The sequence below is a fragment of the Nelumbo nucifera genome, chromosome 1 (genome assembly GCF_055504915.1).
Source record: "Nelumbo nucifera cultivar China Antique chromosome 1, China Antique-T2T, whole genome shotgun sequence".
In the NCBI taxonomy this organism is placed as follows: Eukaryota; Viridiplantae; Streptophyta; class Magnoliopsida; order Proteales; family Nelumbonaceae; genus Nelumbo; species Nelumbo nucifera.
Genome location: NC_142649.1, coordinates 122,138,741 through 122,427,098, shown reverse-complemented (window position 1 = coordinate 122,427,098; position 288,358 = coordinate 122,138,741). Strand labels below are relative to the sequence as shown.

The 288,358-nt window shown below is 37.8% G+C and overlaps 10 protein-coding genes, 1 long non-coding RNA gene and 1 pseudogene across 30 annotated transcripts; 7 read left to right on the top strand and 5 right to left on the bottom strand.

Moving 5' to 3' along the window:
• The first annotated feature begins 3,507 nt into the window (after positions 1-3,507).
• On the top strand, positions 3,508-6,057 carry LOC104611637 (scarecrow-like protein 32). Of its 2 annotated transcripts, XM_010278778.3 has the most exons (2): positions 3,508-4,567; positions 4,742-6,057. In XM_010278778.3, the coding sequence occupies exons 1-2, from the start codon at positions 4,184-4,186 to the stop codon at positions 5,570-5,572; spliced, it is 1,215 nt and encodes a 404-aa protein (XP_010277080.1). In that variant the 5' UTR covers positions 3,508-4,183; the 3' UTR covers positions 5,573-6,057. The 2 variants fall into 2 exon arrangements, with proteins under 2 accessions (XP_010277080.1, XP_010277081.1); XM_010278779.3 differs by having other exon boundaries at positions 3,510-6,057.
• Positions 6,058-9,712: 3,655 nt separating this feature from the next.
• LOC104611638 (small ribosomal subunit protein uS14z/uS14y/uS14x) lies at positions 9,713-11,979 on the bottom strand. The gene is made up of 3 exons (XM_010278780.3): positions 11,814-11,979; positions 10,130-10,229; positions 9,713-9,869 (listed from the first exon to the last, which is right to left on the bottom strand). The coding sequence occupies exons 1-3, from the start codon at positions 11,873-11,875 to the stop codon at positions 9,861-9,863; spliced, it is 171 nt and encodes a 56-aa protein (XP_010277082.1). The 5' UTR covers positions 11,876-11,979; the 3' UTR covers positions 9,713-9,860.
• An 88-nt stretch (positions 11,980-12,067) lies between these two features.
• On the top strand, positions 12,068-16,249 carry LOC104611639 (histone deacetylase-like protein). The gene is made up of 4 exons (XM_010278781.3): positions 12,068-12,371; positions 12,466-12,611; positions 15,694-15,819; positions 15,913-16,249. Exons 1-4 carry the CDS (start codon positions 12,219-12,221, stop codon positions 16,094-16,096), a joined length of 609 nt encoding a protein of 202 aa, XP_010277083.2. The 5' UTR covers positions 12,068-12,218; the 3' UTR covers positions 16,097-16,249.
• Positions 16,250-27,125: 10,876 nt separating this feature from the next.
• LOC104611640 (uncharacterized) lies at positions 27,126-29,390 on the top strand. The gene is made up of 3 exons (XM_010278782.3): positions 27,126-27,341; positions 27,435-27,498; positions 27,671-29,390. The coding sequence occupies exon 3, from the start codon at positions 27,856-27,858 to the stop codon at positions 28,942-28,944; it is 1,089 nt and encodes a 362-aa protein (XP_010277084.1). The 5' UTR covers positions 27,126-27,341; positions 27,435-27,498; positions 27,671-27,855; the 3' UTR covers positions 28,945-29,390.
• A 3,399-nt stretch (positions 29,391-32,789) lies between these two features.
• On the bottom strand, positions 32,790-34,018 carry LOC148803764 (uncharacterized). Its single transcript, XR_016080080.1, has 2 exons — positions 33,261-34,018; positions 32,790-33,174 (listed from the first exon to the last, which is right to left on the bottom strand). It is a non-coding gene; the product is annotated as an uncharacterized LOC148803764 (long non-coding RNA).
• A 23,823-nt stretch (positions 34,019-57,841) lies between these two features.
• Positions 57,842-59,773, bottom strand: LOC104611642 (peroxidase 51-like). Its single transcript, XM_010278785.2, has 4 exons — positions 59,410-59,773; positions 59,048-59,248; positions 58,744-58,909; positions 57,842-58,406 (listed from the first exon to the last, which is right to left on the bottom strand). Exons 1-4 carry the CDS (start codon positions 59,626-59,628, stop codon positions 58,000-58,002), a joined length of 993 nt encoding a protein of 330 aa, XP_010277087.1. The 5' UTR covers positions 59,629-59,773; the 3' UTR covers positions 57,842-57,999.
• A 41,500-nt stretch (positions 59,774-101,273) lies between these two features.
• Positions 101,274-104,213, top strand: LOC104611643 (uncharacterized). The gene is made up of 3 exons (XM_010278786.3): positions 101,274-101,642; positions 103,048-103,311; positions 103,405-104,213. Exons 2-3 carry the CDS (start codon positions 103,231-103,233, stop codon positions 103,987-103,989), a joined length of 666 nt encoding a protein of 221 aa, XP_010277088.1. The 5' UTR covers positions 101,274-101,642; positions 103,048-103,230; the 3' UTR covers positions 103,990-104,213.
• Positions 104,214-110,438: 6,225 nt separating this feature from the next.
• Positions 110,439-114,113, bottom strand: LOC104611644 (BTB/POZ domain-containing protein SR1IP1-like). Of its 4 annotated transcripts, none has more exons than XM_088894126.1 (6): positions 113,678-114,113; positions 113,193-113,568; positions 112,976-113,117; positions 112,140-112,754; positions 111,523-112,059; positions 110,439-111,360 (listed from the first exon to the last, which is right to left on the bottom strand). In XM_088894126.1, the coding sequence occupies exons 3-6, from the start codon at positions 113,066-113,068 to the stop codon at positions 110,821-110,823; spliced, it is 1,785 nt and encodes a 594-aa protein (XP_088750252.1). In that variant the 5' UTR covers positions 113,069-113,117; positions 113,193-113,568; positions 113,678-114,113; the 3' UTR covers positions 110,439-110,820. The 4 variants fall into 4 exon arrangements, with proteins under 4 accessions (XP_088750252.1, XP_019055692.1, XP_019055693.1 ...); XM_019200147.2 differs by having other exon boundaries at positions 112,976-113,045; positions 113,672-113,979; XM_019200148.2 differs by having other exon boundaries at positions 113,672-113,946.
• Positions 114,114-120,638: 6,525 nt separating this feature from the next.
• LOC104611645 (Peroxisomal membrane 22 kDa (Mpv17/PMP22) family protein) lies at positions 120,639-142,885 on the bottom strand. The gene is made up of 4 exons (XM_010278790.3): positions 142,366-142,885; positions 139,657-139,885; positions 121,893-122,017; positions 120,639-121,151 (listed from the first exon to the last, which is right to left on the bottom strand). Exons 1-4 carry the CDS (start codon positions 142,726-142,728, stop codon positions 121,068-121,070), a joined length of 801 nt encoding a protein of 266 aa, XP_010277092.1. The 5' UTR covers positions 142,729-142,885; the 3' UTR covers positions 120,639-121,067.
• Positions 142,886-145,242: 2,357 nt separating this feature from the next.
• LOC148803763 (uncharacterized) lies at positions 145,243-179,996 on the top strand (annotated as a pseudogene).
• A 2,048-nt stretch (positions 179,997-182,044) lies between these two features.
• On the top strand, positions 182,045-219,167 carry LOC104611646 (transcription initiation factor TFIID subunit 4b). Of its 16 annotated transcripts, none has more exons than XR_016080076.1 (14): positions 182,119-182,483; positions 182,637-182,751; positions 186,999-187,522; positions 187,634-187,729; positions 187,804-188,802; positions 190,655-190,785; positions 190,911-190,998; positions 191,129-191,264; positions 191,633-191,688; positions 191,768-191,824; positions 191,913-192,056; positions 216,269-216,398; positions 217,528-217,792; positions 218,587-219,167. XR_016080076.1 is itself a non-coding variant. In XM_088894125.1 (14 exons), exons 1-14 carry the CDS (start codon positions 182,445-182,447, stop codon positions 218,760-218,762), a joined length of 2,847 nt encoding a protein of 948 aa, XP_088750251.1. In that variant the 5' UTR covers positions 182,120-182,444; the 3' UTR covers positions 218,763-219,167. The 16 variants fall into 16 exon arrangements, 12 of the variants coding, with proteins under 12 accessions (XP_088750243.1, XP_088750246.1, XP_088750244.1 ...); XR_016080077.1 differs by lacking the exon at positions 218,587-219,167 and adding an exon at positions 196,223-196,328 and having other exon boundaries at positions 216,333-216,398; positions 217,528-217,585; XM_088894125.1 differs by having other exon boundaries at positions 182,120-182,483; positions 182,646-182,751; positions 187,840-188,802; positions 216,333-216,398.
• A 24,464-nt stretch (positions 219,168-243,631) lies between these two features.
• On the top strand, positions 243,632-287,555 carry LOC104611648 (casein kinase II subunit alpha-2). The gene is made up of 10 exons (XM_010278798.2): positions 243,632-244,132; positions 245,982-246,111; positions 260,342-260,536; positions 264,148-264,305; positions 274,467-274,557; positions 274,683-274,748; positions 285,948-286,030; positions 286,191-286,254; positions 286,370-286,438; positions 287,196-287,555. The coding sequence occupies exons 1-10, from the start codon at positions 244,047-244,049 to the stop codon at positions 287,253-287,255; spliced, it is 1,002 nt and encodes a 333-aa protein (XP_010277100.1). The 5' UTR covers positions 243,632-244,046; the 3' UTR covers positions 287,256-287,555.
• The last annotated feature ends 803 nt before the right edge of the window (positions 287,556-288,358 follow it).

Genomic DNA, 288,358 nt, shown 5'->3' with positions numbered 1-288,358 from the left:
CAGATGGAGTCCTATCAGATCTGATTGGATCTTTGGTTCAGATCAGATTTGAATATACCCTAATTCGAATCCGATTCAATCTATTTGTGGACCGGTATAATACACACAATTTGTCCATAATTCAAAACAATTATGAACTATATACCTACCAGTTTTTCATCCGCATTAAAGAACATCCTCTTATCTTATTAATGATGATTCTCTTTAACCCTTGGAATGGTATCATATCAATGATTTCAGTTTGCAAGTTTGCATGTTGGTTTATGAAATTTTGATTATTTTATGAAGAATAAAATGAAAATCAAAGTCGTAGCACGGTAGCTGATACAGGGTACAGATTGAAATCAGGAAAAAGAGAGACACGTATGAGAACTTGGAATTATGTGCAGGGAGGAGCGAATGAAAACGACTACGCAATTTGCAACGATTTGTACCATGTGAAATGCACGTGTTAGGTAATCTCTCTCTCTTATTCTCCTTGTTTGATCGGAAGAACAAAGACAGTCTCGTCAAAGGGTACAATATTGGCAGAAAGAGAAAAACAATGTCCTTTGTCTCCGCTCTGTCATGCGTGTCTGTTCTAAGAATTATGGGCTAAATTGCGAGACGAGACACTGAGACACATGGAATTTACCGAAGGCTAAGGCATTGCCATACCAGCTTTTATACTTCTGCCCTTTTTGGAAATTATGGTTTAATCTTTAAACCATTGGGCCTGCAATATTCAACTTAGGGGGTGTTTGCTACCATGCGTGATTTTGTTTTTTCAAAAGCAAAAGCAACTGCCATGTTAGGAAAAAAAAATAATTGCTTCAAGTGAAGGAAACAACAATGAACATCCGATTCCATTTGATTTAAATATGTATGCTCACATATACTTAAATTATATATTTTATCTGCTAACAAAGTTAGTCTGAATGTTGCATTTTTACTTAATTGTCATATGTTGAAGTTATGCATTCAATTTATTTTGCTCATGAAACATAATATTAAAGTCCATTTTATTAATAATATAAAATATTTTGATAAATTTTAATTTTATTTATTGATACTATTCAATATTCGATTACAACCCAAATTCAATTTGAATCTTATGTATAAGATTCGATTAGAATTCAAATTTAAATGTGAATTAACAAAATTTGGATACCTATATCCGTTTTTAGTTGATCCGTTTGCAGCCCTAAGCATAAGACTAACATTAAAACAAATCAAGTTTGATTTTTAAATCTATTTATATATATAATATATGTTTTTTAATGAGCAAAATAGAATGCCACAATGGAATACTAGCAATTTTCCAAAACCTTATATCATAAAAAGATAATATATTTGTTTCAAGAAACTGACGTTTATTACTAGTATGTACTTGAGTCTCTTAATTTGTTGAGCTTTTTGTTAGGGCATTGAGAAATGAGAATAAATAAAATAAGTCATGCATATTTTATTTTATTTTTATGTTGGGAAATACGATAATTAAGAGGATGTGCTTATTTCTTGCCTCTTGTTATCACATTGACTTATAAGAAGAGGACGAAAATTATGGCAGATAATCTTATCATTATAAGCACAAAAAGGGTGAGAGGTAACATATAGAAGAACTCAATTTACATGGCGCATATGCTTGAGTCGGGTCTGGGTTGGGACCAGCTAGAATCGGAATCAAGCCAGACCTATTAGGGTCTATAATTTTTAGGCATAGAATCGAATCGATTGATTCTCGGGGCAATTGGGTTTGACCTAATGGGCCTGATTATAATACATAAATAAATGTATATATATATATATATATATATTAAATATTAAATATTATATGTATATAATTCGGGTTGGGTCTGAATTGGTTTGTAACAAGGTGGAATTGATTTTAAACTGATAATAATCGAGACACTATATTAAGACTCGGAACTAATTGATCAGTTTTAATCCCTAGAACCAATACCGCCCAATTGTTTCAGATCTGTCGAATAAGATTCGACTCATTAACAGCCCTAATGATAGATGATCTTATCATAAAACCACTAAGATGAGTCTAAATCCTGTGAAAGCAAAAATTGTGCAAATACCCCCAAAAGCTTAGCATCAAGATGCACAGTAAAAATATTTGAGAAAATTCCTGATCAGTACCTTATATTTTGGCTTGAGTGTCAATTTGGTCCCCAAACTTTAAAATGCGACAATCCAATACTTGAACTTTCAAAATGTGACAATCCAGTACTTGTCGTTAACCAGTCCGTTAATCAGCTGTTAAGTGACACTTGGAAAGTAAAAAATGCCTTTTGAATGCCATGTAATTCTCTTTATCAATCATCCAAACGTTGACAAAAAACTGAATAGTCCCAAATCCTAACTTCTTCTATTCAAAAAAAGGTTGATGACTGTTTAGAAGAATCTAGAATTTGACATTGTTTATTTTATTGTCAATGTTTTGATGGTTGATAAAGAGAATTAGATGGCATTTTTAGGGTATTTTTGACTTTTCAAATATCACTTAACGGCTGATTAACGAACTGGCTAATGACAGATATTGAATTGTCACGTTTTAAAAATTTGAATACTGGGTTATCACATTTTAAAAGTTCAGATACTTAATTGTCATATTTTAAAGTTCGGGGACTAAATTGTTACTCAAACGAGAATACAAGGTACATCAGGAATTTTCCTAAAATATTTTTTAATTTTATATTTATGTTACATTCATGGTAAGATATTATTGATGGGCAACTGGATGCCGTGTTGTCTGGGAGTTATACATGATATTTGCTTTCAGGAAATTCTGTCTCAATGAAAATGGTATTATGCTCGAATTATGGTCAAATAATTCAAGATTGGCCGGATCATAAACCACTGAAGGGTCATAAAATTTGCCGACTTATTGGAAATTCACAAGTATTTAACACCACAACAATAATATACACAAGGATTCATAGGTTACCTGTCAGTAGGAGAATCCTTTCATCTGGTCTTATTTACATGCTTCTTTTGGAGAAGTTGGCAATGGATCCCGCTAATGGATAGTCGGCAGATGGAGAGGAATATAGATGGATGGGGCCCGTACAGTGGAGCACAGATATATTACTGACCATTGAAATACTCTTACGTGCCACATTCCAATTACTTGTGGATGCCCAACACCAGTAGCGGATAAGATGTTGATGGGAGATGGTGAGTTGGTGATATTCATCAGAACGTTCAATACCCTGAGAGAGAGAGAGAGAGAAAAGGAGTTTTAATACCCTTCATGTCCTTAATGAGAGCGAAGTGTCCATCTACTTTTCTTTAGGGAAGAGAGAGAGAGTTACAAAGTTACAAATTTAGAAAGAGGGTTGTACTAATTAGAGAGAAAGAAAGATTGCGACATCGTCCAGCCAAACTCTTTAACTATAGATCAATAATCTTCATCCATCAATCCATCATTCAATCATACCAATATGAAAGCTAGATTTATATTTAACTAAATAGCTTTAAAGTTGTAAAACTCCATGAACTTAAGTTCATTCAGGAGAGAAACATCAGAAATGATTTGTTCATGATATCATGGCCCGTGACTGAGCCAAAAATGACCTTCCTTTCACTCCCAATCCAATATCCCTACTAGTTGGTACATGACAAAAACTAAACCCTCACAACAGGACAACTCCCTGGCCGGCCACCTCACATGACACCAGAAGACAACAGGAGTCCGTCTCCGATCCTCAGTCCTCTCTATCTCTCCTTCCTTTCTCTCCCCTTGGGACTTGGGAGGAAAAAAGAAAATAAAACCCTTTGCAGCCATGAAAAAGGTTCTTCAAAAACTGCTTCTATAGCCTCATTGTATCCCTTCCGTCCTACTACTGAAAAAGCTGATACTGTTAAGAGGGGATGTCTTTAGCCGAATTTGACTTCAACCAAGTTATTGGGATGAGGGTTTTTCTTCCCCTATCCCCTATGTTCAGTCCTTTTTCATGGGATGAACTATGAATCCCCAAAAAGCTGAGCTGTCTATTTTGCTTGATTCAATTGCAGAATTTTCCTAAAATATACTACTAACGGATCGTTTCCCAATGGAACCGCCACCAGTCTGGTCTCTTTCTTACTCTGCTCTACTTTGAAATTAATCTCATTTTCATTTTCATTTTTCACCCTCTTCGTCCTCTCTTTGTTCTCAACACCCTTCTACCCGGCCCCCTTCCTCTCTCTCCCAATGTTGCAATTCACTGAAACACCAATACTACCACCTCATCCCTTGCACCAATATGAACTTACTCCCTTCTCAAATAATCTCATAATGAGCAACAACGTTAACCCTTTTCATAGGACCCGGCCGTGGCCTGGTTTTCTCACATCCAAGACGCTTGGGAGCTTTGGTGATGCTAACTGCATGGAGCAGCTGCTAGTACACTGCGCCAACGCAATTGATAGCAACGACGCCACTTTAGCCCAACAGATCCTTTGGGTTTTAAACAATATCGCTCCTCCGGACGGCGACTCCAGCCAGCGTCTCACTTGTGGCTTCCTCCGAGCTCTTATCGCCCGTGCAGCAAAGACTGGAAGCTGTACTATGCTCACAGCAATGGCAACCGCCCAAGTAAATCTTCCTCTTAACGTCCACAAGTTCTCCGTTATCGAGCTTGCCAGCTTCGTTGACCTAACCCCCTGGCATCGATTTGGCTTCACCGCAGCTAATGCTGCCATATTAGAAGCCATCGAAGGGTTTTCCGTGGTCCACATCATTGATCTAAGCTCCACTCATTGCATGCAGATCCCGACACTAATTGATTCAATCGCCAATCGTTCAGAGGGTCCACCCTTGATCAAGCTCACAGTAGCCGGCGCCACCACCGATGTCCCACCCCTGCTCGACCTTTCGTATGAGGAGTTGGGGTCGAAGCTGGTCAACTTTGCAAGGTCTCGGAATGTAGGGATGGAGTTCAGAGTGATTCCTTCGAGTTCCTCTGATGGGTTTGCATCATTGGTTGAACAGCTTCGAGCAGTGCAACAGCTAATATTAGCTAATGGAGGCGGCGAAGGAGAGGCTCTCGTGATAAACTGCCACATGATGCTTCATTACATACCAGAAGAAACCCTCGGTGTAACTCCTTACTGCTTCGAATCCTCTTCTACTTCTTCTCTTCGGACGATGTTTCTTACAGCTATTCGCAGTTTAGAGCCGACCATTGTTGTTCTGGTAGATGAAGATGCAGACTTCACATCCAACAACTTAGTCTGTAGGTTGAGATCGGCTTTTGATTATCTGTGGATACCTTACGATACTATGGATACATTCTTTCCCAAAGGGAGCAAGCAGAAGCAATGGTACGAAGCCGATTTATGCTGGAAGATAGAAAATTTGATTGCACAAGAGGGTGTGCAGAGGGTCGAGCGGCTCGAACCCAAAAGTAGGTGGATTCAGAGAATGCAAAGTGCGAATTTCCGAGGAATCCAGTTTAGCGAAGAGACTGTTCTGGAGGTGAAGAGCATGCTTGATGAGCACGCCGCTGGTTGGGGATTGAAGAAGGAAGAAGATGAAGGTCTTGTGCTTACATGGAAAGGACACAATGTTGTGTTTTCCACTGCTTGGGTACCTGCTTGAAACTTTTTCTCCTCCTTAATTTCTTTTCATTCTTAATTTGCTGATTAACATATCTCTAATCTTCTCCTTGGGACCTCTCATTCTTCTGCTAATGTTTTCTCCACAAGTAGATTTTTGTTTTAATTAGGGGGCTTCAATTAGTTCCTCTAATTTAAACTATTTTCTCCTAATCATTTTTTAGCGTGATTAGGATCATTGGAGCAAGAACCTTGTACATCTCTCTCAATCTCCCTCTCATGTTTGAATGGTACCTTTTCCCCCTTTCCACTGTAGCTTTAGGCAGTACTTGTCTCTAGTGCATTTATGTGCGTGTCAATGTTCTTTTCTGGTTGTTTTTGGTGTGTGAGCGTGTGTGTCACTGTTCTCAGCTTTTATTATATTCTTCGCCAAGTTGAATTTGAGTTCAAATAACTCATTATTGCTTTTCCATAGTGTATTAATTAAGGATTCTGATAACAAACAGCTTAAAGACCACAATACCATACAACACCATTCTTGAATCCAGTTGTATATATGCGTCATAGCTCAATGCATTAATGTTGATTTCTGTTTTCTTTATATCAGCACATCATGCATTTTTTTTTTTGAATTTCAACTGGTTACAAATAGCTTTACAATCGACTAAAGAGGGTTTTCAAAGAGCTTTTCGGCTTACAATGATCATTTAGGTTGTATTTGGAACCATTGCTGTTTCTTCATGAAACTTTTGAGATTGATCAATAGAAATTGGTGTTAAAATATGAGTTGTTATGTTACATACACATTTTGGGTTGATAAATATAAATTGCTGTAATTACTTGAAACATTAATGATGTTTGAACTCTAAGCACTAACAGTCCCCACATGCATTTTTTCAGTTGAGGTGACTCCCTTGTATAACCTGACCACTCATCTTTTTCATCAATTTCTGTTGACCTATCCCAAAACATTTCATGAAGAAAATGCAATGAAATGTTAGTTGTCACAAAAGATCTTTGTGAAATTTTACCAGAGAAATCCGGATGGTCAGGAGATTCCTGGAATGTGGAAAAAGGAAATAACAGTGTGGATTTACACTTGTAGATGATCCCATTAAAGTCTTGATCACAAGAAGCTGGCTTTTAGTATTGATTTCTTGATTGTGGGTGGAGACTGAGATAGGAAAATGTTGGGAAGTATGTATGATCTTGGATGTAAATAGTGTCAATATAATAGATCAAAGCAACATTAAGTAGGCTGAAATGCATGCCAGATCCGGTCAATTTAAGAGAGACACTATCACTTAAATAGAATGCAAAATGTTGCCACACTAGAGTAACGAAGGTTACTATTGTTAGAGAATAAAGCTAGCTATTCAATGATCTCACCCAACAGCTTAAGTTTTTAGGTTGAATGGTTCCTTGAGATGGTATAAGAGCCTGTGTTTACCAAGTGATCTAGTGTTTGATTCTTATTGCCCCCATAATATTTAATTAAATTTAAACACAAGGTATGGGTGGGCCTATGCTTATACAAACTTCGAACCTGATGGACTTTCACATGAGGGGGTGTGTTAGAGAATAAAAACCTATTCAGGGACCTCATCTAGTAGTTTAAGATTTTGGGTTGAATGGTTCTTTCAAAAGTATTGTTGTTTGTATGATCTTTTTAACATTATTTGTTGTTTGTGACTATGATTTGCACTCTTACTTGATACAAAATTTCTACTATTTTTTGTCTCATTTGTACTCATTGGTAGCAAAGATTAAAATATCGATGTGATATACCTGATAGAGTGCATATCTTATTGGTATTGGTATCAATGTAGATACACTTGGATAAATTGATACACAAATATTTTGAAAACTTTAAAGAGTCTCAAGCCTATTCTAGGACCATCTCATTATTATAAAATTACAAAAATAAAAAAATAAAAAAAAAAGAGTATCAATTATATCGACACACATTGATACCCAATGATGTTTTAAACCTTGATTTACATTACAAATTTTGAATCTCATAAATTGATGTAAATTCTACAGCACCTTCTTCATCCAATCTATCTCATATATAGTGGAGACCACATTATACTTGATTCCTATCTCCGAAACAAATAACTCAACTGATCGTGGCTTGGTTGATAAGTTCTTTAGCTAGTTGTAGCAGAAACTTGGGATTAAATCCAATTGCCATTAAAGTTGGGGGGTAATGGGTATGGAGGACGAGCTGCTAGGCTCCCACAAATAAATAAGACAAAGTCAATCAGAATTTAGTAATTCACACTTGGCCTTTTTGCATTCTCGTGCATTTACACTTTGGCTCAGTTTGGAAAGAGTACAAATACATACAAAGCAATACAAAATGTAAGATTTTGCACTGTACATATTTGTATTTCTACTTCTTCCAAACTAAGCCTTAATGATAATGAAATTTGATCTCCAAACAACCTAAGCATTAGAAGCTATTTGGCACTTTGCGGAAGTGGACAAAAATGTAGTGGTGATAAAATCATATTATTTTTCTATCTCCAATTAATATACTTTAAGAAACAAGAATGAGGGTCCTCTTCTTATTTGGAAACGACAAGCTGTTTATTTCCCTCGAGAGTTGGATTTTATTTGTTGGAGTGACGTTTGGGGACGTGCTACCCCAGGCTTGTGTAGCTCCTTCTGGTTCTATCAAGAAAAAGAAACGACAAGTTGTTCTGCCTGCTACTGCTTGAAACTCTATTTGAAACAGTTTCTTCTAGTATCATCTTCTCGTCGTCTCACACTCTCCCTTCGTTTAACCTATTTACTTTAGGTTGTTAGAAATTTAGAATTAGAGCTTAGAAATTCAAGAGCTATCATAAATAAATAAAAAGAAATTTGATACCAATGTTCTTCGAAGTGTGAAATTGTGAACTGTAGAACCACAGACACATTACCATTGAGTGATTGCAATAAACGTGGACAGAATTCTCGGAGATCCAGACTCGCCATTGAGTAGTGTAATACCGCACCCAGCAACTCTTGTGACCCAACGAAACAGTTTTCCACAAAGAGGGATGCCTTTGTAATTTCTTCTTAAAGGGCTCTGAAAGCATATTTGGACGAATATTGATGGTCATGTATATTAGTTCAGAATCTTTAGATTATGTGAACACAATGGATGTTCATATATTTTATTATTGACATGAAACATTATGCCCACTGAACAGACACTGGGTTCAGCTAATCCTTGCTCCAACGGGCATAATGGACTAACCGATAACCAACTGGCATGATCAACAAGCATTTAAATCCTGAAGCATGGGAATCAGGAGGGAGGGACAAAGGGTAGGATTTAGAAAAACATTCATGATTCATCCTATGAACAAGACATCAGTGGGAACGGGCAAAGATGGGCATTTTTTTTTTAAGATTTTAACAAGGACTGGACATTCAAATCCAAACCAAAATTTAGTTTCTTGTCCATGTTTCGTGATGGACAATTTGTTCAATGTGAACTGTTTTTCTAACACTGGTTTCGGTTTGTATTTTTAGTTTTTATAATTGAAATTTATAATTTAAACCGAATTAACGAATTTGGAAGAAATACAAATATAAATACGAGTGCAAAACCTTGCAATTTTGTATGCTATTTGTATTAGTATTTAGTACACTTTCAAAACCAAGCATCAAGGATAATGTATTTCCATCAATCAACCAGAGTGATAAAAATGGTAACCAATAAAGTGGGATTTTAATCAAAATTCACCCGGGGGAGGGGGAGGGATTGGTCAAATCCTTCAGATTCCATGCTCAAAAAATCAAACAACTCATGCACCACAAAACCTTTTTTTTGTTGTTGAAGTTCCGAAAAAGCAGCGTGTTTTTAGACTGAATTAAAGGGTGCGTTACTGTTTTTGCTCTGATGAGGCGACTTAAAGAACAAATGAATACAAAAAAATTGATCACCCAGTAAGATTCCAATTCCCGGATCACTAACAGACGAGCGATCAGTTACTGTTTCTAGTCCTAGAGAATGAGTTTCAGATCTCCTTTGTTTTCATAAAAAGTGGTCACATTCAGATTTAGTACATGTTCTTGCTTTTTAAAACGACCAAAGGGGCAGAACTGTGGTGTTCAATAGCCCCATGATCACGTTTGATTGGAGCATATTCAAGTTCAAATAAAACAAACAAAAGAAAAAAGCTATTGATGATGCCAAAATAAGAATGATTTATCAAAGACCAAATCCCAGTCAACTTAACAAAACTACTAGTTCATAAGAGTATCCATATTCGCTGGCAAACTTCCAAAGTAAATGCTCATGGATAAGGCTCCTCTCCCCCCAAGTCCATAATTCCTCAGCGGTACTGAAACAAACACACACAAATCATTAGAAATGGATCCTCACATCTTAGAAAGGAAAGCAAGATATAACCGCTCCACAAAAACCCATATGCACAATTACTAGAATATAGGAAGTGGTAGAGAAACACTAAACGGTGTAAAAGGCTCTGAGTGCATTGAGAAGATAGGATTTTCTTAAATTGAGAATCAAGTAGTTCAGGTTAAGGTTGAATCAAGTGATTTAAGACACATTTACAAATACATATCACAACAAGCTATTTACCTTAATGAAACCAATTTCTTTGGCATTGCTGCGGAAGCACTGTCTGCAACACATCAGGCCATATTTCCGGATTAGCCCATGAGGGTTCCCGCATACTCGGCTGACCAAAATAATAAATAAAAATTAAATGACATACCAAATCACTAATTTTTCTCCTGGTTCAGTAATTTATAAATATATCTACAAATATCATCTCAACAGCCCAAAAAAACCAAAATAGTGAATCATCATCATCACAAGTAAAATTTGACCATTAAATAATTGTCATCTTTCTGTGTAATTCTTGTTTAGTTTAAATTAATTGTCTCAGATAATAAATTAAAACGTCTTGCTAGTGCCAACAATACAGGCCGGCCTTAAAAGCTTTGGCCTACTAGAAAGATTACTACAAGATTACCACATTGACCAGGCTCCAATGATAATGACATGAAACAAGCAAACCAATGACAGGAAAACTGCACAGCTCAGAATGACCAATTGTGACTATGAAAATCTAAATGTCATCAGAGCGCTTCAGTAAGTAACCAAAGAACTTCAAATAAGAAACGGGAATAAATAGGCCACAGCCGCCACAGAAAAGGATGTTTCAAGTCAAAAACAATACCAAGAAATACATGTATTTTTGCACTACAACACAGGGAAACATAATCGGATTCAGCTAATTAAATCGAGCAATTCAGAAACAAAGCAAGCTCGTTTTGTTGGAAAGGACAAGAGTTAGGATATGGGAAGGAAAAGAAAACAACAAAAGTTTCCCATATATGCCATTTAAATCATCCAAGAGCTGCGAGTAATGCAGTTGGTGTCGAAACAAAGAAATATTTTCCAACCCATCAAATTCTGTGATGTGCCAAGACTAGTAGGCAATCTCGAGACCCTGAAATCACTAAATAAACCTCCAACTAACAATAAGACGCCTAAAACTGCGACATCATCTGCAGGGAAAAAATCAACAGAAAGACCAGGAAGAGAAAATTACCTTGCCTTTCTAGTGGTTTTTTCACAGCAAATCCCCACAAAAAAACAAGAGTGTAAATCCAATATTCATGGATAAACCACAGCTCTTCTAGAGGAGTTTATAATTTTGTAAGGTTGAACTTTCAACGTTTTTCCCCGGACCTTGAAGCTCCGAAGAGATCAATGGGGCTCTTTCACCTTCGTTACAATACCAGATTGTCCTCCTTTGTACCATCTTTTCATTTCCTTCCTAGCTATGTTTTAGTTCTCCTCCCGAATAAATTCTTCAATATACCAGTTCACACAAAAAAAAAGAAATTCTACATCTTCCATTGGCTATACGCAGCATAAACTTTCTGATCTTATCTAATCAGACCCATTATTTGAATATTCTTTTCAGAGTTCCGCAAACCAGTCCATCAGTCACTGGCTACAAGTCAATCTCCAAACTATATTTTCTTAACAAGGGTAAACAAAAACAAAGATTGCATCCAACTGGATCGACCATCCTACGCTTATCATTTGCCAAATCAAAAAAAAAAAAAAAACAGACTACCCATATAAACAAGTTTGAAATTCATGCAATACGGGGCAGAGTTGGTCTCACATGCAAGAAAGAAAACATCACATTAAATGGGCCATTACAGGATCAGAAAAACATCACAGGTCGTGTAAAAACAGGGAGAAATAGCTTCAGATTAGAAGACATCGAGAAGAAATCTCTCACCATGCCCGGGAGCCGGGACCGTAGTTTTTCGGATGAGAATTCCAAACATTAGAATGGCCCATTGCTCCAAGCTCAGATCCTAGATGCCTGCTGCTGCTGCTGCTGCCGCCGTTGAAGAAAGAAAACCCTTGAGCAATAGATTTCAGCAAGTCGAAAATTGGAGGCGTCTAAGGGCTTTATAGTTCTTCTTAAAACCCTAGTTGTGTAACCGGTGGATTGGTGTGACTGACATGGGGGCATGGCGGTGGAACAATACTGGGTGAGGTTAGTAGATTCCAATCTGACGTTCGTCCTCTCATGTGAGGAAAGGCTTTTCCGATCTACAATCCCAACACGCCAAATCTCCAACGCACAAAATAATCCCAATCTAACGGCACAGAGCCTAGCACTGAACGACTTTTTTGAATGACTAAAATGTCCTTTTCAACTAAAAATTGGTCATCTCATCTGCTGATAGCACGGCACGCTTCATCTTCTCAGACTCTCAGATCAACAAACTTCAAAGTTCAAACCAAAACGTCAATGGAGAACGGAGCTTCATCATCTTCCGCTGCATTAGTAACTTATATTCTCTCTTTTTTTTTCTTTTTATAATTTATAATTTCCAAGATTTTACACTTCCGTTTTTCCTGATCGAGGAACCAAATTTCAGGACGAACAACAAAGAGAAGAAGAAGAAGAGTTATTCTATTATGGCGCCGAATCGGGTTGGGTTGAAGCGCGAACTTCTTGCGACCATCTGCATACTCTATCTTCTGATCTTTCGCACATCCCGGCTCCCGGTACTCCTTGCACCAGGTCATATTTCCATCTCCGAACCCTTACAATAAAGCCACCTAGAATTCCAGATTTCTAAGCAATATCCCAATAATTTATGCTTTGGATTTTTTTCTTTTAAATTTTTCCAAGGTGTCATGGGCAGGGCAGAAACGGTAGCGTTTGTCGTTTGGTAGAGTTCTTGGAGAGGATACTGAATTAGTGATCGTAATTTCTGAGCGTGATCTCTTATTCTGACTGGGTTGGGAATTAGCTTCTTATAGACTCAAAATTTGGCGGTTCTCATGGCTGCATACCATATAGGAGCACTTTAGCTTTGGGGCAACTGTGGCTATACAAAGAACGTGCAATGGTTGCGTGGACATGTGATCTTATGAACCCATCCGGCAGTTCTATTGACCTGCTTTCGTCTACTTCAGGGGAACCCTGGCTTATTTCCCTTTCAAAGTTGTTCCTGGCTATCCTGTCGCAAGCTTAGTTAACCCATCATAGTGTTTAATACCTGTTCTATCTAATACCTTTCTCCAGCATGAAGGATGGTCCATCCAGACAATTAGTAGAGATCTTTGTCAAAAGAATTTTGGACTAGCGCTATGTTGTTCGCTGAAGAAAACCTTCCATTTTGAGTTGCTGATTTAAGAGATGTTGGCATTTAGTACAATCCTAATGTTGGCAAATACTTTGATAAATTTAGAACCAATGTTAAATCGTTATCTTTATCAAGGAATCACCTTCCCTAGATTTCTTATAAACATCATCATCCTTACCTTTCTTTTAGGGCTCATCTCGTTTGGGAAGGTTTGAGCTTTGGTGGAGTTGCTTCAGCTAAGCTGCTTTGAAGAACCCACTAAAACAAGCTTCAACAGAGAACCGTGTAAGTTACTGAAAAATAGTCAGTTTGATCTATCCAGATATTGCACCAAATATTGCTCTCTGGCCTTCTGGGTTGCCTCACCTTGCAAAGCCAACGCAGCAATATAAAAGCCCTCCTAAACGGGTACTTAGTAGTCCTACCCATTATCCCATTCTACACCTACTTTTGCTACTTTGTTTGAATTAACCACCATCCTTAGATTTCTCCCAGGCATCTTTCTTTAATTCTTGATTCTAATTTAGGATATTAATTATCAAAGGATCCTAATCTAGGAAAGTTCTTCCTAACAATTTGCGGGTTTAGTGAAGCAATGTCATGATTAGTCAAGTACAAAAATTGTCCATAAATTTTGTACTACCAATAAGTAGCGCTAGAATAACATGCCTCATCAATAGGGCAATGCTAGACAATCAGCTTGATATCTTAATTTTCTGTCTCTCTGATTTCCATATACACCTTCTTTCGTGCACCTTATACATCCTTCTGCTTGGCAAACATAAGGTTGGCATTCCTACCTCTTCTGCACATTTTTTTTTCTAAGAAAAGCTAAACTATCTATATCTATATATTAAAATGGAATGTGCCAAGCTGGCACTTTCCTGCTTTGTGGTTTATTCTCAAAGTCACTTATCTTTTTTCTGGTTTCTCCTCAAAGGCACCTTATCTTTTTTCTGCTTTTTTTGAATTTTCTAATTTTAAAATTGAACAAAATTACTCAAGTGACCAATTACCTTTAAGATTTTTAACTCTCCTCATTAATACACCATTCTCTCTCTCTCTCTCTCTCTCTCTCTCTCTCTCTCTCTCTCCTCCCATTAACTCCTTTAATAATCTATCCTCATTAATTATGCCGTTAACTCTCTCCTCCCACGCCTTTTAAAACACTGGTACAAAAAGACTGTACAATGGGAATTAAATGGTTATGTAGATCCTATCTATGTATTATCTCTATACATATTTTCAAAACCAACATAGAGTTATGAGCTGATGCAACTTCTTTGTGTACAGAACACCAAGATATTAATGATCCAGTTGTCCTAGCTAACCAGTCTTGATTACTACATGCCACATTCCTGAATAGCCAAGCATTTCTCTCCCTCCAAATGTTCCAGATACCTCTTCTGCACCTTTTATATTTCCTTAATTTGTTGGTTTAATATTTAGCTTCTTCTTTTTTGCCTGATTAATCGTAGACAACTAGGTAACACTATTTTTCTCTATATTTTCCCGGGGGTGAGCTGACATTGTTGGATCAAGTGTTAATTACTGAGAATTTACAGAAGATGGAATGGGATTCAAAGAATCCCAAGATGGTGTTGAGACCGTGGAGATGTTCAACCACCTTGTCTACCTTCATATTTAAGGATTCTATATACAAAGTACAGAGTTCCTTAATATTAGTATTGTTTGTTTCTACTGAAGATCATCCATTTATTATCTAGGTTATGATCAATGTTTGTACTTTGTACAACTAAATTTAGTGGACCTTATTTTTGGTTTATTATCAGAATAATATTCTGTCCTGCTCCTAGAGAACAACCCAGTTTTGCCCAGTAAAGAAATTGAAACAGGCAATGTTTAGCATTATGCATTTTTCTCCTAGAGCATTACGCATTTTTCTACACGAAGAGTGTAGCATTACACTAGCAGTCATGAGTAGTTTTTTCTTTCATATTTATTTATTTATTTAGTTTTTGAGCTTAACAATGGATATGGCATTAAACTGAACGGAATGGACAAAAATGGGATTCATGTAGCCAACCCCAGTTCTTATTTTTCTTCTTGCCCAGCCAGACTTCTGGATAGGTGTCAGATTCTGATTACAATGTCTTGTCCATGCAACACTGTTCACAATAGAACTTTCTAGGCATCAATATTTACATCATTGCAAAAATGATACAAAGTTAACCAGTTGGTTAGCTTCTCTAAGATTCTAAGTCTCTAACCAACTTTGCAGCAGTCATGAGTAAATCTAAGTAGGCATTTACATGAGGTCTTATGTTGTATAGTGTTTTCTTTTATCAGTAACTGATAATGTTTAATGATGGCATAGTACAAATTAATGAGCCTATAGCGGGTTAATGCAAAGTTAAAACTACAAAAAGGAATCTAAATGCTTAAAGATAGTTAGGACCAGAAAGCAACAATTTTCACTACCTTGGCTCATTGAAACCCTGTATTGTCAACGAAATATCATTCCTTATCTTGTACACTCATTTTAATTTTAAGGTGCCACCACCCTGCGGAGAACTGGTTATGTTTGTGCTGTAAGGATGTCCTATGCAGCCGTTTCATAAACAAGCACATGCTTGACCATTATCAGGAACAAAACCACTGTCTGGCACTGAGCTTCAGGTATATGTTTACTGATCCCTTTTTTTTCGGTAATTTTACTTCTCACCTGGAATCAACGTGTACATTTGTTTTTTCTTTTTCTTTTTGGAGCAGTGATTTGTCAGTTTGGTGTTACGCATGCAATGCATATTTAGATGCTCAAGTTATATTGCAATTGCGATCGGTATATGAGACCACCTACTTACTGAAATTTGGTGAACCCCCACCATTTCGGATGATAGAATGTTCACAGGTTTCTGATAATCAGGCAGCAGATTCATCAGTACTTAAAGTATGATAACCTTTATTCCTCAAAAGAATAAAAAGAACCTGAATCATTTTGTGCTCATTTTTGTTTTTCTTGGTGTTTGTAACTGAATGTAGTGCTTAAAATTACATATACAGTTGTACTATAGAATTTTTAAGGAAAGGAAAAGAAACTTTGAGACAACTATTATGTATTGGTTCCTCGGGCAGTTACTCCCATTTTTTTTCTCATGTGTCTCTCTCACACAAATCCAGAAGGAATGGGGATTATGGTTGTCCTCTCGCCCTCCTGCCAGTTATTTATTTAATTCACACTCATTATGTGAAGTAGATCAGACAGTTTTACTGATTGTTATCTCAGTGGTTTATGACTGTTTTCATGTTTGGCAAATTTCTCTCATGTCTTGAAAACAAGAAAATAATCTTAGAATAGTTCACAAGCAGGAGAGGGAGGGAAACATGGCGTTCCATATATGTTCGAAGTTTGTGCCAACACCTTTCAGATTGATTATCTGCTTGGATGTTTTGGTTTTTGGTTCCCAGCTTCATGGCATCCGTCCGTCCATCACTGCAAGGCAAGCTTGAGGGACTGCCGATGACCCTCCTGAGACAAAGGACAAGTGACTCTGAAGAAAAAAAAAAAAAGGAAAATCTATGGTTTGCTCTCCCTCAGAAATTTTTACCCCTATGATTTAGTAAATGGGCAATGGACAAAATCCTCCCTTTCAGTTAGTGTGGCATTGTAATCCGTTCACATGTGGTGTCACATGACTTACATAATTTTTCTTAATTTCAAAACTATCCCTTTAAGGTCTATTTTACCCTTCATTGCTTTTTAAGTTTTCCAAATAAAATCCAACTTACCGATGAAAGAATCTTAGATGAGCTAGGATAAATTAATACGGAAAATGAGGGGTTCCATCCAATTGTGGAAAGGGATGCCCGACCATCCTGTTGCAGGGAAGAAGCCGTGAACATATTTGTATTTGAACTCCTCCAAAACATAGCCAATTTATGTTTAGAAGGCACAAATTGGAGAATTTACACCTCAAGACATTAAATCCTACAATTAAGTTTGTAAATTCATAGGGAAAATTAAGAAGTCACAGAATATTCACCTTGTATGTCAAGAGGCAAAAAAAGTAATCCCCTAAGAAACAAACATCCAGACATGCCCAATAAACTATTGGAATTAATATTCAACTCTTTGAACAAGGTTTTACTTGAGCACCAAAGCAGCTTTCAAGGTCTTACAGTGGGCCTATTTAAACTTCGAATAATGGTATTGGGCCTATTGGCTTACAAAGTTCTAAACGTAAGATCTATATGGTGCTAAAACCCACAACTTAACTAAAACTTGCTTTCATATCCTAATTCCATCTTCATTTACAATTAGGCAACTTATGCTGTACATTGAAATCCAATAAATTTTAAATTAGATTGCTTCATTAATTGATCTATATTGAATAATTGAAGTACTTTTCAATTGAGCTATTCTTTAGGCTCAGTTTGGAAGGAGTACAAATGCAAATATGTAGAGTGCAAAACCTTATATTTTGCATTATTTTGTATGTATTTGCACAGTACATATTTGCATCTGTACTCTTTCCAAGCTCAGTCTTAGCATCTAAAATTATGGGATTCCTCTGATGAGTGAAGAAATCATCTTGAATAGTTGAAAATCGAATTTACAATAGGAAATGCTAAAATCCTATATACAACATATCGAAAATGCTTGTCTAGTAACACTAGGAAATGTCTCTATCATTTTCTACTATCATTTCTTCAAAGAAAAGCTCAGGGTATCCAAATTTATGGAGAAAATTAGCATAGGGTAATATGTTAAAGTCATCTTGTCTCACTATTAAAAATGCCCAAATTTGATATCGTACTATTGAACATTTAAACTATTCTAAAAATGGGGAAAATTAGCGACCTATTAAGCTAAATAAAATCCTAAAATATCTTATTCTCAAGTTTTAGATCAAAACCATCTTACCGAAACCACAAAACACAATCCAAAGACGTTGTTTGTACTTTGGCTACATTGAAGATTTTTCCGAATTTCTGAAGCATGAGGATTTTCTTTTTCCCAACTGAAGGTGAAAATCTAATTTGAGAAGAGACGTGACAAGGAGAAGATAATGGTGGGTTCAGATATGGTCTCTGAGATACCTTGCGGTTCTTGAAAATTTTCATCAATTGAGTTTTATTTTGAAAATTTGAGAAATAATGGAGGGCAAATTCAACATTTTCACCTTTTTCATAAATATTTAACAGTGATGTCTATTGTAAAAAAACTTAAGGGTACTTTAAGTAATTCTTCAAACAATAGGGTAAGTTATTATCTATTTGCTAAACCATAGGAGTACTTTAAGTATTTAACCCAAATTTTATTTGTTTTTTAATGCTATAGTACCCCACCTATTACTGTTTCCAATTATACAAACCCTTGAAAATTTCTCAAGGTGGAGGAATGAATAAAAAAATCCTTAAAAAATGCCAAAGGTCAGGTCCGCATCCAGTCTACTTGTTTCAAGGCCTAATACGGCTGGGATCATTATTAGGTAACAACCCAACATTGATACAGTAAATCATAGTATCATACTTCTCACACTTCCAACCCTGAGGACTTTATTGGTAGTCTTAATGATGTTGTATATGGGTGATTGTGTTGTATAATGTCTTTCTAGTGCACCATGAACTAGGAATGCAAATGGATGGTATCAAGTTTGGAGAGGGGTATATCTGAATTTGATTTGATGATCCGACGAAACTCACAAAACTCAATTAGAATGTCAATCTGTTAAGGATGTTGGATATCTAAGTTTGATTTGACCCAATTTGATTAGCATAAGTCTATATATAAAATTTAACAAATTATTAATGGATAATAATTCTATATAAAGAAAAACAAAAATCTGGTGGGAGATATCCAAATTTGAATCGAATGATCCAATCCATTTGCACTCCACTATGAACCCATTAAACCAACCATGCATTTATGGGGGATTTGGACCACATACTCCTTCGGAGAGGTTCATAAGAAGATTCATCTGGTTGAACAAGGAACATGGTACATGTGTTACAACTTGACCTGTAGGCTTTCCCACGAATCGGTCCCTATATATTGTTTCTGTGTCTAGATTATCCTCTTAGCATCAATGGATAATCCTTTCCTTGACTTGTCAAGCCAATGTGTCCCAAACCCTTGAATACCGTTCATTGCGTCTCAAAAATATTGAGTAATCGGCTATGTTGGCATAGCCCGACTGAGCTACGCTATTGTGGTGGCCCCCATCTTTTCCTTTCAGCCACATCATCTACACGTCACATGGATGAGAACAACCACGAATAAAGAGGAATAAGGAAGACGACCCCACCGGGGAATAGGACTCTATCCCGAATACCTCAGCGTCTAATCTCATCTGGCAACTCCGAAAGCCCAATCTGACCAGGACACGAATCATTGGCTATAAAAAGGTACTTCGTGCTCAAGGTAAGGGATCCGACTTCTAAGACCTACATAGCTACTAGCTCGGACTGGCATCCTTATAGCTCAGCCCGACCATCCTACCACTACCTACTGACTTGAACGTCGGAGTTCTTACCCGGGGATAACTCCTCGGGTCTCTGACTTCTGTTTTCTTGATCACAGATCTTGAAGCGCGGCCTCGTCCTTGTAGATCAACCCGCCCTGCCAACAAGGACTATCTGATCGTCTTCCTCGGTTTGTGCACTACCTCGGATTGAGTAACATCATATATATATCCTCATTTATGTATTAGACATCAAGATTCAAGATGTACTTGCCCTGCATGAAAATACAGTTTGACATGAGTCTGCACAAAGTCTTAGAAAAAAAAAAAAGACATTGAGTCTACAAAAAGTAAATGAGTTAAGGCCCTCCTCTTTCACACATCTCAGTTTATGCTTGGCAACAATAAAGCACATAGATGTCGAAAAGATATGGGTGGAGTGCATCTTAACCATTCCATTTACATCACCACTTTGCCACATCAAAATTGAGAAGACAATATCAATGAGATTCTACATTTCTACTTGTCATTCTCAATAAGTATTTTATCATATTCCAAACCTTAGCTATTTATTTTATAGTCAGAATATTGAGCATACAAGACTCAAGAGCAAGGATAAATGCATTAAAAACATACATATGATATTCCTACTATGTAGATCAAAGAAACCAAGTTGGATGCCTCCAAAAGCATCAAGCTTGCCAATACCCTAAATTATAAAAAATTTTGCTTTGTAGAAGTCAAAGGAATGTTAGGAGGGCTGCTATGCGGATGGAAGGATGACATGCATGGTAACATCTCTTCCACTGATGACAACTTAATTCGCATAGAAATTAATGAGCTTTACTGATATATAGGCACCCCTAGAGAGACAAAAGAAGCCAATTCTAAGATAGAATCAAATCATGGTTGGATCTTTGTACCAAAAACTAGGTTATATTGGGTGATTATAATGATCTGTCCTCCTCACAAGAATATAAAGGTTCTTTTGTCAAAACGTGCAAAATACCAAAATCCCTTGTCAACTTCATAGACTTCTTTGGACTCGAAGACTTGGGATTCATAGGTCCACCATTCACATGGAACAATGGGAAAAACAGTCTTGAAAGAGTTTGGGAGAGACTAGATAAGGCATTTGCAACCCAGTCATGATTGGACCTATTTCTAGATGCTAAGATTAAGCATCTACCAGTCATACATTCAAATCATTGTCCCATCATCTTAGACATGCTATTCACCCAACAATCCATAAGAAGCCAGTTCCATTTCCAATCATATTGGGCAGAAAACAAGGAATGCAAGGAGCTTATTAAAAAAACTTGGAGCAGCAACCGGAGGGGTTCCCCAGGCTACGTCTTCCTCTCTAAGCTGAAATCATGTAAAAGTGAATTGTAGGAATGGATAACATTGAAATTTGGGAAAATCGAGGAATAATTGCACAAAATAAAAGACCAAATCAGTTACTTGCATTCACAAAAGATTGACAACAAGAACATATCATAACTCAATTCACTACAAATACAATATGACGAATGGTTGCAAAGATAAGAGCAACTATGGAGATTGAAGTCCCGTGAACTTTGGATTTTAGAAGGAGACCACAATACAAAATTCTTGCATCAAATGGTGAAACACAAAAGAAGAAGAAATGGAATTTATTGGATTAAAGGCAGTGGAGAAAATTGGATAGTGGACAATTGGGAGATACATAATTCATTTCAATCTTTTGGGGAATCCTATGGAAATGCAAAAGAGCATTCTGACTTAACATTTTTAGACAATTTCTCCCTCCCCTCATTAATAGTTGAACATCGAGAATGCCTTTTGTAGGAGGGGTAAGGCTTGGTTGGGGAGCGACCTCTTTGAAAGACAGATAAAGGTCTCGTGAGTAGGGGAGAATGAAGATCTTTAGGTTAAGGGCACAAAATGGGAGAATTCCAGCATACTCAGGAGTACTAGGTGACAAATACTTGGGATCTGATGGCCCTTCAATACGAGGAGGACCTCTATTTATGGGGAGGTCCCGAGATCCTAAAAGGTAAGAGATGAGGATGTTTGCTCTGTATTAGGAAAGGGAATATTTGATTCATTGTTAATTATTAGGTGCGCTACTGGGGTTTCGCCATGTGTCTCTTGAGGATCTTCTCAAGGATTGGCTTTCCTTATCCTTAAAATCCCTCATTATTCATGTGTGCTATTGCCTTTTGTGCACTATAACTAATCCTGCGTGGCATCGGTATGTCACCATTCAGCAGATGGTACTTTGCTGACTCCACATGGCGGCTCGCCATGTCCTTTGCTATCGTGGGTTCCACGTGCCCCTAGGTGTACACAGGCCTTGCCATGGGCTCGGTCTGGGTCCCCCCTGACCCGTCGCCACAAGCGTGTTCATGGGCTATGGGTTCATTGCATGCCTTAGCGGGCGTGGCTTCGTCGCACATTCTTGAGGGCTTGGGAGTCTCGAATGGGTTCGACTGTGGTTTCTTTGGGTTCACACGCTGACTTTACTCGGTGAATCGGGACTTTATCGCAATTACTACGATACGTATTCCGGGTTCATCGTAGGGATGCTGGTGTGCTACAGGTTCATCGCAACATAGGGGTTGGTTGTGAGTTGCTCGCGTGTGCTTTGTAGTGTTAATCTTGATGTTTGATGTTCTCTAAGGGTCTGAGTGAGCGTTACATACCTACACCTTTCACATCGACCATCAAGGAATGAGATCTCTTTGATAGCGAAACAAATGAATCCGCACAAAGCCCCTGGGCCAGATGGGTTCTCAGCTTTCTTCTATCAACAATATTGGAACATAATAGGGGAAGACGTCTACCAGATGATTCAAAGCTTCTATAATGTTGGGCATTTACCAAAAGAATTGAACAACACAAACCTTGTCTTCATCCCCAAAAACAAAGCTCTGGAATGCACAACCCATTACCGCCCTATCAGTCTTTGCAATGTTGCATATAAGATGATCTCAAAATGGATGGTCAACAGACTCCAACTTATTTTGCATGATCTGATCTCAACAAATCAGGTAGAATTTCTCAAAACTCGACAAATTACAGACAACATTACCCTAGCAAGAGAAATTGTGCATAAAATGAGGAAGCACAGAAAAGGCAAAGGTTGGATAGCTCTCAAGCTGGACATGCCAAGTCTTTTGACTGTATGGGATGGGATTACACCATACTAGTAATGGGAAATATGAATTTTCCAGAGCATTGGATCAACTTAGTCTACGAGTGCATATCCACTCCCACCTTCTCAATCAAAATGGGAAGAGAAGTTTCAAGACACTTCCATCTGAAGAGAGGACTAAGGCAAGGAGATCCCTTATCACCATATTTATTTATCATAGGGATGGAAGTCCTCACACAATTAATCAACAAGGAAATTTCTCTAGAGAATTTGGAAAGCATTAAACTCAATCGGGACTCCCAACAAATCACACACCTTTTTGCGGATGACTGCATCATTTTTTGTAAAGCTGAATACAACAAAGTTAAAAGCTTAAAATCCTTGCTACAAAAGTTTAAAGAAGCCTCTGGTCAAAAGATCAACTATAGCAAGTCAAGCATCCTATTCAGCAAAAAAATTCACAGACAACACAGGAAATTCATCTCAAAACACCTAGGGGTCCATACGAGCTTTGAAGCCGATAGCTATTTGGGTGCAAAGCTATGGCTAGGGAAAAACATCACACAACAACACAGATACCTCACTGAGAGGATTAAATCAAAAACAGAATCTTGGAGAGCAAAATTGCTTTCTCAAGCTGACTGCACCACTCTCATCCAAGCAGTCACTCAATCTATACCAACATATACCATGTCCACTACCATGTTACCAAAAGTTCTTATTGATAAATTGGATAAAGAAGAAAGAAACTTCTGGTGATCATGCAATGAAGAGAAGCAACAAAAGCAGCTAATCTCTTGGTCAAAGCTTTGCCAACCAAAATCAGAGGGGCGATTAGGCTATAAACAAAGTCTACATATGAACAAGGCAATGCTTGGGAAGCAAGTATGAGAATTCTCACCAACCCCAACACACTCCTAGCTAAAAAAATCAAAGCAAGATATATCACAAACCGCAACCCATTTCAAATTGAACCAAAGTTCCATGGTTCTCTCTGGTGGAAACATGTAGTTAAAATCATGAAAGAACTCAAAGCAGAAGTGATCTGGCTGATCAAGGATGGATCAAGTATTGATGCATTGCATGATCCATGGATTCCAACACTACCTAGAGGGATTCCCCAACTGTCAAATAATGGTTTGCAAGTTTGAACTCACTTAAGAGTTTCTGATTTGCTACTTTCAAATGGATCATGGAATCTACAAGCTCTCCAACAACACTTTACAGCAGATTCGATCAACCATATAATTGAAATAAGGATAAACTCACAACTAGAAGCAGATACCCTTGTTTGGAAAAGGAACAACTTAGGTAGATACACTGTCAAATCAGCATACATATCCTTCTCGCAAGCCCCCCCTCGTCTTCAAATCAAGTATTTGATTGGAAGCTATTATGGAAACCAAAAATCCCATACAGATTCCAAGTTTTCATGTGGAAGGCAATACATGGGAGTATCAAAACAAAAGAAAAATGCAAGGCCTAGCTCCAAGAGCTAGACATGCTATGTGCTATATGTTCACAAGAAATTGAATCATTTCACCATTTGTTTTTTCACTGCCCTCTGGCTAGAGCAATCTAGTGCCATGCTCAAATAGGAGTAAACCCAGAACACACCAAAGACAAACCATTTCATCAGTACCTTACAGAATGGTTCTACTTATTACCAGGCCATCTCTCCAAAATGGAGAAAATCTACATGCTCTCCAAATTCCAAGTGATACTATACAAGTTATGGAAAGCAAGGAATCAATGGATCTTTCAAAAGAAAAAAATTCACCCCTTGAAAATCATTGAATCAGCTTGCAACACCTTCAAAGAATTTTCAAAAACTGCAAAAGAAGAGAATGAACACCTCGTCACAAAGGTCGAATCCGATCACTCCTTCATTTACCTTGTTCACAGACGGCTCATTTGATGAAAAAACAAGTCAGGCAGGAATTGGATATGTACTCAAGAATTCAGAATAAAAAACAATCCTGGAAGGGCAAGGAATAGCATGCAAAGAAAATGGGAGCAATGATGCAGAAATTAGAGCTCTAATTCAAGGTTTGGAATCAACAATCCGTTACAATTGCAATCATTTATTGGTATACTTAGATATTGAAGGACTGGTCAAAAAACTCAAGAACCATTCCCTTGATCGCTCATGGGTGGGTCAACTTCACTGGGGTACCATTCAAGCCAAGACTCAACACTTTCAAACAATAGAATTTGTATATATCCCTCGTACAAAAAACAAACAAGAAACTTTACCCAAAAAAAAAACAGTAAGGATAAATTCATTAAAAATATAACCCATGTACTTGGTGGTGTATATGCGACGCAAATATTTCAAGGTATGTAAATCGGGTAACCCGATTTGAAAAACTATTATTTTGGCTTAGACCTTTAGATAAGGGTGTCAATTAGACTGGATTTGGTCCAATCCTATTTGGTCTAATATGAGTCCATTTTTTATGAACCAGGTTCAGTTCAATCCAATGAATATTTTGGATCATTTTGGAATGGTCCAATTCAATTTATGGACAGTTCAATCCATTCAAATATGTTTTAATTTAGATTGGTTCCAATCCATACCTGGTCCATTGGCACATGTATTCTCTTATCTTCATTCAGTGGACCAAATATTAGTTCAATCTGGCCCGATCCAATATAAATCCATTACGGATGGACCAGGTCCAATCCAATCGAAAAATGCTTTGGACTATTATGTCTGAATTAGTCCATTTTAATGTCGTATTAGTTCGTCCAATCTATCCAAATTGATTTTGATTTGGGCGGGATCCAACTCAAAACCGATCCATTGACACTCTTAACTTCAGACGTGGCACATTCTCATTTTTACAAAACCCTCAACCCAGGCCCAACTTGCACCCACGTGAGTTGTAAGGGACAAACCAGAGCATTGAAGCTGTCTATTGACCACCAACAGACACTTTACCCAAAATAAAAAACAGAGAAGTACGGATAGGCCCAATGTAGATTTCTAATTTCCACTACGGAGCTATAAACATTCAAAATGTCAAAAACCCACACTCTATGCACTCATAGCTGCCCGTGAATTGGCATCAATTCCGAGTTGGCACTTACCCCAAATGTACTTTGAACTTACAAATTCTGACCTTGGGCTGAACCGTCATTCTCCCAATAAAAAGAAGACCGACAACAGACAACAGTCTTGAAGGATTGGAGGAACATCTCATTATAATGGGACAACCCCCTAATAACATGAGTACGATATCCTAAAAGCAAAAATCATAATCGTGTAAAGATCCTGAGAGCATGGCATTCAACATTCAGCCTTACATTGGAAAGGGTTCGACTATGATATGGAAAATATATGATATCTGAAAAACAACTGACCAATAAACTGGAATCGTAAGTATGGTAAGGAATCAAGTGTTATTTATCAAAATTCATAGGTGGATTTTGATTGGTCAAAACTCTTTCCATATCATATCTTTTCCGTATCATAAATTTTCCCCATTGGAAATTATCTTCATGTTCAATTCATGGAGAGATATTCTCTATATGGTTGGATGGATGGGTGTATACAATTTTTGTTTTCAGAGATTTCGACTCTAATTACATTATAAAAAAAATGACGTTAGATGGCATGCAAAAGAACACAAATACCCTTCAAGTTTTGAAGATGTGAGTGAAACATAATTTTGAAATGGTCAAAATAACGATATTTAAATCCCTTTTGATTATGATTTGGCACCATTGTTCTCTTAATGCCTTGACCTTTATGTCGGAGAAGCTACATAGAAAAACGTCAACTGAGAAGAGGACTTAGATTGTTGTTGTTGTTGTAATCCTTTATTCAGTTATTCAATTAAATCGCATATGTTATCATATGGTACAAATAATTGATGAATAGCTAACAATGGGTATTAGATTTGCAATTTTTAATTTTTGTTTCAGAGTTCAAGTACTCTATAGTGTTATTTTAAAGCTTGGGTACTAAAATGAGGTTAGCCCCAATGGATAGGTTTTAGTTGGAATCCAATGGAACTGACTTTGAATTAACCCTATCTAATGTGTTATTGGATATTACAAAACATAAGTTATAATAATAACTTTTAAACTATATATAATGTATTATGATAATTCATAAATTAAATTATTCAATTTAATCAATAAAAATAATATTAACTCCGTATCATATTATTATTGTTATTAAAAATCGTTTTTTCAAAACAGACTCAACAAGATTAACTTCTACAAAATAAACCCTAGAACCAACCAAATAGGTTAGACGTTTCATCAGCCAAATCGAACCGACTGGACCCATGCTAACCCCTCTATCTGAAACTACATTCACTATCATGCGTGAAGCGGCGCGTCCTTTGCTCGTTATAATAATCTAACTTGAGTTTTAACTCCAACTGACAATGGGAAACGCACGTGCCGTTTGACCCAAACTAAGAAAGTCCGGAAGCTCGTCTCGCCGTCGTCTCTCTCTCTCTCCCCCCTCTCACCTGTTAGCGCACAACGACGTTAACATACGCTAAGACAAACAACGATCGAAAGCCGAAATACCGGAAATAAGAAGGTGAAGACAATCCAATCACGCACTCCGTCTGAACCAGGTCCGTCCTGCTTTCCCTCTTACTTAATCTTCTCTCTTCGTTAAAAGTCGTATTTAGCTTTGTGGGGTTAATGCTTTCTTCATATCTCAATAGGGTTTCCTTGCAATCCAAATTAATCTTCAAGACCCAGGGAAATTGCTCCTTCTCCATTGTTATTGTAAGTTCTTAACAGTTGGTTTGTGAATTGGAAATAGGGAAGGGAAATTTTATGTAGTGCTTCTACTTCTTTTTCATAGTTTAAGAAATTTAGGATTTTATGAGTTCAACGAACTTGATACACTGCGTTTTGAGATCAATTCTTATATGGGTTTTGTTCCTTTTCTTTCCAGAATTCGTTACCACAGCTAAATTCGTGAAGTATTGTTTACTTCCTCAATGCAATTTCCATACACGTTTGCGATAGACATGGATTCCAGCGACTAGGGTTTCGCGTTCGGAATTAAGAGCGTAGCCTTTTTTTTTTTTAATTTGGATTGTTTCTAGGTTTTCTGCTTGTGCTCGAGGTCCGATATTGATGATTGTGCGGAACTCGGAGATGGAAATGTCGACATGTCGACATTCCCCCCGAATTGACACTCTAGAGTTGAAAGCTCAGATCGTCAAGAAGTTGGGGCATCAGAAGGCAGAGAAATATTTTAGTTACCTCAGCAGGTTATTAAGTTTCAAGCTTAGCAAAGCCGAGTTTGATAAGCTCTGCATTAATACCATTGGGAGGAAGAATGTCTCTCTCCACAACCGGCTTATTAGAACAATTCTCAGAAATGCTTGTGTTGCCAAGTCTCCCCCATTGAGAAGAAGGGTAGAAAGTTCCCTTAATGTTAAAAATGGGTTCGGCTATCAAAGAAATAATCTTCAGATGCTCTCTGGAGAAGTCTTTACTACATCCCCACGCAAGGAGAAGTCTTCAGGCCTTCAAGATCGCAAGTCTGGGGATGGTCCAAGTCCACTTAGGCCTCATGGGAAGATACTGGGTACGGTATGTGATGAACGAGCTCCTGCCCAAGAGCAGCAAAGTGCTACGGAACTGTTTTCTCTTGGTAGCAGACCCCCTGCGGAAGTTGTCTCTGTAGAAGATGGGGAAGAGGTTGAACAAGTGGCTGCCAGCCCAAGCGTTCAAAGTAGAAGCCCTGTCAGAGCTCCTCTTGGTATCCCCATTAATATGAGTGGATCACGTAAAGCTCTTCGTAATGGACTCCTATCTGCTTTTCACCTTGAGACCTGTCATAACAGCTATGAGCTACCTGACACTAGGTCTTTGAGGAAACGGCTGGAGCAGAAGCTGGAGATGGAGGGCCTCGGAATTTCGGTGGACTGTGTTAATCTGTTAAACAATGGACTGGATGTGTATTTAAAGAGGTTGATTAAGCCCTGTATAGAACTTGCTGGGTTAAGATGTGGGCATCAACACCTAAGGGAAGTTAACAGGATTGCCAAACCTGGTTTGAACAAAATGCGGCCAGAGAGATCCATGCAAAGATCCACTAACTCTGTTTCTGCATCTTTATTGGACTTTCGGGTTGCAATGGAGTTAAATCCTCAGATGCTTGGAGAAGATTGGCCTATGGAACTTGAGAAGATTTGCTTCCGTGCATCCGAGGAATGAAGAAGAGAATACTAATTGGTACATACATCAGTATTTAACAGAATAGCAAATTCAAGTTCATCAAGCAAATTATGCAGACTAGATTAAGATACATTTTAATGTGTATCTTGACCTTCATCTGTCATGCAATTTTTAGAATCCACAGCAGGAAATAAGTTGTGTGCTACAAATAATTGAAGAATTGGGTCAGAATGAGTATGTCGCATACAAGTATAATCACCAGTGTTTCCTGGGTTTGTGGGGCATGGTATACAGTATAATGTAAACATCCAGATACTACAAAGAACCTCAGAATTTAGAAAGTTCAATGGCCTTCTTCAACTGATCTATTATTATTATTTTTTTTTTATTAATCTCAACTGATATCTATTATTCTATATTGTATTAACTTGTTCTTGTAAATAAAGCTTTATTTTCCTAAAGAATCTGCATTTATTAGTAGAGAATTGGTTTGCAAATTGAAGCAGCGATATTGAATAAACTATTTTTTGTTACACATTCTTTCACTTATTCTTCTACTGCAATTGGCAAACTTTCCTTGTTTCTGCCCTATTAGCTATATGGGCTATGAATCAAATCGAACACCATGTTTAAATGAATATAAGTCATACAAGACTTATCACCAAAATTCCTTTCTGTACTATCGGTGATAAGGGAAGATACAATTTAAACAACTCTTTTGCTTGACGTTTTTGTTCTTTTTGGTGTATTCCAACCAATTACTGTAGGACTTAGAATTCCTTTCAAGTATTTTACTCATACAGGACTTGAGCACCAAAATTCCTTTGTGTAGTACGAGTGACAAGGAAAGATACAGTCTATACTATTCTTTTGCTTGAGTTTTTCACTCTTTTTATTGTACTCTAACCAATTTCTGGTTGGAATCAGAATTCCTTTGAACTATCTTACTCATATCAAGGATCTAAACCATTTTCTTTTCTCATGGTACTATTGGTTGGATACATTCTCTATTGAACTTATTTGTCATATTGCTCTTCCAATTCTGAAACGTGTTCACAGTTTACTATAAGCTACAATGACACTTCTATGCCAATCGTTTTTTGTTACATACATCTATTGAAATCTTGTCTAATTCTACAGTTGTGCTTGCTTACATTTCTTTTTTTTAATTATATACTCACACTAGCAGAGTAGTAGATCTAAGATGGATTAAATGAACTACATGGGAATCAGAACCCGATATATGTCTAGTAATCTAACTTGGAATGGCAAAAAAATGTATTGTTTACACATCTCTAGAGAAAAGTATATACTACTAAAACAGTAAGCAGTCTTTAGTCCTAGCATTACCTACATAAAAAGTTCTAGAAGTTTATTTGTTATGTAGTTAAAATTCTATAGGAAAAATGGCAAGCATCATGCACACTCTCTATTAATTTATGTAAAATAAGCAAGGATTAAAAGGAAAAAAAGGTTATCTAAAAGTGCCCCTCAATAATCTGTTGAGTGTTTGGAATCTGACCAATGTTTCGTTGTCGGTGAAACACAAGACTTTCCAAGTATTGCCAGATCCTTGTAAATTCAATCTATTTAACTTCATCCAATTGATCAAAAAAAATATACATATTAGCTTTCATCCAATTGTTCCATTCTTCCAGATGGTCATGAGAAAACTTGTGATATGGACAGAAAGTGTTCTAATGGGATCTTCATCATTATCATTGGTGGATATATTAGAGGCCTCCTGGCCCCCATGTCTTTACTTATCAACAGTTGTTTGCACAACTACAGGTCAATCAGCATGAGAGAATCTCTTCTCGGTGATCATCAACATGGATGATACAAGAATTGCGACCAATGTCTTTGACATAGAGCTGGCCTTACATTCTCATACAGTGAATGATCCTTCTCTGCAACAATTGCAGTAACAGACAAGGTGAACAAGTACCATATTGTTTTAGTTGTTAAATTTCAGATTCAAGAATACACAAAAAAAAAAAAAAATGATTGACAAATGAAAAAGTTCCATGTCCTTGACATAGAGCAGGAGAAATGACCTGTGTCTGGCTGTGTGAACTGTAGTACCTTAGGTCCTGGTGAGGACAGCAGGAGGTGTTGTCCCTAGTACACTCTTCATTGTTTCTGTTCTGTTTGTCAGTGCACTCACCCATTTGGGGATCAGTTTAACAATAGGGTTCATGTTGCAGGGGGATCTGCAGAGGATGCAGATCTTAAATCACAGCTCAGGAGGTTGTTTAATAGGGATCCAGATGGTTGCCAGATCATCAACATCACCGTCTTCATCATCTAAGCCTTATCCCAACCATATGGGGTCAGCTAGAATCCTGTTTCTCCATTCCACCAGATGATTGCCAGATCATCCTCCCATATTATGAAGATTTACCACGATAAAGGTGCCTCGGTAAAGATTGCAATTGTCTGGATGTAAGAGGGATGAAAATAAAATTTTACAGCATTCTGCACTTACCAAAAAGTCTAATTTTTTGCCCTTCTACATCCAAACATACTCGGCCCTTTTGAAAATTATTTTCTTTTCTTAGTTGCTTAAACTTTGTACAAGAATCAGCAGCACAGCTCAGCCTCCCCGACCACCGCCTAATTAACAATTCCAATACTACTGAAAATGTTGGGGATCATCCCTCTGCTGTCTCTGCTACTCTGGTGTCTGTCCTAGGTAATGGCAGAACTAATAGTATAGATAGGCAAATTGTACTTAGAGACGTTGGGTTTACTTGTGCTAAACCTAGCAATTGCACCATCAAAAATGCCACGAGTATTAATTGATTACCAAATACTTTGATGCTGTTTAACCATAGAGAAAATGGGGGTGTTGGTGGTAGTGACGATAATCATAATAGCGAGGAATTGTATGGGTGATCTCCATGACAACGGCAATGTGTGCTAATATAGCCCAGTACTGTGATAACCAGTAAGAAAAAAGGATAAAGCCACAGGCCACAGCCGGTGCTTGGATTAAGGGCATTGCATCCCTAACCCTTTCCGATTTCAGCAGCTATTTCTGGTACACCTTGGTCTAACCAACTCTTTGATCAGGTAGGCCACGCTCGGTTATCTGAAACGAAATAACCCACTTTCTCATGGAGCCGGACCTAGGGAAAACAATATTACTGCAAATTCTGATGGTATGTTCAACCATCAAGTAAGTTCAAAATATCGATACACCTGATACGTCGGTAGGGGTATATCAGGCGTTTCAATACTTGTTTTTATTTTTTATTTTTTATTTTTAAATTGGTTCAGGGGAGCCGGTCTAGGACCCCTCCATCCCCTGAACCGGTCAGACCCCAATACACCCACTGTAGGGGTGTATCGGAAGGGTCCCGGAACAATACATATCGGCCGATAAGAATACTTTGAACCTTGCCATCAAAGTTGTGAACCCATGTCTCTCAATCCTGTATTGCAGTGCCACCGAAGTTGATATACTATATGTATTTATTTTGTTTGAGAATCACCATACAGGAGGCAAGTCTTTAGATCAAGTTTATTTATTTTATTTTATTCGGGACACTAAATTAGGTTTCTTTTGTGATTAATTAACCCACTTTATCAGTTTATCTAGAAGAACTAAGACCATACCAATATAACATTTTGAAGCTTTTTATGGTATTTATTTTCCTTTTACGATTAGGAAATTCAAATCAAATTTAATTTGTTAATAAATGATATGATCTGATTTTCTAATTTGAATTAGAAAACAACTTAAAAGCTAGTGCGAAGCCCAGCACATCTACATGTCTTTGAAGTAAAATTTATTTACCACCTTTTCTGGCCTATTGAATATTAATGCACCATCTCATAGCTATGTTCTGTAATCTGTTGCATTGAATGCTTAGGTGGCATTCTGTAAATCTCAAGTTTCCTCTAATAGCAAATTTGCTTTTTTAATTACAATTTTTGGTGGAGTCAGCTGTTACAATTGACAGTATGACCAAAGAGTTACCGAGAAAGTTCAAGTCCAGAGAGAGAGATGGGTTGTGGGATTTGGTGGGTTAGAAAAACAGAGAATTGAGTTGGGGGGGGGGGGGGGGGGGGGGGGGGGGGGGGGGGTATTGCCGAACCCACTGTCCCTAAATCCTAAGGTCTCGCAATGCCACCATCATAATCACTCTGCCACTGAAAGTGCCATTAGCCTCGTTGCCGTTTTCGATATTTTCGATCACCTACCTGAAGGAGGAGCCATATCTACATTCATTGTTGATCTTTCTGCACAAAATCTTCTATTCTCTGATTCACATCCAATAACCAACTTCGATTTAGAGCGTTTCTTCGCCGCTGCTGTTCAATCATCGAGTAAATAGACTTCCACTGACCTTTTAACACAACCACTGTCGATTTCGATTCACAAAGGAAGTGGTGGTGACTTGTGACGTTCCGATTCAGAGGATAATAGAGATGGTGTTGTCTTCTGTGGAAGATTTCAACGGCCATTAATTGATGCTACAAAAATTTATGTTGCAACTAGTTCAACAGGGAAGGGAGGACGAGACACGGGATACTCCGAGGGAGGACAAAGAAGAAGAGGCGATGCGGGAGTTTCAGGTTTTTAAGGGACATGGCCGAAAAAGTGAAAAACAATTTTTGTCTATTACCTCCTGCTGCTACTGCGTTTGGAGGTAGGCCGACTGCCGACTAACTACTATGAATCTTTCGGCGTTCGGAGGTGCAACGAACGACCGTAGTAGTATTCGGAGGCCGATTCAACACTATCAAACGACCTCTTAGTGCATGCAAAATGTCATCAAACGACTGCTGCAGATTTATATTTACAAACGACTGACATACATATATATATATGTAATAATAATACATAGTATTCGACTGCATATTTATATTTGACCGATGAACTGATACCACCGGCTGGTTCCGGTATCATGACTTTCCGACATCATGAAAGTCATCTGTTGTACTATTTACCACAAATGGATGGATACGGTCTGATTGATTGATAACAAACATATCTTTTTGTTTAGGGGTTTTTACTATACTAGATAGACTGGACTATATTGACGGGAAACTATTAGTAACATGTAATGTAAAAATCCACACAACACAGATGACACAGAGTCAGAAGCCGCGGCACATGCTAGGAGCATGGCGGGCCCAGGCGACGATCTTCCAAAGGGGTCTCTTTCTTCGCTTCTTGGATGGGGAGCGACTAATCTCCGACGACTCGTTCCTATTCAGCATTTCCCACATCACTCTCACGTCCTCGTACTCGCACCTTCTCACATCGTGCCGCAGCTTCAATAGCCCTGCTTAATAAAAATAAAATAAAATACAAAATCGTGTTAAAGCTACGGGATTTAAGCTGTGTTTGGTCCGGAAGAAAAGAAAACAAGAGTGAAACAGAAAGATGAGGAAAACATCTTTTTTCTTAACCAATTTCACAAAATCTCTTAAAAACTTTTCCTCAACTTCTGTTTTTCTCTTAGATTTTCAATCAAACCAAACTGAAATGTAAATTTTTGACTGAAATATAAAATCATAAATCATAGTACACAGAAATCCATCCAATAATATATATACTTTTTCCTTTTATATACTTCAGGGGGGTTTATTTGGAGGAAAAATCCTGCTGTGACCGTCAGCAGATACCCAATTAGTTTGGAGAGGTTTCCAACTCCAACTCCTTTGCTTACTCTCATTTACAACCGATGAAACAACAGGGAATTAAAACCTGACTGCGTAAAGCAACAAGGTAGGAAAATTTTGGACTACTCTGACATTTACATGGGGTAAATCATGCCCCTTTAAGTAATTTTCTACACAACAGTATAACATAGATCAAGAAGACCTAATTAACTGCATGGAGTGGGGGGGCGGGTACGCACATCACACATGAGACGGAAGCAGCAGGACGTCACACGAAATTTTGATGTATGGATTGATTGCCGTGGAATCCCGAAGAAAATCAGTGATTCTGCTGAGAAATTGACAGTGAGGAGTGAACCCTTATCGGCCATGCAACATTTCATGACTCAGGGTTCATACCAACCAGTTCCGGCCGGAAATCTCCGGTCAGATATATTTTTCTTTCGAGTGGGTTAGGCCCTTAGGGGGAACCTAACAATCAATCAATCAAATGAAACGTACCGCTTTTACGAATGCCGAGACGCGTAGCAACGCCGATCCAGACCTTGCGCAGGGGAAATGTGACCTTGTCCCACCACTCCATATACTCCTACTACAATCGGAATTAGGAAGGGAAAACCGACTTCTGCTTCAGCTCCGTCGAGAGGAGAGAGGTCGGAGGAGGATTTCAGATGTCGTTCTCGTTCCTGACCAAAATAAGAAATTCGAATTCTTCAAACAAAAAGAAATTCATAAAAAAATAACAGCTCAGCTCAACAGATTGATTAAGAGGAAACGAACAGGCCCCATGTGTGAAAAGGAACCATTCAACCCTAACAAAATAAACCCATATAGGTTGCAGAAACTAACTCTTTATGCCTCTTCCCTCTCTCCCTCCCTCCTTCGCTCCAGAACAACAACTTCTCAAAGCTTCTCTCTCCCGTCTTCCAGTTGAATTAATTCTCCGATAAGACCCACTCTGACTCGATCGCATATCAATTATCTGCCACGCGTCCTTTTACCGTTGCAAACTTGTCCGAATCCTAAGCTGATGTCGCGTCAATTGTCACGGGATTATGGGAAATGGACATGTTAAGTCATTTCCACCGTACACGTGTGGGAGAGTGGATATCACTATGCTATAGGCGCGTGGAGATATTATGAAGAAGATTTATGATCGTTGTCATCCAGCCATGCCACGTCATCGATCTCTATGTGATTACTATGAATAATAGACGTGTTCTGCTATTAGTGGCCGAACGTAGACATCACCGTCCACATGGATTGATACATAAACTCACGTGGTCATGCCACCCATGTCTTTTTTTTTTCTTTTCTTTCCTTTTGTTTTTTTTTCGTTTTAATTTGGTGGAGGAATGTCATTCAAATTTTTGAATCTTCTCCGTATTTTTATTATTATGCAAATGCAGATTTTAGTTTAATTTTGCATTGAAATATACCTTTTTTAATATTGATCATTTTGAATGTAAATGTTTAGATTTTTTTTTATGTAAATAAATTATATAAACATGCTAAAGATTGTAATCGAAATATCTTCATCTCTCATGAAGCATCTTCATCTCTCTCCAACACCACCCAATTAGGGCCATTGTTCTTTCTTGCAACCAAAACAGAGAACCCAAGAGAGTTGTAATTTCGTCTCCTTTTGCACTCTTCACTGCCGAATAAAATGGGGGCATTGTGTATGTGTTTAGCTGAACCGATTTGCATTTTCGTGTGAACCGGTTTCTTTTGCATTCTCTACAAATATGCAGTTACATCGTTTTCAATAGGTTGTCCAAATTCGGTTAATAAATAAAAAATTGAACCGAATTAAACCGAATAAGTTAATTCAGCTATTAGTTCGGTAAGATTTTTATTTTTTTTTAAATCAGTTTTCGGTTTCGGTTTCGGTTTGATTTGATTGAAAATTTCAATCGAATCGAACCAAAAACCGAATTAATGATGTTATTTAATTAAGTATATTAAATATTAATGTTTTATTTAATATTTTATGCTAATTAATTATTATATTTTCCAATGAACGATTAATAATAGTTAATTAAAACTAGACTCATTATTAATTGTTTATTAGTCATTAATTGTTTATTAATCATTAATTACTTTTAAAAATGGCCAATTCACCAATTCTCCATTAGCATAGGGTTTTGGGCCTATTTTAGCTTTTAATTAAAAATATCTAATTAATTAAAACCATTGGGCTCTGGGGTCATTCTAATTTTTAATTAATAATAGTTAATAATTAAAACCATTGGATTTTGGGGCCATTTTAACTTTTCATTAATAACACTTTTTAAATGCTTGTCATTTATGTAGAACCAGGGTCTAACTTAACCGAATTCAGTAAGGGTCGGTTTGGATCTAAGATATAATTCAATTTGATTCGGTTAGAGGAAATGGTAAAACCGAATAGTCGGTTAGGCCCTTGGTTTGAACCAAACTAAACTGAATCAACCGATTGTAAACCCCTAGTCTTCAAACACTGTGATTTTTCCTTCCTTTTAGTTTGGCGAAGAACTTGAAAATTATAAATTATTTAAATTATTTTTTGTTTAGGCTGTGATTGTTTTAAAAGAAAAAGATAGAAAAACCCAAACAAAACCAAATACAACCTTAAAGATTGGAAAGCCTATACAAAACCAGAACTTGTATAGATTTCCTTACCTTTCTTTCAAAACAAATAGACTTAAAAGCCGTTAAAAAAGTAAAAAAAGAATACAAATTAGGGCAAATTTCTTAAACTACCCATAAGGTTTAGGAAATTGACTAACACTACCCCTACTATTTTAGTATTGTCTTAAAGTACCCCTACTATTCTTGACAATTACCATAGTCGTTAAATCGTAACAAAGGTGTACGGAAAATCCATTTTGCCCTTACATTACGGATGGACGCCAAATAGTAAAACTATTTTTCCCATATACTTAAAAGAAGATGTGTAGAGGAAAACCCCAAGCAGAGAACATTATCGTCACTAGTTGGAGTAGAGAAGTTCGTCGTCGCTTGCAACGGACACCGCTTCAACTTCCGTTCGGTGGTTCGACTGTGAGAAATCCTAAAATTAGTTTCTGTGATGTTATTTTAACCCTAAAACGAGTCTTTGTGAGGTTATTTAAACCCTAAAATGAGTTTCAATGGCACTAAACCCTAAAACCAACTTAATTAAATATGAGCTTTGTCTCTTTTTCTTTATCTTACATGGATTTTCTTTTTTTATATTTTTCTTGCAGTGGGATCAACAAAAGTCAAAAATTGTATATATTTCTTCTCGTAATCCTCAAACAATAAGGTATGTATAGAGATTCTTGTACACCCTTTTTCTGACATGCCTGGTTCTGTCATTTAGTGTTAGGGGGACCATTTCATAGGCATGGGGACCGACCAGTTCATCAGTGTTTCATAGGGTTATTACATGTGGCAACCCATGTGTTTGCTACAATGGACACGTGGGTTCCACATGTGTGTAGCTTAAAGAAACACATGGGTTCATAGTGTTACACAGTACCAGGTGTTCGGTTTAATGCCTTAACCACCAAGGTTGCAATGTTGGCATACTTGGCCTCTTGGGAATAAAACTAGTTGTTTGGATCAATGCCTGAACCACCAATGTAGCCTTTGGACTACTAATGTTTAAGTGATAATTTAGCTTTCAAACGACTATTTTTATGATATGTGAATGGGTTTTGATATGTTTAAGTGATAACTTAGCTTTCAAATGGATGAATTTTCTAATACTTCTCTTTAATGGGTTTTGATGTGTTTAAGTGTTAAATTAACTTTCAAATGGCTGAATTTTTTGATATGTGAATACTTCTTTTTAATGAGTTTTGATATATAAATACTTCTATATATACATGGATGAATTTTCTGTTTCCCTAATGTAGGAAATGGATAGAGGCAAGTACTTTTTCATTGTCAACTATGGTTGTTAGTGGAAGACCATCAATGGGAAAGTTGTTATATGTGAATGGTGAGGTGGGATATGTAGAAAACATTGATAGTGACCGGATATGCTTCCTAGACATTATTGATAACTTTTGAAAATTGGGTGGGGTACCTAATGGAAGTGTGGTGACTATTAATTATAAGATACCATGGTGTGAGTTAGAAGAACAACTTAGGTTATTGGGTTGTGAAAATGACATGTTGGAGATGTTTGTGCTCATGGTGAGCTGCATGAGATATTGTTCTATGTTACACATCTTGAAGCAAAAAGTCTAAGTGTGGATGACAGGGGTAGTATGCAAAATGTAAGTGCTGGTATCAATGGAAAGGGAAAGGGAAAATTTGAAGGTGATGATGACTGTTGTGTTGTTTAGTCTCCTTCAGATGATGGTGCACATGGTGATGTTGATGACTTGAAAGTTAAGGTGATGTAGATGTTGAGGGAGATAATGAGGGGTTTGAAAGCAAGTTTGATGAGTTGGATACTGAGGGGGATTTACCTGATGATGATGGTGGGAGTGTATAGGGTGAAGGTGTATAATGTGGTACATCTATGGATGGAGAAGGAAACAAAGGTGGGAATGGGGATACAACTAACCTACCAGACTATGAACCAGCAACTGACTATGATAGTCCATGTGATGATGAATTTGGTTTCAAAAGGGGCAAGGACAACAGACAAGGCCTGCATGAATTTGACTTCTTTAAGCCAAAATTCTTAGTCGGCATGGTATTTGCAAATGTCAATGAGTTTAGGGAGGCTTTGCGGCAATACTATGTGGTGTAGGGCATTGAAATCCAGAGAAAGAAGAATGAGAAATGCAAGTTTACCGGTGTTTGTGCCAACAGTTCATGTAGCTAGAGGATACATGCTTCCTTGAGTCATGATGGGGGTAGTTTCATAGTGAAAACAATAAATGACACACATACCTATTTGAGGGTGACCACAAACAGGGAGGTAACAAATACTTGGTTGTCCACCAAGATAGAGGATCTTTTAAGGGTTAACCCTAGCATGTCAGTCAATGTACTTAGATATGAGATCAGATTGCGATATGGAATAAAATCTTCATAAAGGTTCATAGAGCCCGGTGCAAGGCTATTGACAAGATTAGGGGATCTTTGGCCAAATCATATGCAAAGCTGCCCAATATTGCATAACATTATTCAACAGAAACCCTAGGTCAATTGTTAAGTTGCATGCTCTAATGGCTACAGCAGATGGCAGTTTTGGAACATTCAATAGAGTGTTCATATTCCTTGGAGGATCAAAACTTGGCTTCCTAGAGGGTTATAGAAAACTTTTTGGATTGGATCGCTGCCACACGAAGACTGGTGCTACCGGAGGGGTGATACCATCAACAATGGGACTTGATGAGAATAATGGTATATTCCTAATTACTTATTTTATAGTAGAGGCTGAGAACAAGGAAAGCTAGATGTGGCTTTTGAGGAACTAAAAGATTCCTTGAGTATTAATGACCCACATAGATGGACATTTATTTTTGACAGGCAGAAGGTGTGTATGGATGCTATAATTTGATTATATTTGTTATATTATTGGATTGTGTGTATATTGATTTTTGACAAACCAATTAATTGTTGGTAGGGTATGGTCGATGGTGTTTTAGTATGCATGTCCGGGACAAACCATCGATTCTGTCTATGACACCTGTATAGCAACTTCAAGAAAACATACAAGGGAAAGACATTAAAAGGTGTTTATGGGCTGCCGAGAAGTCCTTCACACAAGCTGACTTTAATTACTATATAGAAGTAGTGAAGAGAAGCTCCATAAATGCCTATGATTAGCTATGTAGAGCCCCCCTTGACACATGGTCTAGACATGGGTTTGATCCCATTGTTAAGTCAGCACTAACAACTGGAGTGAGTCATTTAACTCATGGATAAGGGAGGTTAGAACAATGCCAATTGTTGACATGTTAGAAGATATAAGGAAGAGATGGATGTAGAAGATATACGGGAGATTTGACACAACCAGATCATAGCGGGTGAGTTATTGCTGAAGGTGCAATCTTCATTGGTAGATGAAGGAGAGAAGCTAGGTAATGATGGCATGTTCTCCCATTCCATATTTCCTGTGTTTTGTTGTATAACTCACTATACATGATACTAATTGTATATTGTACTTGTAGATCAGTGTGAGTTTCTTGGTCTGAGTAATATGAGTATTAGACCTTAGGGAATGATTTAGTATAGAATGCCACAAAGATGGATGCCAAGACATGCACGTGTAGGGTTTGAGACATCAGTGGCATCCCATATGCTCATGCTCTTGTAGTGTTGACCTACACTAGGGGTAGAGTGGAGGAACTATATGACAAAGCCTTTCACAAGGACACATATGTGAAAGCATACAACCACTTTATACATGCCCTACCTGGTGAGAAATATTGGTCACCTGTTGATCATATTCCAGTTAGACCTCCAATATTAAAGAAGACCAGGTAGACATCCAATCAATAGGAGAGAGGAAAATGAATCAGGGCCATCATATTGTGTCCCATTAGAGCGTAAGGCTGTTAGATGTTCCATTTGCAATGGTCTGTGGCACAATAGGAGGAATTATCGTGCTCCACCACCCAATGCCACTAATGTAGAGGTAATATTAAGTCACCCCCACTAATATTAATTCAAGTGTTTGAAAGTCCCTTAAGCATTTCCTTAGTGATGAGCTTTAATGTTTAAAGTTGAAATTGAAAGTGTAGAGGCGTAATCCTGACCAGCCTGGAAGTACCCAATTTGTTAAAAGGAAATTGATGAATGACAGGAGGGGTGGTGCAGCTATTCATACTATTCAGAGCACACATGTGGTGACATCATCTTCTATAGCAACCCCTATCCCACCAGCATATGTAGCAAGTTCTTCATCAAGTGGGAGAGATAGAGGAAAGTGGGCAAAGCGAGGTTGTACCATACTCACATTGGCCCATCAGTCAAATAGGTAACCATACCCATATGCACATTGCTCTCTGTTATATGTTGTGCCATGAATAGAAAAAAAAAGACAATTTTCTAATGTGTGTAAGTTGAAGAACAAAGTAGCCAGGAGATCAAATATTCCCAATGCGTGTAGGTTGAAGAACAAAGTAGCCAGGAGATCAAATATTCCCATCTTTGATACAGACACGGGAGCATGGGAATGATCTATTATTTTTATATTATACTTGACACTGGTGCATTTGGGTACACATCTAATCATATTGCCCTAACTATTATTGTGCATGAACACATCCCACTCTTATTGCAAGAACCATGTGGATATCAACACACAATATTTTGTGTATGATGGTATTTTTTGGAATTTGTGGCTAACATCTGAGACAATACTCCTAGTGTAGGAACATGAACCATGTCAAGTTGAATATACTGACAATATAACACTTGTTTTTTGTAGATGCTGATGCACAAACCATTTACTTGAGTAGTATTGTATGATGTTGAATGAATGACTATGGTTAACATCATTTTTGACATTTGCTTGAGTAATATTGTATGAGTTTTTTCTTTTTTGCTTGTTTAACAAAATGGGTTAGTAGTTGCTGAATAAGGGGTGTTCAAGTCTAGAAAATTAGGAAATCCTATACCTTAGTTGTTGAATAAGCAATTAATAAATGCCATGTTTAATTTGGTACCTTATCATGTCATACATTTGAATTGTAGAAATAAGACTAAAGGAAGGTTTTCCTTTTTTTTTTGACCAAAAGCATTAATGGTTTTTCAAGCATTAAAAACAGAAGTACTAGTTTTGACCAAGTACTGATTAGGTGGTTCATCCAACATGATAGGAGTTCTTCCCATCTTGGGTCCCTGTTCTTCTTCCCAAAATGGATCCCACTTCATTTGGTACAATCTCATAGTGGGCTAACTGGCCCATTCCCTTCTTACCCACAACCCTTCTCTTTTCACCAACATTTCCCAAGAGATTTCAGATTTCAACTATTCAAAGTCCATATCAACATTTGGTTTTTCTAAACAACAAAACTACCTTAGTAATTAAGTATTTGAGTTTGTTGAAAGGGTTCATTTAAGAGATGAAGTGGATATGCAATTGATATGAAGTTGTATCTTGTAATCTTTGTGTTGTATGTTATCCCTAATTTCTCTCAGCCTTACAAGGCTACAACTTGCAAGGTAATGAGATTGTATGGCTCAAGGACTTATCTATTCATCTCTAGGCTAGTAGGTTTTGTCAGGAAACACTTGGGCATCCAATTCTGTCTACCTAGAATGAATGGGCCAGTCTACCTTTTGGTTATCCTTGTTAGAGTAGCAGTGACTCCCTTTCATTGATCATTAGTAGTGACATTTTTTCATTTAGTGATTCTCTTTGTCTAGTAGAGTATGTTCTCAGTGACTCCACCTGTGCTCTCAAGGGTCTAATCATGGATTAATAATATAATATAAATAAGAAAGAAAAAGAAAAAACCAAACCAAGTAATTAGACAGAAACAAAATTATCAATTGCAAAAGTGAACCACATACCCAATTGCATCACTAAATGATAATTATTAGGGTTTGATATAGGCTTAAGTCTTATAGCCTTGTAGCATTATGATGATGTTGAGGCAGGATCCAGTAGATTGAAATAGTGCCATTTAATGATCGACAATTTCTCCTAACATGGTTACATGTGATGAGAGGCATTGTCGATGAACAACGAAACAAGCGGTACCACTATTAATGTCTTTGATACCATGAAGGTTGCCATTCCCAAATTCAAACCTCATGTGACCAAACTTGTAATAAGTGACAAGTATGGAACCAGAAAATGGATAAATGCTTCTAGGAACTTAGTAAAACCTGAAAGGATGGAAAAACTTGCTTAGTTACTACAAATAGGTTAACTTTTTGCTTGCCTTCTAATATGTAGAACTACAGTTCCAATCTATATTTAAATCAAACCTATTGAAATGAAGACACCCTAAGAAAGAGAACAGAGTAGAACTACAGTTCTAATATATTGTTCCAACATTACATACTAATGCATCAGATTATATATCTTTGATTCACATATTTTTAATACAACCCAACAATTTATCACAAAATTCAGACATTCTATCAAAGTTGTCCTTCTCTAATTGGATGACTGCTTCAACCTCATCTACTGGGTCTTTACATGACATTTCCATACTTCCTAAAGGCCTTGCCCCATCTCTTTCGATGGTTACGTTCCCCGTGCTCTGTTGGACATTTGCTCTCCCTAGTATCCATGTAAAGAACCTACACCCACCAATTTCCTACAAAGAATAATCTGAATTCAGCAATTGAAGATTTAACCAAATTGTAAAAACAATTACATTTTACTTGGGGTTTCGTGCAATCCCAAAATCGTTTCCCTTGTGTACCGGGTCATTTAGTTGCGAAGATCATGCAAACCCCACCTACTTCCACATGGACAGCACTAGGGGTGGATTTAAGTCGAAAAGCTAGCTATTTGAGCTTGGCTCGCCAAAGCAGTACGAGGCTCGAGCTCGAGCTAGAACCTTGAGCTCAAGCTCCGATCGGCTCAAACTCGACTTGAGAAAAATGTTTTATAAAAATAAAAAATATTTTTTATTTGATATTTAAAAATTAAGAATTATAATAATTAGTTATTATTATATATTTAAATATTATATATAATATTTTTATTATATATAATATTATCTATAATTTATTATTATTATTATTATTATTATTACTATTGTATGTATGTATGTATGTATGTATGTATGTATGTATGTATGTATGTATGTATGTATGTATGTATGTATGTATGTATGTATGTATGTATGTATGTATGTATGTATGTATGTATGTATGTATGCATGCATGTAGCTATTTGAGCTTGACTCATGAGGCTTGAAGCTCGGTTTACAAAGTATTGTTTATAAAGTATTTGAAAATATAATATAAATTGAATCTATCAAATCCATTAATCTACATTTTATATAGAAAATATTTTTTAACTTCAAATTTTATAAAAATAAAATATTAATAATAGAATAATTATTTTAGTAATTAAAATTTATGAATTTTCATATGATATGAATTTTAAAAATTTTAATAGATTTGATATTTTTAAATTAATATTATATATTTTTATAAATTATTAATTGATATTTTAATTTAAATTTTATAACAACATATTTATTGTTTACAAAAATATAAATATTATTTATCAAACATTTAAGAATTAATTTTTTAGTTGAATTTTTTGTTAATGTTAAAAAGTAAAAATAGAAAATAGAAAAAAATATAATAGTTGCATATGCTTTATGCCTTACACTTTAATAGATAATAAAATAATATTGGCCTTTTGCATATATTAATTTGTAAAATATCTATATAACATTTTCCTTGGACTCTTGATTGATGCATTATTTATAATATTGTATAATATATATGTCCTGCTATATTAATTATAACATATTTCTTTCTATGTGTATATATACATATACATATATATATATATATATAATTTAAATATACAATTCCTATGTATTTATATATTATTTATAGTTGTTTTGACATTAAACTTAATGCTATTAATATATTTATGGAATTTGTGTGCAATTTCTTAGCGTATCCATGCGTTTCCCAAGCGTATCTATATCTGTATCCAAGTTGTTTGATACGATACCCAATACCGATACTTTAATCATTGGTACAAGGGGCCCAAGAAAAGAGGCAAAAATCAGTTATCATGGGGCTCTTGGCCCCCACCCTCAGTGGTCTCAGAGCTATCCTTGGCTTCTTCAATCTCTATGGCAGAACTACCTTTGGCCTCCTCGGTAGTGGCACCCGGATTGTCCTTTTCCACAGTTCCCTCGTCGACGCTGTCATCACTTTTCTCCTCGGGTGTCTGGGTCTATGTCAACTTTGAATACCATTTCCCTAGTGACTCCAACGGTGGTGATGGATTCGAGGTCGATCTTGGGAAATGCACGCATAGCTAACTAGCGACAAAGCTTAAAGCCCTTCTAGAAGGCTGCTGTAGCAAGGTCCTGCCTAAGTTAATTAAACTCCAGTGAATCCTTGTAAGTCTTGATAACAAGGACCTCAACGTCCTTGATCCCCTGAGTAAGAGTGGCCTTGCATTGAGCAAAAGCATCCCTTGCCTCCTCGGCCTCCTTCGTTAAACCTTCAATGCGCTTCTTCTTCACCACCACCTCGGCCTCTAATTTTTTTATGCCATTGACGGCCTTCAGCAGCTTAGTTCGGCACTCTGCAGCTACCGACATGGTAGCTTGTACCTTCGACTCGATAGCTTGTATCCTTACAACCTACTGCTCGGACTGCTTTAGAAGTGAATGGATCATGGAGTTTGTCTGCAAGAGAAGAAAAAATTACCAAGTACAAAAAAATGCAAGTAAAAGCATGGTATTGAGATCGGAGGCATACCGCCATGAGGTGACCCAAAGATTTGACGCACAGCTCAAGAGCCTGCAACTCGGCGTACTTGGAGACTTCCTTGGAAAAGACCGCCTCCTTGCTCTTGTTGAGGGCAACCCAGATATCCATGATGCTTCAGATCTCCTTGTGGACCGCACCTAAAGAGCCGGCCCCGGTATGACTGGACTGAAGCTTAGAAGTTTATGCCACCTCGGGTTGGTGAGGTGGTGACTTCCTGTCTTGGTCCTCCTCGACTAAATTGATAGCAGGGACCCCCTCGTCCCTAGCAGGTGCAGTGGGCTCGACTGCCGGTTTTTGGGAAGAGTCACCTCGGGATGCCTTCCTCTTCTTTCTCTTCTTCATGTCGGTGAATAGTTCGAACATTGGAATGTCAGCCATGATACCTGTGGAAGACGAGTAGAAGATTAGTCGAAGAAAAACAAAGTAAACTAAGCAAGAAAGAATAAAGTACATGTGCCCGAAGTGATGACCTAACCGAGGGACTCAGCCCGGCCTTAACGAGGTTCTCCTCAGCAAAATAGTCCTTTAGCCTCGGGCTAAGCTCTGCCATGGATCACATCTTCTTCTTCATCTTCCTATCCAATCGATCTCGGGGTTATAGATGCCCTTCCCCCAGCAAGTCAGGAAAGGCCACCCCCCTACATCAACAACAAGGGTGAAGTACCTAGTCTTCCAGGCCAGGACTTTTGAAGGATACTCATGAAGAAGTTTGTACCCAGGCCAATAAGCTATAGAGTAACTTTGTTTATGTATACCCATAGAACCAATCGGATTCTCTTTGGTGGAGCAAAGCGAGCTGAAAGTATCAAGGTCCAAGGGGAGATCGAAGTCATGAAAGGGGTAGATGGCATACCAACCAAGGTGTGAATCGAGTTCGGGTGGAGTTGGTTTATTGTGATATTGAAATATTTGAGAACTTCAACAAAAAAGGGGTAAAGAGGAAAGCGGAGCCCCGCAATCAAGTGCTTAGAAAAGACAATGATCTCCTCGTCTTCATGTTCCCAAGGGAAACTCTCCAAAGGCAAGTAATAACGGTAGTGGTCGGGAAATTTATACCGAGCAGCTAGAGCACGAAGCTGCTTGGGTGTCATAGTGGAAGGACCAAAGAGATCTAGACCTCGGGATGGACGTGCGTGACGTGATGATGACGCTTTTCCAACTAGACTCTAGGTCTTGAGCCGAGGTGCTCTCCTCGGCCCAACCAAACTCCTCACTCTCCTCAAATAAAGTATCACTACTAGACATGCTAGAAAGAAGACAAGAAGAAACTAGAGCGAAGATAGGAGGCTTACCTAAAAAGAAGACCAACCTCGAAGGCTGAAGACAGATGATTGACCTAGAAAACACTGAAGCTAACACGCGACCTCTAGAACGTGAAAACTCGAAATGGAACCCCAAGGTCCCTATTTATAGCCGTTGTAGTTTATCACGGATGGCTCAAATCAACTTGATCCAGTGGCCCCCATGAGGGCAGTTGCACGACTCTTGAGGTCGAATATGGTTGAGCGCGTGTTTTGACATCCACGGAATTTATAATCCGATTGACATCCACGCATTCCTAATATGCAATCTAGCTCTGTGATTGAGCCAATTGGGTCATTAAGTTCTGACCCCTAGACTAGACCTCGACCAAGATGAAGATCAGGCCAAATCCACCCAGGCTTGTCATGAACTCCCTTGGCAGCTCAAGACCCCTGGCACGGGGAGTGGGGGGGCAATTGATGAGGGGTAATTTGGCCCGACCTATCAACACTCGTACACATGGAAGTGACCTACTGGCTGGATAATGACTTGGCATTCCCTACCACATCCGCGAGCTAGGTTAGCTTGTGTACCTCGGGCACCTCGGCCAAGATTGAGATTCGAGTAGCTCGTGATGGCCCGACCTGCCGAGGTGACACATAACCAACTTCTAGAAGCTAGCCAACTGTCTCCGAGCTCTTCGGGATCACACTGCACATTTGCAAGCCTTATCCTTATCCCGCCCGGATCGGACGGACTTAATGAGCCTTATCAGCTAACATGAAGTCCACCTCCTGGTATGGAACGAATTCCTAGTAGCACGAACCAGGGATCTCAAAGGTGTTTTGTAGGACCTACAGCAACACACCTATATAAGGGCACTAACCCCAACATCACAAGGTACATACGATTAATTGCTTACTAGTTTACTTAATTCAAGCTTTCAGCTCTAATACCAAAAGTACTGACTTAAGCATCGAAGCACCCACACTGGATAAACCACCCCGGGTTCTCTAAGTATTACTTCCTTGCAGTTTGACCAGCCAGTAGAATAGACTGACGTCTAAACTTCCCTCTAGTTAGAAATTTCCAGATCGCACACTATCATTTACCTTTGGTGGGAAACATTCTTGAGGCATGTTGTATGTTTTTAAACTTACCAATATCTTTATTTGATTCATTTTTTTAAATCAGATGTTTTCAGGATTGGCCTAGCAGCCACCCGACGATGAACATCATTGTTAGATCTTCTTAAATGTTTGCATGAGCATTGCTAGTTGCTATTCATTTAATTTACCCAAAAACAATCATCACTTCATTTTAAAATTAATTTTTCTTTTTCATGCATTAAAGTCACTGAAAGCGTTACATGTTTAGAGAATGTTTAGCATTGTTTTAAAAGTAAAATTAGAGCAAAAAAATTGTAATCCAATTTTTTTGAACAAGCATCGTTACTACAATCCTCCATTAATAGGTCCATCTTGTTTTTTTCTGGTTGTATTAATCCGACTTACAGCCTTTAACTTTTATATCTAGTTGTAGAAGTGTTTGTCTTTACTTGTTTGTTTTTTTCTTTTTTTGTTAGTTTTTCATTAGATTCTTGACTCTTCTTAATGTACTTCAGCTCATTACTTAGTTTTTTTTTTTCTCTTAGTTCAGCTCATCGCTTAGCTAGTCCGTTACTTCTCTAGCTTTATTTTTTTTAATGCTATCTTGTCTTTTGTCTTAATGTTTCATTTAATTTTGTGTTCCTTTTATTATGTTTATTGAATGTATGTTCATTTCAACAAATAATTCAGGCCCAAAATTGTTAAATTTTCCTTGAAATATTGGTGAAGTAGAGATCAGTTTAATCAAACGTGTGTGGGGTGTCTAACACCTTAATACTGTACCTTGATCTCCAAACCCTAAGAATCCCATCCTCATTGGGCAACGAGTCACCAATAAAAAACAAACTTTTTTCTTGAAAATACCCAGGTTTTCCTAAATTCCCATTTTACAAAAATTTAGGTGGCGACTCCAAACTCCAACTCCATATTTTAAACCGTCCTCCCTCTGGGTTGGGTAGCCATACTCCTTTCCAGACCTCCTCCTTCCTCTTTCCTACCCCTTTACAAACCTATTTCCACAGTACACAAATCTCATTCCTCCTTCCTCCTTCCTTGTATTCACAACCATCAATAACCCCGATTTCAAACCATGATTGTTGTCAGTATACAACCAACCCAAAATGTTTGTTCACACGGATCCTTGATGTGTATGCTTACAAGTTCTGCACCAGACTAGTGTTCTTGTCAATGAATACCAAAAGGCATTACCATCATAACAATTTTTGGTCATTGAAGGGTACTTTGGGCATTTCCAACCATTGAAGGGTATTTTGGGTATAATGTAACATTAAATCTAACACATGAAGCTACGTGTAAACGATTTGTGACAGAGAGTTAACAGGAAGGAGTCATGTGACAATTGTCATGAACAATAGGGGTACTTTAAGACAATACTGAAACAGTAGGGGTAGAGTTAAGGGTGAGCATTCGGTTTATTCGGTTAAAAGCTGAACCGAATAAATCAAAGTTTAAAAAACTGAAATAAAAAAATGAAAATCAAATCGAAACCAAATTACAAGAAAATGAAATAATTGAAACCAAAATTTTCGGTTTATTTTTCAATTAAAAACTGAATTTAATTAATATATAATATATTATATATTATAACCTTTAATATATATATATATATTATGAAATTGAATTTCATTATAATACATTATATATAATATATTAATATATAAATATATAGCATATTATATATTGTATATTATATATTACATATTATATAATGAGTTTTGGTTAACTTGGTTTTTTGGATAATCGAATTTCTAACTCTAAAAACCAGAAACCGAACAAACTGAACTGAATTATTCAAAAACTGAGAAAACCAAAATCAAAATTTTCAATTCGATATTTCAGTTTTAACCAAATAATGCTCACCCTTAATTAAAGTTAGTCAAATTCCTAAACATTAGAGGTAGCTAAGAAATTTGCCCTACAAATTATTGGATTTGTTCCCCCTTTGTCGTGTAATATTTTTTTATTCTACCCCAGCCTCACCATTTAGTAGGAAAAAGTGTTAGACAATGTATGCCCTTAACTCCAATCAGATTGATGTACATTATGACATTTATTGTAAATGAATAAAGTACATATTTGATTCATGTTATAGTGGTGTGTTTCTGTGTAATACCCTTAAACTGGATACTTATGAGACTCGTGTTAGTTTAGAATGTTCATAGTCGTTGGGTAAGTCTTGGGAGATTTATCCTGTCAAGGCTGATACTGATGTGCCGCCAAGTGTTGGGGTAGCCTATCTCAGCTGCCAGGGTGAGACCCGAGGTACTTGCAGTGTAGGTTTACTTGAAACTCTGAACCGGACTAGATTTCCATTATTGCCCTGGACCTTAGAGATTGATGGGCAAAATTAGAAAGTTACACCTGATCCCTAGACTCGATTATCATACTGCACTAGGTGTCAGATTGGGCTATCTTTGATATGCCAATCAGTGAGATCCTTAGAGGGGGTCAAAACCTAGGTATGTTGGGACAGTCCGAGAATTCATCTGAGTGGGTGATCATAGTGACAGGATCAGCCCCTTTGTCGGACAAATGTAATGATCGGGGATGCACTCTCTCTGATGGAAACCAAGACTGTCGACAGCCGATTTCAATCGTTGAAATTTGTTTTGCAAAATATATTTATATACGGATATTATATATATATATATATATATATATATATATATATATATATATATTATGGTTTCAAAATGTTTGCAAAAGGTTTTAATTCCCGAGATCCATGTGAGTAGAGAGTGCAACACTGTTCCTTGCAGCCGAGGGAGAGGTCCTCTCTTGTCGGGCAGTGTTTGATCATTATGGGCTGAGAGGTTAAGTGTAAGACCATTGAGGGTAATACCTGATGGGCTAATCTTGCATCTATCCACAGTCTTTGCGTTTTTTTAAGGTGGCTTGACCCAAGGACCACCACTTAGTGCAAGTGTTGGGCCCGTTAAGAGCCCATGGTGATGGGCTCAGGGGTTCACTGCCCACAACAGTGAATTCGGCTAGGCCTTGTAACAGAGGCTAGGCTGAACCCATGGGCTGATGTGTAGATCAATGTTTAGGTCCCACGCCATACAAAGAAGCCCAACTGGGCAGCAGTTTGGAAGGCCACTGAGCACATAAGACTTATTGGGCCTAAAGCCCATTTCGAACTAGTTTAGTTAGACTAATTAAAGAGGGGCAGATCTAGGATTTGGATCAACAGATAGGATAGGGTCTTACCCTATCCACTCAAAGAGTCTAGATCCAAATAGAGATTTGGATCTGGAAAGCTCCTAATGAGATTAAGAGAGAGCTGATCTAATTTGCAGATAAGATAAGGATTTATCCTTATCACTTAAAGAGAGTCTAGATTCAAATAAGGATTTGAATCAGGAAACTCCTAATAGGATTAGGATCTCTTTAAGTGTATAAAAGGAGGAGGGGGCGAACCATTCAGTTCATCCAATATCTCATCTCCCCAGACATCAGATCTTAGATCACACAGAGAGAAGACGACAATAGTGTGATTGTGCCATCTTCTCCCTACGTTCTCCTCCAATTGCCGCCTACTACCAGTTCGATCTCCAGTTTTGTAGGAGCGATCAAGAATAGTTCTTGATATCAGTCTTTGGAGAAAGGCTGATCTGAAGTCATGCTCACAGCCTCCATCGAATTCTTGCTGAAGGATTCGGTTCTTGGGAAGAACACTGTTGATTCTGCTCCACCCTACACTGTGTCATCTTCAGTGGGAGCAGTCTTTGGAGACTTCTTTGGGTGTGAACACCTTCATTGGAGGACACTGTTTCTTCGTATCAGGTATATCCCTCTCCTACCTTTTGGTTTCAGATCTGGTTTAGTTCTTGGTTCAAGATTGATCCTTGAAAATGCAGATTTTCTAAAACAGGGAATGTGATTCTCAAATTGGAGAGAGAGAAATTTTTGAAATTTCGCCCTACCTTCCTGTAGAGTTCGGGCCATCCATATGATGGATCTCTCATCCCTTCAAAAAGAATTCACGGTTGGGTAAATTCATAAATCGGTGTCCACAACTAGAATTCCTCTTTTAGTTACTACAGACACCTTACCAAAAAAAGAAAGTGATTTGAACTTTGAAGAGTGGTAGTAAACAAACGTGGAATTGTCATCACGAATGACTTAATGAGCCCAGAGCAAAGCAACAACTCAAGGCAACATTTTTTTGGGTGTTAAGTAGATACAATGTTGATTTATTGTTTAGAAGTGTCTTATTTGTTGAACATTTTGGTAATTTGGTATCAGCAGACGACTACTCAAACAGGTGTGTGCTTTTTTGGCAACAATGCGTCACTCACCACGCTGTGGGATCTCGGCAAGGATGATTATGGCCCAGCTGGCAACTTCCCGGGCCTAGGTACCATTATTCTTCATTTAACTCGAGTCAGGCCCATCTCTATATTAAAACAAAGCGGTCAAGAAATTTTCTTATTCTTTTGAATTTTTTGTTTTTTTATTCTACGTCATTTTTGAAACAATCAATGACATGCACTTTCCCAATAACCTAAATAATTTCATCTCCTAAAATTTATCCAAAACTATCTCCACCACTTTCTCTAGAATTATCTCTAATTCCTATTTATCTTCACAATTATGTCTAACTTAGTAGAGAGCTTCTCTCCTAAATTATCTCTATTTTAGTAGAGTTTCTTTCCTAAATTATTTTTAATTCCTATTTATCCTCTCCACTACTTTTTATCTATACCTATCTAAAGAAAGTTTGGATTAAAAAATTTAAGAATTATTTAAATATTCTAACAAAATTACATAATAACATTAAAATATTTATTAAAAACACAAAAATTAATTTTATATTTTTACAAAATATATCATGAAATTATGTAATAACAATTTAAAATATTTTTTCCGGATTATCAATTTAAATGCTTTTCAAATATTTAATAATATGTAATAGCTTTAAATAAATAACATTCAAATAACAAAAAAATTAAATATTTTATAGATTATTTAAATATTTAAATAACTAAATATTTATCATAACTATATTTTAAATAGTTAAAATAACGAAATTATCTAATAAATAATTTTATATTTTTACAAAATATATCTCGAAATTACATACTACCAATTTAAATTATGTTTTTCCGTATCATTGATTTAAATGATTTTCAAACATTTAATAATATATAATAGCTTTAAATAAATAAAATTCAAATAAAAAAATTTTAAATATTTAAATAACTAGATATTTATCATAACTAGATTTTAAATAGTTAAAATAAAGAAATTATGTAATAAATTTAACAAATTTCTTTAAAGCAGAAAAATAATTATAACATAATATTGAAATTAATAATAATTTAATGTATTACAAAATTAATAATGAAACTATGTAATAATAGTATAAATTATTATTTTATGGATAATTAAATTCCATAAATAACTAATATTTTAAAATTTAAATATTTTACATATTATTTAAGTATTTAAATATCTGGGTATTTTAAATAACAAAATATTTAACATAACTAGATTTTAAATAGTTAAAATAAAGAAATTATGTAATAAATTTAAAAAATTTCTGAAAAGTAGAAAAATAATTATAACATAACATTGAAATTAATAATAATTTAATATTTTTACATAATATTGAAAATAACTAATTTCACTTATATCAAGTAATAATTCGAGAAAATAACTTTCAAAAAAATTAATAATAATTTTAAACTCTTATTCTATATTATTATATAATTATATATACTAAAATTATCATTTATTGTACTTCAATAATTATTTATTGTTTTTGTGATAAATGTATTTTCAATGATTATGTATAAATTTATTTTGTTTTGTTATTTAACAAAAAACTTTCAATAATTATTAGAGATTAAACTACTATTTGTAAAATATTTAAATTTAATTTATTGTACTTATTGTATTTTTGTTATAACTTATTGATTAATAGTTATTAGAGATTAGACTATTATTTGAGATTATACTATTTATTGACAAAGTTAATATATTTTTAGTACTTATTGTATTTTTTTAATTATTATATTTTTTCATTATCAATATACTTTTAATAATTGTGTATTTTTGCTATAAATTTTCAATAATTATTGGAGAATAAACTATTGTTATTTATCAGAGATGAGACTATTAATTTAGTTGAATTCATGAGTGTTCATGAGTGTTCGGTCATAGGCTATTTGGCCAACCAAATTGACTTGGTCAGGTTGGAGAGTTGGTTAGCTAAAACCGACTAACTTTTTGTGAAAACCGACCCACTCAAATTGTATAGGTTTGAGTTGATTTTTTTATTTGGTTAGTTGGTTCAAAAGATTTAAACTTACAAATTTAATTTAATTTTAAAAATTATATTGAAATTATTAAAAAATAAATTTAAAAATTAGATTTATGATATAAAACATTTTAGACTAAGAAATATGGGAAATTTCCCACTTTTCCATATTAAAAATTATATTTAAAATATAAAATATTAATATATATGCATGGTTAGGTGATTCAATTTTGGTTGGTTTACAAATGGCCAAAGTGAAATTGATTCAACTTGGTCAAATTGGGAAATTTTTTAACAAAAGCTGACCTAAAATAGTAGAAAACCGACCAACTTGGGTCGAGTTGATCGGGTTGGTCGGTTTCATCATTTCGATGAATAAACCTAACTGAAATTAATTATTATTATTTTTGTATTATAAAAAAATTATTAAAAGTAATATATACAATATGAATAATTATTAATTATTTAAAGAATTGAAAATATAAAACAATTGTATACTCTCATGTGATTCTATTAGGGTCATTTACTAGAACACATCTTATAGTTTTACATATTACTTAAACCCACCTTATAGTATTCATTTTATTAAAATATCCCATATATTTTTCAACTTATTTACTTAATCAACCTTTCATTAAGGAGTGTTTGTTTTTCCATTAGGCCCATGGTTTTTTATTTCAAAAATACCCTTAACACTTCTTTTGTACAAAAAACAAAATTAACCAAACATAGACAATAGAGTGGTTGCCCGTGTCTTATAAAGGGCAAAAATGGTATTTCTATTTTTATTTTATTTTGATTAAATTTATTTAAATGAACATTAGGGTCAACACTATCATTTTCCATTGTCATAAGATTGATTAAATCCATGAAACTACAAGGGGTATTTTAGTAAATGGCCATTTCTATTATTTAGCTTTCTCTTAATAAATCCCGTGCCGCTAGTATTATATTAATATATAGATAATAAATTTGTATATACTTTTTACAATTTAAAGTATAAAATTAAATTAAATTTTTAATTTGAAAAAATCATAATTTTATTAATTAATATAGGCAATGCCGAATGCTCTGCTCGGGCTTGGGCCTATACATTTATTATCAAGCCTGGGTTGAAGGCCAGGCAACTAAAATTGGGGACGGGATCAGCTGCCAATGGAGTGCGCCCCACAGCCCATCCCATCCGTGCATTGGAAGTATTTCCCATGACAAACACGGGAGATGTTCCTAGTGCACAGAGGAGATGGGCTGTGGGGTGCCTTTAGGGCACGCTCTGTGGGGAGCCGATCCCAACCACCCCAAAATGCTCTTATTACTTTGCTAAAAGAAACCCAGGTCAGACGGGATGCAGCCCATGATCGTCCCTAGCATATATCTGAAGTAAAACTTAATCCTTAAAAATAAGGTTCCGTTTGTTTTTCGGTAAGTTATGCACCTGGATAAGTGTTTCCCAGTAAAGACTTAATAGGATAAATACTTTTACCCATGTGTTTTTTTTTTTTTAATTTCCCATGTAAATAAGACAATAACTATTTTAGCCATAAAAATCCATTATTAAAAGTTGTATTTTTTGTCCCATTCAAGTGGTGGCAACCAGGTGAGAAAGTTATTTACAAAATGGGTATCACTTATTTAGAAAAATAAACTTTAATTTCATTGATCCCCATATAAATTTAATAAAAAAATATGGGTTTCTTGGTCAATAAGAATCAAAATGCCATTGACAAACTTTCCCCTTCTCAAAATCTGAAAAACGAATGCCCCCTAAAAGATAAATCATTCGTCAAATTGGAGCATATATAAAAGTTAGATTAGACTCTTAAGTCGTAACTTCGATGGGACTCTTTTTCTCGTTCAGGACTGTGGATCACCCGTTGATGCGGGATCATCTTATTGGGTGATACGAGGAAAGAATCATAAGGCCTCTCAACCAAAGTGAATTCATAGTTGAGTTGAGCTTGATGGTTTAATACTCCACTCAGCTCAGCTCAATTACACTCCTAATTACAATAATGTAGTCATGAATTTCTGGTCTAGTCATGGGGTTGTAACTGTGATCCATTCAATGAACCCTCCTGATTCTTGAGGGTTGAGACATGGAGCCGGTAGCAAGTTATGTAGCCTCGGACCACCATACCCATCCTGTGTTCACTGACCCAAGACGCTTGTTACAATATATATATATATATATATATATATATATATATATATATATATATATATATATATATTATGTAATACCACTCGACCAGGTACTAGTTGGGCCTCAATATGTCTGGCCTAGCCCAGACTTTGATGGTGCCTACAGGTTGCAGAGTACAGGCAGGCCTGGGCTGGGTAGTGACATGAAATCTATGCAAGCCCAGTTTTATCTGTGGCCTAGACTACGGTGCCCATTGTTGTCGTAACCTTAAAACTTCTTGCTGGGAGCTCTCAAGTTGCTCCTTGGCGTTGCTTGTTAGCATTCCACAACACATACATATTTTGGGAGCTCTCAATCAAGTTGCTCTTCCCAAACTAAGCCTTAATTTCAGCTTCGACTTAAAAGAATAACGTTATATGTTCCTGCTGGTAAAACATAAGAAATTGGCCAGACAAATCCGCTTATTTAATCCTGGGTCCTGGCTAGGGGAATTCAAAGGTGGTCTTCATGATGAAATAATGCACGCTGGTCGGTGCATGGATGGACGACTAGCACGTAATTAATGTACACAGAAACAGAATTCTGTGAATGTGGGTGGTTCTATGCATGTTTTTCCTCTATTACATTACTACTTGCCTTCACCTATGATCTTGTTGACTTAATTCATGGAGGAGACGAGTGAATGACTGAGAGAGTTCTCATCTGATTCTGATCATCTTTGATCTTTCTTTCTATGGCAACATTTTCAACGATGGATGCCAACTCTTGTATGGAGCGGGTCGCATGCAGCTGAGGCCTGAGGGGAGGGGTAACTCATTTATTTCCATTAGCTCTTATGAGTTATGACTTATGAGATCTCTGCCAGCTGGTCTCTCTCGTCTTGAAACAACGCCAACACCCTCCTCATCCTTTTTTTTTTGTGGTGAGCTTTGATCAACAACCCCATCCAATCAATTTGACTCCATTTCGTCCACATATCTAGAGAGAATAGTAACTAGGAGGAGGAATTCATGCCAATAGGACTTCAGTTTAGATTATCATGCCAGTTGATCCGGTTCGGTACAGGAATCACACCCAATTTATTAATTTATTGGTCAGACAACAAATAAAAACAATATCCAAAATACGAAAGTGGGGGAGGGGGGGTCCAATTAATTGTCCAAAATCCAAAATAGAACTAATTTTCGTTTTATTCTTTCTCTGTTCCTCGAAGATCAGTAGTTCCTACAAAGAAGCAAAGAGCAAACACTTTCTTTATTGGGTCCATCGGATCACAGCAGGCGTTTGATATTTTTTATTCTGCCTAGATCTGTCTAATTGAATGCTGCACAATCACTTCTGATGTTCCCTTGTGATCCGGTCTTGACACCAACCCGACCCAATTTGGTGATGGCCTTGATAAAGGCCTTTTGAAAAGCGGCCGAGTTGCTGGCCCAGGCATTCACGGTGGGCCTGGATCTAGCATCTGTGAAGAGGACCTGGTCCGAGGTAAAGAGTCCTATCCCCTGTTGGAGATTCTTGTAGTAGACGTTGTCGAATGTCCTGGGTGTGTTAGGATCCATGTTAATGGCTACGGATGGATCCACATTCTTAGGGCACATTCCTTGAAGCTGTGATGCATAGGCCTTGTTCAATGTAGGGTCCACCGGGTTCTGGGCGCTGAAGTTGTATATACGATTAGCGAATCTGCTACAATGAGAGAAGCCCACAGTGTGCGCCGCTGCAACATATATATACATATATACATAACTTATCCTTAATCGTTTACACTAATTTTTAATTTATAAATAAAGCCCAACTATTAATCAAACTAGCTAGTAGTTAAGTAATTAATTTTAATGGTGTTTTTCTTTCTTGTTAAAATAAATAAATAATTGATGGACCACTCTTGGATTTGTAATAACAACTAACAATTGGCTCCCGATAGCTAGGTTGATGATCCTTTTGAGTTTTGAGTGATTTAATTTGAAGTTGTTGGTTTTCACTTTTCATCAATCTATAACTATCATTTTATGTTTATCTTTCTAATGTATATCCTCCATAGAAATGTTACGTACCTGAGAGAGCTATCATGTCTATCTGAGTGAGGCCATTAGCAGCAAACAGGGAAGTGAGCTGCTTGAGATTGAATGTCGGTTGAGGCAGCTTCCCGTCGACACTTGCAGCGGTTGAGCTCAATCCGTCCAATCTTCCTAATTCGACTGCGTAAGACGGTCCCCCAGACTGTGTATTCCAATTAATTCAACCAACAAATTCAATTTTAAACAATACCTACATATGGTCTCCTGTCTAACAGCTGCTGAAATCTGAAGAAAAGTTTTAGAGCAAGACATGAACGATCAAACGTACGTACGTACGTACCAGAGCAATGACATCACGGGTGGCCATGGAAAGGATGTCCGCACAGGAGACCTTATTCTTGCAACTAGGGACGGCGTCCACAGCTGCCTTGGCCTTGATGACGGTGTCAAACCCGTCTCCGGCCAGCGACAGATTGTCCGGGTGGTCTTTCTCTGCCTGGTTGTTTTGCGTAGACGCAATAATAACAGAAGCATCACAGCCCTGTAAATCAATATACCAAATTGAGGTTATTAGGAGATAATCATCAGAGATTGTAATTAAATATCGTATATCTCACTGACATGGCATAGATTTTTGCCTTAAAATTAAAAACAACAACAAATGTAATGTTTAGCGTTTGTTTGATGGTATTTATTGGGGACCTGAACAAAGCAATCATGGAAGAAGAGACGAAGAGTTGCAGGGACGGTGACGAAGGTCTGTTGGAACTTTTGGGTGACCACATTTCTAACGATGGTTTCGACGTTGGGGCAGGTATTTGCATAGTAGTCTCGTCTAAGTTGAGCTGATCCCAGTTGAGGAAACAGACAGACGTGAAGCACGAGTATCCACACCACGGTCCGAACGTTGAAGACACCCATGATCTAATTCAGAATTCAGACAAACAAGCAGCAGATGGAACAAATGGTGGCTCTGAAGTCTGCAGCTAGAGAAGATGCTTGGAAGAAAGAATATATATATATAAAGGGAAGCTGAGTTTTGGTCATTTGCCAGTTGTCGAGAGTTGAAATCCTTTTAATATTCATAGATAGGAGTAGGTTTAATATAAAGCATGGAATAGGATTTAACTCGCGGACTTTGAAAGTGTCATCAGTGACAAGAAACAATGACAATTTTAGCATTAACTGCACCCCCATTGCCATGCTTTTGTTTCAGTTGATTACAGAAGCGTGTTCGGATTATTTTTCCGTTGACCACGCTCCTGCTTTACAATAACTCTACGTCAGGTAGGTAACCTGTAACCCTCACCAAGAGAGAGAGAGAGAGAAAACTTATAAAGAATATTACTCAAATTATTGACTATGATGTGGACTAAATACATATATATTAAAACTCTTCGTAGAGAGAAAATTAATAAATACAAGATGTAAACATGCATCCAAATTCATCTGCACCGTTCCATTGAAGATCCACCCCCTTGATTGGGCAAACAATCAACGTCATGGCTCAATTTCAACTGAAGGGGTAGTGAGAAGAATGAGTCAGCACTCGGTGGTGACTTGGACGTGATCGAAGAAGTCTTACCGGCGGCAACACAGATAAATGTGTTTTTATTGTTACGTTGTAATCACTAATCAGTGTGAAGAAGACTCGCAGTTCTCCCCCATTCGCTGACAGACAACAATAGAAGAATGGCCGTCGCCTCTCACCTTAATGAACACTCAATCATTTAAAAGAATAGATGGGGATGATAATCACGTAAAATCACCATTTTTTTTTTCTTTTCTGGACCAATGATTTCACCACAGTTCAAGTTCATCTCAAGGGAAAAAAAATGGAAAAAATACTTTTATAAACGTGCGAGCTTGGTGTTTTCAATTGCATATGAGATTATATAAAATGGAGATTTGGTTGGGCTAGTTCAACAATTAATAGTCTTAAAATCACAGTGATGATGATAAGAGTTTTCTTACAGGGAAACCAATATCGCCAAAGAATGAAAGCGGAAGATTCTTCCGTTCAACCTGTCTGCTCATAATAATCTTACATAAAAGAAAGAAATGTTTTTTCAAGTAAAAATAAAAATAGAAACATTTGCATATAAACACGCAAAGTGTATTAATGGAATAAAGGGCAGCAGTGTGCCTTTGAATTTTCGTTGGTGGTGGGATCCTCTTAGGGTTTTGATTTGCTCAAAAATTCAACCAGAGAGAAACAAATTCTTAGTTGCGTGAGCGCCCATCTCTCTTACAAACTCTTCTCTTCTTAACCTTTCTAAACATCATTTCAAAGGAGAAGGTGAGATATCAACATACAGCGATCGAGCTTTGAGTCTACTACTAGATCTATAACAAGTTAAGAACCAATTAGGTACAAAAGAAGCTGGCGTTAAAAGGTTGGATCATGGATGTTAGGAAGAAGGAATAGAGTTCAGAGGGGAGTCCACAGAAGACAGAACAACAACCTACCTACCTCTGTCCTCTATCCACTACAGTGCGTGTACAGTGCACATGCAAGCACACCGAATCAGCGATTTAACATCTAAGACTAATATGGATAAACTTTCCGAATTGATGGGCGACATACTACATTGATTTTAGCCTACAAGTCACACAAATTGTGTGTGTATACTAAGAAAATGTGATCCATGATGTAAACTACTTAGATAACTTGATTACTTATTAAATAGTAAGGAGAGGGGAAGAGGGTCCAAGTCCATCCAACATGGTGGTTTAGTAAAACAAATCTGCGTGGGATCCCGTAGCACACCTACCTGTTTTCTACTTTGCTTTGATTGGATAGATGGCTCCTTTGAATTTCTTGAGAGTAGACATACTGGAAGACGCCAACGACAACGACGACGAACGTCATATTTAAGATTTTTATTCACTTTGATAAGCTGTTGCAGTTGATCAGTTTCAGCTGACAGAGATGTGTTCCACCTGATAATTCAACATGCCACATAAACTGGATCTTAATACAATTTTTGCTGCTTAAACTTAATTTAGTAGGTATTTGGCATCCATGCCGTTGCTTCAGTACAGCACTGGTTGTTACATCGGTGCCCTGTCACTGTAGCGTTGGCAGCAACGGGCTGGAATCAAACGTTGAATTCGACGTTCCCTTAAACCATGCCTTCCCAATTTCCAAGGTGTGGTGTAAGGCAACATTTTCTTTTGAAAAAACGGAACCAAACATGAACCGTTTTCTAGGGCACTGCTTTTCCTGACATGGTGCCGATGTGGCATATTAGGAGCAATGATGCCATATCATCGATGGTTACCACATCATCAGATAGATATCAAGACTCCAACAGATATAGTTAATCTCTCTTATATTTTATCTAGGATTCTCTTCTCCTATAGATAAACTAGATGGATAATTCTTAACTTGTTGTAATCCATACTAGTTTGTGTTGTACTTGGAGTCTACTAACTCAGCTATATATTGATCATAGGGGTGGCAATTTTCCCCGTCCCTGACAGGTACCCGTGCTCCCCGACCCCATCGGGTCGGGGATGGGAGGTACCTTGGCGGGGTCAGGGTTCGGGATGGGGACGGGGAATGCAATCCCCGCCCCGACTCATCCCCGATTAATATTACATATTATATAAGTATAATAATTACTAATTTATTTATAAAACAGTAAAAACTATAAGTCTAAAACATAATTCGAAGAAATCAAGAAAACTTGAAAAGTTGGAAAACCCTTAACCCTCGACTAAACCAATTACCAGTCTTCATTCTTTTGTCTTTGACAGAGAAGACTCAAGAGAGGCGACTAAACCACAAAACCAATAAACCCTAGCTTCATCTTCGTTGCCGATTCATCAACCGCCGACTGCCAACTACCATCGCTGACTGTTGCCACTGCCCACTCGCCCGTCGGACATCGAACAGAGGAGAGGCCAGAGATTTGAGGAATAGACTTCGTCTTTGTCGCCAATTCACAGACCGCCGACCGTCGTCGCGGTCATCATCGCCGTCACTGTCACCCTTTGGACTCTCTCTCATCAGTCATCATCGACATAAACTCTCCCAAGTCCCAACGGTCCTCTCTCTCCTTCTTAGTTTCTGGGATTCGGGGATGGAAGGGGGATTCCTTTCCTCGTCGGGGATCGGGGATGGGGATGGGGGGGTGATTTGGGGGTCGGGGTCGGGGATGGGGAATGTACTCTCCGCCTCAAACCCGCCCTGTTGCCATTCCTAATTGATCATGGTTCTAGTGAGAATCATCAGCCGAACCATTCTTGAAGTTCTTCTCTCTTCATATTGTTTATTTCATACTTGGCATCAGATCCGATATCAACATGTCATCGATCAACATTTCAGCCAAAGGAGGTAGCAACAATCTTAGATCATTGGGTTCAGCTATAACTCCAGGAGTTGCAACAACAATGCTAACATCATGCATAACTTACCTATCAGGTTGAACATTGACAACTGTCTCTTATGGCATGCGCAACTTCTACCCATTCTCAGGACCCACAAATTAATAGGAATGGTTGAAGGAAAAACGCCCACTCCTCTTGAAGAGGTTGATGACCCAGAGGATCCGTCAAGGAAGATTCTCAACCTAGCATTCAATCAACTACAGAGACAACTTTAGAGTCTCAAGAAAGATACACTTTCTATTTCAAAATTTGTTAAAAAAGCGAAGGGTATTGCTAATAATCTCTCTGTTGTTGCTGAACATGTTTCAAAACAACATCTTGTTTTATATATTTTATCCAGGTTTGGACTTGAGTATGAATCGATTATTATTGCCATTACTAATTGATTTGATCTTGATAAATTAGGAATTTCTGATGTTATTGGTCAATTACATGATCATGAATCTTTGCTCTGTGATAAAAATCAATCTACCAAAACCGATGATCATGTCTCTGCTAATCTTGCTTTGTCCGGCAACAAGAACAACTCTCAGTAGCCATGCAATAATTTCTAGCGTCGCCGAGGTAGAGGCAGTCGTGGTGGTTACACTAATGGTCCTGGCCATGGTAGAGGATGTAACACCATTATCTGTTTGTTGTGCAACATCCCAAGCCATGGCGTATGGAAGTGTCATCGCCGATTTGATATTTCTTTTCTTGGAGGTGATCGCCCCACTGCTCCAATTCCTACCACTTCTTAACAAGCTGTGTTTCACACCGACAACTCTTCACAGTTCAATCCAGTGTTGTATTCTAACTCAGGACCAATGCATCACATCACCTCCGAGCTCGATAACCTTCAATTTCGATCAGACTATGGTGGGTCTAATCAGGTGAAATTCGGTAATGGAGCAGGTTTTCAAATTGAAAACATTGGTTCTTCTGTTATTTCTCATGGTGACAATCAATTTTATTTTCAAGATATTTATCATGTTCCATCTATTACAAAAAAATTGTTATCTGTCAGCAAATTTAGAAGAGATAACAATGTTATTTTTGAATTTCATCCCTCATTTTTTCTCTTAAAGGACCATATGGGAAGAGTTCTACTTCGAGGACCTAGTAAAGGTGGACTCTATCAGTTTCCTACTATAGCAAAAATTGATATGTCTTCACAATCTAGTATCCGTCAGCAAATTTACAAGAGATAACAATGTTATTTTTGAATTTCATCACTCATTTTTTCTCTTAAAGAACCATATGGGAAGAGTTCTACTTCGAGGACCCAGTAAAGGTGGGCTCTATCAGTTTCCTACTTCAGCAGAAATTGATCTGTCTTCTCAGTCTAGTAATGTCATTGCGTTTATTGGAGAGAAAGCTTTAGTTTGAGTTTGGCATCATCGACCTGGACATACTTCTATCAAAATTGTTCGTGTCATTCACAATTTGGTCTTCCCTACAGTGGTTCATGTAGTTCACAAGTGTGTGGTTCCTGTCAGCTAGGCAAAAGCCAACGTTCTCCACTTTCAACATCTTCTACTTCTTGTAGTCGTCCATTAGAATTAGTCTATTTTGATGTATGGGGGCCTTCCCTAGTAACTTCTAATAGTGGATTTAGATGTTATGTTTTATTCGTAGATGCTTTTTCTAAATTTTCTTGAATTTTCCCATGCATCAGAAATTTTATATATTTGATATTTTTCTCAAGTTTAAGAGGCATGTTGAAAATTTATTTAATGTAAAAATTAAGCTCTTTCAATCTAAATGTGGAGGAGAATACAGATGGCTCGCACAATACCTCGACTCGCAAGGTATTGGACATCGGCTTGCCTGCCTACACACTCATGAACAGAATGATACAATTGAATGCAAACACCAGCAAGTGATAGAGTCCACCCTCACTTTACTGACATCCTCATCTCTTCCTCAGAATTTTTAGTCCGATGCACTGAGATTGCAGTTTTCCTGATCAATCGAATCCCAACACCTTCTCTCACCAGAAAGTCTCCATATGAAGTTATGTTCAACCAACCACCTGATTACTCTCTTCTTCGTACTTTTGGTTGTGCCTACTATTCATTTTTGCGGCCACATAATCGTTACAAGATGGAATTCAAATCCTCACTTTGCATCTTCTTGGGGTATAGTTCTTCTCACAAAGGGTATCGTTGCTATGATGTAAAACCTGGTCGGATATATATATATATATATGTCATCATGTTATCATCAACGAGTAGTCATTCCTAGGGATTCCATCGCCAGCAACATCTTCTTCCACTAGCACCGGGGCTGCTTCACTCCTAGTTTGTACAACTCCCTTATTGAATCATGCTTCTTCACTAGCCACCGATCAATGATCTTCCTCACAATTGATGTTGCCATCCTCACCAGCATCAGATACTTCTTCTGTAGTGCCTGTTGACAACCCTGATAGTGTTGACTCTTCGCCTCAGACTCGTCTCCGTACTTGACTAGTTCAAGAAATTTTAGATACCACTCGCCCAGTTCCTACTCCTCAAGTTCGCACCCGTTCTATGGTAACTCTGGTCCATGAGCTCTAGTGCTCCTCCGGTTGCTTCTATCGCCACTTGATTTCTCCTACCCCTTTGCTTTAACTTTAAGGTGGCGGCTACTAAAACTGAACCTACTTCTTACTCCCAAACTTCCAAACATAAACATTGGCGTGATGCCTCCTTGGCTACAGAGTTCCATGCTATCGTAGAAAATGGAACGTGGGAGCTTGTACCATGTCACTCCTCCATGAATGTGGTCGGATCTAAGTGGGTATATAAAATAAAAAGAAAATGAGATGGATCTTTGGATTGGTACAAAGCCCGCTTAGTGGCTCAGGTTTTCACACAAATACTAGGCATTGATTTTTCAAACACTTTCAACCCAGTTATTAAACTAGCCACCATTCGGACTATCTTGTCTCTTGTAGTCTCTCAGTAGTGGGATGTCCACCAATTGGATTTCGGCAATGCCTTCCTTAATGGACTTGTCACAAAAAACATTTACATGCGGTAGCCAAGGGGCTTTGAAGATGCCGATCACCCATCTCATATCTGCAAATTAACCAAAGCCCTTTATGGGCTTCGTCAGGCCCCACGAGCATGGTTTTCTCGTCTCAGTACCAAATTTACTGAGTTGGGATTTCGAGCTTCACATTGTGATCCATCATTATTCATTTATTCCCGAAGGGATTATCATGTCTACTTATTATTATATGTGGATAACGTATTACTCACTAGAACTTCACCATCTCTCACTCAGTCTCTTATTTATGGCCTGACCTGTGCCTTCAAGCTAAAGGACCTTGGACCTTTACATTACTTTTTGGGGATTGAAGCTCACAAAAATACTATTGGTCTTTATCTTAGCCAGCGACAATATATTATTGATCTTCTTCACCGTGTTGGCCTTGAAGGAGTCATGGCTCTTTCAACTCCAATGCCTACTTCTGCCAAGATATCTAAACTCCATGGCTCACCTCTCTCTGATCCCTCTTAGTATCGGAGTATTGTTGGTGGCTCCAGTATCTCACTCTCACTCAGCCTAACATCAGCTTTGCAATAAACAAGGCCTGCCAATTTTTGCATAATCCCACTGATGAACATTGGACGACTATCAAACACATTCTTCAGTATCTCAAACATACTCTGGACCATGCATTGTTTTTCTCCTCAAAGTTGTCCATACATCTTATTGCATTCTCTGATGCAGACTAGTTTGGCTGTCCAGATTATCGACGGTCCGCTAGAGGTTATTGCATTTTTCTTGGACCTCATCTTGTTAGCTAGAGTGCTAAGAAATAGCAAACTATTGCACGCTCTAGTACTGAGGCTGAATTTCATTCTATCGCCAACACTACCACTAAGTTGCTTTGGTTTCAGTCTCTCTTGAAAGATCTCGCAGTTTGCCTATCTTCAACACCAACTCTTCATTACGATAATGTAGGTGCCTGCTACCTTGCTTCACATCCAATTTTTCACGCCCGCACCCGCCATATTGAGGTTGATTTCCATTTTCTACGGGATCTCCTTCTTAAGCGTGCTCTTCACATCTAGTATATCCCCTCCATTAATCAGCTCGCTGACATTTTCATGAAGCCCTTGCCGACACCACAGTTCACATCGTTAGTTGACAAGCAACATGTGCTTCCCATGCCCATTTGCTTGAGGGGAAGCATTAGGAGTAATGATGCCATGTCATCGATGTTACCACATCATCAAATAAAGTTCAAGACTCCAACAAATCTAATTAATCTCTCTTATAGTTTGTCTAGGATTCTCTTCTTCTCTAGATAAACTAGATGGATAATTCCTATCTTGTTGTACTTGGAGTCTACTAACTCAGCTATATATTGATCATGGTTCTGGTGAGAATCATTAGTTGAACCATTCTTGAAGTTCTTCTCTTCATATTGTTGATTTCAAACTTGGCACTGTTTTTTGGGGCAATGGCATCGATGCCAAACATGGCCTTAGTCGTTGTAAAGGGAAACCAACAAATGAATACCGGGGTGAATTTTATAGAACATCATATTGGGGGAATAAAACCCTTAAAGTTGTGGAGCGTAAGTTAACTAGAAAGAAGGAACTCGACAGGGTGCCCCCAAATTGCAGCACCTAATCAACCTGGAGTTGAGCTTATCGCCATGTCTTTAAATTGTTGCAATTCAATTTTTAAACGGTTATTCATTCCATTTTATGTTGGGATTTATAGCGTTCCATTAGCTACCTCCCTGGTAATCATAGAATTTATGTTGAAAGGTTTCTTGAAGTCATCATGTTTGATGTAACTACCGTTGTGCAAACATCCTAACTTAAGATAAAAAGAAACGTCAATCATAGTGATTTTTTGTTTCACATGATCCATATTTATATGGGTTGCATCAATTAAGGCCATGTTTGGTTTACTGTTTTAGGTCTATTTTTTTTTTAAATTCTTATTCGTTCCAGGCAAAAAAAAGGCAAGAATGAATAATATATTAATATTAGAGCATTTGGTTACAAAATTCTTGCCATAGGCCTCATTTTTTTTAGAATGAAGAATCAGTTCATAGCATAAAATTTGAGGTAATCTGCAGCATGAAAAATAACCATGCCTCATCTAGGTCATTTTCTGACTTTAAAAACTATATGCCAGTGGTCATAAACCGCTGGCTTAACTCTACAAAACCACTAACGTAAATGTTTATTGGCAGACTGCCATGGAAACTTATGTCAATAGGCATTGAACACCAACCACCCACTGGTAAACATATGCCGACAATTTAAGAGACCTAGGCCAACGATTTATGACTATTAACATATTTTTTTTTTAAGAATGAAAATGAGCAACATAAGGCACTTGCAAGTTTGAAAAGATTTTTTTTTTAAGATACAGTGTTTGGTTCAGAGAAAGGTTTTGAAAACTGACCTGGAAGTAGAACCGATCAGGGGACTATTTTCCAAGTCGAGCGGTTCGACTCGTTGTCATAAATTAATTAAAAATAAAAAACATTTATAAATAATAAAAAAATCGTAAAAACTAAAGAAAATATAGAAAAAATACAGAAAAAACATCATATGGAAAAGTAAAACTATCTAAATAAAAAATAATAAAATACAGAAAACATAGAAAAAATGCAAAAAAATTCCAAAAAGTATAGAAAAAATAAAGGAAGTACGATGTATTTAGTCATATGTCTTATAAAATACAGAAAAAACACAGAAATTTTCAAAAAAGTACAGAAAAAAAACAAAAGTTAGGATGTGTTTAGTCATACTCGTACATGTTCCGAAAATACAACAAAATCCAAAAAATACAGAAAAACATAGAAAATTGTAAAAAACAGAAAAAAAAACACAGAAAATTGCAAACAAATATATAAAAAAAACAGAAGTAGTATGTTTTAGTCATATGCTTGCAGAAAATACAAAAAATACAAAAAAAAAGAAAATTGTAAAAATACAGAAAAATAAACACAAAAAATTGCAAAAAAAAAGAAAATACACAAAATAAACAAAAATGTTGAGTTCATATAAATATAGTGTTCACTAAACTTACAATATTTTCCTAAACTTCAAACAATTTGCTTATCTAGTTCATATAAACATAGAGTTCACTAAGGTTACAATGTTCTTCTTAAATTTCAAACAATTTGCTTATCTAGTTCATATGAATATAGAGTTCACTAAACTTCAAACGATGTTTTCCTAAACATTCATGCTATTATAATTTGTCATACTGAAGAAAAGGAGGGAAAAATTCAAGTACCTTTGAGTATCTTGAAGATCAAATTTCTCTGCTTTAACCAAGCCACTTTTATTCATAGCAATTGCAATTAGTTGTACATCAAAAATTGCAACTCAATGAATTTGCTTTAAAAATGCCCTTACCTTTACAAATGGAAATGAATCCCTTTATATAGTTAACTCTCTAAGTGTTTGCCCTCTAGGCTTCCTATTCAAAAACACTAAGAAGACAAGAGAAGAAAATTTGCCATAAAATCATGCATTCCTAATTCATTAATCACATTACTTATGTACTCAAAAATAAAAAAGATCACAAACCAAGTTCAGCAAGTATTAAACACAAATCAAAATTTTAAGCACAACATATAAATTGTACTAATCCAATCATCCAAATTCTCAAGATATGCTAGCTTCATTTCTCAATGGTACCAACTACTAACTAAAGCCAAGTAGTATTTCATCATCATCTTCATCTTAGGGAGGTTGTGTTTCATCTACATCTCCAAGTTGGGTGTTGGATGTACTTTCCTTCAAGATTCCCCATACCTCAAAGAAGAAATCATAGTCACAATCTAAAGAATGAAAACAAAAAATTAGAACTCAAGAAATAACCAAAAGACTCAGGTATGGAAATGTATATGAGATAATATCAATAACAGATACCATCAGTCCTAGCTCTTTTTTGTTGATGGTGCTTTCATAACTGGAATTGTTGTCTCATTAGTTTTAAACATATCATACTTCTCATAACCATCAAGTAATAGAGGATTTTCATCATCATGCATTATCCACTCTTCCACAACATCAACGTGTTCATGCCTAATTGGATCAAGACTTTCAATTTTTCTACTATAAAGTAACAAATGATAAAATTAGATGCAATGAAAGCATAAAAGATAAACAATTATGAAACATAAAATACTTACCCATCCATTATATGCAAGTTGCAATGAACATATACTAGGTCATTGACCCTTTAATGCTTCAACCTATTCCTTCCCTTCTTCTGTATACGTTCAAAAACACTCCAATTATGTTTACATCCAAATGAGCTACATGTTTGGCTAAGGATCTGTACAGAAATTCTTTTCAAATTTGGAGTGACACCACAAAATCTCGACCACCATTCACCTAAACGCAATGAAATGGAGTTGATTTAATTTATAAAATAAAATTGAAATAACAACCATGTTATAGGAAAAAACATATTTATTACCTCGAGGCATTGTCTTAAATGTCTTCACTGAGAAAGGTCTTTCAAAATCACCACCACAAGTTTCAAAAATAATAAGCTCTTTGTTTAGCTTTATCTCCACATAATCTGATTTGATTGTAAGCTTTTCAATGACATAAAATACTCCCGGCATAACGATAGGGGATGTGACTTTTGATTTTACATCATATTGGAAGGTCGGGTTGAAATAATACCTCGCAATATGAAGCCTTTGACCCATTTGTCTATTCCATCTTCTATCAATAATCTACATGATTGGGCTATATTCAACTTTCTTATCATTGAAATAGTTTTTGAATGATTCATCTTCTTTTAACATACCATGATACATATACCCCATTCCAAGCCTAAACTCAGAATTTGCAAGTCTCAATGCACTAATAAGAGGGGATGTGAAACCCACAATCATTTTGCATTGTTTCCAAAATTCAAAGTCTAGCACTATTTTTATCACTTCATTCCCCTTTGCATCTTTTGCATACCTAGAGTCATTAAAACTCCAATTAGTCACCAAATTTTGAAAATCATGCATGTGTTTCAAAATGTTATCCAATGCAATGATATTAGTTGCAAAGCAAGTGGCTCCAGGGCGTACTATCTCAATCCAACCAGGTCTCTTCCTTAGTATTGATAGTACAAAAAAATATGAATGAGCTTTCTACCTTGGACCAATAGTAGCAAGTGCATCGAGCATAGGTTGAAAATATCTTGAATGCAAAGCATTCAAAGGAATACATGCATCTTACAACCACTTCATAACAGTACGATCCACATAATTAATTGCTCTCTTAGATGCCAATACACTCTTAATACCAGGTTGTGCACTTGGAGTGGTCCGTGGAGCAATATGGCTAGTTATTAGCCCTAAAGGTGCTTTCCCCTTTCCCGATATAGTTGGTTTCTTCCCTTGATAAGTATCATGTGTACTAGGTGGATCTATTTCCCTAATCTCAACATCATCATCATCATTATTTTCCACATTGTGTTCTAGTGTCATCAACAAAATGAATAGATTGTTTTTCACTTTTTTTTTCTTTCATTGATTTCACTCAACAACGGCTTCATTTTGTATTTCACATCATATGGTACTTTGCGACAAACTGCAATATCACCTTTCCTTTGGGAAAGATGTTGTTTCATCCTATTAACCCCTCCCCCTTTAAGTCTCTTGACAATAAAAATATGTCATTGACATTACTCCATTGAGAGGGTCAACTTTAAGAGAAACATGTTCCCATGCAGGATCAATTTTTGCTCTAGCATTTGATGAAATAGACTCTTGTGATGGAATTGAATTGAATAAGATTGACTAGTATTCAGAGTTTGGGGTTCAACCATCTTAATTCAACCAAAGAAACCCAACTCAAAAACAAACCAGAATAACACATTTATTGACTAAAAGAACCAAATAAAATATAAAATCCCTTCATACAAGCACATTCATTTACACAAAATATATGCAATGAAATCTTGCTTCAATGAATCCATGCATGAATCAAGAAGGATTTGAATAAAAAGCATAACAAGAATCAAGAAGCAATAACTAATAAAAATGTGCAAGGAATTGAAAAAAATAATAATACAAAAATCAAATATAGCAAATAAGCTAGGAATTGAAAAAAATTAATAATACAAAAATGATTTGATTTAAATAAGCAATAAATAGAAAATTTGAGTGGTGTGATGGAGTTGGGCTCACAGAGAGGGGAAAATCACCACTGATGGATTGTAGTTTAGTCATCGATGATTGCTGTTGCAACTCTGGTTGAGGAGCAGAAATCAAAAAACTGTCACCACTGCAAACTACTATAAATCAATGATGAAATTGATTAAACTACATTCTAGGAATTGATTGGAGTTAATTTAAGCATTTTATACCTTCACAGTTTTATCGTCCCCGGTAATGGTGGTGTGATGGTGTTGGGCTCATAAAGAAGGGAGATCACCGCTAGTGGATTGTAGTTTGGTCACCGATGATTGCTACTACAATTCTAACTAAAGAGCAAAAAACCAAAAAATGCCACTACAAACTGCTACAAACCAATGATGAAACTAATTAAACCGTTGGTCATTGCAAATTTTGGTCTATAATTAATGGTCGCCATTGATTAAACTGCTAGTTGCCACTGCAAATCCTTGCACTCGATGGCTTAGGCTCAGATTGAGAAATACATCAACTTGTCATCGTAGGTTGCTATAGATGAAGTCTCAACCACCGTCGGTTAACATGAGTTGTCGTACTTCACCGTAGGTCATGGCCGCCACAAGTCGCCGAAGGTTACTGAACAGCTGAGAGCTGGAAAGGGAAGAACGAAAATGACTTTCGTTTGAACCCTAGCCCTTATGAATTCGATAGGGAGTTAGGACACGGTTGGATGTTTTTGTTTTTGTTTTTTTAAATATAGGAAAAATAAAAAAGAACCTATAAACTATTTTCAAGGTTGAATGGTTTAGTAGTTTGACCCCCTAGGTCAGTGGTTCTCTAACCTTATCAATGGGTTTTTGAAGATTTCTAGCTTATAGTATAACCAAAACCGAAAACTTAACCAATTCCCAATTTTTCTGATCTAGTATTGAAAGCATTGGTTCATAGCAATCTCTTCTCATTCTACCCATTTTCACTCATTCTTGTCCATTTTAGAATTTCATCTTCAATAAGAATGAGAGAATGAAAAGTTGGACCAAAGATCACCTAAAACTCTAACATCATTTTGAAGTATTTTCTTCACCTTCTATAAGATGGGGGGTTAGGCTAGGTTAGGGAGCAGTCTCTTTGAAAGGCGAAGAGAATCCTTAAGAGTGAAGGAAGGTAAAGGGCTTAGAAAATGAGAGAGTTGTGGGTACTCGAGAGTATCGGTAACAAATGCTTAGGATCCGATGAGTTCTGATGTGAGGAGGACCTCTATTTATGGAGGAGGTCCCTAGATCCTAAAAACTAGGAGATGAAGATATTCTCTCCATATAGCGGAAGGGAATATTTGATTCATTGTTAATTATTGGATGTGCATACTGGGGTATCGCCACGTGTGTCATGAGAATATTCTCAAGGATTGGCTTTCCTTATCCTTGAGATCCCTCATTACTCACATGTGCTACTACCTTTTTATGCATCATAACTAATCCTATGTGGCAACAATGATGCCACCGTTTGGTAGTCGGTACTTCGTCAGTTCCATGTGGTGGTTCGCAAAGTCCTTTGTTGTCGTGGGTTCGCATGTGTCCAGGCACACGCAGGCCTTGCCATGGGCTCGGCCTACTGTCCTTTCTAACCCGTCATCTAGAGCGGGCTCGCGGGTTGTGAGTTCATCGCACGTCATAGAAAATGTGGCTTTATCACACACTTAGGTGTGCTTGGGTCTCTTGGACGGGTCTTTCTGAAGTTTATTTAGGCTCGAGCAATGGCTAGAGTCGGTGGATCACGCATTTATCACGGTTTTGCTTAATGTGTTGTGGGTTCATCGCAAAGGTGGCGATGTACTACAAGTTCATCGTAGTGTGGGGGTTGATTACAAGCTGCTCGTAAGTGCTTCTATGGTGTTACTCTTGGTGTCTGAGTGTTCTTTGAGGGTTTAGGTGAGTTGTACATACCTACATTAGCCCCCTACTTTTCATCTTCGGGTTTTGCGGTAGTTTCACCTGCATGTGTTGGGTCTGGTGTTTCTGCCTACTTTGTGGTTTTGTGTCGATCGCATGCACCCTGCGTTCGTGTTTGGTGATTTATTATAATCTGAGGCATAGCCGCCCCCCCCGTCTTTTGGTGATTTTTTTTTCTGGCAACAGTCAGTGTTGCTCATTGATTGTGTGCTCTAGCCCCCCTTAACTGTGGATAGGAAGAAAATCACCAAAAGACAAAGCAAACTATAGTAATGAATGCAGCCTTTTGATAGTGGGCATGAGAGGTGGTTGATGACAAAGCTATGGCCATAGTCATCATTTCGTTGATTCTGGTATAAGAGGTGCCACGTGTGTCAATTGGGTTTCTTGTGTTTAAGTGACAGTGCTAGGTGCATCATTACATCTAGGTAAGTGTTTCGCGGTGTTCCATTTTCTTGGGGGCATATTTATGAGCTATGTTATATTGCCTTTCGCGATGATTCATCTGGGTGTTCGTCCAAGTGATAGGTTTGTAGTGACGGGGGCAGTAGTGAGATTTGCGAAGGCGATTATTCACTTTGGCTAGCTGCCACCGTTCGAACTTCCCTTCATCATCATTGGTCTGGCACTAGATACTCTTGCAACAATGATGTCTGAGATTATGAACCTCCCTCTCGACCAAATGTCGTGGTCTGTCCTTGCTCAGTGGTTGAGGACTTGTGAGATTTTTTTTCTACAATCGGCTTCCACATTGCAAATATTGAAGAACATGTCATTCTACTGGCGCATGTATTTTGGAGGGACGGCCTTAGGAAGTCACCGTTAGTTTACAGACGGTCTCTGAGGGGCGTGCGCCATCGTGTGGAAGCAGCAAAAGCAAGGTTGGCCGAAGCTGCTAGGAGGCTTGCAGACCTTGTGGCGCATTGTGCTAGCCAATGCCAACTAGTGGTAGAGTATGAAGCAAAGGTGGGTGAGTTGACAGCTCATGAAGCTCGGAGACCTCTGCTTGAGAATATAGATGCAATGAGGCAGTCATCGTTAGAGTCACGAAGAAGCTCGAGGATTTAAGGGAAGAATGTACGCGGCAGGAGTAGATCCTCGAAGACTACCAGGCGAAGTTAGAGAACTTGAAGAAGTTTGAAGAAACTAGCGGGGTATTGGACACCATATCCGCCATATGGAAAGAGTGGGCCAAGTGATTATCAATTTTGTTGTGGTGTAATGGACTATTCCGGGGTTGTCCCGTTATTGTATAATTTTTGTTAAATAGTGCAAAAGTTTATCATGTTTAGTATAAATTTTGTCATATATCGTAAAGTATTCGATTGTGTTTAACTTTGTCAATCTTATTATGTGTTTCTGATCTTACACGATAGCATTTATCGCAGTGTGTTAAGGAAATTGAATGGGGTTACTAGTGTTCTTATACGGGTTATTAAGTGTGTTGTTTGTTATTACTTAGTCTTCTGGCTGGACTTTGTGAGTGATAATCCATGGTTTGAATATGTAGAAAACTTGATCGTGGTAAACTGCTCTTGTGTTTGTACTTGTCGTAAAATAAAGGTGCAACAGTAGGCGTAAATTAACAAATTCCCTAGTTGGTTTTATCGTAACTGAAGGTGAGCATAATGTCGCTTTATCGCGGGTTATTTAGAGAAGACAAGTGGTGTGGGCTGTCACCTTATCGCAAACTATTGATGAGTTGTGCGGTGGATGCTAAGCCTGTCACGCTCATTAGTGCAAGTGGCATATTATTGTCAATGTTGCGTGGGTGAAATTTGGTCTCCCAGATTTTGTTGTGGGAGTGGGTATCTATTGTTTGTGAATTTCGGTGGGGGGTCATGCGTTCTGTCAATAGAGTCCCCGATGATTTCGTGGACGTGTGTTGTCGTTGTGCAAGAGTCATGCCAATCTTCCTTGTATCGTTCTAGTTTTATCGTGAGCTGGGCTCGATCTTGATATAAGTAGGTAGCATAGGTTGGACTTTCATCGCAACTATGTTTGGAGGAACAAAGTACTGTTTGCTAGCAAAGTTTTATTGTCAATGTGAGATAGATGGGGTTTATTTTCTATTAATTCATCACGATTTGCTAGAGTGTTTGTATGAATTGAGTAGAGATCACTTTTGTCATCGATGAAGCCCCCCAATGGTTACATGGAGGTGTGGGTGTGCCTGGGATTTTCAAGGCTTTGGCGGTGCATGGGGTTGCCAGGTCTTTGTTTGTCCTTGGGTTTGCCAAGGCTTTCTCTATGCTTGGGTTTGCCAGGGCTTTCTCTGTGCCTAGGGTTGTCAGGGCTTTGTTTGTTCCTGGGGTTGCCAAGGCTTTGTATGTACCTAGGGTGCCGGGGTTTATTATGTGCCCGGGGTGTCCAAGGCTTTGTCTGTGTCTGGGGTGTCGGGGCTTACTAAATTGCCTGGGGTGTCCAAGGCTTTGTCTGTGCCTGGGGTTCCGGGGATTTTTGAGGTGCCTGGGGTGTCCAGTGCTTTGTATGTGTGCCCAAAGTGCCAGGGATTAGTAGATTGCCTGGGGTGTACGGGGCTTTGTATGTGTGCCTTGGGGGGGGGGGGGGTGCTATGGCTTACTGAGGTGTCTAGGGTGTCCAAGGCTTTGTATGTGTGCCTATGGTGTCGGGGCTTACTAAGGTGCCCTGGGTGTCCAGGGCTTTGTCTGTGCCTGGGGTATCAGGGCTTACTAAGGTGCCCAGGGTGTCTAGGGCTTTGTATGTGTGCTCGGGGTGGTAGGACTTAGTAGAGTGCCTGGGGTGACCGGGGCTTTGTATGTGTGCCTGGGGTGTCCGGGGCTTTGTATGTGTACCTGGGGTACCGGGACTTACTGAGGTGCCGGGGGTGTCCAGGGGTTTTTATGTGCGCCCTGGGTGCTAGGGCTTATTGAGGTGCCCGAGGTGTCCAAGGCTTTAAATTTATGCCTAGGGTGCCAGGGCTTACTGAAGTGTCCAGGGTGTCCAGGGCTTTTTATGTGTGCCTGGGGTGTCGGGGCTTACTAAGGTGAACGGGGTGTCTAGGGCTTTGTATGTGTGCCTGGGGTGCGGGGGCTTACTATTACTGAGGTGCCCGGGGTGTCCAAAGCTTTGTAAGTATAAAGGAACAGCTTGTATTCTATAAGTAAGATATGTATGTAAGCAAATAATAGATTGATCATTCATTTTTGTCACAAATCATGGTTAAGAACAAGACATGTATATGAGCAAATAAAAGAATAATTCATTTTGTCATAGATGCATATATTCTTAATTGAAGGGTAGGGCGACTTTATCATAATGATAATGCTAGACTTCATCGCAAGCAAAAAACAAAAAAAGATCATGTAAAACATAGTAGATTTATTCATATAACATGTGCATTGGCTTGTGTGGTTACAAAAGTACGTAGCTAATCAAAATAAGGTTTCAACCAGTAACTATTTATGGTTTCATCATCTTCACCTATATCTACAGTTTTTAGTACATAGTAGCCCGAGCGGTGGCCTTCTTTTATCAAGTAGGGACCTTCCCATGTTGGTGCGAACTTTCTTATGGATTTGCCTTGTCTAAAATTGAGAGTTGTCTTTAATACATTATCCCCTTCTTTGAAGCTTCTAGGCCTTAAGTGTCTATTGAAGTTGTTATCTAGGGCCTGTTTGTATTGGCTTTGCTTTTGCGAGGCTGCATCTCTAATTTCATCTACCACCTCAAATTTATCTACAAGTAAGGCATCTAAGTCTTCTGGCTTGACCTTCTTACCCATTGCGAAGGCTATCCTAGCGGATATAGCTTTTATCTCTGCTAGGAGTACTGCTTCTTGACCATAGACTAAGGAGTAGGGTGTTGCCTATGTGCGATAAGCCCAAAGTGTTTTCGATAGTTTATCTGCTCAATCACTTTGATTATCGATCACTGTTTTGCTCAACATTCTTAATAGTGTCTTGTTTGTAGCCTTTGCCTAACCGTTTCCCTTGGGGTAATATGTTGTAGACATTCCTAATCTCGCCCCATATTGCCCTAGGAGGTCATAGACTTCTTGGTTTTTGATGGACAGGCCGTTATCGATTTGTATCCACATTGGTACCCTGAATCTGCGGACTATGTTTTGTCTTAGGAAGTTTGTTATATTGGTTGCACAGCCGTCGTAGGGGAATGGCTTCTACCCACTTGGTGAAGTAGTGTGGCTACGATGATGAAACACTACCCCCTAGAGGGTGGGTGTATTTTTCCTATGAGGTCTACCCCTCAAGTGTGAAAGTGCTAAGGTACGATGACTAGATGCAGGTTGTTGGTAGGCTTATGGATTCTTTTGCCATGGATTTGGCACTTGTGACATCAGCGCACATGCTGTTGCTTGTCTTCCATCATAGTCGGCTAATAAAAACCAAGGTGTAGGATGTGGCTATGTAAGGCTAGCTGGCCTTGATGGGTTGCAGGTTCAAAGCTATGGGCTACTTCTAATATGTCATCAATCTCCTCACCAGCTAAGCATCGAAGAGGTTTTCCTACATGTGATTTCCTATACAACATTCCATCTTAGAGGTATAACCTCTTGACCTTAAATAATAGCTTCATTCGCAATTGGAAATCGATGGGGACTGTGTGTTCCTGCAAGTACTCTATGTACATCTTCCTCAGTCCTCATCGCAATCTACTAAACATTCTCTGCTATCTGTCTGTAGGATGCATTTATCGCATTTTCTTTGAACCTTAGTAGAGTCCCACTTCATCGTAGGCTAGTAATACCCTAACCGTTGTAGTTTATGGAATAGGGTACTTGTGGCATCCCCGCAATTGGCCTTGTGAATTTCGTCAGCAGTGCTTCCGCCTTTGGTTTGCCTAAGCACCTTGTCCTTACATCGTCTAGTTCTCTGTGATATAACACCCCATTTACCAGTTGGAACTTTGCAATTAGCCTAATGTTTTGCGTACCTATGGCCTGACTTTTGAAGTCTACATCCAGGTTACGAACTAGCTTTTGGATCAGGGTCTTATATGGTAGGACGGTTAGCTCCTTTACCGTCATGCTTCCGTCAAGCTGTCTGATCACCAGCTTGGCGTCACCAATTACCTTTATCTTTTATGCGCCAGCTTCTATGGCTTTTATCAGGCCGAGGACCAATGCTTCGTACTCTACTATATTGTGGGAACGGGGAAATTGAAGCTTAAATGAGTAAGTAGAGGTTTGCCCATCAGGGGAAGTTAAGGTTACTCCAGCACCAGCCGAGGTGTTCGTGCTGCTCCCATCGAAGGTTAGGATCCACTCTCTACTTACGGCTAGGGCGATCATGGGTTTGTCTCCAGGAACCTCTCCTGATATGGGAAAGTCAGAGCTCGACAGGAAGGTGGCCAATAGGTTTGCTGCTGCCTGACACTTAATAGCTTTAGGTTGTGTGTACTTTATCGCATACTCATTGAGTTGCATCATCCACTTGATGAGTCTGCCAAAGAGAGGAGGTCTATCCATGAAGAACTTGATTGGGTCATTTCGTGCAATAAGCCTTACCTTTTGCCCTAGGATGTAGTGCATAAATTTTTGTGTAGCAAAAACCAGGGCCAGGCACTGTTGCTCCATATGGAATAGTTCCTTTCCGCTAGTTTAAGGGTTGTACTAGCGTAGTAGATGGGGAGTTCCACTTTGCCCTCATCCTCTTGTGCTAGCATGCATCCTATAACTTTTGTTCCTGTTGCAATGTATATTCTGAATTCTCGCTCGTCTTAGGGCATTGACATCATCGGTCCTTAGACAGTGTTGCCTTTAGTTGCTCAAAAGTAATTTGATGCTCCTGATTCCATCTGAATTCATTAGATTTCTTGACGAATTTCATCAACGACAAAGCTACGTGTACAAGGCCGAGGATAAACCTTCTTAAATATGAAACTTTTCCTAGGAATGTTTTTAACCAGGACTCATTCGCTGGTGGCAGAAGATCTAAGATGGCTTTAACCTTGCTTTCGTCAGGATGTATCCCCACCTGATCTACCTGGTATCCTAGGAACTTTTCGGATTGTACCCCAAATGCGCACTTTAGTGGGTTCAATCTTAACTTGAATTCTTTGCATCTTGCGAACACCTTTCTCAAAACTTCTAAATGTTGTTCTCTTCTTCTTGCCTTAACAACTATGTCATCCATGCAACACTCTATTTCCTTGTGAATCATGTCATGGAAAACACTAGTCATCGCTCTCTGGTATGTGGCTCCAGCAATCTTTAATCCGAAGGGCATCATCTTGTAATAGAAGTTCCCTATGGCCATGGGTGTCCTGAAGGCTGTGTGGGGTGCATATGCGGGATTCATGAAAATTTGGTTGTACCCACTGTAGGCATTTAGGAAGGAGAAAAGCTCATGTCCCGCAGTTGAGTCTATCAACACTTCCATGTTGGGAAGGGGGAACTCATCTTTTGGACAGGCCCTGTTCAAGTCTCTAAAATCGACACAGCATCTGTGATAAGGTGAAGTTAGTATTTGGGTGTTTGACTATTGTTAAGGGACTAGGTGGGAAAGGTACTAACCTCGGTTGCCCATTCTTCTTCTTTATTGGAACTACATTAGCGAGCCACTAAGGGTGAGCTATAGGTTTGATGAAGCCTTCTTTCAAAAGCTGTTATACTTCCTCCTTGATCTTTAGAGTTATTTCCGGCTTAAAGATCCTTTGCGGCTACTTCACTAGCCGGAATTTTGGATCGATGCATAGAGAATGGCAGACAAGCTCTAAATTGAGTCCTGGCATCTGGTCGTAAGACCAGGCGAATACATCATGAAATTCTGTGAGAGAGACACGGATTAGACTGGTTTTGGGCTCTAAAAATTTCTGCGATAAGGATGTTTTCTTACCTTTTAGAAGTGCGATGAGTTTTCCTTTATCTTCGGCTGCTAGCTTGGCAGATATGTATAAAGGTCTTTTATCTATTCCGTTGGTTGCTAGATTAATCTCCTCTAATGGTTCCTCGACCGTGTCAATGGAATCCGTCATGCACCTCGGAGGCGCTCTGACTTCATCGCAGTATTCCAATGCATTTTTGTTTCAATTCTTGAAGTTGTCCAAGTTGTTATTTGTTTCGAATTTTGGGAAATTCGTTCTATATAGGACTGAGGTTTAAATATTGTACCTTTGTGCCATGTCCAATGGTTGGATTATTGCCTGATGGTAACACCGTAGTGACATCGGTTTGCGATGTGGTGAAACGGTACTGGTTGAGACATTATTTAGAGTCTCTTGCTAGAGAAATGCAATTTTTTTTGAAAGAAAAAGATATATTTGATTTGGGAAATATAAATTAAGGTTAAATTTCTTTTGGAAAATAAACTTCATTTTCTTTTTTTTAATATGTATTGCGATAAGGCTACGTTAAACAAATTGCAAAATCATACCTCAGGGATCGTTTTCTTAGCTACAGGTGGTTTGCCATCCTCATTGTCTTTGACGATGGTGTAGTATTCCTTCCTATCATCTCCTGTCATCCGGATGCATCTGCTTCTCTTCTGACATTTCGTCATTCCTGCAGGTTCGCTCTCAGGTGGGTGCGGCTGTTAACTCCGTGAAGTGGATGGTGTCTTAGAGGTGCATCTCGGACTTGTCAAATGGGGCCCTGGTGGCTGGGATCCTTATCGATCTCCCTCGATATCTGGCTTTGATGCATTAGTGGTACGTCAAAGAAACAAGGGCGAGGTCGTGGATCAGTGGATGCCCCAAGAGGGCGTGATAGTAGGTCCTTCCCGAGATTACTTGGAACTCTTGCATTATTGTAAATGGCCCGACCGCATCCTGCAATTCAGTAGACCATTCGGTGACAAACAGGTTCCCGTTGAAGTTTGTTACCTCTAAAGGCAATCATTTGATATCCACTTTTCGAACATTCATTAATTCTAGTGTATGGAATTAACAGAGCTTCCCAGGTCGACCATCGATCTTCTCATGTCAAAACCCCCTATCTTTTCCATGATGTATAGGAGTTTGTTGTGATGAGGGTCGGCGGCCAACATTTCCTTAGTTGTGAACTCAACGCTGCTACGGTCATGGCTGTATAGTTGCAGGGGGTACCGGAATACTTCGGCCAGTGCCCTGATGGCCAACTTTTGTTTTGTTGTGTTGGCCCCCTGTTTGGTGAAGAACTGCCATAGCTCTTCGCTTTGTTCTAGCTTTTCTATCTGAGCTTCAGCCTAGTATAGTTCAGATGCCCCTACCATGTTTATGCTGCCTCCCTGGGTATGGACCAGGAGGGGGTCGACTTCCACACGAGTCGGATCTTTCTTTGCAAACTTCTCTAACTCTACTTTCTGTGCAAATATCCCCCTCAAGGTGAAATAGTCCATTAGGTCGTGGTAAGGCATCTGATGGTAGTTGCACCACCTTCCTCCGCGCTTGTCTTTCTCTGGGTCTACTCTTGGCGTTGGCGGCGGAAAGCTAATGACCCTATCCTCCACCAGCTTATTCATAATCATGATCACCTCCTTCCTTGTGCAGGGGAAAGGAGGGGGTGGCAGTGAGATTCTCTTCCCCTGGGCAATGTCTCGCTGATACGGCCCTTGTCTGGCTCCTCCATTACTCTTGGGCCTCCTGTCAACCGCATACGCCTCATTTCTGTTGTAAGGGGAAGTGTCTTTAACGGTTCATTTCATTCTCTCTGCGCATCTCCAGAGTTGGCTGAAGGTTTTGACTTTGATATTTTTTATGTCGATTCTATAGGTAGGGTGCATACCTTGGACACACTACTCAGCGAAACTTCTTTCGGTGGCATGCTCATCGAAAACAAAATGTAAGTTTTTGGAACCTCATGACATATACCAAGAGGTCCTCTCCCGATCCTTTCTCTATGTTCTGCAGACCGGCCATTGTCAACTTCCTTTTTAAGATGAATCATTTGGATAAGAACTTCATGGCTAGCTCACCCCATGAATCAATGCTCCCAGGGGTGAGATTTACGAACCATGTATACATTGGGCCGGTCAACAACTTCGAAAACTCTTGCACCTTCAAGTCCCCATCGAGAGTGAAGGAGCCGAGGGTGTCCTCAAACTTGCTGATGTGCTCCTATGGGCAACCTCTTTCTTCGTCGTATTGCAGCCACTCATGAGGAGGGGTGTACCCGACAGGGTAAGATTTGTATAGAATACGGTCAGAATAAGGTTTCTCTGTAGGACTGCCAAATCCTAGGCCCAACTGCGACTTTCAGCCACCAGCCCCTGAACGTACTCCCTCAATTCGTCTCTGCTAAGAGGGGTCTTCAATACCAGGTCAGCACTGGGGAAAGCAGGAAACTGGTGAGCAGGTATGGAGCCTGCTTGGGTTGAGGTCGAATTGGCCCTATGGGGCTGTTTTGGGACGGCAGGCATGGTGTTGGAGGCATGGCGACTAGGGTTAGGGTTGGAATTCGAGACACCAGGGATAGTAGCGGCGGGGTCTATTCAGCTTGGGCTGAACGGTTGAGTAGGATCTGGAGGGCGCTCCTTATTTCTTCCATGTTCTACTCAAGTTTCCTAAATTGTTCTTCAAAGAACACCTCGAACTCGTAGACCTTGTTTGACAAGATCTCGATATCAGCCTGGATGGGTGTTTCCATCTCCTGCTGGTTTTCGACTCCAGGGTTGGTGTTTTCCTAGATGTTGCTATGCTCCTCAGGGATGGTGGTAAGGTTGATCCTTCTTGAGACCATTCTTCGTAATCAAAGACGAACCAGAGATTCTACTGTAGGATGGGGGGTAAGGCTAGGTTGGGGAGCGGTCTCTTTGAAAGACGAAGAGAAGCCTCGAAAGTGAAGGAAGTGAAGGTCTTTAGGTAAAGGGTTTAGAAAATGAGAGAGTTGTGGGTACTCGAAAGTATCAGTAACAAATGCTTAGGATCCGATGAGTTCTAATGTGAGGAGGACCTCTATTTATGGAGGAGGTCCTTAGATCCTAAAAGGTAGGAGATGAAGATATTCACTCCGTATCGAGGAAGGGAATATTTGATTCAATGTCAATTATTGGATGCGCTACTGGGGTATCGCCACGTGTCTTATGAGGATCTTCTCAAGGATTGGCTTTCCTTATCCTTGAGATCATTCATTACTCACATGCGCTACTACCTTTTTGCGCGTCATAACTACTCCTATGTGGCAACAGTGATGCCACTGTTTGGTGGTCGGTACTTCGTCAATTCCACGTGGTGGTTTGCAAAGTCCTTTGCTATCGTGGGTTTGCATATGTCCAGGCACACACGGGCCTCACCGTGGGCTCGGCCTACTATCCTTTCTAACCCATCATCTAGAGCAGGCTCGCGGGTTGTGAGTTCATCGCACGTCATAGCAAGTGTGGCTTCATCGCACACTCAGGTGTGCTTGGGTTTCTTGGACGGGTCTTTCTGATGTTTATTTAGGTTTAGGCATTGGCTGGACTTGGTGGACCGTGCATTTATCACAATTTTGCTTAATGTGTTGCAGATTCATTACAAAGGTGGCAGTGTACCGCAAGTTCATCGCAGCGTGGGAATTGATTGCAAGCTGCTTATAAGTGCTTCTGTGGTGTTACTCTTGGTGTCTGAGTGTTCTTTGAGGGTCTAGGCCCAATAACTTGTTACGTATGCCATGGAAACAATATCCTATAAGCAAACAACCCTATTAATGCTACAAGGGTATATCATCACTTTTGAGGTGATGAGGCCGAGCGTTCCATTTGCAAACAGTCAAAAGACGTCAAAGGCCATAAGATGTTGCCCTAGGGGCAAGGAGTTCGACGATCAAATTAGCCGAGGGCTCAAGAAGGCCGAGGTCCTAGGAAAGCACAACCAGTTAAGTGCAAAGGAGTGCGTAAAAGAAGTATATGAGGACATGAGTTACTTTTTATAGTTGAAGTTGCCCTAGGGTAAGCATGGTGGACGCTTGGTAATGGCTCTACACATTAGGCGCTATTAAGTAGGAGGCAATGAAGGCACAGACTAGCATTACCCTGCCATCAATTTATGTAGGAAAGGGCGATGTTGGCCCCCGAGGTCTTGTGAGATGATGAGAATACCCGCTGAGGTGTGCCACATGTCACCTACTGTTGGCGTGGTCAATGTTGGCTATATCACTTGCCCCCACTTCCAAGGCCGAGGCTGAGGTCGAGGTCGATGTTTACTAAGCACATTAACCTTGGCTTTGAGCGAAGGAAGTAGAGAGAGATGAATGTCTGTCAGTTTTTTTGATGCCACACATTGTTTTCATCTGCTAGTAAAAGGTTGTGGTTCGATGCGCATGGAAGTTGTAGTTCAGAAGTGTTTGACAAGGTGGGTGGTGACGAACTAGGGTCGTTACGCATGATGTCGTTTTGGTTCTTGAGGCCAACACCACGTGGTGGCGTCGATGTGGGGAGTTGAGTTAAGGTGATAGCAGCTATTGGATGCAAAAGATCTTAGCCGTCAAGTTTCCCATAAAAGGAGAGGTCGTGGGGTTGGAGATCTGTCATTTGCATTTGGGTTGTTGCTTGGGAACCTCTAAACCACCTTGGTTAAATTTTCACATTCATCTTCTTGAAGTCTTCGTTCTTTCGTTGCATTAGGTAAGACTTCGTCCCCATCATGTCTTTTGATTCCGGTAGGGAAGTTACAATTTCCCACAGTGGTTTACACCTAGTGAGACTTTTTCAACTTCTCGTAGGTCCGACTTGGATTTTGAGAACTCACATTGACCTTGAAAGGTGGAAGTCTTGCAGAGGAAGGTCGTTGTTTGTAGGGCTAAGCGTGGCCAAATTGCCAACTCATTGCTGGAGGAGAGCACTAGGTCAACGAGGTTGAGGGCTCAGCACAATGATGGTCCCATTGACATTATAGACTCGGAGGGTGATGAAAGAAAAGAGGGATCGAATGAGGCTAAGAGCCACCAAGCTGATGAGGCCAACACTGAGGGGGGAGGTGAGGCAATGCCGAGGTAGTAGTGTTAAATATGGATTATACCCTTCGCCTTATATACATAGAGGGACATTTTCAAAAGTACCATATTCACAATGGCTATAGCGTTAGGGTCCCTCGCGTTGGTTGTTGGATTTTAATCTCATAAGAGATTAAATCCAATGGGTTTCATTGGTCAATTACATGAGAAATTGTACCTGTACACTTGATTGAAAAATTAGATTTTCTCTTATAAAACTCAGTTTTGAACTTGTCCTACATTAGAAAATTATAAGTTTTGTTTTTCAGTATTTCAATAGGAGCTGATTTACACTCCTTAGAAATAGTAGAGGAGAGTATGGGGGTTTGATACTGCGCAACGCGCGTGCACGCGTGTGTGCGGCGCAATGAGGCGCTTTAGAGGCACACTTTGCTCGCACCCGCGTGGCTCGATCTGCTACAATCTCACATAAGGTTTCTCTGGAGATTCTTCAACTTTGCTAGTTGCAGATTCTCGCCCAAGGCTCTGTTGTATCCTGGGAACGGATTTTCCTGTAATCCAACAGCAAACTCAGTGAAACTGGGTGGGGGCAAATAATGTTCTAAAGACAGTGTCTTCAGACGTGCCTCAGATCTTCTCCTCCAAAATTACAGTGACCCCATTTTCCAACATTGGCGATAGGTTCTATTTGGCCAAGAAGGGCAAGGTGTGTGTTTATGAACACTATCTATCCTTTGCATCCCTTCATCCTAGACCTCCTGAACTAGTACCAAATCACTCTGAGCCAATTTCTCCCAACACCATTAGGACAATTGTCGGCGCCCTCGTACTAATTCATCACCTTGGAAGTGACGAACATACCCTTATTGTTGTCTTCGGTAGCATCACCTGTACTGTTCTAACTAAAGTACCAATAGTCTGATATTCATATTCGTATTGGAATCATAGTCCCATGTATCAGAGAAAGGTCACCTTTGGTGAGATCATAATTGTTGCAACTCCCAATTAAACATCGAAATATTGACGCCAACCTTTTACTTTTAATTTCTATAGGTTGGGTAAGGCTTGGGCGTAAGTGGTCTCTTTGAAAGACAGAGAAATGTTGGTGAGTAGGGAAATAAGCTTTTGGGGCCAAGGATACTGGGGCCAGGAATCAAAGTGAGAGAAAGTGCTTAAGTACTACCGAATGCTACGTGTTGAATGATGAATTTCAACACGAGGATGATCTCTATTTATGGGGGAGATCCCAGGATCCTAAAAGGTAGGAGATAAAGGTGATTGTCTCTTATCGAGAAAGGGAATATTGGATTTGCTATCAATCATTAAGTGTGCCACTAGGGTTTCGCCACGTGTCTCATGAGAATTTTTCTGAGGATCGGCTTTCCTTCTCTTTAGAATCCCTCATTACTCATGTGTGCTACTACCTTTTATGCACTTCATTTTAATTGATGTGGTGTTTAATGACATCACCGCCCGACGAGCTGTTTCTTGTTGATTGCATGTGGCATTTCGTCACGTCCTCTTGATGGGTTGTGGGTCTGTTGTGCATTTAGGCACGCGAGGGCCTCGTCATAGGCTCAGCCCGAGTCATGAATGGGCTCGTAGGCGTGCGGCAAACCACGGGTTTATCGTGGTTCTACAATGTGCTCTGTGAGTACATCACAGATCCTGTGCTACGTTGCGGGTTTATTGCGGTTTTGGTCACGAGCCGGCTCGTAGGCCGTGGGTTCACCGCACGCTTTAGGGGATCGTCAGCTTATCGCATGTTCGAATAGGCGTGGGGTCCTATTCTAGGTTCAGCCGCGGTTTCTATTGGTTTAAGCGCCATGTGAGCTCAATGAACCGCGGGTTTATCGTGATTTTGCGGTGCACATTGTAAGTTCATTGCAGAACCTACGATGTGTTGTAGGTTCATCACACTGGGAAAGTTGATTGTGGGTTGTTCACATGCAACCTTGTGGTGTTGATTTTGGTGTTCGACGTCCACTGAGGGCCTGAGCGAACACTGCATACCTACAATTTCCATTGCTTGTATGTCCATATTTAATTGAAAGTTCACAAGGAAGGATGAAAAGGGCCTAGTTCAAATCTAAAAAAGCCATTACTTAATGATGGTTTCGGTTATTTGGAGTGTTGAGAGGGGTGGATTGGATATGATTTGAAGGGATGTTTGGTATAGATGGCATTTATGCAATAAACATTTTGTATGATTTTGTCTAAAAAAATATAGACAAAATTTGCTTTAAACATTTTTGACATTTCAATACTACTAAACTTCACTAGGCGCCACATGTGCCAAATAATAAAAACGACCCCTATGTAAATTGAGAGAAATATTAATCAATTAAATGAGTCAGCCAAACAATTACCACTAAATGCCTATAAGGCAATGAATTGGCATCATTGCTCCGATAAATGCCATGACACCAAACATCATCTAAGTTTTGCACTTTCTGGATGCGGTCCTACATGGCTAAAATCTATAGGTGGTTGATAACCAAACTACCCAACCTATGCCAGGTAGTCAGCCTGTACTATGGGGTCAATAAGAAAGACCCCCTGTACTTTTATTTGCAACAACCCCCCCCCCCCTGAACTTTCGTCATTAGAGAAAGACCCCCTATATTAACATTCTTTCAGTCAACTTCGAAGAAGAATCTCATCTGGAAATTTAAATTTTTAAAGTTTTCTAAATATCCAAATTACCATTTTCTTTAATTCATGAAATCACCCAACTTTTTATTACATTCTGTACTATTCATTATCTTTTCCATTAAAGACAACGGTTTTGAGACATAAGTGAAAACGCACATGAGGTCTCTACAAATTCACTCGTGATCTCCCAAAGAAACATGGAAGAGGATGGTAGTTTTCTTTGCGTTTTGCTCACCTTTGTATGGACTATGGACAAACGACATAATTTGCCCTACAGTTCTTTATCACATACCATGTTATCTTTATTTTCCCCACTATTATTATCCTTCTTATTGTTTTTATTTTTAGAGCAAGGCAGAATAGGCTTCATGCCAAATGAGTCATCTAAACCATGCATCTTCATATTCTGTACTTGTCACACAAACTAATGGTAAAAAACACAAACAACATTAGAACCTACTGAAATTACTATACCAACTGTGTGAGATCGGTTCGGAACTGATTATTACCTAGAAGAACTGGTTAACTCAATATTGTTTTTCATAAATATGTAAGTTTAGTGCTTTATTCATCTTTCGAATACTCCCCACACAAAATAGAAGTTCAAAATCCTCTTTTAAGTTAAATGATGGGGAAAATTCACGATTAGTATCTTGTACTTTGAGCCTAGTGTCACTTTAGTCCCCGAATTTTAAAATACAATAATTCAGTATTCAAATTTTCAAAACATGACAATCCGGTACCTGTTATTAACTAGCTATTAAGCAATCGCTAGGTGGCACTTGAAAAAAACACAAATGCCCTTCGAGTATCATCTAATTTTCTTTATCAACCATCCAAATGTTGACAAAAAATTAATAGTCTCAAATCCTTGCCTCTTTTATTCAAGAAAGTTGGAGTCACCATAATGCCCACTCAAACGTGACCCCAACTTTCTTGAATGGAAAAGGCAAAGATTTAGGACTATTAATTTTGTGTCAACGTTTAGATGATTGATAAAGAAAATTAAATAACACTTGAAGGGCATTTATGCCTTTTTCAACTGTCACTTAACAATTGGTTAACAGCTAGTTAACGGAAGATACTTGATTATCACCTTTTAAAAATTTGGGTATTGAAATGTCGCATTTTAAAGTTCGAGAACCAAAATAGCACTAGGCCCAAAAGATAGGGTACAAATGGAAAATTTTTCCTAAATGATATTTGACAAAACCAACTGATCGAATAAGCAAATTTAACAAGCTTTCTTTAAAGACCTGTGCGATAGAATTGATTGAGAAAGATAGACTCAGTTTGGAAGCAGTACAAATGCAAATATGTGCAACATAAATACACAAAATAATACAAAATATAAGGTTTTACACTCTATATATTTGCATTTGTAGTCCTTCCAAACTCAGCCTAAGGAACAAGAGAAATGAAGATCGAACCTCGCCAAACGCTGATCTTCAGAGCTTCTTTTAGACCTTGAACATAATTGCCAAGGTATTTCTGCAACAAGAACGTAACCTGAACCTCCAATATCCTTCTTCAGTTGGACCGAACCTTTCCGTGATCGAAGAACACGATGGAGAGAGAAAAAGAGGAAATGTCTCACCTCTCAATTTTTCACTTGTAGAGAACGCAGAAGTTTCCTACGTAAGCAAGAGAGAGAAGGGTGGAGGAGAGAGTTTCTCCATTCAACCGCCACGTTTCAATCCTAGTCCCAGAACACGCTATTCTGTCTCGGTCGAAAGATTTTTTTTTTGTTTTTTTGGTAATTGTTGAAAGAAATAAAAGATTCAAGCATTAGCTTATCGGAGGTTTTTTTCTTTTTCTGGCGATGATCAGTGATGAGATGACAGAAGTATTTCTCAATGAGAAATAATGGAGATATTTTTTTGTTAATTAGATTTTAAAGAAAATGAATAAAAAAATAAAAATAGTTTAATGAGATATTTTGATAATTTAACACTTTCCGTCATCGTCTAATTTGACGGTCCAGTAAATGTTTATCACAACATAAAAGTTCAGAAGGTGTTTGTCACATATTAAAGAACATAGGAATAATCTTTATCACTAACCCCATATTACACAGGAATCTTTGTAATTTACCTTACAATTAACCCCAAACTCAATCTAACAAAGCCCAATCTAATGTGTAACCAAAAAGTCATATGAAACGATTCAAACCTCGTCGTAAATTAAGCAGCTAACCACCAACCAACAAATATATATATTTGGCTGCGTTTTCAGCTCCAGAGCCGGAGGTGATCTTTTGGGCGTAATGATCAATTTCAAATATTTTGGGCCCAAACCTAAAGATCTGTATGTGAGCCAGCCCAGAGTTCAATGGTCGCCGCCGAAGTCGATGTCTTCATGACACAACCGTGAACGTGATCCTTCCGAAAGGCCATTTTGGGTTAATATCCCGACCCGGTAGCAAGCATGCATAAATTGAATGTGAATAAGAAGGCTTAGTGTGGAAACAGTACAAATAAAAATATTTATAATATAAATACATATAAAATTATATAAAATACAAGGTTTTATATTTTACATATTTGTATTTGTATTCCTTTCAACCTGAGCCTAAATAAAACTGGTGTGGGATGGGTTCATTTTAGTTCAGGCACCGGTGAGTACTTGTATGACCTGAGAAAAAAGGAGACCGAATCTATTCTTCACACCGATCTCATACACACATCCTACCATGTATTGGGAACATCTTCTGTACTTATAAATTATTATTCACGGGAGATGTTCCCAATGCATAGTGAATGTGCTTGTAAGGCCCACATGTGTGAGGAGCAGATCTCGTTCCAGAAAAAAATGGGAAAAAATGGCGACTGACAAGTCAAACTCATGATTATTGACCCGGTATATCAGTAGAGCTGTAGAAACTCAGCTAAGGTGGAATCAAACTTTCATTTGCAATAAAGACCCCCTAAACTTTTAGATTCATGCACTTTGCCCCTTTGTTTAGTTTTTCATCATTTAACTTAAAAATATAAAAAAGACTCCCATGTGAATGTCATGTTCTTGTTAAACATTTCTAATTTGTTGGCTTTTTTTGCCCCTTCTCTTAAATATTTGTACACACTTTTTATTTATATTTCTTTCTTCTTGTTGTAAAGGGTTTTGTTTGGGTAGGGTTTAGAAGTTGGACAACAGAGAGATAATGTGTGTTGCCCTACTCATTTTCGTTATTAATATTGCCCTCTTATCTGTATATTTCTCGAAAAGGCATTTTAGTAACTTAATTTTCTCTATCAATCCAATTAATGGACAGGGGCAAAGTGTTGAAATCTGAAAGTTTAGAGGGGTATTTGACACAAATGAAAGTTTGGAGGACCAAGTATCACTACCCTAAATTTACAGGTTGATAATCTATAATTTATTATTATTATTATTATTATTTTCAAGCCTGATTAGGTGAATTTCATTCAGCAATTCAGCAATACTTAGATACACACCAAAGAGTTACATTCAGCACGAAAGGCCCAATACAACAGACAAGCCTAATAATGAAACCAAGTTTCTATTTAGGGGTTATTTGGTACATTGATGTTACATTGGCGTAGAATTTTGGGTTGTGCGCTAATACAAATTTGCGAGGAATATGTATTGCCACATCACATACGAACATTGCTTCAATTAGAAAAATGCATGTGTGAGATGTTTTAAGTAAAAATAGTAATTTGTATTGATTAATTTAATGTTTTCAAAACATTTTAAGTAGAAAAATCTCTATCCCACAAATTTGTACCAATCAACCTAAAATAACAATAAGGGAAAATTCTCGATCAGTACCCTGTATTTTGGTTCAAGTGACAATTTGCTCTCTAAACTTTAAAATGTGGCAATCCAGTATCTGAACTTTCAAAATGTGACAATCTAGTATCCAAACTTTCAAAATGTGATAATCCAGTACCTATCGTTAACTAGTCTGTTAATCAGCCGTTAAGTGGCATTTGAAAAGTCAAAAATGCCCTTTGAATGACATCAAATTCTCTTTGTGAACGATCCAAACATTGACAAAAAACTAAACAGTCTCAAATCTTAGCCTCTTCTATTTAAAAAAATTGGTAATTGTTTAGAAGAATTAGATTGTATTATTAGTGCATTTTTAACTTTTCAAATGTCACTTAATGGTTGATTAATAAACTGATTAACGGCAGGTACTGGATTGTCACATTTGGAAAGTCTGAATACTAGATTGTCACATTTTACAAATTTAGATACTAAATTGTTGCATTTTAAAGTTTTAGGACCAAATTATCACTCGAGCCAAAATACAGGATACTGATATGAAATTTTCTTAACAATGACAATGCAACACCACCACTTTATCAAAGACCCCCTTAATTAGGGTGTTGCTTGCTTGATGATTGCAGAATATGTGATCGGAAAGGGCAGTTATGCAAAAGAAAAAAAAAAAAGATAAAATGCATTATTTTAATACAAGAAAGAGCCATAACGGAAGTAGCATTTCCGCCACCACTCACAGCAACAAGGACCAAAATCTAGTTGCCATTCACAGTGTGGCAGGTCAAGTTCTTGGCGATCGAGGCTCAAGGAAAGATTATTTGTATTTTCTCCCATTGGCTTTAATTGTACATATGACAAAATGATTTAAAAGACGGATCCGATTTATAAAAAACTGAGTCTTGTGTCTTGTAGTTAGGGTACATGGCGGGTTGGATGAGGAATCCAGATTGACCACAACATGAAACACAAGAAAGATTAATTAGATGGCTTCGATATGATGGCTGATAAATAAATAAATAAATATTCAAACTGAAGTAAATATATACTTACTTCAGTATTTATAGATGGCTTTGAGTATTTATTTATTTATTAATCAACCATTATATATAACACAAGAAAGATTAATTAGATGGCTTCGATATGATGGCTGATAAATAAATAAATATTCAAACTGAAATAAATATATACTTACTTCAGTTTGAGTATTTATTTATTTATTAACCAATCATTATATATATATATATATATTCGTCATTCTGGTCATGCCAAACAACTAAATAGCCTCGTGATAATATATATATATATATAGCTTCATTTTGTTCTATAATTAACAAACCAACTTGCCATTGCATCTGTGCAATATTCAACTATGGTTGACATCTCCTCACGGCCATTGGTCACGTTTTTTCTTGTTTTTTCTTTCTTTATTTTCATTTGGATAATGACCAATATTAATGGTCCCATGTCTATACATATATATATTGAGGTGATTTTAGAATTTAGATATCCACGTTATTAGCTTATTCTTATTAACGCTGCATTTGGTTGCAGTGCAATTTTATTTGCACTGTTATATGAAATACATGGGAGTGCAAATGAAAAAAAATGAAGGTTTAATATTGTTTTGGGTTACTTTATTCTGCTCCATGCTTTTATTTTACTTGATTTGTACTGCAATCAAATAAAATAAGGTAATTTTTTAAACAAAAAATAAACCAGATTTTACATCCCAATCATTTGCACTACTATAGTTTGCAGCAGTGCAAATCTGAAATGGATACAAATTTTGCATCCTTTTGCTTTTAATTATGATTTTTGCTCCTATCATCCAACTTTATGTAAAATTTGTGCTTTTGGCTTCATTTGTACTCACTACCAGTGCAAATTTTGCATTTAAAAGTTTGTACCATCTTGCTCCTACCTCAATTTCTTCTCATATAAAGTGAGGATCATCATCTTACTAACCTTATTTTACTTCTCACCAACCAAAAAGGTAAATAACACCAAAAAAATCTAAACAGTAGACACTCAAATCTGAGGCAAAAATAAACCCGAATTTACACTTAACCTATTTCCACTCCATGGCATTCCCAATGCAAACAAAATTCACACTATAAACAAACCTAACCTAAGCTCTAACATATTTACCGCTTCATCTTTTTCAATTCCATGACTCAATCAAATATTAAGGGTCCATTTGATTCGCAAGAATAAGGACTGAAATCGAAATTGAAATTATCCATTCTAATTCCAACCATTTGATTGGATCGAATCGAAATCCAATTAACATTTCTGTGGAATGGCCATTCTTCTGTTTTACTCCTTTGAGAATGAGAATCCATGAATTAACCATAGCCCTTTCTTGGCAAAAAGAGAGTAATAAAAGGGCATGAGAAATTATGCATGCGACTGTTGATGGTTTCAGAAGCCCAAAGTTGTACGGCTCACTTGTCATGAAGCCCAAACTTCAAGTGACTCAAATGGCTGTTATTGGTGATTTCAGAGGATACCTGTACGGCTGTACCATAGTTGCAGAGATCCAGACTCTTGCATTAGGAGGCCTTGGAATGGAATCAGAGGAAGTGAATTCTGGGAAATAATACAGGGGATTACAGCGTAACTGCGTAAATGAGTATGAGCCAAGCAGGGATTTTTAATTTTTTTTTTTTTTTCCTATACGGGTCGATACATGGGTAGCTCATCCCCAAAACCATAACCCCCAATGCTAATTCACTCGTTGACTGATTTGTTTGTATTGATTTAGAATCAAATCCCATAACCAATACTTTGGACTAGTTTGAGAAAAGTATAAATATAAATATAAATATATACAAAATAATATAAAATATAAGACTTTACACTATATATGTATATTTGTACTCTTTTCAAACGGAGCTGTGAGGAAAAAAAGGATCAGAAGGAAATTATTAAGGAATACCAATAATACCCTAACTCACTCACACGAGTAAAGTCACCAATTTGATTTAGTATTAATATTTTGCACAAAATGGATATAAAAAATGTTGTGATTTTTGTTATTTTCATTTTCTTCCAATGTATATCAATTACGAGCCTCAAAATATGGGCTCTAAATTTGGAATTTATTAACCTTAATTACAAACAAAATATTATGTAAAAGGTCAAGAGCTGAGGCCGAACTCATGAATTAGCTCACGAGCCCAATTTCTCTGTTCATCAATTAACCCTATCATCCTGTGTGATTATTTATACCACGTGCCAATCGAAAACCACCTTATAGGACCAACGGTCCTGATCTCCATGGCAATTACAAAAGGAGAATTTATTTATTTATTAAGATTATCATCAAATTATAAAATGACGTCTGATTTAAGGTGTAGGGATTTTGGAGAACACTGAAGTGGGAGGAGATTAGTATTTGTTTAAGGGTAATGCTATTAGTTGCAATACAGAGTGAACTGAAATCACTGTGATCTAAGATAAATAAACCGAAGAATTAGGGCATTTGCAAAGGGAAATCACCATGTTTGGTTAAAATTCTGTTCAAAGGAATCATGTGAAGAATGAGTTTTGAATAAACAATGTTTTATTTCTGAAATCAATTTTGATGTTAACTGTTTTTTATATGGTTTTTAAAATTGGACCTGATCAGACGGTCGGACTGGAAAAATCATGAACTAGTCACCTGATCAGTTCTGTTTTATCTCAAAATCGCTTTTTGACAAAAAATTGTTGATTTAGTTAACGGATTGCTGACTCAGGCGGTCAAACCATCAACCTGAACAATGATTTTTGGCCTTTTTTTTTTTGTTTTTTTAATTCTTTCTAAATTTTTTTATTTTTTCTGTCAGAATGGATTGTTCGTTCAAACCAGACAGTAGAACGGTTCGACCTGAGAACTGGACCCAGAACAGTTCCCCATCTGGTCCGGTTTTAAATAAATTCCTATATTATTAAAATGAATTTTGAACCCAGAAAAATAATACATTCCAACAGCTTTCTCAAATGCAAACTCAAAGTGAATTTTAAGATCATAAAAAGAAATCAGAATAATTCTCAGAAAGCATGTCAAACGCAACCTAGGCTCTTGTAAGTAGTAAAAGCTGCAAAAAGAGCGTTAGCACTTATTTAGAACAGAAAGAAAGATAAAAAGTAAAGGGATACAGCAGGGGGAGGGGAGCAGGTTTGCTTTGCAGTTTGCACTCTCCCCCTACTTGCATATATGTAGGACTAGAGAATACTTTGAAGTGAATCGATTCAAGTGTTGAAATATTAATTTTATTCTGTTTGTACTTTGTTTTCAGTTTCAATCTGAATTCTGAAAAAAAGAACTGAACAAAGGGTGTGGGTTTTTCTTGGATGGGTTGTCCTTCTTTGCCCTTACATACAGGAAGACTGTGGATTCCTTTACAATTGAATTAGTTCTAATTTGGGGGATTTTATTTTCTGAAATGGAGAAGCATGAAATGAAGAAGAAAAAAGTAGATCAACTATAGAAAGGAGTATAGGTTGGTTTAATTTACTTTCATCATTGTCAAATCCATAGAACTAATTCAAGTGAAGTGTTAAATTTCAAATGCATTTGTAGAAAGGGACCCCATGTTTTGGCATATATGACATGTGTACCCTTCTTCCTAATAGTCGGTATCTACAATTTCAAGCCTACAGAATTATTGGGGAATATCTTGAAACTCGGGTCTGGGGCTACAAGGACATGACTCATGGACCAATCTTCTTCTTGATTCCTCAAAGCAACATGGGGTCCAATATCCCAATAACGCACCCTTGTGTGTCCCCCTTCATGAGAGAATACGACAAACTGTAGAAATCAACTATACCAAAAAATTTAGGAAAAAAAAAAAAAAAAAACAGCCTGAACTGAAATGCAACACCAACCAGTGTTGTTCACTTTTAATTGCAAATTGCAATACCCATGTGAAAGGTGAAATTTAATATAGCGTTTTGTTATAATTGTTGGAATGTTCCTTAATGGCATAGATATCAGATCAGATGGCTATAGCTAAAGTTAAATGGCATCTATCTATCTATCATGCTGGATTTTTTTAATATAATATGTTATAGGGACCCACCCAACAGCTTCGGGTTCTAAGTCCCCAGGGCCCAAGATAAAGATAAGAGAGGAGAAAAAATCAAAAATTTTGCTCCGTCGTATGGACTTCTAATTTTCCACGGCGAATGTTACAGCCGCGTTTCTTGTTTTGTTAAAAAATGCTTTTGGCAGCACAGTAAGCCATAAATAAGATTGATTCTAACGATGCACGGATTCAAATATATAAGAGCAAAGAATGAAATACTACGTACCCCCTTTTGTTACTGACTTTTGAATTTGGAACCAAAGCTATGGTTTTAAAAGGAAATAGCTTTTTTGTTTTCTAAGGTACAGTACAGTAACTCAGTAAGTATGGGAGAGGTGAGGGGAAACTGGAACTCCTTTGTCCTTACTTAGCAAGCAATTAACATATCTATTATGAGTTGTGGGAGTGGGACCCAACAGCTTTGTGAGCTTTGAGATGGAACTTGGTTGTGATTGTGATATGTAGTTGTTGAGGATAAGAAAGAAGAGATATTTTGTAGGAGTCGATTGGGCAATGTTCAAATCAGTCATCCCTCACAACGTCCCACATTATACTCTTACTGTGTATTGAAAACATCTTCATATGAGAAGAGATTAAATCAGTCCCCTACAAGATTGTCCCTGACAATGTCCCACAGCATATCTTGGTTGTGTATGGAAACATCTCCCGATAATAATCTCAGAAATGATGATATTATCATCGGAAGATGTTTCCAATACATGACGAGGATGTACCGTGAGACGTTATATAGGCGGCAATATTTTAGGGGACAAATTTGAACTCAAAATGATAATATTATTATTTCTGATATTATCATCGGAAGATATTCCCGTTACACGGTGAGATGCACTGTGAGACGTTGTGGGGGGCTGATTTTATCTCAATGTTAGTGGTAAATAGAGGAGGTAGTTTCATGAATATGAATGACTGAAAAAGAAAGTGTTGTTTCTTTTCTCCGTCTACTCTACATTCAGGTGGCCCCGCCCCGGGATGGAACACCTGCCACTGACAGTGCCACTCAGTCCGTGGCGCTCTCTCTTTCCTTTTTCATTCTCTCTGGGCAAATTTACATGGGACCCACCAATTCAGGTGGCTGCACCACCGTGCACCGGCAACGCGTGCGTTTGTGTCGGCACCCCGGCCCCTTCTCTCTCTCTCTGAGCTTTTACTTTCAGCATGACATGAGCGCACTGAGCAGTTGAGGTTGCAGGTTTGAGGAGTTCTTTCCCTCCCGAGTCCCAAGTGACCCAAACCCATATTATTACAAGCTAGTAAAGACAATATTATGCACATGCACACAAGCATTAATCCCAGAAATCAGAAATTGCATATAACACCACTGATTTTGGGTTCGAGAGACTGGATCGTCCAATAAATAAATTGTTATCTTGTTTATATCTTAAAAGTGACGGCCTTGACAAAAAATAAATAAATAATACTTCTTGCTTTTTTAGGAGATTGCCTTCATTAAATGGCTAATTCTTCAAGAGATCAAAAAGATTGGATATTTAGGGCTAATCCATCCACATGCCAGGATAGAAAAGCAAGTACACAGAGAAGAATCATATGACTCGGGTTTTTTTTTCATTCCTTTTCCCATGATTTGTTTTACTATATATTACTTGGTTTCTAGGCATAACGTACAAACAATGTAACTCTTGAAGAGATATGGTTGGATGAAATGAACTAGAATCTCTCTAAATTTATATTGGCATGCAGAAGAGGCTGACAAGCATCTTTGTAGGATAAGGATTCCCTCTAAACTTGTCCGGCATCATTCATTCGTTCATTCTACCAATTTATTTTTATTAAATTAGATGAAAAAAGGAAAAATCTATGATACCGGAAAGATATGGTATCGATAAATTTTGACCAATTAAAGCAGCTCGGTGAATTTTGTTTAATACCATTTAATTGGTCACCTCTATTATGATGCTAATTGATTGGTTGTAAATTTTTTTTATATTATGTTTTTCCGGTATCATAGTCTAAACCCCCCAAAAAAAAAGTTCTTTTTATGAATTATAACATTTGTTTGTAAATATTAAGGTTCCATTTGGGAAAGCACAAATGCCAGTTGAATGCATAAATGTGTTATGATTTAGTTTCTCGTGTTCATAAAATTATATATTTAAAGTGACAATTTTCACAAATTTTAAGGCATATTTATTATATCCAAAATGGGAGAAAAGTTTGCATCTAAAATATGGATGCAAACTTTGAATTCAGAGTTGATCAATGTTAAAAAGGCATATTTCAATCTCCAGATTTATGTTTTGCATCCATTACAACTAAAAATCATTTAGCAATAAAGTAAATTTATCAATGCAAAATTAAACCAAATTTTCATTTGAATGGACCAAAATGCACTCTACATATTTGTATTTACACTCTTCCCAAATGGAGCCTTTGTGACATAGCATAAGACCGAGATAGTCTGAATTGTGGATTATGGATGGCAATTTTTCCTATTCCCATACGTAACCTCCCCAACCCAATTGGGTCAAGGATGAAGACTTTCTTCACAGGATGAGGTAGATTAATAAGGATGGAGTGGGGAGTGAGTGAAGTCTCCACCCCACTCTAAACCTAATTATATATTAGATATTATTTATATTAAATATATGCATATATTAAAATATATTTAAAATGTTATTATTTTAAAATTTTTATTTTAAGCAAAATCTTTTCTTAGAAAAATTTTTAATTAAAAGAATATAGAGATTTAGATCCTCAATGGAGAACCTATTTACATCAAGGATCAGGGATGAGGTTAATTTTTACCCTAATATGGATTTACTTAAAATTCAAAATCAAGGATGAGAAATATGATCACCACACCCCGAACCTAGTCCATTGCCATTCCTATTGTGGACTTAGTTGGGAACCCAAAATCTAGTGGTCAAGATTTATGAGGTGTTTTAGGATTGATGATGATTCTTCTATGAGATTCTCATAAATCATTGCTTTCTAAAATCACTAATTTCTCAAAAAAACAAAACAAAAAAAAAAGTTTATTTGATATCATTGCTGCCATGTCAGCCAATTTCTTAAAAATAACAATGATTTTTGTATAGAATTATCTCCCCTATCTACCTTAAATGCCACATCATCCAAAAAATCAGAATCGGCCTAAAGTGATGATTCCTCTTCTTAACCCGATTTTAATAATCAAAATTCCTGACCCATTTGCTGATTTCTGAGAAATTGACCAATCAAACAATAAAGTAATCAGCGAGTTTTCGAATCACTGACGTGTTACCACCGATTTACGAGAAATCGGCATCAATCCAAACACCACCTTAAGTTTTGCCATCGACCCAAATACCACACCACCTTACAGCTGCCCTAAAAATAATACAGGTCTTCATCATCATCTCTGTTTCCGGACTATTGCAACCTCCAAGATGTACCCCACGTCCCGTACGGACAACATCAATGAACCAGACCATCATGGCCAACTCTTAGAGTCCCTTAAAAAAAAGTGAAATAGAAAAAAAAAAAAAAAAAAATCCTCAAACTGTCTCCCTCCCCATATGAACATGAATGTTTAGTGCATGCATATAAAATATTTAAATGTATTCGTACATTATTGAGGCAACTGCTGATGGGGATATAGAATTTCTGGGTGCATGTGATTCATCTTGGCAGGCTAAGCTGTCCTTTTGATGATTGTCTGGAGCAGTGTAAGGCTCTGTCAAGTGTGATCTGAACTATACCTATTATAATAATAATAATAATTGGAGGAGTTTTTAGTTTTATTTTTATATTTATTAAGCAAATATCTTTTTATCTTTTGCTGGACCTGTCCCAAGCATCTCCTCCACATACCTTGAATCATATTGGCTATTGCACTGGGATTTGTTTGGCATGCCTCAAATCCCAAATACAATAATACTTTCCTCTCACTGTGACAAAGAGAATCTTAAATTCTTCATCCGTTATTATTTTATTTTTGCAGCCTATACTTAATTCGGAATGTGAAGAAGAGGTGTTGTTTCCTCCAAGTAAGCTGTGGTTGGAGACTTGGAGTGGGTTTGAGCAGATAATTTGTCGTGTTACTCTCACCTGGAGGAGTTTGGAGTTCTTCCATTCTTCCCTTTTTCTTCTTCTTCTTCTTCTTCTTCTTCTTCTGAGTATCAAAGTACTGCTGTTGGTTCATCTTACCAACTGATGAGACTCCAGAGGTCAGGATAAATACTTTTCATTTCTTTCTCTTCCTGGCCTCTTGTATTTGGTTTTAGTTGTAGAGGATTCCAGGATACAGTATAGTTTTGTTTGCTCTGCCTTACTTGATCCTGCCTATTCAAAAAATTATCCTTCTGTTACTGAAATCCTAGAGATCTGTACAAAGATTTTTGTTTTGAATAATTCAATCAATAGTCGTAGAGCTCTGTTTTAATCCCTATAAATAATTGACGTTTTGATACCCAGCAAGCTATAGAGGTTCCATTAAATTGGACAGTTAGGTTCTTTACTTTAATAGGAACTGATATTATGTTTTTGAATTATATGCTTGCTTGTTTTCACAATAGAAGAAGTTTCCCATTTCGATTGCTTTTCAGAACCCCCAAACCCTCGAAAGTTGCAGACACTTCGTGTTCACATAGTGTATGTTATGCATTACTGATTACAGAAAGTACGAAAGTCTGATAGAAAATTGACCTCTGATGAATGGCTGTTTGCTTTTGTTAATAGCTTTGCTTATTTAGCAGGGATGGGAAAAACAATATGGACTTATATATTAATAAGGGTTTAAACTTGAGATATAGACCCTTTAATCGCACATCATTGAGCATTCTGTTTTTTGTTGTTATTGATCTTAAAAATTCCAATACATGAAAATTATTAGTACTCCCTCAGATGAAGCTACTGAGGAAAAGGCAAAGTGATGTAAATTCCTAGAGTTAAGAAGGCGAAGTGGCTTTGCAAATAGAAATTTAAGCATAGGACTAAGCAAGATGGTTGAGCATTGAATACAGAGACATCATCAAGAGCCTTCTGTTTATTGGAGTTGTTTAACTTAAATCTCATTTAGAAAATTCCTCTGCTTCTCTTTGTTTCAGAAAAAAAAATACCCGAGACTAGATTCTTGTATGTGACACCCCAGAGATTGTTAAGCAAATGAAAGATATAACATGTATAGAAATAAATAGTAGCCAGATGGAATGAGGTACCCTTAGGACTCAGAAAAATGGAAAGTTGGAAGCTCCATCCTGACAATATTGTCAAGAACTTGAATCTGACATTTTACCAGTAATTTGGCACTACATCTCAGTCCTCATAGTCTCTGGGAGTCATGATCATGAACCGCCCTCAACTTGATAGTAGGTGTACCAGAAAAAGTTTGAGTCATCACAGTAGTTACGCCTATTTTTTGCACATGATATTCTATTCCTTATTCTAGCCATTTAGGTGAAAACTCTGTTTTTTATAATTCATCAACATATTATGATCCTTCCATTGACAAGAAAGGCATTATTATGTATTTATTCTTAATAAGTTAGGTGGAGTTTTCCAACCACTGTAATTCACTTCCGCTAAGACCTGTAAATTTGATCAACCAGATTAATATCTTCAAATGTTTGACAGGTGTAGGAGCTATTACTAGGGGTTGTATGCTGTCATCTTATAAATATTCAAGGTGGAGGTGCATATATGAAGAATACTTCTCTGGATTGAAACGAGAACAAGTCGAGTTGCTCATTCTGATTTTTCTCGTGAATAACACGGTCGGGAAAAGGGAGAAAATTAAAAGGACTGATTGGAGTTCAGATGGAGAGGATTCTGAGGCCTTATGATAAGGAATCCATGAAAATGGTCATGCTAAAGCATGAAAAGACATTCAAAGAGCAGGTATTCCAAATCTGATCCTTTATACTTCCTCCTTTCTCAGCTGTCCATTCTCTAGCCCAATAATTCTAAGCTTGAGGATGATCAATCATGCAGCTATATGAACTCCATCGTCTATATCAGATTCAGAAGATGTTAATGAACAACGTGAAAAGCAGTACTGGGCCTGCTAGATATGGATCAAACAGATGGAATGTAGAGAATGACAACAATGTGAGTCGGGTTAATTATAGTCGTAAAGAACAACAGAAGCCACGAAGGCGACTTGACCTGGAACAACCAGCTGCCGAAGACTGCAATGTGGACGAAAGTGGAGGAGGAGATGGAGTGCTAGAGAAGGAAGATGAAAGTGATATTGAGCTAACTTTGGGCCCCACGGTTTACAATCTAAGGAAAAAAGACGAGGCACCACTAACTTCAGATTCTGGACCAAGTTTTTCTTCTTCTTCCACTGAATCAAGTCATATGAAGAGGACAAATACTGGGACCCAAAACGGGATTTATACAACAGAAGAGCTAACAGGCCACAAGTGGGGGCTCGTTCAACTTCCTGACACGCATTCAAGTTTCCAAAGCCAAAGGAAGAACACTTTTGGTGTTGAAGAACATATGAGACAAGAGAAACTAAACATGAACAGGCCTCCTTGGCTTTACCATGTTTTCAGCCTGAACCTGACTTAGGCATGCTTGTTGGTTTAAGCTGTTTCTGATCAACTAATTCATGACTGCTGTTTGTGTGAAGTTTTTTCTTTTTCTTTTTTTTCTCTTTTCTTTCAGCTTCCACCGTAGTGGATGATGAAGTCTTTAAAAAGAAAAAGGGATAGAAGCTTAGCAAGATATATATAATTGCAAGTGTATTTCAATCAAATTCAAATTTGAAATCTCAAGTACCCCATTACTGTGCACCCCTAGAAGAAGTGATCTGCTATAAGTTGAGGGGGCTAGAAGAGTACACTAGTACTGGGAGCAGACGAAAAAGGACTTGGCCTGGTAGAAGTAGTAAATTGTTGATGGATACGGCACTAAGTAGTAAGACTATATTCGGATTGAATCCAGCTACATTTGCATTCAATCCTATTATTAAACATTTGGATCTGAATCTGATCCAAAATACAAAATGTCAGATTCGGATCTTATTCAAATTTATTCCACATCCGACTTACTGTGCTTAAAATGACAGAAAATTTATATATATAATTGTATTTAATATAAAATGTTAAATTTATCAGTTATAAACTTTATATAAGTGTATTATATACAATAATTATTATTATTATTATTAGTTTTTAATCGGACTCGAATTTTAATTGAATGATGGGATTAAGTCCACATCCAACCTAATTATTAATTGGATGCAAGTTATAACATCCAAATCTAAGATATCAGATTCAGTGTCAAATTGAGTATTGAATTTTTAGAGTCCATTCCCATAGTTGTGAAACCCTACCCCGAAGCCTTGTTTTGCTTCAGTTCTCTCTCATCTTTCTACCATCACTAATAGGGTGCAATTTTTTCGGGTTAGGGTTGGGATTTTCTCAAAATTTTTTCGGGTGAACCGATTTATCTTCTTGAAGAAGTGCTTGAGAAATCTTATTACGTTTTTCATTGGGCAGTGGTTGGTAAGTGTATGCATGGCCATCCACCTCTGCCAGATAGCAAGGAGTTCATTTGTAAAACTTTGAGCTTGAAGAACGTAACAGCTCTTGACTCTAAACACATCTTGATTCGATTTGTTAAGGAGGAGGATTTTCTGAAGATATGGATGAATGAGGCTTCTAAAATTAAATCCTTTCTATTTTGTTTATTCAAACGGATGCCTAAGTTTTAACCTGGTTGGGAACCCTCAATTGTTCAAGTCTGGATCAGTTTTCTATTTTTATCAATGAATTTTTATGTTGAAGGTTTGCTTCGTTCAATTGCTTTGGCAGCTAGACCAGTTCTCAAGTTTGATTAGGCGACTGTAACTTTAACTAGAACGACAACGACTAGGGTTTGTGTGGAACATGATCTGCTCGAGCATCATCCCAGTAGGTTATGGATTGGTACTGGTCGTGATGGATTCTAGCCAGAGGTCGTATATGAAAACCTCCCAGAATATGTGATAACTACTACAAGGTTGGTGTCATTCAGCAACGCCTTGTAAACACAATAAGGCCAATAAACATTCTAGTGATAAGAAGGATCGGATGAAGGTAATAAGGAGAAGTATATTACTGATAAAGAGGCAAGAAGGTAATACTGCAATATGCTCCCATTTCGGAAACAACACTAGTGTTGAATGAAACTAGCCAAAATGCAGTCTCGACTGGTGAGGTTTCTTCTAAAAACCCTAGTGTTAACCCGGGAGATGGAAATACACAAACAGTACAGGTTTTTATGCTTCTTTGTCCGATCTTGTGATCACTCCTCCTGATCAGGTTATTTTTGAAAACCCTAGATTTGAAGAGAAAACCCAAGACTCTAACAAGGTACAGGTGGCTTCAGATTGAAAAGATGAGGTGCCGAATGTTTTGACTGACCATACCACTACTATGGATGCTGCGATTAATTATCTGAAGTTGAAAATACATTATTATTGGAGAAGATGGTGAATTCCCAAGGCCGATCTGATATTCAAAGCCCAAAAGGTGTTCGAAGAAATGCTAACATAGAACCAAAAATGGTACAGCTAGATCAGAACATAGAAACAGATGTTGCTATATGTTAAGGAAGTTTTAAGGCAATTGAGGTCGCAATTATTGCAGCCATTTAGAATTAAGAAATAGAAGCACAAAGGGGATCTACGCAGGTACGTGTTCGGATCTACAAACTCTGCCCATTTTATTGCAGCCATACATGGAAAATATTTCAACCTCTGCATAGTATTATGCAGGGGAGATGTTCCCAATTCACGGGGTAGTGTGTTGTGGGTAGACGTGGGCAAAGTTCTCGTGGGCAGGAGATCCGGAGTCTGGTCAAAGGCCAAAACTTGTTCTACGTACCCACCATGATGGAATTTTGTTGGGATGATTGGTGTTTGGTTTTGGAAAAAATGTGCAAGACTAAATTAGTAGATCTCATCATTATAAAGTTCAATGGAGCCCCAAAACAAGGATTAAAGTATCGGTATCAAGTAGGAATGGCAATGGGGCGGGGCAGGGATGGGGAGCCTCTCCTCATCCCCGTTCTTGCTAATAGGGACAAGGTTATTCCCATACCCGTCCCTGCTAATAGGACAGGGTTATTCTCATCCCCGTCCCCACGATATCCCTATTCCCCGTGATTTTTTATAATATTAACAATTTTGTTTTTACCTTTTATTTTATTTAAAAAATAAAAATAAAATAATTAAAATTTACAATCCTATTAGAAAAGATTCAAACATATTCAACCATATTTTTAAAAATATTAATATATAGATGTATGTGTACATATATACATATATATTAGTGGGGATCCCATGGGGCGGGGGGCATCCCCGCCCCGTCCTCATAGGAGGAAAATCATCCCTATCCCCACCCCATTCGGGGCAGATCCCCATAGGTATTAGGGAAATGGAGAAAATTGTCATCCCTAGTGTCGAGTATCATACCAGACAACTTGAATACAAATATAGATGCGTTTTGAAAATGCATGGATATTGATGAAAAATATGGATGCGTTAGGGAAACACATAAAATTTTCATAATACATTAATAATATTAAATTTAAGGTCAAATAACCATAAATAATGTATAAATACATAGAAAATGTATATTTTAATGGTGTATATGAAAAAAAATATATTACAATTAATATAATATGATGCATAGATATAATACAATTTTATTGATAATGTATCAATCAAGAGTCCACAATGCAAAACGTATTTTCCTATTATATTTTAATTATTATATCAATTATTTTCAATTTACTATTTTTACATTAACAAAGATGTCAACCAAATATTAAAATCTTTATATAAATTAAAATATCTATTAATAATTTATAAAATATATAATCTCAACTTAAAATATGTCAAATCTATTAAAATTTCTAAGATACATATCATATGCAAATTCATAATTTTTAACTTTTAAAATGATTATTCCATTTTTATATTTTTATTCCTATAATTTTTTAATTAAAAATCTTTTTTTGGTATAAATGTATATTAGTAGATTTGATAGATTCAGTTTAAGATTATATTTTTTAATATTTTGTAAACAGTGGTTTTACTTTCTAAATAATAAATATGATTTTATGTAATGTAAATTAATATATATATATAATCTATTAAAATTTCTAAGATACATATCATATGCAAATTCATAATTTTTAACTTTTAAAATGATTATTCCATTATTATATTTTTATTCCTATAATTTTCTAATAAAAATCTTTTTTTGGTATAAATGTATATTAGTAGATTTGATAGATTCAATTTAAGATTATATTTTTTAATATTTTGTAAATAGTGGTTTTACTTTCTAAATAATAAATATGATTTTATGTAATGTAAATTAATATATATCATGTGCAAATTTATAAATTTTAAGTGCTAAAATAATTATACTCTTCTTAATATTATATTTTTATAATTTTTTTGAGATTCAAATAATATTATGATATAAATGTGGATTTGATATATTATTTATTTCTATTATTTTATAAAATATTGATATTAAGTATTATTTTTTAATTTTTAGTTGGAATTAACCGTTATATATTATTTATTTGAATTGCATTTAAGTAATAAAGAAATAAAATCTGTATTTATTTACTCATAAACACAAAAGATGGAGTAGTGCAGTGGCTTATAGGTGCGGATGTTAAGCTCTCCCTTAACTCTTGATGTGGGTTCGAATTCTTGCAATTTTCTTTTTCAATAGAAGAGTATGTGCATGAGCATTGATATTTCAATCCTTGCCCCAAAGTGACACATATAATGGCTATTGGATATGTATAACCACCTCTACAAGGATAAGTAGTAGCAGTAGTGATAATCCAATTGAAAACGATACATCCAAAGAAGAAAAAGAATTTCAAGTCTAAGGAGGTCTAGATGACATCTTAATCAGAACTAATTCGAAAATCATAAGAACAAACAAAAAGGCTATCATCCCCGTTATTCTTGATTTTATTTTTATTTTTCTTGGTTTTTTGCTTTTTTTGTAAAGGTTGTTGCTCCTTGTATAGTTTTGAGGGTCAGATTTTATGCCCCTTTTATGATCATTAATATATTCTCTCTTTTTAAAAAAAAAATGAAACGTATGAAAAAACATTTGGACCAATCCACCTCCACATGAAAAAAAATGTAGCCAACCCCATATAAATGAAATATCTGATTACTATGGTTATAGAAGTCACTTAGATGGTCAACTGGCAAACTGTATCTGCACTCTGCATCAATTTCAACTCAATTAATCTTTTAGTCCAGTAGTAAAGGAAAATGAGATTCACGGGCTGGCATTCTTGGTCCTTGATTTCCTTGAGGGTTTGATAACAGATCTCTGTTTTCTTAGGTTGCAAATGTATGAGGTTTTTTGTGTGTCATGTACCCAAAAAAAGGGTTTTTTTTTTTCTGATTTGGAGATGTTTGGAGAGAGACATATTAATGAGGTTGTTTAGCGGACTAAAGAACTTACGATTAATAGTTGTACGTTTGACCTTCTCTTTCTACGTTCTTCGGTTTCGGACAATCACTCCAAGAATCAGAATTGCAATCAATAATCAGAAGTAGAAAATGCTTGTTCCTGCTGCTCCACAAATATTAACTATGAACAGATTTACCTTCCATGGAATTAGATCCCTCGGTAAAGTGAAGATAATTCCTAGTAAAAGTAAAAGTAAAAGTAAAAGGCATTTGCATGTATTAATTATGAATGTGGAGTTACATAGCAACTTTAGTCTTTAACTCTGTATGTTTAAGTGAGGTGAGGTGGGGAAAAAACACTTTACATCTGTGGAATGTGGACAAAACTGTTTCTTTGTACAATTATTTTGTTTGGCAGACTGGATGAACGGATTTCAGTGGACATGCTTTTTTGGATTCAATTATGATTGTCAGTGTCCACAACCTGATCAAGCACACTCTCCTGTCCCTCGTGCAAACCCACTTTTTCAAAGGCTTACAATTATTCATGGACAGACCCTTCGCTTTGCTCTGATGCCATACTTACTCTCTCTCTCTCAGCATTCAACATTTGAAAGATTACAATGTGAAAAACGAGCTTTTGGAAAATGGGAAGAAGTTTCCGAATAATTGGCAATGGTGTGATTTCAAGACATTTTAAGAAAGAGATCACATCTGCACTCCACAAATGCCCTGTGAATTGAAAACACCTCTCGAAATTATCAGTGGGAGATATTCTTAATACACGATTGGGATACGCTGTCGGTGTTTGTGAGGCACAGATATGAATTCTTTGAGAAAGCAATTAACCACATGCGTATTGTATCTTCTTGGTTTTGAGGTTATTCTATTTTCAGAACTCACTGAAAACAGAATCAACCACTTTAACAACCCATCAAAACAAAAATCAGCTGGCATGCTTCCGGTGACATTAATTTAGTGTTTGTTTGGCATCATTGCTGTTGCTCCTGAAAACGGTGCCACATCAGAGCTACATCAGAAAAAACAGTGCTCCAGGAAATAGGTGTTTGTTTGGAACTATTTTTTCATAAAAAAATGGTGATCTAAGCCATGCCTTGGAAATTGGGAAGGCATGAGCAACGCCGATTTTGGCATTTCCTGCAGTTGCAGCTCGTTGCTGCCAATAGGTACCGGTGCTGAAAACGTTTTCTGGAGCGTTGGTACCAAACAGCAAAACGTTGTTATTGTACCTGGCATCAACGTTTCCAAACAAAAAAAAAAAAGATACCGTTTTCTCAGAAAACTGTGCTTCTAACCCACACATCAGCAGCACCATTTTTTGAGACGACGATTAACTTGTTACATGGATTTAAGGAATCAAACATCATTGTAGGTATATGCAAACATGGTACATGGTGATATTAATTTAAGACTCTGTACTTGAGCACAATCAAACCTTAGGGATCACATGGACGTAGAATTTATATACAAAAGTTGGACATTACTTTTAACTTTAAAACTTGAGCGATTAGGTTATGGGTCAATCATTGTTATAAATCCTTATTACTCTCAGTCCTTATCAATGTGGGACTCCTCTTCACTCAAACATTAATCACATGTAAATCCCAACAATAAATTTCACAAGAATTCAATTGCAAATATAGGAAAAAAAAACATCTTATAAAGGAAAGGAGATTGCTACCTCTCTCCCTTCCCGGTCATCAGGATTAAATTTACTGTAATAGTGTGCTTTGATGCAATCAACTCTACTCACCTATCGATCCTATATTTTCTAGTTTCCCCATTTCATCCATATGTACAACCATGTTTACTAGAATAGAGTTGATGAGGAAGATAAAACAGTCCTCTTCTCTGCTCAAGCATTTGAAACAAGGACATAGAGACAAAACACTCTAAATTAAGCAGCATACGTTGCAGCACAAAGGAGGATAGGTGAATCAAGAGACGGAATGCCGTCGATTTCTGCTGGGCTTTGTCCGACCTTTTCCATCAGAAGACTTCACTCCCTCTCCACGCATGAAGGGGTACAAGCGCCCAAGCTTTTTAGACATGGAGCTGATAAATGATTTTCGAGGCAATGCCAATGGAGGCTTATCTACAGATGGTATTGGTGGAGTACTTTCAGGTGGATTGATTTCTCCTGATTTCTCCAGTTCTTTTAACCGCATCCGCATCTTCACCAATTCCATCTTCAGGTCTTCATTTTCTCTTCGTAAGCTCAAGAGCTCATCAGGAGCTGAGTGGTAATCTTTAGAATGCAAATTCATTTTCTGCAGAGCAGGAGATTCTGCACCCATGAGGTTGTCACTCATAGCATCTCGTAGGCGCCTCTGCTCGTAGTAAAGAACCTGGACCACGATTTGCACAGGGAGGCGATCATTCTGAGCTGCATGAGCACATGCTTCCCGTGATAGTTTCTGACAGTCCATCAATCTGCAAACCTTCTTCCTCTCCATGTCAGTCAGTGCAGGATGAGCCTGCAAATTACGAATGATAAGGGTGATCGTTAGAAGAAATTCTATTTAAAATGTCTATTTATACATCCCAACTGTTTTCTTTCTTGATAACTGCAATCTAGTAAGTACAGAATTTTAAGATGAGAAAAATAAAAAAGCACAGGAGAGGATTTCATCACAAACCTTCAAGTATATGTCTATGGCACGATACATTCCATCCTCTATTACCCTTGTTTGTTCTGGGATCAACTCTGCGAGATTGGTGAACTTTGAAACAGATAGATTACGGTCTGATGCTATCTCGGCGAGGAAGCTCTCCATTAGCTTTCCAACCCGCTCAATATCTCTTGAAGGGGAAACATATTCATCATCTACCACGTATCCCAGACGAGTCCCGTCCATTTCATATTCAAGGTAGTTCATCATGATCCGCTGCACTGTGTCTACATCAAACAATGTGTCTCCTGTGAAGGAAAAAGAAGGTATCAAGAGATCATCCAACACTGCTTGTCCAAGCTGCAGGGCCAACCTCTTCTCCAGATCAATCCGGCAAGCAACTGTTGTCTCAAGATAAATTGCTGCACGTAGCAACATAGAAAGGAAGCTAACAGACATTGCATTCTTCTCCCTTGGCAGAAGACTCACAATGGTCTCCAACACGACCCTCTTCTCGTGTTCTTGCTTTGGCTCAAAATTTTTCCTCCCCCTCCCAAATATTTCCTGCGCCAAGATTTCGAATCAGGTACGTGGGAGAAGAAAAGAAAAACAACATTAATTGGGTTTTCGGAGTGGTTTCTCACCAAACCTCGAAGAGATTTCTGTGCGTAGATCATAAGTATTGGACCAAGTGAATACTGCTTAAAGCCTCTCGCCAGCATTGCCATTAGAACTCGATGGAAGATATCAATCCTGAGAACTGTTAAGTCTTCAGCCCACCAGTCTACAATGGGTTTAAGGTGAGATCCTGAATAAGAATTGATACTCTCGTGTCTAGTCTCTGTCCTTCCGGGCAAACAGAATTGGCTCTCCTTGTAGGCAAGGTATGCCACAGCATCTATGCTTCGGCTAACCAATTTGACCTTCTCTGCCGTTGGAAGGAGGTTCTCCGACGTATGCAACACAGAGATTGCCCCGGCAAGGCTCTTCAGTGCCACTTCATTCAAGTAGTCCTCTGTTCTGCCCACTAGGTTCCCAACAGCATAGTCCTCTGTCATCTCGAGATACTCTGCCACGCATCGAAGCGTGGCAATATTCTCTGTACTAATCTCAAAGTTTATCCCATAACAGAATTTTGCAGCCAGTTCAAACGCCTCCTCCCCACCTGGAACATCAGGGAGTTCAACGACAGAGACATCGGCATCACTATCTTCAGAGACCAATTTCCTTATGTATCCACACTTGGACACCAACGGGAACTGCAATTGAAGTTAGCAACGAATGAAATTGAATTCAACTCTACTCTAAATTCACTAGCAAGGACAGATTATGGTCACTGCTCTAGGGTTTGCTTCTGGTTCAGTCAATTCGATCGGTAACTCCTTAAGTTTTAATTGTTGATTCGTTAAAACCAGATATTGCTAAAGTTGTCAATATCAAAATTTCAGAAAGAGAGTAGAAAGGAAAAGACTGAAGCTACCTTGTGCAATGAGAAGGAGGCTCCTCCAGCATGAACCGTGATATCGCTTGGGATCTCTTGGGAGAAAATCCTGTTCGAATTCAAATTGACCATCTTCAAGATCTTTCTTTGTAATTATCTTTGCAAGAAACCGTTCATTCCCCTAGATAAAGCGACAGTTTGAAGCATCCAAAGAAAACTATGGAAACTGCAAAAAAGAAGAGGAGAAGAAGCAAACCATTCACTCGTTCTCTCCATAGCAGTGGAGAATAGATGTCTGTTTGTCGAGGACATATTAAACAGCTATAGATACAACTTCCTCTTGATCAAGCTTCAACATATCTCTGCTGACGGCAAAAAAACAATGATATCTTCTTGTTCTCGTTCTCGATCGTATCTCTACAAGATGGTTTTAACAGGAAGAAGCAGATATCGACAGACTGAGAAGCAGTTCCTTTTTAAAATTGTGTTGAAGCACAGCAATCCATGCCTTGTTCCTAGTTTGTTAATTATTTGATTTCTTTGTTGTCTTGTTATTCTTCTGCTATTGATATTGAGAGCTGAGACGAGTGAAGCTTTTAAACAAGTGATGTAACACAAACAGAGCCTTCCAACTGTATAATAATTGAATTATCATCTGTAAGCATGTAAGCCAACCAAGAGAAAGAAAAACAAAAAAGGACAATCACGCTCAGTAATAAATTCACCCAAACTAACCTTCACCTTTTTAGAGTGGGCTAATTAATTGTAATCGACCATCTTTTCACAAGGTTAGGAAGTACGTGAATGCAAGTATTGGATAGGGATGCAGTACTTGGCATTGTGTGGTGGGCGAATTCGGATTTAGTCCGAATGCAAGAAGTGTATTGATATTTAGATGTTCTAAATACATCATGAATGCAAGTGTCTGTGAGAATATCCGTGTGAGGATCAAATCCGGTCTGGTGGTGTACTTGACTCTTGAGAGGAGGAGTTAGGGCTGGAGTCTGAATGATGGAAGGAGGATGTGAATCCTAATAAAACCTAGTCCCTCTTTAGCGAGGGTGAGGTGCTTCAAAAATAAAATAAAAAGTTGTCACATGAAAAATATTCATGTCCACAAACGCCATTCCCATCCTTTTCTCCCCTTAGATTGGAGTTCAGATTTTGCGGGCACCCCATAATGTCTCACAGCACATCCCTACCATGTATTGAGATAACATTATCGGTTCTAATATTATCACTGGGAGATGCTTTCAATACACGGCAGGGCTGTACTGTGGAACGTTGTGGGGCGCCAATGTGAACTCCTTGTTATGTATAGAGTTTAGTGCTGTTTCTACCTGAAACATTTTGGGTTAATCGACACAAATTGTCATGCAGCTGTTATTTCAGGCTTTTATAAAGTCAAATTGGAAGCTCTTTGAAGTGACTCTCAAATGCAAACTGACAATACATATCTCGCACATTTGTATTTGTCAACCCCAATGTTTTTACGGATCTTGTCCCAACAGCCATTGCATGCAGCCATAGATTGGGAACATCTCCAGAGTCTTTCATTGCGAGACGTTTATGATGTACAGTTGCAATGGTTGTTGGGACCAGATCCGGACTTGATTTTTACCTAGCAAAAGAAAAAAAAAAAAAAAAGACGTTTCAGCAAAACACAGCAATGGTATGAAATACAATCTTGATTTCCCATACAAATATGAAAATTTTCAACCTTTTGAGGATCATGTCAATAGGCTGCATATGATAGACACCTTTTTTTTCTTGTGTGAAGTTCAAGTCAAAATAGTGCTGCGAACAGATTGAATCAAATGACCCATAAGTATTTAATTTACTTAATTAAGTAAATTAAAAAAAAAAAAAATATATATATATATATATACCAATAAGTAAAGTAAGCAATTAAACAAGTAAATTAAATTAATTAAGAAGTAAAGTTAATTAATTAAATTTAATAAACAAAGTTAATCGATCTAAATAAGTAAATTAAGCTAATTAAGCAAGGCTTTAAAAACCAACTTAAAATGGAACCACTTTGGTCACCATTTTCTAGGTCAATGGTTCAATTGCTTGGTCTGAATGGATCAATCCATGACATTTTGAAAAATAAAAAAAATATGGCACAAGAACCATTTACCAAATTGAACAGTTTAGCAGTTCAACAATTTGGGTCAGTAGTTCGACCCAAGAATTGGTCAATTGCTTAGTTCCATTTTATACCTTAGAGGAAGTCAAACCATTCGACCTAGGAGCCAATTAATTGCCCAATTCCATTTTATACTTGGCTTAGAATTTGTCAAAAAAAAAAAAAAAACATTGAGTTGGTTAACAAACCACCATCCCGAATGTTTGAACTACTAAATTGTTTGATCCAGTAAATGGTTTTTTAGTCATTTTTTATTTTAATTATATTTTACTTTTTATTTTTTAAAATGTCATAGGTTGATTCATTTAGACTAGACGACCAAACTGTTGACCTAGAAATTGGTGGCCAAAGTGGTTACGTTAGTGTTTTTGAACGGTCATTGACCCAAATAGTCAAACCATTCAGACTAGGAATCGTCTAGGCAATTAGTTTTGTTTCACCTTTAACATGGTGATTGGCCAAAAACTGTTGATTTGGTCAACAACCCACAAACCCAGGCAATCGAACCATTGACCCTTCTACAGTTTTTGTCCATTTTTATTTTAATCATTTTTTATATTTTTAGTTGGAACATGTCTATTCAGACCAAACAATTGAACCGTCAACCCAGAAATCGGTGGCTAGACGGTTCCAGTTCTAGGTCAGTTTTTAAGTTACCTTGCTTAATTGGCTTAATTTACTTATTTAGATTAATTAGCTTTGTTTTCTTAATTAATTTAATTTAATGATTTAATTGTTTAATTTACTTGATTATCTTAATTAATATATTTTATTTTAAGGGCTTTTTACAAAAACTAATAATAATATTTGATAAAATGGCAAAATCAGATATACGTTAAAAAAAATTGCAAAAACAGTGATAAGAACAAATGTTAATTTTTTTGGACCAAAATGTTCTTCCTTAAATTCCCTCATGAAATTCGAAAGCAACCACTTGTCATCACTATTCATTGTCTCCTTCGTTTGAATTTCAATATTCATTTTCTAAAAAAAAAAGGGTTTCTAGCATATAAGAACAATTTGAAGACGACATCAGGATTATCCTTCAATTCGCCACTTTACCTTTACATTTTCTAAAAAGCTCAAACAAAAGCAACATAACCGTTTCATATCTCTCAAAGAGGAGAGACGGTTCACACTTACCAGAGAAACGATTTGCTTGGTCATATTCCTTATTCCGTTCAGCCCGGGTTTAGTTTTAATTCAACCCTTTCTTCTTTCCTCTATCAACCTCTTCTTGCATCCAATATCAAAGACAACCCAGTTGTGAAATACCTACCTGGGCTAGAGAAAAAGGAAACAGAAGAGTTGGTCATAGCAAGATGCAAGACACGAACCTGAGTTTGCAAACTAAAATACCCCATTTGTGTCTACTTTAACACTTCCAAATTTCGAACCCCTTAATTAAAAACTACCGAAGTTTTCTTCCCTTCTTTCCATATCCCTTCAAGTTTAGGGTTTCTTTGTGATCCCATGTAGGCCCCTACTCTTTGTCTTCGGTCGGAATTTATATTTTTATTGATCGAATAGTTTATTCATCTCTTTAGTTCTGGGTTCACACTAAAAGCAACGAACAGGGTGAGTGATTTACAGAGAAGAGGAGTTCATCGAGTTAATCCTCTGGTTAGATTTTTTTTTCTTTTTTTTTTACTTTGATGAGAAATGACATCCTAATCAAGTGATCCATGGTGGGTTCTTCTAGTTTTTAATGATTCGATTTTACCATGTCTAGTTCTACATAATATTTGCTTTCTAACTCGGGATCTAACATTTCACTAGTAGCAATATTTCCCACATCAACTATAATCGGTATTGGTATCCAACATTTCTATCCAAGGTTGGACTTTTAGTGATGATTCAAAAACAAATAATACGCAATGGTTGCACAACATCTATCAAAATGGGTTACTAGCTTACCCTGAGATTGGGAGATTTGAACAGATAAAAGGACGATATATAGCTGAGAATGGAGCAGTGTTGCAGACGTTTTTTGAAATTAGGAACTTGGAAGGCAGTGAAAACTGAGAACAAAATGATAAAAAGATCAAAAAAAAAAAAACTCATTCATCCATGGATTCACAGACTGCTCCAATCTCGTAGAACAATGTCTGATGTTTTTTTCATCACCTATGACTGAACGAGGGACAGTGAGGGAACGAAAATGAGAGAGAGACGAACACAAATGATCATAAGTGGGTTTATTACTGAGGGTAATTTGGTCCACAAAAATAAAGTTTTCCCCAACTTACCGTTTTTGAAATTATCTTTGAAATATAACTGAATTTGTCAATAAGATGAACTTTGTCATTCTATATGTAAAATGTCCCTTTATTTAATTTAATTAATTAACTTTATTAAATAAATTAAAACTTTAGGGTCATTTAATTAATTAACTTTATTAATTAAGTAAATTAAAAATTAATTACACTGAAATAATTTACTTAATTAATTTTATTAAGGTGGCCCATTTTCAAACTTTAGGTTCAAAATGGCCTTTTTCAAACTTTTGGCTTACTAATGGCCTTTTTATTAATATCAAAATTGGCCTTTTCTATAAGGTTCAAGGGTTGTGAAATGAGTTCCACAAACATGAAAGGAGTAGCATATTTCTTTTCTTTTCTATTAAAAAGGGATTTCTTTTTTGCTCTTTTGATGGATATCGAAGTTGATTGTCAAGTAGATTCTTTTGCATGGTCGGCTGTTCATTTATACATGGACCTTCTTCTACTTCTGTCCAAGATGCATGATCAACAAGCTCGAGTTTGTTGATATATGTTTTCTCCGGGACTAGTTAACTCCCAACTTTCTTGTCTTCTCTTGAAGAGATGGGTACTGGAAAAAGAATAAAATGATCATGAGATCTTGATTCCTGATATCTTAGTTTGTCTACAAAGAATGGACTTATCAACTCCCCCACATCATCAAACTCTCCATTTCAATGTGCTTTTTTTGGTGAAGTCCTTCTAGAGTTACAGAAGGCTGATCAATGTTTCAGCTCTGATGAATTGCTGGAGGATGATCTGCAAGTTGCTACCCATTATTCCTAAATTTAGTCAAAAGACACAGATACATAATATAACAAACTTGTTTTTTTCTATATGCCACATTCTGGTAATAACTGCACTTGGAAAAGATGAACTGATGCACTAAAAAAAAAAACTGAGAGAGAGAGAGAGGGAGTATGAAAGAGTGAAAAAGAAAATTACAAAATGGATTGTCCTCCATGCACGTGGTCTCCATACAGCCTCTGTCTTCTTGTCACCTATCCAAATTCCAAAAAGAGGGAAAATTATTGAGGAGAGCATCAGTATCTGCTTAGTTGAATCTCACAAGGAGACAAGTATACTGGTGGAGCTTCTGGTCTAGTAAGACTGTTACCATCTTACCAATGGGGTTTTAGTGTTTTACTTTATTGGGTTGAATCATTGTGCGGTCATAATTCATAAAAAGGTCCCTTTCTATTCTTACCTTATTGATTATTGTATTCCCCAAATATCCTCGATTCCACCTCTTTCGACAGATATAGGAGGAAGCAGCTGCCTGGGTAGATGAATGACAGAGAACCTAAAACTTTTAGAAACGATTGTCTGAGTTGATGGTTATCCTCAACACGTCCATAGTTGTCACTTGCAATGAGTAAAGATGCACGACTTCATCTAACATAATCCAAACGCATTACCGTCTCTATCACCATTTTATTCTCGCATTTTCTTTGGTAAGTAAAACAGAGCTAGACGGGGGGTTGTGTAAATAGACAGTTGAAAAGCAAGCACGTCTCTACAATGAATTGTGACCAGAAAAAGAAACTGGTGGATACAATTGCTCGAGTACCTAACATAAACTAATTACAGTCCAGCAGAAGGGACGTCCGGCGTCCCTTCACATCAACACAGTAATGAGTTGTCTATATTTATCGACCATGGAGAGTTTGAGTTTCTCACACAATCTACGCTTTAACTCTGTCAGTCCTCCATGCGGAATATTTACAATGAGATGATCAAACTTACATGACGCTCCACATGTAGCATCAAGCTGGGTGGGTTGAGTAGTGCTCACTGAGTGTAGTGTGGTTACAACTTACAAGGGTATGCTTACAAGATCCAGAGTCCTCGAATTTTTTTTTTCTATCAAACCAAACACAGCCATACAAATAATTTAACCCGGTGCTAGAAATTCTGCTTAAACACCTGTCGGTTTTCACTTTTTAGGGCCCCGCCCAAAAAAAAATTTGGAAAATGTACTCTACAGCTCACTGCAGAATTCTGAATTATAGCCCCTATAGTCTATTAATAACCCCCACCTCCTTATAAATTGCATCATATCCGTGGATTTAGCATCAATCCACGGTCAGGATTCTCCCCTGTACGATGGGACTAAAGAATTTTGAGCTGGGTTGATCAGTGTTCTCTTAAAAAACTTTGCTCCCTCGTAAAAAATATATACTTGCCCTTTTTTACAGTGGATAACTGAGACTTAGTCACGCCTTTTGTTTTGTTGAAAATATTTTAATGTTAAATGAGGTGGTTTGAACATCCATACTATAGATAAGACCTGAATTCCCCAGAATAGATTTCTGTCTTCCTACAACCAGCACCTACCCTATAATCAAGGACTGGTCTGGACAATCACATTTTGCACCATTAATGACGAAACAATTGATCAAAAGTATGGATTTATTGATTCTCAAAGTACATTAAGTATGAACGCAGCAATTTAATTTTCACTATGAATCTGCCAAGACATATATCAGTCACGCCCCCTTCCCCTCAAAAAGGAATATTTATACGCCCTCCATATGATTTGCTAAACCATACCCACTATTACCTACACTTTCGGTCAGTCTCCGACGCGTATTCAGTTATATAATGTATGTATAAATACATCTGCTATGCTTCTATAAATAAAAACAAAGACGTGTACAACGACTATATGTAATCAAATCAAAGAGGAATACACCAATGGCCCCTAATTGTACGAATCACTGACGTGTTCACTCTTAATTGGTTACAGAGTCCAATGTAAATTAGGTAATGCCTTCGACCCGACCCGGCCCTCTAAATGAAAATGTACAAAGTATGGAAATCCATGCCTTGCGAATACCACTTATCCCAAGGCGTACATTATTAAATATTAACCAATGGAATTTCAATCAAAATATTAACCATTGCTAAAAGGCGTACATTTTAGCAAAAACCCCACTGACGCTGAGCTGAGGGCTGCTCGTCAATATGTTTTTGTTTTTGAGAAACAAAAATACTGAACCCGATTGGAAGTAGTCGGGTCATACAACAACCTCCAAACATGCCAAGTCTATTTTGCAAAATATGAATCATGAAGGCACACAATGAAATATACTGCTAACTTAGGGTAAAAGGTAGTTTGGGCTTCATCTTTCGGACCAACTGTTAGATTCTATCATGTGCTACTGCAAGGCCTAATCCAACACAAACTCACCTCATTCTTGTTCGTGTATGTCTCTTTGCCTACTTGGTACTTAACAGGAGATAGTCAATATATAAAGCGATGTGAATACAACATCTAAGAGAGAAATAATCAGAAAATCATAAATTCTTCCTTATTTTTTATTTGTACAAAATGATTATCTCAATTGTGTAAATCCTCTAATAATGTACTTCACCTTCTCATCAACACGTAAAGTTGTTGTAACTTGTAAGCTAGATGTTTGAACCTCGTTCTCAAGACCTGATCCAACTGAAAATTGTATCTGCTCCTATGAACTTCACATTCTCCTAGCCTATCTTTCCTGCCGCTTGGATAGTAGATAGAATCGGACGGAGCGCCCCCGCCCCCAAAACCCCCAAAAGACCAAAAACAGAACCCAAAAGAAACTGAAAAAAAAGGAAGCTACATTTATCTCGTATGCAGCTAAGGTTAGATATAAGTTCTGGTTGAGCCATCTGAGATCCCTAACATGAGCAAACACCCAGACCTGACAAAGATGTGCAATCAGCTGAGGTACTACTCTGCATTTGCCTTCTTTAAGCTTGCCATGTATGTCATATAGATTGTCCATAGATAGGAAAATGAATTGCTTATTAATGGCTGCCAAAACAGAAATTCCAAGATAACAAACATAAATGATCTACCATCTCACCATCAAGATAAATAAAATCATAAGCATGGTATATCGTTCATGTGGGACATGGATCACGCTACAATGAACTACCAACAAGGTCTCCTTGACAGAAACCACCCTGGATGGAGATTTTATTTACCTAATTATTTTTTGGTCAGGAAACCTATGTTCAAGGAAAGAACGCACAATGAGATGGTTAAAATAAACTTTTTGGCTAGAAAGTATCCCAGATAGTAGGGGTGTCAATGGACCGGTTTTGGGTTGGACTCCATCCAAATCAAAATCCATTTGGACGGATTGGATGACCAATAAGACATTGAATTTGGATGGACTGGACAAACCAATATGACATATTGGATTGGACCTGGTCCATCCATAATGAATTTATATTGGATTGAGCCAATATATGGTCCATTGATAGAAGATAAGAACATAGGTGTCAATGGACCAGGTTTGAGTTGAAACTAATCTAAATTAACAGGAATTTGAACAGATTAGACAGTCTCTGGGCTGGTCCAAAATGGTCCGAAATATTCATTGGACTGGATTGGACTAGGTCCATTTGTAATGGACTCACATTGGACTGGACCAGATTGGACCAAATCCAGTCCAATTACACCCCTACCAGATAGAACCAATTTCAGTGTAAATATTCCATCACCATCCATCCCAACAAAGAATTATTTTGACAACAATCTCAAACATACCTGTAGGTGGACAGGAATGAATTTAAATGTGACAAAGTCGCACATGGGCCAGTACATAAGACCATTTTTCAGTGTTGGAAGCAAGTCTCGCTTCAATCTGGCTACAATCTCAGCACCATTTTCACCTGAGTTTCACATCCATGGCATCACTTAGAAACAAGAATTAGGCTAATTTCTTATACATGTCAAGATATACTTGTATAGAGAACAATTATGAGCGCTAATCAATCAATGATTTAATAATGGAAGTAGACAACAATAGGTACTGAAGAAACTGAAATAAAGTACATATATTCGTTCATGAAGATATACAGCATTACGGGAAACTAGAACCTAGAAGTACCACTTTCGAATGCCTGTTTTTATCACTTGAATCATGTAATTTTTGTATTTGGGCATGCCTCTTTTATCTAATATGTTTTAGCTTAAAAAAGTAAACAAATAACAGACCTGAACCATGTCAAAATGGGTTGAAAATTAAGTAAAGGTGACAAGATGAACAGGCGCCTCTTCTAAAATGAATACAGGAAACTGAAAATGGGGCCTGAAGAAAAACTTGAATTTTAGGGTCCTCTTCCTAGTTTCCATAATATATTTCAGAGGGGCTTCAATAAGCAAATAACGTACTTGTCTTTGGATTGCTGCTTATTTGGATCATTCATATATCTTTACATTGTAGCATTATAATCTTACCATGCAAGCACCCTTAGCTAAGCCCTTATTTAATCATGTCAGGATAAGAACACCTATTCTGATTTTTTTTATCTCTTCTCCTTTATTATCTTACCATGCTGCCGATTCACTTGCTAAATAAGTGGTGGGAAGGAATGATTTATTTTGGGCTGTACAGTAATCTTTCTTTTGGGGAGAGCTAAGAGTTTTACCCCTCTCCCTTGTACTAAATTCTTATTTTAATAAAACCGATTCTGTTATTGATAAAAAATATATCTTCTCCTTTATTTCTTGGCAAAATTTATTATTTCATCCAACTTATGTGTTGGATCAATAAGTGGTTGATTTTTTTTTTGTACTAGCATCATAAAACTGTTTCAGATTTTTAGAAGAGCTTGCTCCATGGTATCTCCTCTCACTTTTTCAGTAATTACCTACCTTTCCTTTTCTTCTATTGTTTCTATATTAGTTTGTTGTTTTTATCTAATATAGCAACTACACTTCTTTTTCCTTTGTAAGGCTTTCTTTTAATTTCTCATTTCCATAATCTGTCCAATAATATTATCATTTAGTAGAATCAGGTCATTCCACCTATCATCTTAATTCTACATATTTCTTCCAATTCATTGTTTCAATCCTAAAGTCTCATATCCTACTACATAGAAACCATGGTTTCAAATGTCGCGACATTTCGCTAATGTCGCCCAACATATGTCAATGTCGAGGCTCATCGACATGAAAATGGATGGTAGTATAAAAATTACATTATTTCGGTCGACATTTCCTATATTTCGGAAATTTCGACCAAATCGGTCCAAATAACCAAAAAAAAAGATAGTTTTTCCTATTATGTCGACAAGATGTCAACTAATGTACATTAATAATATAATATATTAGTATATTATATTAATATAATACAGTATATTAATATAAATTATTCCATTAATAATTTCTATTTAATATTTCAAATAAAATATTTATAAAAAAGAATTAACAAAAAATTAACTACTTTATAATATAAAACATAAAATATTTTTCAAGTAATAAAATATTAACTAGTTAGTATGTTCAACACTTCAATCGCTGGGAGGTTTTTCAGCGAGGGAAAGTAGTATGGAGGAAGGGAGGTTTCAGCAGACTGAGGCTCAAAGAAGATCTCCAAGGGTGGAAGCAAAGCAGTTCCTATTTGAAAGTTACGGGGTGAAAGGGAAGAAAGCTTTAAGAGAAATTAATATGGCCATGGTGTTGCTGGTAGGGGAAGAAGCATTGGTGTGGTTTCAGACTTTCATCGAAGATGCTGTTCAGGTGAGTAGGAAGTCTGAATACAAAGATTCAATTAAGATTAATGGCAGGAGGTATATAGAAGAAAGAAGGGAGAATCCTAAAGGAAGGTACGTGGTGCTTATGGAATTCTTTGGGGAAGGAAAAAAGGCTGGGAAGAAGTTTCAGGGATTTTGAAGGACTTCATTACATGGGAGAAAGCTAGAGAAGAAAGTAGAAGGGAGCTAGTAGAAGAAACACAGGGGGTTTATGGAGACTCTACAGTGAGGGAGAAGAAGGAACTGCCAGTAGAGGTAACAGAAATGCAGCTCATGGCTCAAGCAGCAAAGGACTGTAGAATGGTTTGCAACATGCACAAGAATGACTGGGAGAAGAAATTTATTGTTACCTTAACAGCCCCACCGAAGGACTGGAAGAGAATTGCTGAAGAGTTACTAAAGAAGCTGAAGTTAAACAGTACGGTTATTTTAACCCCCTTTGAAAAGTGTTAACTGTGTAAGGCCCTTCTAGAAGTAGTAGAAGAGAAAATGGAACTCCAGGCTATGTGTTGTCAATTGGAGTCAACCTATGTGACTGTCTCAAAATGGACTCCTCATTATAACTCTAAGGATCTGCATGCGAGGGACAAAGTAATTGTTCAAATCTTGGGGCTACCGTTTTACCTATGGATTTCAGATGTTTTTGTCTCAATAGCTACTCTGTAAAACAATAGAGGGTTTTTTTGTTAAAGACCTCCACTCAGCTGCAGTATGTTTGAGTAATGTAAACTTAGAAGATATCCCACGTTCAGTAAAGGTACTGGTTGATGGAATCTTTTATTCAGCCTGGCTAGTAACAGCCATTGAAGCTGAGCTTTGGAGGGAGGGAAGAAGGGAAGAAGATGAGAAGGTAGAAGAAGAATGGCTACGTGGAAGAAGTCAAGTGGATGCAGAAAAGGAGAAAGGAAATTACACTGAAATGGCAAGGCAAAATCTGGGGAGAGGAAAAGGTGAATTAAAAAAAGAAGAGGTTTGTAAGGCAAGGAAAGAAAGGGATGAGACACACGGCTGGTCTTATGCTGAGGTGCTGACCAATGGACCTAGACGTGTGAATCAGTGCCAATTTCAAATTTCAAAAGAAGGGATGGGTCAGCCAGCTGGTGGATCAGATTTGAACAGAACTGAGCCATTAGGGTCAAAGGCTATTAACCCATCACGTGGCACTTTAAGTTATCACGTGATGGGTAATAAGAAAGATGGGCCTGGGCTGGTGAAACAGGAACTGGGTAACTTAAAACTTAATTTGGGCCCAGTTGTTGGGCCTCAAAGGGCAGCAGCACATGACAACTTAAAAGGGCACGTGAGTCAGAAGGAAAGCCCTTTAATGGACGATAATATTGGTCCAGCTTCTTCCCCTTCAATCAAATCAGTGACAAAAGGAAACCGAAAATACCAGACAGTATTCGGCAATGATCTGGGTACAGAGTAAAGGGAAAACTCTGGTTTCCCCTGAAAAGCGAAACCCAAAACTTAATAGATGTGGTGGTAAAGGTAAGGAGAAGGTGCAGAAACCAGATTCAGAATTTGAAGAGAGTTCCAGCGAGTACGAGTCAGACTTGAGTGAATACTCAAGCTTGGGCAGTATAGATCAAACAGTGCGGATTGATATGAATGAAGCAGAGAGTTTCAACACTGAAGTACTGTTCTTGGGAGAAGAAAAGGAAAAGTCGACCAATACAAAAGAAACAAAGGAATTTAGGCGGGCAGTACATGCAGTCGAAGTTGAGCAGATGACACCTTCCCCTGAATTAGAGAGACTACCTCCTGTGTTCCAGCAAGAACAGGATGCACAGGAAGTGAGACAAGAGGAAACTTTGAAGATGAGTATGAAGGCAATAGAGAGGGGTGCACTTGAAAAGGTTTTAGGCGCAACCAGAATTGTTAATGATCCCACTCTCACTCAACACAGGCAAATTTCAGGGGCTGATTCTGATTTTCTGGGCTCCAAACAAGACTTCCCAACCACACTTGTCTTCGATCCTCATCCAATGTCTCCAAGTAAGTGTGTCCGTTCAGTTTTGGCTACTGATTTGTGTGCTCTGCCTAAAACAGGTACACCAGCTAACCAGCCTGATTGGTTAAGGAGAAAGGGTAGAGATGAGACTGTGAGATTAGAAGAGGGAGAGGTAGAAGATAAGGGGGAGGGTGTGCAAGAAAAGGGTGACCCAACCTTAAGGGAGAATACAGAAGATAAAGGAATTCAGAAGACAAAGAAGCTTTCTAGAAAGAATGAAGAAAAAAACAAAAAGCGGAAGAAGAAAAAGACAGAAGTGGAAAGGTTGATATCAAATTTAGTGGGAGAGGAGATAGACGGAAGCAACAAATGTAGGGAGGAAAAATAAAAAGATGGTTCAAATTAAAAAGTGAAAACATGAAATTAATTAGTTGGAATGTAAGAGGTTTGGGGAGTGCAAGGAAAAGGAGTGTGATAAAAGACCCAATAAAAAGAGAGGATCCTGATGTGGTAATGCTGCAAGAGACAAAATTAATAAAATTGGATCAAAGGCTGATCAGTAGTTTGTGGAGAGCGAGAGGAATAAGATGGGTTGAAGCTCCATCTTGGGGGGCTTCAGGGGGTATAGTGATTTTGTGGAAGGATGAAGTGCTTGAAGCAAAGGAAGAATTGATGGGTAGGTATACTATATTAATTAATGTCTATGAACCAAATACTTATAGAGAGAGAAGTGATATGTGGGAGGAACTGTATGCAATTTGGGGTTTGTAGGAAGGTGCTTGGTGTTTGGGAGGGAACTTCAATGTGATAAGATTTTCCAATGAAACTTCTAATCCCAATCAGCCTATCACCACTAGTACGAGGAAATTTAATGAATTCATAGACTTGTGTGAATTGAAGGAGATTTCCCTGTTGCAATCCAATTTCACTTGGTCCAATTTTCAGAAAAACCCACTATGATCAAAGCTGGATAGATTTCTGTTCAATAGAGGAAGGGAAAATCATTGGGAAGGTTTGGTTTCCAGGGCATTGCCTAGAGTCACTTCAGATCACCACCCCATTAGATTAGGAACAGAAATCTTCTTACATGGCCTTGCTCCTTTCAAATTTGAAAACATGTGGTTGACGCATCCGGATTTTATTCGGAAAGTGGAGGATTGGTGGAAGGAGGAACTAAGAGGAATAAGGTGGGAAGGAATCAAAATCCATAAGAAATTGCAAAGATTAAGGTCTAAAATAAAGGAGTGGAATACGGATCATTTTGGAAGGTTGGAAAAAATGAAACTAACTCTAATTTCCCAAATTGAAGAGTTGGACAATGTGGAAATTGAGAGAAATCTTTGTGCGGAAGAGAGGGATTTAAGATGGAAATCAAAAAAAGAATTGGAAGAAGTCCTCAAGATAGAGGAAATATCTTGGAGACAAAAGTCAAGACAAAAATGGATAAAGGGGATGGGAATACACAATTCTTTCATTCGATCGCCAATGGAAGAAGGCACAAAAACTTTGTGGCTAGGTTGGAAATCAATAGAGAACCAATCTCAAATCAAGATGAAATTGCCAGTATCTTTGTGGACCACTTTAAATCCCTTTACAGAAGACCTCTGGAGGATAGATTGAGATTAGAATGTTTGGAGTGGCCTTTGCTAGATGAGGAGGCAGCACATTGGCTGGAAAGAGATTTTGAGGAAGTAGAAATAAGAAAGGTTGTGTTCTCCATGAATAGGTTTAAAGCACCAGGCCCAGATGGATTCACAATGGCTTTCTATCAGGATTGTTGGGAAGTGTTGAAAGATGATTTACTAAAAGTCTTTAAGGAATTCTCAAATACACATATTGTTAGCCCTAGAGTTAATGCAACTTTCTTGGCCTTGATTCCAAAGAAAGGTGATGCTAGCCATCCAAAGGATTTCCGACCCATTAGTCTAGTGACTACTGTTTACAAGATAATTGCTTAAGTCCTATCATTGAGGATCGAAGTAATTCTCCCTTCCCTCATCAATCAATATCAAGGAGCTTTTGTTCAAGGGAGACAAATAGTTGATCAAATTCTAATAGCCAATGAATGTGTAGAGGAGATGAAGAGATCTAGGAAGGAAGGTTTTGTGTGCAAATTGGACCTAGAAAAGGCCTTCGATACGGTGGATTGGGGTTTTTTGAAAGAAATTCTGCATCAACAGGGTTTGGGGAGAGATGGTGCAATTGGATGCTTGGGTGTGTACGATCTTGTCATTTTTCTATCCTTGTTAATGGAGTGGTAAAAGACTTATTCCCAGCTTGTAGAGGGTTAAGGCAAGGTGATCCCCTATCACCCTTCCTTTTTACTTTAGTGGCAGATGTCTTCGGTAGACTTCTCTCTAAGGCAGACAGAGAAGATGAATTTAGGGGTTGGAGAGTGGGTAGAGACAATGTCCCACTTACTCATCTCCAATTTGCAGATGATATCATTATTTTTTTGTGAAGGAGGAGACATTAGGAAAGTCGGGAGATTGAAAAATCTAATCAAGAAGTTTGAAAAAGTGTCAAATATGAAAACCAATTTGGACAAGAATTGCATAGCAGGGATTAATATGGAGGGGATGGGCCTACATAGGATAGCAGATTGCTTAGAATGCCATATCACCCCATGGCCTCTGACCTACCTAGGGCTTCCCCTAGGTGCAAACCCGAAGGAAAGTAGGTTTTGGAACCCAGTTATAGAAAGATGTAAAAAGAGATTGGTTGCTTGGAAGAGAAGTTACATATCTTTGGGAGGTAGGATCACTCTGATAAAATCTACTTTGGCTAACTTACCCATCTACTTTCTCTCTGTCTTTAGGATTCCACCAAGAGAAGAAAAGAAATTATAAAAAATTATGAGGGATTTCCTTTGGGAGCCGAGAGAAACTAGAAAGGACCACTTGATAAAATGGGAGGTTGTGTGTAAAACAAAGGAAGATGATAAAACTCAGACTAGATGTTCGTATAAGTTCAGATCAGAAGAAAGAGAAGAGAGAGAAAAAGGAAAAGGAAAAGGAAAAGGAAAAGGAAAAGGAAAAGGAAAAGGAAGAGAAGAAGAAGAAGAAGAAAAGGTCACAGCCAAACTAGAGAGAAAAATTCAGATCCCTCTAGTCGGCCCTTCTTTTATTTACTCTTCTAAGGTATACAAGAATTACCATTGTGCCCTCACTTAAGTGAGAGCCACATCAGCTGAACAATTCATATATAACTAAACATAAAAGGGCTATACTACCCTTGTGCAGCCGACTCTAACACTCACCCTCAAGTTGGTGAGTATATGTCATATAGTCCCAGCTTGTTACATATGTGGTCCACTCTTCCCCGAATCAACCCTTTGGTAAATAGATCTACCCATTGATTTCCTATGTTCACATATGTTGTACTTATCACTCCACTAAGCACCTTCTCACGTACAAAGTGGCAATCCACTTCTATATGCTTCGTCCTTTCATGAAACACTGGATTGGAGGAGATATAAACTGCAGCTTGATTATCATAGTATAGTTTCATAGGAGTGTCAATCGAGTATCCCATCTCCTCTAGGAGATGCTTCAACCACACTAGTTCGCATGTTGTGTGTGCCATAGCCCTATATTCAGTCTATGCACTAATTCTTGCTACCACTATTTGCTTCTTACTCTTCCAAATCACTAAGTTTCCACCAAGAAAAGTGCAATAACCTGTAGTGGACCTTCTGTCAAATATGGAACCGGTCCAATCAGCATCCATGTATCCCTCTATCCCAAGACTTCCTCCACTCTTATATAACAAACCAGGCTCCCTTCAAATACCGCACAATCCTTAGGACTGCCTCCCAATGTGGAATTCGAGGGTTCTACATAAACTGACTGACTACACTGACTGCAAATGAGATATCAGGTCGAGTGATGGTTAGGTAATTAAGCTTACCCACCAACCTTCTGTACCTTCCCAGATCCTCAAACTCCTCACCTGTATCACTACCCAATTTAACATTCAGTTCAATGCGTGTTCCAACTGGTCTGGCACCCAACAACCCTGTTTCTTCTAGCAGATCAAGAACATATTTCCTCTGGCACAAATTAATACCATTCTTGGACCTCGCAACCCCTATCCCTATGAAGTATCTTAATTCGCCAAGATCCTTTGTCTAGAAGTGATAATGCAAGTAAGTCTTCAACCTGTCAATCCCTGGTCTGTCACCGCCTGTGATAACAATGTCATCTACATATACCACCAAGAGAATCTTCCCAGCATTTGATTCATAACTGAATACGGAATGGTCAACCTGACATTGTTTCATTCCAAACTTCTTCACCACTTCACTAAATCTCCCAAACCATGCACGGGGAGATTGTTTAAGTCCATAAATAGCCTTCTTAAGTCTACATACCTTCTCACCCTCCCCCTGAGCAACAAACCCTAGTGATTGCTCCATGTACACCTCAAGAAGATCACCAAATAAAAAAGCATTCTTGATGTCAAGCTGAAACAAGGGCCAATCAAACGTAGCAGCAAGAAAAATCAGAACACGAACTGACCCAATTTTGGCAACCAGAGAGGTGTTTGTGTAATCAATACCATACAGCTGTGAATAACCTTTAGCAACTAACCAAACTTTCAACCGTTCAACACTTCCCATCAGGTAAGTATTTAACCGTGTACACCCACTTACAGCCTACAACATGCTTACTAGGCGGAAGAGTGGTGAACATATGAGTACGAGTCAGGGTCGAGAGTTCTCCTTCCATTGCTTGGCGCCACCTTGGAAAAGTGAGGGCTTCCTGGACATCCTTAGGAACAAAGACAGAGGATAACATAGAAACAAACTGGCGATGGGAAGCCGAAAGATGAGATAAAGAAACATAATTGGAAATGGGGTGGAGAATGCAACTGTGTTTACCTTTCTGCAAAGCAATAGAAAGATCAAGATCAGAAATTGGGGTTGGGGTTGCGGTGGTAACAACTGTCGGATCTATCGACGGTGACGAAGCTAGAGGAGCTGGTGCCTGACGATGTGTATACACTTGCCAAATAGGTGGTCCTCTCTTAGGTAGTTGCATGGAGGCAAAGACTGGGTCACAACTGGAACAAGAGGAACGAAGTGCTCAACAGGAACTGGAAGAGGGGATGATGGCAACGGAGGAGAAGAAGTATCCGACCCGAAGAAGAAAGGAACAGACTCAAAAAATGCAACATCCGACCCGAAGAAGAAAGGAACACACTTATGCCATTTTTGAGTCTTGGAATAGCCAAGAAAGACACACATAGTGGATCTAACATCTAACTTGTCCATTCCATGCCCAAGATTATGAACAAAACACACACATCCAAAAACTCTAGGAGTAAGGGGAAAAGGAGACAACATGGGAAACAAAACAGAGAAAGGGGACTGACCTTCAAGGATAGACATGGGCATGCAGTTAATAAGAAAGCAGGATGTAAGGACAGCATCACTCCAAAAGGGTTTGGGGACATTCATCTGATGTACAAGGGACCGATTAGTTTCCAAAAGGTAACGGTTCTTTCTTTCAGCCACCCTATTTTGTTGAGGGGTGTAGGTACTCGAGGTTTGATGGATAATGCCATGTTGTTCCAAATATTCTTGAAAGGGTGTGGAAAAATACTCGTGGCCATTATCAGAACAAAGAATTTTAATATGTACACCAAATTGATTGCAAATTTCAGCATAAAATTTTTGGAAGATAGAAAATAGTTCACTCTTTTCTTTCATAAGGTAAAGACGACTCAACGATGGAACAAGTAACTAGAGAACTCTAAGAGACGGATGATCAAGTCTGCAATGCCACTGATGAGAGGAAAGAGATGACTTAAGAGATGTTGTCGAACCACCTCCATCAAGATAATACAGTTCACCAGCTTCATGCCCTCCACCAATCTTCATCCCCGTCTTGAGATCCTGAAACACACAAGAGGAAGGGTAAAGTTATTGAGCAATTAATAGAATTAGTCAATTTACTAACAGACATCAGGTTAAAGGGAAACTTGGGAACATATGAAACTGAGGAGAAGGATAATGAGTTTGTGTCAACATTACCAACAACACATATGGCTGATGTAGAGCCATTGGCATGAGTAACAGAATGGGAAGTGGACGGAGAAACATATGAAAACGCACCTGGAGTTCCAGTCATATGATCGGAAGCTCCAGAATTTATAATCCAACGGGAAGGTGTGGATGCCAAACAAGTCGTACCTGAGTGTGCAAGGGTAGTCGTGTTCTGTTGAGATGTACCCTGAATGAACCGCTCATACTCATCCCGTGAAACACTCACCATCTCCTTTCTGGAAGCATTTGTAGATGTAGTGGGGATTTGATCAGTAACTTGAGATTCTTGTATTAGCTACCACCATTTACAGTTGCATGATTTGCCCAGGTTGAAGGTGGGCCATGTAGACCATAGCAAAAGTTGATAGTATGTCCCTCCATACCACAACGAGTACACCTTCTCTGAGTATTACCACGTCCCCTACCACGGGCTCCCCCTGAGTCTCGTCCTCCAACATGACCACCACCACGATTATACATGCCACCACCACCACTACGATGGCCATGCTGACCTCCTCTACCACCACGACCTCCCCCTCTCGTAACTGCAAATGCAAACCTATCTGACATAGTGGAAGTTTCTGTGGGTCCAACTAAAATCCTCTGAAGACGAGCAAACACTTCCTCAAGAGAGGGAAGAGCGGATCCACCTAGTATTTGTGCCCTTACGGGTTCATACTCAGACTTCAGCCCTACTAAAAATCTGGGCACATCCAACTGCTCTCTCTGTTGTTGCTGAATTTTGACATCAGGTGTAAGAGGATGATAAACATTCAACTCATTTCGTAAATTTCTCATACTGGCATAATAGTCTTCAAGACTCTAATTCCCTTGTTGCAGATTGAAGTACTCTTGGTACAGTTGATAAACCCTAGTAGTGTTATCTTGTCCAGAATATAGTTTCCTTGCATGATCCCAGACTTCATTGGCTATATCTAAAAACATGAACTTCACATTGATTTTGGACTCCATGCTATTCCATAGCCAAGTCATAATTTGAGCATCCTCCTGCTCCCATTCATCATATCCCGGAGAATCAATTAGGGGTTTATCTTCCTTTACATGTTTCACTTTCTTTTTGGCTTTCAAAAAAACTTCAACAGACTTGGCCCAAGGGACATAATTCTCACCATTCAGTTTTATAGAGGTCATCTACAAATTCAGATAATCAGAAGGCACCATCACACTTGATTTGCATTCACTGTTGTCTCCCATGACTGCACAAGAAAACAAGGGGAAACTGTACCACTAGATTGTCACTCTACTGCCCTAATAAATCACCACTCCACACGAATGATTGAACACCACTAGGGTTCCTAGTATCAGGTTTCAGCAACAACACTCACAACTCTTCACTACTGTTTCAGCACTAGAAACCCTCACAACACACCTCACGAATAGGATATTCAGTTCTGCAACATATAAAAGAAAAACTTACTACATACCACAACTTAGTTCGAAGATCATGTACCTGTCGAGTAAAGGGTACCAAGTTTGCACTGTCACCATCACAAAACCAGCCCTCTTCAAACTGCTGAGTAGAGGGTTTTCTACCAACACACAAAACCACAACAACTGCACTCATTGGAGGCATGGAAACCCCCAGAAGGAAAAAACAACCAATCATTTTCTGTCTTTCTAGAAAACTCTCTAGTTATCAATGAGGATTTTGTAAAACCCTACAACAGAATGCGCAGAACAGAGAAAAAAAGGAGGCGACTGATCTGAACTGATTATTGTGGCTCTGATACCATGATAAAACTCAGATTAGATGTTCATATAAGTTCAGATCAGAAGAAAGAGAAGAAGAAGAAGAAGAAGAAGAAGAAGAAGAAGAAGAAAAGGTCGCAGCCGAACTAGAGAGAAATTTTCAAATCCCTCTAGTCGGCCCTTCTTTTATTTATACTCTTCTAAGGTATACAAGAATTACCATTGTGCCCTCACTTAAGTGAGCCACATCAGCTAAACAACTCGTATATAACTATACATAAAAGGACTATACTACCCTTGTACAGCCAACTCTAGCAGAAGAAGGTGGTTTAGGTCTAGGGAATATAAGGAAGAAGAATACAGCTCTGTTAGGGAAATGGTTATGGAGATGGCCTCTTGAGAGAATTTGTGGGTTGAAGTAGTGGCAAATATACATGGTAGATTGGAGAATGGTTGGGACACTAGTGTATCGCATAGGACTACCTTGGCAGCAACTTGGAAAGCAATTCATAGCCTCCTCCCTCAGTTTCTTAGGTACATCAGGTATGATGTTGGCTCAGGGAACTTAATTCGATTCTGGGAAGACACTTGGTTTGGTGACCAGCCTTTAAAGGAGGTTTTTCCTTCTTTGTATTTATTTCGTTGTATAAAAATAAGGTCATTTCAAATTTTTTGGTTCTTCCTTCTTTGCCTTTTGAGTCTTAATTGGGATCTCGGATTTCGTAGGGGTTTGAGGGGTGAGGAAGCAACTTGTCTGTCAAAGCTTCTCCTTCTCCTTGATAGTGTTTGCCCTAAGCTTTGCAGAGGTGTTGGGCTGTGAGATTAGGAGTTGGGATGTTAACTAGTAGGCTTACCTTCAGGGGGGGGGGACCTGAGGACAAAGGGATTCTAGAAGCCGGTGGTGGAGAGATTTGCAAAGAAACTGACCTCATGGAGGAGAAATTATATCTTCTTAGGAGGAAGAATCACCTTGATTAGATCCACGCTAGCAAATCTACCCATTTGCTTCCTTTCCCCTTTTCGGATCCCGTCAAGGATAACAAGACAATTAAAAAAGTACATGAGAGTGTTATGGGCCCAGGCTGTTGTGGATGCATTCGTGGGAAGAATTACCGCCGCCGGCAGCAGCTGTGAGGGGGGCCCACACAGCAGCTTATCTTGCCACATCAGCTCTTCTTGCCAGCTCGCCAATAGTTTACTTATTCCAGTTCTGTTCTTAGAGAGATTTTTTATGGAAACCATGGGAGGAGAAAAGAAAAAGGATCACTTGGTCAAGTGGGATCAGGTTAGTAAGCCAGAAGAGCAAGGGATCTAGGATTTGGAAACATTGCTCGTAGGAATACTGCCTTGTTGGGTAAATGGTTGTGGAGATTTCCTTTTGAAAGAGACATGTTGTGGCACAAGGTAATTGCAAGCATTCATGGTCTGGATTGTAATAGTTGGGATGCTCAAATGACTCCTCACTTGACTTCAGACTCTCCTTGGAAAGCTATTCATGATATATACCCTATTTTTATTAGTTCCATTCGGTATGATGTGGGCAAAGGGGACAATTCGTTTCTGGGAAGACCTTGGCAGGGGAGTCACCATTAAAACATCATTTCCTTGATCTCTATGCCCTTTCTAATTTCAATAATCAAACCATATCTAGTTTAGGAGTGCCTTCCCAATCAGGTATCAACTGGAACCTTGGTTTCAGAAGAGGTCTTGCGAAAAGACTAAATAGAATGTAATTTGTTGGTTGATCTTCTTTGAACTTAGCAGACAGTTTTCTTAGACCCAAACCTAGAAGACTCTAGGTTCTAGGTATTTTCCTCATATGGACTTTTCTCCTGCTCCTCTTTTTTCAAACATCTTGCCTCTGTTAGCTCCAAACTCCCAAGGGGTGGTTCTCCTAGTGAAAGAAATTTGGAGTAAGCCTGTCCCACCAAAAATTCAAGCTTTCTATTGGACTCTCTTCCTTGGTAAGGTAAATACATGTGATTTGTTGCAAAAAAGGAGGCCTTTTTCCTGCCTCTCTCCCCATATGTGCTTTTTATGTAAGGATAGTAGAGTCCCTATCCCGATTACTAATCTCTTGTTCTTTTGTACTCCGTATCTGGGATTTTTTCTGTTCTTTCTTGGGTTGTAGGTGGGACCCTCCCCAAGAGGTGATGGATATTTTCAATCCAAACTTCTTGAGGCAACAAAGAAAAGATGAAGAATAATGTGGAAAGCCACTGAGGCAGCTATTGCTTGGGTAGTGTGGGAGGAAAGGAATAACAGAATTTTTGCTAGAAAAAGTAGAACTTTAGAGGAGGTAACCAACAATATAAAAGTGAGTGTTGCCTTATAGATAAAAGCATTAGACAGTTTTTCTTAGTTACAGATATCCTAAGGGAATGGAAATAAATAGCACAGTCATCAAGAGAAAGGGAAAAACTAAGAGTTGAGTGGAAACTACCAGAAGTTAACAAAGTAAATTGAACTTTGATATGGCAGCTCTTTGGGCAACTTGGGATTGGCAGGAATAGGTGGAGCAATCAAGAATTCAGAATGTAAGATTGTGGCTCGATATTCACGGCCAATTGGCATCACAAACTCAGTGAAGGCAGAGTTACCGGCTTTACTGCAGGGACTCCAATTGGTAAAGCAATTGGATTTTCGACAAGTGGGAGTGGAAGGGGATTCAAAAATAGTCATTTCTTGGGCAAGATGTAATAGACATATTCCATGGATTCTTAAACATATATTCAGGGAAGTTCAAATATTAGCAGAGGATATCAATGCTGACTTCAAGTGGATTAGAAGGAGTGTAAATAGGCTGGCAGATATGTTTGCCAAACAAGGGGCTGCAAGGCAGGTTTCTGTCACTGTAAAAAATTCCCCAAGAGCACCAGATTTGGCCAAACTATGAGCTAAATGGTTCAACTCCCTAGGAATCCAGATGAGCTTCACAGTCATGGAACTCAAAATATCTCTTGCTTCGATCAGAAAGTGAGCAAGCCTTCAAGGACCATATCTTTCTAAACTGTTGTTGACAGAACCTCCTTTGATAGCTAGATTAGACAATCTCTGTTCTTTTGCTATTCAAAGCCCAGATAGGACAGCTGGAACCTCAGCCTTTGTGGAGTCAGTAATCCCAATGGGTCCACCGAAAGCCCACCAAATGCTTCCATCTCTTCTTCTTAACACACCTCCAATTCCAACTGTACTGAGATTTTCCCAAAGCACTACCATCAAAATTTAAAACAAAACCCTCCTCATTCCTATCTAGAAGGAGTTTGGGAACTCTTTGAGGGATGGGGGAAGAAAACAAGATCTCCACCACATTCAGCTGTAGATTTTTCAAACTTCAAAGAAACCCCTTTCAATTCCGTAGGATTCAGCACCCACAAATTACACAAGTAAGATATTTGAGTGATCAAATCACCCACAAATCTACCTTTTTTTCTTCAAAAATATGGTTATTTCTCTCTTCCCACACCCCACAACACTGGTTGGACCACCGTATTCCAAAAAATTTTCCCTCTTCTACCAAGACAACTACCTTGCCATTGTCAAAGGAATTCTTCTATATGTTCAGGAGCAGCCCAGCTGTAACCTACAAGATTAAGGAAGTGCAGTCTGCAGATTCACCATTACTGCGGCATAGGGTACAGACATGGGGGAGGGGGGGTGTATAACTTACCTTTGTTTTTTTTTTTGCTGTAATAAATCACAAATGTTTATTTTTTCCAAGCAGGCCTCCCACACAAAGAATGAAACTCTAGGAGGGATATGTGAACACCAAACCTTAAAAGGGAAACTTGGAACATTTTCTTCCGACACCAAGGCCCTGAAAAAGGAATTAGTTGAGAACTTCCCAGAAGGGTGAAGCTTCAAATTCGTTGGTCAGGGGATGAAGGGGAAATGTAAACATCTATTGAGCAGAGAAGGTCTGCAGCTTCTCCATTCTCTACATTCCTTAGAGGTCTTCTTAAACTTAAGTTCCAATTGGTTTCAGGGGGTACAGAAGAAAGGCAAGAGACAATTTTGGCTTCTTGGTTTTGGGAGAGGTGAAAAAGGCAAGGGTAAGAATTAGCCAAAGATTTTGGAGAAGAGAGAAGATGGGAGAAAGAAAAGGGGAACCAAAAGTATTCTGTCCGTCCTACCCAGTTATTATTTATACTAATGGGCCGAGGCCCAATAACTAACAGCCAAAGAACAAAAGAAATAAAAGCCCCCAAACATTCCTCCCAAAATTGGGGCACTATGTTGGGAAGTGTAAAACGCAAAGATCAACACTTTGGACAAGCTACAAAAGAAGAGGCCAAACTAGTGTTTGTCCCCAAATTGATGCATGCTTTGTAAGGTTGGCAGTGAGACTTGTTATCATTTTGCTAATCACTTGTCTTTTTGTTGTGTTTATTTGGGAAAGTTTTTCTCTCCCTTTGGTTACAGGTGGATGGTGCCCTTAAATATAGCAAGTCTTTTCCATGCAGAATCTTCAATTGGTCAAAGAAAAGAGATAGGATTTTGTGGAGATGCACAAGGGCATCAATTTGTTGGACACTATGGGAGAGAGATGCAAGAATTTTCAAGGATGAGGAAATAAGTCCAGAGGCAGTGTTTGAAATTTGAATGCATTATGGCTAGGGTGGTGCATTGGGTAAAATCCTTGGAGTTGTTTTCTCCCTGTACATATATATGATGATTTGTGGAGGAGGTGGGGAGAAGTGGCTTTCTTCAATGAAGTTGAAAATCCACAATCTTTGGACACCACCTAAATAGGGGTTTATCAAACTAAACTTTGATAGAAGCAATATGCGAAATCCAAGCCCATCAGGTATGGGAGGTGTTTTTTATCAACAAGTATGGAAAGTGAATTTAGAAACAAGGAAATATTATTACCTTGTTCTCAAGACCACTTGGTGAAGGAACTCTAGAAGGCTGAACTCCTTGCTGTACTCCAAGGACTGATTCGGGCCAAGGAGATGAACATAAACAATTTGATTGTAGAAGGTGACACCATGGTTGTAATTTGATGTTTGGAAAACATGGAGAAAGCAGTATGGGGTTATAGAAATGAAATGAAACAATTGAAACAGCTGATGAGGAGCATAAATTTAAAGATACGAGTGCCGAGAACAGAAAATGGGATTGCTGATACTCTAGCTAAGCAAGGCATCAATAGAAATCAGTTGTTTTGGGCCTGTTTGTAATCTGTATACCTTGAAGTGGTAGGGTAGTAATCACTACCCTATCCACAGGATGCTTGTAATGATTGAAGCATTTTGAATCTTTAATAAAATTTTGCAGTTACTCATAAAAAAAAAGCCCCTGACTACACTATCAACTGCCAACAAGACACATTAATCAATGCAAACAACACTAAAAAAGTAAGAAACAAAGAATGATTATACTAAATTATCAAGTATTACAAATCTACCACTTGTGTCCAAATTTTACCTTAAGGGGTTGAGGTTCATTGGTCACATATTACAAATGTGTCAAAGAAAAGAATCCCCTCAAGTGTCGTTTCATTCTTCACATCCATACAGATCTAATACAGGTATGGCACTCATTTTGAAGTGTTCCATGTAACATAGGTTAAAAACACAAAAAAAAATTAAAACAGATTATGTAGATATAAGCAAAAGACACAGAATTGGCCTTTAACCCAGTCTTATGATGAGAACTCTAGTTCAATTAATGTATGAAATGCTTGTTCTTGGTAAGAGTCATCACAATTCACAAGTGTAGAAGACCCTTCCACTTTTAGCATGAGCCTGAAAGTTGAGCCTCAGGGTGGTTTCCCTAGCCTTGCTCCAAGGCAAACCTCAAGACATAAGCCTTACTTTGTAAAATGATGCTACAAAATTGTCCTTGCATCATTGCATGTGAAGTATAATCTTCTTTTACCTCCTCTTTTCTTTATTCAGTTAAGTTTTTACCTTTTCCTGTCAAACTAGAAAGAGATTTTATAACAAGAACACAGAGATGCAAGAAATCATCATTACAAAAACAAAACAGTAGTTGTGACAGACAAAAATAAAATAAAATAAATACCATAATTGAAAAAAGGAACATCTTGCTTACCTTGTAGAGATGCATTCAGAGAAAAGAAAATAACAGTCATTGTAGGTCCATAAACAGTCTGCCCCATAACAATTTTCTTTAAGGTAGTAACCATATCCCGCTTTGGAAAGACTCTTGACATAAAGTTGAACCAGAAGTGAAGTGATGGTCCCAAAACAAACATTCCATATCCAGCCATACGTAGTGTTCTTATTGAATCAAAAGATTCTGAAGATGTTTCCGAGATCATCTGAGAAAAGTTTTTTATAGAATCGGGATATAATGATGTACCATAGGTAAAATCATTCATATAGAAAACCAGCAAAGGGAGACACAACATTTGACAATATAAAACTATTGAGTTACAGGTTCAAATTTCAAATACACTTCAGAATTTTTTTATCAATTGATCCTTTTCATGCAAATTTCACAAGAGAGAATATTACCATTAAAAAGGAAGAGTTGACACATCTGAGTGTTTTTTTAATCAGCGATTCAGCAAAGTAGAATTCTAGACTTCTATTGTGAAAACAGAAAATGGTGATGTATGTACAAGATGTACATGTTTTTGTACATAAATAAAGACCCATATAGCATAACACATTTCCATTTCCCTGCTTTATTGAGAACCCCACAATCACTAAAAATTTAACCCAATAGACTCTTTCACACAAGAGTTTAGCCTCTATGTCCTGCTCCATAAGATCCAAGGACCATATGCCTCTCCTCTTATCCAGCTTATGATTGATCTTGAGTCTCCTTCAATTTGCTACCCCAGTAACCTGCTGCCCTTTCTAGTTTCAGCCCTTACATTACAGGTAGTAGCACCGCCCTTATTGGCTTTTCTTCCCCTATAAGGCTTGAATATGCAAGTAACACATCTGCCTGCCACATACTTGATGTGATGGCCTCATTGGATAGTTATTTAAACTTATACCCGTTTCATCCATCTCTGGTTTAGTCATCTCCTCCGCTATTACATCTCAATTTCTATTCCTATACAAGCAATAGAGACCTACATTTGGTAATCATCATTTCATATTTTTTGAAGTTCCCATCCGTACCTTAAACGCAGCAGAAGGAAAGAAAGATATCGAGCCATGATATTTTCTTTTAACAATATCAAGCCATGATATTTATCAAATGATAAATATTGTGGCTCCATTAATCACCAGCATCATCATCCAAGCCTTATCCCAACTATATGAGGTCGGCTACATGAATCCTGTCTCACCATTCCGTTCTGTTTAAAGCCATATCCCAACTATATGTGGCTCCATTAACCAACGTTTCAAAAATCATGTGTCAGGCATACCTAGGCAGTTGGCTCAGGTGAGGCTCATTTTCTGGTGTTTGGCTTTTATGTACCCATGTATGCCTAACCTGAATTGTTGTTCAGTTTTGATGAATTAAACTTGAACAATGCTGAATAGGTAATTTACTATATTGTAGAATGAACCTATGATTTATAAGATTTAAACAGTTCAAGACCATGTGGAACTTGAATGTATGATCCTATAACTGTTTTAATAACACATAATGTTCTAACCAAGTTGAGCTAACAAGCTTTTTGAAATATTTTATTTCTTTCAGAATCTTGATTTGCATATGCCTGTATATTAAATTTTCTTTTTTTTGTGATACCTCACTTCTTTCAGCCATGTGTCACAGGCTTTAGGAACTCTTTGCACTTGAATGGTGCTTCTTGCTTTTAAAATGCTACCAGGAACCCAAAAGGTCATTGTCACTTTATCCCTCGTTATTAAAACAAGTATAGTCATATAGTGCCCTTAATTTGGTGTGATGGCTGACATCCACTTTCTCACAAGAAAATGGACAAGGTCAAGAGCTGGTATTCCCTCAATTGCCATTTTATGTAGGAAAGAGGCATCATACATGATCTTTGTACTTCTTGAGCTCAATGGGTTACCAGCAAAATTACTAAAGTAAGGGCAGACCCGCTTTCCTTGTTATATTTGTTATTGTCAGGGTGGCGTTCTTGCAGTAATTTCTTTTTATGCTCCTTTTTTGGAAGAGAAAGATAATTTCTTTTTATGCTTCTTTTTTCAGAAGAGAAAGATAATTTCTTTTTGTGCTCCTTTTTTTACTCATCTCAAGTAATTAATCTCTACATAACACACAAATGAAGGGAAATGTCTCTTTGCAAGGATGTTATTTTTTTCGCTTAGAAACTAAGGCTGTGAGTGGTTGCACGTAAAATAAAGGAAAATAATGGTTTCCTTAAAATTATATTCAGTAGGAAAACGAAAAAAAAAAAGTATTGCTAAGTTTCTTGGTGTTTTGGTGTTTTGGTGTTTTTCTTAGATTTGAAAACAAATTTGAGTAGTTGAGTGTTGCAAAATATGAATAGAGATGGCTAACTTCTGTTTGGAAAATAACTCACAGAAATTTGGGAGGAATGGCATTTTCCTACAACCAGTACTCACATTTTGGGAAATGTTTATTTTCCACATACATTTTACGTGAAATCAAACATCGTAAAATAGCAATTTTCAGGAAATCATCGGTTTTCCTTCATTTTACGTGCAACTGGTGGAGCCTAAAAAGTCGAACAGAAGTCCATTTGCACCATCAACAGAGTATGGACCTCAGAAAGTGATGTACGACAAGATTCAGTACTGCTTGAGCAGTTGGGCTAAATGGTGGAATGGATCATAAATAAAACTAATTATAAATGGAAGAAGAAGAATAAGAGAATATTAGGGTTACCTGAGAGGACAAGTCGGCAGCTGTATAAATAAGGGCAGAAGTGATGCTTTTCGTGAGAACGGGATGGGATCCGATCATGCCCAAATACCATCCAACAAAACTACTAGTCGTCGAAGAAGAAGAAGAAGAAGAAGAGCGAGAAGAAGACGAAGAACACAAAGATGAAGAATAAAAAGAAGTAGAGATGCCGGACCCCTTGAGCTTCCTGAATAGAAGAAGGGGTGTTGGAGAGTAAGCTCTTGACTGTTGCTTTGTTAGAAAAGGGGCTTCTATTGAAACACAAAAGTTCGGTATGGAATATCTCCCCACCAGTCCATGGAGGCAGCGCTTCCCACCATTTCTTAGAAACCAGCCGCCGCTCATAGTCTCGCCTTCTCGTCTCCGGTCAGATTTCGTTGAGAAACGAAGGATGAAGGAGGGAGCCGGTGGGGCGGGGGTAGGTGAGAAATGAGCGCTCGCTCTCGACTGCTATTCGGCCTACTTTCTTGGAAAAAGTGGAAACGTAGAAATGAACCTTCGGAAAAGTACACCGGTTTTGGTTTTCAATTTATGACCGGCACGTAAAAAACAAAATACACGTGGCATATAACCTGTACTACACCATTTTCATTTGGTTCTTCTCTTCTCGTTCCCCAAAGGAAAGAGTTCCACGTTCCCTTTAATGTGTTTGTGGTATTCATTGATCGGATATTCGGATTCACAATTTCACACGTAACATTGCCCTACTGGGTTTGGGGCGTTTGTGGGATGCAGATGTAAATTTAGCAAACGAGACTCCAACGGAACACGTGATTTATAGGTGACAATATCCAGTCCTCTAATTGGGCTGTTGGAATACGCAACCAATTTTGCCAAAGGACAGAGCGTCTTGGGTGTGGAGCCGATCTGGTCCTGTCCCCGTACCAAATTTCTGGTTTATCCCGGTTTCAATCGGGAACCGGTTTAATCCATATCTTACCCATTTATAAAAACTAGTAGGGTCAAAGTACAATCCAAACATTGTTTTTAAGTTGAACAGGTTTTGTTATTGTTTCTTAATTTGTATTAATTATTTAATTAAATTTATTTTTATTAATTAATCTTAAAATAATGATAATATTTATTATATATTAATTCTGTTTTTATTTTTAATAGAATTTATTTTGAATCATTAAAGGGAATTTAAATTATTTAAGTTATAATTAATTATTATAATATTATTAAGTGGATTTTGTTTAAAATGTACCATTTAACTCTCACCTGTACATGACATGTCCCCTTAGCTCTACTAGGTATATGTTTGGCATTGATGCTTCTGAGAAAATGATGATGTATATGTGTGGGTTGGAAACACCATTTTTTGAGAAAACGATGTCTTTTTTTTTTTGTTTGGAAACATTGCTGCCAGGTAGGACATTTCCTAGGGCAACAGCAACACCTTTTGTTTGGTATCAGTGTTCCATATCTGTTTTCAGCACGGGTACCCATTATAGGAAATCCACATCACTGCCACATCATGTCCTCATTGACAACAACGAGTTCCAAGTTGAGAAAACGCCGAATTCGGCATTTCCCCAGACCACACCTTATTGATTTCCAAGGCGTGGTTTGGAGTATCATTTTTTATGGAAAAATGGTTCCAAATATGTTACCATTTTCTGAAGCACCAATTTTTCAAATGTGGCGCTGATGTGTCACCGTTTTCTAGGACAATGGCATCAATGCCAAACATCGCCTAGATGTACCCTTTGGATTAATGGTCCATGTGGCAGTCAACCTTGGCCTGACTTTCACCCTCATTAGCGACTCTAGATCTCTTGCCCACGAGAGCATTGCCCACATCTACCCACAACACACTACCCCCGTGAATTGGGAACATCTCCCTTGCATAATATTATGTAGGAGGATGAGATGTTCTCCATGTGTAGCTGCAATATTATATTAGTTATTATCTTTAAATGTCCCAAAGGCCTAAAGCGTTAAATAACTAGGATTTCTCCAAACAAAACTGTCCCAACACAATTTTTGTTGGAAGGAGTATGGTTGCAAATGGATTAAAGTAAATCACATATAGTCAGATTCAATTTTGATTCCTTTGTATTTGAATTTGAATCAATCATAATTATCGGATTCAATTTGATTTCAGATTATAATTGTATATTAATTAGCATAAGCAAATTAAACTAAATTCATCAAAATCTTAGATATTATTAATAAAAAAATGAACTAAAAATAACTTTACTATGCACAAAATGAGTTAAAATGTACTTATATATAAAAATTTAAAGGATAAAATACAAAAACCTCCCTTGAAATTTTTGACAATCATAAAAACCTCCCTCCTATTTAAAAAAAAATTGATAAAAACCTTCCTTTCGTCAATGACCAAGTCGGAAAACATTAACCCGATGATAATTTTTTTCAAAATACCTATTTTACCTCTATATGAGTTATTGTATACCTATTTTTATTAAAATACCCTTTGCCATCTGTACGAGGGTGAAACTCTGTTCCTCTGGTTGCTTGAAAATGGCAAGGCCGATCAACTTCCTGTAGCGGTGGTTTTCTGTTTTTTTGGGCCAAAAAAGGCCGATCGGAGGAACGTCGAAAAGGAAATCAAAGATCAGCAACTTCTACATTCAATTCCCTTTTACAGACAACCCATCCAGATTCTCGTTACGATCTGAGCACAAGCTAAGGTCAGCTAATCATTCTGCAAATTTCGTAAGTTACAGAATAGCATATATACTGGTGAGTGTGGAGAAGAATAAGCTGGTGAGTGTGGAGAAGGTGAGGGAAATGGAGGTGTTAATGGGGGAGGTATTCGAAGTAGTGTCGGCAGTGAAGAGGGCATATGTTGGCTTGTAGGAGGTGCATTGTCCTTGGGATTCGAAGAAGATGAGTGCTGCCGACGTTGCAGTGGTGACAGTTGAGGCGACTGGTCTATCTGAAAGGCAAGTTTCGTAGGAGGTTTACAGGAACCGGAAAAGGAGAATCACTGGGGCTGGTCTCGTTGAGGGACGTGGTGGCGTCGTACAAGGCGGCAATTCTAAAAATTGAGTCTCGACTCTTGACAACTGACACACATCCATCGGTAACCCATTATCTAGTTGCGGCAACGCCTGCACCAGAACTGTTCGAAGAAACGATGAACCAGGTCAAAGAAACCTACAAGTCTTTCACAACTCTGCTTCTCTTGTTCATGCGATCTGCTCACTGTGACATCGCTGTTGCCATGCGATCCATTGAAGTTGCCATTGTTGGAGCTCATCACGCTAAATACGCACTGGAGTCTTATGTGTGCAAGAGGAACAAAGTTTCCCTCTTGCAACTTCAACGCACACCTCCATCTCCTCCTCCAACAGTTTTGAGTTAAAGAATTGCTCTGCAGCCAATGGCCAACCTATTATCAGCACTCCCTAGCTCAAACTTTCTAACACTGAATTCCAACCACAATGGCTAAGAAATGCACAAGTAGAATTATGTGACAAAATTTCCAATTAAGGCGCCCATCTGCGGATTAGTAGCCATCGATTGCTCTCTCTCATTCGTTCTTCGAATCCATTTGGCATCCACTCTTCAGTTCTAAACTACTCATTAACGTCGAATTCGACCGGTGGCCTAAGAACCCAAATGAAAAATTTGCCGCTTGCCTCCAAAGCCTTTGCTAGTTCCTTCATTTGGGAAGGAGAGATATTGTTATGAGAACCAAAGGGTACATATAGAACTAAATTCATAGGATGAGCGTCAAGCCATTTGACACAGATATTCCTTATGGTATCATCTACTTGATTGACACGAGGTTTGTTCATGAAGCAAGAAAAAGTAGGACCAATCGGTGTTGGAAAATGGGGTTACTGTAACTTTGGAGGAGAAGCTCTGAGGCACGTCTGAAGACACTGTCTTTAAAATGTTATTTACCCCCATTCAGTTTCACTGAGTTTGCTGTTGGGTTACAGGAAAACTCGTTCCCATGATACAACAGAGCCTTGGGCGAAAATCTACAACCGGTAAAGTTGAAGAATCTCCGAACAAACCTTCTATGATACAGTAGCAAACCAACTGAGAGAGAGAGAGAAAGCGGATTTCAAAAATGTATGTTTTTGAAGTCTAATTCATGCTCCTTAAATAGTTTATGAAGAGGTATGAAGAAAAGGTAGGTGCTAGTTCATAGAAGGCACCTTGAAAAGTCACAATTTCAAACATTGTGACTGTTTAAAAAGTAGTTAACAGTTAATGACTGTTAACTTTGAATTGTGTCTCTTGATCACACCCGATCAAATCATGACCGTTGATCTCATCAACAGTGATCAACAGTCAGCATCGCACCAAAACCAAAGCCGCCCTTCGCGAGCCACGCGGGTGCGAGCAAAGTGCACCTCTAAAGCGTCTCATTGCGCCGCACACACGCATGCACATGCATGCGTGCACGTTGCATGGTATCAAATCCCCATACTCTCCTCTACTATTTATAAGGAGTGTAAATCAGCTCCTATTAAAATACTGAAAACAAAGCTTATAACTTTCCAATGTGCGACAAGTTCAAAACTGGCTTTTGTAAGATAAAAGCTAATTTTTCAATCAAGTGTGCAAGTGCAATTTCTCATGTAATTGATCAATCAAACCCATTGGATTTTATCTCTTATGAGATTAAAATCCAACAATCGACCAAACGTTTCGGGTTGTTTTCCTTCTGAAATAATCCAGCCCAATCTTGTCCATCTCCTCCACAATATTTATTAAGAAACCATCGGACGTCAGTGTGAGATGAAAATTTTTTTGGTTATAGATGGACCAAAAATCGGTACCATCAGCGTTCTAGAGCACGGTAGAGAGTTGTGACCGGTGAAGCTGAGACACTGGGAAATTGGGCAACGAGAATTCGTTAGATTCCATTTACTGATCAGGCAAATCCAACCAAACAGAGAAGTATATGGCCATACCATATGCACTACCGGTGATTGGAGGGGAGAGTGCACTGCCATTATACCACTGTGCGTTGTTAGGAAGAAGATGAACAGGGCTATTTTAGTAAAAATAGATGCACATTAATTCGTAAAAGGGTAAAATAAGTATTTTGAAAAAAATGATCATCTCTTTTACGTTTTCCATTTTGATCATTGACGGAAAGAAGGTATTTGTTGAATTTTTAAAAAATAGACGGGAGGTTTTTATGATTGTCATAAACTTTAGGGGAGGTTTTTCTATTTTACCCAAATTTAAACTATGACGTGAAAATACAACATTCATATTTCTGAGCCCCTCCCATTAGGCCACATCATCACAGTTTTAAAAATTTACAATCCTAACAGAAGTGGAAACTTGCCAAACGATCAACAAGAAAAGGGAACTTGCCAAAAGAGTTCCTTCTTCCATTAGATTTTTGAAATAAGTGGGAAGTTACATGCCCAGTTTAACAAGATGTGATTATGCATTACTCTCTACTAATGAATTGGGAATCAGTTTTATTCCACTTTGTCCCATGCTCCAAAATGTCCCAGATTCGGTTTTCAGTTTCTCCTTATTTTTTATCTCCTATTTTGATGATGCAAAATGCCAGAAACCGCTCTTTGTGATCTTTTTTTCTATCCTTTGAGAACTAACAGCCAAACTATTGTAAGACACGACTTTCTGTGTTCTTTTTTGATGGAGCGCGATCCAGCAGCTCCTTGCTGGCAAGTGACTCAGAAGCTGAGCTGGAAAGTTTCTTGTTGGAGGATGACTCGGAAGCTGAGCTAAGTAAGGCTAAGCTAGAAGATAGCTCAGATGGCAAGCTACACGAATGACGAGTTGTATAGTTTTCTCAGATAACCTATAGGGAAATGGAACTAGAGTGCCTGGGTTGTTTTACCTGGGGTGAGCACTCTAATGCTTAAGTCGGCAATTTGGGAGTTTTAGAGAGAATTTAGAATGCTAGCATATCAGAGTATGCGAGAGTTGAATCGCACGTACATTCTCTCAAGAGAGTGATGCCTTTATATAAGTGCAAGGGCCTAAAGACCCCTTGCAACGGGTCCAAGATTCCCGGGGAGCCGCTCCTGCTAAGTTTGGAGAAAATATATCTGTCAGTTACATATTCCACATAGAGGGCTAAGGTCCGTTCGATCAACTCTGAGGCGGACAATGCGGGTAGGCGGGATTAACGATCGAGCGTCGTTACTCCCGGAGAATCCAGTTTTGATGATGAGCATGAAGAATAAGTCAACGAGTGATGCGTAGTTGCTACACTAGCAAGTGCACTAGCCTCACAAGTAATAGAGTGATGAATAGAGTACCGTTTCCCACGAGGACTTATGTAGCAACTACTAGTAGTATATCGACCTTCTATTATCTGATAAACCGAAATGTATATCTAACCTACAACTGAATTCCTAACTAGCAAACTATCTCTAACATATTGGATCAAACATCTTGCATGCAAGTTGAGAAGACAAGCTAAGGATGCATAGAATTGGTTAAGCAATTAGTTCTCTAGGCCATTCGATTAGATTATGATTCAGCCTTGGTTTGGTGAAACCCCAAAGTAATGAACAACCTCTCTCAAGCGCATGTTCATTCTATGCATTAGTGATGATTCTTATATCTCTATCAAGAATCTAATCCCCATGCATGCATTAAGATTTAAACATTCTAAGGCATCACTCCAACTTGAATGAACACCAACCGAATTGTGCAAGTTATCTCTAACCTTGCACTCAATTCGGTTATTGATTAGCAGATCCGAAATTCTAGAGTCTTTCTCAAGCACTCTAGAACTTCCAAGAATCAAAAACAGTTCGGCCAAACAGAATTAAGATTGCCTAAATTCTTTCTCAAGCAATTCAGACATTACAAAATCAATATCTGAAATTACAAAACAACAATTCGGCTAGCAGTTCTAACAATCAAATTCATAATCAAGAAACATCAAGATTGCATCTAATCTATTCAAATGAACCTAGAAAGCTAATTATAGGTCTGAAATTACAGAAATTATGCTTCAATTACAGCAAGAAAGGAAAATTAATGGAGAAAACAAAATGAAACCCTAGCTGATTTCAATTACCAATGGTGCATTCAAGGAAGAAGACAATCTAGATTTCCAATGGCTTATTCTCCTTTCAAATTCAGCTTCTTCTCCTCTTGAAGTTGCTTGAATCTCCTTTCTTTTCCTCTCTTGCACCTATCTCTCTCTTCTCCCTCCAAGAATTCAAACTCAAGGTTTGAATCTCCTAAAGAGCTAAACTTCAAAATGTTTCAACCCCTTTTTCCCTCCAAGATTTCTCCTTATATAGTTTTTTCCTTCAGCTCTCCAAGAATTCTAGAAGTTGCCGCCCTTAGTCTCTCTTGAACTCTTCTAGAAGTTGCCACTCTTAGCCTCCTTTGGTTGCAACTTGGGTTGCTCTTGAGCTGTTAATGGGCCTCCTCCTTGCTGGGTAGAATAGGCTCCTTTGAAAGGCTGTGGCTGGGCTCTCTCTTTGGGCTCTCCCAAAGAGTGCCCCAAAGAGTGCAGCATGGGCTTCATGGGCCGAATGGCCCTCTTTGACTTCTTAGCTGGGTTTTGTTCTAGCTGAACTGAATTACCTCTAATTTAGCTCATTTTTCTTGGTTTTGTGCTTTCTTTTCTCTAAATTGCTCTCCCTTATTAATTTCCTAAAATTAAGCTAAATTGGGGTAAGAACTCACACAAACCAGCCAAAAAACCATGCACAAAACCTCATAAATTATGTAAATTGTGCACACATCAGCGGGCACATCTTGTAGGTCATTACCTGTACCTACCTTAGCTCAGCTAGTCCTCGGAGGAGGTCACTCCTTACACCAAGGCCCTTTAGGTCAGCCAAGCCGAGGTACTATAGGTCGGCCTTGGACGAGGTGCTGCTAACCGCTCTATCGAGGTGCCTTGCTTACTCGGTGTTGAATTGTCATCTAATTGTCCGGAAGTGCCACGTGTCTTAATGCTATTCAAAGGACCAAATTACCCCTCATCATTTTTATTTCATGCTTTGAAAACTAATTGAAATTGGTTTGGAAACAATGGTAACTTCCATTTCTATATTCAAACAGGTAAATCATATTTTTGTTTGAAACTTCTTCTCACGTTTGTGCTTGAATCAGAGGGTTTTAGATTTGAAACTAAAAGGATTTCAATGGTTTTTTCTCACATTGCCAATTACATGTCAGAAATCGAATTCTAGGAGGTTACCAGTGACTATAGAGCCCTTACCAGTGTCCACATTGCTAGAAGTTGAGGTCTTACTGTCTAGCACCAATATTGTGAGAAGAAAGGATTTTCAGATCTGATGTGTAATGATGATGACTAAACAACGGTTTCTCTTTGAAACTAATTAAAAAATTGAGTTAGGAGTGATTTATGATAAGGGTACATGAAGCAAAGTTGTGGTCTTCGAGGAAGCTAATTCCCCATGTGTCGAGCTTTGAGAAGAGTGTGACCCACCATTATATACATGACCCCGTCATCATCGTCCAAGTGAGTTTTATAGATTATTTCTAAAATTATATATTTACATTCATTATCTTTCTTAATTATTTGTTTTCTTTGACTTCATTTTAGCCATTAGTACCTTGTATTTTGGGCCTAGTGTCACTTTGGTCCCCAAACTTTGAAATGCGACAATTTAGTACTCAAGCTTTCAAAACATGACAATCCAGTACTTGTTGTTAACTAATTGTTAATCAACCATTAAGTGGTATTTGAAAAAGACATAAATGCCCTTCGACTGTCATCTAATTTTCTTTATCAACCATCCAAACATTGACAAAAAATTATTAGTCTTAGGTCCTTGCCTTTTCTATTCAAGAAAGTTGGGGTCACCAGAATGCCCACTCAAACATGACCCCAACTTTCTTGAATGGAAAAGGCAAAGATTTGGGATTGTTATTTTTTGTCAATGTTTAGATGGTTGATAAAGAAAATTAAATAACACTTGAAGGGCATTTGTGTCTTTTTCAAATGCCACTTAATGGTTGATTAATAGCTAGTTAACGGTAGGCACTGGATTGTTACGTTTTAAAAGATTGGGTACTAAATTGTTGCATTTTAAAGTTTGGAGACCAAAATGGCACTAGGCCCAAAGTAAAGGGTACTAATCGGGAATTTTCCCTTCTAATAATCTAAGATCCATTGCCACTTGATTATTGTTGATGTGACCCATTCAGGTTTTAACTTCATTTTAACTACTTGGGATGGGGAGGATTTTGAAATCCAAGATTTGGAGTTTTGAATCAAAGATTGAAAATCTCAAATTTGAGTGTTTGAAATTGTCATTTTCTTTATTGGAAAGAATCAAAACCCTTTAGTTTGATATTTTCCTGAAGAATATCCATTAGTTTCATTACTAAAGGGATTAATTTCATTTCATCATAAGATGCTTTATGATTTTGTGCTTTTTACTAACTTTGGACATTTAAATCAAAATTAACATTTTCAAATTTACCATGGTGTTATAAGGTATTTTCATGAATTTCATAGATTGACTATAAAATCAATTAAATGGAAATGGTCTATCAAGGCTCCTTATTTTAATTTCAAAAGAAATAATTCGTGGCATTATAAGGCATTTTCATGAGTTTCATAGATTGATTGTAAAAACAATTAAATGGAAATGTTTTATCAAGCAAGGATCCATATTTTAATTTCAACATATAATAACTCGTGGCACTATAGGGTGTTTTCTTGAGCTTCATGGATTGACTAGCTATAAAAATGATTAAATAGAAATGTTCAATCAAGCAAGGGTCCTTATTTTAATTTCAATAGATATACATTTGAGGTTTCAATTGCAGGGTATTGGAGGGATTGAGTAAACTTTATGTTTAGAGAAATCTCTACATTATCATAGTTCATGTGTTTTTTCAATGACATTGATTTCTACGACTTGGGTTGGTTCATTCCTACATGCTTCCCTATTTAATAATTCAACTAGTCAACCGCATTCAAAACCGGGTTGTGTTTTCTTGCATGATTAAATCCACTCTCCATAGCTTGGTGTTGTTAACTACCAACTCCACATAAACTGTCAAAGTAGAACACAAATGCTTAACTTGCACCAAGATACAAAGTTAGTTCTTGAGATTGAAAAAGATGGACCCAGATGTTTATAAGCTCAAAGCAAGTGGATTAAGTAACTAGGTCGAACATGTCACTACTGAGTCATTTGGGTTAGATGGTTTTCTACCGAAGGTAGGTTTAAATAGAACCTAACCCGAAATCAAGGCCATGTAACGATTCGAACAGTTCAACTGGTCAGTTCAATAATGAGTTTAAAACACTGGTATCGATTTGGGTTAGTTTTCAGTTTGATCAATTGGTTTAAAAGATTTAAACTTAAAAAAATTACAATGATATTATTAAAAAATAAATACATTTTTTATTTTATAATATAAATATTTAAGTCTAAGAAATATGAGAATTTTCCTACTTTTCCAAAGGATGGGTTTCAATAGGACTTGACCCGAAATCAAGACTAGATGGCGATTCGAATAGTTCACTTGGTTAAGTCAACAATAGGTTGAAAACACTTGTATAGATTTGGGTTGGTTTTCGATTTGGTCGGTCGGTTCAAAAGATTTAAACTTTAAAAATTAGATTTAAATTTACAATATAACAATGGTATTATTAAAAAATAAATTAAAAATTTAAACTTATATAAGATGTTTTAGACTAACAAATATGGGGATTTTCCACTTTTTAGTATTAAAAAATATATTTTAAATATAAAATATTAATATATATCTCTGGTCAAGTCGGGTTGATTTACAAATGGCCAAACCAAAACTCACACAATCTGGTTGGGTTGGGAAATTGCTAAACCGAAGCCGATCGGAAGTTGGTCAGTTTGTTTGATTCATCGATTTGATGAACAACCCAAGTTGAAATTAATTATTGTTATTTTTGTATTTCAAAAACATTATTAAAAATAGTATATAAAATATAAATAATTATTAATTATTTAAAAAATTATAAAACAATTATCTACTCTTATATGTTTTTATTGTTTAGCTTTCAATTAATAAAGTCTGTGCATCACAGGTCCCTACAAGTATATATATACCTCCACTCCTGGACTCTCTCCTCTTCCCTTCCCACCACTCCCATTAAGCCATGTCACCATTTTGAACCCAACTACCTAAAAATATTCCTAGAATCTCTTTTCTAAGGTATCTTCTCTAAGCCATTAGGAACCTATCATGTTACCCCACTCCCCAATCATTTCCTAAAATCTCTCTTCCCAATCTATATCCACTCTCTCATTTAAAATATTCATATTAGTTAATAAATAGTTAAATATGGTTAATATTTAATCCAACCCATATTCAATGAGTATTAAATAGCGTTATTACTAAAAGTTAATAAATTACCAAAAATTAAATATTCTTATTAGTACAGTTAGTAAATTACAAAAAATTAATAAATAGTGTTATTAATTAACTCATCATTACTTTTTAAAGTATTTTCACTAAATACTATTAAATTCATGTTAATTAAAAACATTTTATAGAAATTTAAAACTCTTTAACCAATTTCTAAAAAATTGAGAATTATATTTAACAAATATCAAAAAGTATAAAATTTTAGTTATTGCTATTATTATAGTTAATAACCAAATGCAAATGGGCGAATCAAATATTATAATGTTGGAAAATGAAATTATTAATTAATTTATATTGGAAAATAAAAGATAAATCACTGTAATTTTGTTAGTAAAGTACCTATTAAAAATGAATATTTAATAACAATTTAAAATAATCTTCAATAAATCTCCATAATTACACAAATGTAATAAAATTTTCAAAAAAAATTCACAAAACTACATTCTCATAAAATAACATTTTGGAAATTAAAAGATATATAAATTTTGAGTTTATTTAAAATGTATTAAATAATTATTGAAAATTATTGGAAATTTTAGGAAAATTTATTAAATTTGATAGGTTTTGGAAAACTATTGAAAAATTATGTAATTTTCATTGTAAATAATTGAAAATTATTAAAGATAAATTAGTATGGGAAAAGGAAAACTATAATTTGAACCAATAATTACACAAATTATTAAGATAAATTAGTATAATAATGGAAAAAGGAAAGTATTGATTAGTTTATATTAGAAAATATAAGATAAATTAGTGTAACTTTGTAAATAAACCATTTTAAAAGAAAATAAATTATTTAATAACAATTTAAAAATAAATTTGAGTAAGTTTTCAAGATTACACAAATGTAATAAATTTTCCAAAATTTTCATAAAATTACATTTTTGAAAATTAAAGAAATTTAGTGTACTTTTAGAAATTTACAATGTGGTTGATACTTAGTACTTGAGGTGTAAATCGGGTTGTGTTGCACTGGAACGACATGACCCACGTGTGGCTCGTGTGAAGTGCGGGCTGGACCGGGAATGCTTCCCTCCCCTGGGAAACTTTGGTGGTCAGTGTAGCACGGCCCATGGCCCGAGCCTAGGCCGGGCAGGCTACGGACCATTTATTGGGCCTGGCCCATTTCAAGCTGGGCTACGGGCCAGACCTTAGGCCTGGGCCCAATCGAGCAAAATTGTTTTTTGTGTTTTTTTTGTTTTTTGCTAAAACACTTCACTTTCCTTAATTCAGTAATTCCTTTAAGCTTTGGGAAAAAATGGAAAAATAAAAAATCTTACAAAGAAATTAAAAAAAAATACTTAAATACTTTACAAATTGGAAAAAATAGGAATTTTATTTTTTGAATTTGAACAATACAATGGTCAGTGGACAATGGATGAATGAAATATATAAGATGGAATAAAATGTAAAAAATTATAATACAATTATAAATTGAAAATAAAAAATTACAATGTTGAAAAAATAAGAACTAATATAAATAAAATTAAAAAGTTTAATAATTTTAAAATTTAAAAAAATTAGAATAATTAAAATAATGAAATATTGATTACACAAAAGAATAAAAAATATTGGCTTCATCATTTTTCTTCAAGTTCCACCTCCACCTACATCTTCATCTAATCATTTCCTTGATTGTCACCATCTGCTTCAGGTGAAACATCAGGTGTAATGTCATGCCCTCCTTTGTCTTGTAATCTATTTTCAACATTCAACCAATCTTTAAGGCAGATGCATATCTCTAATCTTTCATCATTCATGCAACTTCTCTTGTTGTTTAGTATCCTACTACCTGCACTAAAACAAGACTCCGATGAAACTGTAGACATCGGAGGGGTTAGTATATCACATGCCATGGCAGCAAGGACTGCATAGTTTTTTTCATGTCCTTTCCACCGAGCTAAAATATCAAAATTATCCCATCCCTTGTTGTCGCAGGAATCAATTAAAGTAAAAGGACCTGCTTATAAATAAAAATTAAATTCAGTAAATGAACTTGCTGATGAATTGGTAGTAGATTTCTATTAGACTATGTATGCCCTTAGCTCCAATCAGATTGATGTACATATACATTTATTGTAAATGAATAAAAGTATATTATTGTTTCATGTTGATATTGTCATGTTTCTATGAGATTACTCTTACTGGACACTTATGAGACTCGTGTTAGTTTAGAATGTTCTCAACTGTTGGATAAACTTGGGGAGTTTATCTTGCGAAGGCTGACACTGACATTGATGTGCTGCCAAAGAAGTTAGGGCAGCTTGTCTCACCTATTAAGGTTAGACCCAAAGCACATGCCGTGTGTGTTTGAATGAAACACTGAACTCAGACCATTTTCCAGTTATGCCTTGGACCTTGGGATTAATGGGAAAAACTAAAAAAATACACATAATCCCTAGACTCGATTATGGTACTACACTTGGTGTTGGATTGGGTTGTCTTTGATATGCCAATCAATGAGATCCATTGAGGGTTAAAACCTAGGCATGTTGGGGCAGTCTGAGAATTCACTTGAGTGGGTGATCATAGTGATTGGATCGACCCTCTTGTCAGACAAAGTGAATGATAGGGCTTACACTCTCTCTGATGGAAACCTAAATTATCGGCAATGGATTTCAACTGTGTTTGAGATTTAGTTTGTGAAATATATTTATATGATATATATTAATGTTTTATGAAAATTGTTTGTAAAAGGTTTTAATTCTCGAAATCCATCCAAGCAAAAAGTGTGACACTGAACCTTGTAACCAAGGGAAATGTCATTCCCTGTCAGGTAGTGTTTGACCATTATGGACCGAGAGGTTAAGTGTAAGGGACCATTAAGCGCTGATTACATGATGAATTTTATCTTACTTAAGTCCGTTATCCTTGGGTCTTCATAGGATGGTTGAATTCAAGGATCATTTAAGTATAAATGTTGGGCCCATATTGAACCCATAGTGATGTGCTCATTGATTCACTGTGTTTAGTAGTTAATTCGGCCATGTCATTTCACAAAGGTTGGGCCGAACCCATGTTTATGTGAGGTCATTGTGGGGACCCACGCCATACAAATCAAGCCTAACTTGTTCATGCAACACCCTCGAGTCGTGAGCCTTATAACTGATGGGCCTAAGGATCAAAATTAATATGATTAATTAAGTTGTCACATAACAACTTAAGTAGTCATGTTACATGGGGCAAATCTAGGTTTGGATCTGGGTATGGAGCACCTAATCTTATTAGAATATAAGGTATATCTCTAATTAGAGTCCAGATATCATTTAGCTCTAGATTATCTCCTAATTAGATTAGGAAATAGCTCCATAAAAATTTATAAAAGATGGGGGGCGAACTAGTGATGTGGCTCATTGTGACACTAGCAAGTGCACTAGCCGTTCAAGTAATAAAGTAGTGAATAAAGTATCGTTCCCACGAGAATTTAGGAAACAATTACCAATACTAAATTGGGCACTTTTTATCTGATTAATCAATAAATCAAGACTTTATTCAAAAGCTAAAAATCCTAAACTAAAATATATCTAAATCATTGGCCAAATTGCCTTCAAATCAGGTTAAAAGAGTAAACAGTAAATGTCAATCTCAAAATTCAACAATCTATCAATTTGGATCATTCGAATAAATCATGATTGAGCCTTGGTTTGGTGAAACCCCAAGGTCATGAATAGCCTCTCTCAAGCGCATGTTCATCCTATGCATGAGTGACGATTCTTCTATCTCAAGCAAGAATCTAATCCCCATGCATGCATTTTTCTTCAAACACTTCTAAGGCACCAATTCAAATCTGAATTGATCACCAACTGAATTGTGCAAGTTATCTCTAACCTTGCACTCAATTCAGTTCTTGAATAGTAGATCTGAATTCCTAGAGTCTCTCTCAATCACTCTAGGAATTCCAAGCTTTAGATCCATTCGGCCAATCTGAAATTTGCATATCTGAATTCTCTTTCAAGCAATTTAGATATGAGTTTTGAAAGTTAATTGGCCGAATTAATCTACAATTTAACCCCTATTCAAGAAACTTCAAATACAATTCATAACCATTCGAATGAATAAAAAAGAATTAGATTGCTGAACTGAAATTTTACAAGTTGAAATACATCAAGGAAGAATGGAAGAAGGAGAAAGAAGAAAGAAAATATAACAAAGAAACTGAATTCAAATCAAAGGAGAATGAAACTACAATTGATTTATTACAAAAGTTCTCTAAATCACAAACCCCGAATTTCGAACTCACATTCTCTTCTTGCTTGCTTGATTCGAACTCCTTCAGCCCTTCTTCTTCTTCTCTTCTCTTCTCTTCTCTCAAGCAATTGAACACCTCTCCCCCCTCGTAGAGGCCTCCTTATATAGTTTTTCAAGGGGGCTCTTGCCCCTTCTTGAAGCCTCTAGAATGAGGTGTATTACACCCCTTTCTTGAACTTTCTAGAGCTCTTTTAAAAGCCTCATAAGGGCTGCTATTTGGGCTGCACTTAGACTCTCTCTTAGTATATGATAATTATGTTTTGAGTTGCTCTTTTGGGCTGAGAATATGCCTTCTTTACGGGGCCGAATACTACTCTTGGCTAGGCTTTCTTTTCTTGGGTTTTCTCAAGGAATCCACTTGCTATTCTTGGGCTGAAGTGCTCTCTCTTGCTTCCACAACCGGGTTGGGCTGAATTTGATCTTTTTGAACCTTCTTTCCTTGCCTTTATCCTTCATTTTCTTGGATTAATTGCCCCTGAAACTTATTCTTAGCATTAAGCTAAATCAAGGCAAAAATTAATAAAATCGGCATAAAAATCCATGCTAAAGTCCTCAAAAATTATAGATAAATTGTAGGTTCATCAACCAGTCCAAGACAACTTCATACTTTTACAGTTTCTAGTTCTCTCTGCACCCTTTTGTCTCCCATTTTTTTCCCAATTTGACATCAGCTACCTGGGATTGATTTAGATCAGTTTTCCTCTAATTTTTGCAAGAAAAATTTAGGGAATATCAGGCTCACCTTTCCTAGTTCGATCGAAGCAGTTAGGTTGTAGTTTTGCTGAAAACCGTGTTATTGAATGAGCTTCACCTACACACTACGCCATTTTCAGTGGAGGCTATTTTTATGACTGATTTGGGTGTGAACTTCCACCTTGGGGATCTGCATTTGTGGTATTCATATCAGGTATAAATCTCCCTTTTTGTTTGGTTTCAAGTCTGGTCCGATTCAATGCAAGATCGATTCTAAAAAATGCATCTTTTCAAAACATAGGGAATTCAATTCCTAGAAGGATTAGGAAACTTTTTAAAATTCTCTTAGCCATTTCGCATGGTTCGGTCATCCATATGATGGATTCTACCCTTCCAACAATGGTATCAGAATACTAGTTTATCCCTTGGACTGAATTAAACCTGATTTGAACCAAAACTCAAATCGACATGAACTAGTCTAGCCGATTTAAGCAGTTAACAGAAATCTTTGAGAATTCGGTTCTCATAGTGGGCCTATGATCTGAAATTTTTATAGATATATTCTAATATATTATAGAATTGTTCTATTATAGATTTTTGAAATCTTGGGCTGAACCTATTATGGAGATCAAACTCTTGATGGTTGCAAGATCGGTTCACACCAAATTTATTAATTTGATTATTTGGTCTATAATTAATTATTTTTCTTTTCTAGAAAGAATGTATTGAGTTTTTTAATATAAGCAATAGAAATTACATTTTTCCTTTTTTTTACACCGTAGAAATCACTGGAGCTTGCAAAGAAGTTAAAGATTGAAGATGGAGATCGATATGTAGATTGCAGATTCGTAGGGATGTAGTTTTTGTCTGGATTGGATTCGAACCATCACTCTATCAGCCCTAGCCATTTATTTTTTATTATTTGATATTTATTTGCTGATATGATTGTGAGTCATAACTGAAAATTTCATGTTATTACCTATGTGAATTGATACATGTTTTGGACACCAAACCCTAGGTCGGTCTGACCTAGTTTTGGTCCAATTTTGTTGGGCCAAGCCTATGGTTCTTTGGGGTCTGATCACATTCCCTTGGATCACTATTTAAGTCACAAAAAATTGATTTTAGGCCAGGGGTTTGATGGCCCATTGCATGGACCACTGCATGGACCAATTCAGCCCATATTTGAAAAACCCTTTTATGTTAAATTAAAGCAAGACTTGCCCATTTCAGCATGGACTGCTATATGGGTCGAATTACTTTTTACAGTTTAGCCCATATACTAAGATAAAATTAATAGATAATTTGGTCCATTGATGGGTGATTATGTGTTAACCTAAATGGATATGAGTTTTACAAGTTTTAAATTGATATGGATCAATTATATATGTGAATGTGATGTGTTGAATGGATGTATTTCGTTCATGTGGCATAAGTGCTTGGCTCATGTATTGACTTATGTGGCTCTCCACGATCATCATGGTTGAATGCACATCATTGCCATGATACCCATGGATCATTACATGATCTCCTTTTCTAATGGACCCCCTCAATAGCTTCCCCCCCAAGAGAAACCTCGCGGGACCCTAGCCCATTAAAGGCCCATTTGAATCTGACTTTATAAAAGTCAGTTGGAGCTACGTTGGTATAACCTAAATCTAGCCTAGGGACTGATATACACGTTACCTCATGATTTATATAAGTGCAATGAGATAGGGAATATCATAAGATGATATTTCTTATTGTCTTCCGTCATCAGCATAAAAATGGGTTGAATTGGTAGGTGAAGATGCACCATAAAATTGGGTTATCCATTTCATTAAGACAACCAATGGGATTGGTTCATAAGATGATAGGTGCATCATAGACTAATGGGAGGGGCCTATCCTAAAATGTAAGACTCTTCCATAGTACATTGGGGCTCCTGATATAATGGGTCTGCATTTACCAGTTAGAAAGGTTTAACCTAAAATGACAATGAACCTTGTCTAATAGAGGCTAAAGGGAAATCTCATTGGATGGGTGGATATGTGATCTTTCATAGAAAGTGATGGGGTTATACAGCTGAAACAATTGGCCCCATGCACCAATGTGATTTTCCACATTTTCAGGGACATAAACTGTGTCTTCACCATTGAGATAGGAGGGAAATCCCAAAGATAAACAAATGGAGATGGAACAGAGATAAAATTCCATTTTATGAAAGATAACACGAAACAATATTATGGTCATGGACTAATTAATCATTAATTTTATCACAAATGGCACACGAACAATTCACTAAATTGTTAGATGACAATAAAATGAAAGGACACAACTATGCAAATTAGTTTTGTAACCTGAACCTAGTGCTCACGTCAAAGAAATTGGATAAGGTTGCCAAAAAACCAAGCACTGGAACGTCTAAGCGATAGGGTTTCTAAGGCAATAAGGAGGGAATACCAAGAATGAAAAGAGAAAAATTCTCTTGCCCGGTGTTATGTCATAGCCTCCTTGGATAATTCTATCCAGCGACAAATTGACAGAATTAATATTTGTAAAGATATCGTAAATAGTCTAAAAACCATGTAAGAGTAGCATAATCAATGTATAAGACAAAAGGTCCTCAAACTCTTGATGACCATGAGGATGACCGGAAGCCAACCAGTTGATGACCATGTCATGTGGATGATAGGTTATATAAATGAATTGAAGGCTCTTGTCTCCCAACTTAACGATAACACCAAAACCGATGTCGTCCCGAACTCTCTACCCTCATCCTTCAATCAGTTCGTCATGAACTATAATATGAACAAGCTAAAAGTTAGCTTGCATGAGCTCAACAGTATGTTGCAAAGAGTCGAAGAACTGATTAAAAAGGATAAGCCAGTAGTCATGCTTATTGAAAGTGACAAATCTGGCAGGAAGGAGATGAAGGGTAAGAAGAGGCTTCAGAGAAAGGGATGTATAGAGAAAGCGGAAGAGAGACAAGTCATCTAATGAATTTCACTTATGCAAGCAGACTGAGCACTAGAAGAGGAATTGTCTTCAGTATCTGGAATCTCGCAAGAACGAAGAAGGTAATTTCAAATTTCTTGTCATAGAGACCAATATGTTGGCCACTTCTACATCCTAGTGTATTGACTCTGGTGCTTCCACTCATTCATGTAACACATTGCAAGGGTTCAAGAAAAGCAGAAGGCTAAATGATGATAAAACTGTGCTTTATTTGGGGACGACTGCAACTGTTGTAGATATTACTATAGGAATAGTAGATTTAATTTTTAGAAAATGAGTTGTTGCATTAAAATGTTGTCTTTATGTACCTTAGAAGGAATATGATTTCAGTTTCTAAGTTGTGTAATGATGGTTATTCTATTTTGTTTAGTAATAAGATTACAACTAAATTGAATAACAAATTCCTTACTCACGGTGAATTTGAGAATGATCTTTATGCTCTCCATCCTTCTTTAGAAACAAATGTGACTGAAACTGTATTGTAACACATCTTCAAGAAAATAACACGTGATACAGCTAATTCCACATGCCTGTGACATTACCGACTTTGCCAAATTAACATAGAATGTATCACAAATGGTTCTCTAGATTTTCTCTTTGTGGAAGGCCTACTAACTTGTGAGTCTTGACTCTAAGGCAAGATGACAAAAAGGCCATTTACAGGTAAGCCTCAAAGAAGTACAGGCACACTTGACCTTATACATACTAATGTATGTGGTCCCATGAATGGTAGGAGACGGAACGAACATTGTTATTTCATAACTTTTACCAGTGATTATTCTCGGTATGATTAGAAGTACCTAATGTATGAGAAATAAGTCTGAATCTTTTGAAATGTTCAAGGAGTTTAGATAAGAAGTCGATAAACAGTTGGGGGAGATAGATCAAAACCCTTGAATTAGGTCGAAGAGGTGAATATTTCTCTGACGAATTCAGGGACTACTTAAAGGACAATGAGGTTATATCATACGTATCTCTTCCTGCTATATCACAATTAAACGGTGTGTCAGAAAGAAGAAATCAAACTCTATTTAATATGGTCCGATCACTCCTCGTCCATTCAGAGTTACCCATATCCTTTTGGGGGTATGCATTGGAGACTACAATTTACGTGATGAATCGGGTTCTAACGAAGCTGGTTCCTAAAGACTCCTTATGAGCTATAGACCGGTAAGAAACCAAGTGTAAGACACTTGAAAATATGGGGTTGTTCAACATATGTCAAAAAGACATACTGATAAATTGGAATCCAAAACCAGTCGCTACCTATTTGTAGGCTACTCCAAGGACTTCGTAGGGTATCTCTTTTATGACCCACGAGAAAAAAAGTGTTTGTTAGTCGAAATGCATACTTGGAAGAGGACTACATCCTGAACAATCATCATCAAGAAGTTGTTCTTGATGAAAAGAGCTTAGGAGTAATGGGAGATAACCCACAAATTCTAGATAATAATATCCAACTTGGAAGATTTACTCAGTTTTCTAGACCTCCAGTTCGTTACGGCTATAATCAAGAAAATTAGTTAACCTCCGTGCCGCGTTGGGCTACAGGTTGGGCCTTGGGCGTGGGTCGAACCAGGCCAAATTGGTATTTTACATTTTGTTTGTTTTTTCACATTTTTTATTTTTTTCATTTCTTTGCTAAGTAAAAGTGTAAAACTAAAATATTTAACTTTCCTTTGGGCACAATTTGAAAAAAATAAGAAATGTGAAATCTAACAAATAAATGAAAAAAAAATACTTGATAAAATAAGAATGGAATAACAAATTAGAATAAAAATAGGAATTTTATTTCATTTAAATTTGAATGATACAAATTACAAAGCATACAGTGATTGGATACTTGGATGAATGAAATATAAAAATTGGAAAATGAAATTAATAAAATATAAAAAAATATCATATAGTTACAAATTGAAAATACAAAATTAAATTGTTAAAAAAAGACAAATAAATTAAATAAAATTAAAACAAAATTTACAATAATTTGAAGAAATGCTATACAACTATTGAGTGAGTATACAAAAAACATTGACTTCATCATTTATAAGTTTCTTCTATTGTTCATGACTTTCATCATCTACTTCAAATGAAATATCGGGTGTAGTGTCATACCCCCCTTTGTCTTGTAATCTATATTCACCATCCAACCAATCTTTAAAGTAGATGCACGTATTTATACTTTCATCATTCATACAACTTTTCTTGTCATCCAACACCTTAGTACCTACACTAAAAACAAGACTGCAATGGAACTGTAGACATTAGAGGGGTTAGTAGATCATGTGCCATGGTAGCGGGAATTGGATAGTTTTTTGAATGGTCACTCCATCAGGTTAAAATATCAAAATTATTTGTTCCTTCACCTAAAGTAGAAAAAATTGCTTGTACATAAAAATTAAGTTTAGTAAATGAACTTGTTGTTGATGTAACAGATTTCTGCCTTCTACTTATTAAATAAAAAAGTTTTTATCTTCTACTACTAGGCTCAAGTTCAGAGGTGGAAGATACAACTGCACAACTTGTAGAATTATTTCCTATTACTTCAGATTCATATAAACTATACATTTCAAATAATAAAATATTAATTTCTTATTTTTTATTTCCAATTTCAATATTCATATTTTCACAATATGTTTCAAGTAAAATATCTAAACCATCTTTCGTAATCCTAGGATCTAATATTATAGCTAAGCAATAAATAGGAGAAATGTTCTCACGACATTTTTTAAATTATTTTTCCATTATTTCGACAATATTTTTAAATTGTGGATTATTTCTATATTTTGCAATGCAATCACTAATCACCAATAATTGATAAGGTAAATTACAACTAATTGGATAATAAAGACCCAATAATTCATTAGTTGCATCATAACAATATTTTACAAAATCTCTTATACAAATTGTCATTTCCTAGTCTTCCTCAAATATAATATCATTAGGCATTTTTGCATTATAAAAATCACTACGAATTTGTTTGTGAGAAATACAACTATTTAACATAGCATAGGTAGAATTCCGTCTATGTTTAACATCTAATATAAAATGTTTATATTTTAAACCATTGTTTTGACATAAATATTTAATTTCTTGTTTTCATGCTCCAAAACATTTAATATATATAATACAACTCTAATTTTAGAAATATGAGTAGAAATAATATTTAAAACATCCTGAATACATAAATTTAAGTTGTTGCATTCACATCTGATATGAAATAATTTACCATTTAAACATAGTTTTAATTGAGATTTTAAAATATTTAGTTAAATCATTGCTAATAGCATTATCAAAAACTAATAGAAAATAATTTTTTCTCAATTTCATAGGCATGTAAAGTATTTAAAATGCTTGTAGCAATGGCTGGGCCGATATGTGGACATTCAAGCCTAATAAAACTTAAAATTCTTTTATTTAAAAGTCAATTTTCATTAATAAAATGACTAGTAACACAAATATAACTAATGTTAAATTTAGAAGTCCAAACATCAGGAAGTAATTGCAACTTTAGAATTAAGATTTGATTTCATACAAATTAAATTTTGTTTATATAAATGAAAATTTTTTTGAAGCATCTAATCTAATAGTATTCCTAGAAACTTTTTTTAATTGTGGATTTACCGAATTTTGTAACCATTTTTCAAATTTAGTATGTTTAGCTAACAAAAATGGTTGTTCAGCATGCATAATGTATTTTGCTAATTCTTGCTTCATTTTTTTGAGAATATTTAACTGTGCCAAAACCTCTCGCCCAATTTGTGTTTGTGTTGTTTCTCTCCCTTCTTCTTCCTTCTCATGGGTGAGCAAATGTCTGCCCAAATGGGTAGTGCCACCCTTGCTACAATAGCTAAAGTCTTTCCTACATTTTTGGCAAACAATTCTTTTTCCCTTCCACTCAACCTCCTCTACTTTAAATATTTTCCAAACCAGGATAATCAACTTAATAGCCCTCTTTTTCTTTCCCCTAGTATTAGTACTAGGGGTGGAAGTTCCATCAATATCAATAGCATCCATATCAGTGTTAATACTATCATGATGTGACTGAATATCGTCGATATTGAACATGTTGGGGAATTAGTTTTGGAAGGAGCTGATCATTTTTTTAAATTCTAAAAAATAAAAATTAATTTAATTAGACCTATTCGGATTGCCGGTTCAAAATCCCAACTTGATTTTATCGAAGCCTTTCAACTCCAAGAGTCCAAGCCTTCCAAATTGCTAACTTGAGATAGTTGAGTTGGTTGAGCAAACATTCTTCTTGTTGAAACTTCAATAAAGTTGGGAATTGGAGAATCAGTTAATCAGAGTTTAGAGAATGTTTGAGAGATTGAGAATTTTAGAGATTTGGAGATTGAAACTTGAGAGTACGAGAACTAGAGAAGAGATTAAGAGAATTATTGAATTGGTGTGATGAGAATAGTGGAGGATAGAGCTATTTATAGAAATGGAAAATAATTCAATTGCCCAAAATACCATAAAACTAGCTGTTTTTTAGTTATTAGAAGGGGTATTTTGGTTATTGTAAAGTTATTTATCATTTTATCCAAAATGCCTCACTAAAATAGGTGTTATATTGTTATTGGGGGCATTTGTGTCATTTTTTCTCCCCCATAACCAAAATACACAAATACCCCCTATATCTATTTTCTAGCTAGCTGTTGGTGGTATTTCTATAACCCCCTTCCCCCCCCCCCCCCCCCAAAAAAAAAAAGCTGAAACTAGTCATTGGGGGTGGAGTCCCCATTGGCTAGTTCTCGGACAGGTTGAGCACGACCACTATGGGTCCTTGGGCCGGGACGAGTCGTGTCATGGGCTTGGCTATGTCGGCCTGTGGACTGCGGGCGGACCATTGTGTCATGTCGGCCTATAGATTTTGAACCCTAGAACTAGAACGTCCCACATGCCGTCGTGTTGTATCGTGTCAGGCCGGTCCAAAGTCGGGCTAGGCCACTGGCGGCACGACTCGATTTACACCTCTAAATCCTAGGATCCAATACTACAACTAAGCAATAAAGGGAAGAAATTTTCTCCCAATATTTTTTAAATTTATTTTCCATTATTTCAATAGTACTATGAACTTGTGGATTTTTCTTATATTTTGCAAAACATTCACTAATTATAAATAATTATATAACTAAAAGACAACTAGTTGAGTAATAAACACCTGAAAATTCATTAATTTCATCATAAAAAATTTGTAAAAAATCTTTTATACAAATTGCCATTTTCTAATTTTCCTCAAGTATAGGATCGTGTGGCATTTTTGTCTTATAAAAATTAATAAGAATTTATTTGTAAGCAATACAACTTTCTAACATATAATAAGTAGAATTCTATCTATGTTGAACATCTAATACAAAATTTTTATATTTTAAACCATAATTTTGATATAAATATTTAAATTCTTGTTTTCTTTGTCTACAACTTTTAATATATATTATACAATTTCTAATTTTATGATGAGTAATAATATTTAAAGCATCTTGAATACATAAATTTAAAATGTGATATGCATATCTAATATGAAATAATTTACCATCTAAAAATGGTTTGAATTGAGAATTTAAAATATTTACTGTTGAATCATTATGACTAGTATTATCAAAACTAGGACAAAAAGTTTATTTTCAATTCCATAAATATGTAAAGTATTTAAAATACTTGTAGCAATAACTGGGCCAGTATGCGGCCATTCAAACCTAGTAAAACTTATAATTATTTTATGTAAAAGCCATTTTTCATCAATAAAATGACCGATAAAACACTTATAACTTATGTTAAATATAAATGTCCAAATATCATAAGTAATTGCAATTTTAGAATTAAGATTTGATAATGTAAAAATTAAAGATTATTTATATGAATAAAATATTTTTAAAGCATCTATTCAAATAGTATTTCTAGAAACTTTTTCAAATTGTGGATTTACGGATCTACGTAATAATTTTTCAAACTTAGTATCTTCAGCTAATAAAAATGGATGTTCAACATGCATAATATGTTTTGCTAATTCCTGCCTCATTTTTTCTTGGGAATATTTAAAAGTACCAAAAATATCACTTCCCATTTGTGCTTGTGATGTTTCTTTCCGTTATTTTTCTTTCATTAAATGGTGTTTCAAATGTTTGCCTAAGTGACCAGTACCACCATCACTATTATAACTAAAGTCACTCCTAAATTTTTGACAAACGACTTTATTTCCCTTCCCCTTAACCTCCTCTATTTTAAATATTGTCCAAACTGAACTAATCAACCTAGTGTTATCATTTTTCTTTCCCCTACCTCTAGTAGCAATACTAGGGGTGGAAATATCGACAATATTAGCAACATCCATATCAGCGCTAACACTATCATATTGTGATTAAACATCGACATCGTCAACATTGACCATGTTGGTGAATTGGTGTCGAGAGCGAGAGGAGGAGTTGGTCATTTTTTAATTATAAAAAATAAAAATTAATTTAATTGCATTTACCCAGATTGTTGGTTCCAAATTTCAACTTGATTTCAATGATTAAAGCCTCCAAGTATCCCAAATTGCTAACTTGAGATACCCGACCAAGATTTCTTCTTGTTAAAACTTGAATGAAGTTGAGAATTGGAGAATAGAGAGAGTATGGGAGTATGATGTATGTTGTATGAGAAGAGATTAAGATTTGAAAGAGTATAAGAGACTATGAGAACTGGTGTGATGAGAATGGTGGAGGGTAAGGCTATTATTTATAGGAATTGTAAATAATTTAATTCCCCAAAATACCCTAAAAACTAGCTAATTTTTAGTTGTTAGGAGGGGTATTTTGGTCATTATAAATTCATTTATCACTTTACCTAAGTACCCCCTAAACTAGTTGTTATACAGTTGTTGGGAGGCAATATTGTCTTTTTATCTCCTCTTAAATCCAAAATACATAAATACCCCCTATATAGCTATTGGAGGGATTTCTATAACCCCCCTCGAAAAAAGTTGAAACTAGCTATTGGGGGGTCTCCAATGACTAGTTCTTCAGACGGGACAAACACGCCCATGCTAGCCCATAGGCCGCGGGCGGCATGGCCAACCTGAAACCCCAAGTCCGGCATGGTTCATTGGCCCATACAATTGTACCAGGCCGAGGCACGACCCATGAACCATCAGGTCTTCTCAAAATTGTACCAGGCTGTGTCATGCTACGAGCAACCAAACCTGATTTATACCTCTACTCAGTACATTCTTTTGATCATTTTTGTCATTTAAATGAATATTAGGTTGGCAGGGAGTGGGTGCCTTGCCTTGAGCCCGCCCGACACTAGGGACAGGGTGGGGGAAATTCAAGGATTCCCCATCCTTGATGAGGAGTGGGTGCCTTGCCCTGAACTCACCTGACACTGAGGATGAGGCAAGGAAATTCAAGGATTCTCTGTTCCTAATAGGGAGTGGGTGCCTGGCCCTAAACTCGTTTGATGCTGAGGACGAGATAAGTAAATTCGAAGGTTCTCCATCCTTAACAACGAGTGGGTGCATTACCCTGAACTTGCCTAACACTAAGGGTGGCGTAGAGTGTCTTGACTATGAGGAGGGGACAGGGATGGGGTGTCTCGACCCAAACCCACTCGTTGCCATTCCTATATAGTTGTTAATTATCAGTAAAATTAATAAAAATATTAGCTTTTGTAATTAACTTTATTTATTTAATGTTAATCAAAATTTCATTTTAAAATAATGGAAATAATATCAATTATTAAAATTATAACAAATGATTAATAAAATTAAATTTATTATTTTTTTGTTAATATTAAATTAACAATAATTATTTTCTATAAATCAACATTAAATGAAAATACAATTATTAAAATTTTAAATATTAACAATAACTTTGAATACTTTTAGTTAATTAACAACAAATTTTGATTATTAATTTATCAATTAATTAATAGTAAATAAAATTATTCAAGCTTTCAGATTTTCTCATGCATTGTTGCATGGTTCCTTACTGATTTATATAAGCATTGTATATTGTAATCGAATCAAATCGGATTATATTCGATCAGATAGGTGAATTCATATTTGATCCAATCGAATTAAAATTCGAATAGGGAGTACAGACAATCGGATACCATTTGCAGCCCTACCGAAGGGAGTCCGCATTCTATGAATCCATGGGTTCACGGAAAGTGTGAACTCGTCAATGAGAAATGACCACCTCATCTAGATAAAAACAAGCTAATGTTAATGGGCCTTTGGTCGTTAACTGGAGTGATGGGTGGAACCAGGCACAAAATGACAAAAAGCTTTTTAAAGCCCCTCTCAGTTCAAAGCCTCCCTCCGACCCCACACACCAACGAGCACACCACACTCATTATTGTCCATCGATGGTGAGAGCTCCGGCGGTACATTCTTTGGCATCCTCCTCCTCCTCCTCCTTCTTCTTCTTACAAAGGTCTTCATAGTTTTTTTTTTTTTTTTGTTTTCAACAAATCGAAGGTGACCTGAACGTTAGCTCACACCGGTGCTACATTCTCTGACCCGAACCTCCTAAGGACTTCAACAAGAGTGGAATTTCAATCCACTAAACAAACTATTTCTCATTCAAGAAGCCCATGGTGAAATCTGAATATGCTCCTATCAGCAGGAGATGATCTTGATGAAGATGAACCTAATGCAAAATGATGCTAAGCTTAACCATTATATTCATTGCAATAAGGAATATACTCTTCATATTTATGTATGTTTCCGTAGTTAAGTAAGGTGATGGTGAAATTTGGTTTTGATTGTTCATTCTTTCATTGGAGTTCCGGAAGACTACTACAGAGGGTGATCAAAATGAGAGTATCTCAGCTGTTGGGAGCAAAACCATGAGAGAGACCAGAGTTATAGTCCAAACAACAAGCGATATCGATATTCTTGATGATGGTTACAAATGAAGAAAATATGGGAAGAAAGTAACGAAGGGGAATCCCAATCCAAGGCAATAAGCATTCCTCATCCCACCTTTTACTTTTGCAAAGGCATTTAGATTTCAAGTTGTAGTAAAAAATAAACATCCATTATCCATAGAAGTGTTCAATCTAGTCATATTTAGTATTGTGTTTTTTCTTCATCCATCAACTTTTGACATTTTCTTACATGTTCCATGGAATGTGGGTTTGGTTTTTGATTTTGAACCTTTTTTAGGACCTACTTTTCAAGTTATTAAATAGATCCTTTGCTTATTTGCATCAAAGATGTTTGAATTCTCTGTGTCTGTATACCTGTTTTTTCTGTCTGACATGGTTTTCTTCCTTGTCTGTAGGAGCTACTACAAGTGTACACATGTGGGATGCCCAATTAGAAAGCATGTGGAGAGAGCATCCCATGACCTAAGGGCGGTGATCATCACTTACAAGGGCAAACACAACCACGGTGTTCCTACTGCTTGTGGCAGCGGAAGCCTGTTAGGTGTTGGTTGTAGTTTCAACTAACTATGGCTGCATGCAAAGTGGAGAAAAATATTTTAAAACAGAGGATTTACATGCAACAGATTGAAGCAAGGCAGAGAACAAAACAAAGCAAGAGAATGGCTGAAATCTTCTTCTTCTTATGTATTCTGGTTTATTGCAAAGAGTAATACAAGAAGATGGCTTCTTGAGCAAGCCAAATAGAACCAGTGAAAAAAAAGACCCAACTAAAGTCACTTTTTACATGTTGTAGAAGAAGACAAAATAAACATAAAATATTTTAACTTTATAGCACATTAACTGTAACATTCTCCCCCTTAATGTGTTGTTGTTGGACTCCTAATGCTTCTCTTAATTCTTTATACTTTTCTCTTGTCAATTGCTTGGTGAAAATATCAACTAATTGCTCGAGTCCTAAAATACACTAATTCCACTTCTCCATCTTCAATGGCATCTCGAATGAAGTGATGTTGAGAGCAATGTGCTTTGTTCTACTATGAAAACATGGGTTTCTTGACATTGCAATGGCAGATTTTTTGTCATAATGGATCACCGTAGCATCTTCTTGCTTCTCATTAATATATTCCATAATTCTCTAAAGCCAAATTGTTTGAGATGTTGCCATTGAAGCTGAAACATACTTTGTTTCTGATGAAGATTGAAATAATAACCAGATGTGCTCTTCATGTCATCAACACATTCTCTCCAATCGCTATCACAAAAACCAACCAATATCACTTCATTTCCTTTGCCATATTTAATTCCATAGTCCATGGTGCCTTGTACATATCTTAGCATTCTTTTTGCATTTCGAAAATGAATGTGACTGGGGTTGTTCATAATTTTGGATAGTAAACTTGCAACAAACATAAGGTCTAGCCTTGTAGTAGTGAGTAGGGTGAGCAAAAAAACCAAAAATGAAACCGACCAAAAAAACCCAACCAAAACCAAACTGAAAAACCGGTTAACTGGTTCAATTGAGTGTTTTAAAAAAGCTGAAGGTATTTGTTCGGTTTCGGTTAACCCAAATAGAAAACCGACAATTAACTGAATCGACTGGTATACTTATGTTTCTATATATTTTATATATATTTATGTATATTATATTATATATAATTTTTATTATATATTATAAATATTTTATAATATATATTGTAAAAATTAAAAAACCAAAAAATCGACGAACCAAATCAACAGTTAACTGAACCGATCAACCGGTTAACAGATTGGCTTCGGTTCAGTTTTGATTACCATTTTTCCAAAAATGGGTAGAATCGGTTTAGTTACAAAAAAAGGCCCATGGTTCGATTAACCGAACCATGAGCACCCCTAGCAGTGAGATAGAACAAGTTTCTAGCCAAGCTTTTATACAAAGTTTCATCCACTTTCTTACCTCCATCTTCCTTCATTAATTTCTCATTGACAACCAGTAAAATAGCTAAGGTTTGCATCCAAACATTTTGAATTTTTTGAGAACTTTTTCAGCATATTTACTTTGACAAATGAATACACCATTATCACCTTGATAAATTTCAATACTAAGAAAGTGATGTAACAGTCCCATATCACTCATTTCATATGTTCTCACCATTTCATTTTTTTAAATCTTCAATCATTTTCATATTATTTTCCAATAAAAACCAAGTCATCTACATAAAGAGCAACAATGAGAATATCATCCATACTTTGTTTCTTCACATACAAATTAAATAGGCTCACTCTTGCTTTTCATGAACCCATTCTTAACAAAGTAAGCATCAATTTGACTATACTATACTCTTGGTGCTTGTTTTAATCCATATAGGGCCTTCTTCAACTTATACACCTTGTCTTCCTTGCCTTAAATCACAAAGCCTTGTAGTTCTACATATACATATTCTTTTAATTCTCCATTCAAGAAAGCTTATTTAACATCAAGTTGCCATAACAACCAACCCTTGTGACCAGCAAGTGCAATGAGAGCTCTAACAGTATCCCACCGTGCTATGGGAGCAAATGTTTCAAAGTAATCAACACCGAGCTGTTGTGCATAACCCTTAGCAACCAGTCTTGCTTTGATTCTTTGCAAAGAACTATCAGAATTATGCTTTACTTTGTAAACCTATTTAACACCAATCACTTTTTTGTTGTTTGGTCTATCAACCAACTCCCAAGTTTTATTCTTTTCTATGATAGAAACTTCCTTTTTGATTCTCCTTTTCCAAGTTTTTTCCTTAACAGCTTCTTCAAAGCTTTCTGATTCTATAACACAAAAATTGCACTTTGCATAAACATCACTAGGGTTGTTCATCAAATAGTTCAAATTGACCAAACCGTCCCGACTTGACCATTATGATCAGTTTTCAAAAAACTTGGGTTGGTTAGTTATGAAACCCGACTGGTCGGTTCGATTTCGATTTAGTTAATTATAAATTGATTTGAAACTGTTCCGAACCGGCTATGTATACTATTACTACATAACCCTGAAAGTCCTAGCTTTTGCATTCTTCTATTCTTCATGATGAGTTTTTCTAGTTTTTTTTATTTGACTATTTTCTGCCACTAGCACCTAATCCTTGGTCTCTCTCCTAGGGGTCAAACCTATAGTACTCTAATTCAGGTACAATGACATTAGTCTAACTTTTAGTCATTGTTTATTAATTTCTTTTTATAGTTTCTATTTTTGTGTTTACATTCAAACTTGCAACAAAGTGGTTAGTAACCATTCTTTTACAAGTTCATTCATAAATAATTAATTTTCTTCATCTTTTTTATTCCAAAAAGTCTTGTTTCCATTAGTCAAAATTTATTTTTACCTATGCAAAAGATAAATCTTTCACATCGGTTTCAAACTGATGAAACTGACCAAAAATTAAATTTAATTTACCATCGGTTTTGAATTCTAATGGGTTAGTTTCGGTTTACATAAAGGTAAATCCGACAGTTTCAATTCAGTTTGCAATTTTATGTAAAACCAAGCTGGCCTGACTCATGTATAGCCCTAAACATCACTCAAGTTCGTCATTTTTCTTAGAGTTGAGCTAGATGAAGATGAACTTGAACTTGGAGGTGATTGAGAAGTTCCTTCACTATTTTGAGTTGTATTCTCTTTCAAACTAAACATGAGAACATGTTTTTCTTCAATTTTTTCTTGCTCCCAATTCCAAACAACTTTCTCATCAAACAACACATCTCTACTAGTAATCATATTTTTTTTTTCAAACTATATAGCCTATAACCCTTTTTCATAGAGTTATAACTAACAAAAATACACTTCTCACTTGTTTCATTAAGCTTTGATCTCTTTTCTTTTGGAATTTGGGCATAACACACTACCAAACACTTTTTCCTTCCACTCCAAGATTCTAATGAAGTCATTCCTTTAATAGCAACAATGGGGCATCGATTCATTAAGTACACAACAATGTTAACAGTTTTACCCCAAAAACTTTTGGAAGTTTCTTCTCATGTAGCATGGATTTAGCCATCTCCATCACAGTTTGATTCCTTCTCTCCGATACTCCATTTTGTTGAGGAGTCTAACGGACTGTAAGCTGGTTTTCCATGCTTTCATCTTCACAAAATTTATCAAATTCATTTGAATTAGACTCCTTACCATGACCACTTTTCAAATTTTTAATGTAACAATCACTTTGTTTCTCAATAAGACATTTAAATTTCTTGAAAATAGTAACACATCATATTTTTCTCTCATAAAATAAACCCAAGTCATGCAAGTATAATCATCAACAAAAAGAATGAAATACATGTTTTAGGAATGAGAGGGAGTCCTCATGAGTAGTCCACACACATCGGTATGAACTAATTCAAGTACTTTGTTGGCTCTCCACGCAACTCCTCTTGGAAATGATTGTCAGTGCTGCTTTTCAAGTACACAACCTTCACAAATTTCATGCTTGTCTTCAATATTTGGAAGCCCTTGAACCATCTCCTTCTGTGATAGCAACTTCAGCCCCTTGAAATTCAAGTGGCTAAATCCTCTATGTTATAGCCATGACTCATCAACTTCCTTGACATTCATAGCCAGGGGGAGACCCAGGGGGGCCATGGCCCCCCCTATGATTTTGAAAAAATATTATGACTCAGTAGTACCGTAGGGTGAGGGGGGGGGGGGGTTGGGCTTTGGTCCCCCTATCAATTTTAGTCAAAATGTCAACACTCAAATATAGTAGTACAACTGTACAAGTAGTCATGTATCCTAATTGCTTTCTTTCACAAAATAAAAGAAAATTTTAAAAAGAAAATATAAAATAAAACTAAAACTGCCCAACTACCTTATTGGATCCACCCACTTATAATATATTAAAACTAAACAGTAAAGAAGATTAAAAAATAAAAAAATACATTAAAAACTAAAACCTCTCAAGAAAGCTGCAACAGACGAACAGTAAGTCAGCAACATTGCACCTTGGAACCACCAAAACTTTGAAGTTTCAATAGTGAGTCACTATTTTTTATTTATTTTCTTTTGTGATAAATGGAGTTTGTACTTTGTACTGGTTCTTTATTAATTTTTTTGTCAATGTACAGACTACAGACCTTGGAAAGTTGGAATTCAAGTTGCAGCCTTATTCTTGTAAATTTAGAAGTACATATTTGGTACAACTTTAAATTCTTTGATTTTTTTATTATTTTTTATTTTTGTTTTATTTATTGATGTATTTTTTTATTATTTTCTCAATGTAAGAGTCTCGATCGCATAGGCACGCCCTAGGCAACGCGTGCAGCGCACAGGCATAAGGCACTCGCTCGGTGCATAGCGCGCTCTCCCGCACCCAACCTGTCTGCCCGCCCAACGGCCAACGCCTAACCCGCCCACCCAACCACCTGCCCAGCCCACTTTCTTGACCACACCCCACACTAAGCCCACCCACCTAGCCCACCCCCTTGACCCAACCTATTTACCTGGCCTAGGCAACCCCCCTCCTTGTTATTAATAAGGAAAAAAAATGAAAATTATTTTTTGATAAACAATTAAAAAAAGGAAACTAATTTAAAAAAAAAAGAAAAATATACAAAACCCCAAAGTATTAAATATCACATGGAAACACCAATTGAAATTTGAAAATAATAGAAATTAAAAAAACACTATTTACACCCAAATATCCAATAATAAATATTTTCTCAATTAGTTAACTAACATCAACAGAAAAATACTTAAAGAAAATGTAAAATCACTTGCTTAACATATATCACCCTTTCTATTTATACAAATTTCCACTTTATTCTTATAATTTGTTAATTCATTAATTCTATATTTCAAATTTTTATATATTTAAAAGAAAATACTCTTATTTAGTTGTTTTTTGTCTAATTCATTAATTCAAATTGTTGATTCAGACTATCATATATTATTTGTTTTGTAGATTTATAGTCATGTTTAATTGTTTTTGATATAATGTGCTAGTATTTCAATTATAAAAATTTAGTCCAAAGTAATGAATTGATTTATATTTTTTTTAGGTTGAGATATGGTTAAGAGAAAAATGATTGATTCATTCTTCAAGAGGAAATAAAGAAATGTTGATAACACATATTCACAAGAATCAAAATCTAATGAACCAACTCTTGCATCTAATATTAGTACAATTCTCGCAACCATCTACCAATCACAATTCTTCAACTCCAGGAATTGAAAAAGAAAATGTAGATATTGCTTCTTTAATTTGTGATTCAAGATTATGACCACAAATTTTAAACTATCCAATTAATCAGTAAGATGAAATTTGAAGGGCATACATTAAATTTGGGCCATATCAATTTTTTCAATCTGAGTATCCATTATCTGGTTCAGAAAGTCATCTTTGTCGATTTTGCTCAGAATGGTTCAAAAGCTTTCCTTGGTTGGAATATTCCCTTACAAAAGATACTGCCTTTTGTTTTCCATGCTATTTTTTTTTTTTGCAAAGAAACCAATTGGAAAGGCTGCATCTGATACATTCACTATTAAAAGATTTAGAAATTGGAGAAAAAGTTAATAATGGCAAAAATTATGCTTTCTTAAACCATAACTATGCTATTAGGTGTTATGAAAACTTAAGAAACCAATCATGTCATATTGAAAAGGTGATAAAGAAGCAAATTTCAGAACAAGTTTTCAACAATCGATTATGCCTAAAAGTGTCAATAGATGTTGTTCGGTGGTTAACATTTCAGGCATGTGCATTTAGAGGACATGATGAACATCCAGATTCAAGAAATCAGGGTAATTTCTTGAAATGATCAAACTTTTGGCATCATACAATGAACAAATGAGTGAAGTTGTCTTGTAAAATGCCCCACAAAATGCAAAACACACATCACCAACAATTCAAAAGGAAAATTTCCATATTTTTACTAGAAATGTGCAAAGTGCAATTCTGAAGGAAATTGAAGATGCAAAATTTTGCTTAATCATTGATGAAGCTCAAGATGAATCTAGAAGAGAGAAAATGACCATTGTTGTGAGGTTTGTTAATGGGGATGGATATATACGAGAGAAGTTCTTAGATTTGGTACGTATTAAAGAAACAACTGCATTAACTCTTAAAGAAGGGATTTCATATGTTTTATCTTGTCATAACCTCGATATTCAAAATATTCAAGGTCAATGGTATGATGGAGCTAGTAATATGCATGGAGAATTGAATGGCCTACAAGCTTTATTTCTTAAAGATTGTTTTTATACGTATTACGTGCATTGCTTAGCTTATCAATTGCAACTGGCTCTTATTGCTGCATCTAAAGAAATAGCTGAGATTCACATATTCTTCCAGAACCCGACTTTTATTGTTAACATTGTTAGTGCTTCTTGTAAGCATAATGATGAATTGCAAGCTACCTAAGCAACTGAAATTGCACATTTGATTGCAATTAATGATCTTGAAACTAGAAGAGGGATTAATCAAATTGACACTTTGCAACAACGTGGAGATACTAGGTGGAGTTCTCATTTTAATTCAATTTGTAGTCTAATAAGAATGTTTAGTGCAACATTCTCAATTCTCAGAAACATAGCTACTGAAGGATCAACATATTCTCAGCGCGAAGATACTACTTTTGCTGTGAAAATGCTAATGTCATTTGATTTTGTATTTATTCTACATGTGATGAAAGAGATAATGAGAATTACTGATGTACTTTGTCAGACTTTGCAAAAAAAAAAATCTCAAGACATTCTTAATGCTATGCATTTAGTCTCTACAACAAAATTGTTGATACAAAAGTTGAGAGATGATGGTTGGGAAGCTCTTTTGGAGAGTGTGACATCGTTTTTCCGACGTTAAGATATTAAAGTTCATGATATGAATGCTCATTTTTCAGATATAATTCGATCTTGTCACCAAAAGGATATTATTATAGTGGAACATCATTATCGAATAGATATATTTACATATGCTATGGATTATTAATTGCAAGAGTTAAATAGTAGGTTTAGTGAACAAACAACAGAGCTTCTTATTTTGAGTACAACTTTGGATCATAGGGATGCTTATAAATCTTTCAAAGTTAATGAAATATGTAATTTGGTTGAGAAGTTTTATCCTCTAGGTTTTTTTTTATCAAGAAAAAAATAAGTTGAGATATCAATTACAACACTATAAGCTTGATGTGTCTAACCATCCAAATTTGCAGAATTTGTCTGCCATTGGTGATTTATGTCGAATATCAGTGGAAACCGGAAAGTTAGATTGATTCGACTTATTTTGACTCTTTCCATTTCAACAACAACTACTAAGCGAGCTTTTTCATCCATGAAAATTGTTAAAACTAGACTTCGCAATATAATGGAAGATAACTTTCTCACAGATTATTTGTTTGTTTACATTGGGAAGGAAATTGCTGAAAGTTTCACGGTATACATGATTATTGATGATTTCTACTTGATGAAAGAGGAACGAGCCCAACTTAAAAAAGTGATGAGTTTTTTCTTTTTGTATTCATTATACTTTTAGTTTTTCATAGAATATATAAATTACATAGATACTTAATTATGTATTTTATAATTGATAAATAATAGAATTCATTATTTTGATATTTAGAATCATATATTAGATTTATTTGGATTGGTATTTAAGTAATCATATTAGTTCCCCCCCCCCCCCAAGAAAAAATCTTGGCTCCACCCCTGTTCATAGCAACATTTCTTACATAATTAAACACTAGTGTAAAGCTTTTATTTGTCTTCATTCTCATATTTTCACCACATGTTTCTCATGATCATAAATGGTACAATCAAGATTTTCAAAATGGAGTGAATAACCATGATCCAAAAGTTGTCTAACACCAAGAAGATTATCATTTAATTTATGTACAAATAACACATCATGTATAAATTTTAATCTTTTCTTTGTTTCAACACCAATTGTGTCTTTTCCCTCTACTTCAACAATATTTCTATTTCCCAACTTTGTCATATGATTGCTACACCCGTTGTCCAAGAATAGCATATCATTATTTTTTCTTCGTGTCACTTCGACATGCATAAAATAAATTTCATTCATCTTCTTTTTCTTCTGTAAAATTTGCCTACTGATTATTTTTTTGTATGCAAACTTTTTATAGATGCCCAAACTTTTTACAATAATGGCATTGTCGTTTTCCTTTAAACCAACAATCTTTGTCAACATGGCTGTTTCTTTTGCAAATAAAACACCGTTGTAATGACTCTTCATCACTAGATTTTCTATCAAAATTACCTCTGCTTCTTCCTCTTCCTCTTGTATATCTATCTCCTCTTTAGGAGTCTCATTTTCCATGTTCATGAGTTGATGATGTCCCATCATGACTTTTGGAACTAACATTGAGCTTGGATTGGAATGCACTCTCTATTGATTTTTCAGAGTGGCGTTCCAATCTTTGCTCATAAGATTTTAGTGATGCCAACAATTTTTGAATACTTAATTTAGTGAGATCATTTGTTTCTTCAGTGGCAGTTACAATAGGATCGAATTTCTCAAGTAAACTAATTAAAATCTTCTCAACAATCCTCTTATCATCAAAATTTTCACTATATGGTTGCATTTGATTTATTAACTCCATAAATCCACTAAAATAATCATTTAAATTTTCATTTACTTTCATATTTTCGAAACCTCTTTTAAGAGATTGGAGTTTAGCAACCCTTACCTTTTTGTCTCCTTGAAACTCTTGTTGAATTATATCCTAGGCTTCCTTTGCTTTTTTAGTGCTCATTATCCTTTGAAAAATAGATTTACTAATTCCTCTTTGAATCATTGAAAGTGCTCCTACATTCTTACTTCTCTTGTCTTTCAGTTCTTTTTGTTGAGCTATTGTGAGATTAACTACATTTTCTGGTTTATCATATCCAATAACAACAATATCCTATAAATCCAAAGACAAAAATAAAGTTTTCATTTTAACATACCGAAAATCATAATCTTCTCCATAAAAAATAGGAACTTGGATTGTGTTGAAATTAACAACATTAGTGTTGGCCATGATTTGTTCTTCACAATCAATTTTTCTTCAACTTTTCTTGCACCCAAACTTGTTCCAATGAGCTTTGTAGCTCTGATACTACTTGTTAGGTGTTGGATTGTAATTTCAGCTAACTATAGGTGCATGCAGAGTGGAGAAAATATTTAGAACAGAGGATTTACATGCAACATATTGAAGTAAGGCAAAGAACAACAAAGAGCAAGAGGAGGGCTGAAATATTCTTCTTACGTATTCTAATTTTTTGCAAAGAGTAATACAAAAAGATGGCTTCTTGAACAATCCAAATAGAAACTTCTTCTATACACTTCTTACAACAAACTCAGGTTAACAAAAAGTGAAAAAAAAAGACCTTTAGTACATGCTCTAGAAGAAGACAAAATAAACATAAAATAGTTTAACTTTCTAGCACATTAACCATAACAAAGCCATTTGATTAATAGGCCCACACCTGATAACAACAATATTGTTGCTAACAATGTGGCCATGGCTATAAGGCCTACTCCCACTACCAATACCTTTAGTCCCTACAACTCCACCAACCCACTTTGCAGCGTTAGACCACCAAAATAGAAAACCAGGAAGACTTTTGTAAGAAGAAGAAGAAGAAGAAGAAGAAGAAGAAGAAGAAGAGGAGGAGGAGGAGGCTGAACATATCACTGGAGTTCTTACCGTCGATGGACGACGGCCGGTGTGGTGTGCTTGCTGGTGTGTGGGGTAGGAGGGTTCAGTGGAGGAGGATAGAGAAAATGAGAGGGAGGGTTCGGACTAAGAGGGGTTTTAATAAGCTTTTTGTTATTTTGTGCCTGGTTTAACTGCACATTCCAGTTAACGGCCAAAGGCCCGATGACTAGGGGTGACTTCGAGCTGAATACTTGGCTATTTGAGCTCGGCTTGCAGGAATATTATAGGCTCGTGCTCGATTCGAACTAGAGACTTGAGCTTGAGCTCGGCTCGATTCATAACTCGCAAGTTTGAGCTCGACTATAAGACAAGTCTTTTTTGAAAATAAAAATTATATGTATAAAATTATTATTATTTTTTATTTTTCAGACAAAAAATTAAGAATTATAAAAATTATTTAATATTATATATACAAAAATAATTATAAAAATTATTCACTATTATACATAAACAATAAAAATATTATTATATATGTAATAAAATTATTTATTATATATATGTATATATAATAAAAATTATTTATTTATATATTAGGCTTGCGAGCCTCATGGAACGAGCTTCACTGGTCTCAAATTCACTTCAATTAACAAACGAGTCTATATATCGGACTCGAATTTGACTCAAAGCTCGGTTTAAATCGAACCGAGCCGAACTTGAATAATTCATAAAAAGCTTGGCTCGTGGCCACCCTATCAATGACAACGTGTTCGTATCTCATTGGCGGGTTCATGCGTTCTGTGAACCCAATGCGGACTCTACCAAAGGAGGTCCAGGATTGTCGTTGAAGGCCCACAAGCTGATTTTTTCTTACACTCGTCCCGGACAGTTGTCACATTTTCATTGGGTTTCAGCACCACACTACACCCAGGCAGCAGATACGAGTGACAAGGAGAAACTTATATATATCACGGGCTCCCTCCAAATCGTTGGCCATGGCGGTTGACCGGAAAGAAAAGCGTTGGTCCTTCTTTCAGAGTTCAGACCTCACTTTGGGAAAATTATGGAGGTATCGGCTTTAAAATTTATTGGTGAATTTAAATCTACCTTTCGAGCGGTTTTGTTTAGGAGCAGAAAAAAAAGCCGTTCCATTTTAACCTACAGATTGGATCGCGGGACGACGATGATGACTTCGCTTGAAGCACCTCGAATTCCATTATCGTAGAGGAAACAATGCAATTTCCTCTAGACAGACAACCAAGAAAAAGTGGTTCTCTTGGCCTTTTGTTTGTATTTTAGCAAAGAAGGTTCAGATGGATCCTTCCATCATGAAGCTCCTCGAAGAGGACGAGGTTATCTATCTCATATTTTTCAAAGTTCATATTTATTTAATTTTCCAACGTTTTTTATCTTCCGCTACCGTTTTGAGGTTGTTATTTTCATTTCACACCTATTTAATTTAGAGTGTTCTAGAGTTTTATTTGTTTAAAATTATATTTTGTTAGTATTTTCAGGATGACACTATACATTCAGGGGCAGATGTAGATGCTTTCACCGCTGCACTAAATAGAGACATTGAAGGTGATATTTCTACTTCTCAGCCATCAGATTCTGACAGCGGTATGATTTCTGACCTGCTTGCGCATTCTGTGACGTATTTAATTAGTTTTTGCCTGCATTCCAATTGCTCCTTTGCAATGATGTAAATCGAGCTGAAAAATCAACATAAGAAAACCTCCTCTTTGAAATTTATTGCCAATATGCCCAAGGACGAAAGTAAAGTGACAACCTGGGTTGGTGGTTTTTGATAGGAATGTAGGACTATTTGATAATACAGTTTGGGCAAACTAAAAGTTTTTTAACATTTGTATACCAACCTGGGCTGGTAGTTTCTAATATAGATTTGGATTATTCATTGCCTTTTTTCCTTGTTATTTATTTCCAAAAAAATCTAAATGAAATATTTATTTGAAATTTAGTAATTCACATGGAGCTATAGGGAGCAATTTGGAGAAGTATTTAAATATTGTGCTTCAAAATCTCTCTGTTGTGAAAACATCCAATTTCCTAATCAAAGGTGATGAATTGGATAATAGGATCTAGCAATTTATTACCCAGAATGCCCTTGAGCTCAAAAGAGGTTGGCAAATTAAATATGAATTCTCAGAAAAACATACACACCTCAGGCCTTCAGATAATTTGTGCCCTGCTAACAAGAATAACATTAACACCTTTTCTCTTTTTATCAGTTGTATTCAATTACCAATAAAAATGAATGAAATGTATTAACTTATGGTTCTTTTTCTTGCATGTACATGCATATACCCATCCATCTGCTTATAAGATAGCAACCCTATACATGGTATCCATACAAGTAAGATGCTTACATTCAACACCAGCCATGTGAAGGAATGGAAAGATCCATCGTATGGACACCCGGATAAAGCGGAATAGAATGGGCGTATTTCAAAAAATTCTTTCTTTCCTACAACTGGGAATCACATTCCCTATTTTAGAAAACTGATTTTCAAGGATCAATCTTGAATCAAGAACCGAACCTGATCTGAACAAAACAGTAGGAGAAGGAAATACCTGATACGGAGAATTAGTATCCCCAACGAAGGTGTTCACGCCCAAAAAAGTCACCAAAGACTGATTCCACTGAAGATGGCGCAGTGTAGGACGGAGCAGAATCAACAACGTTCTTCACAAGAACTGGATCCTTCGCAAGAACCCACTGGACGGCAGGTGAGCACAGCTTCTTTTCAATTCTTTCACAAAGAACTGAAATCAAGAACCCTTCTTGATGAATCCCACGTGAGTGGAGATGAACTGCTAATGGCGGCGGCGGCAGGGAGAAATTGGCACAGTCTCATTGTATGCTGATTTCTCTCTTCTATGCTGTATCTGTATCTCAGATGAGTGTGTTTTGAGGCTGCCGCCCCCTCCTCCTTTTATAATCCTAAAGGGATCAGCTCCTAATCCTATTAGGAGATGTTGATCCCTTTAAGTGATAAGGTAGAGTCCTTATCTAATCTGTAGATCATGATCAGCCCTCCTAATTTGACTAGGAGTTTCTAGTTTTGAATCATATTCAAATCTGGACTCTTACTGAGTGGATAGGAACTTTCCCTTATCCTTTAAGGCTGGTCCATATCTCAGATTCGCCCCATTCAAGCCAATCTAATTAGCCCAGCTCGTATTGGGCTTTTGGCCCATAAAGTGTATGTACTCACTTAAGCCTTCCAAATTGCTGCCTAGTTGGGCTTTCTCTGTATGGCGTGGGACCCAAACGTTGATCTACACATCAGCCACAAGGGTTCGACCCAACCTCTGTCACAAGGCCTAGCCGAATTCACTAGAAAGCCCAGTGAACCCCTTGAGCCCATCATATGGACTCTATGGGCCCAACACTTACACTAAGTGGTCCTTGGGCCAAGCCACCTTGTAACACCCAAGGACTATGGGTAGATGTAAGATTAGCCCATCATGTTTAACCTTCAATGGCCTTACACTTAACCTCTCAATCCATAATGATCAAACACTGCCCGACAAGGGAGGACCTCTCCCCAGACTGCAAGGTCAATGTTGCACTCTCCTCTTAAATGGACCCCGGGGATTAAAACCTTTTGCAAAGCATAAATATATCTTGCAAAATAAAATTTCAACAATTGAAATCAACTGCCGGCAGTTTTGATTTCCACTAGAGAGAGTGCATTTCCCCGATCATTACCTTTGTCCGACAAAGGGGCTGATCTTGTCACTATGATCACCCACTCAGATGGGTTCATGAACCATCTCAACATACCCAGGTTTTGACCCCCTCCAAGGGTCTCACTGATTGGCATATCAAAGATGACCCAATCCGCCACCTAGTGCGGTACCATAATCGAGTCTAGGGGTCAGGTGTAACATTCCAGTTTTGCCCACTAATCGCCAAGGTCCAAGGCAATACTGGAATTCTGGTCCGGTTCAAGGTCTCAAGATGATCCCACACTACATGTACCTCGGGTCTCACCCTAGTGGCAGAGACAGGCCACCCCAACTGACTTGGTGGCACATCAGTGTCAGCCTTATCAAGATAGGTCTCTCCAGACCGACCCACTGGCTGTGAACGTTCTAAACCAATACAAGTCTCATAAGTATCCGGTTTTAAGGGTATTACACAGAAACACACCACATAACATGAATCAAATATGCATTTTATTCATTTACAATAAATGTCATAAGTACATCAAACTGATTGGAGCTAAGGGCACGCAAAACTGTCTAACACCATGAACATCTCATATTTACATTTTACAATAAAGCTGGATAGTTAAACCTCTTGCATATAACCCTGATTCATATACTTGGCATCTTAGAATGTTACTTAAGAACCTTGATATCAAATGTTATGAGATTATACCCCATAGAAATGGGTATGCAGTGTGGAGAGGAGTTCAGAAGTCTTTAAGTGATTTAAGAAAAGGTATTAACTATGTAGTAGGTGATGGAACAAGGATAAGATTCTGGCATGATATCTGGTGTGGTAATCGCGCCCCTAAAGAGACTTTCACCCTCTTGGTTTGAGATTTCCCACATTAGGAGTGTGCGATGGCAGAGGTTTTTTTTCTCTCAAGAAGGTGAATGGTGCCCCATTTTCAGAAGAAATCTGAGTGATAGGGAGGTAGAGCAGTGCCTGGAATTGATGCATAGAATCAGCACAATCACACCTGAGAGGTCAAGGACAGAAGAATTTGGGTGTGGGAAAAATCAGGTAGATTCACAGTTAAGTCCTACTGCAGATTGAACATGGAAGAGATGTACAGATTTCCAGAGGCTAGAGTCTGGAAGACAGTAGCCCCCCTCCCCAAAGTTGCTTTATTGTTATGAACTGCAACTTAGGGAAAGTGCCTAACAGTGAATGGAGGGATGAGGGTGGAACCCAGCAGATGTGTAATGTGTGGTGAAGCCTAGAAGAGTTGGATCATTTATTCACTGCACGTTTTCAAGGAGCATATGGGTAAAGCTATTGGGACCTTTTGAAGCTCAGTTCCATTTCCCAAAATCTGTGGTGGTTTTTCTATGGGGTTGGCACTTAAATGGTTTATCCAAAGAAGGAAAGGCTATGTGGGCACAGAAGAAAATTCATTGAAAGGTTTATGGGGCATATTGTATTCATGGGCAGGGGCTCACAAGTACTTCAGAAACAGGCCATATAGTTCTTTTTTTTATTTCAATAGACTTTTTGTATCTGTGCATGCAGAATGGAAAATGTATAGAAAGGATGTATATGTGCATATAGTTCTTTTTTTTTATTTCAATAGACTTTTTGTATCTGTGCATATAGTTCTTTTTTTAATTTCAATTGACTTTTTATATCTCTTGCACAGTGACTTGTTGCGCAGGGGATGTATATGTTTTTTGAAATAATGAAAGTTTTTTTCTGAAAAAACCATAGAAATAAGTAATTAAGTATGCATGTCAAAAGTTTCATAGATGAATGGTAATTAGTTCTTACGAGGCATATAAAACCAAAATGAGGTGCTAGTTTTGATTATATTTAACACCATGCTAAGATTAAAGCTTGTGTACAGAGATTGATTCTCTCTCTCTCTCTCTCTCTGAAATACACATTATACTTGTACACACACAAACATACCGTCTCATTCTCCCACACATACACATGGACGTATGCATGCATCATCCAAGCATGTATGCACTCCTAATACCTACATGCTACCAACTTGTGACTGACAATAATCTTCAACTTAGTTTTTTGTTTCTTATCCTTCTTGAATTTTTTTTTTCTAAATAGAACTATATTGCGTAACTTTACCTGATCAAAGATGTACTTTTCATGGTGTATGTAACAAACCATGCAGTTGTGTTGTCCCATAATATAAATCCTACATCCAGTCAATTGTTTCTACAATGGCCAATTTCTAGACAGAAAGAAAATATCACTTGCCAAAATCAACAAGAACTAAAGAATGTACAACCACAAGAGGAGTATCCATCTGAAGCTGATCCAATGCAATTTGGAACTGATTTTAACAACCAGAGCTCAGAGGAACACATTCAACTCCCTTTGCAACAGAAGCAGTCCAATGATGATCAGAAACAGCATCAAGAAGAACAAAAATCTCTCCAGGTTTCTCAAAAAAGTGGGGTTAAGATATCTGAACAAAATCCACTTCACTTTTCAGATCAGGATAAAATGCAAAATGCTGATAGCCAACATCAGTACCCCACATTATATAAGATGAGTAATCAACAGGCCCCAACAGCAGACCAGGTAATGTCCCGTGGCAAACAAATATCATTTAGTTTGTTGCTCCCTGTCTTACTGCCTCACCTTGATAAAGACAGAGCTATGCAGCTTCAGACACTTTCTACCAAATTGAGGGTGGGTCTCTAGCATGCTCCTTTTTTTGTCAACCATTTTTTCTTGCTTTTCTAGAGTGACTGATTATTTATTTCTCATCCTTATTTTCATTACAATTATTTTTACTGTTAGAAAAATGAAATCCATAAAGAGGGATTCATCAGGCTCATGAAGAGTATTGTGGGGGATCATATGCTAAGACAGGCACTAGCCAAAGTGCGTATGCAGGCAAGTGGATCACTGTTTCTATGGTAGTTTTGGTAAACTTAGAAGTCTCTAAACTAAAACACATATAACATCAGGAACTAATTAAGGCTCAGGCTTCTCGGAACCCACAGACAGGATCCCACCATTTCCAGTTTCAGTCTCAAACTTCTTCACAACATCAGCAGCAGCAGCCACCACCACCACCACTTAAAATGCCATCTCTTAATGCATCACAGTTTACGGATCCACTTTCATTTGCACAACTTCATCAGAATAGCCACAAATCACCCACTGACCTGTCTCGGGTTCCCACTTCAACGGTTCAAACACAGAGTAATTCAACTTTCTCTACCACAGAAAACAGTGCTCAGATGTCTAAAGATTCAGAAAATCAGTTAGATTCACAGGGAACACATGCAAGCCAAATCTCATCTGCTAATATGAGCATGATTAAGCAGGAAAAGGAGCTCCCTTCAATTCCCATGCAAGGACTTAATAAGCCGCAGCAACAGCATTTACACCTTCCACAGACATCTTTCGCAATGTATGGGAGTGCAGTTAGTAACTATCATGCTGCTCATGCCTATTCTGGACCAGTTATCAGTGGTACAACAACTTCTCATAAATCCCAAACTCAAGATTCACAAATGAGGCAAGTTTCACTTCATCAAGGCATGACATCAACTCAGCTAGGAGGAGCAACTCGGCCTATGAACATGATGAGTGTGCCTAAGTATGAAATGCAAAATTCAATTAATGAATCCAAGAGATTGCCAGGAGGATCTCTTCCCCACTTGTCAAGCCATTCAACATTACAACAAAGTCCGGTTCCCTGGCAATCATCAATTAAGGAGCATAAAACTGTTATTCCATCATCAGTGTCTTATGTAAAACAAGAACAAAATGATCAGACTGCTGAGCAGCAGCACAAATCCCAATTGTCAGTTCCCCAGGGTTCATCTTTTGCCACTATACAGACTGAGCAGGAGGAAACCATGGATAAACAATCTACTATGATGACCTTTTCAACATCTACAAGTATTGGACCCACTAATTCAGTATTGGGTACCATGCCAGCACAACTAGAGTCCATGGTAATGCCAAGCTTGCTTTTCTCATAGGTATTTTTGTGTTTTAATCAGATGCACGTTCTACAGAATCATGACAAATTGATTTAGTTGCTTGCAGAATCTTGCATAGCAACATGGGATAACACCTGTTTGGAAGATTTTGAGCTGAACGTACATCTTTGTATTTTTATTTAGTTAAAAAAGATAAAGTTCCTTATGGAACAACCACTAGTAATTTCTTTTGGTTCAACAAGGGTCAACAATTTAACTAAGGGAAGAAAAGAAATGGAGACAGAGAAAGGAATAACTCCCTAAAAGAGAAAGGCATCTCAGGAAAAAGAATTATGATGGTATAAACAGAAAAGGAATTGTTTTACCAAATATCGTGTCACTTTGGATATTTTGGTAATCAAGCCCATTAGGGAGGTCATTCTGGTAACCCCAGGGAACCCAGGAGAATGAGCTATTAATCCTGGATGTTAACTCCTTATCTTCCTGATGGTAATTCTCATGGACCCTTGCTCAATGACCTTACCATCCCATTGACAAGTCTAATCCCTTGCATCTCTGATCTGTTCATCCCATGGAGATGGGCCACTCTTAGCCCCTAAATAATAAGAACCCAAGTATCAGTTCCACAAGGGTCCCTACTCTTGCTGCTACCAAAAAGACCAACATTGCATTGTCTTAGCATTTTTCAAAGATAAGGATGTGTGACCATGATTTCATGGGGATAGAGTAGATTATTAGGGGCCAGTTTCAAGTAACTGAATCAATAAGAAGCCCTTGAACATGTTCAAAACTGGATCCCAAACCTGAGGAGCCACTACCACTTCATTACTTGGGTGATTGACAAGGAGTGACCAACCTTGTCTTCAAAATCCTTTTTCTTATTCTCCGGAAATATTGAGAACAAGGACCAAATTGCCACATGCATAATAGTTTACCCCTCCTTCTAAGAGGAACAGCAAATTAGCTTAGAATAAAATTCTATATATCCTATTGGGATCCAATTTAATATACAGATAAAGAATGATTCCACATCACAAACTGACTATTAAATTACTATGACGAAGAATGGGTATTGCCAATTTTATTTTGCTTCCTTCACTCATATTCATATAAAGAGAAAAAATCTCAAATCTTCCTTGTTCATTAGAGCATGCTTCATTTGTTAATTTTCTTAGGAGTGACTTGCCAACTAAAAGGATTGAGTTCTTGAGGGGCCAAGCATTTTCAAGTGGTTATTTTCAAAAGTTGGAATCTTTTTGATGTAGCCTAGTTTGTGAACTATTGATGCTTCAAACATGAGGATTGAGTTTGAATGCCGAGATGCCACTTCCTAATCTAGGGAAAAAACAGAGGGCCTTTGCATTCTAACAAGTAACAACCTTATCCTAATTTCTTTATTGATCCATGGATAAAAGTTTCCTAAATATCTTCATAAGATGAGCAACCTCAACCAAGTCAAGTTACTGATTAAAAAAATACTCAACGGCATTAAATTTTTTATGGGATATTGTCATAATGCCAGATTGCTGAGGAAGACCAGGTTTGCTGTAGGGAAAGAGTAGGATTGCTGTAGATAGATGTGTAGGTGATTATGAATGCTTATCCAAATAAGGTTAAGGCAAGGGTCTAATATTTAGTGATAGATTAGGAGTTGGCAAAGGGATTCTGGGGATCTAGGGGTTTAACTTTAACAGTGGCAGAAGGGTTAGATGAAGGGTGGTAAATTGATTGCAGAATCATTGAAAAGCAAATGAAGGAGAATACTAAGATATCAAATAAAGAAGTTAAATAAATTTGTTAGAGTTTTCTGATGATATTCTAGTCTAATATTCATTATTATTATTTGCTTTGTTCATCTGTTCAGATGCGGACCCAGATCCCATCTGCAGCCACTCCAGTTGGGGCTGGACTTAGTGCAAAGACACCCCTGAAGAAACCTTCTGTTGGTCAAAAGAAACCTCTTGAAGCACTTGGAACCTCTGTGCCCTCATCAAGGTGAATTGATTCTCTTGTCACAGCATACAACTTCATGATGACAGCACGCTTTGGTTTTTGCATCATAAATCTTAATCCCCATTTAGCATCGGATGTCTCAAAACATTTCATGTGATGCAATACAGTAAAAAACAAAAGGTATCTGGGGCCTTTCTTGATCAAAGCATTGAACAGCTCAATGATGTTACTGCTGTCAGTGGAGTTAATTTGAGGGTATGATATTTTCTTTAGTTCTCAGTAGTGATGTACACCTGAATCAGAAGTTAGTTAGCAGTATAACAGCAAACAGTTGAATTGAGTACTTTGGAAGCTCATTGTGCACGGGATATTCTTTCTGGAACAGGAAGAGGAAGAGCAGTTATTCTCTGGGTCTAAGGAGGAAAGCCGAGCTTCAGAAGCAACTCGAAGGGTTGTACAAGAGGAAGAAGAAAGATTAATCTTGCAGAAAATACCTCTTCAAAAGAAACTGACAGAAATTAGTTAGAAATTCTTTCCCCCTCTCCTTGGGAAATCCTTTTGAATATTTGATACTTGTTCAACTTTTTTTGATTCGTAACTGTTAAACTTTCTTTAAGAGTTGAAAAGTGAGAAAAATATACAAATATGCCAAACATCAGATTGTCTAGGCTGGTTTCTGTCACCTAGGCCTTTTTCCTTTAAGGCTTTAACTACTTAACAATCTCAAGATAGTCCCTGAAAAAGCTGAGCTTATTTACACCTTGCTTTGCCAAAGCATTATGAACCCACAAGAAGTTGGTTCCAGTTTACTTGCCATTGATATTTGTGCAATTTTCTAAACTAGAAAATTGGTTGCATGATTTATACCTTGATCTGGTGTTAATGACAGTGTCAAAATGTGGCATAAAAAGTGTAAGCAGTGATGTGGAACGTTGCCTCTCATTGGTAAGATAACTGGCTTTATAATTTGTCATTTTCCATAGTGGTACATTTTTGCTGTATTCTTATGCAGTTGAATCTACAGTCTGTGGAGGAGAGAATGAGAGGACTGATCAGTAATCTAATCAGATTATCAAAGCAGGTAAGTTTTTTTTTTTTTTTTTCTTTTTTGCTGACATGTTTTTTTTTTTTAATTTTCATATTCCTAATTTTAAGTGAACTTTTTTTAGAGGGTTGATATTGAAAAGCCAAGACACCCAACTCTTATTACTTCAGATGTTCGATGTCAAATTATAATGATGAACCGTAAGGCCAAGGAGGAATGGGATAAAAAACAGGCTGAAGAAGCTGAAAAACTCCGAAAGCTCAATGAAGTAAGTGAACCACTATTACTCAATTAATTGGACATAAATTCATCTATTTTTTAGTATATTTATGGGAAAAAAGTTCTGGTATATTGTTGGTTTTGTTAATGTGAAATTTTATTTGTAGATATAACACTTTGATTTGATCTTAATGTTTAAAACGCTACATGTGGGGTGAGGCACTAGGATCTTTGGATGTGTATCCTTATGTTTTGAGGCTTAAGCCTCATGGATTAACAATTTTTAAGAAATTATCAATTTAATACAAGGATCAAAATTTTACAACATATTGGCTTGTATCGGCCAATACGTGTTGTATTAGTGGGCCACTGATATGCAAAATACAAAGAGTCACAGGGTTTTGACCAGTTTCAAGAGATGGCTAGGCCTTATACCAATCTCATAAACATGTTTGTGTGCTGACTTAAGAAAAAGTAATAAAAGTGAAAGAAAAAGAGAAGAAAAATAGAGAGAAGGTAGAAGAAAAGGAGAAGTCGAACAAGACTTCCTTGACTGTTGACTCTTGGTATATTCCTATTCCATGAATGCTGAAATTACAACTATGCCCCTAATTAAGTGAAACTCATACAAAAGTGAGACAAAGAACTGGAAAAAGGCAAGTATGCCCCTATAGGCTAATTTTAACACTCCCCCTCAAGCTGGTGAGCTGGAGCATATATGTCATAAAGTTCTAACTTGTTACAAATATAGTCTATCCTTAACCTTCCTGAACTTTTAGTAAAAATGTCAAAACTTTGGTCTTATAACTTAACATAGGGAGTAATAATTTCCCTACTTGTCACCTTCTCCCTCACAGAATGACAGTTAACTTCAATGTGTGTAGTTCTTTCATGAAACATTGAGTTGGAGGCAATATGTCTTGTTGCTTGGTTGTCGCGCAACCTAATGGGCTAATGAACTAGAATGTTCACTTCTTGAAGTAGATATCTTAACCAAGTCATCTCACAGGTAGCATGGGCCATTGTTTTGTATTATGCTTCAACACTACTACTAGCAACCACACTCTACTTCTTGTTCTCGAGTAACAATATTCCCACCTAAGAATGTACAATAACTTCATGTCCATTGGAGACCTTGCCCAATCTACATTTGAGTACCCTTCTAGGGAGAAATCTCACTCTTTCTTGTACAACAACCAATGGTTGGGAGCACCCTTTAAATACCTCAATACCCTCACAACACCATCCCAATGAACAATTGTGGGGTTCTACATGAATTGGTTGAGAACTCCAATACTAAAGGAGATGTCAAGTTTAGTGGTAGTAAGGTAGATTATCTTTCTAACTAGTCTCATATATCTTGCAGGCTCTTTCAAGGCTCCCCCTGACTGAGTTATCTTCACATTGGGATCCATAGGAGCTTCCACAGTTTGGATCCCAACAATCTTGTTTCATGTAACATATCTAGAACATATTTTCATTATCATAGAGAGATTCCCCACTTTGATTTGGCTACCTCAATACCCAGAAAGTACTTTAGGGTTCCTAGATCTTTGGTTTGAAAATGTTGCTAGAGAAAATGTTTCAGCTCATTAATTCCCTTTGTATCACTGCTAGTAAGAACAATATTGTCAACATAAACTTCCAAGATGATCTTTCCGAATGAAGTATCCCTGCTAAACATGGAGTGATCAACATTGCATTGTTTCAAACCAAAGTCCTACACTACACTATTGAACCAACCAAACCATGCCTGTGGTGACTGTTTGAGCCCATAAATGGCCTTCCTCAATTTACAAACTTTGCCAAACTCCCCCTAAGCAATATATCCAGGAGGTTGCTCCATATGCACTTCCTCCTAAAGATCATCATGGATGAAGGCATTCTTGACATCAAGCTGATAAAAGGGCCAATCAAAGTGGACAACTAAGGAAATGATTACCTGTACAAAGTCTATCCTAGCCATCGGGAAGAAAGTATCTAAATAATCCACACCATAAGTCTGAATATATCCCTTAGCAACAAGTCGGACTTTAAACTGTTCAATGCTACCATCTTGACAATGTTTAACTATATAAACCCACCAGGAACCAACTGTATACTTCCTAGGAGGTAAGGGAGTAAGATCCCAAGTATGGTTAGATTGAAGAGCAAGAAATTCTTCATCCATTGCCTTCATCCAGTCAAGAGATGAAAGGACTTCCTAAACAACGGGGCAAAGAAACAAAGGACAAAAGAGAGAAACGTTTAAAGGAGACAAATGAGCAAGTGAAACATATCGTGAAATGAGATGATTTGTGCATGCACACTTACCCTTACAGAGAGCAATGGAAGATCAAGATCAAAGTATAGTAGACCTGTCAATGGTGAAGGCATAGGTGGTGGGTCAAAATCTGGAATAGGAGTAATTGTTGATGATGATTCTAGTTGTTGGTCATGTCTAGAGTACACTCTATGAATTGATGGTCTGAGAGGTTCCTCATCAATGGGAATAGGAATGAATACATCACAAGAGGCAGAAGAAAGAGGAACAAAAGGGGATGGTCCATTCCCAGAAAAGAAAGATAGACTCTTAAAGAAAGTAACAACAGGAACAATAGAGCTTTTCCGAAGGATTGGATCATAGCATTTGTATCCTTTTTGAGTATGAGTGTAACTAAGGAAAACACATCTAATAGCTTGGGAGTCAAGTTCATAATGGCCCTTACCTAGTTTGTGAAAAAAAACACAACCAAACATGTGAGGAGGAAGGGAAAAAGGGGAAACAAAAGGAAATAAGATAGAAAAAGGAGACTCATCATTTGAAGCAATAAGTTACGAGTAGTTTCAATCACACAACGGTTCTTTTGTTTTGCCACCCCATTTTGTTGAGGGGTGTGCAAACAAGAAAATTGATGGATAATACCATGGGAACCAAAGTAAGACTAGAAACTATGATGAAAATATTTTTTAGCATTGTTAGGACGAAACACTTGAATGCATACACTAAATCGATTCCTTATCTCAGCATGAAAAGATAGGAATATAGAAAATAATTTGGAATGAGCCTTCACTAAGTAAATCCTAGTGTTTTAAAATGTGGAGGCGTGACGCGTAATTCATAACGCAAGAGGCGTAAGCCTCCCAAACACAAGGAGGCGTAAGCCTCCTTAAGAGGAGGGGGGTTATGAGGAGGATGAAAAGGAAGGGGGATCTCATTTTTTTCTTTATTTTTAATAAAAATCTTTTATATTAAGAAGAACAAAAATGCATAATAGTAGTTCAAAGGGGGGGTCTTGTCGCGAAGGCGAGCGAGCTTCGCTACAACAAGACCCCCCCCCCTAACTCAAAAAAACAAATTGGGCTGCATCGAAAAGGGAGTGCGGGGGTCTGGGGGGCGAAGCCCCCTAGCCGAAGGGACAGGGGGCAAACCATTTTCTTTCCCCTTATCTTTTCTTCCCTTCCCTTACTTTTCTTTTCTTTCCTTTTCTCTTTTTTTTTCTTCTTTTTCCTTTCCTTTTCTTTCCCTTTCTTTTCTTTTCCTTTCCTTTTTTTCTTTTTTCTTTTTTTTTCTGTATTTTCATATCAGATGTGCATGAGGCATACGCCTCAGGGCATTCAGGCATACGCCTCCCACGCCTTTTAAAACACTGGGAAATCCATGTCATTCTTGAGTAATCGTTAATAAAGGTTACAAAATATTTGAATCCATTATAGGAAGACACACGACTCGGACCCCAAACATTTGAGTGAAATAAAGCAAAAGGATTCAAGATTCTCTTATCTTCTATAGAGGTAATGGGCCAAATGGGCCTTAGTTTCTTTGTTTTTCTTTAACTTATGTTTGTGACTTGTGTTAGTAGGTAGTGGGCCTTAATTATGGGCCTGTTTTCTTATTTTTTATTGTTTTTTATTGTTGTCTTTAGTGATGGATGCCCTACTAAGGGCACTCGTGTAATTATCCTTATTTTTTACAACAAAAGAATAAAAGAGATCATTGGGTGCTGAAGAGAGGTTTTAAAACAACTCTCTCTTCTTCTTCCTTTTCTTCCATCTTCTTCCTCTATCACTTCTCTCTCTTTAATCTCCTTCTTTTCTCTTGTTTCTTTTTTTTTTTTTAATTCATATTATTGCAGGTGTGATTTACAACTTCTTCTCTAGGAACGAAAGATACTCTATGATGTATGCCCAATTGACACAACTCACTCTTCATCTGAGTTACATACTCTAATGTAGGAACGAACTTCTTCAAAACATGTAAGGAAGGATGACCAAGATGACAATGCTGCTGATGTGGGGTAAGAGATGAATGAAGAGCTTTATGTGGACCATGATCATCCAGGTGGTACAATCGTACAACTTCATGACCGCTACCAATTGTCTTCCCCATCTTGAGATCCTAAAAGACATAGTAAGAAGAATAAAAGGTTACTGAACAATGAAGAGATTGAGTAACCTTACAGACAATAAACGAAAGGGAAACTTGGGTTCATAAAAAATAGTGTAGACTAAGGTCATAACCAAGAGACGCATTACTAGTATTGGTAATGAAGAGGAGCCATCATCTAACATGACAGTCTGGGATGTAGAAGGAGGAGATAGAGATACAAACATGTCTGAGGATCTAGTCATATGGTTCGAGGTTCTACAATCTCTATTGTACACCTACTGTAGCACTCATTTTTCACTTGGGAAAAACACCACACTTCTACTTGAAATACTAGGATAGCATCACACACCACCAAGATATCACCAAACCACAAGACACCACATACTCACTACACATCGAAAATCAATCACAATACAATCCGAGACATCATAGAGCTGCCCTCTTCGAACTGTCAAGTAGAGGGATCTTAGAAAAGCACCACTAACTAACAAGACACTGCAATCTGAGGCATTAAAACCTCTTTTTCAAAGGGGCAACCAGTCCTTTTGTGTCCTTTTATCCGTTTACAAAGAATAGAAAATGTTCTCTATTCCTAGGGCACGAAGGAGAAAGACATGAATAGTGACAGTCAGCTTTGGTGCTCTGATACCATGTGCTGGCTTAAGAAAAAGTGATAAAAGTGAAAGAAAAAGATAGGAAAAGTGAAGAGCAGTAGAGAAGAGATAGAAGAAAAGGAGAAGAAGAAAAAGGGAGAACCAAGGAGAAGTCGAACCAGGCTTCCTTGACTGTCGACCCTTGGTGTATTCCTATTCTATGACTGTTGAAATTACAACTATGCCCCCAGTTAAGTAAAACTCATTCAATAAGATAAAAAACTAGAAAAAGACAAGTATGCCCCTATCAGCTAACTTTAAGGCTATGTTTGGTTTGAAGGAAAATGTAGGGAAAGGTAGGGAAACCTTTACAAACCTTGTATTGGTTTCCCTGTCTTTCCTTTCCTTTCCCTACCTTTTCCTTCAAACCAAACATAGCCTAACAGTTCGAAAAAAAAAGTAAGAAAAAAAATATAAGTGCTCTATTCAAAAGTCCGATGCACCTCATCCAGCATATCGGACTGTATCAATATTTGGAGCCCTGATTTAATATGAAGAAAGTACATAAATATGCATAAGAGGAGTTTCTTTTTTGCAAAAGCATATAAATGAATAGATAATCACAAACAGATTCCTTTTGGGTTCAACAATCAACAAAAAGCCTAGCCAATGAGTTTAGATAAAAAGAGGCACAAAGAGAAAAATCTGTAGAAGGATGGGATTCCAAGGGATAGGCAGCAAGGGCTGACCTAACCTTTTAAGGAGTGCTAGGAATACATTCTTTTTTACATAATTAAATTTTTTCTTGGTATTTTGTACACCATTAGTTCTTATAATCAATAAACTCTATAACAGTTATTGAAAAAAAAAAGAAGGATCACATAAACAAAGGAGTTGAGAATATTAGGTGCTTTAGAGAAAGTCATGGCATTCTTTTTTTTTTTTGATAGGAAATGGTGACTTTAAATTTGGAAAATATTACACAAGATACACAGGTCTAGTCCCTAAGAATAGGGATTCCGACCCCCAAAGAAATTGCTATTATGATGCAGCCCAGATCAAATCTCCCCTGTTTGTCCCTTGTTTGGATAAAGAATCAACCAAACCATTTGCTTGTCTGCTAACCCATCTAACCAGCACACCGATCTCTCTTGAAAGGCTTCTAATCTCCATCATGCTCTGCTTTTGACCCCAAATCCCCATACATGTTTGTAGCCACCAATCACATTCTTAACTTTTTACAAATCATTTAATAATCATTAAGAAGCTTTAGTTGTTACATAAATAAAGAAGATTTAAATCATTTGATAACTATTAAAAAGATTTGAAAGTCATGACATTTTCTGGTTTGCTAAAGCCAGAGATCTGATATCCCTTGTTTCCTCTTACCTTCACTGGATTCCCAAAGATCTTAATACTACTACAGATGGGTTGTCTAAAGCGAGGGCTAATAGGGATGTAGTGTACAATGAAAGATTTTTGTGTTCATAATTTTTTGTCAAAGGGCATATTTTTTGTATAGCCTTTCATGTGTACATCCCCTCATGTACTTCCCTTCTGTTTTCTTTAATACATTATAGTTACCTTTTTCAAAAAAATCGTATAGTTACCTATATATATATATATATACGTAGGCAGCTTCAGGTGTGAGGTATGTGCCTTGTACTTTTAGGCATGAACATCAAGGTTGAGCTTCAATGCATAAGCCTCTTATACTTTTTAAAACACTAAACAGCAGTTTGATAATGGCTCAAGTGGATAAATTGAATGACTTATGGATTAGGGAATAAAATACTAAACAATGAAAAGGCAAAGAAATAAGCCATCCAGTTCAGTTCAGCCACTTAAGTTGTTATCAAAACGCCCATGAGTGTAACCTTGGTCTTGAACCAAGTATTAGTTCTTTTCTTTTCTATATTCTTTTTTATGGAGGTACACATATTTTCTCCAATATTTTCTTTTTCCAGTAAGCAGCAAGGATTTAAATATCGATACGATACGTCTAATACGGGGGGCGTATCATATCGGTATCGGATTAGGGCAATACAGGATATGTTACGAATGGAAACATATCTTGTAAAGCGCGCGCATCAGACTGATACGAGTGTGTATCGGCCCATATCGCATTGTATCGGCCAATATGCACCGATACCGATCGATACACAACGTCTTTGATTAAAAATGCAAACGCTGCTAATAGAGTGATTTGAACCCGAAGCACCATGTGTGTGGTGCCTGAAGCCTTAAAACACTCTATCAAACCACTTCGCCATACCATGCGTTGTGATATTTAACGAAAGAACAATTTTTTATTAATGTCTATTCAAATAAATAATCAATATTTATGTTTAACAACCCCAATTAAAAATTAAAATAAATAATATTTAAAATTAGTATTTTATAAACAAATGGAATAAATAATCTATCAATTCTATATTTACATCAAAAGGAGTACCCAAAAAAATATATTTAAATAAAAAGATGATTTTAATCTCAAGAAATTTATACAAATAAAATATTAATAGTAGAATAATTACCTTACTACTTAAAATTTATAAATTTGCACATGATATATATCTTACAAATTTTATTTATTTTTATAATTATTAAATAATATTTTAATTTACATTAAATGACAACATATTTATTATTTACAAAAAATAAAAATCTGTTTGCAAAATATTCAAGAATATAATATTAAAATGAATCTATCAAATCCACTAATTTACGTTTATATGAAAAGTTGATTTTTAATTTCAAAAAAAGTTATACAAATAAAATAATGAAATAATTATTTTAATAATTAAAATATATGAATTTGCATATGATAAATATCTTAGAAATTTTAACCAATTATATATATATTTTACTATAAATTTATATATTTTTATAAATGATTAATTGATAATTTAATTTATATTTCAAAATTTAATATTTGATTAACTTTTTTTGTTAATGTTAAAATGTAAAAATAATAAAATAGAAAATAATTGATATAATAATTAGGATAAATATAATAAGTCCATCTTGGACTCTTAATTAATGCATTGTATATCTGTGCATTCTGTTATTAATTATAATATATTTTTATGTACACCATTAAATATATATTTCTTATATATTTATACATTATTTATGGCTATTTGGCCATAAATTTAGTGTTATTAATGTATTTATGAAATTTGCATGTGTTTCCCTATTGTATCCAAGTTTTTCATATTTTTCATCCGTATCCATGCGTTTTCAAAGCGTATCTGTATCCATATCCATATCCAAGTTGTCTGATACGATTCTCGATGCCGATACTTTAATCCTTGGTAAGCAGTGAGTTTATATCTGTTGATAACATAATAGGTCCGTGTGCAAGGAATTCCCACTGTTACTTTTGAATAAAGTAGAGAGTTTGCAAACAAAGGGACCCAAAAAAAAAAAATAGCCTCCATTCTATAAGCTAGCCCCTTGGATACTTCTTGAGATACCTGAGAATCCTCTCAGCAGCTTTCATGTGGGTAGCCTTAAGGGCATGCATGAACTGACTAAGGACACCCATGGCATATGCTATGTTAGGCCTAGTCATATACAAATACAGAAGCCTTCTCACAAGTCTCTAGAACTGTTTCACATCCTTTATTGTCTCATCATGACAATCACCCAACTTGTGATTAGGACCAATGGGAGAATCAACTAGCTTTACTCCTAGTTTACCTATGTCCTATAAAAGATTTAGGATGTATTTCCTTTGAGAAATGAAGATCTCATTTTTTTGAACAGGCGACTTCAGTTCTAAGAAAATACCTCATGAAACTCAGATCTTTCCCCTCAATGATTGTTTTAGGTCATACAAGGATTTCTTTAGTTTACACACTTTTCGCTCACTGCGTTTAACACAGAAACCAGGAGTCGAACCATATTTACCTCTTCTTCTAGATCATCATTCAAAAAAGCATTCTTGATATCTAACTAGTGAAGGCCCTAGTCAAAATTAGTTACTAAAGAAAAGAAGACTCCAATGGAGTCCATATTGGAAACCGGGGCAAACGTTTTGGCATAATGCACTCCATACACCTATGTGAACCCCTTTGCCACCAACCTCGCTTTATACCCCTTTGCCACCAACCCCTATGTTACCACCAATGTTCTGAAAATCGTAAGCATATCGCAAATCGTAAAGGGGTTTGAATCGAATTGTATTGTAAATCATAAGATTTTTTTCTTATTTTTTCAAATGCTATTAAAAACTATAAAATATACCTAAATCTCTCAAAAAATAGAAAAAATGACTTTGCACAAGCTTTCTAACCCATAAACATCTTATAACTATATAGTGAGACACTACAAAGTGCAAATACATATCTATTTTTGCATAAGACAGTTTTATTTTGTGCAAAAAAGAATGAAAAATGGGGATGAACCCTTGTTTTGTGACTAGAAAAAGGGTGAGGGGAATATATTAGGGATAAAGCCCTATTTTCATGCAAGAAAACAAGTAAAAATATTGGGGAAAAGCCCCTATTTTTGCATGGAAAAAGGGTGAGAAGGAAAAGGGTGGAGCCCTTGTTTTTATGCAAAAAAAAATCAAGACAAAACATTATGAAGCAAGGGGAAATGTAATAGGGCGGAGCCCCTATTTTTGTTCAAAATGAAAAGACGAAACTAGGTACCCATAGCTTTCATGAAAAAAATGAATGAAAGACTTGGGGATGAGCCCCTATTTTCATGCCAAAAATCTATTGAAACAAATAGGGCGGAGCCCCTGTTTTCATTCCAAAAAACCAATTGAAATAAAGGAGAAGCAAGAAACCAGAAGGAAGAAAAGGAGGAGGAAGAAGAAAAAAGAAGAACAATAGAAATTGAACAATAAAACAGCAGAAATCCAAGAAGACAACACAAACCATGTGCAAATAATAGAAAAATTCTAGAAATTGAAAAAATAAAATAAAATCTTACCTTTCAATGCAAACCAGTAGAGAAGGAAGTTTGGAGCTTCACCGAAACAATGGAGGAGGGTTTCTTCTCTCCCGGTCTCCCGCCCAAGTCTTTTCCTTGAATGGTAAGTCTTCTTTGATCGACCAAAGTATTCTATGTTTTATGAATAGAAGGACGACTTTGCTCCTCTTTATAAAAGTGAAACTTTAAAAAGGAAGAGGATTAAATGGTCATTTAATCTCAAATGAAGCTTTCAAATTCTAATCGTTTGAATCATCCAGGAATCGCGATTTACGATTTAAACTACCAATTTAATTACAAATCATACGATTAATTCAAAAAATGATTTACACATAATTTGTATCGTTTTAGCCCTAATTCTATTTGAATTGTACGATTCAATTCGTGAATTGCATGATTTTGAAAACATTGGTTACACCCATTGCAGCTAATGCCACCTGTTGCTCCCCCTCAGTTGTAACCATCACACTCTGTCTACTTTTCTTAGATTGAACCAAGACATACACCTCTTGAACTAAAGGCAATTCTTTACTCCCTGTTACAGACTGTATAATTAAAATAGGAAGTAAATACTAGGGATATATGATGTTACAGACTGTATAATTAAAATAGGAAGTAAATACTAGGGAGTTATGATGTTACAGACTGTATAATTAAAATAGGAAGTAAATACTAGGGAGATATGATTTACCTTGATTGTAGGACTGATTTGTAGGAATTTGATTAGTCTTCTTTCCTAACATATTCTTTCCTAACATAGAATTTGTAACTTGTATATATACATACGAGATTGATGAATAATACAACAAATTCTTCTTCTTCCTCTGTTTACTCTTGTTTTACATGGTATCAGAGCATCTAGTCTCTGCCTGCCCTTTCTTTTTTTTTTTTTTTAAACAGTAGGTAGAGGAAAATTTTTGGGTGTTTCGGGTCACCTCCTTGGTGCAGTCAGAGCATCTACTCTCTGCAAAGTCCGGCAGTTAGCAGCCCTGCACGTGTGTCTTACGCACCGCCTGAAGATTCTGCCACAGTCACAAGCGCCGGCACGTGGAGGCGCGTCTGTCACCGGAAAATTTTTCAGTCGTTGTCTTTTGGCTTGCCTCGTCCTGTATAGCACATATTTGTGCTTTGTTACGTGCATATCCATTCCGATGTTTTCAATAGGTGTGCTCCGTTGATTTTCGGTGTTCAAAATATTCTGTTTATTTGAATTTTGAGATTATGGCAGACAAGAAATCAGTAGTTATGTCGGATGTTGTTCTAGTGATGTCAAAAATAACTGAGCATAAGCTTAATGGCTCTAATTATCTGGATTGGAGTAAAACTGTTCAACTATATTTGCTGAGTATTGCTATGGATAACCATTTGATTGATGACCCTCCTAATGATGACTCGAGAAAGTCTTGGTTGAGGGAGGATGCTCGTTTGTTCTTGCAAGTACGCAACTCCATTGAAAGTGAGGTGGTTGGTTTAGTTACTCACTGTGGATTTGTTAAGGAATTAATGAACTATCTAGAGTTCTTGTACTCCGGAAAGGGGAATATTTCCCGCATTTATGATGTGTGCAAAGCCTCTTACAAGCTACTTCATGGATTTCAAGAAAACATATGAAGAACTTAATATGTTGCTTCCGTTTAGTACTGATGTGACTGTTCAACAAACTCAGCGAGAAAAGATGGCTGTTATGAATTTTTTAGCTGGCCTACCTTCAGTAGGGTCCTTCGTACAGAAAGTTCACCTGTTCAGCCTAGTAATAATACATCTGAATCAAGGAGACAACAATACAGGAGTGGTAGTGGTAGAGGATCCAACAATTATGACAGGTCAAGTAACTATGATAGGAATACTAATACTCGTGGACAGGAGTCGGGAGAGATAGTGTGTCATTACTGTCATAAGCCAGGACATATGAAGCGGGATTGCAGGAAGTTGCAGAATAAGAAAACTCAGTCAGCCCATATTGCATCCACCACGGATACTTCTGAGAAGTCTGTTATGATATCTGCAGATGAATATACCAAATTTGCTCAGAACCAAGTATCATTGAAACCTTAATCTACTCCTGTTACTGCCATCGTCGCGTCAGGTAAACCCAATACATGTCTTGTTTCCTCTTCAAAATGGGTCATTGATTCTGGAGCTACAGATCATATGACAGGTAATTCAAGTATGTTTTCTATCTTTCAGTCACATAAATCTACCTCTCCTGTTACTTTAGCAGATGGGTCAACATCTTGTGTTATTGGGTCTGGCACAATTAGTCCAACACCATCACTTCTTTTGTCATCTGTTGTTAGTTTACCTCAGTTATCATTTAATTTAATTTCTGTTAGCAATCTCACTCATACCCTCAATTGCTGTGTCTCATTTTTTCCTGATTATTGTTTATTTCAGGATCTTACAACGAAGAAGATTATTGGTAAGGGACATGAGTCTGGAGGTCTCTACATCCTTGATACACAAGTTCCAAGATCCATAGCCTGTTCTGGAGTTGTAACTCCTTTTGAAGCACATTGTCGGTTGGGCCACTTCTCTCTCCATGTGTTAAAGCAAATTTGTCCTCAATTTCAGAGTTTGTCGTCATTAAATTGTGGGTCTTGTCAGTTTTCTAAACACCATCATCTTAGTTCGAGTCCTAGAGTCAATAAACGAGCTAGTGCTTCTTTTGAATTAGTCCATTCAGATGCTTGGGGTCCGTGTCCAGTTGAGTCCAAAACTGGGTTTAAGTATTTTGTTACTTTTGTTGATGATTACTCTCGTATGATATGGTTATATTTAATGATAAATCGTTCTGAGGTGTTTTCTCATTTTTCTGCTTTCTGTGCTGAAGTTAAAACTCAATTTAATGTTTCTGTACAAATATTGAGAAGTGATAATGCTAAGGAGTATTTGTCAGAATCCTTTCAAACTTACATGCTTCAGCATGGCATTCTTCATCAAACTTCTTGTGTAGATACACCATCTCAAAATGGGGTTGTCGAATGAAAAAATAGACACCTTGAAACTGCAAGAGCTTTGTTATTTCAAATGAAGGTTCCTAAACCTTTCTGGGCTGATGCAATTTCCACAGCATGTTTTTTTATTAACCGTATGTCTTCATCTGTCCTTCAGGGTAAGACTCCTTATCATGTTCTGTTTCCAAATAAAACACTGTTTCCTATTGATCCTAGGGTATTTGGGTGTACATGCTTTGTTCGGGATGTTCGTCCTCAGGTTACCAAACTAGATCCAAAATCTTTGAAGTGTGTTTTTCTTGGGTATTCTCGTGTTCAAAAAGGGTATAGATGTTATTGTCCTACTCTTCACAGATATCTTGTGTCAGGTGATATTAATTTCCTAGAAGATACACCTTTCTTTCCATCTACTCCTCATTCAAGTCAGGGGGAGGATGATGATTTGTTAATCTATACTGTCACATCATCTGTTTCACATCCTATTGAATCTGCTCCTACCAGGCCTAAGCCACCTACAGTACAGGTTTATTCTCGGCGACCAACCCCTCCAGATCCATGTCCTGCACCAGCTCCTTCGTCGGCAGATCCAGTCTCAACTGATCATGTTCCTTCGTCATCAGAACTAGTCTCTAATGATGATCTTCCTATTGCTCTTCGTAAAGGTAAGCGTAAGTGTACTTATCCAATATCTTCATTTGTCGTCCTCTTCTTGTTCTTTTATTGCATCTCTTGATTCTATCTCTGTTCCTAAGACTGCTAAAGAAGCCCTTTCTCACCCTGGATGGCGTAATGCTATGATTGAGGAGATGAATGCTTTAAAGGACAATGGTACTTGGACCTTGGTAAATTTACCTGCAAATAAGAAGGCTATTAGGTGTAAATGGGTGTTTACAGTTAAAGTCAATCCTGATGGGTCCATTGCCCGATTGAAAGCCCGTCTTGTTGCTAAAGGATATGCTCAGACTTATGGAGTGGATTATTCTGATACCTTTTCTCCTGTTGCTAAACTTACTTCTGTCAGGTTATTTTTTTCTATGGTAGCTACTTATAATTGGCCCCTTCATCAGTTAGACATCAAGAATGCTTTTCTTCATGGGGATCTTCAAGAGGAAGTTTATATGGAGCAACCGCCTGGCTTTGTTGCTCAGGGGGAGTATGGGAAAGTTTGCTATCTTCATAAGTCTCTGTACGGGTTGAAGCAGAGTCCTCGCGCCTAGTTTGGAAAGTTTAGTCAGGCAGTCGAGAGTTTTGGTATGAAGAAAAGTAAGTCTGATCATTCTATTTTCTTCAAGCACTCTGCTGCCGGCATCATTTTGTTAGTTGTGTATGTGGATGATATTGTCATTACAGGGAGTGATACTACAGGGATTTCATCCCTTAAATCCTTTCTCCACACTCAGTTTCATACCAAAGATTTGGGAATGTTGAAATACTTCTTGGGTGTTGAGGTAACAAGAAGCAAGAAGGGAATATTCTTATTTCAAAGGAAATATGTACTTGACTTGTTGTCTGAGACGGGAAAGTTGGGAGCTAAGCCATGTAGCACTCCAATGGTTCCTAACTTGCAGCTCACAAAAGATGATGAATTATTTGAAGATTCTGAGAGATATAGAAGATTGGTTGGAAAGTTGAATTATCTTACTGTAACTCGTCCAGATATTGCGTATTCAGTTAGTGTGGTGAGTCAGTACATGTCCTCTCCAACAGTTAATCACTGGACAGTTGTAGAACAAATTTTGTGCTACTTAAAAGGAGCACCTGGGCGAGGACTTTTGTATGGCAATCATGGTCATACTAGAATTGAATGTTTTTCAGATGCTGACTGGGTAGGATCCAAGGAAGATCGAAGGTCTACTTCAGGCTATTGTGTATTTGTTGGTGGGAATCTAGTTTCATGGAAAAGCAAGAAGCAGAATGTTGTCTCACGTTCGAGTGCAGAATCGGAATATAGAGCTATGGCCAAGTCTGTGTGTGAAATAATGTGGATATATCAGCTTCTGACTGAAGTAGGTCTTAAAACTTCAATACCGACCAAGTTGTGGTGTGATAACCAAGCTGCTCTTCACATTGCATCTAATCCTGTTTTTCATGAATGAACTAAACATATCGAGATTGATTGCCATTTCGTTCGTGAAAAGATTCAGCAAGGTTTGATTTCTACAGGTTATGTGAAAACAGGAGAACAACTGGGAGATATCTTCACGAAGGCTCTTAATGGGGTTAGGGTTGATTATCTTTGTAACAAGCTGGGCATGATTAATATCTATGCTCCAGCTTGAGGGGGAGTGTTACAGACTGTATAATTAAAATAGGAAGTAAATACTAGGGAGATATGATGTTACAGACTGTATAATTAAAATATGAAGTAAATACTAGGGAAATATGATGTTACAGACTGTATAATTAAAATAGGAAGTAAATACTAGGGAGATATGATTTACCTTGATTGTAGGACTGATTTGTAGGAATTTGATTAGTCTTCTTTCCTAACATAGAATTTGTAACTTGTATATATACATACGAGATTGATGAATAATACAACAAGTTCTTCTTCTTCCTCTGTTTACTCTTGTTTTACACTCCCTAAAATCTAAACTCTAAGAGGTTCATATACGGGGTTTAGTCCCAACAAAAAAGCAAAAACCCGCTGATGAGAAACCAACCTCTTATAGGCTTTAGCATCATCATCATGTTTCCATTCTAAAGCTTGATAGTGGTCTAACTCCTTCCGTTCTGAAGTAAGGGCTGAATAATAGGCTAACAAACTCCGGTTCCCCTATTTACAGGTTGAGGATTCGACTTGTAACAGGTAAATCTTGGCATAGTGCCTTTGCTCAGAATAGGTGGTTTTGGCATGTTCCCATATCTCACTAGCTGTGTTTGCCCACATAAAGTAGAAGTCAGGACATCACCATACTGTTCTCTTGGTCCCACCTATCATGTTCAGTTGTTCCATCCTTGGGTTCTTTTACTCTTCCATTTATGTACCCAGCTTTTCCCCTTGTTGTTACGTAAAGGTTTACACCTTCAGCCCACTCCAGTTAGTTCAGGCTATTTAAATGGGGGTAATTGACATAGGAAACATTATATTTTCAGCTCCCATACCAGCTGTACCTACAGGTTGATGTAACCCTAGATGAGCCAGAATCATCATTTGCCACTGATAGAAACAAAGGTTACAAGACCACACTCAAACCATTGGTGCACAAGACCAGTCCCCACACAACTACTACCTTTCCCAGTCACAATTAGGGCACTAAACACCAAAAGATCTGCTTCTGAAATAAAGAACCCACTACTGAAACCTACTGGCAGCACTTAAACAGTTCAAAAAACCAGTCCAGAAATAACAAACCACACTGCTGAAATCCTCTAGCAGCAATTAAACCATCCTGGGACAGTCCAAATATTAGAGTTCAGTCACCATTGGTCTGCACAACACGCACCAACCAATTGCAGCACATACCTGTGACAAAAGGGTATCACACACCCCTGTACAGCACCTGTACGAAGGTGCAGGTCCAAGACCAAGTCTTCACAGCATCAGCCAAAGGAAAGAGAGCCTTCACAGCATCGGTCTCCTCCTACTAGGTTACCTTGGTGCTACGACCAAGGAAGAACCCAGAAAAAACAGCAACAGTTGGTTCTGATCAGTCCGATTAGGGTTTCTTGTCTTCACTGTCCAAGAATCAGAGGAACTAGGTGGAATGAATGTGATTCAGAGGAGAAAAGAGCCTCCTGTCACCCAGAGTTACGCTCTGATACTATGTTTTCTTTCTAGAAGAGAGAGGAGAGAGTCGAGAGGAGAGAAGAGAGAAAATAAGAGAAGAGGAGAGGAAGAATAGTGTTTGAGTCAAAAGGTTGGGCTGGCAGCACCCAGCTTTCTATTTATATTAACATGATGTAAAATAAAAGAAAAAAGAGATTACAATATGCCCCTGGTGGCACACCCTAATAATAAGAACTTAAAACAAAGAAAAGAACATGCTGACAGTACTCTAACAGCACAAATAAAAACTAAGTCTAACAACAAAATCGAAGAGGAGAGGAAGGAGAGAAGAGAGAAAGAATGAAACAGAGGGTTGGGAGTCAAAAAAGGTAGACCGGCGGCACCAGCTCTACTATTTATATTAGGGAATCCCAACAAATAAAATAAAAAGTGTACAAAGACAAGAAAAAGCCCCTGTGGCTCTTACAATTACTGTTGACAGTTCCCTTAAGCAAGTAACTCTGACTTGATAATGTTGCTAGTCTCAATCTTTCTAGTACAAATTGTAATTCCACTCATACTGAGTTTTCAAATCTTATGATCCCTGAGAATGCAATATAATGTCTCCCCATGCCCAAAAGACATCATCTATACCTGAATTCCCAAGATCCTCAATGATACAACCATCAAAATTCAATTTTATCCTGTTCTGTGGAGATTTTTTTTTTTTTGGTAAAAGTGGAGGATTACATGATATAGCATAAGCGTACCTTCTAACTAATGTAGCTACCACCATTGACCATCCTCCGAGAATATCATATATGGAGAAACATGAAATTCCTCACTTGGTATATCATTGGTCATGCCAAGGAAGATTGATCAGTATGGAAGGAATGGAACTCAAGGTTTTTCACCACATCCATAGGGATAAGAGAAAGTTGGGGGATAAGGTCTCAGTGGACATCTGGACTTCAAGGATGCAAGCATCTATTAAAGTGGACAGAGAAAATTCATTTTAAACATTTCTTATACTAGTGATTTATCTCTTATAGATTGATATGAATACAATTCATTTGTCTGGAAAAACTAAAAAGGTAAAGTATTTCATTCATAAGAAAGTATGATATGGATACAAAATTAGCCTTAAAAAGAAAGAAAAACATGATGCAGTTTCCCAGCCAGTGCATTATATAATATTATAAGAATTCAAGTTTATCAAGATAATCATCTAGGCTGCGATTTTTGCAGGCACAATCAGATAGAAAAAGTATCCATACAGTCATGCCTTGGTAGAATTGTGTTAAAGCACAAATTCATGTACATGATAGGGTATAAGATTTTAAATCGAAAGACTAAAACCATTGACATGACAGATAATATTACTTGATAAAATTCCATCATAAAAATATCACTTGAGAAAAAGTTGAATACATAATGGGATATAAAATTGACATAGACTGTTGGATTAAGCACTTAGACAGTTCAAAGCCCCTGATTCAGTGGTTGCTCAAGAGTAGCTATATCATCCCACAACATTGACAAACAGTAGGTCATACACAGGAATTCCATAGGCGAAGTTAGAAAAATGTATTGCTTTTTTGCATGTGTTCTTTTTTTTCTTTAGCAATTAAGGGCCATTATTTGGTGAAATAGAAAAAATCCTGGGATGAAAAGTGTGGAAATGTGGGTTTGAGTCTTGAGAGCATCCACCTTCTGCTAAAACATCCGTTGATTAGCTCCATGTCCAATCAAACCCTTCTCAAGATCCTGGATAGCTGGGACAATACTGGGCAGTGACCTCTTTGCAGTTGATGTTTTATTTTATTTGATAACAACCTGAAAACTACAATTAGGCATTTCTTCCATCGCCAAATACCAAAAAGTTGATATTTCTAGTTTTGCTTCATGTTGTTCACACCTTGTCAATTTCTTTAATCTTTAATTGTTTTCTTATCTATTACTTATATATTATATTACCCAAATACAACTGGATATGGTATCAGATACTGTTAGTGGTGTTAGTGAAGGGGTATTTCGGTCTTTGTACTTGTTGAGAATGTTGATGTGTACTGTTATGTTAGTTCGAGTGCCTCTTACTTAAAGAAGGGCACTTAAGTCTTTTCCAATAAGTTAATAATATAATAACAGGTCTGGCCGAATCTAGGGATTACTTTTTTCTCTAATTCGAACCAGCCTTTCTCTCTTCCTCTTTCCTCTCCTACTTCTTGCTGTTTACTTTACAGTCAATGAACAAGATAGAATTCTAGGGCAGGTCAAACTTTAACATGGTATCAGAGCGAGGTTCAACAAATCAGACTTGCTAGAATTCTGTCTTCTGCGCATTCGAATTAGGGTTTCTCTTGGGTTCTCAGCTGTGAGTTGGAGACTGGGAAAAGGGCTGAAAAGGAGTGATCGCCCTCTTCCCTAGGAGGTTCCTATGCCTCCGATTGTGTCGTTGGTGATTGGTTGCTGTGGTTTCTAAGCCCTAGTTAGGGCTGGTACGTGTGGTGCAGTGGTGTCTTAGCCCTTCGTGTGGTTGGCCTTTAGGCGATAAGGTAAAGTTCTTTTTATGCATATTATCTGTTATGGAATACATGAGAGGTGTAGTACAGTTCGCATGATGGGTTTTCAGATTGCAGTATGCTAGGGTTTATTCTGGTTTGTGTGTGATTCGAAGGGCAATAGTGTCTACTTAATGGTGAAACTTCCTGTAGCTGTGGATTAGGGTTTGTGGTGTTGCAGTTTTCAGCATTTAATACTGCTGAAATCAGTGTGCAGACTTTGGTGAGTAGGGTTTGTGGTGTTGCAGTTCCCAGCATTTAATACTGCTGAAACCAGTGTGCAGATTTCAGTGAGTAGGGTTTGTGGTGTTGCAGTTCTCAGCATTTACTACTGTTGAAATCAGTGTGCAGATTTCGGTGAAGTGTCTGTGTGTAGTGTGCAGTGTGTAGTGCTCAGAATTTAGTGATAAGGGAGTTCGGCAATGGCAGATAATAGTGATAGTAAACCTAATGTCATGATATCTACTGACTACCTGAATGTCCAAATGACTTCCATTAAACTGAATGGAGAGAATTATGTCCCTTGGGCCAAGTCTGTAGAGGTTTTTCTGAAGGCGAAGAAGAAAGTGAAGCATATAAGAGAGGAGAAACCCCCCGCTAATTCTCAGGAGTATGAAGACTGGGAACAGGAAGATGCACAGATCATTGCATGGTTGTGGAATAGTATGGAACCCAAAATCAGTGTGAACTTCATGTTTCTTGACACAGCCAAAGAGGTGTGGGATCATGCTAAGAAACTGTATTCAGGTCAGGATAATACCACTAGGATATATCAACTGTATCAGGAATACTTCAATCTGCAACAGGGAAATCAGAGCCTTGAGGAGTACTATGCCAGTGTGAGGAATATCCGTAATGAGTTAAATGTATATCATCCTCTCACTTCTGATGTCAAAGTTCAACAGCAACAGCGAGAGCAGCTTGATGTGACACGGTTTCTGGTGGGGCTAAAGTCTGAGTATGAACCAGTACGAGCCCAGATACTAGGGAGATCTGCTCTTCCATCTTTAGAGGAGGTGTTTGCTCGTCTTCGGAGGGCTTCCATTGGATCTATGGATTCTAATGTCTCCGATAAATCAGCATTCGCAGTGTCGAGAGGTCGAGGTGGCAAAAGTGGGGCTCGAGGAGCCCAGTCTGGCAGGAGTGGTAGTGGTGGATCTACACATATCCGTGGTGGTGGTCGTACTAGAGGCAGAGATTCAGGGGGAGCTCGTGGTAGAGGATGTGGCTCGGGTCCACGGAAGTGTACTCATTGTGGTTTGGATGGACATACCATTAACTACTGCTATGACTTACATGGTCCTCCCTCGACGTGGGCCAACCATGCCATGACTAGTGACACCAGTTTCAGCTCTAGACAGGAGAACCGGTCAGCTGACCCGATGCCTTCTACTCCCTCAGATGGTCCAGGCAAGGAGATGGTGAGTGTTCCTCGGGATGAGTATGAGAGGTTTGTTCAATCCAAGTCGTAGCAGAACACAGCTTCCTTTGCACACTCAGTTATGGCTTGTTTGGCATCCACACCCAACCCCTGGATTATTGACTCTGGAGCCTCCGATCACATGACGGGAACTCCAGGTGTGTTTTTATCTCTCATTCATTGCTCAACATCACAATCTGTTACCCTTGCTAATGGCTCCACATCATCTATATGTGGTGTTGGTAATGTTGACCTAGACCCTGTATCCCTATCCTCTGTTTTATATGTACCTAAGCTTCCATTTAATCTTATGTCTGTTAGTAAGCTGACCAAGTCCCTTAAGTGCTCCATCACTTTTTACCCTTCTATGTGTATTTTTCAGGATCTCAAGACGGGGATGAAGATTGGTGGAGGGCATGAAGCCGGTGGACTGTATTATCTTGATGGTGGTGGACGAACGTCAACGGCCCTTCAGTCATCCATTTCTCTTCTCCAGTGGCATTGTAGATTTAGTCATCCTTCGCTGAAAGTGTTGCAGTCCTTAGTCCCTTCATTGAGTCAACTTTCTGTTTTAGATTGTGAGTCATGTCAATTTGGGAAACACCATCGTGTTCCCTTTCGTTCTAGGGTCGATAACCATGTGTCGAGTCTTTTTTCTTTAATTCATTCAGATGTTTGGGGTCCTTATAAAGTGATGTCATATAATGGATACCGATATTTTGTTATTTTTGTTGGTGACTGTTCAAGAATGACGTGGCTCTATTTAATGAAAGAAAGAAGTGAATTATTTGCCATCTTCCAGAAATTTTATGCTGAGATCCGCAATCAATTTGGCGTTCACATCAAAATTTTCCGTTCTGATAATGGTCGTGAATACTTGTCTTCATCTTTCCAATAATACTTGGACCAACATGGCATTATACACCAAACTTCATGTACCTACACTCCGCAACAAAATGGGGTTGCTGAGAGAAAGAACCGCCATCTTGTAGAAACGGCGCGCTCCCTCATGCACCACATGAATGTTCCCAAAATCTTTTGGAGCGATGCAATGCTCACCTCTTGTTTCTTAATTAATCGGATGCCCACGTCTATCCTTGATGGTCATTCTCCTTTTAGTGTCATATTTCCCAACATGTCTCCGTTTCCGCTTTCTCCTCGGGTATTTGGGTGTGTCTGCTTCGTTCATAATCTGGGTCCCGGGACTGACAAGTTAGATGCACGTTCCCTGAAGTGTATCTTCCTTGGCTATTCCCGAACTCAAAAAGGGTACAAGTGTTATCATCCCAGTTCTCGTCGTTCCTTGGTATGTGCTGATGTTACATTCTTCGAGTCTACTCCGTTCTTCGTGGGGTCCGGTGCTGCTGCTTCCTCCACATCACCACCTCCTCTTCCTCTTCCTGTGGTTGATCCACCTCCTTTGGCTCCAGTCATGCCCACGTCCTTGCCTCCGGTGCCACTGTCGGTTGACCGTCCACCCATCCGTCACGTGTATACACATCGCCCGCGTGTACCGGCTGCAGCTCCTCCAGCTTCATCACCGTCGACAGATCCAGCTCTAGCTCTGACACCAGCCTCCAACCTAGATCTTCCTATTGCCTTCCGGAAAGGTAAACATATTTGCACCCTTCACCCTATTTCCAATTTTGTTTCACTTACCCACCTCTCCGCCTCCCATCGCCAGTTCATCTCTTTGTTATCCTCCGTGGTTGTTCCTAAGGATGTCCAGGAAGCCCTTACCTCTCCAGAGTGGTGTCGTGCTATGGAAGAAGAGCTCTTTGCTCTGCATCATAATCACACTTGGGATCTCACCGCTCTCCCTCCTGGGAAGCAGGCTGTCAGTTGTAAGTGGGTGTATAGTATTAAGTACTTGCCAGATGGCCGTGTTGAGCGCCTGAAGGCGCAGCTGGTTGCCAAAGGGTACTCCCAAACCTATGGCATTGACTACACAGAGACATTCTCCCCGGTTGCTAAGATAGGGTCAGTTCGTGTCGTCATCTCCCTTGCAGCTATGTATGATTGGCCTCTCCATCAGCTAGATATCAAAAATGCTTTTTTGCATGGTGATTTGCTCGAGGAGGTCTACATGGAGCAACCACCAGGGTTTGTTGCTTAAGGGGAGGATGGTAAGGTATGCAGACTTAAGAAGGCTATTTATGGACTTAAACAGTCCCCCCGAGCATGGTTTGGTAGGTTCAGTGAGGTGGTCAAGAAGTTTGGTATGAAACAATGCCAAGTTGATCACTTTGTCTTCAGTTTTGACTCGTCGGCAGGAAAAATAATATTGGTGGTGTATGTGGATGATATCGTTGTGACTGGGAATGATAAAATGGGCATTGACAGATTGAAGGCATTCCTACAGGAACACTTTCAGACAAAGGACCTTAGCAAGTTGAAATACTTTTTGGGCATAGAGGTAGCAAGATCTAAGCATGGCATTAATTTGTGTCAGAGGAAATATGTGCTTGATTTACTGGAAGAAACAGGGTTGTTGGGTACTAAACCGGCTGAGACACCTATGGAAACAAATATGAGGCTGAGCAGTGATATAGGTGAAGTATTTGAAGACCCTGGCAGATACCGACGAGTTGTAGGCAAACTAAACTATCTAACCATTACTCGGCCAGATATTTCATTTGCGGTTAGTGTGGTGAGTCAGTTCATGCAGAAACCTTTGGTCCCACATTGGAATGTAGTGCTAAGGATTGTGAGGTATTTGAAAGGAGCTCCTGGTCGTGGTTTGCTGTATAGGAGTGGTGGAAAACTAGTAGTAGAAGGATACACCGATGCTGATTGGGCAGGTTCTATGTCTGATAGACGATCTACCACAGGCTATTGCACCTTTCTGGGGGGTAACCTAGTAACGTGGAAAAGTAAGAAGCAAACAGTTGTGGCAAGAAGCAGTGCAGAAGCAGAATATAGGGCCATGGCACATACTGCTTGTGAATTAGTGTGGCTGAGGAACCTTCTACAGGAGATAGGATATGACATCAGTACTCCAATGAAGCTCTATTGTGACAATCAGGCAGCGGTTCATATCTCTTCCAATCCGGTGTTTCATGAAAGAACCAAGCACATCGAAGTTGACTGTCATTTTGTGAGAGAGAAGGTGCTGAATGCGGTGATAGAAACTGCATATGTTAGTACGGGAAACCAGTGGGCAGACTTGTTTACAAAAGGTTTGAGTCGGGGGAGAGTGGACTACATATGTAACAAGCTGGGATTATATGATATATACTCACCAGCTTGAGGGGGAGTGTTAGTGGTGTTAGTGAAGGGGTAATTTGGTCTTTGTACTTGTTGAGAATGTTGATGTGTACTGTTATGTTAGTTCGAGTGCCTCTTACTTAAAGAAGGGCACTTAAGTCTTTTCCAATAAGTCTCTAATTCGAACCAGCCTTTCTCTCTTTCCTCTCTTTTCTCTCTTCCTCTTTCCTCTCCTACTTCTTGCTGTTTACTTTACAATCAACGAACAAGACAGAATTCTAGGGCAGGTCAAACTTTAACAGATACAAAATTTACACTAAAAATTGAAGTATTTGACATGATAACCCTTGTTCAAGTATTCAGGTATCATAGCTTATATACACTATTTTTATGCCATGACTTGCTCACATATATCATGATTTATCATCCTATTTTAAGCCCATAAGATATTTTGTGTTATTTATTTCTTTTTTCTCGTGATTGATGAACTTGTTGCAAAAGTTGGCAAATCAATTCACAAGAGAAGGCACACTTAATCCATGGTTTCAAATGAGTACCAATGCAGGCAGAGGGGAACACTGGAGTTGATGGTGACAAGGACAAGGATGAAGGCCGTTTAAAAGCGCAAAAGGTATTCATTAGTAGAAATGTTTGTATGTCTTAATTATTGAAAGGATAATGTAATGAGCATTGGTTTTCATGGTTCACTAACTAATTGATATGTGCCTGTTGAATGTGTAGCTGTTTATAGGACATTGAACTTATAAACCAGAGCTTTGACTTATTTGAATAGAAATAGTGGTGGGTAGACCTGTTCATGGGCCGGGTGGCCCGACGGGCCGGCCCGGCCCATCCCCCGGACGGGCTTGAACAGGTATATGGGCCCGCGGGCTTAACCTCGGGCCAAAAAGCCCGGCCCGCAATAAATTCGAGCCGGGCTTGGGATTTTCCAAAATAGCCCGGCCCAAGCCCGGCCCGGCCCGGCCCGACCTATAATTAAACCTAAAAACCCTAATCGAATACCCCTCTTTTTTTCACCTCTTTGCCTCTTTCTCTTCTTTTTCCAGCCGAACCCTTCTTCCCCACATCCTCTTTCCCTTCTTTATATTCTTTTTTTAATGTAAATAAATTCTGATTTATATTGATTATTGAATTCATAATTTATATTAAATTTATATTCTTTTTTAATGTAAATAAATTCTGATTTATATTGATTATTGAATTCAGAATTTATATTGAATTTATATTCTTTTTTAATGTAAATAAATTCTGATTTATATTGATTATTGAATTCAGAATTTATATTCTTTTTTTAATGTAAATAAATTCTGATTTATATTGATTATTGAATTCAGAATTTATATTGAATTTATATTCTTTTTTAATGTAAATAAATTCTGATTTATATTGGTTATTGAATTCAGAATTTATATTCTTTTTTAATGTAAATAAATTCTGATTTATATTGATTATTGAATAGGGAAATTTTCCATTTTTTTTTATTAGGTTGGGCTTCGGGCTTTTTATCAGGGCCGGGCTCGGGCTCGGGCCTAACATATTTCCATTGATGAAGAGTAAAAGCCTGGCCCGGCCCGGCCCATGAACAGGTCTAGTGGTGGGTAAATTTTCATACATTAATTATAGGGATGTGATCAGTCTAATGTATGAGCGTCCCATAAGGTTAATATAGGCTCTCTTTCCTCTCCCTAGCTAACTGCCATAGGAAAGGAGGTTTTTTCATTTTTCACTAATATATTCAGGCAAACAAAGAGGAAGACGATAAAATGCGGACAACAGCAGCAAATGTTGCAGCCCGAGCAGCCGTTGGAGGAGATGACATGTTATCAAAGTGGCAACTCATGGCAGAGCAAGCTCGGCAGAAGCGTGAAGGAAGAATGGATGTGGCATCTTGTGTTCAGCTAGGTAAGGATTTGAGCCAGAGACCTTTGTCAACCTCTGGAAGAGCCACTAAGGACAATCAAGATGCAGAGAACAAGGGCCCCTCTTCTTCTGCTGTTGCATCTGGTAAGTATGACTTAAATCCATCTGCCAGGAATTTGGGAGATGCCTCCATCTTTTTCTGTTTTAACTATTATATTTGAGCATGAACCATGCATGGTACATTTTGTGTATCTAGGAAGATATTATAGTCCTGTTATTCAGTTACTTGTTGTGCATAGGTTATCTTATACATGCTCCCGTACTTCTTTATTAAAACATTATACTTCTCCAAAAAAAAGTTTTGCTCAACTTTAATGTGACAAATCTTTCAGTTTTGGAGGCTGAATTGGGCAAGAGGGGTTTTGTTACTATTTTTAACTGCTAAGCTGGACTAAACCTAAGATATGTCTAACACTGTCAATTGAATTACATAGGTTCTGTTGGACATGCTTTTTTTTCAGATTGGTACATCTTCAGAAAACGTATCGCTTAAAGTTTCATATGATGAACCTTTCAGTTTTGGAGGCTGAATTGGGGAGGGGGATTCAATATTATTTTTAACTAGTAAAATGAAGTGAACCTGAGATTTCACAACTTCTATGTCAAACACTGTCAAACAAATCATAGGCGCATGCTCAAATGGGCCATTATCTGCCTACTCAGATGGTCAGATATAGAACAGATACGGCAGTAACTTATTGCACCACATTGTTTTACCCATGAGAGAGTTCCTCACTATTACAGTTATCTTATTGGTCTAGTAGGAAGAGGAAGTTATTACCATCTGACCTAGATGCACCTGTAATAGGAAATGTACTAGATAAACCTCATAGATGCTTCATGGCAAAGTGTTAATTTCTTTGTTGGTTTTCTGGTAGGGCCTATGAGAAAATTCGGAAGGAGTCATGTTGTCATGACCCAGACGAAGGTTGCACGCTTCATTTCTGTTAAGGATGTTATTGCAGTGCTGGAAAGGGAGCCCCAGATGTCGAAATCAACTTTGATCTACCGCTTATATGAGAAGATGAATGATGCTGTGCCAAGTGCCAAGTGATTGAAAGTAAAAAATACAGGTACTCCTTTACTATGTTAAGAATTAAGTGCATTATTACAAGTTTGTTTCTGGTGCACCTCCAGTTCAAAAATGTAAACGGTCACAAGAAGTCATCTCAACCTGCCGGAAACTAGAACCACCCCTCTTTCTGTTATTAGCGTGTTTGTGTGTGTATATGTACGCATGGCTGCTGATCATTTATACGTGAATATTGCACCTTTTATTATATGTCATGTCTATAATACAATTCCCTAAATCTTCTTTGAAAGAACTGAATAAATTGCAAAGGCTGCATTTGGAAACGATGCAAATATGTAGTGTAAAACTTACCTTCTTATCAAACAAACTTTTAGCTATAGTGGATGCAAATACGAATTCCAATAAAGCATGTCTTTTTTATCAAAAGCCCACTTGAATGCAAATTTACTTCTTTTTTATTGTACTTTTACATTTTATCATCAATATAAATATGCATTGGCCTGTCATTTATCAATGCATAATTGTAATGTTGCCAAACACAGGCAAAAGTAAACCAGAATGCAAATTTATCTTAAACCGGGATTTACACTTTATTTGCATCGTTTACAAACACAGCCAAAGCGATTTTTTGTGGAATAGGGAAGAAAGTGAAAAAGGAATAAATTGGTATTTATGGGATCAACTTTGTGTTAGTAAAAGGAATGGTGGGATTGGGTTAAGTCGGAGGAGCTTAACAAAGCTTTCTTGTTGAAACTGGGTTGGAGATTTATTAATTTTAGTGATGCACTATGGGTGAAATTTTTGAAGTCCGAATATCTTTCTAATAATGAATGGTGTCCAAGGAAACTTAGAAAACAAGATTCTGCGGTACGAAAATGCATTGCCAAAAGTCATCTGGAAATGAAAAAAGATATATGTGTTCAGATTTGTAAAAATTTAAGTCTGTCCATGTGTAATAATGCTTAGATCAAGGGGAATAATTGGTTTTATATTCCTCTGGAACCCAGTGTTCAGATGTGTTACATCCGATACATTGTGTTTTTTTTGCAGCATGCGGGTTTCGTATTAGTCCATATTGCATTGTATCGTGCTGTATGGGCTGATACGCAGCGATACGGTACCACGCTATTTGAATTCTGCGCCATTAACTAGGTCCATTAATGCACTATTAATTAGGGGTGTCCAAGGTTCGGTTAACCGAACCATGGGCAGTTTTTGTAAATTGAACCTGTATCACTAGTTTTTTCATTTTTCCAAATCGAAATCGAACTGGTACCACCGGTTAACCAGTCCCTCGGTTTCGGTTTTTGGCCAGTTTGGTCTTTCGATTTTTTGGTTTTTTATATTTATAATATATATTATATAAATATATGTACAATATTATATTATAAATAATAAATGATATATAATATATTATAAATATTATAAAAATATATAATATATAATATATAATATATTTATAATAGATTATTATAAATATAATATGTGTATATATTTATATAGAAAATATGTGACATATATTAAATTATATATAAAATGTACATATAAATATATATACGGGTCGGTCCGGTTAACCACCGGTTTTAGGTTAACCAAAAATCAAACTGGTCCTTCGCTTTTTCAAAAAGACCGAACCAATCAGTTCATTTAAGCACATTTTCCGGTTCTATTTTCTCGATTCGGTTCAGTTTTACGGTTTTTCATGGACACCCCTACCATTAATAGCCTTTAACCTCCTTAAACATGTGTCATTAATTATTCTCTTGAATAAAAATGCACTTTTGTAATAGCCATTAACCTCCTTAAACATGTGGATTAATTAATCTCTTCATTAAAAATGAACTTTTGTTAGTGGTGAGACTTAAACCTAGGTTACCTAGAGCTAAATGCACCCTTCAACCATTAGCCCATCTTCGCATTTTGCTCTAAGAAATTAAATAAAAATAATTTAATTTAGCATCTACATGTAACCCAAATAAAAATATTAAAATAATATATATATATATATATATATATATATATATATATAACTATGAAATGTAGGAAGTATTTTTATTAATGATGAAAATGGAATGTCAAATTCAAAATATACCTACAGTGAAATGATGCCATGGTTAAATAATAAAATTTTTAATAATAAAAAATACAAAGAATCACAAAAATAAAATAAAAAAAAGATAGAGAAAATTTTGGGCACATATCTAATGTTATATATTTATAAAAAATAAAATATTGGGTACATCTCTAATATTGTGCATTCATTATATTGAACAAAAATAACTTTTATACATAAGAAATAATTTTATCAATGATAGAAGTGTAATACAAAACTTAATGTCAACCTAGAAATCAAACCATTTTTATTTTTAGATGGTAGGTTAGTGGTTTGAGTCAAATGATACCATAGACAAACAAAAATTAAGTGTAATAAGTAACAAATATTTTATATAATGTAAATGAAATATATAATTTAAAAGGAAAATTATAGTTAAAATCGGTTGTACATTTAAAATTAGGATGTAGGTTGGTCCATAAACCAACAAAACTTTGACAACCAGCTCTACATTTCAAATTATAAAAACCCTTGCCATGTCATTGGAGGCTTATGTGGTTGTTGCCAACATGGGACTCTTAGTCCATGTTAGACACAACAAAAAACCTATACTAAAAATAGGTTTTCAGTTTCTCTCCCACTCCCTCTGTCTCTCGATCTCCCTCCCTTCTCTCTCACTCTCATAGTCATCTTTCGATCTCCTACTTCCTTTATCTTTACCACTCTCTTAGCTTCGGTCTGTAGCCAAATCAAAAACTTCTTTCTCTTTCTCTCTCTCTCTCTATTGTTCTCCCTCAATCTTTCTCATTCTTCTCCCCCTTTTTTTATTTTTTTTCTCATTCTTCTCCCTCACTCTCCCTCTCGGTCAATATCTCATTTTTCCTCAATCTCTATCGTTCTCTAGTTGGTGTAAATATCTCATTATTACTTGAAAAAGAGAAGAAAAAATGTGTTATATATGTTTTTTATTATATAAAATATAATTTTATTATATAATACATTATCAAGTTAGGCTTGGGCTTAGGTTGGGCTTTTTTGAGAAAGCCTGAGCCTGGCCCGAAAAAAAGTCGGGCCCAATATTTTAGGCCTGAGCCCGAGCCTATGGACCTGAAATCTTGTCCAAGCCCGACTTAGATTGGGCCGGGCTGGGCTGGGTTGGGCTGGTCCATTGGGCTACCTGACCCATGAATAGGTCTAATTAAGAGTCCCATGTTGGCAACAACCACATAAGCCTCCGATGACATGGCGACGGTTTTTATAATTTGAAATATAGAGTTGGTTGTTAGAGTTTTGTTGGTTTACAGACCAACTTGTACCTTAATTTTAAATGTACAACCGGCTCTGACTATAATTTTTCTTAATTTAAAGCTAATCCAAAAGCAAAGCTATTTTCTTATCTAGATGGTGGGTTAGTGGTCCAGCTTTTCAAAGAAATTAAATCCATGATGTCATAATTGAATAATAAATATTTAAATTTATTTTTAATCATATTGTTACTTTTGCTAATTTTCAATTTCTATCTTAACTATGATATATCTAAAATTTTAAGTAATTAATATGAAGAAAAATTTCTCACGTGCAACATATGTGATTAAGTACTAGTAAAGTAAAAAACACAATATTGCTCTTGCGGCACTAGATTAGAATTGGCAATTGAGTTGATCAATACAATATTTGACACCATTGGATGTTAAATTTGATGTTTCCACAATCAATCCCATGCATGTATTTTTTTAGTGAAAGTGATTATCTTATATGATGTGACAAGATAATTTTTCACAAACTGTATTGATAATTTCAAATGTCACCTAGAAATGGCGGTGCCAAACACGACCTAAATATTTATATAGCATTTCTAAAATAGTGAAATTTAATTTTGTTGGAAGGGTGCTAATACGGTAATACACACTCAATATATGAAGAGACTGAATGGTCAAATCTTTTTGGCGGGATCCTGATCTCTCTCTCACTCTCCAAAAGATGAAATGACATATAACAAAATGGTCATAGTTGAGTTATTATGGTCTACATTTGAAAGAAAACAATGTCCTATTACCAACATGTGAAAAACGAGCTTTTAGAAAATGGGAAGGATGGTGTGATTTTAAGACATTGAGAAAGCAGTTAATTATAGGCGTATCCAGTCTTCAAAACTGGACCGGACCGGACAGTCAGACAAAAAAAAACTGGAAATTGGTCATTTCATTGGTTTTGTTTCACCCCAAAATTGCTTTTTGGTAAAAAGCTGTTGATTTATCCAATGAACCACTGATTCAGATGGTTGAACCATTAAATCGTCAGCCCAAAAATGATTTTTTATATTTTTGCATTTTTTTATGAAAATAAACTGTCCGTTCAAACCAGACAGTCAAACTGTTCGACCCAAAAACTGGTACTCATAACGGTTCCCTGTCCAATTCTGTTTTAAAAACCTTGGGCGTATCATCTTGTTTTTGGGGTGATTCTATTTCCAGAACTCACTGAACCCACTTTAACAACCCGTCAAAACAAAAATAAAGCATGCATCTGATGACATTAATTTGAGACAATTAGGTTGCTACATAGATTTTAGGAAACAAACATCCTTGTATATTTATATGCAAACATAGCGATATTAATTTGTGACTCCATGCTGGCAGGGAACCTGGCGTGAACCAGTACTGTTGAACATTTTTTAGTGTAATCATATTTGTCAATGGCGAGGAAATTCATTTAAATATGGGGATATCTTTTTCTTTAGTTTTTTAGGTATCTTCCTTAACTGACCTATTTCATTTGAGTATTAATGTTTAGAAAGTATTACTAGTGAATAATCAATCTTATTGGGTTTGTTGTGCATACGGGAGTTGCCAAAATCGAGGAGCACATACATGCATGTATTTTGTTCACTAAGCCCATACTTTGCAAAGCCTCATGTTTTGTAATTCTAAACCTGTATTTGCAACATACTGTTTTCTTTCCAAACTAAACATTAATTAAGAATACGTTATTAGAAGGGATTTTTGTCTCTCATCCTTGAACATTGCTGAAAATGACTTTAATCCTAAGGCTCAGTTTGGAAGGAGTACAAATAGAGTGTAAAACTATGTATTTTATATTATTTTTTATGTATATATTTGTATTTGCACTCCTTACAAACTGAGCCTAAAGAATTAAAAAGGGTCATTTTTTCTCTCTCTTAAACCACAATGGAAAGGCTTGCCATTGAAAAAAAAAACCACGATGGAAAGGCCAATTTAAGGCGAAAACAGATTCTTTATACAATAAATAAAATAATAGAAAAAATGCTTGCATGGCATTACTCTACTTTGAAAAGGCCACTTTAGACTCTAAAGTTTGAAAGTGCCACTTTAGATGTTAAAATATAAATTTTATTAACTTTGAAGTAAATTACTTCAAGGATTTTATCAAATTAGAGTCACTAAATTAACAGTAATTAATTTAATAGTGAATAATTAACAATAATTAAGAATAAATTATTACTTAATTAGCTTAGCAAATAATAAACTAACAGTCACTTAATTTATTTAATTAACTTAGTAACACAATTTGCTTAATTATATTACTTTACTTAATTTCTTTAATTACTTCATTTACTTAATTAATAGTAACTTAATTTACTTATTTACCTTAGTTAGGTTTGGTTATTTAATTACTTTATTTACTTGGCTTAATTTACTTAATTGTCTTAATTAGTGCAATTTATTTGATTTAATTATTATATTTACTTAGTTTAATTTACTTAATTTTATTTATCAATTAATTAATTCACTTAATTACATGGCTTTAGAATCATTGTTGACCTAGGCAATCGAATTCGATCCAAGAGTAGGTCAACTATTTGACTCCATTTTATACTTGGTTTGAAATTTTCTAAATAAAACGTTGACTTGGTCCATAAATCGTTGAGTCGAAGGGTCAAACCATTAAACTCCGTATGAATGATTTTTGTGGCTTTTTAATTATTTTAATTTTTCAAAACATCATGGATTTACCCATTTGGATCGGATGATTGAATCGTTGACCAAAAAATCAGTGGCCAAAGTGGTGCCATTTTTTGATCATTTTTTAACCTTGATTAATTGGCTTAATTTACTTATTTAGATCGATTAGCTTTGCTTATCCAATTTACTTAATTAACTTAGTTTCCTTAATTAATTTAATTTACTTATTCAATTGCTTAATTTGCATTGTTGGCTTAATTTATTTAAGGGTAAAATACAAGAACCCCCCTGGATTTTGTGATAATAATAAAAACCTCCCCTGTTATAATAAATACCTCCCCTGTAGTTTCAAGAAAATGTGCAGTTACCTCCCTTTCATTGTAATGTATTTACAATGAAATATGGATGTAATGTATTTATTTTTTTGAAATACCATTTTTCCGATGGAATTGATGCCAAATTCACGAACAGGATGCGGTTTATAGGGGGAGGGGGGCTACCAATAGACTATGGGGGGGTGTCATTCAGAATTCTGAGTACTTAACCTTTTTTTTCTCTCTCTCACCATCCCTCCTCTAGCCCTCTCTCTTCATCTTGTCTTTCTTCTCCCCCCTTTTGCCTTCTATTTACCTCTCTTGCTTCAAAATTCCATCTTCTCCGCAACGCAAATTCTTTTGCCATATCAGTCCAGCAATTGCTTCATTTCTTTGTCTTTTCTATTTCTTTCCTTCTTTCTTTTTGTAGTCCTTCTATCTTTCTCCATTCTTTTCCCCTCTCTCACTCTCTGCTGCAACTGAACCAAGTAATCCTCCATCACCAAACTAGTCCAACATCTTCCGTTGATTCCTGTAGTAAAGCTAGTTTCTGGGTAGACTATGAATGGGTGAAGTTTCCCTTGAAGGCCATTTAACAATATGACCAGGACCCGAGTTTTCAAATCCAATGAACAATACAGGAGCAATCAAGCATGGTTCATGCGAGAACCATATTAAAAGGCAAATTATTTTCTGTTTTGCCGAAACAACAATTATATATATATATATATATATAATTTCTTACCTCTTCCGGAAGCCATGACCATGAGTTTGGTCTCTTAGTGGGTGATAAAACCAGTGTAAATCGTTGAGGTTCCCCTTGTTTTGACGAAGACTATGCAATCCTTTTGTAATCATGACCTTAAGCAATGGTTGTCTGGAACTATTGGAGTTATTCTTGCAAGACCAATGTGCCAGCACTAAGTTTCCTTATTTTTCTCTTGGCTTTTCATTATGTTCATAAGCGTTCGGTTTCTCTTTTTTGCAACTCCATTTTGATTTGGAGAACTGGGCATGGTGTATTGAGACACAATACCTTGTATACCTTCCATAGTACTCACCCCCTCTATCAGACCGTACAACTTTAATTTGATTTTCGGTCTGCTTTTCCACTTCATTCTTAAAAACCTTAAATGCCTGTAAGGCTTCAGATTTTTCCTGAAGTGGATATATGTACATAAATGGTCATCTGTAAAGGTTATAAAATACCTTTGATCACTCATACAAGGGGTAGGTAGTGGTCCATATATATCTGTGTGAATTAACTCTAGTTTTGTGTTGCTCTTGGTGGCACCTTTTCCCTTCTTGTTATTTTGCTTTCCCTTAATGCAATCTATACAAGTGGGGAAGTCCTCAAGGTTCATGGGTTGTAAAATTCCATCATTTATTAACCTTTTGAAGCGGTCAATTAAAATATGACCCAATCTCCTATGCCATAAAAACAACGAATTCTCTTTAGTGGGACTTCTCTTGACACCCGCTATATAGGAAACTAGTTTTCCTGTGTCTGTGTCTGAGGAGCAGTCTAGTCTATACAAATTATCTTGTAAGCTACCAAAACCAATAAATTTATTTGAATTATAAATTTCAAGTTTAAAACTACTAAAACCCAGTTTGAAACTACTAAGTACAAGTTTGGAAACAGAAATTAAATTCCTAGAAAAATCAGGAACACACAACGTTATTTAAAAGTAAAACAACTAGTAGAAGGAGATAACTCTAAGTCTCCTACGGCCTGAACAACCATTTCATTCCCATTACCAACAAATTTATTTGATTTATAAATTTCAAGTTTAAAACTACTAAAAACCAGTTTGAAACCACTAAGTGCAAGTTTGGAAACAGAAATTAAATTCCTAGTAAAACAACTAGTAGGAGATAACTCTAAGTCTCCTATGGCCTGAACAATCATTTTATTCCCATTTCCAAGGAAGATAAATTGCTCCATCGGACTAGGTTTCCTTACCTTTTAAAGGCCCTGCAAGGTGTTCACAATATGGGTTGAAGCACCCGAGTCAATCCACCAAGAATTAAAAGGAGTTTTAACAAAGTTAGATTCACACACAAGGGAAAAAATTGTACTTGCTTCATCTTTCCCATTTTGAGCTTTCTTCTTTTCTAATCACCCTTTGAAGCGAGTACAGTCACTCTTAAAATGGCCCTTCTTCTTACAAAAGAAACAAGTGGGCTCAGTTTTTCACACATTGTGAGGAGTTGATTAAAACTCCATGTTTCTTTGTGTTGTAGGACACTTTGAATGGTCCATACTCTATTGGCAGTGAGTTCATGATAAAAATGACAAGGAAAGAGTCTGTGACCGTTACTCCTAGGTTGTTTAATTTGTCGCTCGCGTCCTTCATTTCAAGGATGTATTCCCTGATTGATTTGTACTGATTGAATCTCATGTTCACTAACTTATTCAGAAGAGTTTGTGACAATGTTTTCTCGGATGCCACGAACTGTTCTTCTATGGCCGCAAGGTATTCAGAAACTGATTCCTTTTCTGGAATTGCACCTCTTATATTTCTACTGATACGGGCTTTCATGATCATCTTGCAGATATGATTAGACTTTTCCCAATTTATCAAGTGGCTCGCCTGGGAAATTGTCTCCCTCTAGAAGGGGAATAGAGTTCAAATCAAGCATATCGATAGGAGCTGTAACGTAAAAAGCATAATCAAGGTACGAATGTCACCGATCAAAACACAATTAGGTTTAACCTTTAGGCATTCAACCAATTGCGAAGAAGATACATGGTTGCATAGAGATGAATAACCCCATACCTTTGGCATTCAGAATTACTCACTTCTATGCAACATGCTAGGAAGTAATAAAGCATTCCACAATTAGACAAAGTTTGTTTGCCTTTGGGCCCACACTAAACACCTAGTCAAAAAAGAAATAGAGTCACCTAGATTGCTTTGGCTACGCCTAGGCCAAGAATAATTTGTGTGCCATGTCCTTTAGTGGGCTGATTAGAATTGGGCTCTAGTCACATTTAAATAAGGTCAGATATGCCCTTGAATGGCTAGTACGATTCATAGCTGAACCAGTCCCACTAGTGGTTTAAACCATGAACCGGTTTGATCAAATTTGGCATAAAACCGGTTCATGTTATAACCGTAGTGGTAAAGACCCAATCTTAATCAAGGCCCACTAGGGTTCTGACGTGTCAAGACCAGCATGTTCAATGGGCCCAAAAAGAAAAAGGAATAACAAGTAGCAATAAACAATTAATTGGATTGGCTACATTGACACGTGTTAGTCAAGAAAGCAATTTCAATGGGCCCAAAAGCAACAAGATCCATTAACAGTCACCACGAAAACAGTCCAAAAGTCTCATCATGGCTGCCCTCTAAATCACGTGTAAAACTTATATACTTTCTCCCAATATTGGTTTCAACACCTAAAAGTAACAATTACAATGATTTTCTGGTGCAAGACTTTTATTCCACCAAAAAATCTTGTAATGGTTGCCTCTCAACCAATGCTAGAGACGTTTCTATAGGAGTCCATGATAGAATTTAGTGCATTTGAATACACAAACCAGAACTAGAACTGAACCTGTTAAAACAATGAGTAACAGGTCTGGTTAGTCTAATCAGACCACATCGTGGCCTTTATTGGACATCCCACAAGTACAAAAAGTTGTGCTACAGATTCAGTCAATCACTGTCAGCCCTCGTGGGCTATTAGCTTAACCGTTTTGGTGCTGAATCATCATGGGAAAAGCACTATGACGTCCTACACGTGTTTAGGTAAAAAAATGTCTAAGACTTGTGCAAACAACTCCCAATCACAATAGTAACACATAATAGACATAGATGAAGTCAATATGAAATTTAACTATGTTAATGGTGGATTTAACCTGTCTTTATTCATGGCTTGTTACATCAATAATGCCTCAAAACCATGGCATTAAAAAAAAAATACATCACCAAAGAACAAATACAGGGAAATGATCATTATACAAAGAAAGGTCAAGCCATGAACATCATCTCAGTGTTACCAAAACCCATTAACATAGGGTCTAGAAGAGGATAAAAAAAATTAACTGCTACAAGGAAAAACAACAGCATAAACAATCATAACAGTAGTGATGTGAATGAATCCTAATGCAGCCATGACGACTAGGTTAAACACCAATGGTAAGAGACCAAAAACGAGCCATGGTCTGATAGGATTTGCTCTGATACCACTTGAAGGCCATTTAACAATATGACCAGGACCCGAGTTTTCAGATCCAATGAACATGGTGAGGAGTATGATGAGCAACTCCGTCTTGTCTACAAATCTATGAGGTGAAGCCCTAAAAACCACCGTGTACATTTTGAATAGGGTGCCTACCAAGGCAGTTTCTAAAACTCCTTATGAGTTATGGGTAGGAAAAAAGCCTAGTTTGAATCATGTACACGTATAGAGTTGCAATGCAGAAGTGAGGGTATATTGAAAGATCAAAGGGATATAGGTTCTATTGTCCAAATAACTCCCCAAGAATTGTAGAGGCAAGAAATGCAAAGTTCCTAGATGACAACTTGGTAAGCGGGAGGGGGACTTCAAGAAATCTTGAGTTCCAAGAAGCCAGTCCAAGTGTTAGGCATTCTTGTACTATCATGCCTACACATTCTACTATGGTACAAGAAGAACAACAACCTGGAATAGAACAACATGTTGTGGTTGAACCGCCTAGCATTGTTCCTGCACAACTTGAAGTTGAAAGTCAGGACGAAGTGCAGGAAGCCCCATTTGTACCAAGAAGATTCAATAGGATTAGACGAAGCACCACATCCTCAGACTATGTCTACCTTCAGAAAACAGACTTTGATGTGGGTTTGTTAGAAGACCCACTTACATTTAGAGATGCCTTGGATAGTCCTAGCTCCGCCTTCTGGTTGGATGCCATGAAGAGTGAGATTGACTCTATGGTCACCAATGGCGTTTGGAATCTTGTTCCACAACCAGTTGGTGTCAAGATTGTTCCATGCAAATGGATATTTAAAACAAAGAGAACACCTACTGGTGAAGTTGAGAGGTCCAAGGCCAGATTGGTGGCCAAAGGGTACAATACTCAAAAGGGAGTAGATTATAATGAAACTTTCTCGCCTGTCTCAAAGAAAGATTCATTTAGGATCATGATGGCACTCGTAGCTCATTACGGTATGAAGCTACACCAAATGGATGTCAAGATTGCATTCTTGAATGGGGAACTTGAGAAGGAAATCTACATGGCACAACCAGAAGGATTTGCCGCAGAGGGCAGAGAACACTTGGTTTGTAGATTAAACAAGTCCATATATGGATTAAAACAGGCATCCCGCTAGTGGTATTTCAAGTTTCACAACGTGATTACCTCATTTGGTTATAAAGAAAATGTTGTGGATCAGTGTATATACCTCAAGGTTAATGGGAGCAGTTTCGTTTTAATAACTTTATACGTCGACGATATTCTAATTGCCAACGGAGACATGGGCTTACTACATCAAACCAAGGAATTTCTTATGCAGAAATTCGACATGAAGGACATGGGAGAAGCATCCTATGTTCTAGGAATTGAGATCCAACGGGATAGAGCCCGTAAGGTGTTGGGTTATCCCAAAGGGCATATATTTAGAGGATCTTGGAAAGGTTTGGTGTGGCGCCAAGTGCAATACCAATTAATAAAGGGGATAAGCTTAGCAGTAAGAACAATCCTCATACAGAATGCAAAAGGGAGGACATGAACAGAGTTCCCTATGCATCAGCTGTAGGAAGTCTGATGCATGTGCAGGTCTGTACAAAACCGGACATTGCATTTGCAGTGGGAGTACTAGGAAGGTTTCAAAGTAGCCTAGGGAGGAAACACTGGAAGGCTGCTAAGAAGGTGTTCAGATATTTGTAGGGAACAAAGGAATTTGTTCTCACATATAGAAAATGGGACAGTTTGGAGCTGTTGGGGTATACTGATTCTGATTATGCTAGGTGCCCCGACCCCAAAAAGTCAACATCAGGATATGTATTTCTGTTGGTGGGGGAGCTGTTTCTTGGAAAAGTTCAAAGCAGAAGTTGAGAGCATCCCCCACCATGGAAGCAAAATTTATAGGATGTCACGATGCCACAACCCATGCAATGTGGTTGAAGAACTTTATCGTCAGTCTCAGAGCTTTGGTGCTCAACAATGTTGACTAACCAATACGGTTATTTTGTGACAATGCTGCAGCTGTGTTCTTCTCAAAGAATAATAAAAGTAGCAACCAAAGTAAGTACATAGATTTGAACTACTTAGTTGTGAGGGACAAAATTCAGGAGCAGAAGATTACTATTGAACACATTGGAACTGACAGGATGATTGCTGACCCCATGACTAAAGGGTTGTTCCCTAATGTATTTGTGAACTATGTTAAAGACATGGGTCTGGTCAGTTCAATTTTTATGTAATACGATACAATGACACGTGTCTATGATCAGTTGAATTTGTTCCACTATCTTTGTCCCAAATCTATCGATTTGTGCACATTCTATTTGGACAGATGTACTAGAGAAGACACAACATAAACACTAAGGGTTGTGACGTATGACATCATGATGCATGGAAGGAAACCTTACATGTTAGGGGACCGCCATGATCTATGTCATATTTAACAATTACCTAAGTGACATAAATGTAATCCAAATTTGCAACTTTGATAAAGCTTATATTTCCTCCATATCCACTATTCGGGCCAAGTGGGAGATTGTAAGAATGACCCGATTGGATCATGACCCGATTTGTGGCCCATCATAATGGCCACAACTTGGGTTGGTCAAAACTCTAGAGAGTTCCCAACATGAGCTCATTGGGAATGAGTTGTATACATCCCACAATCACTCCATGTTTGTAGGAGTGTAATTGAATTTGAATTTAAAATTCAAATTTAATTAGATAATGGAGATGATTTAGGGAAATGATGGGATTTGGAGAGATTCTCTCTCAACAAAATATTATCTAATGTTAATTCTAACATCAAAGCCACAATCTTAAATTAAATCAGTTGGTTGATATTTCTTGTGTAAAGGACTTCATTTCTGCCCTAATCTCCTACTGTCTTTGTATTCTCTACTTCCTTCGGTCGGGCACTCCGCCGAAGACGTATCCTAGTTCAATATCAAATCAACAGATTCATCATCGAAGGAAAGACCTGGACCTAAATCCTCCACTATGATCCGAAGGGCAATCGAAGTATCCGTTTGATCATAAAACTTAATCACCTTGTTGGATTCTCCACCATGAGGAATAAGGTTTCGTAGCGCTAATCCGACCCCTCCCCATGCATTGCATTCACCAGTGTCACTTGGTCATCCTCATCATCGGAAGCGCCGAATTTGTAATGGCGAATTAACCCACTGAATGCCTTGTACAAGGACCCTCTTCGATTCAAAGTACCCTTTTTTTTTCTTCTTCTTCGTAGTAGTAGTCTCCTATTGCTGCCTGAAACGGAGAAGACAATGAACAGTGTTATTATGGTTCAGTCCGACAATATTTTGTTTTGAAGGGTACTTTTTACATTTTGAAAAAATTTAAGTTGCACATGTCATCACTTGATAAGATAGCTGATGGGTTGTTAATGGTAGGACTAACTAAAAATTTTTTGAAAATTTGAGTGCTATAGTGACACGTTTGAACTTTAAAAGTTCCATTACTAACTTGACACTACCATACTCAATTGGAATTCTCCCTCAATATTAATATTTGTATGCTGAGTGAACAATTTATTAATTTTACTTATAGCCCATCAAGTCAACTCTGGTCAGGGACAAAGTGAAAATACTAGAATTGGAATTCCTTTTATCACATAACAAAGTTTGAGGGGCTAAGTGTTACCAATCCTAAATACAGTGTGGTTATCTTTAATTTTCATTCCCATTTTTATTTGCTATCAGTCACTTAATAGCTTAGGTTGCATTTGGAAATGGTGCAAATAAGTGTGAAAGCAAATATATTAAGTGTAAAACGATTCATATAAATTGCAAAATTAGGTTAGTTTTGCACTGACAAATTTACCTTCTTACCAAACAGACTTTTAGCTGTAATGGATGCAAACATGAATTCTAGTAAAGCATATGCTTTTCTTTTATTAAAAGCCCATTTGAATGCAAATTTACTTCTTTTTTATTAATGTACTTTAATCTTATTTATCAATGTAAATATTCATTGGTCTGTCATTTGCCAATGCATCTATCTATACTACTTATAAAAGTGTGAATGAGAAGGTAATGGATTCTGGAATTTTTCTTTACAGAAATACCCCTCATCTTGAATTTAGTTCATCTCCATTGAAATGACAGAAAATGTAATTAAAAGAATACCATTAAGTACATTCAATTACCTCTCATTAAGTCTCACATTTTAAGTCATTAAATAACTCACATTCTCTCTCATTTAATCCAACATTTATACTTTTGTTTATCATCATTAAATTTCACTAATAAATCCATACACAATAATTATTAATATAATGAAATTTTAGAATTTTAAAATAAACATTGAAATGAAATCATATTTTTCATATAGGTGGAGGTTAAGTAGTTCAACCATTTGGGTCAAATGGATAATTTCATGATGTCATAAATAAATAACACAAATTTAGAAATATAAAAAAAAATACTTTTGTTTATCATCATTAAATTCCACTAATAAATCTATACACAATAATTATTAATAGAATGAAATTTTATTTTTTAAAATAAATCTAGAAATGAAATCATATTTTCCATCTAGGTCGTGGGTAAGTATTTCAACCATTTGGGTCAAATGGATAATTTCATGATGTTATAAATAAATAATACAAACTTAGAAATATAAAAAATACAAAAAAAGAAAAAAATGAAATTTTGAAAAAAAAAATTGGACACAAATCTATTATTATATATTTGTCATATTAAAAAATAACTATGATAAAATAAACATAATTTTATTAATGATGGACATCAAATATACAACTTAAAACCGATGGGAAATTAAATCATCTCCCTATCTAGGGGGTGGGTTAGTGGTTCAACCTTTCAGGTAAAATAGGTTAACCCATGATGTATAATTAAAAATATATTTTTTTTAAATAGAATAGTACAAAAGATATGAAACAATTTTGGGCACATCTATAATATTATATACTAATAATATAAACAAAAACAAGTAAATAATAATTATTTTATCAATGATATAAATGAAATACAAAATTTAAAACCAATTGAAAATGAAACCATTTCCATATCTAGATGGTAGGTAGGTTAATGATCTAATTCTGGGTCAAATGGGTCAATCTATGATGTCATAACTAAGTAATGAATATTGCATACATACATACATACATACATACATACATACATACATACATACATACATACATACATACATACATACAAACATACATACATACATACATACAAACATAAATTCAAAGAAAAATATAAGCTTTGTATAAAGCATTTTGATACAATTCTGTTGTTATATATTTACCATATTAAACAAAAATAAATGTGAAAATAAGAATTACTTTTATCAATGATGAAAATGGAATACATGATTTAAAATCAACCGAAAAATTGAAATGGTTTTTCCATCCAAGTGATGGGTTAGTGGTTAAACTATCCCTGTCAAATGGATGTTATTATTAAATAATAAAATATATAAAATTCTAGAAAATTTAGAAATTTGTCGATAATTTTGGATACATTCTATAATATTATATATTCATCATATAAAAAGTGTGATTAATGAGAATTATTTTCATTAATGAAAGAAATTGGATAAAAATTAAGATAAAAAATAAAGAACATTAATGTCTAACTCACGACCCAACTAACCATGTCAAATGGTTCAATTATTTAATTAGTTAGGTCATCATAGGCAAGTGGTTTGGTAGGGATGCAAACATATCAGATTAGATTTGAATATACCATAATTCAAATATGATCTGATCCAAATATTCGACTTGATCTCATAAATATTGATTCGAATCCGAATCCGATCAAGATGTCATATATTCGAATCTAATACGATTCGATTTAATTTTTTAAAAAAGTAATAAATTATTAAAATAAAAAAATATAATAGTTGAAATAAAAAATAAAAAATATAAGTATTTTTTTCAACTATGTCCATCATATAAAAAGTTTACAAAAATGCAATAATAAATAATAAATAACATATTTATAAATAAAAAATAAATAACATATATATTATATATAAATAATATATATACTATATATATAAATGATTTGACCACAATATTAAAAACCAATGTTCAAACAATATATTGGAATTGCATTTCCTCCTGGTAAATAAGTAAGTTTTATTATCTCATAAATAATAAAAATATATATATATATATAGAATTTTTTATAAATTTTATAAAAAATGAATATTATATATTCTTCATATTAAACAAAAATATGTTTGAAAAAATGAGAATTATTGTTAGTAAAAATAGAAATGGCTAAAATACAAAGAAAAAAATGAATTAATGTCTTAATCATGGTCCATTTTCCTAATTAAATAGGTTAATGGTCCAACTAGTAAGGTCCTTTAGTTACTGATTATTATCATCATCATTTGGTATTGCCATGTGCAAAAATAAATGCAAAAAATAAGAATTAATTTTATTGATGGAAAAATGTAATACATGAATTAAAATCAACCGAAAAAGAAAAAATGGTTTTTCCATCCAAGTGGTGGGTTAGTGGCTTAACTATCTATGTCAAATGGATCAACACATGATATTATTATTAAATAATAAAATACATAAAATTCTAAAAAATGTAGAAATTTGTAGATAATTTTGGGTACATTTTATAATATTATTATATATTCGTCATATAAAAAAGTGTGATTAATGAGAATTATTTTTTATGCTGCTCAATCCGAGGTGTTGCACGACTGAAGAAAGCAACCAAATAGTCCTTGCTGACAAGGCAGGGCCGAGCTACAAGGACGAGGCCGCGCTTCAAGACTTGTGACCAAGGGAACAGAAGACAGAGGCCCGAGGAGTTATCCCCTGGTAAGCACTCCGACGCTCAAGTCAGTAGGAGGTGGTAGGTGGTCGGGTCGAGCTATAAAGACGTTGGTCCGAGCTAAATAGTAGTGTCGGTCTAAAAAGTTGGGATCCCTTACCTCGAGCATGGAGTACCTTTCTATAGCTGAAGATCCGTGTCCTGGTCGGATTGGGCTTCCGGGGTTGTCGGGATGAGGTTAGCCACCGAGGTATTCAGGATAGAGTCCCATTCCCTAGCGGAGTCGTCTTCCTTATTCCCCCTTATCTGTAGTTGTGCTCATCCATATGGCGTGTAGTTAATGTGGCTGAGAGGATAAGATGGGGGGCCACCGTGGTAGCATAGCTCGGTCGAGCTAGGCCGACATGGCCAAGCTATGCCGATGTGGCAAGGCAATAGCTAGGCGGCCACGTGTCTCGCAGGGCCAACTCAACCAGTTGCGCCTTCAGCTCGGCCACCTCTCGCTCTAGCGCAGCCGACCTCTCCCTGGCAGCCTGAAGCGCGACCAATTGGGCCTTTTACCACAGATATTCTGAGTGTTCCCGCTAGTACAATTCAGAGGTCACGAAGACAGTCAACCAATGTGACTGCCGCACAAGTGTTCTGCAAGAAAAAGATTATTAGTGTACAAAAAGAAGGGAGGCAAAAACTCAAAGGGTAAGAAAGGAACTCACTTGGGTAGCTGACCGAAGAAGAGCACACTCTAAGGCTCCGCTGCTGACCCCGACTGACTCCTGAGCTATAGATATAGTCATGATCCCCCACAACAACTGCTTGGGAACCCCAGGCGTCTCCACGTTATCATCAGTGTGAATCGACCACCGCGACAGGTGCAGACCTGAGCTGCTGCTCGCTTCAGTTCCCGATGCACCTATAGGACGATGAACCCCTTCAGGGTCAATCATGACAATGTCGTCCTCCTCGGCCTCCCATTGCCAAACTCTCCTTTGCCGATGAGCCGCCCTATCCGCGATCGTGGTCGCTCCTCTTTCTTGGGATGAGCCTCCAGTTGCGTACCAGCTCGCCTTGCCTCTGCCAAAGTGCCTTCATCCGACGAACAATCTCTTCCTCGCTGGCCATACTTATACCTGCAACACAGGATACCCAAGATAAGTAGAAAGCGAGCAAAGGAACGATAACTTGGCGAACAAATAGTAAAAGTAACAGACCGGCCACCCTCTCCATCAGCCCGACGAGCATCTGCATCTCCGAGCATGTGTACGCGATAACATCAATTTCGTGGATCATGCTCAGGGCCGACCTCTCCTCCCAAGTGAGTGCCGACCATTGGGGCTATGATACAGTCGTCCTTGGCTCCCACGGCTCGGCAGGAAAAGGGAGACCCCCGGGAATGCGCACGAAGAAGAACGACTCCTTCTAGTGCTTCATAGAAGAAGAGGACCCGACCAACGACCGGATATTCCGCCTATTGGAGAAGTAATAGTATCCCTACTGGTGGTGTTTCAGCTGGAGCATAAAGCTCACCATCCCCAGGGTTAGTTCGATATCGCGGACGACGCAGTAGGACATAAGGCCAAGCAAGAACCTAAAGGAGTTTGGCATCAGCTGCACTGGCAACACCCTGCACCTCGACGAACCCCTCACTCAATGGGAACCTCAGCTTAGCCTCCAAGCTGTGTTCATAAACGCATAGCTCACCGGGCTGAGCATTAGTGGCCATCTCCCCGAGCAGTGGACACCTCATTTGGTATTCTGCGGGAATGGTATATGTAGCTCGGATCTTAGCCATATCCGAGCTAGAAGTGATAAGCCAACCCAAGAGGAACGAAGAGCAGATGAAGCACGACAACCGCTGCCCCGAGGCCCCCAGCAAGCATCATCCACATCATATCAGGAGGAGCCACCGCCAAAGGGGAAAAGTAGCTCGGATTGGAAAAGATATGCTCGATTGTGTGAAATCGACGACTGAGGTCACGGGAAGAGGCATGGCACATCTATCACCTTCACTGGCGATAACCTCCGAGGGGTCTAGACACCGCACGACGACGCCTTGGTCGTCATGGCCGAAGTGGCCAACTTCGAGTTGCAGGGGATCCTAGTCGACACAGGAAGCTCTGTCGATGTATTGTTCGAAGATGTATTCGAAAAGTTTGGCATCGACAGAGAGCGGCTAACACCAACCAGCACTCCCTTGATGGGATTTTTGGGAGAGTCCCTCCAACCCATTGGGAGAATAACTCCCTCCTCCTGACCGGAGACGGCGATGCCACTGCGACGGCCATGGTAGACTTCATCGTGATGCGTTGCCCCTCCTCCTGCAACGTGATCCTCGGCAGGCCAACCCTCAACGCCTTGCTGGCCATAGTCTCGACATACCACCTCGCCATGAAATTTCCAACCAAATATGGCATAGGAGTGGCATGCGGAGACCAGAGAACAACGCGACACTGTTATCAGCTCTCCTACAGAGGACCACGTCCAACCGTTGAGACGCTGATGGTGGAGGCCTATGACCTATGTGACGAGGTGAACGCACAGTGCAACCAGCCTGTGGAAGACCTCGTCTAGATCCCACTCTTCGAAGAAGATCCCGAAAAGACAGTCCAAGTCGGCTCCCTACTAGACAACCACCTCTGAGAGGAACTTGTGCAACTATTGAGGAAAAATGCCAACGTATTCGCTTGGTCAGCAACAAACATGCCCGGGATCGACCCCGAAGTTATCACACATTGGCTGAACGTCAACCCCGAAGTTATCACACATCACCGATGAAGTACAGAAACCGCTCAACGCCAGCTTCATTTGGGAAGTTAAGTACCCCGATTGGCTGGCCAATGTAGTAATGGTGAAAAAGGCCAACGGAAAGTGGAGAATCTGCATTAACTTCACCGACTTGAAGAAGGCCTGTCCCAAAGACAGTTTCCCCTTGCCAAGGATCGACCAACTCATCGATGCAACAACGGGACATGAGTTGTTGAGCTTCATAGATGCCTTCTCAGGCTACAACCAAATCCGGATGCACCCGGGCGACCAGGAGAGAACGGCTTTCATCACCAATCGTGGCTTGTACTGCTACAAGGTAATGCCCTTTGGCCTCAAAAATGTTGGTGCCACTTATCAGCGGCTGGTGAATGAGGTATTCAAAGAGTGGCTCGGCTGGAATGTAGAGGCATATGTCGACGATATGCTCGTAAAGAGCAAAAAGGTTGAACACCACTTGGCCGACCTTCGCGAAGTCTTTGACACACTCAGAAAATACAAGATGAAGTTAAACCCAACCAAGTGCGCTTTCGGGGTCGCCTTCGGTAAGTTCCTGGGGTTCATGGTAACACATAGAGGAATCAAAGCAAATTCAGAGAAGATAAAGGCCATCCTTGACATGCCATCCCCTCGGACCCATAAAGAGGTGTAACAACTCACCAGGAGAATAGCCGCCCTTGGCATATTTATGTCCAAGTCCATGGATTAGTGCCTCCCTTTCTTCAAAGCCCTCAAACAGCCAAAGGATTTCCATTGGACAGAAGAATGTGAGCAATCTTTCCAGGAGCTGAAGCAGTACCTGAGCTCGCCGCCCCTCCTAACTAAGCTGAACCCAAGGGACGAGCTATTTCTCTACCTCTTGGCTAGAGATGAGGTCGTCAGCTTAGTACTGATTAAAGAAGAAGGTCGGGTATAGAGGTCGATCTACTACACCAACAAAGTCCTCAGAAGCATAGAGACCCAGTACTCCAACCTAGAAAAGTTAGCCTTGGCCCTTGTCACAGCCGCCAGAAAACTCAGACCCTACTTCCAGGCCCACAACATTCGAGTACTTACCAACCAACCCCTTAAGTAAATACTACAAAGGTCGGAAGTATCCAACCACCTAGTCAAGTGGAGCGTGGATCTAAGCAAATTCGACATCGAGTATGCACTCCGACCGGCGATCAAAGCCCAGTCCTTGGCGGATTTCATCACAGAATGTACATTTACCATCAAGGAACCGGCCCCACTGCCCCCAGTATTGACTCTCCACGTAGATGGCTCGTCAAACCAGTAGGGTAGTGGCGCCGACCTCATCCTCCTCGGCCCAAACGATGCAGTGTTGGAACACACCCTCAGGTTCGAGTTCAAGGCGTCCAACAACGAGGCCAAGTATGAGGCTTTGATTGTTGGGCTCCGCCTTGCCTTGGACCTTGGGGCCCGAAGAATCGAGACCTTTAGTGACTCGCAACTTGTGGTCAACCAAATCTACGGCCAGTTCGAGGCTTGGACCCCCTCAATGGCGAGCTACCTACAAAAGGTGTAGAAGCTCATTCAACAGCTTGAGCATTTCAATATTCAGCAGATCCCTCAAGCCAAGAACGCCTGAGCCGATGCCCTTTCGAAAGTGGCTAGCTCGCCGCAGACCGACTTTGACTCAACTGTTCGGCTAGATACACTAGCCCAGCCGAGCATCGCACCAACGACCCTCCTCGTCCTCCTAGTGCAACATGGCCAATCTTGAATGGACCCCATAATCGAGTATCTTCGAGAGGGCACTCTCCCAGAAGATCGAGTAGAAGCGAAGAAGCTCCAACACAGAGTGGCCCAATATTGCCTAATACAGAGTCAACCCTATCGCCATTCCCACACTCTTCCATACCTGAAGTGCCTCCCCCCAGCCGAAGCAGACTACGTCCTTAGGGAGATACATGAGGGCATTTGCGGAGATCACCCCGACACACGCACATTGGCCCATAAAGGCACTCCGGTAGGGCTACTTCTGGCTGATGATGCAGAAGTGCGAAAGTTGCCAGCGTCACTCCAATGGAGAGTGCGATAGCTGCCCCTCTAAAGTTGATCACCAGCCCATGGCCGTTTGTCCAATGAGGAATGGACATCCTCGGCCCCTTCCCCACCACGGTTGCGTAGAAGAAGTTCCTTCTTGTAGCAGTGGACTACTTCATGAAGTGGGTGGAAGCCAAAGCTCTGGCATGCATCACCGCCCATAATGCTTGGAATTTCCTCTGGAAGGGAATTGTCTGCCGCTTCGGTATCCCGCGCGTGCTCATCACAGACAATGGGACACAATTCACCGACAAGAAGTTCAACGCCCTCTGTGTCGACCTGAGGATCGATCACCAGACTACCGCAGTGCACTGACCCCAGAGCAACGGACAGACCGAAGTAACCAACTGCACCCTACTACACGGCCTGAAAACACGCCTAGATCAAGCCAAGGGAAGGTGAGTTGAGGAGCTGCCGAGCATTCTATGGGCCTACAAGACGACCCCGCGGACTGCCATCAGAGAGACCCCTTTTAGCCTGACCTACAGGGCCGAGACCATGATCCCCATGGAAATAGGTTCCCCAACCCTTCGGACCGAACTATTCAACGAGGGGCAGAATGACGAAGATCTACGCGCAGAGTTGGACCTAATAGAGGAAGCCTGGGACTAAGCACATGTAAAGATGGTCGCACAACAGTAGAGGATGGCAAAGCACTACGATTCCAAGGTCAGAAGACGCGAATTCAAGATAGGCGACTTCATCCTATGCAGAGTCATTGTCCCCGCACCGGGAGAAGGCAAGCTTGGACCGAACTGGGAAGGGCCATTTAGAGTCACTAGGGTCCTTGGGCCGAGCACTTATAGACTTGAAGATCTCAAAGGCTGACCGATACCGAGGAGGTGGAACTCGGAAAATCTTTGGATGTATTACCAATAAATCTGCAAGCAATAAAAATCTCTTTTCTCAAGCTATAGCTCCAACTTGTAGGCATACACACGCCTACCGCACACACCACACATGCACATGCCAAGCCATCGACCAAGTCGACTCTGCCGACCCCAGAACGGCCGAGCCTATAACACCCTGATCGGCAACGCATCGTCAACTAAGCTACACGACTCAGCTGACCACGGTTGAGCCTAAACATGGAGAAAGGTTGCCCCCGCCTACCAAGGCTTAAGGGCGGTTGTGGAACTCCGCACAACTGGCGACTAGCCCGAGAAGGGCCCCAAAGGCTTCCGAGACCAGAAACTGAGCATCCCATGGCTAAGAGCTCGGGAAATGAAAGATCTCGGACAACCACACCTCGGTTAGCGAAAGACTAGGGGAACCGAGGCATGGCCCGGCCGACCGTGCCCCGACCAACAAAAGAAATTTGCATTACGAAGAGAACGCTCAAGGCACATCCCTGCTTGAATCGCTCTCGGCCGGCCATGCCTCGGTCAACGGAAGGCAATCATACAAGTAGCAAAACACTGAGGCATTGCCCAATTCGGCACGAGCAATAGCCGAGCCGGCCATGCTTCGGTTGGAAGAAAAATGCACAGGCAAGAATAGCAATAATAGTAGGATGCATATATGTAGTCAACACAAACAATTGATATTCAACTTAAGATGGTCCGTTACATCGTTTAAGGCTCGGCATACCGAGCTAGCAAAAAAAAAGAGAAGAAAAAGCTGCTCAATCCATGACAACAGAATCAGTAGCCCCATCAACAGCTTCGACCTCAGCCTCTTCATCGGCTCTTTCAGCGGAATCTTGTGGAGTATCCAGATCGAAAGCACCACAGCCTTGCAACTCCTCGACCAGCTCCGGATGGTGGCGAAGGATCCTTCGTCGGAAGACGTTGAATCCAGCCACGGAGGAAGCCTTAGCGTACTCATCCATGTGCAACTTCATCTCCAACTGCTTCCTCAACAACCTCTTACCTCAACCTCTCCCACCCTGCCTTAAGCTCCGCGATCTCTTGCTTCAATCCCCGAACAATTTTCATTAATGATAGAAATGGGATAAAAATTAGGATAAAAAATAAAGATAATTAATGTCTAACACATGACCCCACTAACCATGTTAAATGGTTTAATGGTTTAACTAGCTAGGTTATTGTAGGCGAATGGTTTGGTAGGGGTGCAAATAGATTGGATCAGATTTGAATAATGGTATATTTAAATTCGATTCGATCTGAAGATCTGATCGGATCTCATAAATATTGATTCAAATCTGAATTCGATCAATATATATTGGATATCCGAATCTGATATGACCCGATTTAATTTTAAAAAATAATAAATTATTTAAAGGAAAATATAATAGTTGAAGTAAAGAAAAACAAAAAATATAAGTGTTTTTTCAACTATTTTCATCATGTAAGAAGTTAAAAAAAATGCAATACAAATAACATATTTATAAATAAATAATAAATAACATATTATATATATATATATATAAGTGATTTGGTCACAATATTAAAAACCAATATTCAAACAATATATTGGAATTGCATTTCCTCTTGTTAAATAAGTAATTTTTATTATCTTATAAATTAAATAATAAAAAATAAAAATATATAATTTTTTTTATAAATTTTATAGAAAATTTAAACATACATTAATATTATATATTCTTCATATTAAATAAAAATATGTTTAAAAAATAAGAATTATTATTAGTAAAGATAGACATGGCTAAAATGCAAAGATAAAATGAATTAATATCTTAATTATAGTCTACTTTCCTAGTTAAATAGATTAATGGTTCAATCCCTAATATCATTTTATTGTTGGCTATTATCATTATCATCATCGTGCAATGCACATACACTTTCACTAATAAATGTAATATTGCCAAACTTAGGGAAAAGTGTACCAGAGTGCAAATTTACCCTGCACCAAGATTTATACTCCATTTGCATCGTTTCCACAGCCTTGTGTTAAATTCGATTGAGATTTCGCGGGGGAACAAGCCGAAGCAGCTTCTTTTGTTTGGTAGTAAAATGTAAAAACGGTGCAAGGGACGGGACGGCGGGGATGGTGAATTGATAATTCAATACTAATACATGAACGCAAGATGCTTATAATCCTGCGTTCCGGCTCTAGCCAGCGGGCACGCTGGTGGCGTTCTACGCGCCACTACCGCAGCTTTCTAACTTGCGCCTCTTCTCCTCCTTCACCTCGTCTGGTTCGCCCCGATATCGAATTTGTTACTACAATTACAGCGAATACCAGCACCTACTAGAAAATCGACGTCGTTGAGGTCGGCCGTTGAACCTCCTTCACCATGTCCAAGGCTCGAGTCTATGTAGATATCAATGTTCTCCGCCCCAAAGAGTATTGGGATTACGAGTCTCTGACCGTCCAGTGGGGGTAAAGGCCCTAATATCTCTCCCTGTTTCGGTTTTATTGTCTGGTTGATGCGCTTTCCGTGCAAACTTTTTCATTCCTACTTTATTTTATATTTTCTTTCCATTTCATATAGGGATCAAGGGTATGTGCTTGCACTTCTTTATAAGTTGGTTTCCCTTTTCTTTTCGTCCCAGAGAGGAAGTATTAACCAACAGGAATGAGAAAAAATTTAATCGATCAGATGCTTTTTCCCTGGAATTGCAACCCTTATTGTTAAATTTGTTGTATAGATTCTTGTAAATTCTGTTTGCGAAGGGATGCTCTGGGCTCTCGCAAATGGGTGAGCGCTGGGTGGTCTTCTAAACTCATGCTATTGAAGTTAGCTACAGTGTTCTTTTTTTCCCCAATCTCTTGGATTTTCATCCTGTCTACTATAAATTTTACTACTTAATAAACGTGGTTTGTTTTACTGAACGGGGAACTTAGCAGAACTTTTATCTTAATATTTGGAGTATTATCGCCACTGAGGACAGCGGTTTCCCATAAACTACATTAGCTTCCAATAGAACTTGGTGTTTGGCTTCAATCTTCAGTACTTGGAATCCTTATTACAGAAAACTTGGTTTAACCACATAGAATCTCTCTCTGACTACCTCTATTCTCCAGTTAACTTGATAAGAAAGAAAATCACAATTCTACGTCACGTTGTGGTTAACCATATATGCTTCTACCGGCTTAGAACAGTTGGATTTAACTTAACTCGGTTCCTGTTGAGAGTTTAGTGGGGGTGGAAGAGTTTAACCCCTTTTAGGTCCTGCTAGTGCCATCTTACCAAGAATGACATGGTTTCTCCTACAACTCATTCAAAATGGTCAATAGTTCAATGAGTTCAATCCTTAAAAACTGACCACCGAGAAGATTCTAATTTGTATCTCTTTTACCTAGAAAGATTATAGGTTCAGTATTGGTCTTTTTCATCATTAATAATGACATTGGGTAGAGTAAAAATTAGAAAAGAGTTATCTGATGCTTTAGTTTAGCAAGTAGTTTGCCAATCAAAACAATGATGAATATTTATGAGCATCACTCCTATTAGATTTACTATCTTAGATTGTTGTCAAGACAGGAATTAGTAGAATTGTTTGATCCTTGTTGTCCAACTACTGTTTAGTTCATGCAATTGGTTCTGAAAATCTGAAGGAAGCACAATGATCCTCATAAAATAAATGAAGAAGAATAATGGATCTAAAAAACCTTGTTTGACCTGATGAAGAGGTATGGTGCATATCATGCCTCCAGCTGTGGTAAACCTTGAGTGCGTTTACCACTAAGCATGAATCTAACCAAAACTGTAGACTGAAGGTACTGCTGAAAAGGTAATAAGGCTGTGTTTCAACTGAATGACTGGTTTTGTATTTGAATTCTGTTCTTCAGTTCCGCTGGAATTTAAAAAAACCTATGGGAAGATTTCTTATTTTTTGATCAGTAACAGTGGATGACATTCTTCTCTGCTGTTGGAATGGACCAAACCAACGAGCCTGCAGATCTACAAAATTGACAATTACAATTACTTGCCAATTCCAATTTTCCTTAAACATAACCTAAATGAAAGTGAACATGTCTATGATTCACAGAAACTATTAATGATTTCTTGAATGGATAAGAAAAAATTGCTCATCCTGCACAAGTTACTTTAGTAAGTAATGCAATAATTTTCTTATGAAGATTGCCTCTTGTGGTAGGTTGTGGATGGACAAATGTCTTTACTTTAGTGAAAAAAATTGCTGTCCTTGTTTTGGAGATTAAAAGAAAACTAAGCTATTGGTGCTAGTTCTACATACTACTAACTGAATTTTGATTTTCTGCTCAGTGATCAGGATGACTATGAGGTTGTTCGGAAAGTTGGAAGGGGTAAATACAGTGAAGTTTTTGAAGGAATAAACACCACTAGCAATGAACGCTGTGTCATCAAGATCCTTAAACCTGTCAAGAAAAAGAAGGTCATTTTTACACACTGTGTTCCTTTCTACCTGCCCATTTGAGGAACTTTGTTGTGCTTCAAATGGAGGTTGCTTTTTATAATCTTGATATGTTTCTTTGATTTTAAGATCCTAACTATGGCTATTTCTTCAGTGGCTTCTATATAATCTTACAAAATAATATTGTATTCTATGCACTCTCTCTCTCTCTTTCGATGTGTATGCTGTGCAGTTTATGTTAGCTGCATAATTTATAATTTTTTTTTTATCAACTAATCAGAATTGATGTATGAGATAAAGAATGTGATGCAATTAAAATTGTGCCAATCACCCCTTTAAAGTTTAGGCTACTTCCTTCTGCCTAACCCACTGTTTTCTAACTCTTTTGCTTATGTATTATGCTCAGATTTCTTGTAAGACAAACCCCAATAGAACTGATTTGTGTTTTTTTTTTTTTTGATGAATAAACTGAAATTTTTATTAAACTTTAAGATAAGACTTTACAAGCATCCCTTAGAGAGGCACGAGGTGCTACCTCTATAAAAAGCAAGGAAAAATTACAACTGAGCCCAAAACAAATTATCCTTATTCACCCCTTGCTTAGCCAATGCCATCCGCCATCCCATTTGCTGATCTCCTGACCCATTGTATCCTGAGATTCATGTTTCTAGTGAGCCACTTAAACTTCTTCATTTCATTCCTGTAGCACCAGATTATAGAGTCTGGGTCGTTTAGCCACCCCACCACCACTTCTGAATCCCCTTCTATTACCACATTTGCTAGCTGTAGCTCATTTGCAATCTGCACTCCTTGTACTGCTGCAAGCAACTCTGCTTTGAGAGAGTCACCCAAACCCACGGGGCCTGAGAATAGAGCTACAGTTTGACCTTCTGAATCTCTTAATACCCCTCCAATACCTGATGGGCCTGGATTACCTTGACTGCTCCTGTCAAAGTTCAGTTTCACAAAACCCTCAGTTGGAGGTATCCAATGCATCTCCACACTTTCCTTTCTAAAGGAACTTTTGTCAATTGCTTCCCAGTTCCTCCAGACATCATCAAAGGACAATTGGGAGAACAATTGTAGAGTCTTTATCCAATGGATCACCCTTACCATTACACAATCCCTAACAACTTCTTTACTCCTCTCTTTTTCTAAAAATATTTTAGCGTTCCTCTCTCCCCAAATAGTTCACACCAAGGCTGCTCTAACACATCTCCACATTGTCCTTCCCCTTTTTTTGGCAGAGTAAACATGGAAGGATCGAAAAGCATGTTGACCTCTGATGGTGAGGTCCACCTACACCCAAACAAAGAAAAAAACCAAAGCCAAATCTCTGCAACAAAGGGACAAGAGATCAGTATGTGATAGCAACTCTCAGTATTGGATTTACATAAGATACACTAGTTAGGAGAGAGACAAGAATTAGGCACTCTCTTTTGTAATGTATCCAATGTGTTAATCTTCCTGTGCACTACTTCCCAACACAAAGCTCTTACTTTGGGTGGAATGGGTCTACACCAGAACTCTTTAAAGGGAAAAGACGGATGACTCGATGGAATGCAAAGAGTCTTGAACAAAAAAGATGCATAGGAGAATAGATCCTTAGGGTAGGGAGCCCAAATACGTTTATCAGGCTTATCAGGGTCCAAACTAACATTTTGAAGGATTTGTAACAGATTTGAGCAAGCTGAGATTTCACTATCTCTTAGACCTCTACGGAAACCAAAATCCCAATTGAGGCCCACAAGGAGTACTGGAGGAACAATAAAATTTGACACAATCTCATTTTTATACAAGGAAACCGAATATAAAGCAGGAAAAAGATCTTTCAACGGGCAAGAGCTGATTCATGTATCCTCCCAAAATTTAACAGAGATCCCAGAGCAAACATCATGCCTGATAGAAGTAAAAGAGGTAAAGTGCGGTGGATGGATTTCCACGGAGAGGTCAGTGTAGCCTTGTTAGATACTCCTGCATCCCAACTGTTTCCTAACCTCCCATGTATGCTAGCAATGACTTCATGCCACAACCTATCCCTTTCCTCGGCCACCTCCATATCCATTTCCCTAACAAAGCTGAATTCCTTTTATCTATATTTCAAATACCCAATCCACCCTCTTGAATTGCTTCTACACACAACCTCCCATTTAACCAAATGATCTTTCTTTCCATCACTTGACTCTCAAAGGAAATCTCTCATGGTTTTTTCAAAATTTTCACCTCCTTTTGGGGAATCCTACAAACTGACAAAAAAAAAGTAGGTTGGCTGTTGGCAAGAGTGAATTTGATCAGAGTAATTCTTTTGTCCAATGATACATAATTTCTCTTCCAGGTAGCCAGCTTCTTTGCACACCTTTTGATAGCTGGATTCCAAAATCTACTTTTCTTTAGGATTTGCTCCTAAAGAAAGGCCAAGGTAGGTCAAGGTCCAACTAGCCGTGGAGCACTCTAAGGTGTTGGCAACAGAGTTTAGTTCCCCCTCCTCCAAGTTGATCCCCACTACACAACTTTTCTCAAGGTTGAATTTTAGGTTAGAAACAAGCCCAAACTTCCTCACCACCTCCTTTAGGTTCCTTACTACACCTTGCCTTTCCCCTTCACAGAAGATTATGATATCATCTGCAAATTGCAAATGTGTTACTGAAACCATATTCCTTCCGACCTTCCACCCTTTCATTTCATTCTCCCCATCAGCCTTTGAGATCATTCTACTAAACACATCAGCTACTAAGGTGAAAAGAAAAGGTGAAAGAGGATCGCCTTCCCTTTAACCCTGACAAGTTGGAAAGAAATCTCCGACAATCCATTGATTAGGATAGAATAGTGACATGAATTAATACAACCAAAAATCCACTTACACCATCTATCCCCAAACCCATAATTTTTCATTATCTCAACAAGGACTGTCCAGTCTACCAAATCATAGGCTTTCTCCAAATCCAATTTGCACACAAAACCTTTTTTCCATGATCTCTTCATATCCTCCACACATTCATTCGCAATAGGAATCTGATCAGTTATTTGTCTCCCTTGGGCGAATGCCCTCTGATTTTGACTAAGTATGGTTAGAAGAGCTGCTTTTAATCTCAAAAGAACCTTAGCTAAGATCTTGTAGATGCTTGTTACTAAGCTGATGGATCTAAACTCCTTTGGATGGCTAGCATCAATCTTCTTTGGAATAAGGGCAAGAAAGGTTGCATTCATCCTTTGAGTCACAAAACACCTCTCTGCAAATTCAAAGAAGACTTCATAAAGATCAATTTTTACAATGTCCCAACAGTTTTGGTAGAGAGCCATAGTAAAGCCATCTGGCCCCAAGGCTTTCGATCTGTTCATTGAGAACACTGACATCCTTATTTCCTCTTCTTCAAAGTCTCTTTCCAGCCAGTGTGCTACTTCAGTCTCGACTTGGGGCCACTCAAAGTCTTCCAGTCGTAACCTATCATCCAAGGGTCTCCCATAAATTGATTTGAAGTGGTCCACAAAAGTCTTGGCAATTTCATCTTGGTTTGTTATCTCTTGCCCTTTTGTCTCCAATTTGGCCACAAAATTTTCCTCCTCCTCCCATTTGCCAAAGTATGAAAAAATTTAATGTTACCATCACCTTCTTTTAACCACTTGCATCTTGATTTTTGTCTCCAACTGATCTCTTCCCTTAATAAGACTTCTTCCAACTCTTTCTTGATCCTACACCTCAATTTTCTTTCCTCTCCTACCAGGGTCCCTTGGGCTTCCTTCTCATCTAACTCCTCTATCAAAGTGATCCCTGTTCCATTCCTTGATTTTCATTCTCAACCTCTTTAATTTCTTATGAAATTTCACACCTTTCCAATATACCCCCCCTAATTCCTCCTTCCACCAGCCCTCCACTTTCTGCACAAAATCTGGGTGTGTAAGCCACATGTTTTCAAATTTGAAAGGGGTGGGGCCTCTTTGAGGTTTCTTGACCTAACTTAATAGGACAGTAGTCAGATGTGACTCTAGGTAAGGCTTTAGACACCAGGTTTTCTTCATGTGATTCCATGGCTTCATTGAAGAGAAATCTGTCCAATTCTGAGCAATTGGGGATTTCATGAAAAGTTGGACCGAGTAAAACGGGCATGCAACAAAGTAAGTTCCTTCAGTTTACATCCCTCTGTAAAATCATTAAACCTTCTCATATTAGTGGTCACCTGTTGGTTAGGGTTGTTTGTTTCATTGGAGAACCTAATCATATTGAAATCCCTGGCCACACACCACGGCCCCTCCCAAAGGCCCCTGATGGCAAATAGTTCCTCCCACATCTCATTCCTCTCCCGATATCTATTTGGACCATAGACATTGGTGAGATCCCAAATAAATCCATCCCCTAAGTTCTGGAATTTCACAGAAACTGCTAACCTTCCAATTAACTCCTCCATTGACTCCACCACCTCGTCTTTCCAAATTGTCAAAATTCTGCCTGAAGCCCCACAAGAAGGACTATAAGACCATCTAAGACTTCTTGAACCCCAAACACTGTGGATCAAATGGCCTTCCATTTCTGAGATTTTTTTTTTCTTGTAGCATTACAATGTCTAGATTTTCTCTTCTCAGCAAATCTTTTATTGCTTGCCTTTTCCTCGCACTCTCCAAACCTCTTACATTCCAACTGACTATCTTCATAACACCAGCTTCACTAAAACCCTTTTAAGTCTGCTTTCCCCTAGTTTGGGTTTCTCCGTCTATCACCCCTACCACTGAATTCTAAATCACCCTCAACATCTGATCTCTTTTTCCTTCTTTTCTTTTTTTCTTCACTCTTCCTATTATAAACCTACACCTTATTTGCTTCTTCTCTTTCCTGGTTCTGCCCATCCTCCAGAACGCCACCACCCTTAGTCCCTGAGTTTTCTCCTTTCCTTTCTGGCAACATCAACTTGTCCCTGCTTTCTTGTTCCATCTCCTTGCTTTTAAGCCCCTCCAACTCATTCCAAATCAGACTCCAAATCTTATCAGCCTCCTCTTCATCTAAAGAAGTCCTTCTAGACTCCCTGTCTACCTCTAATCCCTCCTTGATATCTCCACATCTATCTTTTCCAACTGGTTGGGAAACAGTTATAGTAGCAGAAGTATCTGTAACAAGCACAGGGACACAATTAGTACCGAAAAACAAATTGACAAGGATACCTGGAGTTGGGAGACCGCAAGGATTCACTGAAACTAGAAAAGGAGTTCCATCGGGTATTGACTTGGGGGCCCTTTCCTTAAAGCAGAGCAGTTGAACCGTAGAGTTGAGGGCCGAAAAACAACTGATAGTGGAAGGCCCTTCTCCCTGTTCTCTCCTACTCAATGCATTCAAATTTTGTCCAGAACATGGAGTTGACATCAACCTACATAACTCCAGTTTGTGAGTCTGATTTAGAGTCTTCCTTGTTGAGAGAGGCAAACTTGTCAGTCTCAGCTGAAGCTACCAATGTCTCCAATGTATCACTACCAGTGTGTTAAAAGTGCAAGGCGCAAAAAAAGCGCAAGGGCCAATTTGTGCTTGAGGCACAAGGCGCAAGGCGGGGCGTGCCCCTTTTAAAGAAAGGCGCAAAATTACAAAAAAAAGCTAAAAAATAAAAAAAGTCAGAAAATTCCAAAAAATAAAAAAATAAAAAAAAACAAAAAATTTTAAAAATATTGAACATAATGTTAATAAAAATATAAACTTAAATTTTAAAATAAATGATTTAAAAAACCTATTATCTAAAATTAAAATACATAAACATAACATGTAAAGTGTATTCAAATGAAAATTTAAAAATAAAAGCAAACATATAGAGCATTTTCAATCATGTAAAACCCATAATCTCTTTTTTTCCTTAATTGCATTGCTTCAAGTAGTTAATGTGATGTAAAACATATTGCATTCTTGATTCTATGAGTCGCCTTTGTAGCACGCCCCTCGAGGCAAGCCCGAACAAGTCTATGTTAGGGCCTGAAATTCTTATTTCTCACATAAAAAATAATGATTTTACAACTTTCATTGCCTTTTAAGAAGATATTTTATTTGCAATGAATGAATGAACAACATAAGCAAATAGGGGGTTCTCTCCGCTCCGCCAATCGTTAGACTAAAAAAAAAAAGCAAGAAGCGCAAAATTTTAAAAAGGCGCACGCCTGGGCTGAGGCGCAAGGCGCACCAGGCGTGTGCCTTTTGAAAGAGGTGCGCCTAGGACCTGGGCGAGGCGCATACCCCAAAATGCGCCTCGCCTGTGCGCCTAGGCGCGGCTTTTAAATCACTGATCACTACTCTTAATTGCAGCAAGTTCCAAATCTTGTACAGCATCGACCTGGCCTTCCTTCTCTGGTATATTTTCTTCAATAAACAGAAGCTCTGTATGGAAACTCTCCTCCTCTATCAGAGATAACATTCTGTTTTCCTCAATGCTACCAATATTTGAAGACTCGAACAATTCTGCTTCACTAGAATCCGTCAAATCTGCTACCACCGGCACCTGGAGCTTGGAGGGCTGCTTCTTAAACTTCGGATTGTGCCTCTCTGGAGAACAAGCCGTCTTTTCTTTGCTGGTAACCCATACCCAAGTTGAAGACGCCGCCTGGTTGCAAGAGAGGGGTGTCGGTCGACCTTTACTCGATGGGGAAGATGATGGACCATTGTTATTGTCCATCAACTCCCCAACTTGCCTTGTCACATGCCTCTTTAAAGAGGCATGTGTTTCTCCAATGTGCCTTATTTGCCACGTGAATACTAGAGGGAGCACGTCTGGGGTTCTGAACTGAGGTTTCTTGGATTGATTTCCTAGACCAGTCCAACTCCTGTCTGTTTCCCACTTTGTTCACCTTTCCATTACATGAAAGACCTTACTTGCGGTACTACCATCAAGCCCATCTGTCAAAGCCTGAATAAAAGATCTGCTACTTATCCTTCCTCTGTTCCCAGCCTACTTGAAGTCTTGAACAACCACCTTCCTCATTTCCTTTCTGATTTTTCAAATTTTGTTTAGCTAAATTTGTGCTAAGCTTCTTATCCTGCACCCCACGTAAAGCTGCCACCTCCACCTCTTCGTCTTCCTCCCTTATACCATCTTTCCACAGTTGTGCTTCAGGGGAGATCGCTAACCATACAGGGTATGTGTAGCCTTCTACTACTACCTGAACTCTTCTTGGAATGTCTTCAGGTTTCACTCCACTCAACTTCAGGGTGACCGAGTGGAGGTTATGATCAAAGAAACCATCTAGACGAGCCTCACATAAAGAAGCTAACACCTTATATCTCTCTTCCTTCCACAAATGGAATGACAATCCCAGCACTCTAACGATTATGTCATCCTCAACTCCAAAGGATTTTGTGTTGGATAAAGGACACCATTTCAAAACTGTAACTGCTACTCCAGTCAACTGAATGTTCAAGGTTCTAACTAGACCTTCAGCTACATTCATCTCCAATGAGGCTTTACACTTTTGAAAGGGGATAATGATAATAGGGTCCTTCAATTCCAGCCTCCGCAATATAATTTCTGCAATTTTCCTCCAGTTAGATGGAGGCTCTGAAGCTTCAACCACAAACTTCTTTCCCCAGCTCTCCATTCCAATATGAGTTATCATTTTATTTGTCCCATCTATCTTCCCCAGGACTGTAAATTCCTTCTCCGAGGTCTCCATCATGTTGCAGTTTCTCTCAGAGAGTCTCATCCTGTTGACAGTTTTCTCATTTACCTTCAAGTCTGTCGAAGGCTCTACTTGTTCTGCTTTTAACAGGAGCAAGAACTCACCAAGCAAACTGGCTACTTCCTTCCACCCGTGACTCTTCCTTCCTTGCGGGAAGCACACCAACTGCTTCTTTCCTTGACCAAAGAATTCATACAAGGCAATGAATGATCCTTTGGTATTGGTATTCTGCTTGCATTTTATCACATACCTTTTTCCTTTTTCTGTATCGAGCTCTTTCCAGATAGGTTGCTTGCCTCAAGTAACAGGAGCAAGAACTCACCAAGCAAACTGGCTACTTCCTTCCACCCGTGACTCTTCCTTCCTTGCGGGAAACACACCAACTGCTTCTTTCCTTGACCAAAGAATTCATGTAAGGCAATGAATGATCCTTTGGTATTCTGCTTGCATTCTATCACATGCCTTTTTCCTTTTTCTGTATCTAGCTCTTTCCAGATAGGTTGCTTGCCTCAAGTACAAAATCCCTGAGCCATTCAATTGCTCCCAGTTCTTCCATCAGCACCATGGCCTTCTTAGCCTCTCTAATCTTCAGATTAAATAGCCTTCTAATCCTCATCTCTTCAAACAGGAATTCCTTGGCTTTGACTTTCAGTGTTCTCTTCCATCTATTTACCTGCACGAACCTTTCCACCATCTCCTTCCCTGCTGGTTGTTTCCTGCAATAAACTGGTTATATTAACCCCTGGCCTGGCCAAAGCATCACCCCAAACCATTGGCCGGTCTCTTAATTCAGTTGAAAGTGGTCCTCAATTCCCTAGCCAAGTATCACTTCTCCCATAACGTGTCTTCTATAAGACATAGCTTTGTCATGCAGTTTGCTTGATGAATTCCAATTTAGTATGGGAGAACATTTCAAAGTAGAACCCCATATGCAGGGGAAAGGAAAAAAAATGAGATGGTATTCCAACTATTGTTACTGATTTTTATCCCTCTCGTCATCACTCCACCTTTTTGATGAATCATGTCAACTCCTTTGTTTGTAGTTCAGCTCCAAGTTCCTAGACCTAGATTAGGGGTGTAAACGGAGCAAATTCGAATCAAATCAGGCTTGGTTCGAATTTGAAACCGATTAAATAGATGAATATTCGAATTCGATTCAATTTCTGGCGGTTTCTTAAAGCAATACACTGAATTCGAATTTGTCTAAATAATCGAATATTCGAATTCGATTCAAATTCAAAATACATTTTTAATGCCAATCTCTTCACCAGGGGAGGAAGAAGAAACTTGGTTTGAAGGTTTTTTTATTCCCCGTCGATCTAATTTTCCAAAAATAATGAAAAGAACAGATTAAAAAATTTTTTGAACCATAGCCATCTATTTGATGTCACTGCAATAAGCGTTGCCATTAGTGTGGTCTGCAACGGAGGGATTGTCCACCATGTTCATGCGCTCTGTAACATCAACAGGGAAAGAGAGCAAGAGATAGGGAGAGAGGAAGAAAGAGAAAACAACTAAGAAATAAAGAATAAAAAGCACTTGTATGTAAAAACTAAAAAAAGGAATGTAGAAACGGTGGTTAAGATTAAAACTTACAAGTTGCAATGGACCAAAACAAGAGAAGCTGCGAAGAAGAAATGTTGCAGAGGAAGAATTGAGGAAGAAGAAAGATGAATAGTAAATTAAAAGTGATTGAAATGAAAGGAAGTACAAAATAATTAATGAGATATGGGTCTTTTGATAAAAAATATTAAAATATTACTTTGTTTGTTCCAAAAATCACCATAGCCTCTCTTTCTTCATTTAATTCTTATTATTAAAATAATATTACAAAGAGAATTTTCAAAAGTCATCATTCGTTGTACTCCAACAAAATAATATATTAATAATTTAATATATTTATTTAATGTGAATATAATTGCATCGCTAATATCGATTATATATATATAATTTATATACGTATATATATTGTTGAATCAAATCGACTCCTTTTTGAATTTGATTCGATTAATTAATCGGTAAAAATATTTTATTTGAATTTGACCGTCAATGATATTCGAATAATCCTGATTCGACTCAATTACGTCGAATCTCGAATTCGAACTCGGATTTTTGAATATCGTTTACACCCCTAACCTAGATCTTGGAATATTCTTGTATAATGTGAATTATATTCATATGTAATTCTGTTAAAATTTGCAACTTTTTTTTTGGGTGGGGCGGGGGGTGGAGAGGGGGTTGCAAATGTGGACTTTTTCCCTCCTTGACATAGTTGGTCTTTTCTGCTCTCTTTCCTAATAACATCTTTTATATTTATTGAAAAAGCTTTGCTCTTACTATTACACTTGTTTTGTGCCTCTCATTGTTCAATTTTGAGGGATTAGTACTGACCTGAGAGGGGGGGGGGGTTGGATTTCTGTTTATACTATGGCTTTGAGTTTGTTAGTTGTTTGGGAAAATTCCTTGTCTGTGCCCCTTGTCCCTTCTTTCCTGCTTCATCTTTTTTCCCTTATAAGCAATCTGGTTTATAACAGAAAAAAAGGAAGAAAGAAAAAAGGTTTCTTGGACAGAAGAGGAGAGAAGAATGAGAAGAAGAGATGGGAGAAGCCAATCATCCCATTTAGCCACCCCACTCAATAGCTTATATACTCATTAAATAAAGGGAAGTGTAATGTCTAATGCGCCCTTAATAGGGTGGCTGCTGTTAATAACATAAAAAGCAAACATAGAACTGTTGGGCCTTGGGCCCAATAACACTAATTTAAAAATAAAACAAAAGCTACTAAAATCTCAACACTTACCATCATGTGAAAGAAAAAGTCATGGTGAACATGTATGATAGGAAAAAATTGCAAACCCAAAGTGCACAATTTTGGCCCTATTGAGGACCATGAGACTTGCATGACCACTACAAGACCAATTGGAATTAACCTTATATTTATTGTATAAGGGGCCATAACCCAATTTTGGTCCTGGCCATCTGAGGTCTCAGGAGGGGCGGATTTCAATTGGATACAGACCTAACCTTTGGCCATTTTCTTGCACATGGTGGCCACTCTCAGACTCAAACCCACTTTCTCATGCTTGTCAGCCTGAGTTGTTACCATATAAATGGCCCCTAACCCTATATTTCTTGGATGGGCAGTGATGAACAGTCTGTAGTCTATAAAGAGCATATAGTAGATGGTTAAAATCATTATATCAACCTGTTTTTCACCTAAGATGTAAGAGTCGATCCAAGTGGGAATCCACTCATTGGGCAGTTTACTTGGATTTACAATTACATTCACTACCACTGTAATATTAAGCAGTTAACTGTGATTATGGCTATTTTATGTTTCTGCATACCATCATACTCTCTCTCTCTCTCTCCAGCTCTTGTGTATTTACTTGCTTGTTTGTGATGCCCAAACCTCTGCACTAAGTTTGAAATCTGAACTCTACCTATCAAGAAATGAAGAATTATGTGTCTCCAATTCTTTGTAGGCAATGATTCATCAAAAAAAAAAAAATTTGTAGGCAATGTCTTGATTAGAAAAATTGCATTAATGGTTGAAGTGTAGGTAACAAAAAGATGCAAGTCCCAACACTTGTAATAAAAAGAATCTACACCTGACATTGATCTTATTTGAGTACCCTGTATAAAATATGCTAAAAATGTCATCCACTTGGTAACACTATACCTCAAAATAGATCACTTCTCATGACATTCTCTCTGGAGACGATCAGCTTAAGAGTTTGCCAAACCAGGAAACCAATGGAATAGTGTGTTCATTCTGGATACAAAAATCACACTTCTCTAATCTGGTAACCAGATCTCCATGATGCCCAACATGAAATGCCTATATGTTATATAAAAAGCTATTATTATTTAGGATACCTCCTTGTATGTTTCTGGCATGTTGAATAGTCGACAACTTGACACTCATGCCAAGATGTGATGAACATAGTTGGGCACATCCGGATTTTTTTTTTTGATGAATAATGAGTGAATTTATTAATAGATTAAAAGCACAAAAGATACACAGAAAATTCCCAAGATGAAGCACAAGATGCAGCCTAAGATTAAAGCAAAAATTACAGTTTAGCCCAAAACATCTGATTCCTATGCACCCCTTGTTTAGCTAATGAATCTGCTAACCCATTTGCTGATCTTCTTTCCCATTGGAATTGGACTGACATGTTTGTAGTTAGCCATTTGAATCTTCGTAAAGCTCCTTTATAGGACCAGGCTGCTGTTTCTGGTTCTTTTAACCACTGGATCACCAACTTGGAATCACCTTCAATTAACAACTGTTCACAGTTCAGTTCCTTGGCAAAATTAAACTCCTTGTAGCGCTGCTTGAATTTCTGCATTGACTGAGTCCCCTACTCATATAGGGCCAGAGTATAAAGCAATGATTAACCCCTCAGTATTTTTAAACACTCCCCCAACACCCGAAGGACCTGGATTGCCTAAACTGCTGCCGTCAAAGTTGAGCTTAATGATACCCTCTTGAGGAGGTATCCATTCTGCTAACGGTTTAGGTCTTGTACTAGAGCTTTTGGCAACCGCTTCCCAATTTCTCCATAAATCTCCAAAGGAGAATGAAGAAAATAGTTCCAGGGTCTTTACCCAATTAATGGCTCTATTAATTAAGCAATCCCATATAATGATCTCGTTCCTCTCCTTCTCATCAAAGATCCTGGCATTTCTTTCTTCCCAAACAGTCCAAACCAGTGCAGCCCTAGTACACCTCCACAAGACTTTACCTATTTTCTTAGGCCTCCTGAAGGTTGTAGGATCAAATAGATTGCTAACCTGCGTTGGCATTGTCCACCTGCATCCAAAGAGATTAAGAAGCTTTTCCCAGAGACCTACAACAAAGTGACAAGATATTAGTAAATGGTAACACCTTTCTCCACTTGCTTTGCAGAGGACACACCAGTTGGGGGAAATACTTAGACAAGGTCTTTGTAGGTTGTCCAAAGTGTTTAGTTTTTCAAGAGAGGCCTCCTACTTTAGGGGGAGCAGGTTTAGACTAGACCTCTTTACAGGAAAGGCTGAGAGCTAGGGACAGAGCAAAAGGAAGAGAAAAAGGAGGCGCAAGAGAAAGTGCCTGAAGGGTTAGGGGACCAAATACGAGCATCCGGTTTAGAAGGGTCCAAGAACCAAGCAAGCAAAGTAACTGTGTTGTCTGGTCAAGCTCAGAATCTCTTAAATCTCTCCTGAAACCCAAATCCCAACTGAAACTAGAAGATGAGAAAAATGAGCAAATCATTGAACAGGTTCACTTTTAAAGCGAGAGAGGGAATACAAAGGTGGAAAAAGATCCTTGAGGGTTGAATTTCCTATCCGTAAGTCCTCCCAAAAAAGAACCCTATCCCCAGTACATACACCATACCTGATTAAATTTAAGAATTGTGGAAGAACACCATAGATTGCCTTCCAAGGAGAGTTCAACGTGGCCCTCCGAGAAATGCCAGCATCCCAACCATTGCCTTCTGCTCCATGAATACTCTCTACAACTTTGTGCCAAAGTCTTTTCTCCTCCAAAGGTCATCTCCAAAGCCACTTACCCAAAAGGGCTAAATTTTTCTTCCCTAGGTTACCCAATCCCAGACCCCCTTACTCCCTTTTCTTGCATACTAATTCCCATCTTACCAAATGATCATTCCTTCCCTCTCCAGGCTCTCACAAAAAGTCCCTCATCAATTTCTCTACTTTCATTACCTCCCTTTGCGGCATCTAAATACTGAAAAGAAGTAAATTGGGAGATTCACTAAGGTGGATGTTTCTACTTATACTTTTGAAATGCAAAAAAAAGTTTGTCATACAAAGTTTGTATTGCAACTCGTTACATTTATTCTTTCATTAGAATTGGTAAAGCACAAAGTGCATGGGCACATAAGCATAAGTACTTATTTTATGTGTATATTTATGCATAAATGCGTTTTTCCATGTTTATTTAAATTGGGGGCTTTCCATGTGCTATGTTCCATCTCTATGTCAAAATACAGTACTCACATCCATGTCCACAGATCATTGGTAATAAGGAAGTCACAAAATGTTGGTGGTTAGATTTTACCATGTCAAAAGTCTATATTATTTTGTAAAATGCTGTTTGACATGCTATGCACCAAATAACGTTGTGGATCAACATTTTAATATGTAAAAAACTTCATTTTTTAATGACAACTTGTCCCCCCCCCTCCCCCCCCAAAAAAAAAGAATGGAAAAGAAAACCAAAAAGGCAATGTTCTAATTTTAATTTGGTATAAAAATGTTTTTTTTTTAATAGAACAGAAATGAGAACAACATTCAAGACCCCAAAACTACAATGGTTCAATGACAGCTTCTTAGTTCCCTTTTCTTCAGAAGAGAGCACCCTGGGTCATTGTACTTTATGAGCATGTACACAATCTTCGGCTTGTTAATCTTTTTGATATTTTCTGTGAATTTCTTTTGGGAATTTCCTTTTTACATGACATTCTTGCCTTATGTAATAAATTTCTATGAAGTAACCATCTTGCTTTATGAGCATTGCTTTATATCTTCTAATGTAAATCTTTTGATCAATTTACCTCAATAATACGACACAATGACGTTATTTATATTGGTCCTTGTGTGCAGATAAAGAGGGAGATAAAAATACTTCAGAATCTCTGTGGTGGCACAAACATTGTGAAGTTGCTTGATATTGTCAGAGATCAACACTCAAAGACTCCTAGCTTGATATTTGAATATGTGAACAGTACGGATTTTAAAATTTTGTACCCCACGCTGACAGATTATGACATTCGCTACTATATATACGAACTCCTTAAGGTTTCTTTCTTGTCCAATTTATTATCAATCAATCATATCATATTAATTCCCCCCCTTATGAGGCTTCTTTTTTGAAAAGGCAGATCTGACTTTGTCTTGTTATTTCTCTGCTGGGATATTCATGGCTTCCTGATACTGGTAAAAATATTTGTGATTTCCAGCATGAGTGAAGTCTGCAGGACTTTTAAGGTTTTGTTTGGCCCAACTTCGGAAGTTCCAAATGCATGGTGCATGTGAATCTGTGGTTATTGTTTATGCTGGATTAAATTTAAGTTTCTTCTTTAAACTGTAAGAAAAGAGAAACCTTGTTGTGAACTCTTCCTGAGAGCAAAATTATTATCTGAATAGGACTCTGTAAGAGCAATAGGTACATACAATTAGTAGTCTTCTATTCTGCATTAGCTATTTAGCTAATTATAGTTTTTGGCCTCACACCTAACTGGATTACTGTTACTGGTACCCAAAACAATCATAATGCGATGATTGGTATTTATTATTTTTTTATTTTTATGATCATTAATATTCATGTGATCTAAAAATGTAGAATCCAGTCTTTGATATTTGCCCACCATTATTATAACCATTGCTACCATGAGCAAAGTTTAGCTATATAGCTTGGAGCTTAATTCAAGAAGGTAGGCCAGTAGTTTTTAGGATGTAGAGGTAGATGTCTGTTTGGCAGATTCTCATTAAATAGCTTTTAACAAAAATATATGCATCTGTACTGTTATATTGCATAGATACACATGCATCTATACTATAATATTAAGTAGGGTGAAGTTTCTACTCCTTGGGTGAAGCCCAACATGCATTTGCCACTTTTTACCCATATATGACCCCTTCTCAGAAAGTTGAAAATATCAAGACAAGGGCAGGTATGTAATTGCAAAAAACCTAGAATGGTTGGTGGGAACAATCACAAACAATCTCTCCCAATATAATTTGTTCCATGTTTCTCACATCTATTCCATCTCTTTCACGTGCAGTATAGCACATGGCCCCCTCAGGTGGTGACTAAAGAAACTTCAACTCCCCTCCCTACGAAAACATTCATTAGGGGCCTCTTGATCTCCACTGCAAGTTGGGTTCATTAAACTGAACTTTGATGGATGTGGTTTTGGAAATTTGAGACTCTCCCAATATAGGAATGTTTAGAAATGTTGGTGGACACATTATGGCATTGTTCTCAGAGCCAATTGGCCAAGGTGACTCAGCAGGATCCAAACTGGTGACTGTGTTGCAAGGTCTCAAGTTAGCTAAATCTCTCAGTTATCAAAATCTGGAGGTGGAACGAGATTCTAAAACTGTTGTAGAGTGCCTAAGGAAAAACAATACAGGATCATAGGTTTATACAAGCATCATGAGGGATATAAGACTATTGACAGAGGAGCTTTACAAGTGGACCCAAGGTCACAATCTTATTGGCTAGCAAAGTGCAAAATAAGGAGTCACTAGGAGTATGGGGTTTGGTCTCTTAGGGGGATCTATCTATATGAAAAAAAGATGGGTGATTGACTAATGGGACTAGACAAATTAGAGTGTTCAGGCAGATCACTTTGTATACACCATTTTCTTAACATTTTAATGAAGCCTTTACAGTTCCTGAAAAAAAAAATAATAAAAAAGAACAGCTATTAGGGGCTACTCTGCTCAGTGTCCAAGGCAGTATTAGTGTTCATTGTAGTCGGGCTTTTTTACTGTTTTATGCCCTATAAGCTTGTATCTTTGTTCTGTCCTTTTACAAGGTATAAAGTGTGCAGAGAGGTGTGGTACATAGCACACATGCTGTATTAGTATATTGTACATGGAAGGGACAAACTACCTTTATGTTGAGTAGACTGTACATGGAGGGCACAGAAATCCCTTAGATGTTATGTTACCTGGACATTTTAAAATGCATTCCTTGTTGGTAACTTGGTATTGAGTACTTAAAAATTTTGGTGCAAATTCTCTCTGACACTGTCCATGTTAATACATAATGTAATTTGAAGGGTAACTTGGAGAAGAATGAGAAAAGCATGTTAGATATGGATCTTGACAAGAAGAGTCACAACTCTAGCATCTGAGTATCTACATGCGTAAGCCAAGGTTCAAAATTTCACAATATATAGGCCCGTGGCTGATATGTATCGTTTTGTCTGAGTTCCAATACGTGGAACACTTCAAAAAAGTATGTTTCATACCTTTTTTGTGCATTTCCATAGTTTATCAGGCTATATCAGCCTGATATCAGGTTGTTTTGGGTCCATATTGGTCGATACTGGCCACCACAATCTGCTTTTAATATTACTTCCTCTCTCTAATATTACTTCCATGCTCTCATTAATAAACCCCCTATAATTACTTCCTCTCTCTCTCTAATAACTCCCACATTTATGATAACTTTTCAAATTTAAGTTTATCTCATTCCTAAAGTCCTAGTCTTTCTCATTAATTCTTAAACAAACCTTGTAATTACTCTTCTCTCTCTTAATTACTCCTATATTAAAGACAACTTTTCAAAGCCAAATTTGTCTAACTTTTAATTAATTCCTATATTTAAGGCAACATTTAAATTCAAAATAATTTTCATAACCATCAATTGCTATGGCCTATAATTTTTGGTATAAAAATCACAAGGAGGTAGGAAAGTTTGAACCTTGGTCATTGTTTTATAATGGCCATAAGTCCACCTTTGTGCCATATTCCAATTCTTGTCCTAAATCCTAATCATGTGCATTTTTGTTCTTAATTAAACTTCCTCTTCTTGGTGGATGTTTGTCAATAAATGGTAAAGTTAATTATTAAAATTTATATACTAATAAATATTAACACATTTTTTTTTGAAAATTAAGGTATATGCATATACATTTTAGTCTTTCCATCATTTTTTGATGGTTACTAATTATGCCTTGATAGCTCACTTCATATAAACCATTAAAGTATGTTTTACATAATAATTTATAGTCATATAAAACTTATGTTCGTTGTTATTAATATATTTTTTTAGAATTTATTTGAGTTTCCTTGCGTATCTTTATTTTTTGTCCATATCCATGCATATCCAAAGTGTACACCAACATGTCTCTTAAAATTGCCTTACTGATACACCTTTGTGTTTCTGATTCTTTGAACCTTAATGTAAGTATAGAAAGTCTTGTGCTAGCCTGCTTATGTAATGCTGAGAGGAGGCATAGGTATATGTATATGCATGTCTGTATGTATAATAACCTCCTATTTACTGTGGCATGTCAAGGTAACACTAGAGGATTTTTATGAACTTGGATGTTCTTTCATTTTGCATCTAGAAGAAGAATATCTTCCTATGTTTCTAAAGGCATTCCTGGATTTTTATGTTCTTTGTTCCTTGTTTTATTTTTAGTTGTATTGAAGCTATAATACTAAGACATTAGGAATTTAAATATATTCTTGGTATGCTAATTTCCATTTTGGATTTGATGGATGTGTACATCTCTATTGGAGCACTTATGCTTTGCATTTCTAGCTTAGGTTATCTTGATTCATTTTAGGTTCTTAAATTCATGACCATGCCCTTGTCAAAGGTTTAATGGATTTAGTTTGTGTTTATCAAGTTGAACTTTTTTTTTTTTTTTTTTTAATTTTAATTGCAGGCATTAGATTACTGCCATTCTCAAGGAATTATGCATAGGGATGTCAAGCCTCACAATGTTATGATAGACCATGAGCTGCGGAAACTTCGCCTGATAGATTGGGGTCTTGCTGAGTTCTACCATCCGGGAAAGGAATACAATGTCCGTGTAGCCTCAAGGTATGAAGCTGATGGTATTGTTTGCCTTTGCATCTTAATACGGTTGTTATGTATCTCTTTGTTATATATCATTGTCACATGCAAAGGTTTAACCCTGTAGTCATTAATCCATTCTGATGTCAAAAGGGAAAGGATTCATTGAAAACTTCCAGGTGTTTGTGTATTTGATTTATGTATGGAGGGGTTTTTTTTCCCGCTTCTAGGCCAAAAAAGATTCAGGTTGGCAAGCTGACTCGGAAAACCCTAGATCTGGATTTTCTCTTGATTGTAAGGAGAAATTTCATTAATTAGAAAAAAAACTATTTCATCAAGGTGCGGAGTTTTCACCAGGACAACCATACATCAAGCTATTGATAAAAAAAAGAAACATCATAAAAAAAGAGAAAGTGCCATAATATTCTAAATTCTCCTACAAATTATTATTTTTTATAATTGAAAATGATTTCATTAAACAATATGAATAAGATTTTACAAGAATCCCTTGGAGAGGCACGAGATGCAGCCTCCCCTAACCGTTACAAAAGATCAGAAAAAAATACAATGCTGCCCAGAATAAATGGTCCCTGGTAGCCCCCTGTTTAGCAAGATGATCAGCCAAAGCATTTGCCTCCCTACCCACCCACTGATATCTACATGTTATGTGCCTTGTTAAACATTTAACTTTTTAGATGAGATCCCTATAACTCCAAACAACCAAATCTGGGTTTGACAGCCAGCGCACAATCACCTTAGAATCCCCTTTCAATCAATAGGTTCTCCATTCCTAGTTGATTAGCAATCTGAATTCCCTGTATTGCAGCCGATATCTTAGCTCTTGTAGAGTCCCCTATGAAAGCTGAAATGTTGCAGTCGAAGTAGTAGAAGAGAGAAGGAAACCAAGAGGTGCTGAGAATGTCGAACTGAATAACCCAGTCGACAGTACTATTATTTATATTAGATTATAGTACAATGTTACAGGAAATGTCTGGAATGCCCCTGATTAGTGATGGGACACCCAGACTACTTAAAACAACAAATAAACTTAGGCCCATTAACACAGGCCTAGTACATAACAACTTAAACACAAATACAAACTAATAAGAACACTTATCAGCCGAACCATCAATACATAAAACCCCTCAACCTAACACTCTCCCTCAAGCTAAGCATGGATGTCAATCATGTTTAGCTTGCCAAGAAGGTCCATGAATTTTGCTGCAGCCAACCCTTTAGTCAGTACATCTGCAATTTGCATCTCAGATGGAGTATAAGGAATGCAGAGTTCTCTCGAGACTATTCTCTCCCTAACAAAATGTCGATCAATCTCAATATGTTTTGTCCTGTCATGTTGCATAGGGTTATTTGCAATGTTGATGGCCGCCTTGTTGTCACAATACAGTCTGAGAGGACCCTCAACTTTAATGCCAAGCTCATTTAGAAGAGTCCTGAGCCATAGGAGTTCAGCAACCCCGTGAGCCATAGCTCAATATTCAGCTTCCGCACTTGATCTAGCAACAACATTCTGCTTCTTACTGTGCCATGTAACCAGGTTTCCTCCCATAAATGTATAATAACCTGAAGTTTTTTCTGAATAGAATTCCCTTTCCTGGGCAAGTCTTCAAGTACCTGAGAATCCTTTCAACTGCTTTCATATGAAGGATCTATGGAGAGTTCATGAATTGACTGACAACATGCACCGCATAAGCAATATCTGGTCGAGTGAGAGATAAATATATCAGCTTCCCTACCAATTTTTGGTATCTCTCTCTATCACAATAGTCCTCCCCTACTGATTCCTGTAGGCCATGATTCTGTTCTATTGGAGTATCTGCTGGTCTACACCCTATCATGCCTGTCTCCTCTAGGAGGTCAAGAACATACTTCCGCTGACATATGTAGATCCCCTCTCTTGACCTAGCAACTTCAATCCCGAGAAAATATCTCAAATGGCCCAAGTCTTTGATCTCAAATTCAGAGGCTAAAAACTCCTTCAGTCTTTTGATCTCTTCCAAGTCATTCCCAGTAATCACCATATCATCCACATAAACAATGAGTGCTGTAAGTTTGCTATCCTGTCTCCTTATGAATAAGGTATGGTCTGCACCACTCTGAGTGTACCCAACTTTCTCCATAGCACCACAAAGCCTCTCAAACCATGCACGAGGAGATTGCTTTAAACCATATAATGCTTTCCTCAGTTTACACACCTTTCTATCAAAGTCATAGCCTGGTGGAGGTTCCATAAATACCTCTTCATGAAGGTCACCATTTAGGAAGGCATTCTTCACATCCAGCTGATGAAGTTCCCATGAAAAATTTGCTGCTAATGACAATAGAACCTGAATTGTGTTGAGCTTTACTACCGAGGCATAGGTTTCTTTGTAGTCAATCCCTTCTTTCTGAGTAGACCCCTTTGCCACAAGCCTGGCTTTGTACCTTTCAATGGACCCGTCCTCCCTATGCTTTACAGTAAACACCCACTTGCACCCAACAATGCTCTTCCCCTTTGGCAGATCCACTAATTCCCAAGTTCTTGCTTTCATTTCTTCATTCATAGCTTCTTTCCACCTTAGATCAGACACGACCTCTAAGTACCTAGAAGGAACATGAACAGAGGAAAGAGCAGACACAAAGGAGTGATAGGTTAGAGATAAATGTGAGTAAGAAACAAAATCAGCAATGGGATGCAGAGTGGCACAAGAACGGATAGGCTTACGGAGAGCAATAGGAAGATCCGAATCAGAAGTATGAGTGTTGGAATTACCTTGGATTGTAGAGATAGATTGATCCGAGTCCAACTGGTTGCTGTCATGAGTTTGGGGGCCCTTTTTCCTTTTTCCTTTTGTTTTAGGTGATCCGAGTCCAACTGTTGCCTACTGGAGCCTTCAGGGACATTTGTAGTATCAGGAGAGGTAACCGGCACAGTGGGAGCCTCACTAGGTTGACCCGGGATAACAAAACTAGGAGTAGAAGAAGAGGATGGAAGGCCCGAGGCAGATAGGGGAACAAAAAGAGAGGGAGAATGAGAATCCTCTTCCATCCCAATAGTCTCCCTTTGAAGAGGATTATGAGAAGACTGAAAATAGGATTGAGACTCAAAAAAGACCACATATCTGGTGACATACTTTCTCTTGGAGACAGGATCATAACACTTGTAACCCTTTTGTGTAGGAGAATACCCCAAAAATATTCCTTTCGTAGCCCTAGGATCCAACTTGGTCTTCTTTGGATCCTTCACATGTATGAAACATATACAGCCAAAGACCCGTGGAGGAAGATGAAAGTCTGGAAGAGTAGGACACAGAATAGAGAAAGGGGTTTTCATACCCAACACCTTAGATGGCATCCGATTTATCAGATATGATGCAGTAAATACAGCTTGAGACCAGTATTGCTTGGGAACCTTGTGCTGGAATAGTAAGGCTCGAGTTGTCTCCAATAGATGTCTATTCTTGCGCTCAACAACCCCATTCTGCTGAGGGGTATAAGCACAAGATGATTGATGTAACATGTCAGCATCTTCCATGAATAAGTTCAAGGATTTTTCAAAATATTCAGCAGCATTATCTGACTGGAATTGCTTAATCTTCTTATCAATTTATGTTTCAATCATTTTGCAAAATGCCATAGTTATCCGTGGCACTTCATCTCGTCCTTTTAACAGGTAGATCCATGTGCATCGAGAGTAGTGGTCAATAAAACTGATAAAGTAACGAAAGCCATCAATAGAAACAATAGGTGAAGGGCCCCAAACATCAGAATGAACCAAATCAAAAGGAGCTCGAATTTCATTGCTAGAAATTGGATAAATAGTTCTACATTGTTTTGACATTTGACATACTTCACAGACTAAACTCTGACTTGAAATGCCCTTAAACAATTCGGGAAACAACATTTCTAATGAAGAGAAAGGTAAATGACCTAGCCTAGCATGCCACAGATGCAACCTATCTATTGACTCCACACTCTTCGGACTACTAGCAACAAATGCTTGTAAGGCTGAACGGATGTCTGCATCAAAATAGTAGAGGCCTCCATACTCATGACCGCTCCCAATCGTTCTCCTCGTCAATCTGTCCTGAAAGACACAATGAGTAGGAAAAAATGTTATATTACAGTTCAAATTTTTTGTAAGTTTTGAAACAGACAAAAGATTTGAGATGAGACTGGGAACATGTAGGACTGATTTAAGAGAGAGGTCTTTGCTTAAGTCAATCACCCTTTTTCCAGAGATGGTGTAGAAAGACCCGTCAGCAACTCTCATCTTATCCTGACCAGACAACAATTGATATGAAGAGAATAAGGAGGACATATGTGTCATGTGGTCAGTTGCACCGGAATCAATAACCCAAGAAGTAGTTGCACTAAAGGCAGAGACTATACCTGATCTGGCAAGAGAGGAGGAAGCAAAAGAATTACTCCTTAGCCGGGCTACCTCACTAGCAGTAAAGCCCAAGGCACCGGCTCCAGAGGAATCAATAACCTGCCCCTTGGGAGAAGAAGTCATTGTTGGTATACTCTGTGAGCTGTCACCATTGTTACTAGTGACAAGGTTCCCACTTGTCGCATGACCCTTCTGTTGCTTCTTGTCCTTTCTCAATGTAGCTGTCTTCAGGTGTGGATATAGGACCCAACACTTTTCTTTCACATGTCTCTTACCCCCACAATGAGTGCACTTAAGATGCTTCTTTTCTGGATGTCTGTTTCCCTTAGTAGAAATCAGGGCTGAATGGTTTCCAAGTTGTTCAGCCGGTTGAATCTGAGAGTCAACTTGCATCTCCTTTCTCCTCACTTCTTCATTCCTTACCAGATAATAAACATGGTGTAACTTGGGCAATTCATCTCTTCGTAGAATTTGTGACCTTATGCCCTCATACACTGGGTCCAGGCCAGCAAAGAACTTAAAGGCTCTGCTCTCTTCAACCTGCTTATCATGTCTCTCCTTGTCCCTGACATTTTCCCAGTCCAAAATCAAGTGATGGTCAAGTTCTTCCCAAAGTCCTTCCAGAGTTGCAAAGTATGTTGCAACTGTCATATCCCCTTGCCTTAAGGCAGCAATGTCTTGATTCAATCTGTAGATTCTAGCATTACGTTTCCTCTGTCCATAGGTTTTAGACACTTTTTCCCAAATATTGGCTGCTGTGGGAAAGTGTTGAGCAGTCTTGGCAACTCGTGGAGTCATAGAGGCAAGCAACCAGGACATAACTGTGGCATTCTCCTTGCGCCACACTGCATACTCCGTACTGCCAGGTTCCTTCTTATTCCCATCTAAGTAGCCTGTGAGATCACGGGAAGTAATAAAAAGCATTGCAGAAACTGACCACTCCCTGAAGTTGTATTCATCCAGCAGCACTGAAGACATCTTGGCTGCAGACACTGTGAAGACAACACTGTTGAGACTAGCCGAAGTGATAACAGTGCTGAAAAGAGACTAGTTGCAGTATTGAAGAAGGTTCTGATAGCCCACAACACTGTTTCAGACTTGCCGAGACTGACACAGCTCTGAAGTAGTTCAGTAACAGCAGCAAATTGGGTGTACTGTGAGCTGGAAACTGACCTGAAACTGAGAGCTCACACCACTGCACTATGCAGACTTCTCTTGGGCTTCGATTACTGCAACTGTAGAGAGTGTTCCTCCCCCTACGGCCAATACTAGGACTGCAGAAATCAGTCCTCAAACTAGGTCTGTCCTATACAGACCTCTCTTAGCAGCCGGATAGCTATTAACTACTAGAAACAGTCTAGTAGGACATCAACTTCTGGGTCTTCTTCCCTTGCGCCCTACAACCAAGTGAAACCCTAGGTTCGAACCTTGTAGTGTTCTGCAACCCTAGGGTTTCACCGCAGCAACCAAGACAAAACAAAGAAAGAAAGACAGCAAGAGAGAAGAGATGGCGTCGGCTGCAACCAGGAAAGTGCTCAATGCTCTGATACCATGAAAGCTGAAATGTTGTAGTCGAAGTAGTAGAAGAGAGAAAGAGACCAAGAGGTGCTGAGAATGTCGAACTGAATAACCAACAGTACTATTATTTATATTAGATTATAGTACAATGTTATAGGAAATGTCTGGAATGCCCCTGGTTAGTGATGGGACAGCCAGACTACTTACAACAACAAATAAACCTAGGCCCATTAACACAGGCCCAGTACATAACAACTTAAACACAAATACAGACTAATAAGAACACTTATCAGCCGAACCATCAATACATAAAACCCCTCAACCTAACACCCTATCCCTATCGGGCCTAAGAATAAGGATATGGTGTTTCTATTTTCATTCCTCAATACTCCTCCAATGCCAGACGGTCCTGGGTTACCCTAGCTGCTTCCGTCAAAATTCAGTTTAAAAAAACCTTCTAGGGGAGTTACCCAAACTATAGTGGCTCTGGTTTTCCTAACCGAAGTGTGTGCAACTGTGGTCCAATTTCTCCAGATGTCATCAAATGAAAAAGAGCTGAAAGAAGCCAAGGATTTCAACCAATGGATAGTCTTGGTTAAGATACATTCCTTCACTTCTGTAAAGGACCTCTCTTTATCTTGGAAAATTCTAGCGTTTCTTTCTTCCTAGATTGTCCATAATGTGGCTGCTCTGAAACATCTCCACATACTCCTTCCTCTTTTTGTTAGGCAAACAAAGGTAGTTGGTGCAAATAATGATTTTACCTCTGCTGGGTGGTTCCACCTACATCCAAACAAAACAAACATCCATTCCCAAAGAGCTGCAGCAAAGGAACAAGAAACCAGTAAGTGGTAATAGTCCTCACTATGAGAATTGCACAGTTCACACCAGTTTGGGGACAAACAAATAAAAGGCTTTTTCTTTTGTAAGTTCTCCAAAGTGTTGATCTTACCAAGGTACACTTCCCAGCAGAAAACAGCAATTTTGGGTGGCACAAGCTTTGTCCAATCTTCTTTCACTGGGAAAGGCTCAAAAGAGGTGCTCAAACAAAGGGATTTGAAGAATGATGCACAAGTGAAAGAACCTTTTGGAATAGGAGTCCACACCCTTTTATCAGGAGAGGAGGGGTCCAAACAAACACTCTCTAGAATGGATAGAAGTTGAGTAACACAAGCAAGCTCCTCCTCCCTTAAGCCCCTACGAAAACCAAAGTCCCAGTTCAAGGATAAAGGTAAAACTGGAGGGGGAAGAAGGACAGAGATAACCTCCTTTTTATAAAGGGAAAGGGCATACAGAGAAGGAAATAGGTCTTTTAGAGGTTGATTTCCCACCCAAGTGTCTTCCCAAAAAAGAACCAAATTTAATTCTCCTACAAATTATCCCCAAAATCGTTTTGTTTTCAGAATGTGATAGTGCCCAGATATCAGCAACTGGTTTACTTTTGTCTTGAACCTTTCCTTCAAAGATATGCCTGTTCCTTTCTCTCCGGATACCCCAGCAAACAGCAAAAGAGGTGATACCTAAAGATATTTTAGCTTTTTGACTACTTTCTAAATTCTAAAAAAATCTAAGCCATCTGGTGAATATCTCCTGTATTTGAGCTGGTTCTGATTTAGTGATTCCATAGTGCCACAATGAATAAATAGGTGAGATGTATCTTTTTCATGATCTTTGCACATTAAGCAAATGCTTGGAAGCTGGATGCATCTAACTTTCATTTGATCCAAAGTCAGAACACTGTCCATTAAAAGTAACTATGCAAATGCTTCAATCCTTGGAGGAATTGGGTTTCCCCAAATGCCGTTAATATTACCAACTTCTACCTGCTTTTTAATGTATTAGAAAAGGCTAGACTATAAATTTCCTGTCTCTGCATTCTTTCCACCATCTCATTATCAGGTTTGCTGCCTTGCTGGTGTCGTACTTTACTTTATGCAATTTAGCAAACAATGCAGCACATTCTTCTAGTTCTCTATCCAAAACTGGGTGTCTGAAAATTGGTCATCGTATAATCTGACTCATCTCTTTTCAAAACATTGACTTACTGAAATGTTCCTTGGACTTGGTTTATACAGCCTAAGGCATAAATAACACTACTTTACATTTCACACCATTTATCTTCCCAAAATCTTACCCTACTACTGTCCCCCACTACGGATTTCGAGAATCTAGTGAATACTGCTTGAAACTTCATAGTTCTGGGGCAAATGCCCATTGATCAGATTGTTTGGATCGTCTTTGAATCTCTGGAATGAGTCAGCGCTGGAGAAGGTTGTGACGATGATAGGAGGGATCTTCATATCCTGCAATACTTCGAATCTTAGGTCAGCAGTGGTGGAAGTCGCTGGAGTGAATCCGGAAGAGGTGCCTCGATCCATTGATGTCTTTTTGAATGGAGTTTGGTCGAAGGCTTGGATAGTGTCGGAACACGAAGTGGGGGGATGGTCGAGAGGTTGAAGATGAAGCTGACAAGGCAGGGGGAGGCCACATGGCAGCCAAAGTTTGGAAGAGCGTCTGGTGGTAGAAGTGCTAGGTGTGGAAGAAGTATTGGCGGAGGAAAAGAGGAATAAATCTCAGTCCTCGGGAAAGACAAAAATAACAAATGATTTTGGAAGGAGGAAAGTTGAGAAACGAAAGGGCATGAATCCTTTAAGTTCAGACACTTTGTGTGACCTGATTAGGCTAGATGACTCAGGAAAAGTTAGCAGGTCGGGTATTAGGGGTGAGTGCTCCAAACCAGGTGGGATTCTGAAGATTTTTAGCAACTCACTGGATAATCACAGCAAGTCTTCTCTTAGAAATGAAAAATGAGACACTGAGGATCCCCATCGTAACACGTGCTTCAACCCCTGCTCCAACTCATTACCTATACGATCTATGCCTTATTCAGGGGAGATTGAACCAGAAATTGGGGAAGTTTCTGAGGGGGATGTCGGAGTGGGGAGATTGGAATCCAAGACTGTGGAATGCCTTCAGTCGGAAAAAGAGTCTACAGAAGTTGATGACAATGTTGGAGAAGCTGATACTAAAATGATGGAAATGTTGGAAATTGAAAAAGAAGGGATTGGAAGGGAGAAAAGGTTGGGGGAGAAGAGTCACGGAAAAGGGGGAGAGAGGGAAGAATTCTAAACAGGGATCGAATTGGAAGTTGTGGGTCTCAAGGTTTTTAGTGAAACAGTAGAGAAGAAGGTTGAGGAGGAAAAGGAAGGGAAGTCATGTTCAAGAGTCTACAAAAGGAAACAAAAAAACAGAACTAAACCGTTGCAAGATGGTGGGGAATTAGGTGATGAGGGTGGAGAAACATCGGCTACAGAGGAGGAAGTAGTCATAGATGAGACTCACAAGTTGAGAGAGTTGCGGATATGGAAGTGGTGCTGAACAAAGAGGTGAAGACTAGTAAAATATCGGGCTTATTCTTCTTGGGAGGGAAGGATTTTGCAAAGGAAGCTTTTAGGGAGGTGGAAGATGAGTATAGAGTTCAGTCAAAAGAGAAGGATAAGGGGATATTAAACTCAGATGATGAGGTGGGTGGTTTTGATTCTGGGAATGCTGAGGAGAATGGGATTGTGAAGGTTGACAGAACGTTGGGGAGGGGAAGGTTAGGAGAGAAGGTTTGAATGCAACTCAATTTTTTGAAAAGAATGCAATATTTGAATTAGAAAGAATCAATGAAAGAAGGGAGGCTTACACGAAGATGGAGAAAATTCCTAATGCAGTAAGAAGATTTGAAAGACAGAAAACTAATCAAATGATGCAAGCCTCAAAAGCTTTTGCCAGGTTAAAGTTGGGAGTATTTGGGACGGGACTAAAGAAGGGGAAGAAGACAAAGAAAGTTTCTCAGATGAGAAGTGAGAGCTGCATTTCAGACAATGGATACACAGAAATGGATAAAGCTTGAGTTGCGTTTTTCATCGGAAATGGCTGGTGGGGATCGAGGTGTTTTCTTCTGTGTTTTTCGGCAGGGGTTGGAAGGGTGGTGGATCTGCAGTTTCCCGCTTATCTATTATGGTGGTTGGTGGGAGCCTGGAGGGGTTTGCGTGATATTTGTTTGGGGTTTTTGCAGTTGTATCTGGGTTTGGATTTCTCAGGGTGTACTGGACTTCGTAGAGCTGATTTTCTGTCTTAGGATTTTTTTGTTTTTGTTTTTGGGCAGGTTTGTTTTGCTGGGTGATTTCTTATCACCCACTTCTATCCTCTCTTTCCTTTTTCATTAATAATTTTTTTTTTATTTATCTTAAAAAAAATCTGTAGGAAACTAACATTTTTATCCTTTTGCTCAGGTACTTCAAGGGGCCTGAACTTCTTGTTGATCTTCAAGACTATGATTATTCTTTGGATATGTGGAGTCTTGGCTGCATGTTTGCAGGAATGGTGAGTCTCTGTTGCTGGAAAATGTTGTTTAGTCTGGTTGAAGCAAGGATTCACATGAATGTTATTTATGTTTCCTCCTGCCCATTACATGATGACATTTCTCATGTTGGATGTACTGTTTGTAGATATTTCGCAAGGAGCCATTCTTTTATGGTCATGACAACCATGATCAGTTGGTCAAAATTGCCAAGGTAATCTCATTGTTAAAGGAGGTTTAGTTTTACATATCGCTTGTTTTGCAACTATCTAGCTAACAAAATGTGTTGAGAACCATATTTTGCCTTGTATAATACACATCACTTAGCATTGCCAGTTTGTCACTGATAAAAAAAAAGTATATTTCATTAATGATTTGAGTGGAAATATTTTGAATCCTAGGGTGTCCACCAGTAAAAGTAGAAAGTTAATATTTACTTCTTGCACTTCTAATAGTTAGCATAATATCATTTTCTTTCTTTTTTTTTGATAAGTAACAGATTAATTTCATAAAGTTCTAGGAACATGTTTGGGTTAGGGAGATCCCTTTGAAAGACCAATTTCCGGCTTTATTTGCAATCTCCACCCTCCAAAATGAACCAATTACCAATTTCCTCGTTTCCTCAAACTCAAATTCCGGTTTTGCTTGGAACTTGGGTTTGGGAAGAGCACTCAGGGACACAGAACTGGATAATGTTTCAACTCTTTTGTCCATTCTTGATGGGATTTTCTTGGAACCCACAAAGATAGATAGTAGGATCTGGTCTTTGTCTCCCTCTGGATCCTTTACTTGTGCATTCTTCTTTAAAGCCCTGATACAACTAGAAATTCCTATTGGACTGTCATTCCTTGTCAAGGAAGTGTGGTGTAAGCCTATACCTCCGAGGGTTGGGAGCTTTTGTTGGGAAGTTTTCCTTGAAAGAATCAACACGGGTGACCTACTTCAAAGAAAAAGACCCAATAGCTGTTTATCTCCACACTGGTGTGTTTTATGCAAAGCTGCTGGTGAGTCTGGGTACCACTTACTAATATCTTGTGTTTTGGCAAAAAATATTTGGGATTGGTTTGCTTCTTTATTTGGGTGTAGGTGGACATCTCCAACTAGTCTGCAAAGCTTGATTTCCTGTTTACCTATTGAATGCTCAACAAAAAGATTAAGAATTATGTGGAGATGTGTGAGAGCTGCTGTTTGTTGGACATTATGGGAGGAAAGAAATGCAAGGATCTTCTCAGAAAAGGAGAGAGGCTTGGAAAATATCGTAGAGTTGATTCATATAAGAGTAATACACTGGCTGAAGACAATGAAGGAGTGTACAGATTTTTCAACAAACGATTTGCTAAGAAAGTGGAAAGAAGTTGCTAGCTCAGTTTCAAGGAAGAAGGCTTTGAATCTCACGTGGAACCCTCCACCTCCTGGTTTTATCAAACTAAAATTTGATGGCAGTAGCATGGGGAATCCAGGGCCTTTGGGTATTGGGGGGGTCCTAAGAGATGAGAGAGGTAATGTAATAGCTTTGTTCTCTAGTCCAATTGGAGTGGGAGACTCCTTGAGGGCTGAGGTGTCAGCAGTGTTGGAAGGGGTGCAAAGGGCCAAAGAAATTAAAGTTAAGAAACTGATTATAGAAGGAGATTCTGCAGTTGTTGTGGATTGGTTGAAAGAAGACACTTCCAAGATGTGGAGCTAGAGCTACAACAATGAGAAAAGAAAATTCAAGTGGCTGATTAAGGATATGGAAGTCCTATGTACTTGGATTAAAAGAAATGCTAATTCCTTTGCTGATGGATTGGCTAGGCAAGGAGTTTTTAGAAATTCAGGGTTTTGGGCTCAATTGTAAGGTTCTGAGTGTTTAAATCAGATGTATTTCTGTTCTGGGGAGTTAAGAATTTTTAGCTCCTCTTCTGTTGCGGGCCCGGGAATAGGATCTCATCACGGGTCGGTCCATGGGGAAAACCTCCTGTTTTCCCTTGTTCCTTCCTGCTCATGATGAACCTATCTTGGCACCTTCGGTGATTTGTCCAAGAGATCACCAACTCTCCTAACTTACTCTTGACTGAATAATTTGATATCTCATTCAATAATGGGGTCTCCTTAAATAGGAGATTACAAGAGTCCTAATCAAAGGGAGTCTCCTTGCTGAATAGGGAGACTTCCAGTTTTATCTTGCTAAGGATAAGATAAGCTAATCCTAATCTAATAAGCTACTAACAAGATAAGATAAGCTAAGCTAATCCTAATCTGATAAGCTACTAACAAGATAAGATAAGCTAAGCTAATCCTAATCTGATAAGCTATTAACAAGATAAGATAAGAGATAAGAACAATAAGATAAAAACAAGCAAAATGAGCTAATCTAATCTAGATAAGGCTGCTGTTGCCGAACTGGGTAGGATGAGCATCACTGAATCCTTGCTGCTGTTGGCGGTGGGCCCGGGGCCTGTTGCTGCCGGCGGCGATGGTACGTCTTCCCGAGGAAGGCGTCCATAACATTACTCCCCTCCTGGACTACGAGCTTGTCCTCAAGCTCGAAAGCTGGATATGTGGCTTGGAACTCTGCCAATGGGATCCATGTGGCTTCTGTTGGTGGTAGATCACACCATTCCACCAAGACTTCAAGGATTCCACGATTAAAACGAGAGCGGGTGACAGTTTTAGGCTGGGGGACCAGTTTGCCATCTTTCAAGGGTGGCAGGGAGGGAACTTGGTCCGGGGGAACACCCGTAAATGGTTTCAGCAAGGAGATGTGGAAGACACCATGAATTCGGCTAGTCTCTGGCAATTCCAGCTGGTAGGCCACTGCCAATCCGTCGCAGAACCTTGTAGGGCCCATAGTACTTAGGGGCCAGCTTCGGGGCAGCCTTGTGGCGCAAGGAGTGCTGCCGGTAGGGCTGGAGCTTCAACCAAACAAATTGTCCTGGATCGAACGATAGTTCCCGGTGGTGCTTATCATAGTGGAGCTTCATGCGGAGCTGGGCCTGCTGTAAGCGAATGTGGACGTCGGCGAGGAGGGCGTTGCGGTCCTGTAAGGAGTGATCGATTGCATCCAAGCGAGTAGATCCAGGCTCGTAGGACAGCAAGCGGGGAGGATCCCTGCCGTAAACGACGCGAAAGGGAGTCATGCCGAGGGAGGAATGGTAGGCTGTGTTGTAGCAGTACTCGGCCCAAGGAAGCCATTCCAACCACCGTCGAGGTTGATTGCCTACGAAACAGCGGAGATACATCTCGATAGTGCGGTTAACCACTTCCGTCTGACTGTCGGTTTGTGGCCGGTAAGCTAATGAGTAGGCCAGGGTGGTGCCGTGTAGTCGAAATAACTCTTTCCAAAAGGCACTAGTGAAGACCGGGTCTCTATCGCTGACGATGGATTCCGGCAACCCATGTAAGCGAAAGATATGTGTAAAGAAGGCGAGGGAAACCGAAGTGGCACTGTACGGATGTGATAGAGGAATGAAGTGCGCATATTTAGAGAAGCGGTCGACTACCACAAAGAGAACTGATTTGCCCCCTACCTTGGGAAGTCCCTCAATGAAGTCCATGGAGATGTCGGCCCAGATCTGCGATGGGATGGAAAGGGGCTGAAGGAGGCCTGCCGGGTGTAGGTTTTCCCATTTGTGCTGTTGGCATGTGGAGCAATTCTGGACAAAATCTCGAATAGAAGTCTTCATACCTCGCCAATGGAAATCAGTCCGGACATGGTATAGTGTTTTTTGAATGCCCTCGTGGGTGGAGTTATGGATGCTGGTGATGATGGTGGGAATCAACGGGCAATCTGCTGGAAGATGGACTCGTCCCTTATACAGTACCAACCCGTCGTGAAGTGACCAATCGGGGTCGGCCGTGCCGGAACCATTCTGGGGACTGTGGTGCTGCCTTCTTAATGTCGTCAAATAGAGAGATCCGAGGTTGGGAAATGCTACATAGAACCATCACGTCTTCTTCTCGCCTAGACAAGGCATCAGCTGCGCGATTAGAGGATCCCGCCTTATATTCCACCCGGAAGTCAAACCTGAGCAGTTTGCTAACCCAATGCTGCTGAGGGGAAGTGGTGAGACGCTGCTCTAACAGGCATTTGAGGCTGTAATTGATCAGTTTTGACGATGAACGACCGCCCCCACAAATACGTCCTCCAGTGCTGGATGGCTCGGGCAAGGCCGATTAGTTCACGCTCATAGGCTGGAAGCTTCAGATGCCGGTCAGCCAATCTGCGGCTGAAGAAAGCGATCGGGTGCCCTTGCTGCTGTAATACGGCCCCGATACCCACTCCGGAAGCATCACACTCGACTGTAAATTCGAGGGCGAAATTAGGTAATTGCAGGACAGGGGTTGAAGACAGTGCATTTCGCAGTGACAGAAAAGCTTCATCAGCTGCGTCGTCCCACCGGAAGGAGTTTCTCTTCAACAGGTTGGTTAACGGGGCTGCCAACACTCCATAGTTCTGTACAAATTTGCGGTAGTAACCCGTTAAATCGAGGAACCCGCGTAAGGCCTTGGCGGATTGAGGTTTGGGCCATTCTGTTATAGCCTGAATCTTGGAACTATCAACTGTTACACCCTACCCATGGATGATGTGGCTGAGGTAAAGAACCTGTCGCTCCCCGAAGGAGCACTTGGACCGTTTTAGGAATAAGCTTTGTTGGCGTAGGAGTTCGAAAACGGTCCTCAGATGGTGGACATGCTCTACCCATGATTTGCTGTAAACGAGGATATCATCAAAGAAAACTAAAACAAATTTGCGCAGATGGGGCTGGAATACCTCGTTCATTAGTGACTGAAATGTAGATGGTGCATTGGAGAGTCCGAATGGCATGACTAAAAATTCGAAGTGGCCATGGTGGGTGTGAAAAACAGTCTTCTTCACGTCACCGGGAGCCATGCGAACTTGGAAATATCCGGACCTGAGGTCCAACTTAGAGAAATACTGGGCACCATGCAACTCGTCCAGCAGTTTGTCAACAACGGGAATAGGGAACTTATCTTTGATCATCCGGTCATTGAGTTCTCTATAGTCAACACAGAACCTCCACGTTCCATCCTGCTTCGCCACCAACAGAACCGGCGAAGAGAAGGGGGAGTGACTTTTGCGTATGATCCCTTGGTTCAGCATCGCTGTACGTTGTTTTTCTATCTCATCCTTCTGTAAGTGAGGGTAGCGATAAGGCCTGACAACGACTGGTGCTGAACCCTCCACCAAAGGAATACGATGGTCGCAAGCTCGGGAAGGGGGAAGGCCCTTCGGTTCCTGGAACAGATCTGAAAACTCGGCGAGAAGTTTTTCCATGGCTGCCGGTTCTGTCTGGAGTGCATGAACCTGCTGTGTCTTTTCTTTAACCCTGCAACCATGCCATGAAACTTGCTTGTCATTCAGGTGGAAGGTCATGGTGAGTGCGCTGAAGTCCCACAAAATCGGGCCTAGGGTAATTAACCATTTGACCCCAAGAACAATATCAAACCCATCCAATGAGAGTACAAATAAATCAACAAGAATTAGTTCAGAATTAGTTCACCATTTGCGACGGTTACCTGTAGTCGCGGCCGGAGTTCCATTGGTAGTTTTAACTGCAGGGCTGCATGTTCACTTATGAAGTTGTGTGTGCTCCCTGAATCGACGAGAATGTGCACCGGCTGACCTGCGATCTGTGCCTGTAACTGCATGGTCTGAGAGGTTTTAATACCGGTGATCGCATGGAGAGAGATCTCTGGTTCGAATGTGACGGGTTCCCCTTCCTCCTCCTCTTGCTCATCTATGAGAAGGCAAAAAAGCCTCTTGCACCTATGTCCTGCCGAGTAGAGGTCATCACAGTTGAAACATTGACCTCTCGCTCGGCGCTTTGCCATTTCTGCCCTGGTCAAGCGCTTGATGGGAGGAGTGACCATCTTACTGCCTGTACTTGTCACTGCTCTAGAGGTGGTGGTCGTGGGAGGCTTCATTTCCCGGCTGGTAGCAGAAGAGGGGGTCGTTGCTGCTGGTCTTGGGGGCACCCACGAGTTCGGTGGACGACCCACATTAAAAATTCCGCGGCTGAGCTGCAGCTTGCGCTCAAATGCGCGGGCTAAGTTCATGGCTGTGACCAAATTTGGGGGATTCTGCATCTCGACATCCACTCGCAGGGGTTTTGCTAACCCTGCTGTGAACATATCGACTTGCTGGTCTGGTCGCACGGAGGATGCCCTCGCGAGGAGGGTTTGGAACTGTCGCTGGTATTCAGCAACTGTTCCAGTCTGTTTAAGGTTAATTAGCTCGCCCAGTGGGTTGCTGGTCAATGGGGGTCCGAACCGAAGAAGGCAATAGGATTTAAATTGGGGCCAACTGAGCCCGGGTTCTTGCTCTAACCTATAAAACCAAAGCTGTGCTTCTTCTGTTAAATGAAAGGCGGCTAGGCTTACCTTGTCCTGGTCATTTGTCCGTTGATTCCGGAAGAACTGCTCGCAGCGATACAGCCAGCCTAGGGGGTCTCCGTTGCCGTTGTACGATGGGAACTCCAGCCTGCTGTACTTGGGGATGATGGTTGCTCCATGGCCGACGGACTGCTGTTCGCCGGAAGACTCTGGCAGATCTGGCCGGCAGTCGTTAGTTGTTGTTCCTCTGTCAAAGTTCCTTTCCCTGCTGGAAAGAAACATCTCCATTAGTCGTCGCAGTTCTCGCACTTCACCTTTGATCTCACGAACTTCGGAGCTGGTTTCCACGAGTTGGTGCTCGAGGTCGTGGACCTTGGAAGGTAGCTGCTCCAGATCTCCCATGACGCCTTGCTCTGATACCAAGTTGTTGCGGGCCCGGGAATAGGATCTTGTCACGGGTCGGTCCACGGGGAAAACCTCCTGTTTTCCCTTGTTCCTTTCTGCTCGTGATGAACCTATCTTGGCACCTTCGGTGATTTGTCCAAGAGATCACCAACTCTCCTAACTTACTCTTGACTGAATAATTTGATATCTCATTCAATAATGGGGTCTCCTTAAATAGGAGATTACAAGAGTCCTAATCAAAGGGAGTCTCCTTGCTGAATAGGGAGACTTCCAGTTTTATCTTGCTAAGGATAAGATAAGCTAATCCTAATCTGATAAGCTACTAACAAGATAAGATAAGCTAATCCTAATCTGATAAGCTACTAACAAGATAAGATAAGCTAAGCTAATCCTAATCTGATAAGCTATTAACAAGATAAGATAAGAGATAAGAACAATAAGATAAGAACAAGCAAAATGAGTTAATCTAATCTAGATAAGGCTGCTGTTGCCGAACTGGGTAGGATGAGCATCACTGAATCCTTGCTGCTGCTGGCGGTGGGCCCGGGGCCTGTTGCTGCCGGCGGCGATGGTACGTCCTCCCGAGGAAGGCGTCCATAACATATTCCTTGTAACTTTTTTCCAATATTAATGAATTCCGTGGTTATTGATAAAAAAAAGTACCAGATTAATTTCATTAACTAAAAACTCCTAAGTTCTCCATAAATAAGGCAATTGGCCCAAGTATATACAATGCCAACATATAAAAAATATATCATTCAGAGAGCTGTGGGCAAGCTGATTTCTTGGGTATCTGTATCTGAGGAATTCAAAAGTCTGAATCTGTCTTCTTTCCCTTGCTCTAATTCCTGGTGGAGAGTGTAACTGCTATGATTTTCAGGCTGCCCTTCTGGGTCTGAACCCAGCTTGTATGTTTTTTTGAGTTGAATAAAATTACATTACCTTTTCCAAAAAAAAAAAATTGATGCCCAGTCCCAGTGTGTACCCAGTTCCATTCCTTACAGCACCTGTCGATGCCAGCCACATAATTTGCACTTCTAGGCACCCATTTGAACTAGCACCTAGGTTTTGTGCAAACTTTACCGAAGTTGTAAATTTCCACGGAACTTGTTTCTTCATTCAAAACATTATAGTTTGGCAATCTACCTCCACCTCCCTCATTCCATGCATTTTCACAAGTCTTAAGCATGATATCATTTTCTTATTAGTTAGGTTGATGGAGATCCTATACATAAGCTATACCACTCGTTCCTTGTAACCTCTGTTTATGGACTCTGTTCCTTCCTTTTTGATTCTGCACTGCAATGGTGTAGTCAAGGATTTCTTTGGGGCCCAAAGAGGAGTGAGACAAGGGGATACACTTTCTCCCTTCCTTTTAACAATTCTAGCAGAGGTGCTTGGTAGACTGATTTTGAGGGTGGATAAGAGGGGTCTTTTAAAGGGGTGGAGAATAGGACGGGAGAGAGTGGTTGTAACTCACCTACAATTTGTGGATGACATCATTATCTTTTGTGAGAGTGGAGGTGAGTTAGATGCAAGAAACCTAAAGATGCTGGTGAATCTATTGAAAAAATGACAAATCTAAAGGTGAACCTCAATAAAAGTGTGGTGGTGGGGATAAACTTAGCTCAAGAGGAGAATAACTTGTGGGTTGGGGAGCTAGGCTGCTTACGGAGTGACTGGCCGCTGAGGTATCTAGGTCTTCCCCTTGGGGAAAATCCTAGAAATCTAGAATTTTGGAATCCGGTAGTGGAAAGGTTTGAAAGGAAGTTGGCGGTGTGGAAGAGGAACTACATTTCTTTGGGGGGTAGGATTACTCTCATTAAATCTACTTTTAGCAAATCTTCCAGTGTATTACCTTTCGGTGTATTGCATGCCTCAAACTATTGGAAAGAAATTGGAGAGTATAATGAGGGATTTCTTGTGGGAACCGGGTGATAAGAAGAAAGATCATTTAGTAAAATGGGAACTAGTGAATAGGAGGAAGGAGTTTGGAGGCTTGGGATTAGGGAGATTGAAGGAAAGGATTAAGGCTTTACTAGGAAAATGGTTATGGAGATTCCCTTGTGAGACGGATAGGTTGTGGCACAAAATTGTGGCTAGCATACACGGGCTCTCAGAGAATGGATAGGATGCTGGAGTATCTTGTAGGGCTTCTAGCGCATCACCATGGAAAGCGATTCACAAACTCCTTCAACTTTTGCTCAGTCATGCCAGGTTTGATCTCAATTCAGGTAACAAAATTAATTTTTGGGAAGATGTGTAGGTGGGTAACTCTCCTTTGAAGACACTGTTCCCCTCAATTTATGCCCTTTCCTCTCTTAAGAACAAAATCTGTTGCTGATTTCTTAATCCCCTCTTCCTCCCAGTCCAGTTTTGCTTGGAATCTGGGGCTTCGTAGAAATGTGAGGGATTCTTAGATGGGCTTGGTGTCCTCTCTCCTTCAGCTGCTAGATGGAGTGTTTCTTGATACCTCCAAACAAGATACTAGGCTTTGGACCCCTCACCCCTCTGGAGCCTTCAGTTGTGCTTCTTTAAAACCTTGTCCACTTATGCTCAAACTGGGGTACTGTTTCCAGTCCAAGAAGTTTGGTATCGTGCTATTCCCCCGAAAGTGAGTGTTTTTTGTTGGGAGGTCTACCATGGTGCAATTAACACCTATTATCTGATGCAGAGGCAGAGGCCTGGCTGGTGCCTTTCACCTAATTGGTGTTGTTTGTGCGAGTCAAGTGGCCAAACTGCTTTTCATATTTTTGTCTCCTGTCCTGTTGCTAGCTGTATTTGGGACTGGTTTTTCTCTCTCTTTGGATGCAGGTAGGATACCCCGATGAGTTTGGAAAGGCTATTTGACTCCTCCACTTTCAGATGGCCAAAAAGAAGAGGTAGAATGCTATGGAGATGCACTCGGGCAGCTGTTCTTTGGGTGATATGGGAGGAGAGAAATCTGAGAATTTTTGAAGAAAAGAAAAAAATGCAAGGAAGTGATAGAAGGGATCATGATAAAGGTGATTTTGTGGGTAAAATCTGTGGGATTGTTCTCAGGTTTCACTGTGGATGATATCTTCAGAAATTGGAGGACAGTAGCTTCCTCTTCATCAACTAAAAAGGTCTTAAGAGAATGGGATCCCCCTGACTGGCTTCCTCAAATTAAGCTTTGATGGAAGTAGTTTTGGGCTTTTGGCAACCCAGGAATGTCTGGAATTGGAGGGGTGATAAGAAATGACAAAGGGACTGTGGTGGGATTGTTCTCAGGCCCTATTGGAAGGGGAGACTCCACTACAGCTGAACTAAAGGCAGTGGTTTTTGGGATACAAAAGGCTACGGAGTTGGGAGTGAGAAAGCTGGTTGTGGAAGGCGATTCCAGAGTGGTCATAAGTTGGTTAAAGCAAAATATAAAGACTCCCTGGCTCTATAGAAATGAAATTAAGAAGTTTAAATGCTTCAAGGACATGCAGCTGTTAATACAGTGGATTCCAATAGCCACAAATGGCTTTGCAGATCAGATTGCAAAACAGGGGGTTTACAGGGAACATTGTTTCTGGGCTCAGTTGTAAGGCTGGATAATTAAAAGTCGATAGTTGGCAAAGTCTAAATTCTAGTGGGGTAGCCGAGGCTACTCATTTCTGTAATCTTTCTGAATTTATTAATGAAATCTCTTTTACTGATAAAAAAATGGTACCTTATGTATTACATAGTTCTACCTTGTCTAGGACCATTTGGTTTGAGACACATTGCTTAGTTGGTGGCATGCAAGAGCAAGGCATAACTTTAAAAAACAAACATCACCAAAGTTTAATATTTGAGTGGTATACATGGAACAAGGAAGACTGGCATATCCAACCAAGAGAAAAGGGCCATTACCCAATGGATATGGACCTAACCTCTCTCTCTCTCTCTCTGTTTTGTTTTTTTTCTTTTTTTTCTTTTTTTCTTTTTTTCTTTTGGCACAAAGTGGCTGCCTTTAGACTTGAATCCATGTTTTGCTGCAACAAATGGCTCTTCAGACCAACAAGAGATGTATCTAATATAGAATATATACTCTCAGATCCTCTGTAAAGAGAAGCTTGTCTAGTCTCCTGTTAGGTCCTAAAATGGTTTGCTTGATCAATTTTTGGCATGTTGGTTTCTTTAAGTAATAAATTTGCTTCTGTTAATGATAAAAAAAATGGCATGTTGGTAATGGCTAGCATGTAGTAGTAGACTACTAGTAATGTGCTATTACTAAGAAAATGCATGTTTGTAGCTCCTTGAATTAATTAAAATCTGAATCCCTCATGACTGCATAGCTTGTATTTTACTAAGCAAATAAAGCCTGACAACTAATTTAAAGTTCACAAATAAATATAACTGTTTGATTTATATGATGATAGTCCATTGTAATAGCTTAAGGAAAACCTGTTTTCTGATACTCGATTTTTGTACTTTTTTTCTTCTGCAAACCAATGTACTTCTCAAGGCCCAAAACAACAACTAATAAAAGTGCAAGAATAATTATTGTACTATAAAAATAAGATGCCTCTAATGAAACCAAAGAATACCAATAGACAATGGTTTACCTTTCAATTGTTGCTTGAACTTTGTGCATTCCCTGTGTTGCATGGACCAACAATATCGATCTTGACAATTGTTATGTTCAAATAAATCGTAGTCTGATTTTAGGTATAACTTTTGCCAGGTTCTGGGGACGGACGAATTAAATGCATATTTGAACAAATATCATCTGGAGCTTGATCCCCAACTTGACGCCCTTGTTGGGAGGTATGTCCTACATGAACTATGATTTTTGTCTGTAACAGAAATACTGTTCAATAAGACCTATGGTTCAATAAAACATTGGCATGTCTACCAAAAAATAATTAAATATTGGCATGCCTATCCATGCCATTCATCGGTATGATTTGGTTAACTATTTTTGCAGGCATAGCAGGAAGCCTTGGTCCAAATTTATTAATGCAGATAATCAACATCTAGTTTCTCCAGAGGTCATATTAAGTTTCTTGAAAACCAATTAGATTTACTTTTTTCTTGATCCATTATGTTTCAGTTATCTATCTCTTATTTACTCTCTTGATTTTATTTTTCATTCTTGACATGTAGGCCATTGATTTTCTGGATAAACTACTCCGCTATGATCACCAGGACAGGTTTACCGCAAGAGAAGCAATGGTAAGTCTAGATATTCTAGTTATAACTATTATGCTCCATCAGCCTTGTTTCAGTGTCGACAATGTCTTCAGTAATCTTTAATACCTGCTTTTTATTTTCTGCACAGGGCATCTCTTCTGCAACCTAATTCATTTTTGTTTTTATTTTTTCCTTTTTTACATTTTTCTCTTTTTTCCCTTGTTTGAATTCAATGTATTTATTTGGCTAGGTGCTTGACTAGTCCTTTATCTTTTTGCTCTTTCCTTTTTTCCTTGAAAGTCTGGGTCTACTGCACTTGCATTCAGTCTGTGGCACGTATCCTATTACATGTGTGGGCTTGTATGCACCAGTATATTCACATGTGTAATGGGACACCTGTCACAGATTGAATGGAAGTGTATGGCAAGTTCAGTGCAAACAAGTGTAGCAGATCCAGACTCCTTTGCCCCCTTTTTTAGTTCTACAAGAAAATACTTATTATATCATATTGTGTCATGTATTTACCTTTCTTCTGTAGTATATCTTACGTTAAGTTCTACCTACTTGTTCTGTAAAATATGCGTCTGTACTATTAGCACCAAATAATCCATAATGTGATGGAAAATGTCCTTTTTTTCACATAAAGCTCAGGAACTTTGTGTTGCATTCATTTGTATGCTACTATGCCGGTTAGTTCCTAAACAAATAACAAATTATTTATTTTAGTTCTAAAATTGGTATAAAAATCTAGTATGTTCAGTACACTACTCCAATATGATATTCTTTTGTTCTACTCCAGGCCCATCCTTATTTCTTGCAAGTGAGAGCTGCAGAGAATAGCAGGGTGAGAACTCAGTAAACTCTGCATCTTGAGGATTTCATTCAGCATAAATGTAAGGTAGGTGCCATTAATTTATGAGTTGCCTCCTTACATGTTTTATACTATTAGTTGCTGTGTTCCAGTTTTAAGCAGTTGTATTTGACATACAAGGTTAATGATACTAGTAGTTACACAAATTTTATGTTGTATATCTGCATGGTATTCGGGCTGTTTGAGAGGCTATATGTTGTATTTTTACATGTTTTTTACACAGTTTTTAACAGTTAATTACAATCTATCGTTAATACTAAATTACTAATATAATTGTGGCTTTGGATATCTGCATCTCCTATGCAAAGGAGAAACCATGGGAATCAACTCCTGTAGTTCTATAACTATAAATTATGCATTCTAAGGCGCTCATATATCTTTGAGATGCTTGAGGCCTGGAACAATCACGCCATTATTTTCTCCATCAATTAAAATACTTGCGGGCTGTTATCAAAATCTAATAAAAAACTCGTACGCAGATGACTTTAAATTTAGCATGGGGAAGATAGAACCAAAGGTACTGTTCATGATTTATAATCTATATCAAATGCTTTCTTTCAGCTCTAATAGTACCCATGCCCACTTGGCCCACCCCATTTGATGTCAATTTGTCTAGTGCCAATGTTTTTCATGAAGAACCAAAAGATGGCCAGATGGATCTATCAAATTCATTTATCTAACAACTTGAAATGAACTTTTAGTAGATTGGAAGCTCAAACATTGCTTGATGTATTAATAAAATTAGGGTAAAATACAAAAACCTCCCTGAAGTTTGACATTCATAAAAACTTTCCCTATAGCTTCATTTTAACAAATACCTCCCCTGAACTTTTGAGAAACTCGACAAAAACTTCCCTTCCGTCACCTTCCCAGATGGAAAACGATAGACTGATGCACCTGTTTTTTCAAAATACCCATTCTACCCTTTTATAAATTATTTTACATACAAAATTATTGAAATAATCCTGTTTTAACTCAACAAAAACATTAAAAGATGACTGTTAAAGGAGGTTTTTGTCAAATTAAAATAGGGTTATTTTAGTAAATTTGTATATAAAATAATTTGTAAAAGGATAGAATGGGAATTTGAA

What these genes read in the sequence shown, in the direction of transcription:
- LOC104611637 (XM_010278779.3), top strand. Translation starts at nt 4,184, where the DNA reads ATGTTGCAATTCACTGAAACACCAATACTACCACCTCATCCCTTGCAC.
- LOC104611638 (XM_010278780.3), bottom strand. Translation starts at nt 11,875, where the DNA reads ATGGGCCATTCTAATGTTTGGAATTCTCATCCGAAAAACTACGGTCCC. An exon ending in GGTCCCGGCTCCCGGGCATG is followed by an intron (nt 10,230 to 11,813) that starts GTGAGAGATTTC and finishes TATTTTGGTCAG; the next exon opens with CCGAGTATGCGGGAACCCTC.
- LOC104611639 (XM_010278781.3), top strand. Translation starts at nt 12,219, where the DNA reads ATGACTAAAATGTCCTTTTCAACTAAAAATTGGTCATCTCATCTGCTG. An exon ending in CCCGGTACTCCTTGCACCAG is followed by an intron (nt 12,612 to 15,693) that starts GTCATATTTCCA and finishes TTTAATTTTAAG; the next exon opens with GTGCCACCACCCTGCGGAGA. An exon ending in TGTCTGGCACTGAGCTTCAG is followed by an intron (nt 15,820 to 15,912) that starts GTATATGTTTAC and finishes TTTTTGGAGCAG; the next exon opens with TGATTTGTCAGTTTGGTGTT.
- LOC104611640 (XM_010278782.3), top strand. Translation starts at nt 27,856, where the DNA reads ATGATTGTGCGGAACTCGGAGATGGAAATGTCGACATGTCGACATTCC.
- LOC104611642 (XM_010278785.2), bottom strand. Translation starts at nt 59,628, where the DNA reads ATGGGTGTCTTCAACGTTCGGACCGTGGTGTGGATACTCGTGCTTCAC. An exon ending in CCCGTGATGTCATTGCTCTG is followed by an intron (nt 58,910 to 59,047) that starts GTACGTACGTAC and finishes TGGAATACACAG; the next exon opens with TCTGGGGGACCGTCTTACGC. An exon ending in AGACATGATAGCTCTCTCAG is followed by an intron (nt 58,407 to 58,743) that starts GTACGTAACATT and finishes TATATGTTGCAG; the next exon opens with CGGCGCACACTGTGGGCTTC.
- LOC104611643 (XM_010278786.3), top strand. Translation starts at nt 103,231, where the DNA reads ATGGAGAGGATTCTGAGGCCTTATGATAAGGAATCCATGAAAATGGTC. An exon ending in AAAAGACATTCAAAGAGCAG is followed by an intron (nt 103,312 to 103,404) that starts GTATTCCAAATC and finishes TCAATCATGCAG; the next exon opens with CTATATGAACTCCATCGTCT.
- LOC104611644 (XM_019200147.2), bottom strand. Translation starts at nt 113,248, where the DNA reads ATGTCCTCGACAAACAGACATCTATTCTCCACTGCTATGGAGAGAACG. An exon ending in AGAAATCTCTTCGAGGTTTG is followed by an intron (nt 112,060 to 112,139) that starts GTGAGAAACCAC and finishes ATCTTGGCGCAG; the next exon opens with GAAATATTTGGGAGGGGGAG. An exon ending in CCATAGACATATACTTGAAG is followed by an intron (nt 111,361 to 111,522) that starts GTTTGTGATGAA and finishes CGTAATTTGCAG; the next exon opens with GCTCATCCTGCACTGACTGA.
- LOC104611645 (XM_010278790.3), bottom strand. Translation starts at nt 142,728, where the DNA reads ATGAGCGGCGGCTGGTTTCTAAGAAATGGTGGGAAGCGCTGCCTCCAT. An exon ending in TCTGAATGCATCTCTACAAG is followed by an intron (nt 122,018 to 139,656) that starts GTAAGCAAGATG and finishes TGTGAAACTCAG; the next exon opens with GTGAAAATGGTGCTGAGATT. An exon ending in TCATTCCTGTCCACCTACAG is followed by an intron (nt 121,152 to 121,892) that starts GTATGTTTGAGA and finishes CTGTTTTGGCAG; the next exon opens with CCATTAATAAGCAATTCATT.
- LOC104611646 (XM_088894117.1), top strand. Translation starts at nt 182,445, where the DNA reads ATGGATCCTTCCATCATGAAGCTCCTCGAAGAGGACGAG. An exon ending in CACTTTCTACCAAATTGAGG is followed by an intron (nt 187,523 to 187,633) that starts GTGGGTCTCTAG and finishes TTTTACTGTTAG; the next exon opens with AAAAATGAAATCCATAAAGA. An exon ending in CAGCACAACTAGAGTCCATG is followed by an intron (nt 188,803 to 190,654) that starts GTAATGCCAAGC and finishes TCATCTGTTCAG; the next exon opens with ATGCGGACCCAGATCCCATC.
- LOC104611648 (XM_010278798.2), top strand. Translation starts at nt 244,047, where the DNA reads ATGTCCAAGGCTCGAGTCTATGTAGATATCAATGTTCTCCGCCCCAAA. An exon ending in AATGTCCGTGTAGCCTCAAG is followed by an intron (nt 264,306 to 274,466) that starts GTATGAAGCTGA and finishes CCTTTTGCTCAG; the next exon opens with GTACTTCAAGGGGCCTGAAC. An exon ending in AGTTGGTCAAAATTGCCAAG is followed by an intron (nt 274,749 to 285,947) that starts GTAATCTCATTG and finishes AACTTTTGCCAG; the next exon opens with GTTCTGGGGACGGACGAATT.